This window comes from Galleria mellonella, unplaced genomic scaffold (assembly GCF_026898425.1).
Source record: "Galleria mellonella isolate WM207_F2 unplaced genomic scaffold, CSIRO_AGI_GalMel_v1 utg65, whole genome shotgun sequence".
Classification (NCBI taxonomy): domain Eukaryota; kingdom Metazoa; phylum Arthropoda; class Insecta; order Lepidoptera; family Pyralidae; genus Galleria; species Galleria mellonella.
This window is the reverse complement of record NW_026442138.1, coordinates 363,197-581,169: the sequence shown is the minus strand read 5'-3', so window position 1 is coordinate 581,169 and position 217,973 is coordinate 363,197. Positions and strand designations below refer to the sequence as shown.

Genomic DNA, 217,973 nt, shown 5'->3' with positions numbered 1-217,973 from the left:
TATATATATATATATCTTCATCGTTTTATTGTATGCACACTGCCCGCTGCTAATTAATGCTCTTTCCCACTCAGGGTCGATCTCAATCTGTCGATATCAATGAGCAAGACTTATCGATTTCGACAGATGCCATAAAAAATCTAACTATTACATACTATAAAATTTTGAAATTTTAGGAGAAACAGATAATAAAACATGTACTAAAATTTTATTACTTTATATTATTTTACTTCAATTTAATATCTCATTTTTTTTGACAGGTGAGTAATGCAAATTTTCTTCGATGTATTAAACAATAGTTCTACATTATTTGCATCTGCATCACAAATAGCATCTGAAAAAAAACTATGTATGCATAGGTAATATCATCATTTATAATTGAATTTCAGGTCGTATCGATAAATAGTAGGAATTATGATAAAAATAACACTAATGCACTAAAGTGCATATGTAAAATTAATTAAAGTAATTTGTACAAATTCACCAAAATTTTTAATATAGCAATTACCTTCACTGCTATATTAATTACAATTATTGTTTATTCACCGGTATAAATCTATTGAAAATTGAGCTAGAAACGTTGTTTAATCTTTGTATTATATAACACTAAACACAAATTTATTTATATTTTAATTATTATTACGTAATTTATCAAAACACATATTAGTTATTTTAATATTTGAAAAAAATGCATTTATAAGTGAAGCACTGTTTTTTAAATACCACCATAACTCTCACTATAATGGCACCTATTCAAGATGGCCATAATTCACCATAATAGAAGTCTTTTTTGTTTGGTAACATAGTTTCATAGAACCTACGAACATTCCAATAACCATGCTCTAATTGTCGCAAGCCTGAAACTCGCTACTATTTGTAAATTAAAATATAAATTATGATTTTTATGAAAAGAGCGAGCGAATGAAGACTTTAACGCAGTGTAATATAAAATTTGTATTCGTTTGATGTATATGGCCAAATTAGTCGTCTGTTGCGATTTCACTTTAACGTTATCCCAACGCACCAATGACTTACAAATAAATCTGCGTGATTATCTGCGATTTAATTTAGAGTGATTTGTAGCAATTTTTGAAGCAACTTAGATGTTGTGACATATAAATTCTCGTAATATACATTATTTCACTTGATACATGTGAAATATTCAAGCTTATAATTTTTTTATAGATGTTGCCTTAGATAAAGAATGCAGGTGCATCCTTAATTTATGTACGTTGCACTGAAAAACCGATATTACGCTGAACAACCAATTATTATATTATGAAATTTAAGTAACCATCTGAATCCATATATAAAAAAATATTTTCTGTGATAATTATGGAGCTGAAAAATGACGCGTAAATTGATTTACAAATTTGTGAAAAAATATTAATAAATATTATTTATTATTTAATATTAAATATTATATATTTTTATTATTTTAATATTTTTATTATTTAATATTTTTATTAATAAATATTAATATTTTTTCCTAATTCACTTCTTTCATCTGAAAGAAAAGAGGTGGTGAACTAACACCCGACAAAAGCAGAGTTGGTCAGAGTTCATGGTATTAGGGAAACAAACTGCTTATTCCAAATTTTGGGCAGTGTTAAGGATCACATTTATCTGATATCGAAAGAAAATTATTTCAGAATTATAATTATAATTATGAATCTCATTCCTTATTATATTTTGCGTAATTTTAAATTACATTATATTTACATAGAACTTGTATACTTCCAATTTTAACTTGAAAATTAACTATTCTTTTGTCAACAACAATGCATACATAATTTTTCATTATCTTGCAACTACTAATTTTGTTTGAAGTGCCGAGGCCTTTCTCACATTACAGCATAGGCGGGAACAGCTTTCAGTTCGTTTATTAGCGCAGGTTTTATGCTGTATTTTATTGAGCGTATCCCGGCGTTCCAGGGACACATTATTCTTTGCAATATTTTGCAAATGAGGTTAGTAGGCTGCTAGGTCAGTAAGAGTAGGTCAATTAACCCGGACACAGATCTATCAGATCAATAATTATGTTTCTATGGAGTATAGTTGACTAATAGATAAGTAGTTTTTATTAAGGAGAAACTTAAAGAAAATTTCATCAGTTGTTACTTCTTGACTTTTTGCTGTTACCACCATTACTTCCGGACTCTTTGCTGTTACCACCATACTACTTTAGCACCTATCTTATACGTTCAAGATTTTTTTAGGGGATGAAAATGACACGGTAACCTGGCTTGCATTATCAGTACCTATACACTGGCGAAGTATCAGTGAGAGATGATAACTGACGATGAAATTTGAACAGTTAATTCATTGTGACGAATTCAGCAGAAATTAACCACGATATTTTACAGGGTCCTAACACGTGAAGGTCTATTGCTATTAATGAAGTTGCCAGACTCTATCCCGACAGAATCCCGTCTCTCTCTCAAAGTCAGGTCACTTGGACCATCATAACGATTCACTCGAATCACGATGGTTTTTAGAGACGACTCCACAGTACTCGTAAGGGTCGTCCTAATAGGGTATAGGTATAGCTAGCAATTGGAAGATCAGCTCATAGTAGCGACACTTCCTCTCGCCCCCTTGTGCTAGTTGTGTGGTATTTCTCGATGTAATCTTTATAGACATTTTATTTCAAAGGTTTCATAGTGGATAGTTAGGTACTATAAATAAAATAATAATACCTCGTAAGTACTTAGAAATGTTTTCTGTCTTATTACGTCTTTTATTAACGGAATTAAGTTAAATTAATTATGTTAGTGGCCGGAGTGTTGTCGAGTGAAGATGGTGCCGGCAGCTCGGCCGACCGTCGCCACCACCGCGGGGGCCACCATCATTGTCTTATTCTTGTAAGTCTGGATCACTTGCTGTAACAATTATGTTCATTATATGTATTGTAGCTATTTACGGTATATTGTTCATAAAGATAAGATATGAAGACATAAAGGAATATAATTAGGTAATCTTAGCGTGAATTTACAGGGTACAGAGGAATAACACCTGAGTCCTCAAGAATGGCAACGCGTGGGGGGTATCACGGGCGAAACAGTATACTCTGTTATGTCCGTGGTATTGCTCATGTCTACAGGCGACGGTTACCACTTTCCATCAGGTGGCCCGTCGGCTAGTTTTATCATTCTAAGTTTTATAAAAAAAAAAAACATACAGTTCACACACTAAGCCATTCAGATATACAATACACCTATACTTAACGCACACAAACACACTACACTCCGTCACCTAATGTTTTATAATATAACTATTAGTAAAAAGGGATTGTTCCTTCAGTTCGCAATAAAACAATGTAGTAAGGAGACGTGTCATTTGATTTTCTAAAACAGATCAAGCAATTCAAAGTCGGGCAGTGGAGGTGGAAACGCACGGTGGAGGAGTGGCGGTCCTCCACCGTGCGTTTTTCAAGGCACTTTCTCCCACGCACAACCACTCTTTGGAATCAATTTCCAGCAGCAGTATTTCCGAACCGATACGATAACATAACCTTCAAGAAAAGAGCATATTCCTTTTTAAAAGGCCAACAGCACACCTGCAATGCCGTTAGTATTGTGGGTGATCATGGGCGGCGGTAGTCACATACCATCAGGTGAGCCGCATGCTCGTTTGCCCCCTGTGTTGTAAAAAAAACATACAGTCCACTTAATCATATTCTCGCACAATAATAAATATACACAATAGAAAATCTTTTATATAAAATTAACACTTTTATAGAAATGAGTCACTCAAAAGATACGAATTACAACATAACAAATTAAAAAAAAAAAAACATTAAAACATATTTTCTTCCAGCATTCTACTCGTATCTTCTAGTGAGTGAGCCGCATGCTCGTTTGCCCCCTGTGTTGTAAAAAAAAAAACATTTTTGAACCTTAAGTCCTATAACAATATGTGTACGTTTATCAACGGTGATCTCCACGCGGTTCCCTCTGTACTCGGGGCCAAATGACTGATTTAACCCTTGTTTAATTCCGTACATACTAGAACACATCTATAGGCCAAATTAGATCAGACATACTTCTCAATACAATGTATTTTACGGGAATCTATTGAAGCAATTTCGATAAAATTTCTATGGGACCATTTTATAAGTAGGAACTGACGAGTTTTGAGGTAAACAACATAAAAAAATACAACAGAATTGAGAATCTCCTTATTTTTTAAGTCGGTTGAGAAAGCCGATTTCAGTTGTGGCAACACCAGTATATTTTCGATTTCAATACTAAACTACGGAACCAATTTTGATAAAATTTTCTATAGAACCTATCTGAAAGTATGTCCTTTTAGAAAAATAAGAATTTTTCAAATCGGTTTAAAACTGACGGAGTTATGAGGTAATAAAAATTAAAAAAAATTTAGAACAGAATGGAACCTCCTACTTTTTGAAGTTGGTCGAAAATAGTGTAAATCTTTTACCAGCACTAATTTGATGAGGTACACAGCGAAAGTGAGGAACGATATGGTCATGAGCGCGCTCTCGGCCGACGGGATCTCGACGTGGTGGCCGCGCGCTTCTCCCTGAGCCGCGCGCGTCCTCCGCCTCGCGGTGTTCCGCGGGGCAGCCGCGTCGTCTGGCCACAATTTATCTAGGCGATATTCTGTTTGTAACGACAAAAAGAATTAATCGAATTGACTCATATTTATTTAGATTGTTTTCTATGAAAAAGAACAAAATACCAGATATACAGGGTTAACTTAAGGAACCTCTATTATGATTTCTAGTAATAGTATCTAATTATGAAAGTTAACAATTGTACCAAGGAGTATAGGGCGAAATCACAGACGAAATATATATATAAAAAAAATTTTTGTAAACCTTTCATAAAATAATAATGAAGTCACCATTCTGTAATTTTTGGTGTAAAATAACGTTACGCTAGATTCATGCAAAAGAAAATTAAAGAAAAAAAATGTCTATCTAATTTTGAATAATAGGGTAAAGGATTAATATACATAATATACTCTTTTATATTCTATTGCTTACCAATATTCGCTAAAATTGTATCTTTCAGGTTTTCCAAGTATTTGATTTTACCGTCCACGCTTCTATGCGAGTTCTTCGATATAGTTTCGGCAACGATTTTCATAAATTTCAGAACATTTCCCATTTTATCTAATTTTTTTTCGTTTGCCAGCGGTCCATTTTCCTTTGGAGGATCATTTAAAATATTCATATTCTCATTTAAATAATTTTCATAAGAGTTTTTAAAGTGTGCTTCAGTGTTTATTTCGTACGTGGTTTGTGCAGTCGTTTCTGATTCCGTGTCCTCTTCTTCTTTTGTAACAAATTCTGCTTTCAGTGGGCCTTTTTCTTTTACGTGTGTCAATTTATTATTTAATACATTATTTTCATCACCATTTTTAAAATTTTCTTTCCATTTGTTACCTTCAACTTTCTCGGTGCTACTCGTTAGATATAAACGGTTTCTGTATCGCGTTCTACGTAATGAAATTTCTGATAATTGATCGTTGTTCTGAGATTGCGTATTTTCTAAATCGGGTTCATCCCCAATAGCTTTGTTTGCAAAATTTATAAATTTGTCATTACTATTATCACTGCTAAGCGTAGACGTATCATCTATAGGTGATCGTATAGTGCTTCTGTCATATTTTGGTACTTTATCATCACCAACAGTTGATATTAATTTATGAAAATAATCTTTGTAATCGTCTTGATCATTTAAATTTGGTTTAGTCGCACTAGGATCATAATCGTCGAATCTATCACCATAAATTTGTGGTCGTATAATTTGATGTGTCGTTGCAGGTCTGTTTTTGTGTGTGTTAGATTCATTTTCTTCAGTGCTGCTCACAAATTGTAATGTATCTTCTGTTTTAAACACTACTTTTTTTAATTCATACTTATTTTTATCGCCATCCTTTATAGTTTCGAACATCTCACTTGGGCCCTTATCTGGATCATAATGTCGATTTATTAATTCAATATTAGGAGCAGAAGTTATATCACTTTGAATGGGTTTCATAGCTGCTTCCATTACACTAGGTTGAACACGACTCACCGTTCCCTTGTGCGGTACTTTGTCGACAGTACCTTTATTCCACGTATGTGTTAGTGATTGGTTGACGTAAGCACCTTCATACACTTCACTTCCTCTGTCCATGAGCTGAGGGTTGTGTGTCGGTTTGTACAGCTTCCTGTAATGTTGCTGTGATATCTGCACCCATTCGCATTGGACTTGGGATATGAGGAGTAACGTTATAAACATGTTTACGTGGTGTGCGCGCCTGATGGCATGTTTATGTGACGTGTGAACTGTGCTGTGACATGTGACTCGAGCCGGGCGAGATCTCAGCCGTTATGTCAGGGGTTATAAACCTTTTATTACTTTTATATACAAATAAAAAATAGTTACTAGCTGTGCCCGCGACTGCGTTTGCGGGCTGTTCATATTTATATCTTAGTCATGTAAGAATTAATTTGCAGGCATTTTTTTTACTTTTATATAACTTGTAATTCATCAGATCAAATTTACTCTATTATCTAATTTAGTTAGTAACTAACAAATTTTTTTTAATATGTTACATTGGTATTTATTCTATGAAGAACAGCGGCTTTGCACCAAAAATAAAAATCTAAGATCGGACCAATACAAGAATAAAAATAAATAAGAATAAAAATAAATGAATCGATTCAGAATTGGTGAAGATATTGCATAATAACATACATACAAAAAAGATTTGTAAATTGAGATGATCTTCTTTAAGTTGTATAAAATACCATAGAACCATTGGGGTATTTAAGGGAGAGAGGGAGGTGTGATCACTCCTGAATTGTCTGATGCCCATCCCAGGCTCAGAAGCGAAGCTTGAGCTATGGGTGAAAATATGTATGAGAATACATATGTTCTTTTGTTACGACTTTTTTTGGACATTAATCTTAATAGGCCAATGCATTGAACTTTCTTGAAATTTTTTTACAACACAAGGGGCAAACAACCATGCGGCTCACCTGATGGTAAATGATTACCGCCGCCCATGGTCACCCACAACACCTACGGCATAGCAGGTGCGCTGCCGGCCTTTTAAAAAGGAATATGCTCTTTTCTTGAAGGTTATGTTGTCATATCGGTTCGGAAATACTGCTGCTGGAAGTTGATTCCAAAGAGTGGTTGTGCGTGGAAGAAAGTGCCTTGAAAAACGCACACTTTAATAACAAAAAAGTAATATGCTTGACTTCCACGTTCCAGAAATCCCATGACAAATTGGTTTCACGTCGAAGGAATCGTTAGTAATGCAGACTGCCAGTTCCATTGCTACCAATATACCCTGTCAAGTGGATCTCCATGCGGTTCCCCCTGGTAACCATCGTGCTGGATTCCAGGCGTATTCACACGAAGGGCTAACTGACCTGCCTTTCATCCTCACCTATCATCTCTTACTGGTATACCGATACCAGCGTATACCGATAGCAAAGGCGAGGTTGCCATTGCATTATCATCAATTTAAAAAAATACGATTTCTATAAAAAAAATACATAGGTATTTCTGTAGAAAGTGCCTTCTTTTAAGTCGGATATAGAGCCCGGGTTCAGTCGCAGTGCGGCAGCCCACCGTCGATTATCCGCTCCACGGGCACGCTGCTTGTAGCGGCGCCCGAGTGTAACGATGTGTTATCGTTCAAACTCCACCGCGCCACCATACCACAACTGATCTCTATGTCTTCTCGCAAATCTTGATCTTTCAGATCTATTTCATTTTGTGCATTGTCTCAAATTATCGCTGTCTAAGTTGGCCAGTTGTGTTTTCTTTTGATGGGTAATAATCGAATGGTTACTCCGCCTGCGATATCGGTATACAGAGGGAGACTTTGTACAAAAGTCGTTTGCTTAGGTACCTCTGTCCTATTCGTGTTTCTATCGTAAAGCAGTTGTGTTTACATGGCTGTGTTTCGGTTTGAAGGGTGGGATATGGCGTGAATTTACTGGGTACAGAGGAATAACATCGGAGTCCTCAGGAATGGCAACGCATAGGGGGTATCATGGGCGAAACATGTTATGTCCATGGTACTGCTCATGTCTATAGGCGACGGTTACCACTTTCCATCAGGTGGGCCGTCAGCTTGTTTGTCATTCTAAGTTGTGTAAAAAAAATCTCTTTCCCCCGATCAAATCAGGTCAGTTAGCCCATCGTGATGAGTTCCGCTTGGATTAATTACGATGGTTTCCAGGAGGAACTGCGTAGAGGTCAACCTGATAGGGTGTATTGTGGGGAATGGGTTTGTTAGTAATGAGGTCTAACAACCCCATTGCTAGCAGTAAACCTTGTCATCTCGACCTCCACGCGGTTCCACTTGGAAATTCAACTTGCAATTAGTCACGATGAACTAATTGTGCCAGTGTACTTTTTTATACAACTTAGAATGGCAAACAAGCTGGCGGCCCACCTGATAGAAAGTAGTAACCGTCGCCTATAGACATGAGCAGTACCATGGACATAACATGTTTCGCCCACGATACCCCCTATGCGTTGCCATTCCTGAGGACTCCGGTGTTATTCCTCTGTACCCTATAAATTCACGCCATATCCCACCCTTCAAACCGTAACACAGCCATGCAAACACAACTGCTTCATGATTGAAACACGAATGGGACAGAGGTACCCAAGCAATCGACTTTTGTACAAAGTTTAATAGACCATTGTTAGCAATATACCCTCTCAGGTCGATCTCCACGAGGTTTCCCATAGAAACCATAGCGGTTTACTCTTGAATTCGTCATTATAGTCTAACTGGTCTGCATTCATCCTCATCTATCATTTTTCACTGGTAGGGCACCAGCGTATACCGATAGCACAGGCAGGGCATCATTCCATTCTTACATTCCATTCTCTCATTAAAGAAGACCTATTTACGTCCTCACTCATGTCTCTATGGGAGACCGCTATAGCATATGACGGGGTTACCATTACATTTTCAACCATTAAAAACAAAATACTCAAAAACTAGGTTGCGCGGGAACAATACAGTTATTATTAAAAATGTTATTGCAGGCGTTCATAGGCTACAGTAACCACTTACCATCAGGTGGACCGTATGCTTGATTGCCACCTCAGTGGTATAAAAATCATAATTTCTGCCCTGTTTAATGTACTAGCTTTACCTGTATGTTTTTAGACGTAGGTACCCACTTCTAGCTGTGGAACAATATGAAACATACACCAAAATTGAATTTAATTTGGCGTGGCAGTATTTTCGTGGTGCCCTGTGCAAACATACATACTACAGACAGACAGACAAAAATTCCAAAAACTATTGTTTTGCTTCTATTCCTTTTGTTAAGACCTTTTTATACCACTGAGGTGGTAAACAAGCATACGGCCCACCTGATGGTAAACGGTTACCGTAGCCTATGAACGCCTGCAATACCAGAGATATTACGCGCGCGTTGCCGACCCTGAAGAAACCTCTTTACCCCCCTATTGAAGAACCTCCATACTAAATTTCCATAAACATCTGTGTAAAGTCATCTATAGTTTACATGTTTTGATATACCTACTTATCGCAAAGATTATATATATTCTTTATTGCACTAAAACATACAGTAACAACAATAAGTTAATAACAATGTTAGCAAAGGCGAACTTATTTCTAAAAGAGATTTCTTCCAGTCAACCTAACGCAGTGGCATAGGAAGTAGTGAGTGGGCAGTAGTAGTGCAAGACAGAAATTTAAGTAAATATTTACATAAATTATAAATAATTAAATATATACACACATTCATACATATATATACATACATACATACACACACACATATATATATATATATATATATATATATATATATATATATATATATACATATATTCACATACATACACTTTATGGGATTATAGAAAGGACAACACCGCGTCTATATTAAAAACGGCATTTATTATTTAAATAATTAATAGTAACACAATTTGTAAATCGATCTCGTCATAAAATTAACTCTTCACCATATAACATTAACATTCGAGGCCGCGCGTTGTGCTGTCATGTTTGTTTGTAATTGTCTTAAAAAAAATAGCCCCATTACTAGCAACATACCCTACCTGGTCGACCTCCACGTGGTTCCCCCTGGAAACCATCGTGGCTAATTCTAGTTGAATTCGTCAGGATGGGCTAACTGATCTGCTTTCATCCTCATCAGTCATCTATCACTGGTGCCCCGCTAATGTATACCGATAGCGCAGACGGGGTTACCATACCCTCATCACCCATTAAAAAAAATAGCCTTAAATGATCACATTTATTTCGATAATAGATACTTCATTGCAAAAAATAACCAGTACTAGCAAATATATATCATGTTTTTTTTTATACAACTTAGAATGGCAAACAAGCTGACGGCCCACCTGATGGAAAATGGTAACCGTCGCCTATAGACATGAGCAGTACCGTGGACATAACAGAGTATACTGTTTCGCCCATGATACCCCCCATGCGTTGCCATTCCTGAGGACTCAGGTGTTATTCCTCTGTATCCAGTAAATTCACGCCATGTGTGTGTGAATACGTAATGCACACATAAAAAACTGGCTAAGTACGAGTCGGATTTGTGTAAATTATAATAAAAAAATGTACTTTATTTTTTAATAACTTGTAACAACAAATTTACAGTTTTTGGATTTTACCCTTTACTTGTGCTGTATAACATTGCTTCTTAGTAAATGGCTTGTTTCTAGGTCACCGAGCTATAAGCTGTCGTATCATTTGATTGCGTTGACCTAGTGATTTCACAGTTTCAAAGGAATGCAGTCTTGTATATTTGATATTAATTCAACTTGATACCTCCATGCGATTCTTAGAAAAAGGATATTGACTGACAGACAGAATACATTGCAATTGAGAACATTTTCAAGCGGATTGTCTACTCCTAAATACTATAACCAAGTTTAAAAAAACATCTTAATATCGGAAGTTATTCAATATTACCTTTATTTGTATTAAATGAGAGAGGAACATATGTTTTATATAAAGAATCTGACACATATTCCCATAGAGGTCTTTGAACTCTTTCCAACGAACGAAGACATTTCTTAAGTCAATTCTCAATTCTTTCATTGATAATTATGTAATTTTCAGTATTTTTATTATAAAAGTGTTTTAATATCGCGGTATCACTATTAAACATTCTGTGATGTCACTGCAAAGGACGGCAACGATTCTCCTATATTTTAATTGACAGATGTCAGAGGCAACATTTTTGAAGGTTATTTTTTAAAGTACTATTTTTTACGCGAACCTTAACTTTTCAATTAAAAAGATAACATTAAAATGGTATATAAAATCTATTATAACAGCACAGCACAGCGCAAGACCTACATACAAGCACAACAATCACTTCATTAGGTATAGTATACACAGATTATATAAATTACTTTTTCCCGCCATTTCCCTGCCATACCAGAGACAATTATCTCATTTTTATATTATCCTATCTGTGACAGCGGACATGAGCCGCGAGACAGAGAATACCCGAATTTCGTAGATTTATATTTTAATATTATTATGTCTGTTAATTCTAACTATAGCTAACATCTATTTGTTATCCATTAACATTCATGTTCATAATGTTTAGTTTGACACTTGATTAGGTACTAAAGTGGCCCGTACACTTCGTTTAGAGCTTGACATAATAGGTAAGTACTTTCATAATGTAAGATAAATATAGTCATATTTCGAAAATGCTGTTCCAGCTACATTAAAAGATGGAAGAAAGATGGTAATGGTCGAAAAGGGAGTGTATATAATAAATTAAATAGAGTGAATAAATAACAATTAACTTGAAAAGATCTATGCCTATTAATTCTTCTCTTTCCGCGTCTAGGGAAAGTAGATAAAGTTTTGTTTGAGAAATCAGTTCAGGGTACAATAGGACTGATATACCTGAAGAAGGTAAAAGCCCTTAAAATAACATAAAAAAAAAAACTTGAAAAGATTTGTTGGAAATCTCTTATTAGAGATAACCTCGCCTTTGTACATTACATTAAAAATTAAAATGTTCTCTATATTATGTCTGTGTAGGATAAAGAATAAACAAAGAGATATGATTGTAAATATAGATAAATGGAAAAGAAAACATACAACACGGACAATGGATGAATGAATGAATAAATAAAAAATTCTTTGTTGTTTTTTTTTTAAATGATACAGATTATAAAGATCAGATATTACAAAAAGTAGACTTGTTATTTAATTAGTAATGTTTGCCACTTGCATTCATTTCTGCAAATTGTATGACTGTAAGCTAGGGTCTATTGGGAGGCTTATAGTAAATGAAGGCCACATTAAAGACTTTATAACAATTGACTAAAACAATATATCAGCTCTAAACGAGGTATTTTTTTTTTTAATTTTTTAATGGAAACTCAAGGTCCCTTAGATTGGAGTCTAGCTCTAAACGATGTAAATACAGGCTGTTTCATAATTTTGAGGATTTATAATTTCTCTTAAAAATACATAGGATATTACACACTAGCTGGCTTGGTCCAAATATATGCGCTAAACAGACAGTGACAATCTGTGACGCGTTTGTGTATACAAACTAAATAAAATGTATAAACAATTTCAATTTGCATTCAGCAAAATCTCCATACACATTATGACGTACAATTTAAAAGAGCATTATATATCAGTATGTATGCGTGTTCAAGTTACAAAACCTATATTATACTCATAATGAATTTATTTGGCACTGTATTAGAAATTAGTAGTTTATAAGTAACCGAGTGAAGCGTGGCCATACTGAGGGCATGCACGCCGCCGGAAGCGATGTTTTATACCATTTTATATCAAATTTATTTTAGTTATAAAAATATAAATTGTGTTAAAAATTTCATTCATGGCATAAACAACAAGTTAAAACACGATGCGACATTTATATTATTGCTTATTATATGTGAAAAAAAAAAAAACATATACATATGGAAAATTTTGCTGATCTAGCTTTTAATATCAGAAACAGCACGCAAGTAGATACTTGTACATCGACAAACCTGAGAATATTACGCTAATAATTCCAGTACACAGGTTCGATGTTTGTTGGAGAGTAAAATTTAATAAACTCTGATTAGAATTAATAACAATTAATTTAATTTTTAATTGTTAAACATTTTTTTAAATATTATAAATATATTATACATCTTGCTATTGGATATATGTGTCCCAGCTTTTGGCATTACCATATTCGTTTCATAATTCGCGTGGCTTTCGAAGAAACAACTGTTTGGTAAATTAAGTAGCCATTATAAACAATATAAAAATAATACTAAGAACAGGAATTAAAGCTTCAAGAGACCTGTCGTCTGATTGATAAAAATAATTATTTGTGATGCGACCAGCACAGACGAGAGGCCCCTTACACATACAAACAGAAATTACATTTCAAATACATAATTCTCACAGCGTCGACACTTTAACAACATCTGTTTAAAACGTTGACTCAAATAATGCTTAATTATATTATATAATATATAAATATAATTAAAAAAAAAAATGTACACAATAAATTCTAAGAGTTCGTAAAACGAAACGTTCAAATTCACACATTTAAAAAAATAGTTGATAGAATAGAGATCACAGAAAATGGAAGATTGCATTGCATTGTAAATAATTGTAAAAAAACATTAATAAAAATCACAGCGTTACACGCGTACAACGGCTGACATTGTTGCAATGGCGGACAGGGGTCATCGTGCGGCACACGTGGACAATATTATTCATTTTTTTTATACCACTGAGGTGGCAAACAAGCATACGGCCCACCTGATGGTAAGCGGTTACCGTAACCTATGAACACCTGCAATACCAGGGGTATTACGCGCGCGTTGCCGACCCAATTTTTTCATCTCTGTACGTATTACATCTAATAGTAACTACACGTTATGTCAGGCCGTATACAATTTGTGATTTGGGTCCCGTCGATTTAGTATTAGGTAACAACAATATCAGCGGGCTCATCGTATTACAAATCAACAAGAATATTGAGAAATTCTCTCAACAATCATGAATATCCAATGAGACTTAACCCTTTGCACTCCGTTATTACCTTATTTGCGACGTTAAAATGCTAACATTAAATCCACTGTAGCGGTTACGGCGAAACTGTTTTACTGACTCAACTTAAGAGACAGATTGTTAGCAATGGAGTTTAGCAGCCCTATTGCTAGCAATATACCCTCTATCGGGTCGATCTCTACGTGGTTCCCCCTAGTGAACAATTCTTGTTGAATTCGTCACAATGGGCTAACTGACCTGCTTCATCCTCACCAATCATCCCTCACTGGTGCCTTGCCAGTATATACCGATAGCGCAAGCGGGGTACCATTTCATTATCACCCATTAAAAAAAAAACTGACACAACGCCCTTTATAAAATAGTTAAGAAATAAATATTTTATTGCAACGACTCCATTTTTATTTTACATCACAGGCTCTCTAGTTAAGCGGCGAGCGAATTCGTCGATGGAATCGACATCGCTAGCGAATCCGTGAGTTGGAATGCGTCATCCGACGTTGCTATCTCATTCTAACTCTCACGGACTCGCTAGTGATGTCGATTCCATCGACGAAATTCGCTTGCCACTTGTCTAGAGGGCCAGGTATGTACTTGTAACTAATACAGTGCTGGAGTATCCTCTATGAGTTATTAGGCTCTAGTGCAAAGGGTTAATGATATTCATTCTTGGCGAGCGTAGTCAGGCCTCGTAACCAACATATAAAAACCTTGGCGTTATTTATCTATAAAAATGTTAATTTGTACCTCTAACCTTTTTTTTTTTTATAACTTGGCATCTCGGATTACACAGTAATAGTTAAGTAATTCAAATTAAATTTTAAATATAAAAATACAAGTTTTTACCAAGAATTCTCCACTAGTTAAAAATACACGTAAGTTATTATGGTCATGTAAATAAATAAACAGTCCCCAGCTATATAACAAAATTGCTCGCTGACCCTCGTTTTCAAAAATATAACTTTAGAGGGTACAGGATTAGTATTGGCACAGTCGGCTCGTGTACTGCATTGAGGGCATCTTTCGTCTACGTGTATCTAGCGAAATATTACAAGTTTATAAAAAACTACCGCACGTTACAAACGCACGGACACTACCTATATAACAATATCTTGTGTACGCTCAATTATAACTATCGGTACACAGTGTGTGCGTACGCGCAGCTGTATCTCTGTCGTGGTTATTACTCGATCTCGTGGGGAGGACGGTCACCCATTTTACTTGGGGGGTAAGGGATTGTCAGAAATGGAGTTTGACAGCCCTATTGCTAATAATATACCCTATTAGGTTGACCTCCACGTGGTTCCCCCTGGAAACCATCGTGAACAATTCTTGTTGAATTCATCCTCACTTATCATCCTTCACTGGTGCCCCGCCGGTGTATACCGATAGCACGGGCGGGGATACCATTCCATTATCATTCATTAAAAAAAACCATCTTACTTTGTTCAATCATTATTGTAGAGTTTATGGGGTTTTTCTTTTATTATGGGGTTATGAGTTATCGTCAGTCTAGTATAATTAATTAGGATTGCGTTACACAAAAAAGCCGACTTCGATCGTGGGAAGATTAGTGGTTTTGATTAAAAAAATAAACCATTGAACTGTATTCAATAAAATTTCCATGGGACCAATATGTAAGTGTATTTTTTCAGGTAAAAAAAGATTTTTCCAAATCTGTTTACAATTGGCGGAGTTATGAGGTGACAAACATAAAAAAAAAAAAACAAAACGACCGAATTGAGAACGAACTTCTTTTTGAAGTCGATTGAAAATGTAAATTATCAGCTTTTTAATACAAACAAATGTGGGTTAGAAAATATTAAAAAGTTTGAGCCATACAGCTTGACAGCTGGATGAGCCTTGTATGTACCTACATAATCTTGTGTCTCAATATACCTACCTACAAATCAATATACCTAATTTATTTAGAAATATATTCTGTTTTACTCCTACCAAAAGAACCCTAATAATATCCATTGACGGTGAACAGTGTCCGTCCGTCCACCACTCATACAACTGCGGTACGCGAACGCACCCAGTAATTACTTACTCACAATAAGTATCGACTAAAATTGTATATATATCTATAATATTTTAAACTATTTAGGCCGTAACCGGAGGCGTCGCCTCGTGCAGGGCAGCTGCACGTGTCCCACTCTAATAATAACGTTACAACAGCTATTCATATACTACGTCAATACAGTGACGTCGCTTGTATTGCATTCGAGACCTCTTCTACGCGAGTGGCAAACGAATCTATATAGAAAGAACGGGACAGCAACATACGGCGCCTCATTCCCTCTCACGCGTGCGGTAACGAAAACTTGCAACTGATACATTGTGATTCGATATAAATAAATAAATGCTTTAATACAATCGCAGTGACAGATTGTTAGAGAAGTAAAAAACTATGTGAACAAATATTTCAACGTAGCAGACATTGAAACTAGAAAATTTATATATAATTATTAAATTTTACATTTACTTTTAGTAAATATATAATTTATGCCATAATAAATTGAGTTGACATCACATTTAACAATTGGTACTGTCCGTCAGTAACAAAGCGACGCCACTGTTAAACGACATTAAAACTATGCCTATAATATTAATAATAAATAATTAAAAAATATCAAAGTTTAAAATATACTTGTTGCGAAGAGTTCTTCATGATAAACATTACAATAAAATGCGATTTGAGACGTTCACTTAAATAATTGTTACAAGTTGATAGCTTAACCCTTCTTTGCATAATGGTGGAAATTTCCATCATCACATTGAACGCCCAAAAATTATATAAAAGAACAAGTTCACTTTAAATTGATCGTGTCTGGATACCTTTTTAATGTCCATTGTATAAAAAAAAATCATAGCTGCCAAATTTATTTTTTTAACCATTTTTCCTTTAATTTTGAACATGAATTATGCCACCTTGATTTATTTCACCAATAAAAAAAATCATGCAAAGAAGGGTTAACTCGTTCGCTCGCGTAACACTCCATTCACCTGTCATACATTTTGTTCACAACAAAATAAAATTATTAGGTACTTAGTATAAGTTAATAACTTAATCTAAACATTAAAATCCCGTGTAAATAAATTAATAAAAAAAAAAAAAAAAAATAATTCATATAAAAATACTCTAAAGTCGTCGAAAATAGCTACGAGTGTAGGAATGCAGTGGTTGGATTACAGTAACAACCGTATGGATACGCCGGGCCGCCTTTGTATCGCCCTCAGTCGTTTACTTTGCATATGCATGAAAATTGACACGGATTGTCCATCAGGATTATCACGGATTGACCACATATCATATGTTATATGAGGTCATAATAATTAATTAACGACTTCAACCGCACAAAATTATCTACATACATACAAACGGACAATTAAGTACTACACGTCAAAACATAGTCAAAGTCGGCGATGGTTGATTACAAACTAGACGGAACGCACCAAGCGTAATATGTCATATCGATAAAATTATATAAAAGTAACATTGCTGTTGTCACGAGATTTTAAATTAAACCCCATTACTATTTATCTTATTCTATATATAAAAAACATAATAATATCAGTAGACATTTAAAAAGTATAATATAATAAGTCATATAAAAAGTATACACAGTATGATACTTCCGGTTCCATTTTTAAATTTAAATTTATTTGGCAAATAATTACTACTGGCAGTGCTTCTTAAGCATGCCGAGAGATTCAAAGGCGACCCGATGCACCGAGGTAACTTTGTATAAAAATAATACAACAATAACGTAAAGCTACTTCTCTCTTACTTCTCACAGAAGTAAAACAAATGCGGCAAATCTTCCACAAGGTCCTTGCACTACGCACGGCAGGCGCCTACCTCACTCTGACGAGGAGCTTTTTCCACCGAAGCCGAATGCCCTTCCTCGGCTGTGGAGCTCTGTGAGCCTCGTCCGGAGGCTTCGTTTTCGATCTGTTGAGACATTGAGATTTTGAGTTGCAAGCTAAATGAGATACAAACAATAGAAGAGCGGTCAATAGTCAGAGGTCGCTGGCGGCGGCCCAGCGTGCGTCGTCGCTGGGGTGCGTGAGGTAGCGAGGTGTAGCTGTAGTGTGCGGTGTGCGGTGTGCGGTGTGCGGTGTGCGGGCGGTACGTACGGTCAGCGGTCGCTGGCGGCGGCCCAGCGTGCGTCGTCGCTGGGGTGCGTGAGGTAGCGAGGTGTAGCTGTAGTGTGCGGTGTGCGGTGTGCGGGCGGTACGTACGGTCAGCGGTCGCTGGCGGCGGCCCAGCGTGCGTCGTCGCTGGGGTGCGTGAGGTAGCGAGGTGTAGCTGTAGTGTGCGGTGTGCGGTGTGCGGGCGGTACGTACGGTCAGCGGTCGCTGGCGGCGGCCCAGCGTGCGTCGTCGCTGGGGTGCGTGAGGTAGCGAGGTGTAGCTGTAGTGTGCGGTGTGCGGTGTGCGGTGTGCGGTGTGCGGTGTACGGGCGGTACGTACGGTCAGCGGTCGCTGGCGGCGGCCCAGCGTGCGTCGTCGCTGGGGTGCGTGAGGTAGCGAGGTGTAGCTGTAGTGTGCGGTGTGCGGTGTGCGGTGTGCGGGCGGTACGTACGGTCAGCGGTCGCTGGCGGCGGCCCAGCGTGCGTCGTCGCTGGGGTGCGTGAGGTAGCGAGGTGTAGCTGTAGTGTGCGGTGTGCGGTGTGCGGTGTGCGGTGTGCGGGCGGTACGTACGGTCAGCGGTCGCTGGCGGCGGCCCAGCGTGCGTCGTCGCTGGGGTGCGTGAGGTAGCGAGGTGTAGCTGTAGTGTGCGGTGTGCGGTGTGCGGTGTGCGGTGTGCGGTGTGCGGTGTGCGGTGTACGGGCGGTACGTACGGTCAGCGGTCGCTGGCGGCGGCCCAGCGTGCGTCGTCGCTGGGGTGCGTGAGGTAGCGAGGTGTAGCTGTAGTGTGCGGTGTGCGGTGTGCGGTGTGCGGTGTGCGGTGTACGGGCGGTACGTACGGTCAGCGGTCGCTGGCGGCGGCCCAGCGTGCGTCGTCGCTGGGGTGCGTGAGGTAGCGAGGTGTAGCTGTAGTGTGCGGTGTGCGGTGTGCGGTGTGCGGTGTGCGGTGTGCGGGCGGTACGTACGGTCAGCGGTCGCTGGCGGCGGCCCAGCGTGCGTCGTCGCTGGGGTGCGTGAGGTAGCGAGGTGTAGCTGTAGTGTGCGGTGTGCGGTGTGCGGTGTGCGGTGTGCGGGCGGTACGTACGGTCAGCGGTCGCTGGCGGCGGCCCAGCGTGCGTCGTCGCTGGGGTGCGTGAGGTAGCGAGGTGTAGCTGTAGTGTGCGGTGTGCGGTGTGCGGTGTGCGGTGTGCGGGCGGTACGTACGGTCAGCGGTCGCTGGCGGCGGCCCAGCGTGCGTCGTCGCTGTGGTGCGTGAGGTAGCGAGGTGTAGCTGTAGTGTGCGGTGTGCGGTGTGCGGTGTGCGGGCGGTACGTACGGTCAGCGGTCGCTGGCGGCGGCCCAGCGTGCGTCGTCGCTGGGGTGCGTGAGGTAGCGAGGTGTAGCTGTAGTGTGCGGTGTGCGGTGTGCGGTGTGCGGGCGGTACGTACGGTCAGCGGTCGCTGGCGGCGGCCCAGCGTGCGTCGTCGCTGGGGTGCGTGAGGTAGCGAGGTGTAGCTGTAGTGTGCGGTGTGCGGTGTACGGGCGGTACGTACGGTCAGCGGTCGCTGGCGGCGGCCCAGCGTGCGTCGTCGCTGGGGTGCGTGAGGTAGCGAGGTGTAGCTGTAGTGTGCGGTGTGCGGTGTACGGGCGGTACGTACGGTCAGCGGTCGCTGGCGGCGGCCCAGCGTGCGTCGTCGCTGGGATGCGTGAGGTAGCGAGGTGTAGCTGTAGTGTGCGGTGTGCGGTGTGCGGTGTGCGGGCGGTACGTACGGTCAGCGGTCGCTGGCGGCGGCCCAGCGTGCGTCGTCGCTGGGGTGCGTGAGGTAGCGAGGTGTAGCTGTAGTGTGCGGTGTGCGGTGTACGGGCGGTACGTACGGTCAGCGGTCGCTGGCGGCGGCCCAGCGTGCGTCGTCGCTGGGGTGCGTGAGGTAGCGAGGTGTAGCTGTAGTGTGCGGTGTGCGGTGTGCGGTGTGCGGGCGGTACGTACGGTCAGCGGTCGCTGGCGGCGGCCCAGCGTGCGTCGTCGCTGGGGTGCGTGAGGTAGCGAGGTGTAGCTGTAGTGTGCGGTGTGCGGTGTACGGGCGGTACGTACGGTCAGCGGTCGCTGGCGGCGGCCCAGCGTGCGTCGTCGCTGGGGTGCGTGAGGTAGCGAGGTGTAGCTGTAGTGTGCGGTGTGCGGTGTACGGGCGGTACGTACGATCAGCGGTCGCTGGCGGCGGCCCAGCGTGCGTCGTCGCTGGGATGCGTGAGGTAGCGAGGTGTAGCTGTAGTGTGCGGTGTGCGGTGTACGGGCGGTACGTACGGTCAGCGGTCGCTGGCGGCGGCCCAGCGTGCGTCGTCGCTGGGATGCGTGAGGTAGCGAGGTGTAGCTGTAGTGTGCGGTGTGCGGTGTGCGGTGTGCGGGCGGTACGTACGGTCAGCGGTCGCTGGCGGCGGCCCAGCGTGCGTCGTCGCTGGGGTGCGTGAGGTAGCGAGGTGTAGCTGTAGTGTGCGGTGTGCGGTGTACGGGCGGTACGTACGGTCAGCGGTCGCTGGCGGCGGCCCAGCGTGCGTCGTCGCTGGGGTGCGTGAGGTAGCGAGGTGTAGCTGTAGTGTGCGGTGTGCGGTGTGCGGTGTGCGGGCGGTACGTACGGTCAGCGGTCGCTGGCGGCGGCCCAGCGTGCGTCGTCGCTGGGGTGCGTGAGGTAGCGAGGTGTAGCTGTAGTGTGCGGTGTGCGGTGTACGGGCGGTACGTACGGTCAGCGGTCGCTGGCGGCGGCCCAGCGTGCGTCGTCGCTGGGGTGCGTGAGGTAGCGAGGTGTAGCTGTAGTGTGCGGTGTGCGGTGTACGGGCGGTACGTACGGTCAGCGGTCGCTGGCGGCGGCCCAGCGTGCGTCGTCGCTGGGGTGCGTGAGGTAGCGAGGTGTAGCTGTAGTGTGCGGTGTGCGGTGTACGGGCGGTACGTACGGTCAGCGGTCGCTGGCGGCGGCCCAGCGTGCGTCGTCGCTGGGGTGCGTGAGGTAGCGAGGTGTAGCTGTAGTGTGCGGTGTGCGGTGTGCGGTGTGCGGGCGGTACGTACGGTCAGCGGTCGCTGGCGGCGGCCCAGCGTGCGTCGTCGCTGGGGTGCGTGAGGTAGCGAGGTGTAGCTGTAGTGTGCGGTGTGCGGTGTACGGGCGGTACGTACGGTCAGCGGTCGCTGGCGGCGGCCCAGCGTGCGTCGTCGCTGGGGTGCGTGAGGTAGCGAGGTGTAGCTGTAGTGTGCGGTGTGCGGTGTACGGGCGGTACGTACGGTCAGCGGTCGCTGGCGGCGGCCCAGCGTGCGTCGTCGCTGGGATGCGTGAGGTAGCGAGGTGTAGCTGTAGTGTGCGGTGTGCGGTGTACGGGCGGTACGTACGGTCAGCGGTCGCTGGCGGCGGCCCAGCGTGCGTCGTCGCTGGGATGCGTGAGGTAGCGAGGTGTAGCTGTAGTGTGCGGTGTGCGGTGTGCGGTGTGCGGGCGGTACGTACGGTCAGCGGTCGCTGGCGGCGGCCCAGCGTGCGTCGTCGCTGGGGTGCGTGAGGTAGCGAGGTGTAGCTGTAGTGTGCGGTGTGCGGTGTACGGGCGGTACGTACGGTCAGCGGTCGCTGGCGGCGGCCCAGCGTGCGTCGTCGCTGGGGTGCGTGAGGTAGCGAGGTGTAGCTGTAGTGTGCGGTGTGCGGTGTGCGGTGTGCGGGCGGTACGTACGGTCAGCGGTCGCTGGCGGCGGCCCAGCGTGCGTCGTCGCTGGGGTGCGTGAGGTAGCGAGGTGTAGCTGTAGTGTGCAGTGTGCGGTGTACGGGCGGTACGTACGGTCAGCGGTCGCTGGCGGCGGCCCAGCGTGCGTCGTCGCTGGGGTGCGTGAGGTAGCGAGGTGTAGCTGTAGTGTGCGGTGTGCGGTGTACGGGCGGTACGTACGGTCAGCGGTCGCTGGCGGCGGCCCAGCGTGCGTCGTCGCTGGGGTGCGTGAGGTAGCGAGGTGTAGCTGTAGTGTGCGGTGTGCGGTGTACGGGCGGTACGTACGGTCAGCGGTCGCTGGCGGCGGCCCAGCGTGCGTCGTCGCTGGGGTGCGTGAGGTAGCGAGGTGTAGCTGTAGTGTGCGGTGTGCGGTGTACGGGCGGTACGTACGGTCAGCGGTCGCTGGCGGCGGCCCAGCGTGCGTCGTCGCTGGGGTGCGTGAGGTAGCGAGGTGTAGCTGTAGTGTGCGGTGTGCGGTGTACGGGCGGTACGTACGGTCAGCGGTCGCTGGCGGCGGCCCAGCGTGCGTCGTCGCTGGGATGCGTGAGGTAGCGCGTGCCGACGCGGTGCTCGAGCGCGCGCAGGTCGAGCCAGGCCTCGCGCGTCTGCAGCCACGCGTGCGCCACCGACTTGTCCACCGACAGCCGCTTGCGCTGCTTCACTTGCAGTAGGTTGTTGATTAGGTCGATAGCTGAAAACGGGTACACCCATATTGTAGTCGCCTTCATAATTCTGCTGCCAAGTATTATGGATGATTTGTTCAGAGATATATTTTAGCACGAATTGTCAAAATTTGCATAAATTTTTAATTATTATAAATGTCAAATTGCCGTGTGGTTCCGGCATAGAATAGGTTAGTCCTTCCTTTCCCGTGGGTGTCGTAAAAAGCGATTAAGGAAGGGCGAGTGATGGGTAATAGCGTCCCTCTTAAAATATCCTTAAAACCTAACTGATGATGATGATGAAATGTCAAATTTCACAATTATGATTCGATTAAGTTAATAAACATATCCCGGTTATGCGGACGAAGCCATGGATAAAACTAGTTCTATCTATAATTTTAACATACTATTGCACAATTTTTTTAGATTAAGTTTCATCTATACATTTAGGTTCATACAGACGCACTCCGTTGGCTGTAAATCGTCCATTATTTATTTTACATACATAACATATTATATATATTCTAAATTATTTTCACTAAGTATTTTAAATGGTAAGTTTTTAGGTTTTAATTTTTCTACGTAAATACATTTACATTAGTGATAGAAACGTGTTACCTTCTGATGAGATCTCGCGCCATGGCGTGGGCGGGTACATGAAGGCGGCGTTCTGTATCTGCTCGTTGATGTCCTCGTCCTCGTTGAAGGGGAAGGTGCCGGACAGCGACACGTACACGATCACCCCCACCGACCACATGTCCAGCGAGCGGTTGTAGCCCTTGTTGCGCAGTACCTCCGGCGCTGTCGGCGTATAAACCATGGTCACTACTAGGTCCCTTACGAGATTTCATTTAACTCGCAATGTATGTTAGTTGATGATCTCTTAGATACAACGGTAGGTACGTTGCTTTGTATAATGAGAACCGGGCTGAATTCTCGGTCCGGTCAATTTGGAAAACATTTTTTAATTGGCCCGTGTCTGCGTGTTATGGGCTGTGCCCCCAGAGGCTCGTTGCCTCGTAACACAAAGTTATTTTTTACAAAGTTACAAAGCTTATTCGCCATTAGCTTCATTGTCAATTGTATAAAACTATATATATATATATATATATATATATATATATATATATATATATATATATATATATATATATATATATATATATATATATATAATTGCCAATCTAGTTGTAAATTGGATACTTCTTCATATTTTAACTGTTCAACTAATCGCCTAAAAATTTCTTAGATACGTAGTATTTGGGACGGAGAAATAAATGCGACACTTTGACTAGGTTTACGTTTACGGTTTAGGTATTTTTTTTTATAACGCATGGGACAAACGACTCTTTGGCCCACTTAATGGTAAGTGACTACCGCCGCCCATGATTACCCGCAACACCAGAGGCATTGCAACTATGAATAAATATTGTCAAGTGTATGTCTTACCCAAGTAGGCGGGCGTGCCGACGACGGAGCGTCTGAACGACTTCTCGCCGATGATCCTGGCGAAACCGAAGTCGCAGAGTTTCACCTGCGGGAACTCCTCGTCGGTGGATAGCAGGACGTTCTCTGGCTTCAGGTCGCAGTGCACTATGTTCTTCTCATGCAGGTGTTTCAGCGCCACTAGGATCTATACAGTATATAGGGAATCAAAAACTGGTTCTGTGTTGTAGGTTATGGGCCCAGATGTTCGGTGTCAAGGTAACAAGTGAACTTGACACACAGAAAAGAAGAATCCGAGTGGTAAATTTCTAAAGCACGACTTTGTGGTAGAAAACATACGGCCCGTCTAATGGTAGACGCTTGTAACATTAGGGACGTACGCGTGCGTTGCCGACTCTTGAGAAACTTATTACGCCCTTTTTGAAGAACCCTCTGCAGTAAAAGCAAGTTTTGATAGTATGGTCGCCAAGATATGAAGAGGTATATTTCGGATATGCTATGCTGATTTTGTTAATATTAAAGTGTGTTTTACTTATCGAACAACTTATTTAACTAACAACTAACTTATTAATTTACATATAGAGAATTCTCCTGGTCATCTTTTGACAATTTCTTTATATATTTTTTTAGAGTTAAAATTTGCAGGTAGCAATATTTAACGGAGATATTTATGAAAGCAGACTTGAAGTTCCTTCAAGTGTATAAATCAGTATTTTGCAGGACAGAGGTGATTGGTTTTTTGATACCACTGAGGTGGCAAACTAGCATAGAGCCTACCTGATTGTAAGCGGTTACCGTAGCCTATGACCGCCTGCAATACCAGGGGTATTATGCATGCGTTACCGACCCTGAAGAAACCTCTTTACCCCTTTGGTAATGAGTACATGAACCAACTTAGATACAGGATGATTGCCGAAGGTCCTTTAGATAATCAGATTTCATTTTACAGAAGAGAAATAGAACATTTAATTTACCTGTGCAACTAAGAATTTTGTGATTCTCTCCGTCAGCCGTCCCTTTTCGTGCGATAGAATCATTTCCAGCATATCACCCTTAAGTTTCTCCATTACTACGAAGATTCTTTCCGGCGTCTCAAACATGCGTTCCAGGTCCACGACTCCCGGATGTGAGAGGTTCTGGAGGATTGCTACCTCGTTCTTGAGTTGGGCTTCTTGCTTGGTCGGGAAGCGGAGCTTGTCTATCACCTGCAGTCAACGATGTAGACAATTTTTAATGTTTCTAGAAACATTAACAAATTTATGGAGGACGGGTTATAAAGTTTGGCCTTCACGTAATATGGATGAAAATAGAACACAGACTACTTGTGAGGAAAAAATTTTATTTGGTTGTTTAGGTTTTGTTTCATTTGTTAATCGCATTGTATATTTCAATTAAGTATTTATTTGTATAAGTCAATTCATAATTGGACCGTATGCGATTTGTAGTATTCATACTCGTATCGAATTATTATTAAAATTCTATTAATATGTTGTTACAAATACACGTTATTGAATCTGGTTATTTCAATAATTTAAATACATTATGAGACTACGTTTATATTTTTTTTCACTTAAGTGTTGCAAATTTTGTTGTATTGATCCTTCGAGCCGGATACACTAATTTCACAAAAATAGCGCAATGAATCGCCAAGAGGAAATAGGTGCGATTTTTGTATTTATTTTTAAAACTGACTTCCAAAAAGTAGGTGATTATTTAACAGAAATGTACAACATTTAAGAAACGGCATTTCGACAGTGTACAATTAACGGTTGACATAATAATATCGACAAAGAGTTATATTGCATGATGAGTTAGAGTGCATAATGTATAGAACACTTATAAAATTGGTCTAAATTCTCCTAAAACAGTAGCCGGAGTAGAAGCAGACTTAACAGAACACAAAATCTCTATTTTCATTCATGTGTGGGTGTGCGGTACCTTGATGGCGACGGGGCGCTGCGTGCGGCGGTGCAGGCCGCCGTAGACGATGCCGAACTGGCCCGAGCCCAGCACCTCGTCCGGGTAGATCTGGTACACCTGCGCCATGTCGGTGGCGCGGCGCTCGCCGGCCGCGCCCGCGCCGGCCGCGCCGCCGTCCGCGTCGGCCGCGCCGGCCGCGTCGGCCGCGCCGGCCGCGCCCGCCGCCGCCTGCGTCACGGGCAGCAGCGCGTGCCGCACGGCCGTCTCCCACGACCGCGCCAGGTACGCGCCCACGCCCGAGTCGGGCGGCGGCAGCGGCGGCGGCACGCCCTGCCAGCCCGGGTCCACGCCCACCATGTAGTCCACGTTCGCCGTGCGCAGCTCGAAGCAGTGCATCACGTCTGCACACGCACACGCACACACACACACCACTCTTAGTTGCACACATCCACATAATATATCTATGATGATTTGGAAAAAAATATAACCGAACAAAGATTTTTTTTTATTTTAAAGCACCTTAGGAATGACATCTTAGAGAACTGAACTCATTTTATTCCGATCCCCCATCCCTTTATCAAAACAATTTGTTGAGTTTTTATTTTATGGAGAGACTAGAGTTTGTTTCTAGTAATTCTTGAAATAAATAGTATAGTATAGTTCTTGAAATAATAGTAAGTAGTTCTTGAAATAAATTACCAGAGTGCGGTTGCCTCGCGGTATCGACTGCGAGGATCTCGTTGAGTGGGATCTCCTTGTAGTACTTGGAGCCATGCTCCGACTGGAACAGTGTGATGGACTTGCTGTCCAGCCTCCAGTAGTGCCGTTTGATCTGTTACAACATCACCACACACTTACACAATCGGCCTAGACAATTTGATATTTTGAAAAATATAATAGATTTGACATTTTTTCTATTAAGAAATTGGGCATTAGCCCATGCTAACGAAACCATAGGTTTATTACTACTATCTAGGAATTTAGATACCTGATTACGTGTGACATATACTTACAGTTTTGTCCTTATTAGTAAAATGTACCAGCCAGCCCTCCTTCAGCCATTGTCCCTCGCGTTTCTTCGTGTGTTTCACCGACTGCACGATCCTCATCAGCGGTATGTTGGCGCTTGGGGAGGACGACGAGCTGGAATGTCACCACATATCAGCTCGAAATGCGCAGACCGGTAACGAGTGAATATGGCGAGATAATGTTTTTGAAATGTACGGAGGAAACTGCGAACTGCATAATTTCTAAGCGACTGCTTTAAAATTAGATTCTTATTAGTCTGAATTTGTTGTGGTAATGTTTCACAATGCCATTCCCAATTCTGAAGCCATTTTGATAATTCCATTTGCAATTATATTAAATCTAAAAACAGTTGACATCTATAAACTGTAAAGGAATTAGTATGTAAAATGGGCGTGCCCTCCCGTGTGCGTGGGTGGGTGTGCGTGTGCGTGTGCATGGATGCGCGTGTGCGTGGATGTGCGTGTGCGGGTGTGCGTGTGCTTGGATATGCGTGTGCGTGGGTGTGCGAGTGCATGGGTGTGCATGTGCGTGGGTGTGCATGTGCGTGGGTGTGCATGTGCGTTGTGGGTGTGCGTGTGCATGTGCCAGTGTGTGCGTGTGCGTGTGAGTGCATAAGCGTGGGTGAGCGTGAGCGTGGGTGTGCGTGTGCGTGGGTGTGCGTGTGCGTGGGTGTGCGTGCGTGCGTGCGTACCTGCTGGGGCGGCTGGCGGCGGGCAGCGTGTCGCGTTGCGGCGCCTCGCACTCCGACTCGCGCCGAGCCCGCATCTGCACCTGTGTCGACAAATATCGACAAACTCTTAAATGTGCTTTTGGCATACATCACGAATACGTAGCCGTAGGAACGTTACTAGATATATCGACGAAGTTGAATAAAGTTAAACTTTTGTTACAATCGTAATTTTAAATTGTTTTAAACACACTGCCACAGTACTCGTAGAAGATTAAAAACTTATTGCACGTAGTCTGTTTGTTTGTTTCACTTCATTGTAAAGTCTTAAAATACAGAATACAGAGTTTTTAAGAAAATAATGAGTACAATGGCGGACTTATCTACTAAAAGGGATTTCTTCCAGTTAATCTTTGCATGTCTGATATAAATGCAAAAATTATTTAATTTAGATAGAATAATAAATTTAGATTCTTTAATATTTATACATATAATTAAGAATAACCAAACATTGCCTTGCTTGGTACATTTCTTATTCTCATTTTTGAACGTAATATCGAGAGTATTACGGCTGAATAGCAGAAAGAAATACGATAGTGATAACAATGTAGTATGTGAGAGTACCTCATCGTCTGGTGCACTGGACGCGTTGTCCCCGCCGTCATCAGACTCGTCGTCGGGAAGCCGCGCATTTTCTATCTCGCCACTGCTGTTGTCTTGGAACTCACCTGCGTACAACATTACATCATACATACATACATATCTGTCACGCCTGTCTCCCATTAGGGTAGGCAGATATATATATATATATATATATATATATATATATATATATATATATATATATGTGTTTTGTTGCATTACTGATAATGAGTAATTCAAAAGTAATAATTTTAAACACTGCCATCTAGTGGAGATTTTACTAAGTGCACTGAAGAAATAAACAGCATACTTAAATACTTCTTTAATAGAAGGAAACTGTTAAAGAAAATGGATTGATTATATGAAAGAAGATTTGAGTTTCTGCTGTAAGACAAGTGAGATAACTGAATCACGATCGATTAAGAGGTAAAAAGAGAAGTTCTTGCTTCAAATAAGGGGAATGACGTAAGAGGAGCTCTCACCGTGCGAATCCCTGATCTCGCCGCCGCAGTCCTTGGGCACGAACTGCAGGCACTTCCTGTGCGCGTTGTAGTGGCAGTCGCGGCACTGCAGGCCCTGCTTGAAGAGGCCGCGCAGCAGGCGCTTGCAGTGGCGGCACACGGTGGGCCGCGTGTACGAGTGCACCTCGAACGTGTGCGGGATGCCGAGCCCGGCGGCCGGCGGCGCCGCCCAGCCTGTCGCACCCGACGGCGACCGGCTGCGCTTGCCCGTGCTGCCGCTCAGCTGTTCGAGGGCATATACACTCTTAATATATAATTGTAACTTTTTAGTTCCTTTTATCAATACGAAGTTTGCGAAAGTCAGTAGATTTACCAGAGGGAGACTTCGTACAAAAGTCGTTTGCTTGGGCACCTCTGTCCAAATCGTGTTTCTATTGTGAAGCAGTTGTGTTTGCATGGTTGTGTTTCGGTTTGAAGGGTGGTATATGGTGTGAATTTAATCTAACTGTAGTTGGCAATCCGCCCTGCCAAGCGCGGCAACTACTGGCAGAACTCTCCTTATGGGGAAGGCTTATGTCCAGCAGTGGACAGTTAACGGCTATAAAATAATAATAGTAATATAAAAATGGTAACATTTAGAATATTCCTTAGTAAGTAAGGTTGTATGTAATTACTACCTATTTGTACCTACCAGTGATATATATATATATTATACAACCTAGAATGGCAAACAAGCTGACGGTCCACCTGATGGAAAGTGGTAACCGTCGTCTATAGACATGAGCAGTACCATGGACATAACAGAGTATACTGTTTCGCCCATGCGTTGCCATTCCTGAGGACTCGGGTGTTATTCCTCTGTACCCAGTAAATTCACGCCATATCCCACCCTTCAAACCGAAACACAGCCATGCAAACACAACTGCTTCACGGTTGAAACACGAATGGGACAGAGGTACCTAAGCAATCGACTTTTGTACAAAGTCTCCCTCTGGAGTGTGTATGCATAATGCTCTTGGGTGTCTTTCTCTTATTAGATTAACTTAGGATACTTGCTACTTTACTTTTTAGGATTACTTTTAAATGCGATCCATCTTCAAGCCAATGATATATACGTAGTTATTTCTCTGGATCCACTTTCATAACCTGTCTCATACATACACAGTACTTTCGCTAGACTTTTGACATCGCCATCAGACAGTATACAGTTTATTATAACATTATATGGTATTTTTTTTTTATATTCTTTGTGGATGACCATTAAGTAAACAGTATATATATCTACGTATGTCCGATTACATTTTTAGACCAATTTTCTTTTAACCCTTTTAGTGCCATTTATTTTTACTCATATTTATTTAAAAATGCCAAAGAAATCTTTGTCGTGTTGATGTAATTTACCCTTGTCTCTAAAAAAACTGTATCTCCCCCAAAAATTATCCAATTTTATTATATTTTTTTTTACAGCAAGCTAAACCGCGACTGATTTCACGAGCGCTATGACGCTCGTGGCGCTTTTAGTTGCAATGCGCACAAGCGCGATGCCGCTCGTCGGCACTCCAAGGATTAAGTATGGTCATGACTGTTACATTTTAAAAAGTGGCCATTAAGGCTGCACACGTAACGGAAGCTTAAAAATGTAGTAACTTCTCCCGTTTTTCCAACATTTCCCTTCACTGCTCTGCTCCTATTGATCGTAGCGTGATGAAAAGTATACTATAACCTGCCCAGGAGTATGAAGAATAATTGTACCTAGTTTCGTTAAAATCCGCCGAGTAGTTTTTGTTTCTATAACGAACATACAAACAGACAGGCAGTCAGAGACAAAAATTGTACTGATTGCATTTTTAATCACCCCCTGAAATATATTTCATGTACAGAATTGACCTCTCTACAGATTTGTTATAAGTATAGATTACAGTTGCCACATCATAGGCCTTCAAGTATAATAAAGGTTGCTTAGAAACTCTTGATACCAGAGGGCGCCACCGTCACACGTCTAGTAACAGTTTACCAAATAAGACAAGAACAAATAGATTATATATAACAAGTTGAGTGATGGGTAGGTATTTTGAAATAAAAACAAAATGTTATTAAAAATACATTTATTTGAAGCAAGTTACATTACAAACAATCAAATTGTTGTAACAACGTCTACCCACCACCCAATCGAGTTAGTTTTTTGTGCAACATCATTACAATATGACATAAAAATTACAATGTAAAATAAAATAGATCATAACAAAATGTGCAATAAAAAAAAATATAAAAAAAAAAACAGTCTTAACAACTATGGACGGACTTAATATAACCCTTTCAGCTTTGCCGTAGTCGGGCATAAAAATAATTACACCATCGATACTGCTTTTACGAATAATCCAAACGACTGTACCAATGGATACAATATTTTTATATAAAATTGTAGCAATCCAGTGGACAACGCAGAAAAATATGTTCTATGTCAACAGATTACAGCTTAAAATCTAATAATTTGATATTTAGTGTTTTTTTTTTATACATATGGAGTATTGATGTACGTATCGGAATGAATGACGGTGGAACGTTGTATGCGTGGATCGGATCACGAGAAACACTGATGCTAAGAACAAGGAATTACATAAAAGGATAGATAAAATAAAAACTGTAAAGCACATAATTGTCTCTTTTCTTCTTATGCAAATATAATTAGTAAAAAGAGGACGAAAGATACACCATCAGTTGCTATTTTTGTCAATTCATAGCAGGTTAGTGTATAGAAAATGTTTGATATGTCAATTAATTGTCAATGACAAATTTTACATCACTAGATTATATATTCAACGTAGTTTATGCAGAAAGTATGCAAGCAGGTTGTATCCGAATTTGGTAGGGTTATACGGCCGTATAATATTACTATACTAGCCTGCTATGAATTGACAAAAGTAAGCAACTGATCGTGTATCTTTCGTCCTCTTTTTACTAATTACATTTGCATAAGAAGAAAGGAGGCAACCATATGGTTCACAGTTTTTATTTTATCCTTGCTTCTATATAATTCCTTGTTTTTAGCACTGATATATGAGTTTGTTTATGGCTCGGCTGATTCGGATATGAATTTGAAATCTCTTGCACTCCGTTGCACATCAATATTCCACATTTATATGCATTCAATACAGACTAATGATTAAATCATTCGTTATTTGAGTATAAATTTCAATTTTACTAATAATCTCGTTATTTTTGCCTTAAGAAAAATTAAAATCATATAATTAACTATAAATTGCATCTAATCCAACAGTTGTAGACACAATTGCGTAAGTATATTTAGAAATACCTTCCAAATTATTGCAGAGCTGAGATTCATTTAAAATTAAACCTAATTAAATCATTGATATAAGATACAGTTTCGTTTGATCAAGCTTCGATCCTAACATCCCTGTTATTTTAATGTATTTTTTATATCGAATGTCTTATAATGGATCCATCGTACCAGTACATGTTTCTATTCATATTGCTTAAAAAAAAAAAAAATATATATATATATATATATATATATTAATTGATAAAGCGTTAGTAACAGTTATCGACTATTCACTAATATCTTATTATAATCCTTATAATAATGAGTGTTAGTTTTTATATTATTCGACGTATGTATATGTATGTCAGTTGTTAATACACAGGTCAATAAATCGATCGTTAGCATTTGCAAAGTTTAAGATTGCACTTTCTTATAATAACTATTACAGAAATACAAGTCTATAAATTAATATCAATATGTAAATTAAAATTTGATAATCTTTTGTCATCACCATTACAGTCACTTTGGAATGTGAAAGTTATTTGATAGTATTTATTTTTTGGAAGAACAAATAGCATTAAAAATGTGTATGTAAAAAAAAAAGCCAAATCCATAGACAATAGAGAAATAAAAAGGAAAAAAGTGTTTGGAGGGAAACATTATTTAGAATGAACGCCTTTTTATGGTAATTATTTTTTTTTATCTGTCAATGGTGTATCATATAGTATAATTGAGGCCTATAAAAAATTTAATGCAACTAAATCCAAGACTGTCAAATCTTCAGGAAATTACAAAAACTAATACTTTGTTAAGGATATGGAACGATATTTTATATTTTAAACCATATTGAAAAAAAAAAATAGAATATTAGAATTTAATTAATAGGACTTCTGATTAAGAGAAATATTTAAGTACAGAGTGATAAGAAAATCAATTTTATGGCGTTTAGCTTTGATTTTATACGCCTCAATTGTATATGCAAAATAGGGAATAAGTAACTGTGACTATCTCTATAGAAGACAATTTAAATTTTCATATCTCTAACATTTGTTGGACTGAGATAGAAAGAGAGAGGAAGAGAGAAAGAGAGAGAAATGTCAGTTGGTAAAGCTAATTATATTTAAATTATAGTAAATTTGCCATAACAAATTGTTAGGACAACATGATAATAAATTTATCTCTGTCAACAACTAAAATGAAAATAAACAAAGTGACTTATACAGGTTGTGATTCTAAAAATACTGCAGCGTCAATGTCATTGAGTTGTGAGCTGTTTTTATTATGAGCAATAAATTCTTATCAGAATTAAACAAAACATACTATATTGTTTGCCTTTTACGTCGCGAGTGAGTTTAGTAAGCGTTTACACGTAAATGTATACAAAATACATACACACATTCAATGTTTGTGACACATACAGACGATTAAATGTTCATACACCTGCGCTTATAGAAGATTCAGCACTAAATCTGATGCATGTATGAATATGAAGTAAGAATGAAGCAGAGGAATAACACCTGAGTCCTCAGGAACGGCAACGCGTGGGGGGTATCATGGGTGAAACAGTATACTCTGTTATGTCCATGGTACTGCTCATATCTATAGCAGACGGTTACCATTTTCCATCAAATGGGCCGTCAGCTTGTTTGCCATTCTAAGTTGTATAAAACAAAACAGACTTAGCATGTAAGTTGTGTTTTTAAGAGTTGTAAATTTCTGTATAAAATAAATAAATAAATAAATAAATAAATTACATGCGTTGTTGCGGGAGGCGTTCAAGAACTCAATTGAGTTATGTCAATTGTTAATTCTAATGTACTATTTGTAAACGATAAAAACAAACGGTAATTCATACAAGCATCAGGTTTAGCATCTATGATCACATAAGGGCCGAACTATAGGCCAGGCGCGGACACAGCCGGGACATTGGAGGCATATTTGATAATATATACATTTTTAGTCCCATTAATAAATACGAAAGTTTATAAGTATGGATACATGTTTGTTACTATTTCACGCAAAATCTACTGAACATGTTTGAGTGTAATTTGGTTCACGGACAGGTTATATACCAACTTAGCTAATAGCATACGAGTACTTTATGTACTGATGCATACGGGCGAAGCCGCGGTGTACAGCTAGTACTTAAATTTGCATATTACCTATTTGTGACGTGGTTTATTTTTAAACTAGCTCCGGCTTCGCACGGGTGCAATGCTGATACTAAATAGCGCCCCCCCCCCCCCCCCCCCCATTACATTACAACATCACATTAGAAACCTTTAAAATTATCAATATTTCTCTACTATATTCTGCATGTTATTATCTTACCTTTATCTTAAATCACTCTATCTATTAAAAAAAAACCTCATTAAAATCCGTTGCCTAGTTTTAAAGATATAAACATATATAAGGACAGACGGGATTCGACTTTGTTTTATACTATATATTTTTGTCATAAATTTTTCATCGCTCATTCATGTGTCTGATAATCAAAATTCTAAAATGGTCATCATTACCTTATTAATGTGTATTAAGTACCAATTAATAACTGATCATAAAAACAATAAAATCAAATAATGCCCCGCCGCTTGTCTATTAAAAAGGAATCCTGTGTGGGCGCGTGTTGCGGCAGGGTACGTATCTAATTGTTGCCGGTGACGAGGTCTGCGAGCCGCCTTACCAGGGAGTCGTCGTGCGAGGCGTGGCTGTGCGTGGACGAGCGCGACGGGCTGCGCGGCGAGGCCGACTGCCGCCGGCCGCCTCCCCCCGCGGCCGCCACCAGCGCCGGCGGCGGCGGCGCCGTGCAGTTCGACGGCACCTTTACTGCGCACCGCTTGTGGTAATTCTGACCGCATCCTGCCGGTACAGTCACATGAATGGTCAGCTAACCTCCGACTTTAAGGAAGAAGGGATTGTTAGTAATGGGGAGGTTAGTCCCCATAGCTATCAATATATCTTATCAGGTCGACCTCCACGCGGGTCCCCCTGGAAACCATCGTGACAACTTTATGGCCCAACGCCAACGATGAGCTAATTGACCTGCCTTTTCATTCTCACGAATCATCCCTCATTAGCGGCCTGCCATTGTATATCGATAGCCCAGGCAGGGTTACCATTCCATTATCATCCATAAAAAAAAACTCCGATTATAGGGATTGTTAATAATGGAGACTAAGACCCCGATTGCTAGCAATATCCCCAACCAGGTCGACCTCCACGTGGTCCCCCTTGGAAAACATCGTGCTGATTTCCAGGGGTACTCATCACAATGGGCTAACTGACCTGCCTTTTCATTCTCACCTACCATCCCTCACTGGTACTCCGCCAGCGTATACAGTTAGCGAAGGCCAGATTGAAACTAATTTACAAAAGTTTGTCCGCTAAATTATTCGACTCCATGAAAATCGAACCTAGGACCTCATTACGCAAAGAAGTACCAAATGCTACGTCTATTTTTTTTTGTACAATTTAGAATGGCAAACAAGCTGACGGCCCGCTTGGGTACTTCTGTTGCATTCATGTTTCAACCGTGAAGCAGTTGTGTTTGCATGGCTGTGTTTCGGTTTGAAGGATGGGGTATGCAGTGAATTTACAGAGTACAGAGGAGTGACACTCGAGTCCTCGGGAATGACAACGCATGGGGGGTATCATGGGTGAAACAGTACACTCTGTTATATCCATGGTACTGCTCATGTTTATAGGCGATGGCTACCACTTTTAATCAGGTGGGCCGTCAGCTTGTTTACCATTCTAAGTTATATAAAAAAAAACAAACAACTTGGTTGCAATTATGCAAATGCTAGCGAAAAGACAATCCATAACTGTAAGGTATCGCGCAGGACTGGGAAAGCAGACCCCAAATACACTGGGATAACAGCCAGGAGTAAGAAGAAGTGGATCCTTATCTATGATGGACAGAGCTACATTTTCAGAGCTGTATCCGTTACCTTCACACTTGAGCCCCTGGCGCACGAGTCCGAACAGCATCTCGCCACAGAAGTCGCAGAAGGTGGGCGCCTTGTACGAGTGCACCGCGAGGGCGTGCGGCCGCGGCGGCGGCGCCTCCAGCATGCCCTCGCATAGCAAAGCTGGAAGTAAGACAGCGTAAATTAAACACACTACCCTTAATTATTATTTGTCGTATGTCGACAGTTTGTGTGGTAGCTAAGATGACTGGCAAATTATATTCAGTCAGTTTTGGATGAGTGAGAGCTCTCGGGTCCGCGATATCTTTTTATAGAGGTTTCTCACTAACCCGAGTTTCTAGCTTAAAGAGTTACAGGAGGGGTCTATCTTACTTATAAAGGTGCATAATTAAAAGAACTTTCTTCGGATTTTCGGGCAAAATAAATAACCGGTCTTGTTGTTATCGAGATTCGAGCTTAGTAACATATTTAGCGATTCATATGTACAAGATCGATCAATTATTTTTGAAAATATATTCTTAATTCTTAGGTTGCCATGAGCGTTCTGTATTGTGAAAATAGTGGTGGTAATGGTACGCACGGTTGGCGGTGAGCACGATCTCGACGAGGGTCTCGTCGGTGACGTCGGTGGCGCAGTTGATCAGCTGCAGCACGTTGGGCGAGCAGTAGTCGTGCCGGAACAGCAGGATGCGCTCCGGCAGGCGGTTCAGACCGTTGTCTGGGATCTGACAATACACAATACATAGTTATAGCATCTGTATATCAGTGAGATTGCGAAATAACCTGAAGGTACACATGAACAACACTCATGGTTATCAGTTATGATTGTCGCTAAATTTTTAAACTACGCCAAAAGGTAAAAAATAAACACAAACACACGTACTCGGTCACGCATACACGCACGCATGCATACACACAGTGGATGCAGGTGGGTTAGGACCGTTCCTTATGGTATTCTATGGGGAAGGCCTATGTCCAGCAGTGGACAGCGGCTAATATCATGATAATAATGATGATAGCATCTTGTAATTTTATACTAGCCATTTGAATTATTCAGAGGATTATAACGACTTTTCAGTATTCACTGAAAAGTCGTTATAATCCTCTGAATTTTTTCTAAGTATATAGGTTAAAAAAATGGTACTGTGGGAATCACAGCATGTTCAGCTGTAAAATTAGATTACTAATATGTTTGATTTTTTTTTCAATGTTTATGAAAAAGATTCAGTTTTACTGATAGAAAAATTGCCAAGGTTTTTCCTAGAGACTACGGTATGAGGTTCTTCAAAGAGAGTATTAAGGTTTCTTCAGAGTCGGCAATGAGCACGTGACACCCCTAGTGTTTCAGGCGTCCATAGGCTACAGTGACAGGTTACGGGTCTTTTTTTGCCACTTTCGTGATATATAAAAAAAACAATAGTTCCTTAAAAGGATAGTATTATGATGTTATTTTGTACATACATACGAAAAACATACCCTATTATTGGTAGCAAGGTGCATCGGTTTATTTCGTCTTTTTGAAGACGAGACTTTACGTGTATATTAATTAGAATGCTAATGAATTCATTCGTCATTCATTCACTCTAAGTCTCATAAAAAATAATACCTTGTCGTGCACGAACTTGACGGCGAGCTCCTTGAGGTGCGAGAGCGTGAGGAGGTGTGCGGGCGCGGAGACCGCGTCACGCAGCACGCCCAGCTGGAACAGGAACGTCACCTCGTCCTCCATCGCCGCTCACGGTGTCCACGCCTGCTGCAAACAATACAAACAATATGTTGTATATACATGTTTATTACCTAAGTGGTATAAAAACTGACCATTTTTTTATGCAACTTATAAAGAAACATAATCATAATAATTTTGCATTAGCAAGTATACAGATATCGACTTTTCATCAATTGGAATGCGAAACAACTGACAGCCTACAGACATGAAAAATATGAACATAATAGAATAGACAGTGACGTCCATACGTTGTCATTTTTAGGTACCTTTCATTACACATACGTGTAGTAAGAACCTATGATTTGTGTATAGATTAAACGACCAGAGTTCTTAATTCAGCATAGCTAGAAATGGCAGGTTATGAACCCGTACCCACTGTTATTAGTGTTGATATTCTGGGAGATCCCATGGAGATGCCACAGATATGGAGCTAGCTTCATTTAACGCAAAGCTACACAAACCAATTTTCTTCACAAATTTTAGTTACAAAATAATATTAGAGCAAATTTATTTATTCATTAGTAAATGTATGTGTACATGGCGGATTTAATGGTATAAGTATTCACTCCCAGTCGCCAATAGGGAAGTGTCAGAATACATATATTTAAAATATGCTTTGCATTGAGAAGCTGTAAAAAGGATAAAAATAATAAAAATTCAAAACTAATAAAAAATAATAATTGTTCACTTTAGATGTAATAATTGCATGGCAACACTCTCCATAGTTAATAGGAACATTACAGTGTCGTATGTGGCAATTTACCAATATTTGGAAGTAGAAAGAAAAAAAAAAAGGTTTTTGGTATCTATCTGTTCTTAAAACAGTAATTTAACAGTTTTTATCGTTGTCCTCTTTTAAATATTTAAAAGGTAAAGAATTTAATTCACATAATTAACATTTATCGGTTAATTCAAGATAGAAATCGTTAGTACTTATAACATTTACGAGGTAATCTCAGGTAACTTTAGCATACTTTTGGGAAGTGAGCGTGTGTATGTTAATGTTAAGTGAGTATGTTATAAGTCAGTTAAAGGGATTTTCAAAAATCAAAGGGTAAGTCATTTGAAATTAATTTGCATCTAGATAGTAACTTTTATAACAATTTATTGTTATCGCATTCTTATGTCGAATTTATTTTTAAACCTTGTCGTACATTTACGTTTTTCAAGGCACTTTCTTGCACGCACAACCACTCTTTAGAATCAACATCCAGCAACAGTATTTCCGAACCAATACGACATCATAAGCTTTAAAAAAAGAGCATAATCCTTTTTAAAAGGCCGGCAGCACACCTGCAATGCCGTTGGTGTTGTGGGTGATCATGGGCAGCGGTAGTCACTTACCATCAGGTGAGCCGAATGCTCGTTTGCCCCCTGTGTTGTAAAAAAAAACATACAGTCCACTTAATTATATTCTCGCACAATAATAAATATACACAATAGAAAACCTTTTATATAAAATTAACACTTTTATAGAAATGAGTCACTCAAAAGATAGTAATTACAACATGACAAATTAAAAAAAAAAAATTAAAACATATTTTCTTCCAGCATTTTACTCGTATCTTCTAGAGTAATAGAAGAAAAAAAAAACACTAAGATTATATTTGACCTATATAACTAATAGTTATCTGAAACTGTTTTGGTTAATAACGTCAACCGGTCACTCTGAGGACAGGTTAATTGAGATTTGCAAAAAAAAAAAACACTATTGTAAACAGTTGCCGTATCATCAGGGGCAGGTTAAAAGGTATTGCATTGTACAGATAACTGCGAAAAGCCTAGATCGCCAACATTTATACAACTTATTTATTTATTCATTAGTACATATATGTGTACATGGCGGACTTAATGCTAAAAGCATTCTCTCCCAATCAACCATAGGGAAGTGTCAGAATACTCGAATACTTAATAGGTTTTAACATTTCACAAGTAAATGAGACAATTTAAACGTAGATACTATCTTTTGAGAATGTAAGGTCTTTGTAAGGCATTGTTTTGGTGCAAGTTTTGTATGCCTATACAAAACTTGCACCAAAAAAATGCCTATGCAATGCAAAGCAAATGCTGCGCTAACGGTATATACTGGGGCGGCACCAGTAAGAGATGATCAGTGAGGATGGAAGTAGGTCAGTTAGCTCATTGTGACGAATCCAGCAAGAGTTAATCAATAGTTTACAGGGGGAACCTCGTGAAAGACGATCTGATAGGGTTTATTGCTAGCATTGGGGGATTATTTCTTTTGTAGTTTGTATTTTGACGGCTCTCAGTGATGTATCATTATTTTTTTACTATTGTTTGTAAAATCACTCCCCCCCCCCTCCCTCCTCCAGAAGGAAATAAGATTTTAACGTCCGGTAGAAGCGGTTGTCTTCAGTTCAGGGCCATATAATTATGCATTATTAAAGCACAATCATCTGCACTGATTGGATTGTAATTGGATGCAATTTTCAAGATGACGATGACGCTGTTAATTCATTTGATAACTAAATGCGAATTATTCGCCGCGACTATAGTTGCGTACGAGTATGCAGGGGGATCTAACATGAAATGAAATTCCGAAATTTTGGACTTAATTTCGTGTTTTCATTCACACCGAAAACGGCCCAGTAAGTACAGCTTAACATTTCGTTCGTCACATACACTACTGTAAATGTCCGAATGAATGATACTTTTTAACAGATTCAATGTTTTTAAAAATTATGTCGTAATTTTTTTTTTAATTCGTAAATATTTTTAAAAATATTTCGTGAATTTAACATCAAATTTTTGTTAAGTTCTGCACCGAAATTTCGGAAAACGTTTCATGGTAGTCCCTCAGATTGTGTTGTTCGGGCGTGACATTGAGCTTCTAAAAGCCAATTAAATCGCCAATCATGGTTGTCAAATGACGTAACAAAATACGAAGTAGATGCAAAGTTTTTAATGATTGATTTATATGCAACGTTTTAGTTCGTTAATTAACGCTTTAGTTCTCTAGCAGAGCATTTTAATCAATCGGAAATATTGAAAGATCCGTCTACCAATTTCACGCGCACAATATCTCGGGTGGTAATAATGATTAAAACGAATCAATATGTACTTACAAAATGTATTTATTAAATTGGACAGGTTTACAAATCCGTCAACAATATTGCGTGGTGGCTTATCAGGTGCTCCTCTGTTACTGTAGGTACGCTGTGTTACTTTCGCCGGCGCCAGCGGTCATCCGACTTTGATAATTCATCGATTTCAACGCGGATTTTCCCGCTGTTTTTAGTGATTCATATGTTATGACCTTAATTACATTTACGTACATGTTATCCTAGGTAGCGTCACAGAATTTGTTAAACAACGTGATAAATTGGACTATTTCAAGCTTTTCTGTCATATAATATTCTACTATAGAGTTCGCTAAGATAGTTTTGACAGCAATATCCTTTACCCCGTCAGGGCAAAGAGGGCACTTCACGAAGGATATCTTTCATTCGTGCATGCTCGTTTCATTTTTACAAAATCTGCAAACTAAGATTAACAAATATTTAGTTTCCAGTATCCACAGTGGGTGTATTTGTTCTTAGACAAATATTGTTTTTTTTTTTAAGAACATATGCAGAACAGTCTGCAGTCACGGCTGCGTGTATTGACTCACTGCAATACATTCGAGATCGTCATTTCTTCTATTTACACTATACAGCGTTAGAACGTACGACATTATCATTCATTCGAATTACGTTCGATCCTACTATGAGAATATAAATCATGCAGCAAAAATTTGATTACATGCTTAGAGTTTTAATACGGATTTATATATGTACTAGCGGCCCGCTCCGGCTTCGCACGGGTGGACATTTTTACATTTTAAAAGTGATTATTGTGACATAACGATAATAGTTGGAGATATAGTTTCGCGAATTTTTTTATAGATATAGATATTTTCTTCAATATTGTAGAACATACTTTTGTTCCATCACCAACAGTTTCCGCAGCGCATGCGACGAAAGATATTTTATAGCATTTTTTTACACCTTGAGTTACGTTACTAAAGTTTTAATAAGGAGCCCTAATCTTTTCTAGCAGGGGAAAGGGATTGTTAGTAAAGAAGACTGAGAATCCCATTGCTAGCAATATACCCAACGAGGTCAACCTCCTCCGGCAGTTCTCCCTGGAAACTATCATGGTTAATTCCTGATGAATTCATCATGATGGGGTAATTGGCCTGTTTTCATTCTCATCTATCACCCTTCATTGGTGCTCCACCAGCGTATCCCGTTAGCGCAGGTTACCATACTATTTTCACGCATCAAAAAAAAATCTTTTCTATCAATAAATATATAGCCTATGTTACTCAGGGAAAATGTAGCTTTCTAATGGTGAAAGAATTTATGAAATCGGCAAAGTAAATTTTGAGTTTATTCATTACAAACATATACACACACAAAACTACAATTCTTTCCTCTTCATAATACAGGGTGGCCCAAAAGTCCTTAGAAAAGCGATGGAGCGTTTCACCGGAGCGGACCGTGCGTTTTGTGTGCGCGAGTTTTATCAAAACAACAATTCGGCAACCGTTGCGAGGCGTAAATTTCGAGAACACAAAGGTTTACACAACTTTGATGACACCCCAGCTCTCCAAACGATTAAGAATTGGGTTGCTAAGTTCGAGGAGACCGGTTCGACGTTAGATAAACCGCGGTTGGGTCGCCCAAGGACATCACGTACGGAACAAAACATCGACACAGTGGCACAATCTATTCGTGAAAATCCTACACAGTCAACTCGTAAGCGTTCCAATGCATTAAACGTATCCAGGACATCGTTACAATGGATTTTGAAGAAAGATTTACTTATGCACCCTTACAAAATTCAGTTGGTGCAAGAATTAAAAGAAACTGATGCTATTCAGAGAGTGAATTATGCTAATGAAATGTTTAATCGGTTTACTTCGTTCAATAACATAATGTTCTCTGATGAGGCACACTTCCACATTAACGGACATGTTAGTAAACAAAATTGCCGCTATTGGAGCCCGATTAATCCAAAACTTAAGCACCAGAAGCCCTTACATAGGCCTAAAGTTACAGTTTGGGCCGCTATGTCAGCCCATGGCATCATAGGGCCTTACTTTTTTGAGGACGGCAGAGGGCGTGCTGTTACTGTTACTTCGGAGCGATATGTGGCCATGATCGAGGAGTTTTTCACACAAAAATTGCAAAACTTTCCAGGCTTTAATGCCCGAACATGGTTTCAACAGGATGGAGCAACTTCCCACACCTCCAATACTGCTATGCCCGTTATCCGTCAACTTTTTCCAAACAAAGTTATCTCTAAGAGAGGAGACATTTCCTGGCCACCACGTAGCCCGGATCTGACACCAATGGATTTTTTTTTGTGGGGCTACCTTAAGGCTAAAGTGTACGACTCTAACCCGCGGTCAATTAATGACCTAAAAGAAAACATCCGCAGAGAAATGGCAAGCATTTCAGCAGTGACGTGCCGCGCAGTCATCGACAATTTCAGAAGGCGTTTGCAAGAGTGCCGTGACTGTAACGGATTACATTTGGACGACGTTAATTACAAAAAATAATTCCCGTTTTTCTAGCTACATATATTTACAAATAAAAATATTATTCATAGTGTAATTAGTTTTATTTTAATTAATTTTTTTCATTACTAAGGACTTATGGGCCTGTATTATTATAAATGTGAAAGTAAACTTCTTTATTACCTATTGGCATTTTATCTGGTTAACTACAATTTTATTGTTATAATGTATTGTTGCTAAGTAGTTTATTATTAAATAATAATAAACTGGTTATCACGAACAGAGCCTACAAGAAGTAGGTATAGCAATCGCTATCGGGCGCCGGTCGCGGGGCGACCTGGAAGGGGGACAGTGGTCGGAGGTTGTCCGTAATTACTCGTAAATAAGGCTCCACGTGTAGAGACCGCGATAACCCTCCTTGCAAGAACAATCGGATCAACTATACGTACCTATTAGCTGTTTAGTCTACAGATACATAAGTTTTAATTTAACATATTATTATGAGGGAGACTTTGTACAAAAGTAATTTGCTTGGGTACGTTTATCCCATTCGTTTTTCTACCGTGAAGCAGTTGTGTTTGCATGGCGTTTCCATGGCTATGTTTCAGTTTGAAAGGTGGGATATAGCAGTGAATTTACAGGGTACAGAGGAATAACACCTTAGTCCTTAGGTATGGCAACGCATGGGGGGTATCATGGGAGAAACAGTATACTCTGTTATGTACATGGTACTGCTCATGTCTATAGGCGACGGTTACCACTTTCTATCAGGTGAGCCGTCAACTTGTTTGCTATTCTAAGTTGCATAAAAAAATTTGGTGCGAATCTCAGCACATCAAAGTCTCAAAAGATGTAAATTTTATGAGGTTACTTAACTGCAACTAGACACAAAGACACCCGATTAATTAAATATTAAATTCTCTTGGCACTGACACTGCCATGGCCTGTTTGGCTCGATTTTGAATGGAAGACATTGAGAGAAAAAAAAACCAAAGATGCACACTCATAGATTAAAACAATAATGGAAATAGAGCGCATTTAATTAAGTGTGAGTCATGTGATGTTAACTAAATTTGTCGATATGTTCATTTATTGGGTTCACAAACGACTTATTTACAAACATTTCTTATAAGTTAGATTAACTATTTATAAATGTATGACCCCTAGACACGGAGTTTCATATTCATGTAACGACCTATGATAACTATATCTTCTAATTTTAATTCCGGATACTTTTGACCACGACTTAACATGAAAAGAATATCCGAATTTTAGACTCATTTCGTGTTTTTGTTTTTATTTATTTATACTTTATTGTGTACAAAAAATTACAAACATACATACATACATATCTGTCACGCCTGTCTCCTATTAGGGTAGGCAGAAGAAGGGTGGAAGAAGGGAAAGAGGAGTCACCAGGACAAACCTCTTTCGCTTCTTCCACATTCATACATACATAAACGAACAAACAAACATATCATTTATAATAAATAAAGATGTATAACAGGCGAGCTTAATTCTGTAAGAGTTCTCTTCCAGCAAACCCTGAGTGGAAAGGAGCATTAATTACCAACGGATTTTAATTATTCATATTATTTGAATTATTTATTCATACAGAAATCGGTTTAGTAAATAGAGGTCAATTTCGTTAATTATAAATCCTACTATAATATTCCAAAGGAACGATATTTTAACACTTTTAAATGTATATATAAACGTATTATGTAAATTTAACATCAAATTTGTGTTTCAATCGGCCTCGAAATTTCGGAAAATATTTCATGGTACGATATCATACGATTATACCGTCACGATACAACGGAGTCGATTCTGAGGCGCTATTCTCTAAATTTATTACCAAAATTAATTTCTCAATATCACAGCGAAATATTTATTTTTAAGGACCAACATAAATTAAATTTCGAGTAGATTCAAGTCAAAATTATTATAAATTTAGTTTACGATGATCCATAAAACAGTAATTTTACGAAATTGTAATATATACGATTTTAATTTTCCACGACTACATCGTACAGTTGACGTGCACGGAACAGTATATGCCGTCGTATTTCGGTAAATGATACAAGCGCCGTTTGTATGGGATTGGGAATCTAGAGATTTTAAAATTATTTTGTTTCATATCTATGGCGCCAGCGGTGAAATGTGGCAATGTGTCGAAGGTTCAAATGCTCGTAAACAAAGCTCCACGTGTAAAGCCGATAACCCGCCCTTGATGTAGAAACTGTTATGAGGCTATGGCCTTATTGAAATTGTAATAAATGAGGAGTAAATAATTACCAGAGGGAGACTTTGTACAAAAGTCGATTGCTTGGGTACCTCTGTCCCATTCGTGTTTCAACCGTGAAGCTGTTGTGTTTGCATGGCTGTGTTTCGGTTTGAAGGGTGGGATATGACAGGGAATTTACAAGGTACAGAGGAATAACACCTGATTCCTCAGGAATGGCAACGCATGAGGGGTATCATGGGCGAAACCTTATACTCTGTTATGTCCATGGTACTGCTCGTGTCTGTAGGCGACGGTTACCACTTTCCATCAGATGGACCGTCAGCTTGTTTGCCATTCTAAGTTGTATAAAAAAAGTCTTTTTTAATAGATGATAATAAAATGGTAACTCCGCCTGTGTTTACGCTAGCGGCGAACTAATAGGTGGTGATAGGTGAAGTCGTTGGACCATCGTAACTAATTCATCAAGAAATAACAGGATCCCTCCAGGAAATCATCGTGGTTATATCCGTGTGATGGCAAACCTGATGATATATAGTTGATAATGAGATTGCTGATCTCTATTACTAACAATTCTTTTTTTCTAAAGGTGAAGTCAATTCAGTATCGTATAGCTACCTTATGACCTACTGATGCCATCATGACAACCCATCAACGTCCCACTGCTGGGTACCGGGGCCATGGAGTGATGACCACAAATATTTTGTGGAAAGTTGATGAATGCAGGCGTCTTAGGATCGCTGGGACGTGGAAGATCTATGTTTAGCAGTGAACATGAAACATGAAACAGTGAAAAAAAAAAAGAATATTTTTGTAATAAAATAACTTACTTCATTTCTGGTAAAAACTATATCTTTGTAAGAATAGTTTATGTTTATTTTTAACATTCTTGCTAGTTTCAATTGTAATAGAACTCTCATACGAACTTTCATTTCTAAGAATCTTTAAAAACATTAAACGTATTAATTTTTGTTTTCAAAAAAGAGATTAAAACTAGAATTTCATATATTCTAAACTAGCGAAATTTCATACAAACTTTCAAATCCCGTTTCATCTCCTTAGGGTTTGAATTTTCAAAAGTCGTTACTGTTCACCTGCGGTATATAAAAAAGCTATCTACAAAATTTCAAGAATCTAGATTCAGTTGCGCATTGTATCAATCAGTTACTCACTCTTTTATATATTCGTATATATAATATCTCGCTGTGTGGTCCCCGTATAGAATGGGCCACCCCTTCCTTTACCGATGGTGTAAGAGGCGACTAAGCGAACTTAATACTCGCGGGATAGGCAGCAGCGTGCTTCTACTGGTGATTTTTTTTAATGGATGATTTTTTTTTATTGGATGAAAATGAAATGGTAACCCCGCCTGCGCTAACGGGATACGCTGGCGGGGCACCAGTGAAGGCTGATAGATGAGAATGAAAACAGGCCAGTTAGCCCATCATGATGAATTCATCAGGATTGAACCATGATAGTTTCCAGGGGGAATCGGGAGGAGGTCGACCTGGTTGGCCTATATTGCTAGCAACGGGATTCTCAGTCTCCATTACTAACAATCCCTTTCCCCCCAATGGGTGATATTGGAATGGTAGCTCCGCGTGCGCTATCGGTATACGCTGGCTGGGCACCAGTGAGGGGTGATAGGTGAGAATGAAAAAGCAGGTCAGTTAACCCACCGTGATGAATACATCTGGAATTCAGCACAGTGGTTTTCAGGGGGGACCACCTGGAGGCCGACCTGACAGGGTATATTGCTCGCAATGGGACTGGTAGTCCGCATTACTAGCAATCCGTTCCCCCCACTGGTGTTGTTTAACATTACCAAAGTCTTAACTGCGGCTGCCAAGCGTGGCAACTACTGGAAAAACCTCCCAATACGGGGAGGCTTATGTTCAGCAGTGGACAGTTGATAGTTGAGACGACGACGACGATGACCTGTGCTTATACTGTGCTAACTTATATCCGCTCCAAATGAGACGGCCGCCTTACCGCGCCACGGTTTTTTTTTTCATTTTTTTTATACAACTTAGAATAGCAAACAAGCTGACGGCCCACCTGATGGAAAGTGGTAACCGTTGCCTATAGACATGAGCAGTACCATGGACATAACAGAGTATACTGTTTCGCCCATGATACCCCCACGCGTTGCCATTCCTGAGGATTCAGGTATTATTCCTCTGTACCCAGTAAATTCACGCCATATCCCACTCTTCAAACCGAAACACAGCCATGCAAACACAACTGCTTCACGGTTGAAACACGAATGGGACAGGGGTACCCAAGCAAACGACTTTTGTACAAAGTCTCCCTCTGATACTGTACGGTACTCTATCACAGTGTTATGTCACAGATCACTTATAATTACTGGCGTGTTATTGTTTCTAGTTTACTACACGTGTAGTTTAATATCTTGTTGGCACGACGAATTCATTGCAGTTACGATCTATTATTGATATTTTATACATGATAGGATTGATAGCAAATAAGATCTATTATTATTGAAATATCTATATTTAAATATGCATGTTTAATGGATGATAATGCAATGGTTGCGCATGCGCTATCGGTATAAACCGGTGTGATATCTACCAGTGAGGGATAAAGGTATGAAATCACGTCGTAACGAATTCATAAAAAAATAAGCACGGCGATTGGGGGGAAAAGGGATTGATAGTAATGGAGTTTAACAGCCCCATTGTTAGCAATACACCCTATCAGGTCGATCTCTACGTGGTTCCACCTGGAGACCATCGTGAACAATTCTTGTTGAATTCGTCACGATGGACTAACTGTCCTGCTTCATCCTCACATATCATCGCTCACTGGTGCCCCGCCAGTGTATACCGATAGCGCAGGCGGAGTTACCATTTCATGTGCCACATTTGGCGGACGGGTTAGCAACCGCAGTTAGCGTTTGATATGTAAAGAGCCATCGCATATATACGTGATAAATAATGGACATCACAGAATATACTGCAACGCCCATGCATTACCATAACTACTCTTATCCAGTAATTGCCTTCAGAGTCGCCGTTAATTCAAAATTTCAGAGTCTGGTAATTTCACAGTTTGACCTATGCTCTACGTTATATTCTATTCCTTTTTTACCACCTTCTATATTTATTTATTTACACTTTATTGCACCAAGTAAAAAGAGAAATAACAAATACAGTAAATATTAATGAGAAGTGATACAAAAGGCGGCCTTATCGCTAAGCAATCTCTTCCAGACAACCTTTGGGTAGAGAACATTGAAAAAAAGAAAGAAAAACAAAGGGTAGGTGGCGCACTATTATATATAAACAAATATATACAAAGATATATACATATATATGTATATACATATATATACATAAACAAATACATACACAAACTTAAAAGTACACATACAACAGGAGAGTGACGCTGGAAGATGAAGATAGAACATGGAAAAATAGTTACTTAGTTAAAGGGAGAGATAATGGACTTTAACAGAGGTTTTGAAGGTTTACATTAATCCATTTAATTAACTAATTAAGTCAATATTGAATTAGTTTAATGTCTTTACTTATTATCACATACATTTCGTAATTGGAAATTTTTTTTACAGTGTATATTTAACTTTATTATTTCTTAAACAGTTGTTATCAGTGGGAGCGAAACTCGATGATATCGACGTTACCTTCAGCTAATTAAAATAACTTGACCTATAACGGTTATAACCAATTATTTATTATTACAACCTTATCAGTGCATTACGTCATCAAAGTAAACCGGAGACGCGCCGCGCGGCGAGACGTTATCTCAAACTGTTTTGAAAAAAAAACTTCCCGAAATTTGATTGCGGGAAGTATTGTTGTCATTCTGTTTAGTTAATTAAGTGACTTTCGACACTCAATGTTCTCCATGACGATATCTCGAGATGAGCCTATTGGTATTTTTTTTCCTTTTCTTTTTTTTTTATTTATCTACTAATGTCTACCCGTGACTTCGGCCACGTGGCCGAGATGCATTAATTGAGCGGGATAAACTACTGTACTGTACTGTACTGTAAGAGATTGCCCTAGCGATAAGACCGCCTTTTGTACCTTTATGTGTATATTTCAATCTGTATTTATGTTACTGTATTTCATTTGAATTATTCACTTGTGCATTGTATATTTTTATTTATGGTGCAATAAAGAGTTAAATAAATAAATAAATAAATACTGTCACTGTAAGACTATGTCCTTCTCTAATTCAATTACTATGTACATGTACTATGTACAATAATAAGTAGAACCGATAATTGCACCTAGAGGTAACAACAAACTCATTTTTACATTTATGATGGTGAATTAAAATTTTATTAATACTTATTTTATGTATAATACCTTCAAGGGATCGATGGAGGAATTATTTTATATCAGCTCCCTTATCCTGGTTCCCTGTATGTTATTTTGTACGGAATCCTAATAAATGGACTAAGAGCTATTCATAACTTCATACTCACCTATCATCCTTCACTGGTGCCCCGCCGGTGTATACCGGTGGCGCGGGTGGGGTTACTATTCCATTATCACCCATTAAAAAAATTCCGACTTTCCCTTGTGGGGAAGCCTATGAGTTCATCCATTCATTACCAGATGATGATATGGGATGGTAGGTGGGCCATTACTTTGTCACTATTCCAAGTTACACACAAAAAAAATTGTTAAGTTTGAAATCGTTGCGGAGCAATATATTGATTGACCGAAATCATTGCTCCCGGTCAAGCAGACCAAGCCGCAGATATATATTTGTCCTATATATTTGATTGGAGTAACACGGGGAATAAGTGCGAGATCTGGCTCCAGTGCGGAAGTCGCTTGCGTGTAGATAGATAGATAGATACTCTTTATTGTTTCCTCCAAAAGATTACAATAGTAAACTTTTTATAAATATAAACAATTACAAGAAGTAATCACAATGAGAAAACAATGGGTGAGCTTATCGCTAAGAGCGATCTCTTCCACGTAACCTTTTTTTTTAATGGGTGATAATGGTATGGTAAGCCCGCCTGTGTTATCGGTATACACTGGCGGGGCACCAGTGACTGACTAGATTGAAAGCAGGTCAGTTAGCCCATCCTGACTAATTCAACTAGAATTAGCCAGGATGGTTTCCAGGGAGAACCACGTGGAGGTCGACCTGACAGGGTATATTGCTAGTAATGGGGCTATTTGACCCCATTACTAACAATCCCTTTCCCCCTCCAGGCAACCTTTGGATGGAGAGAATTTTTTTTTTATACAACTTAGAATGGTAAACAAGCTGACGGTCCACCTGATGGAAAGTGGTAACCGTCACCTATAGACATGAACACTACCATGGACATAACAGAGCATACTGTTTCGCCCATGATACCCCCCATGCGTTGCCATTCCTGAGGAGTCAGGTGTTGTACGTGTATTGGTGAAATATTTAATTTCTCACAGATGCATACACGAGTATGCTGTGTCTTGTTATGTCTGGCTTGTAACAAAGCGACGTCCGTAGTGGTAGACATAACAATCCATCCTTCACCGGACGCAGCGCACGGTCGAAACATCTTCACTAAAGCATTAAATATTACATTTTTTTTTAATGGATGACAATGGAATGGTAACCCCGCTGGCGCTAACGATATACGCTGGCGGAGTACCAGTGAGGGATGATAGGTGACGATGTACAATGAAAAGCAGATTAGTTAGCCCATCGTGATGAGTACACCTGGGATTAAGCACGATGGTTTTGAGAGGGACAACGTGGAGGTCGACCTGATAAATTATATTGCTAAAAATGAGTCTAGTTAGACTTCATTACTAACATAACAATACCTTTCCTCCAACTATTATATGTTAAACAAGTAGTTATTGCTCCCAAAAAACCCCAGCGGTTTGTATAGTGACAAAAGACACCGATGAACATAAGCCTTCTCCATAAGGTTAGACTTTAGAGATGTTTTCTCAAACATCTCTAAAGTCTAACTGCGGTTGCCAACCCGCCCAGTGTTTTTTTTAAATGGGTGATAATGAAATAGTACCCTTGCCTGCGCTATCAGTATACATTGGCGGGGCACCAGTGGAATATGATAGATGAGGATGAAAGCAGGTCAATTAGCTCATCGTGAAGAATTCCATGAGAAGTAACCATGATGGTTTCTAGGAGAAACCACGTGGAGGTCGACCTGATTAGTAAGATTGCTAGCAACGGGACTGTTAGACCCCATCGCTAAAAATTCCTTTCTCCCCCTACGCCGAGTGCCAATGTGAACTTGCTGATCGCTTACGTGTCCACGTGTCGGTACATAGTGTACATCACACGTGTATACCGTAGAGCTGTGTCAAGGTTAGACGTTTCCGGCGATGCTGCAGTCGTTCAGGGTTGCCATCGTCAAATATCAATAATTACGATGAAGGCAGGACGTGGATTTAATACATTTATAGCTTACAAATAGGACGTAAAACTGTAATAGTTGGAGTAGCAGTTAACAGGTTGTCCTTAAGAGATTGCCCTAGCGATAAGACCGCCTTTTGTACCTTTATGTGTATATTTAAATCTGTATTTATGTTATTGTATTTCACTTGAACTATTCACTTGTCATTGTATATTTTTGTTTATGGTGCAATAAAGAGTTAAATAAATAAATAAATAATAGAGACATGTATAGCAAAAAAGACGTCATTTATTTTTACACGACTGCCAAAAAAAGGGTTGTAATGTTTTTAGACTTTATTTATGTGAGTTTTTTTATTCCACTATTACTTCTGAAGTTAAACATTTTTCCCAAAGAAATATGGACTGAATGTCGTTAAAAAAATCATGTCTAGGTTTCAAGAGAATTAATTTTTTTTTGTCTATATTAAAGATTTCATTTATTCAAATATATAATAAACGAATATATTGGCCAGCTTTAAATTCAAAATTCCCTTTAAAAAATAATACTATATTATCCAAACAAAGATCTTTTAATAATTATTTTTTTTAACACAGGGGGCAAACGAACTTGAGGCTCGCCTTAAATGAAATCTTTTAATATTATTAAATTATAAAATAATACATAATAGGACTGTACCCTGGTATTTAATGTATTCTGATACATTAGATACCTAGGACGATTCATTAAAATAATGTTAGACTTAATATCTTGACGATATTGAATATGTACCTACACACATTTACTGATTCGATTTGAAAACTGTTTTCTTTTTATTCTGTAAACTTAATAATCAAACTTTAGTTTGTATCCTCATTTAAACAATAAATTAGATTTGCACGCCTACAATTTTAAGGCAATTAAACAGATGCCAAAAAGTTCTGTCATATATAACTCCTTAAAATATCAAATGTCTGTTTAAAGCAAATAAATATTTTTTCATTAGAAATAAAAAAAAAAATACTAGATAATCCTCACTGTTGACAACCCTATAGTTATGTTCCGTTTTCAAGTGCGGACCGTTTGGTGACACACGCGGCGTATCTAATCTAAGAAATTTATCACTCATACACATAATCTGGTTTATTGTGCGAGGCGAAATTAATATTGATATTATATAATACACAATAAGATTGGAGTGCAAAAGGCCATGAAAATGCATGAAGCTGTAATCGGTCAACATCGTTATATATTATACCTAATTAATTCTGTAATCGGCTATGACTAATTGAACACCATCTGTGCTGATATCGAGATATTGAGAGACCAGATGGAGACTTTGTACAAAAGTCGATTGCTGGGTACCTCTGTCCCATTCGTGTTTCTACCGTTAAGCAGTTGTATTTGCACGGCTGTGTTTCGGTTTGAAGGGTGGGATATGGTGTGAATTTACTGGGTACAGAGCAATAACACCGTAGTCGGGAATGACAACGTTTGGGGGGTATCATGGGTGAAACAGTATACTCCGTTATGGCCATGGTACTGCTCATGTCTATAGGCGACGGTTACCACTATACATCAGGTGGGCCGTCACCTTGTTTGCCATTTTAAGTTACTTAAAAAAAATATTCGTGTACCAAATTTCATTTTGATTTGTTCAGTAAATTTTGCGTGAGAGCGTAGCAAATATCTATCCATTCTCATAAACTTTTGCATTTGTGGTAGTTGTAATTGTTTTTGTTAAATCAATGCACCGCCATATACTCTCTCTGTTTATCGCAACGGTTGACTGGTACAGAATGCCATCAGGCATTAAGTCCGCCCTGTACACATATTTAATTTACATATTTAATGTGTACAAAAGTATAAATAAATAAAAATAAAATGGATATGCCTAGTTTTACGCCTTATTGATGATTTGGTCGTTTCTCGAGACAATACAGGGAAATCTCAGGGTATGAACAAAATCATTTAGTCCTCGGGAATGAAAACGCATAAGAAGTAGCATGGCTACTTATTATGCGTATCTACAGGTGATGATAGACAGATAAAAAAAAAAAATTGCGAACTGTCGAGTCTATGTTCATATTTAAACATTTTTTTTATATTATAGATCGATATGTGACTACATCATCCTGAGCGAATACACAGAAGATATGGTTTGTTTTAAATCTTTTGTCTACGAAATATTTTGACCCGTGCCAGTGTTTTTTGTACATTTTAAAATCAGAACAGTGAGATTACTAGCGACTATAAATAGCGTGCGGTTTTTTGCTGAACAAAATCCACTTGTACTCGTATTCGTTTTATATTGCAATTCTCGGTAACTGTGCATTTATGCACGCTGTGATAAGCGACCAGCGACACGGTATGAAGATATTTAATACCCCTTTGTTTGTTCCTATGAGATCATATTTCATTATCGTGCGGCGGTTCATGAGAGGTGACCGCGATGCACAAAATAGATGTATTTTAACAAACTTCACAAGATATGTGTTTTTTTCATTTATATAGCTATACTAGCGACCGGGCTCGGCTTCGCACGAGTAGACGGCAAATAATATGTAGTCTATACTTCCTACTAATGTAGTTTAAGCGACAGAATTTTCAAAATCGGTCTAGTAATTTTGAATTTACTAACCAATAAAAAACATTTTTTTTTTATAGAACTTAGAATGGCAAACAAGCTGACGGCCCACCTGATGGAAAGTGGTAACCGTCGCCTATAGACATGACAGAGTATACTGTTTCGCCCATGATACCACCCATGGGTTGCCATTCCTGAGGACTCAGATGTTATTCCTCCGTACCCAGTAAATTTAATCCATATCCCACCCTCCAAACCGAAACACAGCCATGCAAACACAATTGCTTTACGGTTGAAACACGAATGGGACAGAGGTACCAAAGCAATCGACTTTTGTCAAAGTCTCCTTCTGGTAAAAACATTAACTGTGAAGGCCTACCATGAAAAGTTTTCCGAAATTTCCGGGCGGAAAGAAACAAGAATTTGATGTTTAAGTTACATATTACCGTTTAAAAATATTAAGTATATTAAAATATTGTTGTTGTGGATATTTTATGGTAGGATTTATAATGAACAAAATGTAAGTAATAATTAATGCTCCTTTCCACTCAGGGTTTGCTGGAAGAGAACTCTTACAGAGTTAAGCTCGCCTGTTGTACATCTTTATTTTATATATATATTACATGTTGTAATTTTTTGTGTACAATAAAGAATAAAATAAAATAATAAAATAAGTAAGCTATATTTACTGGGCCGATAACGGTACGAACGAAAAAACGTAATCGAATACGAGAATTCGAAATTTTATTACATGATAGACCACAGTCCTCTTTATAATATAAGTACAGATATAGCAAAGGTTATTGTTGTGCGAATTGGTCATAATTGCGGTCACCGTTTCTTGTCATTATATCAGCCTTTAAGTGTCCACTGCAGAGCATAAGCCTCTCCTTGGCTTTGCCAGTAGTTGCCACGCGTGACAGACGGATTGGTAACAGCCGTTAGGCTTTGCTGATGTTTAAAAAAGACCAGAGGGAGACTTTGTACAAAAGTCGTTTGCGTAAGTACCTCTGTCCCATTCGTGTTTCTACCGTGAAGCAGTTGTGTTTGCATGGCTGTGTTTCGGTTTCAAAGGTGGGATATGGCGTGAATTTACTGGGTACAGAGGAATAACATCTGAGTCCTCAGGAATGTGCAACGCGTGGGGGGTATCATGGGCGAAACAGTATACTCTGTTATGTGCCATGGTACTGCTCATGTGTATAGGCGACGATTACCACTTTCCATCAGGTGGACCGTCAGCTTGTTTGTCATTCTAAGTTGTATAAAAACAAAACGCTGCTGCTCATCCCTCTTACTACTTAGTCGCCTCTTACGACACCCACGGGAAAGGAAGGGGTGGCCTATTCTATGTTTGGATCACACGGCAACAAGTAATTAGAGGTATATAAGCGTACCTATTATTGCAGTAACACTAATATAATGTACATAGGTACGTCCGATTACGTCAAAATACAGCGATTTACGATATAATTTTTTGTATAATATAATATAACTGCCTGTGTTTATGCAAATAAGCTATTGTTCGATTGGAAAGGTATAATTTGTTATGAACCAGCGACCCGCCCCGGCTTCGCACGGGTGCGATTTTTTTTTATACAAATTAGAATGGCAAACAAGCTGACGGCCCACCTGTGGGAAAGTGGTAACCGTCGCCTATAGACATGAGCAGTACCATGGACATAACAGAGTATACTGTTTCGCCCATGATACCCCCCATGCGTTGCCATTCCTGAGGACTCAGGTGTTATTCCTCTGTACCCAGTAAATTCACGCCATATCCCACCCTTCAAACCGAAACACAGCCATACAAACACAACTGCTTCACGATAAAAACACGAATGGAACAGAGGTACCCAAGCAATCGACTTTTGTACAAAGTCTCCCTCTGGTAAATAAATAGTTTTTCAAATTACGAACAATATGTATGTTTTTTTTAAACAATAAAATGATTATAGAAGTCTATCTGTACGATTATAATATAGAATGTTAATTAATTAATTTTAGTAGGAACAATTTTATTATATAATACATTATTTTGTTATATCTCTGCATTGTCGATGTCAGCTCCTAGTTGACTTGACATCTTGAACGATTGTCGTCATATTTCAACAAAATAACACAAAACAATATTAAGCTATACGTGTAAACCTTCCTATTGAATCACCCTATCTACTGACGACAATTGCATTAAAATCCGTTGCGTAGTTTAAAAGACCTAAACGTACATACGGTAAAACTCGACTTTGTATCATATTATGTAGAGAAGATTAATAATTTAAAATTTAATTCCGCAAAACAATCAGAGGGCCTACCATGAAATGTTTTCCGAAATTTCGGATCCGAACGAAACACAAATTTGATATTAAAATTACATAATACATACCATTTAAAAATATTAAAAATGCTATAGTATCGTTCCTTTGGACTTTTGTGGTAGGATTTATGATAAACGAAATGTTAAGCTCCACAGGAGCGATTTCGGTACGAAAAAAAACACGAAATTGCGCCCGAAAATTCGGAATTTCATTTCATGGTAGACCCCCAGATCACGCATGTGGGGGTCGAGGGTGTCACAGTGTAAGTTTATATTACTGCAACTATGGTGATATTTGTCTAAAGGCAACAGTTACCCTCAGGCGTGCTGTAAGCTTGTTTACACTTATCATTTATAAAAAAAAAAAAACCCGCTGCCACCAGTAGCGATACTGTCATACGCGTACTAAAAGGTAAGCTTTTATCTTTTATTCGCGTATGGGGTCAGCTAAGCCATTAGACGTCGACCCATCGGGATCTTTTGTGCTTCCCCCTGTCTTATACCATCATTTTATACATCCTATTTGTTACCTTAACGATATCCCGCGGTTTAAAATATCTGTAATTCCCTGGCTGGTGACAAGCCGTTCCCAGTAGACTCATACGTATACTTGCCAACGAATCGCAGTTGCACGTCAAGTGTTACACCTGATTTCTGCACCGTATGTCCGAGGATAGACCCATCTTGTACAGTATATGCCTTACTGGCCTATGTCCAGTTAAGGCACTCATTAGCTAAGCTAATCTCTTAATAAAACTTATAACAATCTTTCTTTCTTTTCTCAATGTTCTCTACCCAAAGGTTGTCTGGAAGAGATTGCTTAGCGATAAGGCCGCCTTTTGTACCATTTCTTATTACAGTTAAATGTGTTTACTATTTTATAAATGGTGCAATAAACTGTACATAAATAAATAAACAATTAATTAATAATTATAACAAAAAATACTTGTATCTTATAGTTAATTATATTAATAGTTTGTATTAATATAATACATAATTATATATTTATTGTGTTGATAATTTAATGCAGTTGGCAAGGTTAGTTTTTCGACTAGCACGCTACTGGTTGCTACCAAAACGATAACAGATCCGCACGAAAATTATCTTATTAAGAAATAATAAGTAAATAATTATTTCTTGTACACAGTTCAGCCCTTTTTAAATATTATTATATTTTTTCTAATATTTCAAAATGTACCGCTGGTGTAAAAGACATCAACGCGTCTGTAACGAGGACGTAATGAAATACGCAACGTGGGCGAGTCGTGTCTAAACCGTTTTAGGATTTGTTGAGAAAAACCCATAGAGCGCATTTTAATTTACGAGTAATTCACTAGCTGTATCTTGCGGCTTTCCGTGTAATCTTAGCATTATGATTGAATTGTAACTAGACAACATTTGTACATTAGATATATTTATGAAAAAAAAAAAAACATAGATATCAATTTCAATTCAATTCAATTCAATTTATTTTATTCGTTACAATATTGCATTGTGTTGAATATTTTTGCAAGTGACAAGAAGATATCGTAAAATATAACAAAACAAAAAAAAACATGAAACAACAAAATAACCAATAATAATTGTCAAAAAATAACATTACAATCAATTTAAAAGTCATCAGTAAGGCATAAAATAATGAAAGAGTATTTTAAAATTCATCAATTGAGTAGATGCACCTTTCCAACAAAAGAGTATAAAGTTTTATTTTAAAAATTCTCCAATCTTTAATAGTTTTTAATGCAGTGGGTAATTTATTATACAATTTAACCGCTTGAAATTTTGCGCCATGTTTCACTATATTTAGTTTTGGTTGGACATCATATGCAACATTTTTTCGTCTAGAAATCATGCGTATATTTCTCTCTTCTCTCGTTTCATTTGGCAGACGATTCTTAACATAGTCTGTAACCACAATCAATACATACAAACTGGGTACAGTAAGAATACTATATTTTGTGAAAAAAGTCCTGCAAGACTGCCACTGCGGAATCCGAGCGATAGTTCTAATTGCTCTTTTTTGCAACCTGAAAGCCCTTTCCACATTGTAATTATAGCTGTTTCCCCACAGTTTAATGCTGTATCTAAATTTTGATTCAACCAATGAGTAATAGACTGGTTTGAGTTGATTAACAGTTAACACATCCCTCAAACATCTCAAAGCATAGCATGATGCACTAACTGATTTAGTTATAGAGTCTAACTCAGATTTCCAATTCAGTACAGAATCTATCTTCACACCTAGAAATTTTACTTCATTAACAACTTTAATATTATTACCATTTAGGTACACCTCCAAAGTATCCTTATTTTTAGAAGTTGACCTAAATAGTAAGGCACATGTTTTGTCTATATTTAGTTTTAAATTGTTAACAGAAAACCATTCATCTAAGAGAGCTATAACATTATTGATTTTTATTTCTAGGTCCTTTATGTCCATAGCGGAGATTATGGCATTGGTATCGTCGGCATATATTATTAATTGAGTGTCATTTGCAACATTTTGTATATAATTAATAAGATCATTGATAAAGAGAATGAAAAATATTGGTTCCAATATAGAACCCTGTGGTACGCCTCTTTTTATGATGGTCAGTTTTGATGTATATATCATCTCCTGGTTATTTTCTATATTTCTTATTTCGACATATTGTTTTCTATTATTTAAATAAGATTTGAATAGTTTTAGTGATTGTTCTCGTATACCGTAATAGTGTAGTTTGCTTAAGAGTATTTCATGATCAACTGTGTCAAATGCAGAGCTTAAATCCAGGAAAAGCCCTGCTACCTTTTTTTTGCTATTAATCTTATCCAAAACATCATCTATGAGTGTCTCTATAGCTTCTGCGGTGCCTATGCCTTTTTGATACCCAAACTGTCCCTCGCTTAGTATATTATTTGATACTATATGTTGTAGAAGTCTATTTTTTAAAAGCTTTTCAAATATTTTGGAAAGGGTTGGTAAGAGGGATATGGGTCTATAATTTTTGAAATTATATTTGCAGTCCTTTTTATGAATTGGTATAACACGAGCTACTTTAAGTTGATCGGGAAAAATGCCTTCTTTCAAACACATGTTATAGAAATGAGCCAGTGGTTCCGCTAAAAGCTCAATATTCTCTTTAATGATAGATATTGGAATGTCATCATATCCACAAGATTTTTTAGTGTTCATATCTTTTACTACTTTTTTTATTTCAGTCGGAGTAATTGGTTCCCAAGATAAGTTGTCTTGTACTCTATTTGTGTTGTCATGTAGAATCTTTTCCGCTTTATATTTATTACCTGATGACTCGTCAAGCTTATATTCAAAATTCGAAGATAATATTTTAACAATTTCCTGTGGGTTGTCAATTATTTTTGAGTCAACTTTAAGTTTAAATTTTTCATGGTCATGCATCTTTTTGTTTTTTACATTCCAAATACTTTGCTCATTTATTACATTCCAAATACCTTTACTTTCATTATTTACATCTTGTATTTCTTTTTGTATGTAACGTTTCTTAGCATTTCTTACAACTCTTCTATATATTTTAATGTACTTGTCACGAAAATCTATAACACTTTGGCCACAATCTATCTTATTAATATTATATAAAACTCTTTTCATTGCGCTAGATACCTTTATTCCTTTTGAGATCCATTTAGCTTTATAAGTGTTAGTTATCCTAATTTTCTTTTTAGTTTTCTTAAAACAATGTTTGAATATATTATTAAATTTATTTATAAACGTATTTATGCTCATGTCACTCCACTTTATATTTACGAGCAAATCTTTGAAGTTTTGTTTATTTCTAGCGGAATAAGATCTTTGATTTTTTATTATAAATAATCTTTTGCTCTGTGCATGTTGAAATTTTTCTACTGAAAGATTACAAAAGATTCCTGCATGTCCGTCTGCCAATCCATTATGGTCAAAATAACTATCGGTGACAGAATCGTCTGTTAAATTTATTAATATGTTGTCAATGCATGACTGACTCTTATTTCTTTTATATGTTATGTCTTCAAAAAGGTGTTTAAAACCATAGCATTGTAGTAAATTTATGAATTCTCTTTTTTGTTTACTATTTTCTAATATATTTATATTAAAATCACCACAAATAATACATCTTTTGTTAAAAAAATAATCTAATAATTTTTCTAAGTATAACATAAACTTATCAAGATTCTTCATATTTGGATTTCGGTAGCAGCACAAAATACATAGATTTACATATATCAGATGTATTAGAGATAGAGCTAAGAGCAATAGAAGCTAAAACAAGTAATATTTGGGACTTTTGTCTGTCTGTCTGATCGCCAAACAAAAAACGGTTTTTAAAGTTATGTTTCTGAAGGTCTAATTTAAAATCTGGTGTATGTTTACCTATCTACATCCACTGTGTTAGGTTGACTGGAAGAGATCTTTTTTAAAGATAACTTCACTTTTGTCTATATTATTTCTATTTGTTACTTATATGGCAGTACAGTAAGGCGGTCTTATTGCTGAGAGCAATCTTTATTATTATTTTAGACAACTTATTAGCACCGCCATACTCAGGAGTGGCAACACATGAGGGGGAGGGGGGCGCAGGCATTACCTACCACAAGATACACTGTGATGCCTATTACCACTTTTCATCAGGTGGGCCGTTAGCTTGTTTGCAATTGCGTACCTTCCAATCAGAGTGGTAAGAACGTATCTATCTAGTATCGCCTCGTTCCAATTACAATTTTGTATTTTGTCCGCATGTACCCGTGTACTTCTACAAAAATATTGATTACCTTTCCTTATAGCGTGAGATTCCTCGATAGGTACTCTAAAATCACGTCGCTATCGACACCAGAGGGAGACTTTGTACAAAAGTCGTTTGCTCTGTCCCATTCGTGTTTCAACCGTGAAGCAGTTGTGTTTGCATGGCTGTGTTTCGGTTTGAAGGGTGGGATATGACGTGAATTTACTGGGTACAGAGGAATAACACCTGAGTCCTCAGGAATGGCAACGCATGGGGGGTATCATGGGCGAGACAGTATGCTCTGTTATGTCCATGGTACTGCTCATGTCTATAGGCGACGGTTACCACTTTCCATCAGGTGGACCGTCAGCTTATTTGCCATTCTAAGTTGTATAAAAAAAAAGCTTCTGTGTCGGTCGCGTCACACGTTAATTTTACACGTGTATTCGATACGGAATATTTACATTATACAGTACTGGTGACTATTTTTGACACCATATTTTTTATAACAGGTGCTTGTCAATCAGGCTGACGGAGACTCGCCGTACAAATGTCATTTGTATGGCCACGTCTGTCTTACACGTTTTTATTATTATTTTTTATTTCTTGTAATTGTTTGTATCTATAATAAGTTTATTACTGTAATCTTTTGGCGGAAACAAGGAGTATAGATATGGATATAACAATAAGGAACAAGATAGATAGCTATGTGATTATTTCGAAATCCGATAAATAATATAAAAATATTGTCTTGCGTTAAAACCATATTACAACCGACTTCAAAACAGGAAGAGGTTCTTAATTCGGTTGGATTTTTTTTATGTTTGTTACCTCATAACTCCGTCATTTAAAAACTGATTAGAAAAATCCTTTTTTTTAGAACTATTTTGTTTAATTTCGCTCCATCGGTATGTGTGTGACTGCTAACACTCGAAGATTGACCAATTGATGGCTAAAACGGAAGGTTATGGAACTTCTGGTTGTAATAGTGGTGGCCAATCTTCGAGTGTTAGCAGTCGAGCATGCAGTGCAGTGCAGTGCAGTGCAGTGCAGCATTAGTAGCGAGATTAAAATAATTCTATTGAAATAAATAATTATTTTTTAATTAAAACGATATATATATATCAGATTAGAAATTTTATAAAAATTGATCGAGTATTTTTTTTAAACAAAATAAATGGTTTTGCTACAAATGAAGTCTTTTTTTTAAGAACACAATTTTAATTTATAATGATATAAATAGCTTTTGTTATGATGTCCACAACAAATGTAATCAAAATCGGTTAACCCATTGTTTATCTGATAATAGCAAATAGACAGAAAAAAGACAAATTCACATTTATATTAATACTAGCTTTATCCCCTGGCTTCGCCTGTGGTTGTTATCATGATATTAAGTAACTCCCTCAAGAAATAACCTATCAAAATGCAAAAAGTATGTTATAAATTCGGCTGGTAGTTTCAGAGACTAGTGCTTTCAAACAAATAAATACTTTTTTTTTTGTAAATTTTACTAGACGGTGACCAATGAATGTATACGGGGGGAAAGAATTGTTAGTAATGGGGTCAAACGCTCCCATGCAAGCAATATAATCTATCAAGTCGACCTCCATGTGTTTCCCCTTGGAAACCAGAGTTTAATGCTTGTTAAATTCGTTTCTTCTCATCCTCACTTCTCACTGGTGACCCGCCAATGTACATTGAGAGTGCAGGCGGGACTATCATTTCATATTCACCCATTAAAAAAAAAAAACAAATGTATACAAGATACATTTGTCGGTCAATGTTTAGTAAAATAAGAGTATAAATGTTCGTTATGTAATTTAGGCAATAATATTCAAATATTAAGCATGTGAGTACGTTGAACTACGTGTATGGTAAACATATTTAGTGTTCGAAAAATATGCTGGTTTTTGTATGTATATATTATTTATTAATTATATTTAATTGTTAATGAAAATAGCGAAAGAGGTTTGTTTGAATCGAAGCATTTGGCGTTCCATTGTTTCTGCCTACCCTAATGGGAGACAGGCGTGACAGATATATATGTATGTATGTATGAAAATGCCGTCTATTGACTTGATGTATTATGTATTTTTTGTTCTATTTCAATTGTTTATCAATCTTCTTTTTTTATAAAAAATAACGATTGTCAGTATATGTAAAAAGGTTCATTTTGAATACTTAGTATATATAAGTATATAATATAAGTATGTAGACGTAGACGGTCAAATAGGACGGATGCTTTACCAAACCCATTGTCCTCTGTGACCGGGCATCATGTGAATCGCTCACCCGAGACCCCGGTGTGACCTTAGGGCCAACCATTTGTGATTTACTGTCATACTTATTTTAGACAATGCCATCTGTATGGGTACCTGTATCTCATTTAAATTACCATACATTTTTTGCTGTTATCATCACTACATAGTATAAAACAAAGTCGCAAAACGCTGTCTGTCCGTCCCTATGTATGCTTAAAATTTTAAAACTACGCAACGGATTTTGAAGCGGTTTTTAATAGATAGAGTGATTCAAGAGGAAGGTTTATATGTATAATACATGCGTAATATTATACACACTGATAAATTTAGAGGTTTCTAATGTGATGTGATGTAATGTGTACTCGCGCGAAGCTGGGGCGGGTCGCTATTAGAGTAAGACTATAAAATTTGCGTGGGTACCTCTGTTCCATTCGTAATTCTGCCGCCAAGTTGCTGTGTTTGCACTATCATCATCATCATCATCATATCGACCTTTAACTGTCCACTGGTGAAGATAAGCCTTCTCCTTAGGGGGTTTTGCCAATAGTTACCACGCTTGATAGGTGGATTGGTAACCGCAGTTAGATTTTGGAGATATTTCAAGAGGGACGCTGATACCCATCCCTCGCCCTCCCTTAGTCGCCTCTTACGATACCAACGGGAAAGGAAGGGGTGATCCATTCTATGCCGGGACCACACGGCCTTGTTTCGGTTTAAATAGTAAGATTTGGATTTGGAATAACAGGATAAGGATTACGAAGGTATAACAAGTAGTCGTCAGGAATGAAAACGCATGAGGGCTATCATGGGCGTGTCACCTCATATTCTATGATGAGCTTGATGCTATTAACGTCTATAAGCGTTGGTTATCACTGTCAAACAGTTTTTTTTATATCACTGAGGTGGTAAACAAGCATACGGTCCACCTGATGGTAAGCAGTTACCGTAGCCTATAAACGCTCGCAATACCAGGGGCATTTTAGATAGATAGATAGATTGTTTCCTCCAAAAGATTACAATAGTAAACTTATTATAAATATAAATAATTACAAGAAATAATCACAATGAGAAAACAATGGGCGACCTTATCGCTAAGAGCGATCTCTTCCAGGCAACCATTGGATGGAGAGGAGTAATTATAAACAATTTGGTGGGAGGCACGATGAAAAATTTTGTTAGTTCTAAATATGGGAGATGTGATACATATAATAATATAAAAATTATCCCTACTCATTATTATATATATATATATATATATATATATATATATATATATATATATATATATATATATATATATTAGGCCTTTTTTTTAAGAAGCCCAGTTGGACTGTCCGTTCATCAGAGTAAAAAACTATAAATATTTTAATGTATACAATATAATAAGTACGTACGTGAGTCATAAAGCCATTATCTTAGTGTCAGTCAACTTTGACTAGTACTCTCGTATTTATTTACGAGTATTTCGAATGAGATGTCTATTTGACATTGAGATATGGCTAATCACAGCTGCGATATATTCAATGAGAAGTTATTTAAACAATAACCTGGTAAGAATGTTTAGTAACGTGTGATAAGGTACAACAATCACTGTCGCTAACGTTTTCATGCAACGTTTTTACGCAGCATGCAACAAGAGCTATTTTGCTTTAGCGAAATTTGCTTTCGCGTTCATTCATTGTAAAATGGAACAATAAAAATAAAAAAAAACTTCTTTATAATGTATATAACGTAGAAGAAATTAAGATAAGAAAATTACCAGAGGGATACTTTGTACAAAAGTCGTTTGCTCGGGTACATCTGTCCCATTCGTGTTTCAACCGTGAAGCAATTGTATTTGGCTGTGTTTCGGTTTGAAGTTATTAAAATTTAAAAAGGAGCCGATGACCTTGAAGTGGCTTAACAGCTCTGCATTAAGTAACCATTTCGATCACGACAACTTTCAAACAAAAAAAAAAACCGCATCATAATTGGTTCCTTCGTGTAGGAGCTACGATGCTGCCATACACAGACGAGGATGCCACAGATGCATCGGGGTTTAAAAACGGTATCCGCGTTTCTTCTAAAAACGTTCTGAGATAGAGATGGCTATGCAGAGGCGTATAGTAGAGACGATATTTGTGCTATGTCTGCCTCTGCCACATACCAATTTATCTAAATCTGTCAACTCTGCCGCCAACGACTCGTTTGCATGATATGTTCCAGTTTGAAAAATATGATATATTACTCCCTTATGTGGTTGTTAAATTAGTGAAGACTGTGATCATAAAGATCCATAGCTTACAGTGACAGCTCACCATTAGACGGGCCGTATGCTTGATCACCGCCCTGGTACAAACGAAGGGATGGGGCACAGTTGCCATATAGGGGTCATATGAAATGTGTTTTCGAAAGTTCCTAGACGTCATATTTTATTAATACTATCATCACAAAGCTCTACATTCCACTCACTATGTGTATTAAACGCAATTTATTAAAATACAAAAAGCTTGTTCTGAAGATGAAGAGGTACTTACATACACTTAAAACAATTATTTACTTTTCTTCAGTAACTGAAAAAAAAAAATATATTTTTCCTTTCAAGTAATTGGCAAACAAGCATACGGCCCACCTACCGGTAAGTGGCTACCGTAGCCTGTTAACGTCTGCAATAACAGGGGCATTACTCGCGCGTTGCCGACTCTGTAGAAACCTCTTCATCCCTTTCACCCCTTCATTAATTTTTGAACAACCCCATGCTGTAGTCTCTTGGGAAAACCTCGACAGGGAGCTATACTATATCCAGACTTAGTAAAGTAAGACAGATTTTTACAACATGAATTGATATGTATGAAAGGAAGGTAAAAACACAATGGCAACAAGGCAACAAGGCAAATACATAATGACATGTTTCAACTTCTGATTAATATGTTTGTTGCAATCTATATGGTTAATCCTTTGTTCGTCATATACTAATTATGTACGCGACCGAAGTTATTTTTTTTTATACAACTTAGAATGGCAAAACAAGCTGACGGCCCACCTTATGGCAAATGGTAACCGTTGCCTATAGACATGGTCATGGTATTGGACATAACAGAGTATACTGTTTTGCCCATGATACCCCCGATGCGTTGTCATTCCTGAGGACTTAAATATTGCTCCTGTGTACCCTGTAAATTCACTGCCATATCCCACATTTCAAATCGAAACACAGCCATGCTTTACGGTAGAAACAGGAATGGGACAGAGGTGAATAAGACCAAGCGCGACAGCGATAGATTTGCAAGATACCTATTCTTCAAAAGTCCCGACCATCTCATTTCCTCATAGCGTACAGTTGGCGACACGCACGTGACATCTCCGGCGTTGGATGCATCCGTAGGTTTTGTTTCACCACCATTGTTGTTGTAAGTCGTGCTATTTATCTCCACCCCTGTGGAGGGTCGCGATACGGGCACGCGGTGCATCGCAACAGTTCGAAGCTCCATATCTATCTATGTATATAAGATGCCCGACAGTGCTACGCGGGCAGTCGCGTCGCGTACGCAGAATCAGTGACATGTGTCTCATTGTAACATTGGCGGTGCTCGCTTTCGGTAAGAAATTAATTAGGTTGTCTATTTTTAAATCGGGTATTGATAAATTGATTAATACAGATAATAAATTCATAATATTTATAACAGCTTAAAAGTATATTAAGTGGAATAATGGGGGGTTGTAAATTTATAAAAAACTATAAATTTTAACAATTATTACTTAACAATCAAATTTAATGATTAACTTATTGTTTCATGACCATAATAATATTTTAAATAAAATATAAATTTTAAAGGAAGTATGGGTGCAGTAAAAGAAAGCATACTATTTATAGATTGGACCTTTTTATAGATATTGTTTCGTACAAAATAGTGACATTAATCGTGACAAAACTTGTATGAAAAAGAACCATCAAAATCGGTTCAGAATTAGCGTGGATATCGCGTCTTTAGTATTGAAACGGTTCTGTGACCGCGCGTTTTGTATCAAATTTGATCTTAATTTGTTTCGCGCGTACAAAAACTGTTATTTTTTTATTTATGGAAGTATCGCTTATAGTTATGAACAGGAGCATGGACAGCACTGGATACACTGTTATGCCCATGTATATTTCCTACCATATTTCACCTTTTAAACCAAAACATACGACTAATGCACGATAGAAAAACGAGTGGTACAGAGGTACCCGTTCAAATAATCATTAATGGTATGAGCTACCAAAACAGTAATTCTTAAGTGGCATCTTGTTTACTTATTGACTTTTATACCAATTTTGATGATTCTTTTTGTAGACTTAATTTTTTTTTAATTATTGTTACTATGTAGCTTTTTTTAACCAAATTCCATAAGAAGTATCTCAAATAATCTGTTCATGGTACGCGATTACGTCACTAATGGCGAATTGGTTTTGATAGTTATTAGTGCAATCTATATATGGTGTTCGCCTTCCATGTTTGTCCAACATTAAGTTTGCTATTCAAGTCGTATTTTTTGTGAAATTAAATCATAAATTACAGAAATATACCAGATGGAAACTTTGTACAACAATCGATTGCTTGGGCACGTCTGTACCATTCGTTTTTCAACCGTGAAGCAATTGTGTTTGCATGTCTGTGTTTTATGCCATTCCTGAGGATTCGGATAAGGAATAACATCCGAATCCTCAGGAATGGCAACGCATCGGGAGTATCATGGGCGAAACAGTATACTCTGTTATGTCCATGGTACTGCTCATGTCTATAGGCAACGGTTACCACTTTCCATCAGGTGGGCCGTCAGCTTGTTTGCCATTCAAAGTTGTATAAAAAAAATGTAACAGCAATTTTTATATTAGGTATATCTCGTACGCACTACATAGTCACGCGTGCGTTTAGCAGCTTTATACAGCACGCACACCGTCATATCTTATTACGTGCACGCGCGTGTACTAAATATGATTTTATTTTGAAATAAACAAATCGATCAAGATAGGTAAGGTCGAGGTTGCGAGCCGGTACTCAAAGATAACCGACTGGTATTTAGTGCTACAAGGGTATGAAACAATTTTAATAGGGCTTAGGGCGTAGCCAAACGATAGATCGAACCGTTTATCAATTACAACAGTTCTGGCAGGCGGATTGGTAAACGCAGTTAGGATTTAGAGATATTTTAAAAGGGACGCTGCTGTCCACCTCTAGCCCTCTCTTAGTCGCTTCTTACGACATCCAGAGGGAGACTTTGTACAAAAGTCGATTGCTTGGGTACCTCTGTCCGTTTGTGTGTCTACCGTTTCTACCGTGAAGCAGTTGTGTTTGCATGGCTGTGTTTCAGTTTAAAGGGTGGGATATGGCGTAAATTTACTGGGTACAGAGGAATAACACCTGAGTCCTCAGGAATGGCAACGCATGGGGGGTATCATGGGCGAAACAGTATTCTCTGTTATGTCCATGGTACTACTCATGTCAATAGGCGACGGTTACTACTTTCCATCGGGTGGGCCGTCAGCTTGTTTGCCACTCTAAGTTGTATAAAAAAAAATCCATGGGAAAGGTATGGGTGGCCTATTTTATGCCGGACCACACGGCCATTACTCTTATATTTATACAATATACCGTATATTCAAATTGTATACAGTAACATATGAGTCGTTTAGTTCATCAAGGTCCAAACTTAATTAGAGACGTGCTAATTATTGGAAGGCAGGTATTACATGAACGAACGAGCATATAGCGATGTTTGACAACGCCCGCATTATCTATGAAAATCTTTATTAAAATCGTAAAGGTTGACAATTCTATACATTGATTATATTTTTCGCGAAATTTACGTAGGGAGGCTGGTGCTAAGAATCTGTATTAAAAAGAGATGCGTGTTTGTGTCCATGTTACCGACTCACACATCATACGTACCTTGAGAAGCATTTTCTGTAGAAGGAAAAATAGAGGGCAAAACAGGGAGACTGAGGAATAACTACATGGAGAGATAAAGGAGACGCTAGATGTCATGTCGTATAGGGAGGTCAAGGATATGGCCTGGGATTGAACTGGCTGGAAGAAGATGCATGAATTAGTTGCACCGACAAGAGGAAACTCTTAAATGAAAAGTATATATGTAAGTACTATATATAAGTATATATGTATATGTTACAGCAAATGCCCATGCCCGTCCCGACGTGCCGGAGTGTTCGGTGCGCGCGTGCACCGAGGCCGGCTGGGTGTGCGGCTCCCGGCGGCTGGGGGAAAATGGACTCGAGTACGCCAGTTTTCGAGGAGTGCCATATGCTAAGCAGCCCCTTGGGGAACTCAGGTTTAAGGTAAATATTAAAGGCTAGTATATTTTGCTATGCAAAAAGGAGACTTCGACCAGAAAAACAAATGTATATATTTGAATTTTAGTAGCAAAAAAGGCACTGCAGACTTTGTTTCTAAAAACAATGTTCTGTCTTTGGTTTTCCTCTACAAAGAAAAAAATACAATTTAAGTACTAATATGGAAGCAACATGTATCATAAATTACCAATTGCAAAATAAAACAAGAGTTCAGAATTGACGAGGCTTACAGATGTTATTATCTTTTTTTTTATACAACTTAGAATGGCAAACAAGCTGACGGCCCACCTGATGGAAAGTGGTAACCGTCGCCTACAGACATGAGCAGTGCCATGGACATTACAGAGTATACTGTTTCACCCATGATACCCCCCACGCGTTGCCATTCCTGAGGACTCGGATGTTATTCCTCTGTACCCTGTAAATTCACTCCATATCCCACCCTTTAAACCGAAACACAGTAATGCAAACACAACTGCTTCACGGTAGAAACACGAATGGGACAGAGGTACCCAAGCAATCGACTTTTGTACAGTCTCCCTATGGTAAGCGACAAGAAGCCGCAAGAAACTAAGCAGTTTTATTAACCAACTTACAAATGACTTGTATTATTAATTAAATATCATACAGTTTTACCATAATAATAATTGGAGTTGTATTAAATTGCCAACTGTTAACATTTTCAGGAGCTGCAACCTGTGGAGCGTTGGCGCGGCTTGTACGATGCGACAGAGGAGGGCCCCATTTGTCCGCAGCGCGACGTTTTGTACGGCCGCATCATGCAACCGCGAGCAATGAGCGAGGAGTGCATACATGCAAACATTCATGTACCTCTTGAAAACTTGCCTGATTACCACGACCGGGTTATCGGTTTGGAACCTCCCTATCAAAGCGGTCTCGACTCTGAAGAAAACGCTCCGAGCGGACTGCCTGTGGTGGTATTCATCCATGGAGGTGGATTCGCATTTGGATCTGGGGACAGTGACCTGCACGGCCCTGAGTACTTGATCAGCAAGCGGGTCATTGTGATAACGTTTAATTACAGGTACGACTTTAGTTTTCTTTATACATACTGAAAGCACTATAAAAAAAACACACACACACACACACACAGTGATATTTTTGAAATAATTATAAGTATAATAATTATATTATTTATGCATCATTTATGTAAGTATGTATCTATATAATACTATTTTACCTTTGGCTGTTAAATTGGCTACACAGGTTACACTCTGCGTTTGTTGTACGCGCCCGTGTAGCCTAACGTCAAGCTGTAGCTGAAAATCAGTGCTTTGCTCTTAAGCAAAACTATCACTGAGCTGTAGCCTATTTGGGTCACTGCGATACACTTGGTGAAAACATATTTCCATATTTCATCTTTTATTTATATTTAAAAAAAAATTTAAAGAATCTGATTGTATAAACTCATTTGGTCATTTACGTGTGTCATAAATGGCTCAAAGTGTTTATTTATCTCTTACCATTATTAAGAATCTCTCTTAGTTGGGTCTAAAACGGTCATTTAACAGTGTTGCCGTTTGACATTAGGTATCTGATTTTGTTAATAGTGACCGGTGAATTGTTAACCAGCGGAAACTTCTATGATGGCACGGCTAAAACCATTTTAGTGCTCGTTAAATGAGTCTAAGTCCGTCTGACTGATCGTCCATCGTTTGGAAGTTCCAGTATCCTGTTTTTGACAAAGTTATATTTAGTCTAAACATACACTTAGATGAAGCGTTAAGTAACAAAATAGGTCCCAAAAAAACGTATATAAACTGTTTTTGTATGTGTCTATTAGTGATACACTCCTATTTAGCAGTAGTATGTACACATATAATTTAAGATCCCAACTCTGGTTTGAACTGGTTTTAAATGATCTTTGGAAGCTACAACGTATAAATAAATCTAAATGAAATAGAGACATATTAATAACCTCTGAAGTGATAACGGTCGCTAGAGGCGACTTAATTTTCTGTACATTAAGATGTAGTGTCAATTGTCGCATTATTTTTGGGATGGCTCGTCGCCTTGACCACACTCATATGTATATCCGTGTCATTATTATTAGTGTAAACGGCGTGTATCTTGTTTGTACAACTTATGACTTACTTTATGACAGTGTTTCGGTCCACCTGTCCTTTTACACGTGCCGTCCATCGACCTTGGTTGTATATACCTTTAATCACGTCCGAGAGTCAATGATCCGTCTTCAGACAATGACTAGTTATTTTAACTATCTGATAATATGACTTAATAGCTTTATTAAAAATCCTTTATTTACCTTTTTCCTGAAGATAATTCACGATAAATCTATGAATTGGATAATACAGAAAAAATATTAAAATTGTAATATGATTATGTTGTAGTGAAAGATTATAATTTTTTTTTATACAACTTAGAATGGCAAACAAGCTGACGGTCCACCTGATGGAAAGTGGCAACCGTCGCCTATAGACATAAGCAGTACCGTGGATATAACAGAGTATACTGTTTCGCCCATGATACCATTCCTGAGGACTCGGATGTTATTCCACTGTACCCAGTAAATTCACGCCATATCGCACCCTTCAAACCGAAACACAGCCATCGACTCATCCCAATCAACCAAATCACACTCACATCAACCCAAACAAATCATTTAAATTTTTATATTTGCAGCAAAATAAATAAAAAAAAAAAAAAAAAACACTCATGTACTATTTTTAGACAGAGTAAAAAAAAGTTCAAATAAAAATGGTTTGACGCGGCCAAAATACTAAAAACATTAGTATATCAATAATCAATAATGGAATCATAAAAACATTTATTTATTGGAACCATAAAATTATACTACAATTAAATATTTTAAAATTAAATGTAAATAAGTAAGTAATTATTATGTAAGTAATTATAAATCCTTAAATTATCAACTTGAAGCTTTAAAGAACATAGTCCAAGATCTCAGACTCCCCAGACGTTACTTATTTTCTAAGTGACAACATTTAAAGATTTCGAATAAACCAAGAGACTTTGGACTATCAAGAATTTTGCATCATTAAAGCAAGTAACCGTTTGTTTTTGCAGACTAAATGTATTCGGCTTTTTATCCCTGAACACTACAAGTGTCCCTGGGAACAATGGGCTCCGGGATATGGTGACACTGCTGCGATGGGTGAGGAGAAACGCGAGAGCTTTTGGCGGGGATCCTAACGACGTGACGCTGGCCGGCCAGAGCGCGGGCGCCGCCAGTGCTCATCTGCTTTCAATGTCTGATGCGGCAGAAGGATTGTTCAAACGGTAGGTTATACCCGTATTAAGCTAATACGCTTTGTAGGAGTAATGTTAGTTGTAATCTTCTTCTAATAAATCTGTAGAGAGGTCAATTCTGTACATGAAATATATTTCCAAAATAACTATCAGGGGGTGATTAGTGATCGATACTGGTGCCAAAAATGCAATCGGTAAAATATTTGTCTGCCTGTCTGTATGTTCGTTATAGAAACAAAAACTACTCGACGGGTTTTAACGAAACTTGGTACAATTATTCTTCATACTCCTGGGCAGGTTATAGTATACTTTTCGTCACGCTACTATCAATAGGAGCAGAGCAGTGAAGGGAAATGTTGGGAAAACGGGAGAGATTACTCCATTTTTAAGCTTCCGTCGCGTGTGCAGCCTTAATGGCCACTTTTTAAAATGTAAAAATGTCCACCCGTGCGAAGCCGGGACGGGCCGCTAGTTTAGTATATTTCTATAGTATATTAGCTTTTGCAGTCGGGCCACCTTATAAAACTAACTTTTTTTTAAATTGCCTCGAATCTCAAGCCTGATTTATGAAAGATGTTATCATGATTCGAAGTAGAAATTTCTTTTTTTTTTAATTAACTTTACGACCGCTATTTTGTACGCGTGGATTTCAGAAGAAAATCAATTAAAATAGATCACATTTATGACAACCTGATAATATATAACCTGAAAAAGAGTTACAAACCCTGAACTGTACCTAATTTATTTCAGGATATGGATAATGAGTGGCACGGGCCCAACAAATTTCTTCACCACCACCCCAGCATACGCACAATTTGTGGCCAGCACCCTGCTCACCGTTTTGGGTATCAACTCTACAGACCCCGAGGACATTCATCGACAACTGGTCAATATTCCACTTGAGAAAATCGTTGATGCCAATGGTTATATGTTGGACCTTCTAGGCTTGACCACCTTCGTTCCAGTCGTTGAATCACCGCTACCAGGAATAACTAGAATTGTGGCCGACGATCCAGAGGTTTTGGTATCTAAGGGACGTGGAAAAGATATCCCTATAGTTATAGGATTCACAGATGCAGAGTGTGAAACATTTAGAAGTAGATTTGAGGCTGTCGATATAATATCACAGATAAACACACATCCGATGCTGGTAGTTCCTGCTCAATTGATTTATACAATGCAATCGAACGATGTCCAAAGAATATCAAATGCGATTCATGACAGATATTTCAATGGAACTGTGAATATGGATGACTTCGTAAGACTGTGTTCTGATAGCAATTTCGTATATCCTGCTATAAAATTAGCCACAACTAGGGCCAGTATTGGAGGAGCTCCTGTATTTCTCTATCAGTTTTCCTATCATAATGACCACAGTGTTATAAAAGAAGGTCTTGGAATAAGCTTTAAGGGAGTAGGACATATAGAAGACTTAACATACATTTTTCGATCTAATTCAATTTTGGGCAGGGAAAGTTATATTTCCAAAGATTACCAAGAGCCCATGAAAGAGTGGTTGACGGCGTTCTTTACGAATTTCGTATATACGAGGTAATTATATTATCTTTAAAAACATAAACATTAAAGGGGACTTCAATTAAAATATAGCCTGAACTAAAAATGCACTTGTTTATTAGTTAATCATACAATAACTGCTGAACTGATTTATTGTCAGGTTAAGTACATAGACAGATTAATTTTTGATATAAGAATACATTTTGATAAAATATTCCCGTGGAATAATTCAGAATGAAGTTTCACATTATATTTAGATGTAAATTGTAAATATAGAACTAGTTGATTGATCGTATATTAATATTTTCAATGATTATGTTAATAATACATTGAATGTAACATGTCCCGGGAAACGTGGACTTTAGTTTCAGATAAATACAGTAAAGATAATCCAAGGATCATAGATGAAGACTTTTTTTCTATAATTGCAGCCAACCAACAAACAGTGTGTATGAAGAGGACAACGTCTGGCCGGCACTGAGAGAGGGTGAACTGAAATACCAAAACATCGGTACCCCTGGACTTTATTACTACGAGAACGCATCAGACAAGCTCCGAGATATGAAGAATTTCTTCGATTCTCTAGTTAACAGCAAATGAACGTGCAACCAAAGGCCATTCAGGTGGAAATGTTAGATTAAATGTGTTGTGATAAAATTTGTTAAGTAAGAGATAAGCTGGTGATGATCAGAGAGATGACTTCAAGAACGTAATTTCAGATTTATTTATAATACAAGAGTGGGAAGGCGGTTCATAAGTTTGGATGATCCGACTAATGGTATAGATATGACTGCTACAACATGAGCTGGATTCACTATGGGCAGTGACTACTGAAGTCTGAGAACGACAGCTTACGCGCGTCGTCAACACTTGCAGGGTGAAGAACTTGATTCAAACTAGAACACAGCATGTGAGCAAACTGCTTAGTGGCAGAATAGGTGGGACAGTAACGTCCTCTACTCTCTTAGGATGAGAATTGCGCCGATAACAATTTTGAAATTGCAAAATCCTTTAGAGGGTTCATAATTTAGTTTGTACAATTACTACTAAGTTTAAGATGTAATGAAGTAATTAGTTCGGGGACAGGATGAAGGCGTCAATTTACTAATGGATATCGTCAGGTGGTATATGAAAATCATAATTGAGAATATCGTGTGTGACCAATATCTAAATATATTTGGGATCACTCATTAATTTTGTATATAACAAGTTAGGGATACGGTTATTAAGGATTCATGTCAGTTTGTCAGCAATATTATGTAAAGTTCAGAGCAGTTTATGGTCTAATGTTATACGTAGCGTGTGATACGAACTCTAAGTGTACTTTCTATGTAGTTTTTTATTTATTTACTACTTGTAAATTTTTGCTAAGAGGAAAAAAATTAAAAACTTACATATTTACAAATTTTGTACAACATTTTAAAAATATATCTAGTTTGTCATTAAATATGTCAATATCTGGCCGCTGAGCAATCAGAGAATTGAGCAGAGAAATAGCCTGAGAAGTGGGAGCAAACTGAGCAGTATAGGTGCGAACTGGCGGTGCCGATAATAATCGATAAGCACGCAATCGCAAAATGAATCTATTCTGTTATTATGTATGAAAAATATTAGAATATACTTAAACCATAAAGAAACAATATTAAATACAAATAGACCAATTAAATAAGTGCTATCGTATTGTAAATATATTATTAATTTGAAATAAGACTTACTACTTAACAACAGTACTCGTAAATAACTGGAAGTATGATCAGTGGCTGTAGGAATTGTATTTGTGATATATTCAGACGGAGAGTGACATATAGTTTCTTAATAACAGCAGTATCTCTTGATGATATTGATCAAAGCAGCGTTTAAATTACTAAGCTTCAGGTATAATCTATTTTTTCTTAATTGTTCTTTTAATGAAAATAGATTTTCCTTTATCTTTGAGGAGACAAAATTATATATTTATACTACAGAACTGTATTGTAGCGTAAAATGTAAAGTGTCAGTTTAGATTTACAATAATAGTACTGAATTGAAAACACGAAAAAAAAAATACACTTAAAACATTTTTTTTTATCGTATAGACTGTTATTTCACTATATTTATTAAAGAAAACACGAAAATTGTCAAAACAAATAAAAAAATGGATTGTAGACAAATTCTTTCGAAATATCCTTTAAATAAGGATGCTAGTCTTGTATTTATTTAATAAGTTATTATGTAGGTAATAACTTAATTATTATATATAACTGTGATTTTGGCTGAATAGGTAATAAAAAATAGAAGATGCGTTACTAGCTGATTTTCAATAACTTACAACTGATTTCTTTTTGTTTATGTATAAATAAAATAATGAATAAATTATTATGAATCATAATACATTACGATTACTTACATAAGCTTCAGTCTTTGTGGCATTTATTTATTCCGAAGTAGGACTGATAAAATTAATTATAATTATTTATATTACATGTGTAAAATATGTAGTGTGTACGTTGTGATTGCTTTGATTGAGGAAACGACACACAATATGCCCGGATACTAATAAATGGCACGAAATAAAAGTGTGGAATCGTATCACCATGTTTAATTTGATGATCACTTACCTTTAAACGACTTACAAAAGGTGGAAGGTTTTAATTCAACTGTTTTATTAATTAACTTCATAGTTTTTTGAGTTTTATAAATAGAAAACCAACCTTAATTGTGACAAAATTAGTTATTTTGATAGTGGTAACCATCGCCTATAGACATGAGTAGTACCATGGACATAACAGAGTGTACTATTTCGCCCATAATACCTCCCATGCGTTGCCATTCCTGAGGACTCAGATGTTATTGCTCTGTACCCCGTAAATTCACGCCATATTCTACCCTTCAAACCGAAACACAGCCATGCAAACACAACTGCTTCACGGTAGAAAGACGAATGAGGCGGAGGTACCCAAGCAATCGAGTTTTGTACAAAGTCTCCCTCTGAAGATTTAAAAAGTAAACTACTGAATCGAATTTGAAAGTATATATTTTTTTAAATCGGTTTATAACTTACGGAGTTACGAGGTAACTAAAATAATAAAAAAAAAAAAAAACTTACACTTTTCCGTTTATGCTTTATAAGAGATGGGATTTAATGCGATCATTAAGGTATTTAAACTATAATAATTTATTTTTAAATTTATTTATTTTACACTTTATTGTACCATTTATAAAATAGTAAATACAGTTAATAATTATTTATTATATAATATATTGTATATTATTATATAATAAAATTATATGAATTATCTTGACGTTTCGAAAAAAAAAATACAACCAAATAGATTTTCCTTTGATTAACTGAACTTAATTGATATCTACATATGTATCACAAAATAAATAAATGAAATTAAATAACTGAACTTATCAATGATTTAATTACATTTATTTATTTTGTGATACATATGTACAATGAATGGTAAAAGAAGATAAGTCTTCTATGTATCAATGTATGAGACATTGAGGTATACAAATTATGAAACATATACATGAAAACATATATATTAAAAGACAAAAGAAATACAATAATGATTACAAAAGATATATAAATGATGTTCTAGCAGATAGATAGATAGATACTCTTTACTGTTTCCTCCAAAAGATTACAATAGTAAACTTATTATAGATATAAACAATTACAAGAAATAATCACAATGAGAAAACAATGGGCGACCTTATCGCTAAAAGCGATCTCTTCCATGCAACCTTTGCATGGAGAGGAGTAATTATAAACAGTTTGGTGGGAGGCACGATGAAAAATTCTGTTAGTTCTAAATATAGAGATGTGATAGATGTAGCAGAATCAAGATTTTAGGCAAAGGTTAAGCTTATCCACAACGTTCCAACAAGTATTAATAGAAATGTCAACAAAACAAGTGAACAAAAGGAAAGTGGTGATTGCAGCGATGTTATGATAGTTGTAAATTGAAAACATTGCTGAATTATAAGCCACACAGGAACCTATATTGTTATGGAAGCCACCAATGGTGATATACCATCTAAATATCTAGATGGAACGGCATACGTTGATGCTGTTAGTATTCTAGTGAATTTAACTTTATACGCAAATAAAAACACCTGTTTATTCCCAAATAAATCTTCATGACATCACAGTGTATAATAACCAGTAGTTCAACGTCTTTTACGAGTATTAGACTATAGTGTGACAGCAAGGTGACAATGGTTTTTTGAGAATTTTCAAATTTCTAGATCCAGTATATTTTGCTTGCGTGTACGTTGTGAAGTCAATTTCTTTTTATATGAAGAAAATTAATAAATAAGCATGTGGAAATTTATTTTATTGACTGTAATCGTATCTACCGTTGGTCAACGTGTGATAAACACAGCTCAGGGCAAGCTGAGAGGTATACCGATGGATGGATACGTGTCATACAGTGGTATTCCTTATGCCACAATCAATAGTTCTGCAGGGAGGTTTCAAGTGAGTGTTGTGTAGCACAGCACTATTTAAATTTATATTTTATAACTGCACTTTGACTAGGATATAAAAAGTTAGTCGTGATATCAAATGAATAGATTTATATGATTTAATATTAGTTTTTAACCGCAATTTCGTATGCGTGGATTTTGGAAGTAGGTAACCACTTGTAGATGGTATCTTGATACATCAAGGTAAAACAGACATCAGATTTTATATTAGACTTTCAGGAATACAAATGTAAAAACCTAATGCATTTTGAAGCAGTATTTTTTGCGTGACGTCCAAGTATACAAACGTTCTAAAAAATTTTCTTTTAGCTTCTTTATTATGACCTCCCCATATAACTAACTAATTTTTTTTTAATAAAGTATCAGCCGCGTACATACATCCTCTAATTTATCTACATTTATTTACATAAAGACTATTTATAAGCAATACTTCAATGAATATTATTTCAGAAAGGAGGTGTTGCGCCGACCTGGAGAGGGGTTCGAGAATCGCAACAACGTCACTGCACGTTAAGCTCCAGGCCGGAAGAATGTTTGCACTTGGATGTCCACGTGCCTGCAAAAACTAATTCTCCGTGGCCAGTACTAGTTTGGGTGAAAGGCGGGAGTGGCCAGTATCATCCGGGTAAACTAGTCGGGAATGACATAATTGTTGTCATTGTTAGTCATAGGTGTGTAAAGACTTCTTGGAAGAAGTTTATAAAACCTATCATACCTCAAAATGATTGTAAAATTACAAATCTACGATTATTTTATTTGAAAATATAAATTACTACATTTCAGAATTGGCCCAATCGGTTTTCTTGGAATGAATAACGAAAAAATACCAGGAAACGCTGGAGTTAAAGACGTGATTTTGGCTTTGCAATGGGTTAGAGACAATATAGTCGCATTCAAAGGTAATCCGAACAAAGTCGTGGTCGCTGGACAGAGTTTTGGCGCAGCTATGGTCGAAGCCTTGATGCTGTCACCCATATCACATAACTTATATCATGGAGTTATATTGCAAAGCGGAAGCATTATGAGCCCTTGGGCGTTTAATTACGACATAATAGAAAGGGCAACGGCTTTAGGCAAACTAATCTCTAGTAGTGATAACATCTCCTCTATTTTAATAAACAGTGATATTGGAGAATTAGTTTCAAAATGTGATAAATTAGATGCACCGTATTTTCCATTTGGGATAAGCGTAGACAAATCTTCTAAAAATGAAGGGCGATTACTAGGAGACGCACCGTTTGAATTGCTTAAAAGAAAAGATCGATCGGTGCCTATGATGATAGGGCACAATAGCGAGGAAGCTTACGTATTTGTGTCAATGTTAAGACAAGCGAATGTACGAAAAAAACTGGCTAAAGACTTGTCCTTTCTATTACCAGAAGAATTAAAGTTCATGAATGAGTGGGAACTGAAGCAGGTGTTCAAACAAATTGAAGATATGTATTTCAAAGATAATACAAGTTTGGCAGCTATGTTAATATATCACAGGTAACATACATAACAGTAACTAATACACTAATTACATGTATCAACCGATTGTAATGTCTTAACTTCGAATAATTAATTAATAAAAGCCACATTTTTTTTTATAATTGACTATCGAATAGAACTTCATGTTTTGCTTTTGTCTTGGTTTCATTCTGGTGACAAGGAAAGCGCGAAAGTATCATAAATCAATACATCAATTTTACTGTTCTATTATTCTTTAGTTGTCACAACTAAAAACAAAAAAGAAACGAAAAACTGGAAACTGTGAAATTAAATATATTTGAAATTAATAATTGTAATTATGGTGATTTTGTTTTCAGGGATGCTTATTTCGTAAATCATATACATAGAAGTGTGTCTCTGCACGCATCAGCTTCCGATCATTCAGTGTATTACTACCAGTTCTCTTACACGGGAAATGCTGGAGTAAAGCCTGAGCCGGGAATTGTGAAGATGGGAGCAGCGCACTCCGACGAGTTGGCTTATCTGTTCTCCAATGAGGTCTTAGATGGCGAGGATGTGGCTGTACAACAGAGAATGGTGCAACTATGGTCCAATTTTGTTAAATATTTGTAAGTATTGTTATTTATGGATATTATTATTAATTATTTTTAAATGTTTCTGAAAGGAGAAATTTCACAATTTGTTCGTATTCTTTTGTGATTATGTTACGTGATTACGTCATCACTTCTGAACCGATTTTACACTTCTTTACTAGAATGGCATCGCCACTTCCAAATATATAGTAAAAGAAATATGTTTAAAAATTTTAATACAGCCCATTTATTATTATAAAATACACTGCAGAACTCTTCTAGTACAGAACAGCATATATTTTTTTTTAGAAATCCTACTCCTCAACCCAGCGACTTGCCTCATTGGGAGACAGTGAACCCTTCAAATCCTCGATTACTGGACATCAGTACAGAGGTCGTGATGATGGAATACCCTTATAGGAAGGCTCAGAAAATGTGGGATGAAATTTATGAGAAGTTTTATTATTCGCGAAATCGCATTACAGCGAAATGAATCTTGTGTATGAAAATAATACCTCCGAGTTACAATCTAGGTAGTGCTAAACCATGCGTATGATTTCAGCATTTGCTTTAATTTTTTAATTTAAAGGTCAATACTGCGACTGAGCTACTCTCGGCATATATTACATATATATTATATATTATTATACATATCCATATTATCTGATTGATTTCGTATTTGAGGAAAACGGCTAATGGCGTAGGTCTCAACAATGCCACACTTTTTCAACCGACTTTAAAAAGAAAGAGGCTCTACATTCGGTTGAATTATTTGTTTACCTCATAGATCGGTAATTTTTAAACCGATTTGGATATATATATATATATATATATATATATTTTTTTTTATTTTATTTATTCATAAACAAAAATTTGTATTTGAATGTTATACAATAATTTCATACACTATATAAAATATAAATTAAATCAAGCATAAAACATATATTATACTCACTTATCATATATATATATATATATATATATATATATATATATGATAAGTGACTATAATATTTGTTTTATGCTTGATTTAATTTATATTTTATATAGTGTATGAAATTATTGTATAACATTCAAATACAAATTTTTGTTTATGAATAAATAAAATAAAAAAAAATATATATATATATATATATATATATATATATATATATATATATATATATATATACATACAGAGCATTTTATTTTATTTTTATTTTGCGATGTGTGCTAAATAAATAGATACTCTTTATTGTTTCCTCCATAAGATTTATGGTACATTCATTATAAAAAAAAAAAAAACAAAAATACACAAAAAAATAATGAAGACGGTACTGTAGGTGTATTTTTTTATATGTAGATTTTTTTGTTTAACCCCATATTATATGGGGTCGCGTGTGTTATCAAATAAAGTATTTTTATAATTTAAATGGGTTTTTTTATTGGTTTAATGTATATTTCTTTCCGTACAATAAATCCCTCTTCTTCCTCTGCCTTGCCCTTTCCAGTTACTCAAGGTGTACTTCCCTAAACACGTGGCGCCATCTATTCCTATTGCACGTATCTTCCTCCAATAAGTTTAACCTTTTCATATTTAACAAACTGTTGCTAGCCATATCGTTCGAGAACTTTACCTTTTTTTGTATTCACGGAAAGACACTTCGGATAATAAATTGAACATGTATAATACCATAACTCACCTTTTACCATGTGTGTTTTTAATCTAACCTTTGATGTTTACATTATCTATGAATCCATGGGCTTACCTGTAACAATATAAACATATATCTATAAACAATTTTTTTTTTAAATTCTGCTTATATTTTTATATGGAAGATATGACGTTCAATTGTAATGTAGAGTTAGCGTCAAAAGTGGATAATTTCCAAAATCTAAACTCCGTTACCTACGTATGTAGCTCAGAAAGATTTTTTAATGGATGAAAAAGGAATGGTATCTCCGCCTGCACTATCGATCCATTCCAGCGAATGAAGTCATATTAATTGACACAATAAATGAATGGTGACCGGAGGGACCGCGTGGAGATCGACCTGACCGAGTATATTATTAGCAACGGGAACCTAGACCTGATTACTGTTAGCGCCAGTTCTGAAACTGAAATGTTTACGGACTTTTGATGGCAACCGTACAACGGTTGATCGAAACATAATATTTATATTATATTATAAAAGTGAGATGCCGAAAAAGCAATTGAGCTTGAAAAAATATTTTGCTATAATACCATCAATTTTTACCAGAGGGAGACTTTGTACAAAAGTCGATTGTTTGAGTACCTCTGTCCCATTCGTGTTTCAACCGTAAAGCAGTTGTGTTTGCATAGCTGTTTCAAGGGTGGGATATGGCGTGAATTTACTGGGTACAGAGGAATAACACCTGAATCCTCAGGAATGGCAACGCATGGGGGGGTATCATGGGCGAAACAGTACACTCTGTTATGTCCATGGTACTGCTCATGTTTATAGGCGACGGTTACCACTTTCCATCAGGTGGGCCGTCAGCTTGTTTGCCATTCTAAGTTGTATAAAAAAAATCTCAAAATCCTACCTACTACTAATTTTATAAATCTCAAAATTTGTAAAAATAAATTGTTATTTCGATGAATCTATTTTTATTTGTACGTCAGTCTCATACTACTCAGTCCACTTCATAATACAGAAGGACAAAACTACAATTTCAATAAAAAGCATCTAAAACCCAACATCTAAAACATGAAAGCAGCGTTATCTGGCTGTTGCCTGATACTGATGTACTTATCACTGATACTGGCAATCTGTAATGTGAAGCTCCGAATACTGTCGCGTGAAAAAATTATGGTATTGTGTACACCTAATATTATTTTTATTAGATTAATAGATAGGTCTTCAGAAATAATAGAATTTTATCGTGCCTCCCACCAAATTGTTTATAATTACTCCTCTCCATCCAAAGGTTGCCTGGAAGAGAATCGCTCTTAGCGATAAGGTCGCCCATTGTTTTCTCATTGTGATTATTTCTTGTAATTATTTATATTTATAATAAGTTAACTATTGTAATCTTTTGGAGGAAACAATAAAGAGTATCTATCTATCTATCTTTTACGGGAATGGAAATTAAATGTTATAATAAAATACCAAAGGGAATTTTGGATCTACCTTTAAATAAATTTAAAACTGTTATTAAAAACACTTATTGATCAAAGCTTACAAAACAATTACTTGAATAATCAATGTGCATGGTGTTATTCGATACTGCACGAGCTTTTTAATGACTATTATTATATAATCAATTAAGAATATTAAAAAAAAATGTTTAATTGTTATGAAAACTGATAATAATGTTACTACAAGATAATATTCTTCGGTATGAAGGGTCTTGAGTCTACTCTCATATTGTGATTCACATTTCACATCTAAAAATGTATATAAGAGTTGCATTTGTTATATCAATAAGAAAAATTCTTGTTTTTTTTTTTAATACTGTCGACACCTGTACAGTGAGAGTGATCGATTTAAGGGCGAATCGAACGATATCAGCGGCGCCGTTTCGTTTGCCGGCTGTTCCGACGCGGAGCGGAACGTTTTGCGTGCACATATGTTGGTAAGTACTTTAAATACAGAAATAACAATAAAAAAAGACTTGAATTAAAAAAAAAAGGCATTAGACTATTACAATAAATTAAAGATTATTAAATGAAATATTTTTTATACTACTGAAAATGGCGAACAAGCCGACGGCCCGTCTGATGTAAAGTTGCCTAATAGTTGCCTATAGATAGACGTGAAGCATCATGGACATAATAGAATACATTCCACTACACACACACACTATTTTACGTGTGTGTAGCACTTCAAAAACATTTTTGCTTGATCTGTTTTAGAAAACGAAATGACACGTTTTCTTAGCACATTGTTTAATTGCGAACTAAGGTAATAATTCTTTTTTTTATGTAACTTAGTATGGCAAACAAGCTGGTGGTAATTTTTACTAGTACTCATAAAACATCAGGTGACGGCGTGTAGTATGTTTGTGTGTGTTAAGTATGGATGTAAGATATATCAGAATGGACTGTGTGTTTTTTTTTAATTATTTTTAAGGGCTTTTACCTTCTTCAGGTATATCAACCCTATCGTACGCTGAACTACTTTCTGAAAAAGATTACGTATATTCCTTCATTTGCCTTTATAAACAATTTACGTGTTAAGCATTTATATTTTTTCTTGTTATGATAAACATTAAAACGCTCATCTTTACCAGTATTATGAATGTGCATGTGTTTTAAAGGCTAAACCGATCAATATTAAATTTATTATACACGTGCTATAGGGGATGAAGAAGATTAGGGTACTTTTTATCCTTGTATAATTTAACACTGCGGTTGACAAAAAAATACTACTTTAATCATGATAAATTTGATGGGATCGAGACGATGGTAATCTTAGTTTTTAAATGGGTGATAATACAATGGTATATCCGCCCATGCTATTAATGTACACTGGCAGGACACCAGTGAAGGATGATAGATGAGGATGGAAGCAGGTCAGTTGGCCCATTGCGATGAATTTAACAATAATTAGTCACGATGGTTTCCAGGGGGAACCGTGTAGAGATCGACCTGACAGGGCATATTGCTAACAATAGAGATTAACGTCTGTATTACTAACAATTCCTCCCCCCGACGGTAGTAATTGCAAAAAAGAATCCAAATCGGTTCATTTGCCGATGATATTATGGAAAAACATAAAAAAAATGCGAACGGAACATCATAAGTATCTTAAGTCGATTAACATGTTTGTAAATATCGTTTTCTAGGAAAATATAACATTGGAAGGATAAAACTATAAAAATGATATGGAAACTACTTTTGATCACTGCTACGCTGTTGTCAAGAAGCCATTCACAGCAATTGAATATCGACAAAGACATACACGTGCGGTCGACTTTAGCAGATAACACAGTTTCAACAGATGATACAAACAGCGACATCGATACAGGTAATATAATTACACATTGATACACAGGACTAGCTAAAGTGACAAATGAATCTATCGAGAGAATTGAAATTGTTACCGACTTTACGAGATAGACCGAGACAGTGATACGCAATGTCTCGTTCTTACTCCTGCGACCGTTAATTGTTTTGTACTTATTTTATTATTGGTAAAGTTTTGTCGTCTCCAGGAAATAAAAATAACGATGAACATCCAGATGATGAATATGATGAAGTCGAAATACCTGGTCAGGGGAAAGTACGCGGTGTACATTGGAAACAGGATCTTGATATACTTGGGTTCATAGATATACCTTACGGAAAAATTGAAAAGCTATTTCAGGTATTTTTTTTTAATATTACTTATTCATTATAATAATTATTTAATAAAATACGTACAATTAATAATATTGTTGGCTAAATTTGCAAACCCCGTAACTTTTTTAAACTAAAATTGTATACGTTAAAGCTTATTATTATTATTATAAAAAAATATTACAGTTTAGAAATCACATTTAGCCGACGATGTTTTTTCTTTTTTATTCTTATTAATTTTAGAAACTAGCGATCCGTCCCGGCTTCTCACGGGTAGAAGAGAATATATACAGGTGTCCGGTAATGAATAGATAACCTTGAAACGTCTTATAGTTCAAGATATGGCCGTCCTAAAAAAATACGAAACAAAATATATCATAAGTTAAATATATCATATATCATAAGTTTAATATATCAAAAGTAAATTTTCTCTATCTTATTTTACTGTCCTGATCACTATGACCAGAAATGAATGAATTCTATTGGTTTTTTGTTGTTTTATTATTATACACTAACTGTCCTGATAGACAGAAAGTGAATAGTATGACTAGCTATTGCAGTTTTTTTTTTAATACGCAAACGTGCAGGACAGTCGTCATTTTGCAGCCAATACGATTCCTTAAGCTCCTCGGAAACCTCTTCTAATAAAATCCCTGTTAAATTCTCCGGTAATTCAGGGAAAAGCTATTTGGAGTTTCTTCAAAATGATCTCCCTAATTTATTAAAATTCTTTCAATCAATTACAGATGTAATTTGGGTCATATATGGTATTGACATAGTAAATACTTTTTAAGATTTTAGTTACCAAAATTACAAATACAAAAAATTGCGTTTAAGGTGTATTCTAGAATTATAGAATACACCTCAAACGTATTTAAATATCACCATATTTCAAAATTTTGAAGTATAATATATATTTTTTTTCAGGCACCCATGCCCCCTGTCCCGTGGGACCTTATTAATAATGACGAACACAATATAATGTGTCCGCAATTAAAAGGGAACTCTGAGATAATTACAAATCTTGACTGTTTGACTCTGAGTATTTTTAAAACAATCAACGCTGAAAATGCGAGCGTTTTATTTCACATACACGATGGGAATTTTACTTCTGGCAGCGGCAATCCTTCTCTGTATGAACCTGAACATTTAGTAAATAAAGGAGTTATATTAGTTTTACCCAATTACAGATTGGGTCCTTTAGGGTTTTTATGTCTGCAAAACGAAACAGCCCCAGGTAATGCAGGACTTAAAGATTTAACTTTTGCTCTGAATTGGACGAAAGAAAATATTGAATTGTTCGGTGGTAATCCATCAAATATCGTTGTAAGTGGAGAAGGTACAGCAGGTGCTTTGGCACAATATTTAGCATTATCGCCAAAATCTAGAGATTATGTAAGTAAAGTAATAACAGATAGCGGATCTGTATTATCACACTGGGCGATAGACAGAAGTCCAACAGAGACGGCAGAAATATTTGCAGAAAAATTAGCAGAACTTGAAGACATTAATGATATAAATTTAGAAACATTGTTCTTAGACACGCGTAATATAACTTTCAGACCATGTGTAGAAAAAAATGAAGAGGGATTTATAACAAACAGTCCATGGTATATATTAAATAACGAGAAAATTTACAAAACATTTATGATTGGTTCTGCTAATCATGCCGGTTTACAGGAAGCACTCAACAATGATGAACATACTTTCACTCAGCTTAATGAGAATTTTTCAATGTTTTTACCAAACGATCTAACATTTGATAAAGGACAAACTGAAAAAGACGCCGTAGCAAATAAAATCAGGGCACAATATTTCGATAATGAGACTATTTCTAGTGATGGTCTGGAAAAATTATCTTTGTACTATACAGATGCTAACTACTTAGGCCCTCTAGTGCGCCTTGCAAGGTCGTTAGTCGAAGCAGAAGCAACAGTGTATCTATATGAATTTTCATTTGTTGGTACATTGAATAGCCAATTAATATCCCTGGGACGTCCCATTGATGGAGCAGCGCGTGGAGATATTATTGGATATTTATTTAAGGAGATAGATGATATAAAAGTATCAAAGAATCCCGGGAAGTTAAACAAGATAATAAAGAAAGATAAGATAAAGAAGGACGACAAAATTGAGGATAAAATAGTGGACATGGTAACAAAACTATGGGTGAACTACATCGAGTCCGGGTAAGAAGTGCGTGCTGCAATAGATATTTTAGTTATTAATTTTCTAAAGTTAATATTTTTTTCTTAATTTATTATTAAAGTTAACGTTTATCTTGAATTTAATAATTAGTAATGGATGCTGAATTTGTACATTATAATTCGATAAATACAAATAAAAACTGTACAGTGTGTGTACTTCATACGCACAATGGCCCAAGTGAGAGACTAAGCGCGGAAAATGGAGTCTTTTTCACATTCACATTTCACAGTGTGTGTACTGTGGAGTGGTTGCCAAGACGAGGAGATTCTAAATCCGTCTGTAATATTTTGTGGCTGTTATATATTTATATTGCTAACTTTTAACAGATTTTGATTATTTTAAATTCATTACATTAGTGGAAAATTTACTTGTAATAAGCACGGCGGCTAACAATTTAGTTGACACACATCTTTAAAATAAAAATAAATCTAAAGTAAACCGTATGTGTAGCAATTATACTTCAATGTTATGGTCATCTACTATTAATTTTATGATAGTTTAATTTTTTTTTAGAATACCTTCCGCAGAAGAGATTGAAGAGTGGAAAACGCTGAGTCAGACAGAACAAACAGAAGAAGAGTGGCTGTCTTTAGACATCAACGCAGAGATGCAGAAGGGTATTCACGTGGACCGGCTGAGACTATGGACCGATATCTACAAAGCGCACTTTGTGGAACGCAACTTGGCATTTGTGATGCATTCACCTCATACGTTTCTTATTGCCGCCACTATTTCTGCGTTAAGCATTCTTCCAATATTCCTGATCACCTAAATGTTGTTATTTGTACGTAAAGATAGGACATTAATTAAACAACATCAGCGAGTTTGTATTTTAGACAATAGAGAAGTAAGAAATTAAGCCATGTATATTACCTTAGCACATAGCGTAAGCGTGAGGTGGTGTTAACCAAATAAATGCTTTCTAGTCTTCATATTGTTTTGTCTGTACACCCACTGAACACTAATCTGTACTATAGTACAGCAAATTCGTATATTGTTTAGATTCCTCGGTAAGATGTTTTGATAATAATGTTAGTCGCAGGAGCTATAGGTCCCGATAGCTATGTTGACGACACTTAGCTAGCACCAGGGTATAATGAGCTCGTAGAATGGTTCAACTGGTCAGTGCGAGCGGCGGACGATGTTTGCAGTGTTTGTGTTGGCGGGAGTGTCAGCCGGCGTGTTGGGGCGAGCGGCCCGGCCGACGTCGAGGGCACACCGGGACGTGGGCACTACTCAGGGCGTGGTGCGAGGGTACCTCAACCCCGAGCCGCCCCACTACGCCTTCCTCGGTCTCCCCTACGGTGGGCCGCCCACACGTTACGACAGGTTTAAGGTCAACTTCATTTGTTGATAGACGCAAACCTCATTTGTGGTGCTGCGAGATAGTTATCACATCGAATGTGTTTTAGTTGGAACGCGAAAGTTGATGGTATCTTCTTTAAATGAGGTCACAGGAAACAACAACTAGTAATATACGAGTGAACCTATGTATATAAAACTAACTGGTCGTTACATGTCTGTCTCTAGTGTACAACTAAATATTGTTAGTAATGGAGTTTAACTGACCCATTGCCAGCAATATATTATATCAGGTCGGCCTCTACGCGGCTCTCCCTGGAAACCATAGAGGTTAATTCTAGTGGAATTCGTCACGATGGGCTAACTGACCTGCTTTCATCCTCACCTATCACCTCTCACTGGTGCCAACAAAAACAGTCACAAAAAAAAAGGTAAACTAAATTCAATCGTGGTAAAATTGTATTTTAATTTTTTTTTAATGTAATTTTGATTCGAAAACCAAACCACTGAACAGGTTTTGATAAAATTTCTGTAAGTATCTGTAAGTAAATCTTTTCAGATAAAAGAATAATGTTTTAAATCGCTCATAAATAACGGAGTTTTGAGGTGATAAATATAAAAACAAAATACAATCCAGAAACTACTCCTTTTTTTTTAATCCGTTGAATATAGTCACACTAGTGTACACGTGATATAAACGTGAGGGTGTGGCAGTTCTGTATTTATATGAAACTAGTGATACGTCCTGGCTTCGCACGGGTAGGTAGAATGTTAAAAAATAAAATGCCACTTGCTAATAATGTAACTGTTTATATGTGAAAGAATTTTTAATATAGGTCGAGTAGTTTTTGAGTTTATCCGTTACAAATATACAATAATTTTTTTTTTATTTTTAAAACATTAATATAGACAATCGTCATTTATGGACATGAATAGTGTACCAGAGGGAGACTTTGTACAAAAGTCGATTACTTGGGTACCTCAGTCCCATTTCTGTTTCTACCGTTGTTTTTACATTGTGCAGTTGTGTTCGCATGGCTGTGTTTCGGTTTGAAGGGTGGGATATGGCGTGAATTTACAGGGTACAGAGGAATAACATCCGAGTACTCAAGAATGGCAACGCATGGCAGGTGCCATGGGCGAAACAATATACTCTGTTATGTCCATAGCTCATGTCTATAGGCGACGATTAACACTTTCCATCAGGTGGGCCGTCAGCTTATTTGCCTTTCTAAGTTGTATAAAAAAATAGACATGGGCATCGCGTGTATATTTTACTGTTATATCCCTTCAAATCAAAACACTTGTGTGCAAGCTGCTTCATGGTAGGAACACAGGTAAGGTTGAAGTATCCATGCAGACAAGTTTTTATGGCTGCTAGACAACTAACAGATCTACCCATTTTTTTAATAATTACTTAAAAAAAACAAAAACATAAAAAACATCCAATTTCATAAAAATACTCCAATATATTGGAAGGGGAATTTGCCCACAATCTTCGGAAGACGAAGCAGTGTAGTAATGTTTAAACCGCTATGTAACCGAAGTCGTATGATTCTGTTACAGGCACCAAAACCACCAGCCCGGTGGGACGGCATTTTCGAGGCGACCCACCGCGTCAAATGTCCTCAGCCTGACGGCGAGGGTGTGGAGAATTGCCTTGTTCTAAACGTCTTTACACCAGAGCATGTGGAGTCCTCGCCAGTCCTGGTGGTGGTTCACGACGGATCAGTTCGATATGGGTAATCAACGAAACATGACCAGCATGTTAATGGCGTGCGCCATATTTTAAGACTAGATGTAGGTTGTGAAATTATTTCCTGAGAATTTAGACTTAGGGGATTATATATATGCTTTGATGGTTTGTTGGGACTTCATAGCACACAGCGCAATATACTCATGACAATTTATAATGATTTTTCAGTTTATTATTATTTTTTTAACTAACTTAATAATATTATCAATTGATTCCCTTGTTGAAATATATTCTTAGATATGATTTTTATGTTAATGAAATACATTGTTATGAAGGGAAGTTGTATTTTGGGGTAAGTTGTTAACATACAATTTAAGACTTTTTTTTTCAAATTATGATACGCTTCCAATGAAATCTAATCGATAATAAGAAGTATCAGTTTAATGTATGTACATTTCTGTAATATATGGATGGTAGAGTTTTTTATTGGATGATAATGTAATGGTAACCCCGCATGCGCTATCAGTATACACTGGCGGGGCACCAGTGAGGAATGATTAGTGAGGATGAAAACGTAGGTCAGTTATCTCATCCTGGCGAATTCAACGATAAATTATTCATAAGGAATCAGGGAAGGGTCCAGGGGGAACTGCGTGGAGGTCGACCTGATAGTGTACATTGATAGCAATGGGAACTAGCCTTCCCACTACTAACAATCCCTTCCCCCTCCCACTCAGGTTGATAGAGTAGGGAATGATGTAAGATAATAAGTTTAACTTAACACGCATTTATCGTTTAAATTAATTATGTTACACAACTTTCAGCTGGGGTAGTTTCCATGCGCCTGTGAGGCTTCTCCGAGAGAGTGTATTAGTAATAACCGTTAATTATAGACTTGGTGCCCTAGGGTTTCTATGTCTGGGCACATCGGACGCACCTGGCAACGCCGGTCTCAAAGACCTAGTAGCCGCATTATATTGGATTCATAAAAACATAGCAAATTTCGGTGGCAACCCGCTAGATGTAACCGTTTACGGTTTTGGATTTGGAGCTACGGCTGTAGAGTTAATTTTACTATCGGGTCTAGGAAAAGGGTTTCTACATAAAGTGATTTTGGAGTCTGGGACTGCATTGTCTCCTATGTCTATCAGTTATGATCCTCTGTCGACCGCTGTCGATGTCTCAGCGACGCTCGGATATAGAGACACAGAAGACGAGACAGAATTGTCAAGGTTATTCAGAAAAGCTGCTGTGGAACAACTTATGAATACAAGCTTAACATTTCTGCCTTGCATTGAAAACACCGTTACTAATGCATTTATAGACATGGATCCTGTAGATATTCTTCAGAGACAAAACTATCACAAAGTCCCCATGTTGATAGTTTTTACGGAAAGTGTTAAAATCACTAAACTCCCTAAGCAATTGTTTAATTCTATACCAGAAAACTTTGAGTATTTGCTGCCAAACAATTTGGAATTCAACAGTGATGAGTTAAGGCATAAAATTGGACAGTTGGTGAAACATTTTTATTTTGGGGAGACAGTGATAGATGACAGTTTGTTTCGAATCTATGAGGAGTATTTCCGTGACGTAATTATGGAATACCCGGTTATGAAGTCAGCCGTACTACACGCTGCAGCGAGTTCTAATCCAGTTTTCTTAATGAAATTCTCATACAAATGTAACTCTTATCAAGCGGATGATATAGAAATAGATGGAGATTGCAAAATATTAGATTATTTTTATATTAAAAATGAGTTATATGGAAGTACAGACGAATTGGTTATAAAAAAAATTGTTACTATGTGGAGTAACTTTATTAAAATAGGGTAAGTTATGCAGTTTCAAATTATCTAAGTATAGGATATAGATTTAGGCATAAGTTCAGCTATTTTTTACATTATAATTTGAAATGACAATACACTGTAACATCATTCTATTTATTATATTTCTATTTAGTGAGCCTTCAACAATTTCATTTTATTTATTCATTTATGATACTTCGAACAGCAAACGTGCTGACATCTCACCTCATGGAAAGTGGTAATGGTTGCTTATGGACATGTTCAGTACCATAGAGCTGAGCTTCTGTTTCATTTTACATAAAAAAAAATTAACTAATTTTTACATTTATCAACATTGATTAATTTCAGAGATCCAACACCACTTGTAACATCTTTAATACCATTTGTATGGCAACCGGTCGCAGCCAATGATGGCAACCCCATCAACAGAGTGACCGGACTGATATTTGGAGATACCATTACAATAACCGACAGCATGGCAACAGACCGGATTACGTTTTGGGATAATATTTATAGGAAGTTTTATAAGCAATATAAAAATAATACTTTATAAAATCATATACAAAAAAATAAAATATTAAATAAACACTTTTTCATTATTTAAAACTTATATTTGTATTTTTAAACAATATAAAACAAAGTTGCTGTGTGCATCTATCTGTTTCTCTGTTTATTTCCACTAAAGGACAGATTCTGATTTGTTTCAATGTCTAGGTGCTTTTTTATCAAAGATTTGTATATACAATACATCCTAATTGCATACAGGATAGATCTCTAGTTAAATACAATCATTACTATGTTTAATGATTATAAACAAGTTATATCTACTCTGCACTCTACTCGTTTTAGGAATCTGCATTTTTCAAATTACCTAATCAGTAAATTCCAGTATCATTTGATTTGATTTCATAATTGTTTGAGAATTGTTTTTTTCTTTTTTTATTATTCTATAATCATAATACGCACGCCTACAATTTTAAGGCAATTAAACAGATACCAAAAAGTTTTGTCACATGGCCCTTATAATGTCAAATGTATGTTTAAAGCAAATAAATGTTTCATTTCATTTCATTTCAAATATTTCAGTTCATTTCATTTCAAATATTTCAGTTCATTTCATTTCAAATATTTCATTTCATTTCATTTCTAATATTTCATTTCATTTCATTTTCAAACTTATAATTTATGTTCCTGTGCAACATTCTATCTTCTCTCACCATACTGGTTTCACATTAAATTCTTTTAATTTACACAGCTTTGGAAAGTGCTCCCTGATACCATCTAGAGACTTTCATCTAAATCATTATTCAAAAAAATGGTTTATGTTCAAAGCTATTAAGCTAGATAGTCATTTTAAAATCCATATGTTTGCATCTACTTGTATTCCACTTCGGTCAGCTGTGCGGTTAGAGAATGAAGAGATAATTTCTGCTCATCTCTTATTAGTAGGTGTTTAATTTAACTGTAACATTATATATATATTACAATATTCACTTTTATACTTTGTCTGAGCAGTAAGTATTATCAACTATCCTCATCTTGATGTATAATACAGTATATCTTATATATGTGTAAGTATATTTATTATTTATACATATTTATTTGTGAACATATATATATGCCAATTTTAGTATATAAGTATATCAATAGTAGTACCACATTCAAGTACTTTATACACTTCCCTAGAGTTGTTTGGGAGAAAATACTTTTAGTATTGCCTTGTATAAAGAATAAATAAATAAAAATATTAATGAAAACTTTCTACAATTGATAGAGTTTATTTTACAGTGTCGTTTTTATCTGTTAATAAAATTATCGCAGTTTAAGTCACTGATTTTTAAGGCTTTTGATATTTCATTTTAAAGTGATTTATAGTATAATTTTTATTAATTTGGATGGTTTGTTGTCTTTAATATTTTATTAATGTGGTAGCAATAACTATAACAGTATTTGTATTAGGTGCATTATATTCTGTATCTTTTTTTACTGTTACCTAATTTTTGTTTACTAATCATTTTTTTTCTGTATTTGCATCATATTTATTTGTTAAGTGTAATATTTACATTCTAGATTTTAGGATAAGTCCACAATGCCTATCTATAGGGACTATCATATTGCAAACATTCAAAGCACACAGCTTAATTTTTTTTTTAATATAAGATAATAACAGATCTCGACTGCTAATAAAGATAAACTTCATTATTTATAAATATGTTTAACATATGATTACCAATGTCGATAAGTATACAATAAGTGTATTTAATTTTAAATACTATATAGTTTAACAAATGTTGATTTTAAAAACAGATATCGATTTATCAAACTTGGAAAAGGAGTCAAAGAAAATTTCAATACACACATTGCTACAGGCATTTCAAACACTGAAAATATAATTTACATGAAACAAGCTAAATTTTTTTTAATGAGGTACTTAAAAAGTAAAATTTGAAATAAATACATAGTTGTCAAACACTAAGTGATAGATTTGTTTGTAATAGCTGCACCAGTGTTGGTGGCTTTATCCATATAACCAGAATAACGGATTATTTAATATCCGTATATTTTTTTCCATGCTGAATACTATGTGTGTACAAAATCTCATAATGGCCAGTTCAACTGTTAAGTAATCAAGCTGTAACAAACTCAATCTTATAAAAAAATAATCTTTTATTAATGCAGCCATTATTATTTGCGAGTTTCATTCAATTTCAAACTTTACAAATATATTAGTGCAATAGAGAACCATTTTTTAAATAAAATATGATTGTGTTCTTAAAAAAAAAACTGACATCAATTATGGCAAGATCAGTTAGTTTACCTTAAAAATTAAACTAAAAATTCAACCCATTTTGATAAAATTTCTACAGGACCAGTCTGAAACTATACCTTATATATATAACTATACCTTTCAGATAAAGAAATAATTTATAATTCCAGGTAATTAAATGACAAACAAAAAAAAACACAAATTGAGAACCGGTTCCTTTTATGAGGTTGGTTAAAAAATAAATCAGAAATGTAATTTGTTATTTTTAAAAATTGACAAGTAGTGCAGACATTGCTAACTTTGGTATTAATTCTTTAAATCTAGTTGTTTTTACTATTAGACTTGGAACTTAAAGAATTAATTTTTATCAATGAGTAAAAAAAAAGTTAAATCAATCTTACAAATATCGTAATAAGTTCAAAGGTGTGTTTGTTTGATATCTTTTAGTGAATTAATGGATCAATCAATCAGCATGGATTTAAAAGTAACCAATTATTAATACTTACCTCTTATTGCGGTCATTCAGATGAAGATGGGGGAATCACGGATTAGTATAGTAATTTTTTTAATAATAAAGGTAAATATATACATTTATAAATAACTTTATTTATAGATAACTAGATAATATATGTTGATAAAAAAAAATGATAATTTAATCATTTACATTAGCTATAAATATAAAATTTAATCATTAGCAATAATATAGAATGTTATTAGTCGATTGCATTGTTGGTTGTAGGAGTTTTTTTTATTGTTTTTGAAATTGAAACACAAACTAGGATACTTATAGTGCCCACCACAACAACGAATATCCGAATCCGATAATATGAACCGCACTTATTTTCAACATCTCCACGTAAATATGTCAATAATCCGTGTTTATATTATGTAACAAGGCATTTTTGGAAGAATCCGTAATCGATTTAGTCACTACGTGAGCCGGATTTGAAAATCTTCGACGTCGTCACAAATAAATAATACCGTTACCTGAACAATCCGCGCTCCTCTTACGAAGATGATCAGTCCAGAGCGGCTTCTGCATTCACTACACTATAACATAGTTTTTTCCGAACGACCGACGGGACGAATCACTTATTTCTCTTTAATTTTATTGTAAAATCAACAAGTAAATTTGTAAAAGAGAAAACATGCACCACAGGCACATTTCACACTTGACAGCCATGACATTTACGTCAAATCGTCAATTCGTGTGACGTTAGCCGTACAAATTCCGTAGCACGCATAATCTTGATCACAACGTTTATTACACTTGTTGGTTATCTCTTTCGAACTAAGTGTATAGGAAAGAGTTAAAAAAAAACTTTAAAAGTGTTTTGGCCCAGATAATTTTATAGGAACGAACCTATATAATCACAGTATCAGTATAAACATAGATAATATGTATAAATATCAACGTTCAGAAATTAAATGATTCACCGTTTATAATGATTCATAGGTACAAGGTACAAATTTAATTTTTGGTTAAGATCTTTGACCTTTGTTGGGTTATAAATAATTATTGGCAATATTTTTAAGTATCAAAAAGGAGGCACTTATTATTTATTCTGAGATTCGAGGTAGCATATATAAATTTAACGGTATTTAAAAATCTACGGTTCTTAACTTAGTACACTTTGAAATTGTAAATTAGATGGTATTTTTTCCGTTTATTAATAAACTGTACATATTTAGTAATATATAAAATTGAGTTATTACTTTATTTCCCATATAAATTACTACACCAATTTGTATGCACTTTAAAAGAGAAACCGCTTTTGACTAATTATTAACAGATATAAGGACATTGTTTAGATAACGTTACCACTACATATTATAAAACAAAGTCCTCTGCCGCGTCTGTCTGTTTGTTCGCAATAAACTCAACAAGTACTGCACCGACTTTCATGCTGTTTTCACTAATAAACAGAATGTTTTCGAGAAAGGTATTAGTATATAACTTGTTACATTTTTGTATATATTATAAAATATAATGACGTTTGTTAAAGGTGTCGAAAAAAATAAGCCGTCTGGGACTTTTGAACGAAAACGCTGCCTAATCCCTTTGAGATATAATAAAATAATGTATGGTGGAATTGTGTATCTTATATAGGTCTACAGAAAAGTCACCAATAGCATATATTTATCTTTAAGAATAACGTACTATATCCATATTAATATTAAAAAAAAAATGGGCAATTACAAAACTGTTGACACAAACACGGTATTAACACTTGCAATTTTAAATACGTTAGTTGGCTTAAGCATTTTATGAAGATTATTTTTTTTCCTTTACATCATGCAAATTAAATAAATATCTACCTTAGGAGATATAACAAAATCAAAATAATACGCAACGAAATTAATTTCGTGTCGCCGTGATTTGACCGGGCCGCGTAGGCGCTTCGTAACTTCGGAAAGGGATTGTTAGTAATGGGTGGTAACAGCTTCATTGCTAGGTCGACCTCCACGTAGTTCCCCCTGAAAATCATCGTGGTTATTTCCTATTGAATTCTTCACGATGGGCCAACTGACCTACCTTAATTCTCACCTGTCATCATTCACTAGTGCTTTGCCAGCGTAAACCGATAGCGCAGGCGCGGTTACCATTTCATTATCACCCATTAAAAAAAAATCTCGCGCCTCACGTCCGAGCCGTCCCGTTCGAAAATTTAGTTAGTGTATCAATGTAAATTAATATTATGTATAACGAGGAAAGATGACTGAATTTATGTTTGTTACGAATTAATTTAAAAACTTTTTAAGCAATTTCCTCGAAAGCTACATCTCCTGGGAGTAACACAGGATATATTATATTTTCTGTAAAGAACCCGTGCGAATCCGACGCGAGTTGCTAGTGTGTAATAAAGAACAATCTGTTAAGAATATAGCGCCTGAATATTTTCATTTCTCATTATTTCTTGCGTCGCTTCGCATATAAAGTGTAAAAGTAATGAGGAGTTATTTATAAAAAATTAAATAGTAAAGACTATTGTGTAACAAGGATTAATCAATTTACTTTAAAAAATGAAGGAAATTTGAGATTCGGTTGTATTTTTATGTTTGCGACCTCATAACTCGCTAGTTCCAGGTAGTAGTTCCAAATTCAAACCTTCGATTGGAGAATACAGGTAACGTGGGACAGGAAAGATGGGTTTTAAAGCACACGAAGTTGATACAACGGTGAGAGTTTTTATAGCAATGATACGAGGTTTAGTTTGATATCGCAAAAATATACATATTTAGATTCAGAACAATTTTTATATAACTTAACTTTCTATTCATAGAGATGAAAATATGAAGTGCCAGAAACATACATTTTTATTTTGCCAAAGATTAAGGTGGCAAAGAATGCTAAATATATATTGAATGAATGAATGAGGATGAATGAATGAATGATAACTTTATTTGCTTAAATACAGGTTATTACATTAGAAGTATTTTTTTTATGAATGATAATGGAATGGTAACCCCGCCTGCGCTATCGGTATACACTGGCAGGGCACCAGTGAGAGATGATAGGTGAGAATGAAAAAGCAGGTCAATTAGCTCATCGTGATGAATTCACTTGAAATTTTTGGGCATATTGCTAACAATGAGACTGGTAGTGCGCATTATTAACAACTCCCCCCCCCCCCAATCCCACATTAGAAGTATGTTAAAAAAAGACTGCATTCAACCGTGTGGCATAGCATTAAGTTTGTCTTTTGTACGAAACATTTTTCTATACAATGATCAATAAAGGATAAATAAATAAAACATAGTTCTCATGTAAATATGGAGTATACTTTTTATTACGGTAAAACGGAAGTTTCATGAGATAAAGTCACCGTGAAACTGCTTCACGGACGCAGTTGTCGTTGAGAAATAAAAAAAAAACATATATACTCAAAACAGGAATGTATTTATAATATTTTAAACTTATTTACAATAATATCTAATACTTATCACATAAATTGATACAATAATTATCACATTTCTCAAGTCGTTAAGTGATACGCTCGTTTGGTTGATCACCATAAATGTATTTTTTTGTTTTGCACTTTCTTGTGTATTGCATTAATTTTAAGTCATAATAACACAATAACGAAAATTCAGTATACTCGTAAACACGTCCGATATGTCAAATTTGGCACCCCAGGAGAACATGTAGTAAACAAATTTTGCCGTTCTAAGTAGTCTCTGTGGCAGACTGCTTTCAATTATGGTAGTAGAGAAGCCGTCTTAACCTGGGGTTGGAACTGCAAGGAATGGAGAAAGCGTAGATTTTTATGAGACACAACAAGCTTTATTCCGATCTCTCGTTGTCAAAAAAAAAAAAAACTCAAGTTATTAAAGAGGAAGGTGAGGGTCGTATAATTTTGTGAACCATATCAAGAAAAATTATTAAGAGACTCATTCTATTCCATCCTTGCTTTTTTTTTAACTTTTTACTTTTCTAACATGTAATGGCAAGATCAACTTAAATAACGGAAATTAGGTCATCTACATACATTTATAATTTATATATATCTTATCTAAATCTATAATAGGTACTTACATATAAACAAACATTAAAAATTGATATGAAATGATAACAATGTGTTTGTTGGTAACGATCAGACCGTGTACGGTCTTGACGACACAGGTACAGTTATTAAATAAAAAAAAAAATATTAATAATCCGAATATACCTGCTATCAGCATCTATGCTTTGTACTGTGTTGTGAAAAAAAAAACATTTAGTCTAGGTCCGAGTCACTACGAACAAAAAAAACGTTTGTATGAAATTTATGCAACCAGTTAATTGAATTTGAAAATTTTACACTACAAAGTAATAAGGTCTTTTGAGTTATTATATTGTGTTTTTACTTGTAGGTGTAAATTCATTTTTAGTTTTGTGTTTAGTTGATGAGTGATAAGTAAATTCAGTCATTTATTATATTTTGATTCCACAGATTATAAATAGTAATAGTTTACGTTTGATTTAGATGCAAGTTTTCCATAAAATAATGTTTTTTAATTTTTATAATAATAATAGGTGTTATTAATTATAATTTAACTAATAATAACATAATATAAATGCAAATACAAATGATCTAATCGTTACCAACCTAACCAGATGGGTCTTAATCATAAAAACTACATCGTAATAATTATTAACAACTAAATCAGAGTCATATATCAGTTTCATTGCAAATCAGTTCCTATTCATTTTGCCTCGGAATGTCTTCCAGATGAAAGATTCTAATAACCAAATTGTTATTATATAAAACATCCATTTTAACATAAAATACAGTGAAATTAATTTTTATTCTAATATTTTATAACTCCACTCTTAAAAACAATATTGCAAAACAACAATGGTCAAATATATTTTCCTAAATACGATTTGTCAGTCAATCCTGTAAGGGATTAAGGCATAAGTTTTAATAATTTGACAATTTTATATTACTCATAGTGTCATATTAGTGTCTACGAATAATTATTAAAAAAAAATATACAAAACCATTCTAAATCCATATTTTTATAAATGATTAAAAAAAAACTTTGAATCGACTAAAGTTTAAACTTACTAGGCCAGCGTTTCTATCAATTGAACTATAGTTTCGTTGCCAAAATATATAATTATTAAACGATTGGTTAATGTTTAAGTTACAGAAAAACCTCTCATCCGGAACTTTGTCATATATTTCTTTGACAACAGTGTTAATCATTGGCAATGCTCGTTGGCGTCCACCACTGTGCTCTTCCTCCAGCCGAAGAAGAAGTAGCCGACTCCGAGGCCGAGGACCAGGGCCAAGCAGGGCCACAGGTTGTACGTCATGAATATCAGCATGAGGATGTAGGAGGACGTCGCCTGCACCACGTGTAGTCCCGTCTGCACGATGTGGCTAGATGACAGCATCGAATATCTGTGGACGTAGAGAAATGTTTATCAAATATCTATGGTTCATGAAGGGTTTATGATTCGTTAAATTTTTTAACAGATTATTATCTATATTTATATGTTTTAATTGAGTTATAACATAACTCAATTAAAACAGGAATGAATCGACACAAAAATTATAGGAGACCAAGTTGAAAGTAAACCTTATAAAATACAAAAAAAAAAAAATGTAAAGAGAATTATCATAATCAGTTCAAATTTGGCGAAAACACGTAACATATACAAAAGTATATATATATATATATATATATATTATACAACTTAGAATGACAAATAAGCTGACGGCCCACCTTATGGAAAGTGGTAACCGTCCCCTAGACACATGAGCAGTACCATGGACATAACAGAGTATACTGTTTCGCCCATGATACCCCCCATGCGTTGCCATTTTTGAGGACTCAGGTGTTATTCCTCTGTACCCAGTAAATTCACGCCATATCCCACCCTTTAAACCGAAACACAGCCATGCAAACACAACTGCTTGACGGTTGAAACACGAATGGGACAGAGGTACCTAAGCAATCGACTTTTGTACAAAGTCTCCCTCTGGTACGAATGGGACAGACGTACGATTGTGATATCATTTATGTACAATTCTAAGTGACATTTATTAGGCAGTAAAACATGAAATAAGAGTTCGAAGTTCTTTATCTTTAAAGTTCGATTTAACGTTTAGTTTTATACGTAATATTTAGGTAAGCATCGTAAAAAAATCACTTTTGGGAATTTTCGATCTACCTTCACGTTTAACAGACAGATCGTACAGTAGCGACGAAGTTCTCGAGTGAATATCCAGTAATTTCACTGCAATATCTTTTCCTTCAAATCAGAATACAGCGATGTACTTAGCGTTAAAAGTAGGTGCGGTAGAGATACTATTACGAGTACATACTTGACAACAGTAGGTCCACCGCAGTTGCCGCCGGCTCCGCACTCGTTCTTAGTGATATTAACCCTGGAGTCCGCTGTCGCAGTGGTGGCGCGGGAATGTAAAGCCTCCCGGTAGTACTTCAGCCCTTCGTACAGCACACCGGCCAAGAAGATGGCCACGCACGAGCCGAACATCTCTAAAGCGTTCGTAGTCATCCATCCTTTGAACAGGATCTCCTGGCACACGCACGCGTGGAACTGGAATTGGACAATTGCATACGTCAATATCATTTTCCATTACAGTCCATAAATGAATATGGCAGCTATGTTCGTGATTAGGATTGTAAAGTTTTAGCCCCATAAAATAGTTTCACCCAAGAAACTAAGTATCTTAAGTGTTGACTCTGAGTATTAATTTATACCCAGTACCTACATCAAATGAAGGTATCTGGGGGAAAGGGATTGTTAGCAATGGAGTTTGACAGCCCTATATGCTAGCAATATGCCCTGTTAGGTCGACCTTCACGTGGTTCCCCCGGGAAATTATCGTGAATAATTCTTGTTGAATTTGTCACGATGGGCTAATTGACCTGCTTTATCCTCACCTATCATCCTTCACTGGTGCCCCACCAGTGTATATCGATAGTGCAGGCGGGGTTACTATTTCGCTAACATCCATAAAAAAAAATTAAGCTATCTATTTGTCTTGCCTCTTGTAGTTTTGTTGTTTCCTTCCTATTTTATGTCACACTATCTTTGAGGAAAACAAATAATTTTTACTCATTCGAGCAAAAAAATAACTGCAAGTATTGTAGTGTATTGCGTATCCAATTTAATAATAGTTTCAGGTTACTGTTGCGGCTTCCGCGCTTCTGTAGCGCCTCAGCGATGTTTGCCGACGCTCGCACAGATAGTTTTGACGCAGTCTGGCGAAAAAAGACAGCTTCGTTTTTACGTCGAATACGCGGGAGTAGCAACAGTATCCTGAACATGTTTGTTAATAAATTGGATAGTCCTCTCGTGAAAATGCTCTCCGAGAGGACTAGATCATTATTAGTAATTAAGTATTAACATAGTTTTTAAGTACACTTACTAACAAGAATGGATCCCAGTTGTCTGGAAATAAATAAATAAATAAATAAATAAAATTGTGTTTATTCTCAGATTTATTTATCCTCCTGAGGTCAGAAGTCCTAATACTAGAACAAAATATTTTTCGTCATCTGCCGCATTTGAATTACGTGCCATGTTGTGTATTCGATGTCGTTTAGTTTGTAAATATATTTGGCATTGTGGCAGTGCACTGCTTTCAATGGACAGGTAAATTTTTTTCGTTTTTCTGTCATTCTAAGTCGAAGTGGTGGCACGTACAACAATAAAAGGTTTGTTTGATCATTTATATCTTTTAAATTTTTGTGTTATATTTACGAAATTTTGTTTTTTTATCGGGACAAAGGGATGCAATTTATATAAACACTATTATTTTATCGTAATTTTGTCAATATCAATATGCTTTTTTGGTGATTATTTTTTTGTACTAATACTAGCACTATAAGCGTTTATATGGTTTTTAGTGATTTTATTTCATGTTAATACTAATACGTTTATACCTTACGTACATTTATACCTTTAATTATCTTCCTTCTAGTTAGTCTATGCCATTGTGCTGACACAGTTTTCCCTTTAACAGATAGTCAAATATTAGAGATACTACATCAATCAGATTTCAAAGACGACGAGGGAGATCCTTTTACAGGAGAGGATACTGGCAATGAGTACCTTCCAGATAGGAATGATGCAAGTGAAACCAGTACTAGCTCAGAATCAGAGTCTAAGAGCCTACCACCAATTCTGAAAAGTATTTGAGGACGAGGTCGATCGCGCATGCGAGCCCGTGCTCATGCACATTAGAGCAGAAGATGTGAGCGCACTCCGCAAATTACTAGTGCTCGCGGTAGCAGTAGTTCAGATAATCAGTTTACATGGGCTGTAAAGAATTTCACATAAAACCTTCCTATGCTTTCTGAGCCATCGTACTCGATACAAGACAGAACAATTTTTTCAAAATTAGACTATTTTACTCAATACTTTGATGATGAGCTAATAGATATGATCGTAGATAAAACGAATCAAACAGCCGTTTATAAAACAGAAAAGAGTCTGCTTATAACAAATGGCGAGTTAAAAGTTTTCATAGGCTTGTCCTTGATTATGGTATGTATTGGATACCCAGTAATAAGGATGTACTTATTAGGAAATGAATTATTTGTTATATCAGGTGTTTAAATTTCCATTTTCTATGGGACTTCAGGTTATATGTAGCGTCCCAATGTGATAAATATAGAACAAAATATTTTGGAGTCGTTTTTTTCTGTCGGGCAAGCCTAAATCAATATTAAAGTATCCCTAAAATATTACACCTATATCTGTTGTGGTTACCAAGATATGAACAATTTTTGGTCTGGGCGTTCAGGACTTAATTAATTTGTTCTAATATTAGGACACTAGGTCTTCTTCGGATGTACCCACTTTGAAACCGGGCCGCAGGAGGTTATAGCAATACACTTTTATGACAAACTAATATTTTTCGAACCCAGTCGTACGATCCACGAATAATGTCTTCAAATAGTAATATTTATATTGGTGAGATGTCATCTGATAAATATTCAATAATTAAAGTACCAAGAATTCGCAGAGAATTGTTACATGAACCGAGCACACGGGCGGCGTCATGCCAAGCACGTGGCTGCGGTTACCAACATCCTGTTTTCTAAGTAAACGTTTTATTGTAACAATTGCGATTGTCGGCGATAGCAGATCGCGAATAAAATGATTTGAAACAATAGGACTGATAAAACTATCTAAACGTGTATTGCTCTTTAATAAATATATCTACATTAGTCTTACATAGCGATGCGCGAATCCGAGTGATTTTTTTATACGAATAATTAGTAATTACTAATTTTATAATTTGACTACGAAATTAGTAATATACTAATGTCCGTATTCGAATGATTTTACTAATTAGTAACTAATTATAACAGTCCTATCTCGTAAATTTGTTGACTACTAAATTCATTCTATAATCTGTATCCATCACTATTACATTTAGGAAAAATCGACGACCAAAAAAAAAAACGCCACCAAGAACTATTTTACTGAATTTTCTAATACGTGTTATAACACTTTCACAATTTCCTATAAAAGTTGTACTTACTTTTATAAAAAAATTGGTAATTTTTACTAAACTTAAATTGGCAATACTCTTATTCGTTACAAAATCCGAATGATTTGCTCAGTCGAATAATTAATAGTTGGATTAGTAAAGTCGCGCATCGCTAATCTTACATGGACATTATCTTGAGAGAGCCGGGCGAATCTGGGACTTAAGATAATTTAGCTGTACACAAAATCAAAGGCAGAGTCAGATGTTATGATTAGATAAACTAATATTTATTTTAGAGCATTGTCAATCTTCCGTACTAAAGAAACCAAAACACAGAAGCAATGTTATTTATCTGAGATATTTTTTTTGCAGATAATGGTAACCCCACCTGCGTTATCGGTATATACTGGTAAATAATGTGACAGTGACTATAGCTTAACCCTTATAAATTGATAGTTTTACAAAATTACTGTTTTTTATATATACCAGTGGTCGCCTAGTGATCAAAATTCGACCATAACCTATGTTGTTATAAATAAATCAATTATGGTTATGTTTGACATTCAGTAAGACTATAGACAAATAATATTAAAGATAAACAATATTAATCTATTCTCAATTTTACCAGAGGGAGACTTTGTACAAGAGCCGATTGCTTGGGTATCTCTGTCCCATTCGTGTTTTAACCGTGAAGCAGTTGTGTTTGCATGGCTGCGTTTCGGTTTGAAGGGTGGGATATGGCGTGAATTTACTGGGTACGGAGGAATAACACCTGAGTCCTCAGGAATGGCAACGCATGGGGGGTATCATGGGCGAAACAGTATACTCTGTTATGTCCATAGTACTGCTCATGTGTATAGGCGACGGTTACCACTTTCCATCAGGTGGGCCGTCAGCTTGATTGCCATTCTAAGTTGTATAAAAAAAAATCATTTTGTAGATATATTATGTGTGTGTGTGTGTGTTATTATTCGTTGTTATTAAACAGGTGTTGGTGTACGACGGTCGTTGTGTATGTCGGTCCGTCCGTAGTGGCAGGAAGCGACGCGCGATCCATCGCAATCGCATACAGGCCTGACACACAGACACCGTTCTCTGTTTCACCAAACAACGCGATGGTATGCCACCACTTGTTGACTACCGTTTGACAGTAAACAGCTCGAGTCCTGAATGTGGGTTAGATGAGTCAAATGGATTATATTTGTAAAGGATAGTATTTGTTTGTTAGTTCCTTAGCGCCTTAACGGATCAATCGATCGTCGTGTTTGGCGTACACGTAGTATTGTTTTATGGGTGATAATGAAATAGTAACCTCGCCTGCGCTATCGGTATACACCGGCGGGGCACCAGTGAAGGATGAGTTGTTCTTTTTTTATACCACTACGGTAGTAAACAAGCATACGGCCCACCTGATGGTAAGCGGTTACCGTAGCCTATGAACGCCTGTAATACCAAAAGTATTACGCGCACGTTGCAGACCCTGAAGAAACCTCTATACCCCCCTTTTGAAGAACCCTATGCTGTAGTCTCTTGGGAAAACCTCGGCAGGGAGCTCATTCCATAACCTGAGCGTTCGTGGGAAAAAACAACTCTGAAACCGCGTCGTACGCGACCATTTAGGTTGTAAGGTATGAGGGTGAACTCCCTATCGTTGGCGAGCCGAATGATGCTTCATCCTGGTCATTATGGTCAGTTAGCCCATCGTGACGAATTCAACAAGAATTGTTCACGATGGTTTCCAGGGAGAACAACGTGGAGGTCGACCTGATAAGGCATATTGCTAGCAATGGGGCTGTCAAACTCCATTACTAACAACCCCCCCCCCCCCCCATTACACATAGTATTTGCAAAAAAGAAGGCCACACGTAATTTTTAAACTGCTCGCTCAATAAAATCCGGTCTTGAACCCAATATAGAATTTTTTTTTTTTATTTTATTTAGTTTATTTGGCATAACGACAGCGTTTTGCATTATTAAATACATATGACACATTTATTAAATGCTAGCCAATTACAGTTATCCACAGAGTAAGAGGGAGACTGTACAAAAGTCGTTCGCTTGGGCACCTCTATCCCATTCGAGTTTCTGTGTTTCGGTTTGAAGGGTGGGATATGGCGTGAATTTTTACCCGCGTGCATATTTAACTAAATGAAAGGTCCCTTTGACGCCTATATACACACACACACACACACACACACACACGTATTTCGTATGGATATATATATATATATATATATATATATATATATATATATATATATATATATATATATATATAATACGAGTATACAATGTCTGTCAAGATTTAAAACAAAAGTTGAGGACTTTTATTTGAACAATCTGTCATCATCGCAATTTGCTTGTCTGGTTAGCATACTTATTTCTTCAAATACCTAACAATTTTATCACTTTGCGTTTTATATATATATATATATATATATATATATAGTTGGGTATATATTTATATATGGATTTTAGTATATTTGTGTATATATATATATTTAATAGAAAGTAGGAACATATATTTATATTATCGCATGTATTTCATCTCTATATGTATTTAAAATAACAGAAATTTTATCGTGCCTCCAATTAAACTGCTTATTCTTCTCCATCCAAAGGTTGACTGAAAGGTTGACTCAGTGTAAATATTTCTTAAAATTGTTTGCATTTATCTATAATAGATAGATAATTTATTTGCATTACTTACAGCACACAAATAACAATACAAACATACATATAATACAGACATACCCAGTAAAAAGAGATAAAAGAATGTAAAACAAAAGAAAGCAACAAAAAAAAAAAACAAATAGCAAAATATATAAAACAAGAATTTCCTTCTTTCGTGCGTGTGCCACAGTAACACATAATAACTACTTGAACGGTGCAGCTTGACCCGTTCGGTGAGCGTGGACTGTAGGGTGCTGGATCAGGCCGGAGAGAAACGACTATTCCTTTCCTTGAAGCTCCCGGTTTCGCTCTGAAGAGTTTCTCCTAGTTCCTTATCGGATGGGGAGTGCAGTGCAGTGCAGTGCAGTGCAGTGCATGCCGCTCAACGGTAGGCGGCCTATTTATTTATTATATTTATCCTTATTACTAGTGTTTTACAATTTTTCCTTATTTCTATTTGAAGGTAATAAGGACTCGACACAATAAAATGCTTTATTCCACTTACAAGCTATAGATACATCATATAAAGAACTATAAAAAATAACAATTTAAACGATTAAAAACTAACAACTTAAAGATAACAATCAGTGTATAAAATAACTATAAAATATCGCTATAACTATACATTTTTTATATAAAGAAATTATAATGTCGCGAACACTACTGTAATCTTTTGGAGGAAACAATAAAAAGTATCTATCTCTCTACGTATCTATCTATATGTTGTGATACCAATTCGAGTGTGTCAAGACATCCCGTAGATTAGTTTCTTTGCAACTTTGCTTCTCTTAAGGGCATTTATTATTATTGTTTTATAATTGCTTGTGTATTTATATTGTTGATTTTTATAACGTTACAGTTTTTCGGGATTTACTGATCAGCAATGACGACTATTTTAATTTTATATTCCTTTTTTTTATATTAATACCCATCGTGATTTGTTAATCTTTGTCGGGTGCCCACGATACAGGCTCGCCTAGTGTAGGGCCCATTGTATCTTGGGTTTGTAACTTTATGTTTTTTGTCAAATAATAAATTTTTATTCTATTGTAGTATTTTGTATGAATAAGGATATAAGGATATTTTTATCATGTTAATAAACCAGTCGTGCGACTATTTTGAGTGCATAATTCGTAACATTATTAATGTTTTTGTTCATGTAAATTTAGATTTAAGCATTTTTGAATAGTTATTTTTCATTACTTACTTACTTATAGCATTATACCTATTCTGTTTAATTATTGTGAACATATTGTTGGCGTATCTTTTATAAATAAATAAATTTCATAAATAAATATTAGACGGGCAAATAAAATACGAGATAAATCTTATCTGACAGTTTAACTTTAATTCAATTCAGACTTGCGATCATAAAATAAATAATGCAGCCAAATTCACGGTAACCAATAGTATATAAATATATTTACATATATATGTAAATAAATAATTATTTTCATTATCAGTTTACAGCGAAGAAATATTTTTCCGTCGCCCAAAGTAGATACTCGTAGTTGGGAGTTAGTTGATAGCGACCAATGTCACAGTTACCGCAACCGCATGCGGTTAAAATACTGATAAAGTACTATGTTGCACATTTTATTACTGAAATAACTTGTTGTATAGATATGGCATACTTATATTTTTATTACAATACAAGGAAATGAAACGGCCGAGCGTTGGTTTTTATCGAGTAAGGCGTGACTTCCTTGACGTTCCTTTGGACTTTTATGATAGGATGTATGAAATGTTAAACTCCATTTATTGGTCCGATTTTGGTATAAACAAAAACACTAAATTGAGTCCGAAATTTCGGAATTTCATTTCATGCTAGACCCGCAGGTCAATTGGACTTTCGTGACAAATTGACTGGGAATTAATTACGTTTTCATTCCAGGGAGGGTTGCATGGTCACAGATAATATCATACTGTACAGTATGTTAATGATAATGGAATGGTAACCCTGCTTGGCATATGCTAGCGGGGCACCAGTGATAGATGATAGTTGAAGATGAAGGCAAGTCAGTCGGCTCATTGTGACGAATTCGACAAGAATTAACTACGACGATTTTCAGGGAGAACCGTGTAGAGGTCGATCTGTTAGGGTATATTGCTAGCAATAAGACTGTTAGAAGCCATTACTAGCCCATTTAGCCCCTTTTCCCCTTTTTTAAAGTCGGTTGAAGAAGTAAGATGTACAGTAAAGTATTATACGAGTATTATCTGTGAAGTTACTCACCACCATGGCGTGGTGATGGCTGGGGTCGCACCCGTTATCGTGGTTGTCATGGTCGCCATGTGTCATCTCCATGGCTGGGGACATCGCGTGCATGGAGTGGTCCATAGAGTGCTCCATGTGGTCCATTGTTTGAAGAACTGTAATAGAAAATAAATACTTATAATTGTATGCGAATTCGAAAAGTCGTCATTTTGTTTTTCCTAAGGGGCACCTCTGTCCTGCTAATATTTCTGTTGCCAAGCAGCTGTGCTAGTGCGGCTGAAATACTAGCTAATCCACGCGATAAATAAATTTCACTGGCAATAATGTGTAAAAAAACATATTAAACAATAATGAATTAGTAAAAACCTGAATGTATTTTCTTTTAAATTTTGCACACTTTAAGGGTATTTTTTTTAATGGATGATAATGGAATGGTAACCCTACCCGCGCTATCGGTATACACCGGCGAGGCACTAGTGAAGGATGATAGGTGAGGATGAAGTAGGTCAGTTAGCTCATCGTGATGAATTCAACAAGAATTGTTCACGATGGTTTCCAGGGGGAACCACGTGGAGGTCGACCTAATAAGGCATATTGCTAGCAATGGGGCTGTCAAACTCCATTGCTAATAATCTCTTCCCCCCCCCCCACTTTAAGGGTAGATTGTGGCATGTACTTTTATTATTTCTATATTGTATCATTATATTATATCAAAAAATATTTTTTTTTAATAACGACCACGTACGGGTAAACGTAGTAAACGACTCCCTACTAGATGGAGTGATGACCTCAAATGCACTGCAGGAATGCAGATGGCTCAGCACCGACCTTTATGGCAGTGCTATGGGAGATGCCTATGTTCACCAGTGGACGGATAATGGTAATAATCTATCCACTGATATATAACGATAACCTGTATTTCTTGTAAATACAGAATTAATTTGGCTACAACTAGTTATGTTTCACGAAACACAATGCAATACGCGTTTCTATCGAGCTCTCTTATTCTAGTAGTGGGTGCGTTTTATTAATATCATAAGTAGTTGTTATTTCTTAAAGTAAATAATGAGTAACTCGGTGTAGGCGTATTGCAGCTGTGTACACAACTACAGGCGAGTTACTTTGTTTTTGCGACTGAAACACTAACATCTGGCAGGATCTCGCTTATACATATCACCATCTTACCAGCGTTTAACTGTCCACCGCTGAACATAAGCATCCCCCTTGGAAGGTTTTACCAGTAATTGCCACGCTTAGCAGGCGGATTGGCAACCGCAGTTTTTTTTTTAATGGGTGTTAATGGAATGGTAACCCGTCCGCGCTATCGGAATACACCGGCGGGGCACCAGTGAACGATGATAGGTGAGGATGAAGCAGGTCGGTTAGCCCATCGTGACGCATTCAACAAGAATTGTTCACGGTGGTTTCCAGGGGGAACTACGTGGAGGTCGACTGTAAAACCCAGTTAAGAAACCAGCAGGAAAATGGAAGCTTCAATAACAATATAAGTAGCGCTATGTCTACTAGTTATAGCATACAATTCAAAGTTTTTAGATAACTGCATAATATATTATGTGGTCAGCTACATAATATAGAATAAATAACGAACTAGACGATATTTGTATATATATAATTTGTGTATGTTTGTTTTATTTACATTATTTTTACATGTACCTTTCCTGCACTAGATTACCCGCAAATTAACTATTTTCTCTCTAACTACACTGGGTTGGCTGGAAGAGATCTCTTTCAGAGACAAGCCCTCCCTTGCTAACAAATTATTAAACTAATATCGCTGTATCATGTGACATATAAGAAAAATTTATATGAACAAACAATTTTTTTTTATTTTGTCCGTCTGCCTGTCTATATATTTGTTACAGCATCACGTAGAAAATAAACGCTCAATCGAAATCAACGACAACCCGAAAACAGAAAGTGACTCTGGGGTTTGTATATTAAGCATAACATATATGAAACAAAACAATACGATAAATAATAAATAAAAGATTAAGGGCGTACTAGTTAATGTAAAGCTAGGTGCACGCCGTTGTACTACGTAAGTGTTTTTTTTTATACAACTTAGAATGGCAAACAAGCTAACGGCCCACCTGATAGAAAGTGGTAACCGTCGCCTATAGATATGTACCATGGACATAACAGAGTATACTGTTTCGCCCATGATAACCCCATGCGTTGCCATTCCTGTGGACTCAGGTGTTATTCCTCTGTACCCTGTAAATTCACGCCATATCCCACCCTTCAAACTGAAACACAGCCATGCATACACAACTGCTTCACGGTTGAAACACGAATGGGACAGAGGTACCCAAGCAATCGACTTTTGTACAAAGTCTCCCTCTGGTGTGGTTGTACTTGTATTTAGATGTATTTTTACATTTTGAAATAACTGTCATTTTGCTGTGTTCAGTTAAATATTCCGATCGATCCGAACATAGAACCGGCTGCGTCTTTTCTCACATATTGAAGTAAATACATGACAGAGTTCCCATGGTAAGCAAACACTAAGTAGCAACTTGGATTGTAGAAACGCTATAGCTTTCTGGTAGACATTTTATATAGATTTATATTTGGATACAATATGGATCATAGGTAGGTACTATTCTTGGACACATAATTCAAAGTAGAAAATCCACCGGTACTTAGTGTCTGAATTTGTTTTATTTTATTATATAATTTACGATTTACTTAAAAATTGTTTTCGGTGTAAACGAATGATTGACTTTATGGTACAGAAAAACTCTTAGATATTGATTTTGTCAATAGATGATTGATCAACACACATCACTAGAGGGAGACTTTGTCAAAAAGTCGTTTGCCTGGGCACCTCTGTCCCTTTTCTGTTTCTACAGTGAAACAGTTGTTTGCATGACTGTGTTTCGGTTTGAAGTGTGGGATTTGGCAGTGAATTTACAGGGTACAGAGTAATAACAAGGGCCATTCCTTAGTCCTCAGGAATGGCAACGCATGGGGGGTATCATGGGCGAAACAGTATACTCTGTTATGTCCATAGTACTGCTCATGTCTACAGGCGACGGTATTATTTTCTATCAGGGGACCCTTAGCTTGTTTGCGATTCTAAGTTGCATAAAAAAAAACACATTTTATTGCTGTATAAAAAAAGTAAATATTTATGTAGATACCCAAATGTAACTATAAGTAAGTATTTTTAATATATTGTGATTTAGAAAGATTGTGAATATATCATGTCTGACTTTAAATTTGGATCTATGAACATTTTTTTCTCCTCATTAATCCATCAGGGAATCCATAGATATTCTTCATCCTCTTGAAAACTCAAATGTACGCTTATAAAGTTTAAAATTAACACTAAGACGTATGTTAATAATGCAACCAGTCTCAGTGCATGTAAATTCACAAATGTACTTAGTTAGGCATATTGTGTAAGATCTGCTTTCACTGAGTGCGCAAGCGCAGCCAAGTAGGGCCCGCGGAGATGCCTGCGACCTCACCGCTTGTGGCCCTTGCGTAAGATCTACCTATACAACTTTATTGTGGGTTTAGACTGGCTACGTATAGATTTAAACAAAAAAAAAATAGTTAATGTAGTAATCTACCAGAGGGAGACTTTGTACAAAAGTTGTTTACTTGGGTACCTCTGTCCCATTCGTGTTTCAAGTGTCGAGTCCTCAGGAATGGCAACGCATGAGGGGGTATCATGGGCGAAACAGTATACTCTGTTGTGTCCATGGTACTGCTCATGTCTATAGGCGACGGTTACCACTTTCCATCAGGTGGGCCGTCAGCTTTTTACCATTCTAAGTTGTATAAATAAAAAATACATAATTATAATAAGATACAAGTTAAATTAAATATTATTTCGCAATTTTTTTCTTCTTGATATAGGTATAAACAATTGTTATAAACGCAATTAATGTACAAGCACTGAAAATGTCTACCTAATCGTAATTATGCACATAAATTACAGAATATGCAAATGCATGGTCGCTGTTAGACAGGTATGTAACCCAAATAAATGGAGTTGTACATTTCATGTTTAACTAGTACTTAAATGATAACAGGAGTTACAGACTGGTTTAGTTAAAATACGACGTAGGTATGTGATAAATGTTTTTAAAAACATTGTATTTTATTAATAGAGTATGTCATGTAAGGACTCGTGAGATAAGAGATTCAATAGTAGGTAATGTTTATTTATATTTCTATTTTTGTGCGTTTCCTTCACTTGTATATTATAATACATTTGTGCAAATTTTGTTGGCTGATAAATTATTAATCAATTGTGTAATTTTTTTTTTTTTACAACACAGTGGGCAGACGAGCATGCGGCTCACCTGATGGTAAGTGACTACCGCCGCCCATGATCATCCACAACACCAGCGGCATTGCATCATATATATATATATATATATATATATATATATATATATATATATATATATATATATATATATATATATATATATATATATATATATATATATATATATGTAATACTCATATATGTTGTTATAGTTGTCTGTTTGCCTTAAATAAACATATAAATAAAATAAATAAGAGATACAAACGGTGACAATTTTGAGCTAATCATTATATTCCAACCTTTATTCTAATTATCAGGGTCAGCGTAATATGTTTTTATCCATATTATAAAATAATTTAGCTTTTTGTTTTATGACCGGTCGTCTACTGCCTGACGTTAACCCTCTTTGGGAATTTAATTAAATAAGGTAATAAAATAAGGTAATTGTTACTGTAACCCATGAACGTTTACTTCTGAAAACTGTGTTATTTTCACTGCCTTCTTCTTCATATTCTCAAATTGAAACAGTCCTACAAAATGGTACTTGGCGATAGAAACTTGAACGAAACAGAAGTATATACCTAGGTACTTCCCTACCAGATGACTTTTACAAATTTCCAATGGGGAATACTACTATTACTATTCGTATGAGGGTGTCGCCCTCTAGCGTCAATAGTTTCTAGACTGATTTCCTTATAACTGAAGGCTGGCTTATCAACAAACTCTTTTACATGCCTTCCAAAGAAAGCCAGAAGAAAATGCAATCAATAACCTAAACATGAATCTCCAAGTTCAGAGGTTTTGCCTGGTATTATCTAGTATGTTGATGTCTTTATCATGTCCTACCCTTATCCCAATTATTTGAGGTCGGCGTAATGTGTTTTTCTCTCCCCTTTATATCTACTTGCAGTAATTTTTCGCATTCACTCCTATTTCGGTCATGTCACCTTTTACACAATAAACAATGCTTATTAAATTTTTCTCCATTTTTATATTTATTTTCAATTTTTATACTCACTTCATCAGAGGGAGACTTTGTACAAAAGTCGATTGCTTGGGTACCTTTGTCCCATTCGTGTTTAAATCGTGAAGCAGTTGTGTTTGCATGACTGTGTTTCGGTTTGAAGCGTGGGATATGGCGTGAATTAACTGGGTACAGAGGAATAAAACCCGAGTCCTCAGGAATGGCAACGCAAGGGAGTATCATGGGCGAAACAGTATACTCCATGCTACTTCTCATGTCTATAGGCGACGGTTACCACTTTCCATCAGGTGGGCCGTCAGCTTGTTTGCCATTTTAAGTTGTATAAAAAAAATACTCATCCACATTTGTACTAATTAATAAGAAATATGCTGTATCGGTTCCGGCATAGAATAAGCCACACCTTCCTTTCCCGTGGGTGTCGTAAGAAGCGACTAAAGGAGTTTATGGTGGAGGGATGGGCAGCAGCGTCTCTTTTAAAACATCTGTAAAAGCTTAACTGTTGCCAACCCGCCTGCCAAGCGTGGCGAATACTGGCAAAATTCCCTTAATGGGGAAGGCTTATGTTCAGCTGTGGACAGTTAAGGGCTAAAATAATAATAAAAATAATAATTAAGAACTATAATGCAAGTATCTATTTGTACCTATTATATATATTATATATGTATGTGTATATATGTATGTATGTATTTATATAATAGTGCGCCACCTACCCTTTTGTCTTTTTCTCAATGTCCTCTACCCAAAGGTTGTCTGGAAGAGATTGCTTAGCGATAAGGCCGCCTTTTGTATCACTTCTCATTAATATTTACTGTATTTGTTATTTCTCTTTTTACTTGGTGCAATAAAGTGTAAATAAATAAATAAATAAATACCTATATGAATCCAGTTAAACGACCAGTAGCCTTGAGCAATACATCCTTACGTGTTCATTATTGTCATACGGTTACGATTGCATGTATACTCCATGGGTAGTGGCAGGCATCACGTCATCACCGCTTCCTACATCATACAAAACCTGTTATTTAAGGAAAACCATGATCTTCCCTCCGCGAGCGTCCGTCTGTATGCTTTTCATCTTGGATGTTTTACTTGTAAATTGTTACAATGTACCTCTTGTTTAAAGAGTTAAAATGACTTATGTTTTTGGTTTTTCCCAGACGTTTCGTTTGTATGCATTAATAATCTAGGTTACTTAATGACTGACCTGAACAATGTAATCTTATATTTAATTTATTTTAAATGAATATTTCATTTCAGATTATAATACCTGTTATATGTTAAGTTAGGATATAACTATGTAATTTTTTTTATACAACTTAGAATGGCAAACAAGCTGACGGCCCACCTGATGGAAAGTGGTAACCGTCACCTATAGACATGAGCAGTACCGTGGACATAACAGAGTATACTGTTACGCCCGTGATACTCCTCATGCGTTGCTATTCCTGAAGACTCAGGTGTTATTCCTCTGTATATATCGGATATAAAAATATCTATTAATTGTATATTATGTACATGACTGCATTATTAAATATCTATGCAGTAATCGTTTTCGTACAATGATATAGTTTTATTTTTTATGGGTGAAAATGGTATGGTAACCTCGCCCGCGCTAACGGGATACGCTGGCGGAGCACCAGTGAAGGGTGATAGATGAGAATGAAAACAGGCCAGTTAGCCCATCATGATAAATTCATAAGAAATTAACCATGATACTTTCCAGAGAGAACCGCGAGGAGGTCGACCTGGTTGGGTATATTGCTAGCAATGGGATTCTCAGTCTCCATTACTAACAATCCCTTTCCCTATTAAACGAACAATAAAACAGCCACGTTCTGATATAAGTAATTACTTATTCAACCGTAGAAATATAAACCAATGCAATTGATTGATTACTCACTTGTTCAATGTGCAGTTTTAAATTAATTTATACGTTACTATGGTACTATACATACAATTGAATTAAGTAAAACATACATACATACATATCTGTCACGCCTGTCTCCCATTAGGGTAGGCAGAAACAATGGAACGCTGAATGCTTCGATTCAAACAAACCTCTTTTGTTTCTTTCACACTAATCAGTCTTTTCATTTGGCCCTTCTTCGGCACGTCGCCTATTTGGTCGACATACGTCCGTCTAGGGCGGCCCCTACTGACATCTCAATTCATCCTTACTCGATAAATCTGTTTTTTTTTAATGGGTGAAAATGACATGGTAACCCTGCTTGCGCTGTCGGTATACACCGGCGGAGCACTAGTGAAAAATGATAGGTGAGGATGAAAAGGCAGGCCAGTTAGCTCATCATGATGAATTCATCAGGAATTAACCATGATAGTTTCCAGGGAGAACCGCGTGGAGGTCGACCTGATAGAGTACATTGAGAGCAACAAAGACTAATCTCCCCATTACTAACAATCCCTTCCCACAGACTTACGCGGTTACCTCTTAGTAGTCCTACCTATCGCGTAGGAGGGAAAGGGATTGTTAGTAATGGAGACTGAGAATCCCATTGCTATTAATATATCTAACCAGGTCGACCTCCTCGCGGTTCCCCCTGGAAACTATCGTGGTTAATTCCTGATGAATTCATCATGATGGGCTAACTGGCCTGTTTTCATTCTCATCTATCACCCTTCACTGGTGCTCCGCCAGCGTATACCGTTAGCGCAGGCGGGGTCACCATTCCATTTTCACCTATCAAAAAATACCTATCGCGTAAGTACTGTACCTATAGTCTAAGTACGATATACCTACATCAAATACTTTTCGGTCAACGAACACTGCACTTTGTCGTACTAGGATGTTTTGTCAAAAGCTATTATATTTATTGTTTATCTGTCTGTTTAACGATTATTAAGTAATAGGTTATGGTGAGTCGTGGACATCGCTTGTGGGCCGTATTGAGACAATAGCTCACATCCGGCGGTGCGCGGGCGCAGTGCTAGAGTTGTCACCGCTTACCCATATACGAATTAGTGTGAGTATTTGTATTAGATAATACTTTTTAGATTTTTGCGACTGTAAAGGAAAACTCCGGCTGTTTTGTACGTTTTTTTTTTGTATACAACTTAGAAAGGCAAACAAGCTGACGGCCCACCTGATGGAAAGTGGTAACCGTCGCCTATAGACATGAGCAGTACCATGCACATAACAGAGTATACTGTTTTGCCCATGATACCCCCCATGCGTTGCCATTCCTGAGGACTCGGATGTTATTCCTCTGTACCCTGTAAATTCACTCTATATCCCACCCTTCAAACCGAAACACAGCCATGCAAACACAACTGCTTCACGGTTGAAACACGAATAGGACATAGGCAAGCAATCGACTTTCGTTATGGTTTATTTACTTGCTATAGCCATAGCCAGCGGCCGAGTGTGGGGACCAGAATACCGTAACACAGGGTATCATAGTACGGATTCTGTCCACTTCCAACGCCAGTCTATATATATATATATATATATATATATATATATATATATATATATATATATATATATATTTTGAGATTTTGTAAAATGGAAGTGTCATTGTGATAGAAATAATAATTTTTATTATTATATTTTAGAATAAATATTTTTAGACCGACAGAAGTAATAAATATAAATCCGCTTACACTGGAATCCGCCTCATCACAGCAATAAACAATAGACAGCGCATGATTGCTATAGATGGATCCGGGCTGTTAAGCTAATGTGAAGCGTATGCAAACCGAACATTCTAGAACGTAGGGTTCAAGATTGTGTACCATTATATTATTTGCTAGCGATCCGGTTCGTCTTCACACGGCTAGATACAATTTTAGAAAATATATTTGTTATTACTATTCCAGCCGTTGACAGTCCACTGCTGAACATAAGCCTTCCCCATATGGGAAGTTTTGCCAGTAGTTGCCACTCTTGGCAGCCGGGTTGGCAACCGCAGTTAGGCTTTTAGAGATGTTTTAAAAGGGACGCTGCTGCCCATCCCTCGCCGTCTCTTATTCGACTCTTACGACATCCACGAAAAAGGAAGGGGTGGCCTATTCTATGCTGGGACTACACGGCGATGTATATATGTTTTATTACTTGTTAAAAATGTAGCCGCGTATCCGCGTTGTCATTCCAAGATTAATAAAAAAAACCAATGTGCCACAGAGGGCGCCACTCATTGCAATGACGATGAGATAATTAACAAATAATGACTGTTGACGGCTGCACAGCGTAAGCAATCGCATTAAAGCGGTGACAATGTTGTGACAGCGCTGTTGTTTGGACGATTTCCGACGTAGTAACAATGAACGACTTATTTGTAAATCAATTTCGCCGTCAACGATCATAGTTAGGTAAACTGTTATAGGTACCTAACTACCTAAGTAGGGGGGAAAAGGGATTGTTAGCAATAGAGTTTGACAGCCCCATTGCTAGCAATATGCCATGTCGATCACGTGGAGCTTCCCCCTGGAAACCATCGTGAACAATTCTTGTTGAATTCGTCACGATGGGCTTACTGACCTGCTTCATCCTTACCTATCATCCTTCACTGGTGCCCCGCCAGCGTATACAGATAGCGCAAATGGGGTTACTATTCCATCATCATCCATTAAAAATAACTACCTAAGTAATTACCGATTGCTAGCGTTTACTGTGGACTCTAGAGTCTTCCAAATGGAGGAGATTTTTAATTCGATTGTTTTAAGGCTATGTCGTTCAATTACGTCGCCAAATCTCAGGGCCGGGGGGAAGGGATTGTTAGCAATGGGAAGGTTATTCCCCATAATATTTGCGTATGGAACTAGAGAACCACAGCTTTACATCAGTGTATCGCGAGCCGTAGGTTTCCGACCCCTGATCTATGCTCATACTACGCGATAAAATTAGATAATAGAACATTTTTCTTACCGTCTACTCGATAAAAAACAATTTAGGATTAAAAAAAATAGACTTCGTTTTTAACAAAATTTGCGTGAGATCGATGTAGAATCTTCTTTTCGAAATCCGTTAGAATTTTTTTTTTATACAACTTAGAATAGCAAACAAGCTGACAGCCCACCTGATGGAAAGTGGTAACCGTCGCCTATAGACATGAGCAGTACCACGGACATAACATACTGTTTCGCCCAGGATACCCCCCATGCGTTGCCATTCCTGAGGACTCAGGTGTTATTCTTCTGTACCCAGTAAATTCACGCCATATCCCATCTTTCAAACCGAAACACAGCCATGTAAACACAACTGCTTCACGGTTGAAACATGAATGGGACAGAGGTACCTAAGCAATCGACTTTTGAACAGTCTCCGTCTGGTAAAAAATAAAATGAAATAAAATGAGATTGAAAGCATATACAAAATATAAACAATTGTGTTATGATTTTCAAATTAAACTGCGCGTTATAAATTTTTGGATTGGCATCTAGCTTCAAAATCTTTGTAATCTTTCAACTTGTGTTTTCTGGTAAATATATTTAGTTCCAGCCATTGCAATGTAAGTCCGATCTACTAATTTTGCTTTTACAAGATTTTGTTTTTTTTTTCTTGTTGAAAGAAATCGAAAATTCACACGCACAACCCCTTTTTGGAAGCCACTTCTAACAACAGTATTTCCGAACCGATACGACAACATAACCTTTAAAGAAAGAGCATATTCCTTTTTAAAAGGCCGGCAGCACACCTGCAATGCCGCTGGTGTTGTGGGTGATCATGGGCGGCGGTAGTCACTTACCATCAGGTGAGTCGTATGCTCGTTTACCCGTGTTCGTGTTATAATAAAAAAAAAAAAAAGTAACCGTAACCGGCGAGTGTGTATGAAACATTCATGAAAGTGGAGGAAGCGAAAGAGGTCTGTTTGAATCCATGCACTTAGCGTTCCATCGTTACTACCTACCCTAACGGGAGACAGGCATGACGAATGTGTATGTATGTTTTTTTTGATACAATTTAGAATGGCAAACAAGCTGACGGCCTACCCAATGGAAAGTGGTAACCGTCGCCTATAGACATGAGCAGTACCATGGACATAACAGAGTCTACTGTTTCGCCCATGATACCCCCCATGCGTTGCCATTCCTGAGGACTCGGGTGTTATTCCTTTGTACCCAGTAAATTCACGCTATATCCCACCCTTCAAACCGAAACACAGCCATGCAAACACAACTACTTCACGGTTAAAACACGAATGGGACAGAGGTACCCCAGCAATCGACTTTTGTACAAAGTATGTATGTAGACATAGAAACTATTTCGTTTATATTTGTGCATCTCTTGCGTTGAGGGTGACCAAACGTTAGAAAACCGCATCGAATTAAATATATACAAACGTTTTTCACGTTTCTCATAATTTAAATATTTAAGAGTATCCATTCATATCTATGTGTTACAGATCCGTTACGGTGCTTCGGCCTGAAATACAGATATGTTTGCGCTGCAAATTATACCTAATACAGTCTACTAACATAGAACACGTTTGTTCAGTGAATTTAGAAAATTCTTATCTTTTTAGTATAATTTTGTTTACATTCTATTTTATTGTTGTGTTTTTGAGTTTAAAACTAAATTAATAGAAGCTGATAAAATAGGTCTAGATTTAACTTTATCTCTTATGTTACTACAAAAGTAGGTTCGCCACAGATAACAAGTAGATTTTGCCCAACTAAAATAACAAAGCAAATACCTTTTATTTTTTAATAAAATTTTAAAAAGTCGACTCAAATCGATTCAATAGAGCGTGAAATTTTATAGGCAAATATGGATTCTTTTAATGAAAAACCATTGAAATTGTTAAGTCAACAAGAAATATAATAATCTTATTATAATAATGTATAACTAGGTATTAATTTACATAATAAATGAATAATAAACCAGATCAGATATAATAAGATATACCGAGATTTGATAGCATTTATTTTGATGTCGTAAGTAGGTAGTCGTTAATAGATAATTATATACATTTTTAAACACATATTTAAATACACTATCGGTACTTAGCGCGATGATAAATTTTGCAGGTAACTAGTACAATTTGTCGTGATTACTGATTAGTATGTATATCCTTGTATAAAGATGTATACGATTGTGATATAAGTTTATAACACTTGTGGTTAATGCACGGCTTTGCCCTTGGACTTGTATAATATTGTTTTATTTTTCAACTAAATTTAAAAATCGAGAATGTTTTTTATTATTTTATTTATTTATTTTACACTTATTGAGAAATGATACAAAAGGCGGGTTTATCGCTAAGCAATCTCATCCAGACAACCTTTGGGTAGAGCCTCTACCCAAAGGTTGTCCTCTACCGTAGAGGACATTAAGAAAAAGACAAAGGGTAGGTAGCGCACTATTATTTCGATGCAACTGTATTTTTTCCGTTTGATTACACAGCATTATATCTTAGCAATTACTATGTTTTTATTTATTTTTTTATACTACATTTACAACTGAAGTTAGTTTTATGTAGCACAAGATTTTTATGTAGACTCAAATTAGTTTCTTCCGATTTCTCTTTTCATTTCCTTGACCAAAAAACCATGGATTGACCATAAAATAGTGGCCTTTTTTAGTTCTCTTGCCTAATGGTGTCGATAACGATAGCCGTGGAAAGTGATACGCAAAGTGCGCCGGCGCAGCAGCCGGCGGCAAGGTCGGTTATGAAATGGTCACTGTTACAACACAACAGCGACGGTGACCGCTCGGGTGGACGGGCAACGTGGGACTTAAGGCTCGACACTGGCTGAAATATGATATATCGACAATTCAAACGTTGACGACCTTGTGTTTATTTCTTATATTTGATATAATACATAATACTTACTAAACATGTATGTATATTTACTTGCTTGATGTAAAATAAATAAATAACTACTATGTTCTCTACATGTACATGTTCTTTATTTATTTATTTTTCTTTTTATTTTCGTTTGTATACTGCATTACTTTGAAATATTAAATAATTGCATACGTAATTTAATTAATTAATTCTTCCTTTTTTAAATTTATATCTATATTTATTTTGTTTTCAATTCTTATTTTTCTTCTTTTACGAGTATTTCATTCGTATATCATGTATAAATAAATAGATACTCTTTATTGTTTCCTCCAGAAGATTACAATAGTAAACTTATTATAGATACAAACAATTACAAGAAATAATCACAATGAGAAAACAATGGGCGACCTTATTGCTGAGGGCGATCTCTTCCACGCAACCTTTGGATGGAGAGGAATAATTATAAACAATTTGGTGGGAGGCACGATGCAGTTGTATTATTTCTAAAATATAGAGATGTGATACATGTAATAATGTAAATATATATCCCTACTTATTATATAGACTTATGTATATACCATTATATATTTACACACATACATACATATAGACATACATACATAAACATACATGCATGTGTTTTATATTGCTTTTATTTAGGCTCTTTAATAGTCGCGGCGAATGAGGTGATTGTTTGTTTTTTAAAGTTACGTATCATAAAAAATAAATCAACAACGACAAGACTGAAAAATATTTGAGCAATGTATATATGAGAAGGTTGGAGAAAATTTGCTGGAGAGATCGAACTAGTAACGAGGAGGTCCTGCTTAGGGTTAAGGAAAAGAGACAAATTATAAGAACTACTGAGGACAGAAGGGGAAAAAATTTTGGGACACTTGATACGACACGACGAACTTATGAATATTATAATAGAAGGTAAGATAGAAGGAAGGAGGGGAACAGGGAGACCAAGGCATAGTTACATCAGGTAGATCAAGGAAGGAGTTGGTCATATCAAAAGGTGAAAAGACTCGCTGAAAATCGTAGTGAGTGGCAAGAGCTCCACCGACAAGAGCGCAGCTCTTAAAGAGGATAGATAGATAGAGTGTATGTCTAATATATAAAATTCTCGTGTCGCGGTGTTTGTTACCAAACTCCTTCGAAACGGCTTGACCGATTTTTATGAAATTTTTCGTGTGCATTGGGTAGGTCTGAGAATCGGCCAACATCTATTTTTCATACCCGTCAATGATAAGGGTGACCTACCCCTAAATATATTATTTTATTTTTTGACAATTTATTTTATTTTTCTTTTATTATGATTTGGCATTAAAAAATACATACAAATCCAAATTTTCACGCTTTTACGATCAACCCCTGTTTAATCGCAATGTTTATATGACGTAATAGATTTGCAAGGTGACAATCGAATATAATAATTGTAGTACGATATATTTTCGTGTATAGTTCTAGAAATAATGTATATGGTAAAACAACGTTTACCGAGTCAGCTAGTCTTATATATAAGATATTATAATATAATATATTGTACCATTTTGAATATTACTGAAGCATAAAAACAAACAAAGTAGTATACACATTAATAGCACTCTTCCTCTCACTTTAAACATACACACACATACACTGTTCACCTTCTCACACACCATACACTCAACGTTACAGATTCAAAAATTTAATCAACTGTATTCTTCTAGTTAAACAATATTTTCTTTTTTTTTCCTTATTTATCATCATGTTTATTATGTTTGTAGCTTAATATTGTTAGTTCTGCATCTACAAATACAAAGTATTAGTTCTTGTGTGTTGGAAGGAACTGGCTTACAAGGCACAGGTTACCCTAATTTGTAAGCTAGGGCAAAAAACGTGTAACTGTGTAACCCTGTATTTGTTAATAAAGTTTATTACTATTTATTACTATTACTATTTTCACACCAAATCACGGTATTGTTATCACGCACTTTGTTATGGCCAGCGTACCGTATCTGTGACTAACGGTGTTATCATTGGTTTTGAACTTAATATGCGTACACAAGTAAACATACGCTGTTTTTATATTTATCTGCAGAGATGCTGTGATGCTGAGTCAAAATAGATGCATTTTTAAATACAGGTAGACGGAGTATAGCAGAGTTACTTATCCTATTAGCCTTTATCTGTTTGTCCTTTGAGGGGTCTGCCAGTAGTTGCCACATTTGGCAGGCGGATTGGCAACCGCAGTTAGGCTTTGGAGATGTTTTAAGAGGGACGCTGCTGCCCGTACCTTACCCTCCCTTAGTGGCCTCTTACGACACCCACGGGAAAGGAAGGGGTGGCCCATTCTATGCTGGAACCATGCGGCCAAACATTATCATATCAGACATTAATTGCCCACTGCTGGACATAGGCCTCCCTATACTGGGTGGAGGGGGGAGTGTCAGTAGTTGCCACGTTTATCAGGCGGACTGGCAACTGAAATTAAGCGGGGGGAAAAGGATTGTTAGTAATGTGGACTAATGTCCCAATTGCTAGCAAGCCCTGTCAGGTCGACCTCCATGCGGTTCCCACTGGAAACCATTGTGATTAATACATCTTGCATTCATCACGATGGGCCACTAACCTACTTCCATCCTCACATGTCATCGCTCACTGGTGCCCCGCCAGTGTATACCGATAGTGCAGGCGGGGTTACTATTTCATTATCATCCATTAACAAAATATATCGCAATTAAGCCTTGGTGATGTTTTAAATCCATTAAGTTCCCTCAGTCGCCTCTTACGACACCCATAGAGAAGGATGGGGTGGCCTAATCCATGCTGGGACATCATTACATAACAGGGAAAGTCATAGGAAAGGAGATAGGCTCACTTTTACATTTATTACGTAAACGAGGAAGTCTATATAGATTTCCTGGTGCCTACTTAAGTGAGAACACAACAAACACTGATCCGTGGCGATATTTACCATAGATCGAATTCGATTCTCGTATTTTTTTTTTATACAACTTAGAATGGCAAACAAGCTGACGGCCCACCTGATGAAAAGTGGTAACCGTCGCCTATAGACATGAGCAGTACCATGGACATAACAGAGTATACTGTTTCGCTCATGATAACTCGCATGCGTTGCCATTTCTGAGGACGCAGGTGTTATTCCTCTGTACCCTGTAAATTCACGCCATATCCCACCCTTTACACCAAAACACAGCCATGCAAACACAACTGCTTCACGGTTGAAACACGAATGGGATAGAGATACCCAAGCAATTGATTTTTGTACAAAATCCCCGTATTATTCTGTATAGAATGGATATATTATATCCATTCTGGTACGTAGACCTTGTTCCACATTATAGCTTCACAACTGTACAAAGTAACAGTAAAGATAGTCGAATAGAAGACCTAATTTATTTTTAGGTACAGTGCAGTCTCTGGGCGTAGGTTTGTTCAGAATGCAATGCAACATTATCAGCGGTCGGCGTGCGCATGCGCAGATAACCGCCGCCATTCTGGTCGTGAACCGGTTCGCGCGATCTAGACACGTTTACTCATATATCTGTTGTTATTGTCAAACAAGGAAATCCGCCGTGAAATTCGTGGGATAAAGATCTTTTGAACAGTTAAAACATTTGTTTGTCTTTGTTGAGACTGCGTGTTTTGTAAAATTCATAGTTCATGAATACGTATCGGTGTTTTCAATTGAGAAGATATTTTATTTATTTATTTTTATTTAACTATAACATTTAAGTCGATTGGTAGACACACGTATGACTGTAACTACTAACAAACTGGCAGTTTTTCTCCTAAAGCCTGTTTAATAAAGATCTTTGTTGTTCTGGATCGTTTTGTTAAATGGACTATCCTAATTTGAGAATCATGCAACAGGTTCAAGAAGAGATAGAGACCAAGTCGGTCAAGGGCGGAGATAGGAGGTCGTGGCATTCTCAAATACTTGTAGACACGTCATCTCAATCAGCAATGTAATGAATGACGCATCATCTCTTGCATACTAAAGACGTCTATCCATTACCTATTTACAGGGCAGTAGCTAGACCTAAGTTTAAGGTAGGGCAAAAGAAGTTTTTGATAAGGCAGAAGCCATAATTAAATAAATTCAAAAAAGTGAATCTGTCTAATTTTCTTGGGGCTTTCCATTTTAAGGTAAGGCATTGGGCTTTTTATGGTAGTGCATTGCCCCTCAATGCCCCCTTTTCTCCTAGTTGCGGCCATGTCTGTTTGACAAAATTCTATTACTCCCTAACTAACTGGGGGATAGTTATAGCATAACGCATAGTCAAAACCGGCTCTCACTTTTTTTTATTGAGTATGAATGAAATGGTAACGCCGTCTGCACTATCAGCCTATGCTGGCTGGGCATTTAGTATTATTATTATAATTAATCATGATGGTTTCTAAGGGGAACCGCGTGTAGCTGTGTAGTAAAATAATACTCCAATCCCTTTCTCCCCACCGACACCCTCACAACATGAAGCGACAATCTAATTGCATTGCAAGGAATCAGTAGATGTAGGTGGCTCGAGACCGTTTCTTATGGCAGTTTATGTGGGAGGTTTAGGTCCAGCAGTGGACAGTTAAAGGCTGATGTGATGATGACTCTTTCATATAGAAATAAGGAATATTAAACTTCCAAAACTGCATGTTTAAAACTATTATAATCTAAATAAGGTAGTTACTAGAATTGGAATTTAACGGAATGTAGCTTTGGCACTGGCGAAGTCACGCATGGCGGGCTGGATGTTGGAGATCACGATTCGTGCACTGTACAATTATTTGGTTCGCTACACTGTATACTATTCAGAAATTGTATAGATCATACAATTTCTGAGCTGTACGCATTTGATGTTACTTTTGTAATGCATTGTATTAGATATAATTAAGATTTTGTCTCAAAAAAAAAAAAAAAAAAAAAAAAAAAAGAAACCGACTTCTAATGTTGATTTAAAAACTATAGTACAGAAGTGATTCTGATACAATTTATATGGGATCAGTCTGTAAATATATCCTTTCAGATACAAAAAGAATTTTTCAAATCGGTTTACAACTGACGGAGTTATGTGGCAATAAACATAAACAAAAATTTAACGGAATTGAGAGGGGGGAAAGGGATTGTTAGTAATGGAGACTGAGAATCCCATTGCTAGCAATATACCCAACCAGGTCGACCTCCTCGCGGTTCCCCCTAGAAACTATCATGGTTAATTCCTCATGAATTCATCATGATGGGCTAACTGGCCTGTTTTCATTCTCATCTATCACCCTTCACTGGTGCTCCGCCAGCGTGTCCCGTAAGCGCAGGCGGGGTTACCATACCATTTTCACCCATCAAAAAAAAACCGAATTGAGAACCTTAATCCTTTTGAACTCGGTTGAAAATCCGTTTACGTCTGTTATCTTTAACAATATACCAATAGAAGCATTTACTCCGTGGCTTTGTTGCTACCTAGTTTTTGATTTATATTAAAAAAGGAGAGTTTAGTATTAACATTGTTTATTAAATAAAAGTATTATAAAATATTTGTATTTCTTTTAATGTATTTTGTTGTTCTAAATACTATTAATTTTACCTGGTCTGGTTTGATCGGGTAGAACCAGTTCAACGATTAACCGTCTGACCCCGAAGGAGATGGTTCCGTGTTCGTTTGCACTTCGATGAGATTTAGTTCAGTTTGCAATGTGTTGTTAATTAAAAAATGAAAGTACAATGCTTCTATTGGCATATTCTAGGAAAATATAAATTCTGGAAACTTTGTCCTTCATCATCCTGATTGACTAATTATTGTCAAATCTGGCATATTAACTGTGGTGTAGAGCATGGACTATACATTATATCGTTCCTTTATAAGGTCTTCGCAGGCCAGTTAATATTGAAAATTAAAGTAACAATTTACATTATTGGTATTTGCTTATATTTGTAACGTGCGTTAGCGGGCCTTCGTATATTTACGAAGACAGTCCAAACACATTTGGTACTGAATAGTTACACCTGGGGGTGTTATTTATCCTTTATTAGCCACATTACAAAAAATGTCTGGTACAAAAGGTTATAAGGATATTTTCCATAAAATGTATACGTGTAGATAGGGATCTTCTTAAATATTATAATAATGAAAATAAAAAAAAAAACAATTTAATCTTTAAAAAAATTGCGATTAGATGTCGCCAAATAAACTAGTTGCACAAATTTTTTAAAAAACTTTATCTAGAGAATTTAATCAATACATCTTTCTTTGTTTTTGTCGGTTGCTTAATTAACTATAGATTAGTTTTATTTCAAGTTTTGATTAGGCCATGGAACCGGTTTTATTCGGTATTCGTTGAAACCGGTTTATAAGGTAATAACCGGTTCTCTTGATTATTTACAATTTTTTTTTATATATTATTACGTTTTTGTCTACTCTTGATGTAGAGAGATAGATAGATAATATTTATTACCACTAATAAAAGTAAAAAAAAATCACAATAAAAAGAAAAAAAAAAAACAATTAATTTTGCTAATTGCTGGAGCCGCCTTAGCTGTTGCTACATATGCTCACCTAAAGCGAGATGTACCTATATGGCGCTGAGTTTCAAGCGCAGATCCTCGCTGCCACTTATATTAATTTAAAACAACAAGCGAACGAAGTTATCCGGAGGACAAAGTCAAGTTGGCGTTCAAATACTACTATCAGGGAATCCATCTTTACATTCTAGCATCAGAGAAATATTTATACACCTATACAAGATAAGAATATAGGGTACACATGTGTATGAATTTCTTTATTCCCCCATAACTTCTAAATGCCTGAACAGATTTGGATGTACGGAGTTTGTTTGAAATCCTTACATCATCATCACATATATTGGCTATAATGTTTGTAAAATCAGTTGTTCTGGCTAAAGCAGCTTTTAAATTTGCAGAGTATAACGTAAGTTCTTGTTCAAATCAAACTAAAGTATCGAAAAATTATAGTTTTTGGAAAATTTACGGATAATTTCGACAAGTTTTTGTATAAATACTCTTAATGGGTTGTCAATGTAAGGCGGGATATCCCCACATCTGTTTTGGATCATGCCGCAAGTTGCGTATGTTATGTAAGTGGGCGTAATGCGTAATGTTACGCGCGCTGCGCAAGCGCATTTGTACGTCGCAGTGTAGAGGTCACGCGTTCAATTCATTAGGTTTTCCCACGTTACTAAAGTTTGTTTAGTTAAAAAAAAAACACGCTTTGCGGTTTGACTATCAATATTTGACGGCTGGTTTGTTTTAGTAGCCGATTTTTAGAGGAAAATATTTTATTTTTATATATTAATTATTAGTTTCATGTCCGTTACTTCGTGTGAATTTCAAAAGTAGGATAACCAATGGAATAGATCACTTCAAACTGGCGTATTAAAACATAAACCAGTTAAGATCTTTAGGAATACAACAATGAAAACCGCATCTAATTCGGTGCAGTAGTTTTAACGTAATACCTGAACAAACATTCTGACAAAAAAAAAACGGTTAAAATTTCTAAACATATTATTTTGATTTCTAAATTAAACATCAATTTTTCTTAAATATCTTCTATGTATAGACACCATAAAGTTGCATTTTAATATAATTTCTAGTAAGAAAGATTTTAAACGAACTCATATAGAAAACTGATAATAAATCGACGACCTTGTGGAGTAGTGATAAGCACATTATTTTGTGTAATGAGGTCACAGATTCGATTCTTGATCGGATCAAATTAGAAAACGAACTTTTCCAAATTGATTCAGGTCTGAGTATTCTGAGCTGTACCCCCAGATGTCCGTTAGGGCAGGCGATTGGTAGAACTTTGTGGTTACAAGATTAAAAATGTATCCGAATATAAATAAAAATAGATGCCAAAACAGGTATACATAAATGGAAAAGGTGGTAATGTCTACTGACGGGGACCTAGACTGCCCCGTCAAGTATCATCCCTACTTGTACAACAATTAGTCCATTACCTTAAGGTTGTCTTGAAAAGATTGCTCTCAGTAATAAGACTGCCTCACTGTACTTATACAATTGTATCGTTATATTTGTTAATTGTCTTACTTATTTTCTATATTGTATAATACAAATAAAGTATACTCATTAATTCATTCATTTAAGATCAGTTAGAGTATATTTTTTTTTATTTACTTATTTATTTATTTACAATAAACCTTATATCCTGTCTAAGGGAAGAGTCAAAAGTCACAAAATTTTATAATTCATAAGCAAGGACCCCTTGACAGTCGATTCTCTCTGCTTATCTCGTAAAGGACTTAGTTTGAAGACGCATAAATAAAAAAAATGTACTATTTATTATAATTTGGTTGGTTGAGGAACCAATTCTAGATTATTTTATGGTACTATTTTTAAGTCGACATGAATAAAGCCGTAGGAATGTAGCTGTAGCATTAATGCGAAAAGAAATCGTATAATAAATAAATTGTTATTATAGGTAGTTAGATATAATTGTATTGTATTGTAAAATCTTTACATAATTCACATTGAATACTGATAAATGATTTAATATACAATGGCGGACTTGTCCCATAAAGGGATCTCTTACAGTCAACCTTTGAGAAGCTGAAAGAAAACTGTAGAATGTATAAGGGTAATAACCGTACAATTAAAGATAAACTAAATAATTCGCAGTAAAAAAATTGAATATATAATACAATAAAAACAGCTCTATACACCTACATATGTAAATAATAAAAGTACATGAATAATAATATAACATTAATACATAAATAAATAAAAACTTACATAAATACATATAATATAAAAACAAATTGTTGTCGTTGTTAATATTTAAAGAAAACACAGCAAAAGTAGTTACCCATTCAGTATTATTGCCTACTGTAGTGGGTAATATTAAAGTTATTGGCCATTTGTTTGTTTGATGCATTTTAATGCAATTTCTATAGGTATTTATACCTTATATTTTGAGTCAGAATTGAGCTATTTATATTTTTCGTCGGTGATACGACTTTTTTCATGTTTTTTGTTTGCTTTTTAACTAATAGCTATAAAGATGAATGTTTACAAATTATATACATATTTATTTATTGTTTGTTAAAAATTTATTTTTTTAAAACTACATTAAATAAATAATATTTATTTTCTGTATACTAATTTTAGTACAGTAACGATTGTTATTTTAATAAAATAAATTTTTGAACATCTCTGTAAATTAATTGATGCCCATTAATTCTTCTCTTTCCGCGTCTACGGAAAGTAGATAAAGTTTTGTTTGAGAAACCAGTTCAGGGTACAATAGGACTGATATACCTGAAGAAGGTATAAAAAATGAAAAGCCTTTAAAATAATATATATATATATATAAAAATAGATTTCTATTTCTAGACGAAAATTTAATTTAAACAAATAAATATTACAACAATATATGTATGTACCATAAACGCGCATTCTAAATATTAAACACTCCCGGCGATATATTGTTTGCATTTGACAGACCGATAGATAAACTGATAGCTATTGTAAATAAATACACATATTTTAATGGATAAAACATTTGATGGCCTTCAAAAACCTTGTTTATTGCGTTCACATTTCAAAATGATATTTACACAAGGGCGCACGATCATAACAACTTTAATTTATTAATTATATTAACAATTATAAATAAATAAAAAAAAATCTTACCTTAAAATATTCAAAATGAAATAAATCAGATCTTGAAAATTATAACTGTGAAATTTTTCAATGTATTTTCAAAGTACACTCGCTGTAATAAATTTCGTTTCGCTTACGATAAAGAACGCGACGCGTGCTCGCCTCACCGCGAGCGCGAAACGTATGAATATTATGAAGCAAATGCCAAGTGAAAAGGTACACTGTAATAAGTAGCTGTGACGCTTAGCGTAGCCGGGTACGCCTAGCGGTCGACCGCTCACCAGCACCAGACAATGATTGCGACATTAGCTCTGGTGTCGGCTTTAGAGGAAAAGAATCATTATGTTTGTCATTATTATGCATAACGTAGCGAAAAATTGATATATTATAGTATGCTTTTGACCATAATTTTTGGACACACTGTATATAAATGTACTCGTATGTAGCGTTTATAGAACACGCTGTATAGTAATAAATATCTTTATTTAATGGTAATCACGTTTGTGCTATTGGTTAAGAACTTTTTTTTTATACAACTTAGAATGGCAAACAAGCTGACGGCCCACCTGATGGAAAGTGGTAACCGTTGCTTATAGATATGGGCAATACCATGGACATAACAGAGTATACTGTTTCGCCCATGATACCTCCTATGCGTTGCCATTCCTGAGGACTCAGGTGGTGTCCTCTGTACCCTGTAAATTCACGCCATATCCCACTCTTCAAACCGAAACACAGCCATGCAAACACAACTGCTTCACGGTAGAAACACGAATGGGACATAGGTACCCAAGAAATCGACTTTTGTACAGTCTCCCTCTTACGTCGAAAAAAACTCGCTTATTTTTTATTTGTACCCCTACTATTGGACATCAGCAGCGTATTATTCATTTGTTTACATTTTCATTAAGTTCTATTGAAACAGAACACCCAGATCAAAATGAATATCCAAGTATTTTAAAAAAATCGTATTACAGAAAATACATAGTAAGTAAGTAATAATAAAATTATTTAAAAGAGCAACACGCAAGTTTCTTGCTCGTTCTTCTTGTGATGAGACAGCTTTCCGAACGAGCGGTAGATTAAAAGAAATGTAATGACTATTCAAAAGTGCTTCAATGTAAGTTTATTTGAATAAATGATTTTCTATTCTATTCTATTCTACATATAAGTTTTTAATAATTATTATTGAATAGTACATTGCGCATGCGGCTGCGCATATTGATGTGATGCGCTGAAATATTCGCGTATAGGCAAAAAATCGGCGCGCGCGCAGCATTCAAATTCACACGATCTCAGTTGAATGACAATACAATTTATAACTAGGAAGCCGATCAAATAATGTAATTTTTACAATTATTTAACTAATAATGCGACAGAGTTAGATGGAAAATTGTTCAATAATATGTCAATGTATTTAATCTGTAGTAATGACATTGTAAATCAATATTTTACATGTAATGATTATGAGTCCTGTCACACAGAGCCGTAATCAAAGGTTGATATTTTTTTTTTAAATGGGTGACAATGGAATGGTAACCCCACCCGCGCTATTGGTATACATCGGCGGGGCACCAGTGAAGGTTGATAGGTGAGGATGAAGCAGGTCAGTTAGCCCATCGTGACGAATTCAACAAGAATTGTTCACGATGGTTTCCAGGGGGAACCACGTGGAGGTCGACCTGATAGGGCATATTGCTAGCAATGTCGAACTCCATTGCTAACAATCCCTTTCCCCCCACCAAAGGTTGATATTCGATTGCCTGGTTCAGAATAGAATTGTGGGGACTGTAGTGATTTTTACCCCATAGATCCAGATACATTAGACTAAGCTTTATGTGCAGGTCTAGGGGTGTTATGTTGAGGGCCAACACTATTGCTGTTGTAGGAGCTGTTTTCATGCAACCGCTAACAGAAGAGCAAAACAGTCTCTGAAAGCTTTTTAGTTTGGCGGCGGTGGTGGATAGTTTTGTCCTCGGCCACCAAACCAGTGCACGCGGCCTACATATAACGGTGGGTATGTCAACGGCCTTACGAGCTATTAGGAGATACGAAGCAAGTGTTGATCAATAGAGAAATTTTGAGAAATTCAATTTTTATTTTAAATTTTTGAATAACTTTTTTTGGGACTTTTTGACTGCAGTTGAATGTTGAGATTGCAGAATCTAATGTTGCGACATAGTCAGCATCTCGTCAGCAGCAAAACGTCCTCACTGAAAAGCTCCAAAACACTTACATGTTATTGCTACTAACCTAACTAAGTTTCATCCCAACCATCTGGACGAGTGGCGGTCTTCCACCGTGCGGTTTTCAAAGCACTTTCTTCCACGCACAACCATTCTTTGGAATCAACTTCCAGCAGCAGTATTTCCGAACCGATACGACAACATAACCTTCAAAAAAAGTATATTTCTTTTTAAAAGGCCGGCAGCACACCTGCAATGCCGCTGGTGTAGTGGGTGATCATGGGCGGCGGTAGTCACTTACCTTGGTGAGTCGCATGCTTGTTTGCCCCCTGTGTTGTAAAAAAAAAACCACGTTCCTTGTTTAGTGTTATTAACGAAATAACAACCTAGTCACATCCTGGTCAACCGTAGGACGTTATTGTTTAGATTTACAATGTGACCGTGTGGGGGGGAAGACATTGTTAGTAATGGGGTCTAATTGACCCATTACTAACAATGTCTTCCCCCCACGCGGTTCTCCCTAGAAACCGTCGTGTTTAATTCTAGTAGAATTCGTCACGATGGGCTAACTGACCTACTTTTTCATCCTTACCTGTCATCCTTCACTGGTGCCCCGCCAGTACCGTTAGCGCGGGCGGGGCTACCATTCCATTATCATCCATTAAAAAAAAAGAAGCAACCATGTAAAGCTAAACAATAATATAATATTACAATAATAATCCACTTACGAGTATATAGCATTGTATATATATATATAGTATATTATAGTATATAGTTGCCATTCCTGAGTGCTCAGGAATGGCAACGCATGGGGGGTATTATGGGCGAAACAGTATACTCTGTTATGTCCATGGTACTGCTCATGTCTATAGGCGACGGTTACCAGTTTCCATCAGGTGGGCCGGCAGCTTGTTTGCCATTCTAAGTTGTGTAAAAAAAACTAATCCCCATTTTTTTTATTTGTTATTCCCCCGTCTAACTTGTCACGCTTGGCAGGCGGGTTGCCAATCCGCCTGCCAAGCGTGGCAACTACTGGCAAAATCCCCTAAGGGGGAGGCTTATGTTCAGCAGTGGACAGTTAAAGGCTGATACGATGATGATGATGAAAATGTATTGCCTCACAACTGAGTCTTCAAAATGAAATACAACCACGTTGGCACTGTCTCCACTCCAAATAATAATTTCAGTATTTAATCGATTGAGAAATCTTGTTATGCAGAAAGCGTAGAATATTCTAGGAGGTCTCCATCGAGGAGTATTATACATTTATTGAATAGCCATAAACCGGCTTCTAGTGAAAATGTATTCTCATAAGGAAAATCTTTATTGGCCACATTCTACAACTTTAATATTGATTAGATACATACAGTGAGGATAAATGTTGATTGCTTACTTCTATACAGGTGGAGGCGAATGAATTAGCAACCTTTAAAAGATTAATTACTCTGACAGTGAAACTGACTGATCTTCTTTGAAGAAACATGGGTCCAAATGAGACAATACATTTTAATTGTCCATACCGTGAAGTAGTTGTTTGCATGGCTGTGTTTCGGTTTGAAGGGTGGGATATGGCAGTGAATTTACAGGGTACAGAGGAATAACATCTAAGTCCTCAGGAATGGCAACGCATGGGGGGTATCATGGGCGAAACAGCATACTCTGTTATGTCCATGGTACTGCTCATGTCTATAGGCGACGGTTATCACTTTCCATCAGGTGGGCCGTCAGCTTGTTTGCCATTCTAAGTTGTATAAAAAAAATGGGGATTTTTTATACAATCTAGTGATTATATAAAAGGCAACCATTTATAGACCAACTATACATTGTAACAATGTTTGGTATGCGAGGATGCATAGCTATTCGGTCTAAGAGGTGGATGTCGGCCGGTGCAATGTATCTCGCAGTTTATTGGCAGGCGGCCTCAACAGGTGGCGCACGCGGCACTTAAATAGTTAAATAATGTTAGTAACACATGTTCCGTGTTAGTAATAAGCGTTGGTAACATAAATAATCATAAAATCTACAATTTTATACATGCCCATACGTATACTCTCTATTAACCGACTCTCTGTGAAGTGCACTTACTTGTATAGATTTTCAACCGACGTCAAAATAAGGGTTCTCGATTCGAGTATTTTTTTCCTCAAAAGTAACTTTGATTGCAAGAAAAAAAAATAAATAAAAATCTTTTTATTGAACTATATACAACAAAATAAAATAAAATGCAGGTCTGGCTTTAATTTCTACGGCCTTAGCATCATCACGCTACGCCCTGGGAATTCGAGGAAGCTGTGAGTAGATATGTTTACAGTCCACGCGTCCAGCCCGTTTTGTGGTGTTCGCATTAATAAAAGTTTAGATGTCTTGTTTACTGTGAGACCTAACATGAACTATCCATATGTTGTGGTTTCGATTTCGTAGTCAATTTGTTTATCAAATATCATTTAAATACATTTTTTTTTAATGGGTGATAATGGAATGGTAACCCTGCCTGCGCTAACTGTATACGTTGGCGTGGCACTAGTGAGACATGGATAGGTGATGAAAAGACAAGTCAGTCAGCCCATCGTGATGAATACACATGGAATTCAGCGCGATGGTTTCTAGGGGGGACCACGTGGAGGTCGACCTGATCGGGTATATTGCTAGCAATGGGACTGATAGTCAGAATTACTAGCAATCCCTTCCCCCCTATTCATATACATTAGACCGCGCGATTGAATTATAAACATTTCAAATATTTTAATAAATTTCTACATTTACAATAAAGTCTTCAATAAATTCGTGTATAATATAGTATATATCATATATGTGTAAGTATATTTGTTATTCATATATATTTATTCGTTTATATATATAATTTTAGTATGTATGTATATCAATAATTAGTAGTACCGCATTCGAGTATTCTGACACTTCCCTATGGTTGACTGGGAGAGAATGCTTTTAGCATTAAGTCCGCCATGTACACATATTTGTACTAATGAATAAATAAATAAATAAATACATCTCTAATATAATCATTACTTAGTATACATTGACGCTTATCTGTGAGAGCTGATATAATAAAATTAATTTAATAGTAGACTTCATTTATCTGTCACATGGTGATTCATGGGGACTTCCCTCCATATTTTTTGTAGAGTTACCTCACAGAATTGGAATGTTAATATTTTTGTGAAAAGCACGCGCCAGCTCTATAAATATCAACCTAGTAACATCGAGAGGGTGGAAGGGATTGTTAGTAATGGGTTCTTACGGCCCATTGCTAACAATAACTATCAGGTCGACCTCCACGCGGTTTCTCCTGGAAACCATTGTGGTTGATCCTTTATGATTTCTTCACGATGAGCCTTCATCTTCACCTGTCATCTATCACTGGTGCCCCGCCGGCGTATACCGATAGCGCAGGCGGAGTTACCATTTCATTTCCAACAATTAAAAAAACCTAGTTACGTCTTTCAGCACTTTTTCTTCTTGTTTAACTTTCTTTTAAAACGCTTAGAAATAAAAAAAATATCCCAATAATATACAGAGAATAGCAATCTAGCGATCACTCTTTACAGAATACGATCATTGTAACAAATTCTAGATGTTCCTTTAGTGTGTGCCTACACGCATTGGACATTGGAAGATATTTCGCCTACAATTGCTATGTCAATAGGCAATTTGACAAGTTTTCTTACGCTAATGCATTGTGATGATGGAGGGAAAGGGATTGTTAGTAATGGAGACAGAATCCCATTGCTAGCAATATACCCAACCAGGTCGACCTCCTCGCGGTTCCCCCTGGACACTATCATAGTTAATTCCTGATGAATTCGTCATGATGGGCTAACTGGCCTGTTTTCATTCTCATCTATCACCCTTCACTGGTGCTCCGTCAGCGTATCCCGTTAGCGCAGGCGGGGTTACCATACCATTTTCACCCATAAAAAAAATGCATTGTGATGTGATCCTCTGTCCGTCTCTTGCATGGTATGAAAAAGTGTGGTGATCATATTTGCTATATACACTACATATTTACATTTATTTATATCACACTATTATACATTTATTTATATCACACTACACATACACCCACGCATACATTTAACCCTCTTTACAATTGGTGACCATGATTTTGTACTATTTAATCATTTCTGTCAATATCTGAACTGTAGCAACATGGACTTTAATTATTTTATATATCAATTAACTTTATGGACACTCATACATGGTTTCTTTCATACATGTGCTTATATTACTTGCATACACCCACTCTAACTTGCCTGCCTCGCTTTGAAATCAAAACTTTTGTTTGTATAAATAAAATCCTTTATTGGCCGTATTCATAAGAGACTTAGCATGTAAGTTATTTTTTAAGAGCTGTGGATTTTTGTATAAAATAAAATAAAAAAATAAAATAAAAATAAAATAAATGATTTTTAAGGAACATTCACGCTGTGCGGCGTACCGACAAAGGATGGTAGGTAAAAATAGAATCAGAACAGTAACTGCATCACGACCAATTCACCAGAAATTAACCGCGACGTTATGCAGTGGGGAGGGGGTCGTCGGTCGGTCTGAGTTGTTAGTTGGGTCATCACTTACAATCCAGTTACCCTTTTTAGCAGGTTTTCTATTATTAAATGGTGAGACAGTTAAAAATGTTTTTAAGACATAATTAAAATAGACAATACCGTGTCTATGATATAACTTTTTTATTGTCTCTGGTTTGTAATTGTATAACGGGGACAGCTCCAGAAATATATTTAATTCATTTTATTGTTCATACAGAGATTTTACTTACATATAAGTTATATATAGTCAAAGTTTAATTAATTAATTAATTTATTTATTTATTTATTGCATTCCATAATAATTAATTTATACATAATACTTTATAATATCTACAAACAGACGTACCCATAAATACAAATATTAAATTTAATAATATACTTTATTGTGCGGGTATCGATACAACGAGCGTAGAGATGTTGACTTGATCTAGTAATTAGTACGCATATATGTTTTTTTTTATACAACTTAGATTGGCAAACAAGCTGACGGCCCACCTGACGGAAAGCGGTAACCGTCGCCTATAGACATGAGCAGTACTATGGACATAACAGAGTATACTGTTTCGCCCATGATATCACCCATGCGTTGCCATTCCTGAGGACTCAGGTGTTATTTCTCTGTACCCAGTAAATTCACTGCCATATCCCACCCTTCAAACCGAAACACAGGCATGCAAACACAACTGCTTCACGGTAGAAACACAAATGGGACAGAGGTACCCAAGCAATCGACTTTTGTACAAAGTCTCCCTCTGGTATGTGTGTATGTATGCATAATTGCCGTGTGGTCCCGGAATAAAATGGGCCACCTATTCCTTTCACGTAGATATCGCAAGAGGCGACTAAAGCAACTTATCGCTGGAGAAATAGATAGCAGCGTGGATTTAATATATTAAATCCATATAATACAGTTTACTTAACAGATAGTAAGATTGAGTTCTTCACTCTCGACACAGCGTCGACCAAACCGACGAGAAATAGTTACTTAATTTGTTATCTGGGGACTAGTGGGCGAATTCAATTGATTAATGCAAAAATATTTGCACATACATAAATACTTATTCTAGCAACGTGAGGAGACCGTGGTTAGCATTATTAACGTGCCTAATGCCTACGTCAGATCAGTATCTAACATGTAAATTTGCAAACTTTAATTTATATACACGATAACATTTGAAGATATATTCGTATCCTGTAGAACCTTGGATAATTTTGGAAAAACCCGGTAAAATTAAACTTTTAAATTAATTCCATGTCGTCAAGTCTTAGGCAGTAAGCTATGTACACTGTGAGTAATAAATCGACAAGTTGGGAGGTAGCTAGCCTAGTACTTGCCTGAATATTTGAATGTGACAGAAAGTGATCTCTGACTACCCCTCATCTAATGGTATCTGTTATTTATTTATATATATATATATATATATATATATATATATATATATATATATATATGTATATATATATTGTAAATTATTAATGAAAAGTTTCGCGACTGACTCTTGGCCACAGCAGAATATCAGTGTTTTGCTCTTTTAAGGGCAAAGCAATAAACTGAGCTGTGACCATTTTGTGTTACTATGGTACACGCGTGAAGGAAGGGAAAGAAAGAGATTGTTAGTTTATATATTTTGTTTTTGTATTTTTTTATTTGTGTTTTTTTATTTTTATTCTTTTGTCTCTTTTGTTGTGTATTATGTGTATGTTTTTTTTTATTGTAATTTGTGTGCTGTAAGTAATGTAAATAAATTATCTATCTATCTATCTACTTAATGAAATTTTATATTCTTTATTGCACTTGTAAGTTACATATAAAATAATGTATTTATAAATATTGTGAGCAAGGGTGGACTTATCACTGACAGAGATCTCTTCCAGTCAACCCAATGCAGTAAGAAAGCATTTCGTTAGCGGGCAGCTGAAGTGCTACAACTATTAATACATAAACAAATATACAGTTAAATAAAATATTAAAATATATAATAAAATATTACAATAAATACATACACTATAAATACATATAATACCTACCTACTGTCGACCTCCTCGCGGTTCCCCCTGGAAACTATCATGGTTAATTCCTGATGAATTCATCAGGACGTCAAAGTAATCAATTAGACGATGTAAATTGTGCTATGTCTGCAATATTAAATTGGTTTACATGTAATAACCTATTATTAAATTCCAGCAAAACAAAGTGTATAAAATTTACACTTCCTAATGTAAGACTAATAAATACACAGTTATTGCTTAATGACGAAATAGTAAATTTTGTTAATGATACAGTTTTTTTAGGTATAACAGTGGACTCGAAATTACAATGGGGGCCCCATATTTCAAAATTGGCCAGTAGACTCAGTTCTGCTGCATATGCAATTAGAAGAATTAGGCAATTAACAGACGTGGCGACGGCTAAACTTGTATATTTTAGTTATTTCCATAGCATAATGTCTTATGGCATACTGCTGTGGGGTAAAGCAGCCGATATAAATACTATATTTGTTTTACAAAAGAGAGCCATACGTTCTATTTATGGTATGGGTTCAAGAGAGTCATTACGTCAGTGCTTTAAAGACTCAAATATCCTCACAGTTACTTCACAATACATTTATGAAAATATTATGTATACACGGAAGAACTTAGCGAGTTTTAAAAAACTCAAAGACTGTACAAGTAGAAACTTACGCAATATAAATAAGCTTATTTTACCTAAATGCCGTCTGCACAAAATCAGTAATTCATTCTATGGTAATTGCATAAGATTTTATAATAAACTGCCGGAATCTGCATTAAATCTGACAGAGAGGCAATTCAAATCTTATATTAAACAATTTTTATGTAAGAAAGCCTATTACAGGATAGACGAATTCATAGATGACAACATATCAAGTAAATAATTAGTTTAATAGCATACAACGTTATAATTTTATTTTCTCATTGCTTTCTTGATTTAATTGATTAATTTTAGAAATATGAAAGCGTAGCGGTTTTTTGTATTAATTGCCGCATGCATTCTTATGTAAAATGTGAATACTATAACTATCAGATGGCAATTGTGAGTAGCTTTGACGTGGTCTAGTGTTTTGAGTAGTCATGCTCACTAAAATGTCCAGACTTGTGGCGGCGTGGTGGGCCGGGTCATTGGGCTCCCTAAAATATGGTCGAGCGCAGTGATGGCTGGCTCATCCGTCATACTCGTGAACGGGTGCTGCTTGTAGGGACTGGTCTGCTCTAATCACTATGACTGATTTCCTCTTATTAATTGTTTAACCAGTTGGTTATGTATTCAATTTTTTTTTCTTTTTGAGTATTTAATTGAATTAGTGCTAATTGGTGGTTTGTATTCACACAATTAAACTTAAAAATGTAAAATAATAATAAAATTATTTAAAAGAGCATCACGCAAGTTTCTTGCTCGTTCTTCTTGTGATGAGACAGCTTTCCGAACGAGCGGTAAATTAAAAAAAAATGTAATGACTTTTCAAAAGTGCTTCAATGTAAGTTTATTTGAATAAATGATTTCTATTCTATTCTATTCTATTCTATTCATGATGGGCTAACTGGGCTGTTTTCATTCTCATCTATCACCCTTCACTGGTGCTCCGCCAGCGTATCCCGTTAGCGCAGGCGGGGTTACCATACCATTTTCACCCATCAAAAAAAAATGCCTACCTACTTATGCAATAAATATTAAAATAAATGAATATACTACTTACATTAGAAATATTGTACGTTCTTAGTGATTTTTACATATAAACTTAGATTATGTTATGACGTTTCAGAATAAATTCAATCGAGAATCAAACTAAGGTAATAATATTTATTAGCAATTAATCGATAAATAATGATCAAGCTATTAATTTATCGTCCATAAATAATTTATTGAACAATGCCCTCTATTTCAAATGTAAGTTTAATATGAATATCTGTTTCAATAAATGTCTGCATTGAGACATCGAAATCATTACTATCCACTTAATGAAAGGAATATTTTAAACATAAGACAAAAATGATTGAGTTTGTAAAATCTCCCATACTAACTTCATAGCTAGGCCACTCTTATTACAAGTGGTACTTGGGAAAAATGTTTAATTTTATGGACTATAATATTTTTTTTTTACAACACAGAGGGCAAACGAGCATGCGGCTCACCTGATGGTAAGTGACTACCGCCGCCCATGGTCACCCTCAACACCAGCGGCATTGCAGGTGTGCTGACGGCCTTTTAAAAAGGAATATACTCTTTTCTTGAAGGTTATGTTGTCGTATCGGTTCGGAAATACTGCTGCTGGAAGTTGATTCCAAAGAATGGTTGTGCGTGGGAGAAAGTGCCGTGAAAAACGTACGGTGGAAGACCACCACTCGTCCAGATGATTGGGATGAAACTTTAGTTTGTGGCGGGTTGTACGGTGGTGAAAATCAGCAGCAGGTAACAATCCGAATAATTCCTCAGAACACTCCCCATGATAAATTCGGTAGAAGATGCACAGAGATGCAACATCTCTGCGCAGTTTCAGTGGGTCGAGTCGGACAGTAAGGCGTTGACTATCAACATATATAGAACAATAATAATACTTACCAATAATAATTACTGACTACTCTGTCATGTGATCTGTGATGTGTTGCATCCTTATCCAAACTGAAGATAAATTAATTATGATATGTCTAATCACATCCTTTGCATTAATTATTTAGGTATTCAGTTACGAGAATGTAATTTTTAAATCAACTTTAGTGATAAACTGTTACCATACAACACACAAAATAACATAATGTAAAACATTTATTTCTTTAAAATCAATTACCAACCAAAACAACTGAGTTGTATTTTTTTTTTTTGTCTAATGTGTGAAAATGGAATGGTAACCCCGCCCGCGCTATCGGTATACACCGACGAGGCACCAGTGGAAGATGATAGGTGAGAATGAATGCAGGTCAGTTGGCCCACCATGATGAATTCGACAAGAATTAAACATGATGGTTTCCAGAGGGAACCGCGTGGAGGTCGACATGAGAGGGTATATTGCTAGTAATGAGGCTATTAGACCTCATTACTAACAATCCCTTTCCCCCCTCTGAGTTGTATTGGAACATTTAAAAGATTAGTTAAAGCGTTCAAGTACCTATATAAAACTCGACAAAACAAGTGTGCCAACGTTTATTTGATTTGGGCGTGTGCTACAGGATGGGTTGTATTCAAACTTGTGGAAAGTATGGACTTACTGAGTATACACATGGCACCCATATACTTGTCCAAAAAATGCCGCGTGCAACTTTTTCAGTATTTTCTACGTTAATACGAATGCCATATCTAAGTTTAAAACTATTAAGACAATGAGCTATTGAAAATTAAGAGTGAATTTTAATAAAACTTGTCTGCACCTTAGAGACCTCAATCGTTGCATATCAGTTTCGTTTATTTTGGGTTATCAAATAGCTTGTTTGCTTGTAATGTTTCAAATTGGAGGACAGTAAAGTTATTACATGTCGCACTTCTGATGGAGGGAGACTTTGTACAAAAGTCGTTTGCTTGGGTACCTCTGTCCTATTTGTGTTTCAACCGTGAAGCAGTTGTGTTTGCATGGCTGTGTTTCGGTTCGAAGGGTGGTATATGGCGTGAATTTACTGGGTACGGAGGAATAATACCTGAGTCCTCAGGAATGGCAACGCATGGGGGGTATCATGGGCGAAACAGTATACTCTATTATGTCCATGGTACTGCTCATGTTTATAGGCGACGGTTACCACTTTCCATCAGGTGGGCCCTCAGCTTCACTTAGAATGGCAAACAAGCCATTCTAAGTTATATAAAAAAAAAATAACAAGATTTTAATTTGCCACAGTGACCACTTTTACCATCAGATGAATCGTATGCTTGATCATCATTTACGTTTGTTCGTCAGTATAAATAACGTTTTTGCTTATGTCATAAATTCTGCACTCATACAGATAGTTAAAACTGCTAGATCATACATTTTAATTTTATTAAAGCACTTTCGTTATTATAATAGTTTTTTGCGGGGTAGACAGAGAGAATCATTGAATTAATTTGGAATTTAATTAGGATTTAATAACATTGATGAAATTGATATTAAATTATTTAATTATTGTAATCTACCAGAGAAAGACTTTGTACAAAAGTCGATTACTTGGGTACTTTTGTCCCATTCGTGTTTCAACCGTGAAGCAGTTGTGTTTGCATGGCTGTATTTCAGTTTGAAGGGTGGGATATGGCGTGAATTTACTGGGTACAGAGGAATAGCACCTGAGTTCTCAGGAATGGCAACGCATGGGGGGTATCATGGACGAAACAGTATACTCAATTATGTGCATGGTACTGCTCATGTCTATAGGCGACGGTTACCACTTTCCATCAGGTGGATGGTCAGCTTGCTTGCCATTCTAAGTTGTATAAAAAAAAAAAACTTTATGAAAATTTAAGGATCGATGCACTCCTCGCTTCTAATTGCTGCGCCCGACAGGGTCTACAATGTACTATATCAATTAATAACATCTTTCATAATAATATTGTAGAATGCAATAAATAAATTGAATTGAATTGAATCAAATACTTTTACGAAAAATTGCTGGCTGTGGTATAAGTAGATATGATTGCTGGAAGAAATCTCTTTCAGAAATAAGTCCACTTTACGTCATAATAATTGTAAATGTATTATGTAATTTACAATTTCAATAAAAAATTTATAATATAACCTATTGCCTGTATTTTTTTACTATGGAATGGTTGGATCCTTTCAAAATTCTAATATCCTTGGTGCCATCTACTGTATTGACTTCATATTTCATCCATTTCTATATCCCCCTTTTTCTTCTCTTCTATAGTCTCATTGTCACTCTCTTCCACTCCCTATGTGTGTTTTAGACCTCCAATTAGGGGATGGGGCTGCTGCACTTCTAGCGGCGATCCTTAATCCATACATATTTAATTTTTTTACATATTAACACTAAGAGTTATAGGTGAGGGCCAAACGTCAAAAATATACATACGAGTATAATAAATCATACAATAGCCCGGTATACTTTGATTATATATTAAAAAAAGATTAATTAAAGAGTGAATACATAACAGAAGGAGCCAGCATCCCATATCAACATCTCATCTGTGACATCAGCCAGCATGTCACTAATGTCTTAGGCCCAGAAATAGTCTGGTTTTACGTCCAATCCCGATGGCTAGGGTGTTTTCGAGGGCAAATTAAATTATACTACAATAAAATTTTAATGTTTTCATACATTATAATAAAAGATTATATCAAGTATATAATGACAAATTTTATAATATTGATACATTTGCTACTACACTATTAACTTTCAAAAAAATGGTAGCTAAACAATTAGTAACCGCCTCCCTCTCTCAGGAATTTAGTAATGCGTGCACACAATTAGTAAATTATAAAATACATGTGTATATTTAAATATCTTTTTCTTTGTTTGTTTTGTATAATTTGTACCGGTGATGTGGTCGTGTCAATGTTATTTATAATTTAACTTAATTAATAGATATAATGGTCGGCTCCACGTCTCGCCAATATTTGCATGTTTATATACTTTCTCTCTTTATATAGCAATCTGTAGTGAACGTTGTTGGTAGTACTATTAATGACATTTGAATGTAATCTTATTATAATTATACATTGTATTACTGTTTGTTAACTTAAAAAAAAAAAAAATATCAGTTTGTAATAACGGAAAGATCTCTTAAAAGACCATTGCATGAATCTTTCAACTCATTCTCTTGATCTATCAACTATAAGAGTAGTTCGTTTATAGAGAAATATAAATCGTAAAATGTTATCGTGATGCGTAACGATGTCCACAAGGTCCCCTGGCAACAATGGGCGGTTGTGTAGTCGAGCCGCGGTCCGGGCAGCCGAACTGTATCTTAGATATGTTGTAATTAATTGATATTGAATGTGATGATAATAAACTATTGGGGCCGTGCGCAAACGTTAAAGGGAAGCCACTTGTAGATGAGAAATAACAATATAAGAATAAGAATATCTTTATTTCCTTAAACAAAATTAGCCTATGGTACAATATGGCTATGATCCCACACTAGGCGAAGCCTGTCTCGTGGAAGTCAAAGCAAGTCATTTTACAGTTTTTTTTTTTCGTGGGTGAAAATGGTATGGTAACCCCCCCTGCGCTAATGGGATACGCTGGCGGAGCACCAGTGAAGGGTGATAGATGAGAATGAAAACAGGCCAGTTAGCCCATCATGATGAATTCATCAGGAATTAACCATGATAGTTTCCAGGGAGAACCACGAGGAGGTCGACCTGGTTGGGTATTTTTTTTTTAATGGGTGATAATGGAACGGTGACCCCGCTTGCGCTATCGGTATGGTATACGCTGGCGGGGCACCAGTGAGCGATGATAGATGACGATGAAAGCAGGTCTGATGATGGTCTGATGATGAATGATGGTTTCCAGGGGGAACCGTGTGGAGGTCGACCTGAGAGGGTATATTACTAGCAATGGTGCTATTAGCCCTTATTACTAACAATCCCTTTCCTCCTCATAATTTTACAGTTATGGTGCGGCGAACAGGGTTAATCTAATTATATAATGTTTCATGTGAGTTTGGGTACATGTAGGTGCATGGTTTGTGTGGGCGTGTACATTAAAGTGCGCTTTTTAAAATTTTTTCTATATCTAAATAAATATCTTATTAGAGTTTTGTAATGGATGAATATGGAATAGTAACCCTGCTTACACTGTTGATTTATATTTGCGGGGTACTAGTGACGAATGATAGGACAAGATGTCGTCAGGTCAGGTGAAGTAGTTTTTCATATTAATCGAAATTAAGTCTTGGTTAACATAATAGCTTATTATTATATTTTATTATAGCAAGGGCTACAGCGTGGAAAATGACAGTGTAACACCCACCCCTCTTTTGGTTTATTTAGATTCTGTAATTGGGGGCTGAAGATAATTTTCAATTTTTTGCCAAACGGTGTCGCAATTAAGTAAAAACAAAAAAAAAAAAAAAAATTAAAGCTACAAAATAAAGAAATAAATAAATTTCTTCTCGTTTAAGAGTTTCCTCTTGTCGGGGCAATTATTTCATGCTTTTTCTTCCAGTCAGCTTTATTCTAGGCTATATTTTTTACTTCCCTAAATGAACTACTCCCTTAACAAAATAAACTACTTATGTATGAATATTGTTTATGCTTCTATGTATAATTTTCAATAGTACGTATTGTTCTCCTTAAGTGTAGTTCACACGGCACTAGTGTCGTGTGCAATAAGGCTTTTGGAGTCCAATTATCAAAGATAACGTGCGTTGTTGATACCGTGTGATATGAACATTATGATTGCATCTTTCTTAATAATCGTTACATTAAGCCGTAAAAGAAATACATTGATAATAGTTAATTAATTCATGCTTTTAGTGTAAATATACACACGTAAAGTACATAAAATGTATTTAATTTTTTTCTTCTACATTTTATAAATTATTATAGTTAATAGTGACATCTGGCGGTAAATAGTAAATACATTTCTATGGGGGATAAAGAAGTTTTGCCATTTAACGCTAGATGGCCACTATTTACCTTCAAGTAATTATTTATTTATTAATTATATATTTCTTTTTTATTCACATGTATATATATATATATATATATATATATATATATATATATATATATATATATATATATATATATATATATATATATATATATATATATATATATATATATATATATATATATATATATATATATATATATATATATGTTATTAGTATATTAAACAAATATATTATTATACAAAAATATATATAATATGTAATAGGGATTGCTAGGAATGCTAAGTCGACCTCCATGCAGTCTCTTCTAGAAACCATTGATATTGGCATGATAGGCCAACTGATTTATTTCATCCTCATCTATCACACCTCACTGGTACCCCATCCCCCGTCCCCTGTCAGCGTATACCTACCGATAGACGGGTTTACCTTTCCATTATTATGGATTAAAATAAAAAATTCTGCTCCTCTAACGGATAGTTCTGGAAATTTAGAATCCCATGCAAACGTACGAGGTAAACGTGAAGACGATCGTGATGTAATTCTTGGTCAAGCACAGATAATAAAAGTTGTACAATTGAATAAGTACAACTCACACTAAGCACTTCACTGAGAAAAATTTTGAAATATTTAAATTATACTCAAACCATTAGTAATTAGTACATAACTATACCTAGACATAACACCCCTGATATGGGGGGAGAAGGGGATTGTTGGTGATGGAGACTAAGAATCCCATTGTTAGCAATATACCCAACCAGGTCGACCTCCTCGCGGTTCCACCTGGAAACTATTATGGTTGATTCCTGATGAATTCATCATGATGGGCTAACTGGCCTGTTTTCATTCTCATCTATCACTCTTCACTGGTGCTCTGCCAGCATATCCCGTTAACGCAGGCGGGGTTACCATTTCATTTTCACCCATCAAAAAAACAAAACAGTATACTCTGTTATGTCCATGGTACTGCTCATGTCTATAGGCAACAGTTACCACTTTCCATCAGGTGGGCCGTCAGCTTGTTTGCCATTCTAAGTTGTATAAAAAAAAATAACTATATGGTTTACAAAATTCGTAAATTATTGCTAAATAAGTCAACGTGAATGATACTAGGAGGTCATAATAGTTATTTACAATCAGTCAAACATTTGTACCAGTCACCCGGATCGAATCGGCAAGCACTTTGTCGGGCGGTCTCCCCAGCACGTGCAGCGGCCGGGGCTTTGTAAGGCGACCCGCCCCGCCCAGGGTCGCGGTTCGGTTCCTGCTGTGGATTATATGGCGCCTCGTAGTGTTGACATTTGATCTATGGGTCGTTTGGACATGTATTAGCCATCCACAGTATCTGAAGTAGGTTGATACGACGCCAATAATAATAAATACAAGTTTCTTAATGCGATATAGCGAGAATATAATGGTAACCTCGCCTGTGAGGGGGGAAAGGGATTGTTAGCAATGTAGTTTGACAAGCCCCATTGCTAGTAATATTAGTCTTATTAGATCGACCTCCACGTGGTTCCCCCTGGAAACCATCGTGAGCAATTCTTGTTGAATTCGTCACGATGGGCTAACTGACCTATTTCATCCTCACCTATCATCCTTCACTGGTGTATACCAATAGCGCGAGTGGGATTACCATTCCATTATCATCCATTAAAAAAAAACCTCGCCTGCGCGGGGGAAGAAGGAATTGTTATTGAAAAATCGCAAAGGGAAACAAAACCTATAGAGTACTTCCCGACCTAAAATTATGGCAATTACAAAAATATGACCTAATTAAAATGGCAAGAAGCAATGTTATGTAGTACAATTAAAGGAAACAATCTGAAAACCCTAAATTTGTAGTTATTTCACAAAAAAAATCTAAACTTGATGATTTTGTACGGAACACTCGTTGGGCGAGTCCGACTTGCGCTTGACCTCCTTTTTTAATGTTAAGGAAACAAACAAGTAGACGGTCCATCTAATGGAATCCGGCTACCGTCGCCTATGAACATTTGCAACACGATAGGAGACGTTTGTGCGTTGTCGGGCAACAATTAAATAACTAATCATCTGGACGAGTGGCGGTCCTCCGCCGTGCATTTTTCAAGGCACTTTCTCCCACGCACAACCATTCTTTGGAATCAACTTCCAGCAGCAGTAATTCCGAACCGATACGACAACATAACCTTCAAGAAAAGAGCATATTCCTTTTTAAAAGGCCGGCAGCACACCTGCAATGCCGTAGGTGTTGTGGGTGATCATGGGCGGCGGTAGTCACTTACCATGTTCTCCGCATGGTGAGCCGCATGCTCGTTTGTCCCTTGTGTTGTAAAAAAAAAAACTTCCCCATATAATACTTTAAAGGTAGTAATTAAACTTTAAAATGAGAATAAAACTTTAGTCTTTGTGCTAATTAAAATATGCATACCGACATTGAGTAACAATATTAAGATCCGTACCCGTATCCGTAATAGCAAATAGTGTTCCGTATCCGCGAATACCTCTACCTAGATTATAAACGAGTCGCCACTGCACTTTATCTTTTTTTTTAACAACACAGGGGGCAAACGAGCATGCGGCTCACCTGGTGGTAAGTGACTACCGCCGCCCATGATCACCCACAACACCACCCGCATTGCAGATGTGCTGCCGACCTTTTAAAAAAGAATATACTCTTTTCTTTAAGGTTATGTTGTCGTATCGATTCGGAAATACTGCTGCTGGAAGTTGATTCCAAAGTATGGTTGTGCGTGGAAGAAAGTGCCTTGAAAAACGCACGGTGGAAGACCGCCACTCGTCCAGATGATTAGAATAAAACTTTAGTTTGTGGCGGGTATCTAATAGTACATACTCGTTTTATATATGTTTCTTACCTTAATCCTATTTACTAACAATGGGGGGAAAACTGCTAAAGTGATATTTCGGTATTTTTTTAATGAATGATAATGTAATGGTAACCTGTATCCTGCGTTAACGGTACTATACGCTGGCGGGGTATTAGTGAGGGATGATAGGGGAGGATGACAAAGCAAGTCAGTTAGCCGATCGTGACGAATTCAACGAGAAATTAGTCACGACGGTTTCCAGGGAAGACCACGTAGAGGTCGCCCTGACAGGGTGTATTGCTAGCAATGGGACTGGTAGTCTGCGTTGCTGACAATCCCTTCCTCTCCAACCGGTATTTTGACATTAACCACTATGATTTCCGGCGGCATCGGGTGCAGGTCATTCTGACAGGGTATGTTGCTAAGCTTGCATTGTTACCAACTAGTGAATTAATGTTTATCTATCATCATTAATTATTACATTAAAAAATTAACTTACCTACAAGTACCTCTGTCCTATTCGTGTTTCAACCGTGAGGCAGTTGTGTTTGTATGGCTGTGTTTCGGTGAAGGGTGGGATATGGCAGTGAATTTACTGGGTACAGAGGAATAACACCTGAGTCCATTAGTCCACCAGAGAGAGATGAGTAAACGCTATTGTTATCGCTTTGATAAAATATAATTATTGCTAACGAATAAGTTGTCCGTTTATTTCATATTGGGTTTGCTGGAAGAAATCTCTTTTAGAGATAAGCTCGCCCTTTTTTACTATTATATTAAATTATCTATTATTGTTATACAATACCTTGTTTGTGTACAATAAAGAATAATACCTAATTCAAGTTTTTACAATGGCAACAGTTGACAAATGCTTCTGTCTTGGGGGAAAGGGATTGTTAGTAATGGAGACTGAGAATCCTATTGCTAGCAATATATCCAACCAGTTCGACCTCCTCACGGTTCTTCCTGGAAACTATCATGGTTAATTCCTGATGAATTCATCATGATGGGCTAACTAGCCTGTTTTCATTCTCATCTATCACCCTTCACTGGTGCTCCACCAGCGTATCTCATTAGCGCAGGCGGGGATACCATTCTATTTTCACCCATCAAAAAAAAAATGCTTCTGTCTACTTCATTACACAGTTTAGTCATGACTATATTTTTTAAATTCAATCTTTTTATAAACAAAACGTAATTACATCCACGTCTTTGTTATAAATAATAAAATATCTGCATTATGTTGTTATTGTACCGATGCGGGATCGTTTATTTGATTTGATATTTGTTAGTGGCCGTGAGAGCCGAGGTAGCAATCTGTACAGCCATTTCATGGCACGACCTGCCATTCGGTCATTTTCAACGCACTCTAGCACAAAGCTGCCGCGTTCAGCACTCTTTCATTTTTAATTATGCCGCGTCGCGTCGCGTCGCGCGGCATCAAATGTCATTTTAACTGCGGCGGTCAGCGGCCGCCATATTTTTTGCTCCCGCGCTTTTTCTGCGCGCGCCCACGTCCAATGGCGATCGTAAAATTTGTTATTAATAGAGTAAAATTTCGGATTAGGTAGTATTAAATTCGAAACAAAGCAAGGATTTAATTGGCGAGTCGTGTCCGAGTGGTGATTTGTCCCTTGCGCCAATATCCGTCCTTTATTGTTTTCGATTGTAAAATGATTTTTGAAACTGTTGCATTTTTTCTGCACTGCTAAGGCACTGCTAAAGTGCTACAGTTACGGTTAAAATATTCTATATATATATAGTTTATTTACTTATTTTAAAATTATCGTTAAATCTAAATAAAAACAATACTTTAAAAAACGAGCTTTAATCTGTAGGATAGATATTGAATAAAATGAGCCAATAAAAACAAACCAATTTATTTTGAAGAAATATCCAAAATAGATCTGTGCATTTAACTATTTGAAAGTAGGTAAGTATGTATATATATTTTGTACAAACTATTATGTACCTTAATACTTATAATAGACGACACACATACCAGTAAAACTAAACTGTAATAAATGTACATAAGTATCTATAATTTTAAGTACCTACCGTTACAATATTTAATTACTTAAGTAATGTACTTATAATAAAAAATATTTACATCATTGCACCCAACTTATTATCTATATATATTGTATATTTTACTTTAAATAAAGTAATAATATAGCAAATTAAACAATTATAAAGAAACGTCTACTTATATAGGAATACATGTGTACAATTTGATGCACTCCATTTATGTTGTTTTTATCACTACCAGTTCTTCACAGTTTAGTGAAATATAAAAATAATTGATTATTTATTTACGAGAATCAGTAGAATTGCACGCAACTGTACGGCAGTAATGTGTAGTCATTATTCATTAAATAACATTTAAACATTTGTATGGAAACACGGTCTATATAATCTAAGGTATTAAATTAAAAATTTTAGAATAGATTTTGCTTCACTCTGCGTATTCTACCGCCTGTACAATGGATTGTGCTCAGAGGAATTGTTCAATATGATGCCCACAGCCACTTTCTAGCATCGTACGGCTCGCCATCGACAGGGAGTTCATCCTCATGTCCTACAGCCTCAATGGTCGCGTACTGCGCGGTTTCAGAGATGTTTCCTCCCACGAACACTCAGGTTGTGGAATGAGCTCCCTGCCGAGGTTTTCCCAAGAGACTACAGCATGGGGTTCTTCAAAAGGGCGGTAAAGAGGTTTCTTCAGGGTCGGCAACGGGTGCGTAATGCCTCTGGTATTGTAGATGTTCATAGGCTACGGTAACCACTTACCATCAGGTGGGCCGTATGCTTGTTTGCCACCTCAGTGGTATAAAAAAAATTAAACCTGAAAAAAAGGAGGTAGGACTAACTATTATAGAGTAGATAACTTCCATGGGAAAAATATTAATTATTTTTGACATACTATTGTAGTGCGCTTCTCTATTAATAAAAACTTGAAGTACGATGTCTTTTGCCTGCTATATATTATTTTATTAAGGTTTCTCCAACACTAACAATCGCTGCTATTGGAAAAAAAAAATACTGTCATTTAATATGCAAGATTATAGACTGGACCATTATGGTCTAGATTTTTCAGTTCTTTTAACAGTAGGCAAATAAATAGCTCATGAATAAGCTCTCCTATTGAGCTCGATACTAGTCGGGCATCCTCGAATTTAAAGAGTAAAGCTAACAAACAATTACAATACAGTATGACAGTATATTATATGTGTTACATCTCCCATATCTATAAGTAACAAAATTTTTCATCGTGCCTCCTACCAAATTGTTTATAATTACTCCTCTCCATCCAAAGGTTGCCTGGAAGAGATCGCTCTTAGCGATAAGGCCGCCCATTGTTTTCTCATTGTGATTATTTCTTGTAATTATTTATATTTATAATAAGTTTACTATTGTAATCTTTTGGAGGAAACAATAAAGAGTATCTATCTATCTATGACTCACGGTAGTTACTATTCGAGAATACCTTTTTAGCAAATTGATTTTTTAAGTTATATAGTACTTACATATTCAATATGTAGGCATTGAATTCGTCACATGATCTGTCACATGATTTTGAATTTAAAACATATTTTGAGATAGCCTCAGATTATACACATAGAGCATCGAACTTCAAAAATGGGTACATTTTTTGTCAGCTAATTGTGAAATCAGCTGACTCTTTTTTTCTCACTTACGCATAAAATGTAAGTTGACCTATTATTTAATAAATAAAATGAGTGTTTAAGCATTAAAATGATGCAGAATTTATAAGATAAAATAAATATATAGAAGTAATAAAGGAATCACTCATATCTATTTATCACGCAAAATTGTATGATAAAGTTGACCCGTTTTTCTTGAAGCATTTTTATGGAGACTATCTATATAATCTAAGGAGATAGAATCATTATTTAAAATCAATATTTCGTATGAGGATCATGAGTTCAACGCGTATTCCAGTTGATATAAATTATATCGATACATATTTCACGTACAACTTCCATTAGATTGTACTGTCTACTTATTTCTCGTAAATTTCTATAATATCTTCTATCTAATATAATTTATCTAATATCTTACACTTCCTATGTACACAAATAATACTTTTATTATCGCTACATTCGACAATTTCACTTTGTCAAAAGTCACTCGAGTCAGCGCCACTTGCGGGATTTTGCGGCAATCATTTCGTATTTGTAACGTTAACAGAGATGTCAAATTGTTATCACGTATTAACACGACGGATTGAATGCTAATGGATCTGATGATTTAATTGTAGTTTGATCACCTTTTGAGATAGCTGAAACGTCAACACCAATGTTCTACCACTGATCACGGTCTGTGATATAAAGATGTAAGGTGAATGTAATTCATCTTCGTGATTCTCTTCACACCACATACAAGTCCATCACAGTGCAGCACGATCACCGGTCGTGGTTGGTCGCGTGGTGGTGGCGTCAGAGAGCATGCGTGTGGTGCGGCGGTGGTTGCTGGTGGGGGTGGGGGAGGGCGTGCGGGTTCCCTGCCGCGTGCTGACGACCCTGTGGATATGAAATTAAATTTATTATTCTTTCTCTATGCTTTACTAGTCCGTTACCTAATATATAGCAAAACTAAGTTAAATAGTTGTCGTCAGTTAACTCCTTAGATTGGGGGGAAGGGATTGTTAGTAATGCGTACTACCAGTCTCATTATACACCATCTTATGACCATCAAAGATGGAAAGTGGTAACCGTCGCCTATAGACATGAGCAGTACCATGAACATCACAGAGTGTTTCGTCCATGATATCCCCCATGCGTTGCCATTCCTGAGAACTCAGGTGTTATTCCTCTGTACCCTGTAAATTCACTGGCATATCGCACCCTTCAAACTGAAACACAGCCATGCAAACACAACTGCTTCACGAAATTTAGAAATATCCTACTAATATTATAAATACAAATGTTTTTAAAGATATTTGGATATTTATTATTCAATTACGCTTAAACGTTCGAGCGAATTTGAATAAAATTTGGTATATACTAAATTTTACATACGAATAAATTTTATCCTAACTACAAATAATAATTATATTATTTTAACTTAATACATAGACTATTTATATACTGTTTCATGCAGACAAAGCCGCAGGATACAGTTAGTACTCTATACACGAGTTAAGATTAGATAGCTGGTTGACATGAGCAGTAATCTTACCTGCAGATAAACATAGTAGTCGTACGGCTGATGTAGCGGCCAGCACCTCTGGGGGGGCACAGGGTACAGCGGAGGCACCGGGTACAGGGCGCCTCCCCCCAGCTTGTTCCTCAGGATCCGGCTGATGCTGGACACGGAGGGCACGTTGTACTTGTCACAGACCCCGTCGGCCAGCAGTCTGTCGCGGATCTCCCACGCGAAGATGCCGGGGTCTTTTGCTTTAAGCTGCTTTATGTAGGACACCACCTGTGAATTATATTTACAATGTATAAATGATAATTGTTTTGTTCGGCTTCGGCATAGAATAAGCAACCCCTTCCTTCCCGTGGGGGTCATAAGAGGTGATTAAGGAAGGGCGAGAGATGGGCTACAGCCCTTGAAGGAGTTTTGCCAGTAGTTGCCACGCTTGGCAGGCAGATTAGTAATTGCAGTTCTTCTATTCATTTATGAGTTTCCTCTTGTCGGTGCAACTAATTCATGCATCTTCCTCCAGCCAGCTCTATCCCAGGCCATATCCTTGATCTCCCTATACGACATGACACCTAGTGTTTCCTTTATCTGCCCCATGTAGTTATTCCTCGGTCTTCCTCTTCCTCTTTTGCCGACTATTTTTCCTTCTACTATGCTCTTAAAAAAATCGCCATGTCGTATACGGTGGCCCAGCATTTTGTCTCTTCTATTCTCTATTATTTTAATTAATGTTCTTTTCTCGTTCACTCTTTTAGTAATTGTAGTTAGGCTTTAAAAATGTTTTAAGAGGGACGCCGCTGCCTATCCCTGGCCATCTCTTAGTCGCCTCTTGCGACACTCTGTCTGTATACCTGTGTGAATACTAATAATAATAAATACTATATCATTGGTATTTTTAGTAGCAGCCTGTCAAAGATATTAGAAGCGGCTTTAAAATATCTGGAGTCGGTTTAAATACTTAAACACTTTTATTATAATTTTGTATGTTAGCACACTAGGTCTATAACATTGATTTGGCTTTTGCTGTCATAATGTTGTAATTATTTTTAATGAATAAATAAAAAATAAAAACTTCGTGCAGTACCTTAGGTGTGGTGACCCTGGGCTTGGAGCCTCCAATGGCGCCCGGCAGAATGGACCCAGTCTCGTGGTACCGCGCTAGGATCTTGGAGACGCAACCGTGGGACACCCTTAGTTGCCGGCTGATGTCGCATGGCCTGGTGACAAAATATGAAAGTTTGTAACAATGGATGGTTTGTTAATCTTTCACGAAAAAACACAGAAACATATTTAAAATAACGGAGAGAGTTTCGTGTCTCCAATCACTGTTTATAATTACTCCTCTCCATCCAAAGGTTGCCTGGAAGAGAATCGCTCTTAGCGATAAGGCCGCCCATTGTTTTCTCATTGTGATTATTTCTTGTAATTGTTTATATTTATAATAAGTTTACTATTGTAATCTTTTGGAGGAAACAATAAAGAGTATCAAAAGTAGTGGAGTATTAAAGTATCAAGAGTGGTACAAATTGGTTATTATAATAAGTATATAAAACACGAGACACTCTGTAGGGGCATCTCTATTTACAAAGAGAGAGAACCATCCACTTCTGATGACGGTTAAAACAATTTTTTTTATACAACTTAGAATGGCAAACAAGCTGACGGCCCACCTGATAGAAAGTGGTAATCGTCGCCTATACACATGAGCAGTACCATGGACATAACAGAGTATACTGTTTCGTCCATGATACCCACCCACGCGATGCCATTCCTGAGGACTCAGGTGTTATTCCTCTGTACCCTGTAAATTCACGCCATATCCCACCCTTCAAACCGAAACACAGCCATGCAAACACAACTGTTTCACGGTAGAAACACAGAGGTACCCAAGCAATCTTTTGTACAAAGTCTCCCTCTGGTAACCATATAACGTATCATGTTTTATTTTGTATCTACTAATTTCGTTAGTAGATTTAAAATTTTTATATTTCCTTCTTTCAGAAGTTGCTCTAAATTAACTAATAGCAAATCCTAACAGGTTCACCTGATGCCCAGTTGCGCCAGTTCCACGATTCGTAACCGCACCGCGTTGGGCAGGGGGCGGCCGTTGACGAATACGCCGCCCAGCTGGTTGACCTCGCCGTACTGCTGGGCGCCGCCACCCACGCCTGGGTTGCCCATGCCGCCGCCGCTGGGATCTGCTGCCAAGGATATTAAGCTAATTATAGCTTGTTTCAATACAACTTAATAAATATATAAACAAACGAATAGTGGACCTAATCATAAAACAATCAGTCGTTGTATATAAATAGCACAAATGGACAATCGACTACTTTAATAAAAAAAAATATACTACTGAGGTGACAAACAAGCATACGACCTTTTTTTTATACAACTTAGAATGGCAAACAAGCTGACAGCCCACCTGATGGTAAGTGGTAACCGTCGCCTATATGTGCAGTATCATGGACATAACAGAGTACACTGTTTCGCCCATGATACCACCTATGCGTTGCCATTCCTGAGGACTCAGGTGTTATTACTCTGTACCTAGTAAATATATATAATATATATATTATACGGAGCAAATATAAAAGGAGTGCATAAATTTAAATACCTAGGGCACTATGTTACTGATGACCTTAAAGATCAAACTGATGTCAAAAGGGAGCGTACGGCGTTGTCTGTTAGATGTAACATTTTGGCTCGCAGGTTTGTCCGTTGTAGTGAAGAAGTAAAAATCACACTCTTCAAAGCATACTGCCAAAAATTCTACACTAGTAGCCTGTGGGTCAACTGCACACAGGCCTCACTCAGTGCCCTACGAATCCAGTATAATAACAGTTATAGAGTTTTGTTGGGGCTACCGCGCTTTTGTAGCGCTTCTAGCATGTTTGCTCAATCTCGCGTAGATGACTACTACGCTGTAAGGAGAAAGAGGACTGCATCTTTGCTACACAGGGTTAGGACAAGCACCAACAGCATTCTGAAAGTAATAGGCGAAAAATATACCTTGCCTATAATTGGGCATTTCATTCAGATGCTGTTCTAGTCGGCTGAGTCACAACAGAGTGAATTGCTTTAAATGTTCACTTTAATTGCTTTTCTTTTTTATTAACATATGTTGTAAGGAAATTTTGTCTGTCTATCTATTTCGGTATCATGCAAAAACTACAAACTGCGCCAAATTGGATGCGGTTTTTGTAACTACAAGGTTTAACTTAAAATAAAAAAAAATCTTTTATTTTGATACACTAACTAGAAGTGGTCTGTTTCGTTGGTTCACTTCTGAAAGCCACGCGTACGTAGAACGGCCAAGAAGTTTAAAAAATATTAATAATAGGATCACATTTTAATACGGAATGCATTGGAAGCAAACCGTGTCGCGTTACATACATATGCTTGTACGATCAGTCTCCTCACGTCATGTTGATATTTTTGTTCCACCGGCGCGGCGGCGGCATGTGACACGTGAACGGACACGACAATTTTTAAGATTTCTTCAAATTCAAAATCATATTTATTCAAATACAGTTGTTAACAAGCTCTTTTAAAATCGTTATATTTTATGATTAGTTCACAGCTAAGTTCGTAATTTTGTTATCTGTTGAGAAAAACTTGCAAGAAACTCAACAGTTACTCTTTTAAATCTCTGTTAACAAATGCATTATGTGTACAATAAGATGGTCATTTGGTCCGTGCATAATCGTAATTCAAATAATTCTTTAATTTGTATATAATACCAGAGGGAGACTGCACAAAAGTCGATTGCTTGGGTACCTCTGTCCCATTCGTGTTTCTACTGTGAAGCAGTTGTGTTTGCATGGCTGTGTTTCGGTTTGAAGGGTGGAATAGGGCGTGAATTTACAGGGTACAGAGGAATAACACCGAGTCCTCAGGAACGGCAACGCATGGGGGTTATCATGGGCGAAACAGTATACTCTGTTATGTCCATGGTACTGCTCATGTCTATAGGCGACGATTACCACTATCCATCAGGTGGGCCGTCAGCTTGTTTGCTATTCTAAGTTGTATAAAAAAAATAAACATAATACAGATATACACACAGTACAAGAGATAAGAGAAAGAAAAATAAAAAAAAACTAAACTAAAAAAGAAACTAGTATTCTTTTTTTTTTGTATATGTATGTTGTAATTTGTGTGCTGTAAGTAATGCAAATAAATTATCTATCTATCTATCTATCTATTCTGAGGCTCTTTTAATTAATGTATGAATAATTTAACAGAAATAGGGAGTGTATAATTATGAGGAGGCAAACGAGACGGATGCAACTAATCAATCTATCAAACCATTCATTTGCCGAAGCAAACGCGCTGCCAGGACACGAACAGATACTTTCTACACAGTACCTCCCGATCCGAAAAGGAAAAAGACGCGATAAAAAAATATTCGCGTTTACAAAATGTCTGTAAGAATTAATGATTGAGTACCACAAGAAAAACCGACTTATTTTTTTTTTTATTGTTAGAGAGGTAAACGAGCAGACGGTCCACGTGATGGAAAGCGGCTACCGTCGCAGCAACACCTGCAACACGAGAGTTGTTTGTACGTTGCTGGTCTTTTAAATATTTGTAGCCACGTTTTTGGAAATGTTTAAAATTACTACAAAACCAGATATTCTGATTTTAAAAATAAACTGCTAAACCGATTTTGATAAGATTCCTATGGTATCAATCTGTAAGTACATATATCCTTTCAGAGAAAAATAAATTTTCCAAATCAGTTTAAAATTGACAGAGTTATAAGAAAACAAACATAAAAAATACAACTGTACTGAGAACCTCATTCTTTTTTTAGTTCGATTGAAAAAAATCTTCTCTGCCTTTAACTGTCCACTGCTGGACATAAGCCTTCCTTATAAGAGGAGTTTTGCCAGTAGTTGCCACGTTTGGTAGGTGGGTAAGCAAGCGCAGTTATGCTTTTAAAAATATTTTAAAAGGGACGCTGCTGCCCATCTCTTGCTTTATTTTTTATATTATCCTATTTTGACGTTAGGACTGGGGTGAAGTCCTCCCCGGGGGGAAAGGGATTGTTACTAATGGAGACTGAGAATCCTATTGCTAGCAATATACCCAACCAGGTCGACCTCCTCGCGGTTCTCCCTGGAAACTATCATGGTTAATTCCTGATGAATTCATCATGATGGGCTAACTGGCCTGTTTTCATTCTCATCTATCACCCTTCACTGGTGATTCGCCAGCGTATCCCGTTAGCGCAGCCGGGGATACCATACCATTTTCACCCATCAAAAAAAAAGTCCTCCCCAATTTTTCTTAATACCCGAATTGACGTAGCATAATGATAATCAGGGTTTAACAGCTTTACTCCGCACATCTATATCCAGTACTCGTTGCTTGGTAAACCAACTCTCTTCCATAAATTATTCCACGACAAATCGCAAAGGAAGTGCAACGGGACAAAGCATTTGTACGTCTCTGCGACGGTATTCTATAAAATTTCACATTGAATTCCGCAACCCACTTTATTTTCACTTTTACCTCACCAAAGTTTTGACTTCATTTAATTCTCATATTCTGTTAGTTTTGGCAATGACAAGTGAAGTGAAATGAGTTGTGAAAACTGAACTGACTTTCTAAGAATGCTAGCAAACTTACTCCAGCTCTTTATGCTGCCACTTGGACGAAAGTGGCATTGTCATTGATCTTACTTGCTTACAAAATACCAAATGCACCTAAATCGCTCTCGGAACCGTCAGCGAAATTAGAATTTGACTTTATAGAATAGTGTTACTGGCCGCAAACTTGATATATTGCGCGTAGGAAAGTAAAAAAAAACATTGGCTGTTGACATATCGCGCACTCCTCGCTCGTTGGGAGCCGGCGAGGTGCAAATTACACCAGCCCCCTTACAAAACGTTTGAATGATGCGAATACCGTTTTATTGTGGCGGCCGTGTCGCAGGCGACGGTCAGGCGACGAGATTTATCGATACTCGGATATGAGGAGTTTTTAGTCGCGTAAGTATTCATATATTTGTACAAGAGTACATTCTAACCGAACTTTGAAAAGGACTTCCTAATTATGTTAGTATTTTTGAGTGCATGTCAGGTCATAACTAGCGAAAACATCACCGGCTATGGCCGGTCTAACTATTGGCATATTTTAGATTATTTTCCAGGAGAGGTCCCTTAAAAAGCCCTTGTCTTCAGTCTTTTAGAAATCTACTGCTACAAGTTCCTGTCCACAACACTGGCTTTTTCTCTAATTATTTCGCCATTCAGGTTATCAAGCACTGGAATGCTTTATCCTTTGACATTAGATCTGCCCAAAACATTTATCTGTATTTTCCCTTGTATCTTAGTAGTTTTTATTCCAATATTATTTAATATTTATTAAACTTCCATGTACATACGCTAAAATACACAGCGTACACACATATATATATATATTTAATTTTATGATCTGATACTGCTTAGTAGTTTATATTCGGACCAATTCATCATAGAATTAATCTTTTTGAATAAAGCAACAGCTGAGTTTCTTGCCCGTTCTTCTTGGCTGAAATTGCGTTCCGAACTGGGCGGTAATGAAAAAAATTACTATTCAAAAATGGTTAAATCTATGGTTACTTAAATAAAAATACTTTTTTCTTTTTTTTTCTCCATTATTGAAAATATACTTAAAATATAACTATGTATATATGTATAGAGTAAGGAACTATAATCCTAAACAAACTGAGTACAAAACCATACAATTCTTTTAAATTCACATCCAAAATAAACGGGGAACCCTTTGATGTGGCGCGGTGGGCAAGAAGTGACAAGGATGAAGTATGGCCGGAGGTTCTCGGAAGTGGCAAAAAATTGTCCACACGTGCGACCACCGCCACCGCCACCGCCAGACCAGTCTGCGGCGGCTGGTCACCGTCACGGGTCAGAGGGCTGTTACTCTGTCAAATATGCACGATCATATGTATCTCTTATATTTAAAATTCACAGCTATAGATATATATTCTTTATTGCACTTGTACGTATAAATAATGTATTTATAAATGTTGTGTGTATAATTTAAAGTATACCACAATCATAACAAACATTTTTAAGATAGGGCAAAAATAATTTTTAATTACATATTAATTAAAAAAAAAAATTTGTATGTTAGGGCAAAAAATATGCAACAGTGCAACCATGTTTTTGTTAATAAAGATTTATTATTATTATTATTATTATAAAAGCTTTTATTATTTAACATTATCCCACTGCATATCACTAAATGTTCACCGTTCCCGCAATAATTTTTCAAAAACTCACATACCTTCAACTCGATGAAGTGTGGCAACATAGCAATCGGGGGGGAGGGATTGTTAGTGAAGGGGAAGTTAGTCCCCATTGCTATCAACATACCCCATCAGGTCGACCTCCACGCGGTTCCCCCTGGAAATCATCGTGACTAATTTATCGTTGAATTCGTCACGATGGGCTAACTGACCTGCCTTTTTCATCCTCACCTATCATCTCTCACTGGTGCCCCGCCAGCGTACACCGATAGTGCAGGCGGGGTTACCATTTCATTATCATCCGTTAAAAAAAAAACATAGCAATCGTCTGTCGTTTATTATTATACGATTTATTATTTTAAAAACATTCTGCTGGCGAACTAAAACGTTCATCACGGAATAAAATTCTTATAAAGTTGTCTCTGAAAATTTAATTTGGATGGCATAATAAATTATTTGTAAAATGCCAAAGCAAAATATTAAGTAAAATAGCAAAGTTTTTATTTAATGACAGATTTATTTGCAATATATTCTATTACCAACGTTTTAGTTCGTTAGTACAGCACTTTTATATAAACCATCAGAAACATTGAAATATTTCCAATTGTTTTTGAAAAGTTTCCCAAAAAGGGTTGATGTCGGGCAGGCAGCCGGTCGTAAAACTAAAAGTCAAATCTTTTTGTAATATGGATAAAAACATATTACGCCGACCGCAAATAATGATTGGGATAAGGGTACGAAGATGATGATGATGTTTTTGAAAAGTGATAGATAAACGCGAATCCTTCGTTTCGAACGTTTCTTAATTCGTTTGTCTTTTGGTCGTCAACTCTACATTTCGGAAATGTATTAAAAAGGAGTAAGTAATGTTACTATTACGTGATATAATGAACTATGGAACCGAAATATGCTTCCACAGCGGGGAAAGGGATTGTTAGTAATGGAGACTAAGAATCCTATTGCTAGCAATATACCCAACCAGGTCGACCTCCTCGTGGTTCCCCCTGGAAACTATCATGGTTAATTCCTGATTAAATCATCTTAATTGGCTAACTGGCCTGTTTTCATTCTCATCGAACACCCTTCACTGGTGCCCCGCCAGCATATCCCGTTAGCGCAGGCGGGGTTACCATTCCATTTTCATCCAATAAAAAAAAAATGCTTCCACACGGTTGTCCGTATGCAAACGCTTCAAATTATTTAGCGAGCTATGCAAAGGGATATGTTTAAAATTTCTATTCATGACAGAATCAGAAATGAGGATATCCGAAAAAGAATTAAAGTGACTAACATAGCCCGAAGGAAAAGCAAGCTCAAATGGCAATAAGCTGGTCACATAGGTCGAAGAACCGACGTTTAAAGGGCAGAAAGGTTCTTAAGTAATGACCCCGTACGAGGTAAACAAACGCAGTGTACAACGATTCCCCACTAGATGGAGTGACGATCTCAAATCCATTGCAGAATTAATGGGTGTAGGATCGTTTCTTATGGCTGTCTGTGGGTGAGGCCTATATTTAGCAGTGGACAGATAACGGCTGATAAAATGATTATAGTTTTTTTTTTTGATGGGTGAAAATGGTATAGTAACCCCGCCTGCGCTAACGGGATACGCTGGCGGAGCACCAGTGAAGGGTGATAGATGAGAATGAAAACAGGCCAGTTAGCCCATCATGATGAATTCATCAGGATTTAACCATGATAGTTTCCAGGAAGAACCGCGAGGAGGTCGACCTGGTTGGGTATATAGCTAGCAATGGGATTTTTAGTCTCCATTACTAACAATCCCTTCCCCCCCCTCCCCCCATTTATAATATTCTATATCTGTAATATTAGTAAGTACACTCCAGTAGAGTAAGTATACTGTTTTTTAATAACAACGTAATCGATCAAGCAAGCTTAAGCAAACTTCAAATCCTTACATTTATTTCTACTGAAATTAAACCTATCCATAGACTGCTGCATGAAAGAAAACGGTCCTGCCCTACTTTTTATTAGACTCTTCAAGTACCTAATAGGAATTATTCTACACTAAATTCGCCTGTACGGGGTCACGATTCGAAACCTTTCTTCCGTTTCGATTGTTGGTTCTTTTCTTCGAGCTCAAGTTACAGGGTAGAAACATCAATAGGCTGCCTTCGGAAGTGCTACATTTTATGTTCTTTTTTATTACGACAATGTGTATACTATTACGTCTGAATGTTACATGATATCTCATAAACTTTATTCCTTTCATTAATACAAACATTAAAACGGAACGATTAACGAAATCTCCTTGTCACTAATAATATTAAAATGCCACGTTTTCCCGAAGCGGTTCCTTTGGTCTCAGCTAATTGGTACGAGAGCGGGACGGCAATATCGGTGTGGCAATACGTTAGAGCGGCAAGTAAAACAATAAGGCGGGATACATCTTTCTTTCCCAACTAATTTATGATTCCCCTTTGACGTACACCGTTGACAGTTACTAGTGTTTTCGGCGAATATAACGCATTCATTAATTCAAGCGAGACTTCAGAAGTTAGAGCTCTTTGTAATATATCGCTACTTTCGTTTAAAAGTGGACAATTTGGAGCACAACAAAGGGCTCGATGGGTCGGTAAAAGTTTAAATAACCTCCTCCGTTGCACCACTGAGCTGAGTTCAGTTGTAAAATATTATAATCTGCGCCGTTTATCGTATTCTTTCGCTGAAATATTCCGTTTGTTTCAAATTAACTGTTCCTTTTATGTTCGGACACGGCGGTGTCAAGTGGAGAATACATTTTCACAGAGAATTATAATTGTTTGTTTTCATTAAATATACTGTGGGAAAATGTATCCTTTAATAAATAAATATAGGTTATCGATTCTAATGAAATATTATTAAAATATTTATTTTAATTGATTATTATATAATATTTTTTTAATACTGACTGAATTTTGGTACCATTGCCCTATTGATAAAACTTAATAATACCGAAACCTTAGATTAAATAGAGTGTTTCCATACAAACGCTTCGAGAAAAGCGGCTGAACTTTTTCATACAATTATGTGTGATAAATAGTTATTTCTTAAACAAGCTTGGAAATGTGAGCATTATTTTGACAATCTTCTTAGAGATAAATCAAAATTGCCGTACTGTCCAGTTACATGCGGGCAGCGGCCGGCAAAAGTATGAAAATCCATATATGTCGTGTTTTGCGGCTAGATAAATTACTATGTAAACTCATATCTGTCCTGTAATTTAAAAATGGAATGACCTTTTACTTCGAAACATGGTTATCAAGGAGATAACTAATAAAAGGTTTTATTTAAATTTCGAACTGGCTTACAAATAGAAAGCTGTTTATTGAAAAAAAAAACAAAGGAACATTATGGCGCGTGAAAAATTATTATTGTTCGTTATTCGTCATTGAACTCAAAAAGTAAAATTGTGTTTTTAATTTCGGCGCATTGTTTAAAAAAAGTATATTACAAGCCTTGGCCACAACTAGGCATTAATGGACTTACGTATATGTGCCTCGGCTACGCCTCAGCCCACATTTGCACGTTCGTCCATCAATGCCTCAATTGCTGGCCGCTGCTGTAATGTACTAATAAGCGACTAGTTTATACCTTCTATATTTATTTTGTCTTATAATTTCTGCATATTGTTAATAAATAAATACACATTTTATTTATTAGATAATACGTCAAGATAGATTGTATGCGTAAGTATATAGAGCACTGATTAAAAAAACGAGTCAGCTAATTGTCAAATTAGCTGACTCGTTTTTTTAATCAGCAAAAAGTAAACCTGCTTAAGACCGGAACTTAAATTTAATGATGGTATCGAATTTATGACGGTATTCTATCGGTGAGCATAAGCATACATACATACATACAACTGTATAGGAGGACCGGGTGAGCCGTACCCATCTCAAAGTTGTCCTAAAAGTTTTCAAATTAGGTATTTTGATATGCATCCTAATTTGTATGTATGTGTTTAGACAACTAAAAAAACTATCAAATGTACTGTAAGCTACACAAAAAGTCTGTCTACTGACTGATTGAAACTAATGAATAAAATTTAAAAAAAATCATTTCGCTGTAGGTGTTGCCAATAATAATAAGGTAAATTAAATTACCAATAAGTTTTTTTATGTATTTATTTTTAGAACTCCGATATCAGTCCTGTCGTATAATTAAAAACATTTGATTTAAAACAATTTTCCTTATGTTTGCTTCATTTTTTTTTTTATTTTAGGTCACTACAAATCTATAAATATATTTAACATTTGATTTGAAAATCAACAATTTGTCAGAGTGTTCAGTTGTTAATAGATAAAGCCAATTATGTATTAAGTAGCCGTGTGAGGTTTTTATATCATCAAGCATATTTTATTTCTTATACTTTTTATCCGCGAGCGTATCCGCGTGATAGAGATATAGTTTTGATTGATCAGGGTAAAACCAACTTAATTTCTTTTTTTTTATACAACATAGAGTGGTGAACAAGCTGAAGGCCCACCTAATGGAAAGTGGTAACCGTGGCATAGACATGAGCTGTACCATGGACATAACAGAGTATACTGTTTCGCCCATGATACCCCCCATGCGTTGCCATTCTTGAGGACTCAGGTGTTATTCCTCTGTACCCTGTAAATTCACTACCCTATGCCACCCTTCAAACCGAAACACAGCCATGCAAACACAAAACAAAAACACAACTGCTTCACGGTAGAAACACAAATGAGACAGAGGTGATCAAGCAAACGACTTTTGTATAAAGTCTCCCTCTGGTGTTCTAATATATATATCGTATCAATTATTAACTGTCTACTGCTGAACCTATGTTTCCCACTTGGGGGGGTTTTGCCTGTAGTTGCCATGCTTGGCAAGCAGATTGGTAACCGCAGTTAGGCTTTAGAGGAATATCTACATTCCTGTACCTACCTGTTCGTCTCAGCTGTATATTGTACTCTGAACTGGGCGATAGGTTCATAAAAACAAATTCATAAAAAAATATTCCATTAAAAATTATTTGTTGATTTTAATTTATTGATTTTGAAAAATGATAGATAATCCAGACGTTATCACTCTTTGCTAAACTTCTGCAATGCCGTTAGTGTTGTGCGTGATCATGGGCGGCGGTAGTCACTTACCATCAGGTGAGCCACATGCTAGTTTGCCCCCTGTGTTGTAAAAAAAAAATTAGGAAACATAATACTGAAAGAGAATTCCACTGCTTAGCTAAGCAAAATCCGTCCAAAGTTATTCACTAAAGCCTCGTAGACTTGTTGAGGGCCCTTCAGCGATGCGGTAGCTGTGTTTGTATAGCGGACGTTTGTCGGTACGGAGCGAGGGCAGGCGGTGCCCTGTCGACGTGTGTGGTCGACCATCGCGAGGGCACTCCAGTGCCGGCCACTTGTGTGGGTGCGTTGACACCTTACATAGTATTGAAGGTATTTCGTTATACCCGTAATAACAGTAACAATATTTATTTATTTATTTAAAGGAGGACAGTATGAGTACATAGTTATTATTAATTATTTATATTTTATTATTTATAGAAAAGTTACAGCAAACTAAGCAAACAATGGTCCAATAACATGAAGAAGATAGCGACGAAAGAGTAGATTTCAGAGACTTTTTTTACGACACAGTGGGCTAACGAGCATTCAACTCACCTGATGGTAAGTGACTACCGCCGCCCATGGTCGCCCACAACACCAACGGCATTGCAAGTGTGCTGCCGGCCTTTTAAAAAGGAATATGCTCTTTACGTGAAGGTTATGTTGTCGTATCGGTTCGGAAATACTGCTGCTGGAAGTTGATTCCAAAGAGTGGTTGTGCGTGGAAGAAAGTGCCTTGAAAAACGCACAGTGGAAGACCGCCACACGTTCAGGTGGTTGGGATGAAACTTTAGTTTGTGACGAGTTGTACGGTGGTGAGTCAATAGCAGGTATTAATCCGAACAATTCCTCAGAACACTCTCCATGATAAATTCAGTAGAAAATGCACAGAGATGCAACATCTCTGCGCAGTTTCAGTGGGTAGAGTCGGACAGTAAGGCGCTGACTATCAATAATTCCAGCTGCCCGACTTTGAATGCGGTCTAACGGAAAGAGCTGGTACTGTGGCGCTCCTGCCCATAGGTGAGACCAATATTCCATATGACTTGAGCTTTATACAATTTCAGGCGGTGTTGTGGCATGAAATATCGTCTCACAAAAATTGTACATACATAAATCACATACAATAAATATTGATTGCCGTGTAGGTCCCGGCATAGAATAGGCCACCCCTTAATTTTCTGTGGTTGTCGTAAGAGGCGGCTAAGAGAGGGCGAGGGATGGGCAGCAGCGTCCATCTTAAAACATTTCTAAGCCTAAGTGCGGTTGTCAATCTGCCTGCCAAGCATGGCGACTAGTTCAGTAGTGGACAATTAAAGGCTGAAATGATGATGATGATGATGAAATATTGATGATAAGTCAGTAGTTGGCTAAGTCGTCTGAAACAAAATGAAGTCACCTAATATAAAAAATATTTCTCATTAGTCACAATATTTATACTCAATCACCACCCAATGTCCTAACAATGTTTACTTCGCCATTTGTTACACTGCATTCGTGTTCACGTAATTATTTCTAATGGAATACTTGAAAAATGACATGTCCCGTAGATATTTGGCATCAGCTGCCCTTATTAACCCCTATAACCAGTGTCACACTGCTCCCCGCCCATAACTCATGTCTAGCTAATTATCAGGCCATGGCACGCGCCTGTTGTACCCACCAGGACACAGTTTGGCTGTAACCAGTTGTACTAATTAGTTGTATTTATTATAATTATGTTTATTCTACCACAGAAGTTTATTGTAGAATAAGTAGGCTTACTAACAAAAAAACGGACTCAAATTGTCTGAAATGAATAAAATAATTAAAATAATTTATTAAGATTTTTTTTTATAGATCTCCCGTAAGATTTCTTACGAAAATTGTAAATATACTGATATATGTGACGTATTTTTATTTGATTTAAAAAAAAAGAGCCAGTTTTAATTCGGTGGTATTGTTTTAATATTTGTTACCTCATAACTCCGTCATTTAGAAACCAATTTGAAAATTATTTTTTTACTTGAAAGAATATACCTTTAGATATGTTCCATAGAAATATTATCATAATTAGTTCAGTAATTTAGTTTTAAAACCAAAATACCTGGTTTTGGCACTATTGAAGTCGTTTTGTTTTTTGTGGAAGACAATCTCAAATTATTATTACAGTTTTCTTTAGGATAATATGTTAATTATCAATAGCATTATTTATTGTCTCGACGCGTTCTCTCGTATGTCTGTATATATTTAGAGCTACCGTTATTTAAATATACTGTGTCATGTGTGACGCTGAAAAGGTGAGCGCAGTACGATCAGTGTTCGACAAGGCAATTTGTTACGCCACGCCACTTTTATTTGGTAAGAATGCAATTATGATTTGTATAGTAATTTTAAAATATCCGCACGTGGGGTTTGAGGTAGGGCAGTGCAAATTCTTATGTGCTACACTGCTTATATATATATATATATATATATATATATCCATAAAGCCTGTCTCTAATTAGAGTAGGCAAAAATAATGGAACACGAAATGCGCACGAAATTTTGCTTCTTCCATATTTATCAAATATCATACCCCATCAGCCAGTAACTATCTACTGCTCAACATAGGCTTCCCCCATGAGGGGGGTTTTACCAGTGGTTGCCACGCTTAACAAACAGCTTGGTAACCGCAATTAGGTTTTGACGTTTTAAGAGGGACGCTGCTGCCCATATCTCGACCATTAAGTTCCGTTAGTCGCCTCTTACGACACCTACAGGAAAGCAAGGGGTGGCCCATTCTATGCCGGGACCTATACACGGCAATTATCAATCTAAATTTTACTGTAAAATATATAATCTTTGGGTAAAGCAGAGTTCATTTGAGATCCATTTTTTTTATGATTGGTACTTAGAACAGTAAACGAAGTGACGGTCCACTTAATAGAATGTAGCATCCATCACCTACAGATACGAAACTCCATGGATATTATAGAATACATATGTGTGAAGTACATGGCACCCTTCATGACTTCCTATTCCTAAGGATTTAGATGTTACGCTTATGTACTCTGTAATTTCCAAACTACCACGTAAGCATTTCTGCTTTATGACAGTACCACGAGTGGGTCAGAGGTACACAAGCAGCCCACTTTTGTATAAAGTCTCTCATTAGTCTCTGAGTATGGTAAGGTTCATTTGTGGTCTATCAACTTGATTATATCGATTTTTTTATACCCCTGAGGTGGCAAACAAGCATACGGCCCACCTGATGGTAAACGGTTACCGTAACCTATAAACGCCTGCAATACCAGAGGTATTACGCGCGTGTTGCCGACCCTGAAGAAAGCTCTTTACTCCCCTTTTGAAGAATCCCATACTATAGTCTTTTGGGAAAACTTCGGCATTTGATCCAAAATCTATCTATCATCACGTCAAGTCTCTTGCGGGATCGGCAGAGAGAACTAAGTGCCAAAGATTCATTGATTCACGTGGATTTCGGAGACTAATGATGTGTCCCTCAGATCGAACATGGTCACGATTCCAACCAAACTCTTTATAATCGAATTACGTTCTGTCAACTTCGTTTATAAAACAGTGCAGTAGCTCTCGGGGGCGGGTAGTGTCAAGATGGGAGGAGTGGAGTAAGGGGGCCGGGGGGGGGGGCAATGTTTACCGCCATTACGGTGTTGACACACGGCGGCGACGACTAATGCGTGAGCAAACATCAACATGCTCACGCGCACACGGGACGGAAACCGATGACGATTAGTTCTGACTAAAACTTAATAGTTATGGATCATTGGCACTCTTTGCAGTGTGATTTAAGTTTGGCTCCTTAGCTACGGAACTCTAAACCTTGGTCGAGATTGGAGATACAGTTATGTGTAGATACCAATAGCAATGACAGTTGCGTTATACCCAGTTTTATCAATTAACCGAGATGTGTTATATAAATTTAATTGTATAATTGTGTTTGTTTATCCAAAATAAATAAATTCAACACATAAAAAACCGATATCAATTGGCATTGTAATGTGTACTGATTGTTTTACATTACCTTCATAAATATTTGACCAACCTAGTTATAAGAAGAGAATATGACCACCATCTTGCAAAAATACACAAGACAACCCGTCCCGATATTATTTTAGAAAATCATTTTCACTTTTTTACAGAGAAAAATTTAAGTATGTAAATTTTTACACTTAAGCAATAGGAGATAAGTAATGGATGAGAATGAAATGGTAACCCCGCCAGCGCCATCGGCAATGCTGGCGGGGCACCAGTGAGGTGTGATAAGCGAGCTTGAGGCAAGTCCGTCGCCTATCGTGATAAATTCAACAAGAATGAGACAAACAGAGGGAGCCCTTGTACAAAAGTCGTTTGCTTGAGTACCTCTGTCCCATTCGTGTTTCAACCGTAAAGCAGTTGTGTTTGCATGGCTGTTTCGGTTTGAAGGGTGGGATATGGCGTGAATATACAGGGTACAGAGAAATAACATCTGAGTCCTCAGGAATGGCAACGCGTGGGGGTATCATGGGCGAAACAGTATTCTCTGTTATGTTCATGGTACTGCTCATGTCTATAGGCGACGGTTACCACTTTACATCAGGTGGGCCGTCAGCCAAAGAATTAAGCACAGTGGTTTCTAGAGAAAACCATGTGGAGATCGACCTGGTACGATATAATGTAGGCAATCCCTTTCACTCCAGGTAGGTAGGTCCATCCAGTCCCTCGTGGAAACTATAAGGGCCTCGTTGATAATAAAATATTTGTAGTCGTCAGATCGACGTAGCTCCTCAGGGAAACTATCGTGGTCGCTCCCTTACGAATTCGTGACGATGGACTAACTGATCTAACTTCGTCTTTAACTATCATATGAACATTCTATTTTTAAGTTTTTTTTCCTCGTCGATGTATCAAGTGTCGATAATACCAAGGAAACCAATACCTACATATACCGTCAGTTACAACGGGATAGAAGCTGCTGTGAAATCAATGGCACATCGAGTGGTTGATCTCAAACAAGCCACCGTGAAGTGGACGGCTGTTTGCCGATAAATTCGGTCGGGCGCTCGCAAGCGGCCGCCGGCGACCGGTAGCGTTTGCGGCCACGCTCTTTTGAAAAACAAACCTCACCGAAAGTGATGTTCCGTGTCGACGCAGACGCCACCTACAGCCGTACAGTTGTATGTATAGGAACGTGACCAGATAGGAAATTAGTTAGGTAGGGACAGACCATGAGATCTGGGGGAAAGGGATTAACGTAGTATGAAGTAATGCGGTCAAGTAGCCCCATTACTAGCATTGTACCCTGTCAGGTCGACCTCCACGTGGTTCCCTCTAGAAACCACTGTGGCTAATACTAGTTAAATTCGTCAGGATGGGCTAAGTAACCTGCTTTAATCCTAACCAGTCATTTATCACTGGTGTTCCGCCAGTGTATATTGATAGCGTAGACGGGGTTACCATACCATTATTACCCATTGAAAAAAAAATTACTGTGTCTGACTTGCGACGTCTACCTTCCTCTCTGTACTTATCTACTATTTATGTCAGGTTGTCTGTAAGAGATTGCTTTTAGCGATAAGGCCGCCTTGTGTATATGCACATTCTGTATAAATACTCCTTGTATACATCTCTACTGTGCGCAATAAAGAGTTTATTATTATTATTATTATACATATCGACACATTGAACTGAAAGTATTTAAATTTAAAACATAAATTTGATTGTTTACAAGTCAATTCGGAATAGTCTGTTAGCAGTTTTTGCTTCACAAAGAAAAAAAACTGCAGCTTCAACCTAAGATCAATACGATAGTAAATTATGGAAATCCAATACAAAGAAAAGTGAAAATAAAAATTTCCAAATTAAAAAACGCGAACCACAAAAATATGCAGACAAATTGAGAGCTTCCTTCTAGAGGAAATAGTTTAAAAACAGCATTAGCAGCCTAACCTCAGGCTGCAGCTGAAAATCAGTGGTTTGCTTTTAAGCAAAACTATCACTGAGCTGATGTCTATTTGGGTCACTGCGACACACGTGGCGAAACTATATTTTTGTATTTTATGTATTGTTTTTTATTTAAAAAATAAAAAGTTTATCTATCTATCTATCATTACAAGAAGCAAGGTAAAAAAGGTAAAGAAAACAGTGGACGGCCTTATCGTTAAACAGTGTTTTCTATTAATCTCTACAGATTTTCTTCTGCTTCGTAATAAGATTGTAATTTTTTATGGCAATAATATAATTTAGGTAGTTCATTGATATTTCTTTTTAATACATTATGTTAGTCTGTCTCCAATTTTGAACAGATTTTAACATTTTGTTTTTACATTTCATAATTGTATATCGCTGTTTTTATTGGAGTAAACAGTAGATACTTGTCTCGTTTTGAGATCAAAAGTTTTACACTATTTTTATTACATTTTGAATGATAACCAAATTGACGGCCCGCACACAACCGTCGCCAATAGACACGAGCACTTCCGTAAACATCATAGAATCACAGAACTTTCGATATTTCATAGTTTATCCTAATAAACCCATTTGTCTCTCACCTATTTCCATTTTATTCTGTTAAAATAGAACGTGCAGACAAAAACTAGTTTTTCATTATTTAAATTATAATATTATTTATAATATTTAGAAGAAAACTAGAACAAAATATTATGTAGGTTTTTTATACCTACACCGAAATTTTGTTGCAAAAAAAAGAAACACGATTAGACGGCAAGCGAAACAAATAGGATAGCGGCGGCGATTTCGGCTAATGTCGGCTAAACCGAAACAAATAAACTACCTAGGAAAAGATAAACTCTTCAATAATAATACACAAATAACGAAATAGCCTTTATTATTGAAAAGATAAAGTTTAAAATACGATATTGATCAAAAACCAAAGCAAGCCCTTTGTCCAAACATTGACTTAACAAACAGAAGTAATTTACAGGACATTGTAACTTTAGACAATGTGTACTCATGTATTTAGACTTTGCGGTGTCGACTTACATTACATATTATGAACAAATTTTACTAATACGGATAATATTGGATTACTTTGATATTAGTAATAAAGAGATTAGTTCCCATTGCTAGCAATATACCCTGTCAGGTTGAGCTCTATGCGATTCCCCCTTGAAAACCGTCGCAGTTAATTTCTAGTCAATTTCGCCGCGATGGGCTCACTGGACTGACGCCATTCTTTTTGCGTCATCCTTCACTGGTGCCCTGCATTGCATACCATTAACAGTGGCAGAAATACCAACAGTCTTTCAAAGCAGTTATTATAATAATGGGGTATGGGCAGAGGTGAGAGTATATGAGTAAACAACATGACTTTTCAACTTTAGCAACCACTCATATAAATGGTAGATATTGAAAGAGGTAAAGGTTTTTTCTTAATGGATAATAATGTAATGGCAACCCCGCCTGTGTTAACGCTATACGTTGGCGGGGCACCAGTGAGGGATAATAGGTGAGAATAAAAAGGCAGTTTAGTTAGCCCATCGTGATGATAGAATTCAGCACGATGGTTTCCAGGGAGGACCACATGGAGGTCGACCTGCCAGGGTATATCGCTAGTAATGGATTACTAACAATTTCTTTCCTCATTAGTATATAGATATTAGATTTTTTTTTTTTTTATACAACTTAGAATGGCAAACAAGCTGACGGCCCACCTGATGTAAAGTGGTAACCGTCGCCTATAGACATGAGCAGTACCATGGACATAACAGAGTATACTGTTTCGCCCATGATACTGCCCATGCGTTGCCACTCCTGAGGACTCAGATGTTATTCCTCTGTACCCAGTAAATTCACGCCATATCCCACCCTTCAAACCGAAACACAGCCATGCAAACACAACTGCTTCACGGTAGAAACACGAATGGGACAGAGGTACCCAAGCAATCGACTTTTGTACAAAGTCTCCCTCTGGTGAGTAGTAGATAGTAGGTATTAGATTGTGTTAATATTTATTTTACGTTTTATTGCAATATGTTATGTCCATGGTACTGCTCATGTCTATAGGCGACGGTTACCACGTTCCATCAGGTGGGCCGTCAGCTTGTTTGCAATTCTAAGTTGCATAAAAAAATTGTAATAGAATATACATAACCGGTAACCGCTAACCATCAGGTGGGCCGTATGCTTGTTTGTCACCTTAGTAATGTAAAAAAAGAAAAATAAAATAATAAACATATGTTTCATATTATGATCCTTATGATGACACGAGTATATATAATTTTGCTTTCAAGGCAACAACGGTCTATGTCATTTTGGTATCATTTGGGAGGGAATTCCAAAGTCATGCAGCTTGCACTGCAAAGATTTGGTGTAGAAGTGGGAGTTATGGATAGGTAATTCCGATGTATAAATGTTTACATCTGTACAGACTCGCTCCCTGTTCCTACGATTACCGTTTTATAGTTTATTTGCTCTGCGCCTGCGCCGGCCGCGGCTCGGATTTCTCCCGCGCCGGAGCCGGGGACAAATATGACGGCGGTAGCCCGTCTTATTTGTTGTCGGTCCGGACAAACAAACAAACATACATACTTTAAGTATAGCCAATTAACTTTACTATTTAAAAATAGAATTATTATTCATAGATTTAAAAAAACTAACGGCAGAGAAATATACGAAATTTTAACAAGGAATTCGAGATTTTTTTTTCTGACACTGGTATTACGACAATTTATTGGTTTATTTTTTCTTACTAATGACCCAACCTGGTACACGGTTTTTTTAGTAAAACACAACCCATTGTACTTGCTGGTAATGTAGCTTTCTATAGATAAATATTTTTTTTAAATCGGTAATTGCGTTTATTAATTACAATTAAAAAAAAAAACAAATATAAAAAAAGTAAATTGGTATAGAAACACTATTAAAACATATATACACATACCATTTCAATAATTATTGAAATTAAAAAATTTCGAAGCGGACAGAATTCAATTCCACTCCACGTCGCAATACATGTCCTAACCAAAATCACTTGGGGGAAAGGGATTGTTAGTAATAGAGACTGAGAATCCCATTGCTAGTAATATACCCAACCAGGTCGACCTCCTCGCAGTTCCCCCTGGAAACTATAATGGTTAATTCCTGATGAATTCATCATGATGGGCTAACTGGCCTGTTTTCATTCTCATCGATCACCCTTCACTGGTGCTCCGCCAGCGTATCCCGTTAGCGCAGGCGGGGTTACCATACCATTTTCACCCATCAAAAAAAAACCAAAATCACTCGATACTGTTTCAAATGAGTGATGCGTGAGAATTTACATGAGTACAGTATTAAACTGTCATTAGCAATAGATTTGGATTGAAATCGATGTTGGATTCAAGACTTATCCTACTGTTTGTTTGTTTGTTTGTTTATTGATTATTAATATAATTTAATTGCTTTCTATTTGTATACAATTATTATTTTCTTTTGTTTGTTTTGTTTTGTTTTGATTTCTTTTGTTCTCGTTTCGTGCGCTACTGTGTGGGCCGCATGCTTCTTCGATTAAATTATTTCTTTCTTCTTCTATAATATGAAATTTTATATTTTAATAGTTTTTTTTGTCTCCAATTCTTTCTTTTTTTTTTTTAAATATCAGTTTAGTTTTATGTAAGATGGATTAAGTATTGTTTTTTTATAACATAATGAGCAAACGGGCGTAACGCTTACTGGATGGTAAGTGACTACCGACGCCCATAGACATCGATAACATCAGAAAAATTACAGCTGTGTTGCCGATATTTAGGGAAAGGAATATGCTCTTTTCTTAGAAGTCTCATTGTCGTATCTGTTCGGAAATACTTCTTTTGGGACTTGATTCCATAGTAAATCTATAGTCGGTCATCTTAATAACATGTAGGGTATTTTATGCCCTTGTTGACTCGTGCAAAGCCATGGTACAGTTAGTTAACTATAAAAATGGTTTGATCATTAAAATCGAACCGATACGGCCGGTGTACGTATAATTATATGTGTGTGTGCGTATGTTGGCTCGTGGCTGGATAACCCGCGGCCGATTATTACGACCCCACCGATAGTGCCGCTCGTGGGCCTCCGCGACACCTTGGCGACCTGCCCTTTACACTGTTTAACAATATACAGCTATTACATTGTAAGCTTAGCTTCTTGCTTCGGTATCGACGCAGATAATAATATAATTATATATTTAATAGTCTTGGAAACTGTATCTTATCTCATCTTTTATTCGCGTATGGGATCAGCTAAGCCTTTGTGCTTCCCCCTGCCTAATATCATCTTTTTACAGATCCCATGTGTTACTTTAACGATATCCCGCGGGGGGAAAGGGATTGTTAGTAATGGAGACTGAGAATCTCATTGCTAACAATATACCCAACCAGGTCGACCTCCTCGCTGTTCCACCTGAAAACTGTCATGGTTAATTCCTGATGAATTCATCATGATGGGCTAACTGGCCTGTTTTCATTCTCATCTATCACCCTTCACTAGTGCTCCGCCAGCGTATCCCATTAGCGCAGGCGGAGTTACCGTTACCATATCATTTTCACCCATCAAAAAAAACGATATTCCGCAGTTTAAATTATCTGTAGTTCCCTGGCTTTAAATAAGCTGTGCAAAACGGAACCAGTAACGAAAACCGTAACTAGTTTGTTGAGTGTATTTTGAAAATGGAATGAAATTAAACCCGTATTAATTATTTTGTTAATTAATAATTATTAAGTGCATTACTTTAACCATGATCTTAACCAAAAAGCTGAGAAACGATAGGGCATCATTGCCGGTAAACTTCTCATTTAAATGATTGGAATATGGCACGGAATATATAGATATTGGTTTTATTAAGGTTTTGTGGAAATAAAACTTGGGCATGACAAAGCCTATCGAGTAAGTAACAGATTAAAAAACTTTGTCGTTTCTCAATATTTCCATTTTCTATACAAACATATAACAACTGTCTCCTAGTCTAGACATAGATAAGTAGATTTTCTAAAACCCTTTATCTATGCTATATACATAAGGGAAAATTCCTACATACAAAGAATGCACTGAGTAAATCTAATTTTTATACCTGTTGTAGTTAGTTTTAAATGATAGTTAATGAATCCCTCCCTGTCTAGGTTTTTCCAAAAGACTACAGCATGATAACGCCTCGTTTTGAGTTGAAACACGCGTTGCAAAACACGCACGGACGAAATGACAGTCGGAAATTCAGGGCTAACATGGAAGGTTGTAAAACTTCTGGTAGTAATGACGGCGGTCAAAGTTCGAGTGTTGGCAGTCACATACATACTAACGGTTGAGGTATTAAACAAAATAATTGTAATCAAACAACCAGTAATTATTCACGCTTTTACCAATTAATGTTGTGTGTACAAACATTAGTGACGCGCGTCGTTTATCGCTATAGATAACCCTTGACGGCCCCTGAACTCGTCGATAAACCGCGCCCGCGTCCGCGCCCGCGCCCGCGTCCGCGCCTCCCTACTACTGCAACGCTGCGTCTGCGCAATGCCAATTTCTCACCAATTTTAAAGGACATTCACTCTGTTTTATTCCGTGTACGGCACACGATATTCCTGACGTTGTTTCTTCAATGATTACTAACGTTACAAATGTATTTAAAGCGATTGTATTTGTTTATTATCTCTCAATACCTCAATGACTAAAAAATAGTAATAAAATTGAGCATTCACGTTGTATTTTTTTTTAATTGGATGAAAATGGAATGATAACGTATCCCGTATCCCAGCGTATCCCTATATGATAGATGAGAATGAAAACAGGCCAGTTAGTCCATCATGATGAAGTTATCAGGAATTAATCATGATAGTTACCAGGGGGAACCGCGAGGAGGTCGATCTGGTTGGGTATATTGGTTGGACTACCGACTATATATATATATATATATATATATATATAAATATATATATATATATATATATATATATATATATATATATATATATATATATATATATATATATATATATAATTTTAGTATATATCTATATCAAGTATTACTAGTACCACATTCGTGTATTCTGACACTTTCCTAACGTTGACTAGGAGAGACAAGGAGAAAAGGGAGTTATTAGCATTAAGTTCGCCTTGTACACGTACATGTACTAATGAATAAAATACAAATACAAAGACTTTATTGTGTAATAAATAAATAAATAAAAAATATCCCTGTCTATCCGCATACTCTGGTCACGTGGATGGAGTCGTCGATATTAAATTAATTTATTAATAAAGTAAAAGTAGTCGATTTTGTAAGAATATTTTATTATTAATTTTTACATTTTAAAAAGTGGCCATTAACGCTACACACGCGACAGAAGCTTAAAAATGGAGTAACTTTTCCCGTTTTCCCTACATTTCCCTTCACTGCTTTGCTCCTATTGATCGTAGCGTGATGAAAACTATACTATAACCTGCCCAAGAGTATGAAGAATAATTGTACCAAGTTTCGTTAAAATCCGTCGAGTAGTTTTTGTTTCTATAACGGACATACATACAGACAGACAAAAATTTTACTGATTGCATTTTTGCCATCAGTATCGATCACTAATCACCGCCTGATAGTTATTTTGGAAATATATTTCATGTACAGAATTGACCTCTCTACAGATTTATTATAAATATAGATTAAATATATTATTTCTGTTCGACAAGGTCGTAAATTGTTGAATCGTAAACAAATTAAAATGTCTCAATATAGGAGTAAGTAAGATGTCGATTGCAATTTAAAATTTATTCAGAAACATTAAAGATATAGCGTATCAAATACATAACATAGGGGGGAAGGGATTGTTAGTAATGCGGACTATCAGTCCCATTGCTAGCAATATACCCTATCAGGTCGACCTCCCCGTAATCCCCCCTAGAAACCATCGTGCTGAATTCCAGATGTATTCATCACGATGGGCTAACTGACCTGTATTTTTGTCCTCACCTATCATCTCTCACTGGTGCCCCGCCAGTGTAACCATTCCATTATCATCCATTAAAAAATCATAACATAGACATAGTATAACATAACATAGCGTGGCGGGGGAAAGGGATTGTTAGCAATGGAGTTTGACAGCCGCATTGCTAGCAATATGCCCTATTAGGTCGACCTCCACGTGGTTCCCCCTGGAAACCATCGTGAACAATTATTGTTGAATTCGTCACGATGGGCTAACTGGCCTGCTTCATCCTCACCTATCATCCTTCACTGGTGCCCCGTCGGTGTATACCGATAGCGCGGGTGGGGCCATTCCGTTATCACCCATTAAAAAAAAAACACCGTGGCTCCTATTATGTTATCGATGCGCGTAATACATCGAGATATAGTTTTATATTCACGTATAATTAAGTATTGTATTTTATTAAAAAAAAAACATAGATAGTATGTTTTTTTTTTACAACCCATATTAATCCCTAATAATGTAACATTCTTAGTAAAAGAATTCTTAAAATCTGCAAAGTATTTTTTTTTTTATTTTTCCATTACAAACAAAAAAACTCTTTATGATATTGTTTTATTGAATAATATTTACATCTTTTTTTTAAGAAATATGAGTCAATTAATTTTATTTCAATACCATTTTTTATTCTATAGTCACTGTGCCATGCTGCCGATTGAGAGATAATAGCTGGGAGGGTATAACAATGTTATCATTTGCCAAATATAATTATAGTATGTATATTATGACTACATGTTGTATAATAACGTGTCGCTTATATAACATCATATACTCGTAAGTAGCTACTCACGTACCTATACCAAGTAAATAAAGTTGCAATTTTTTCAATCTCCAATTTCGTTCACGTAAAAGTTTAAATGATGTTGCACGTTTTGGGCATTAAATTGTTTATCTAAAACCACTCATTTCTTCTCTTTCACATTCTAGTAAGTTTAGTGAACACGTAATGCCGACGTGTTTTTTTTTTTGATGGGTGAAAATGGTATGGTAATCCCGCCTGCGCTAACGGGATACGCTGGCGGAGCACCAGTGAAGGGTGATAGATGAGAATGAAAACGGGCCAGTCAGCACAGGAATTAAATCATGATAGTTTCCAGGAGGAACCGCGAGGAGATCGGCCTGGTCGGGTATATTGCTAGCAATGGGATTCTTAGTCTCCATTACTAACAATCCCTTTCCCCCTAATGCCGACGTGTTTACTAAACTAACTATAACATTGAGAATGGTAGGTTTTTCCTGTGTTCGTGTTTTTGGAGAAATGTAATCTAGAATGTAGGCGTAACCTATTTTTTTGTTGGTTTCTATTTTCTTTAGTTGACAGTGAATAGATATTTTTTCAGTATGAGGTCCAGAAAAATATTAAAAAAGAACAATATATATATCTTAGTTAGTATAAATCTTAGTTCATTCCGAAAGTCTATACTATTATAATAACGGCATTAGTGTTATTTAATCCCTTTCGATCAGTAAGTAATTTAAAGTGACGTCATTAACTTTTTTGATAATACAACTGCGCTACCTAGGGGGGAAAGGGATTGTTAGCAATGGAGTTTGATAGCTCCATTGCTAGCAATATTAGGGCAACCTCCACGTGGTTCCCCCCTGGAAAGCATCGTGAACAATTCTTGTTGAATTCGACACGATTTGCTAACTGACCTACTTCATCCTCACCTATCATCCTTCACTGGTGTATACCGATAGCGCGGGTGGGGCTACCATTCCATTATCATCCATTAAAAAAAAACTGCGCTACCTACACAAGGGCACTATGCTATCTCTTAAGAGATACAGACGAGAGCAATAGAGCAGATTCATTACGTGCGACATTGGGTGTGGTCATGAACAGTCAAGCTGCGTCACGTGATAGGTCGATCTTTTCTTTGCGCTCCTTACTATTACGAGCATGTATAATGCGACTTTATTGAAAATTACTGACATAATAATCCAATTTGTAATGTTTTCTCCTTGTGATTATTTCTTATAATTATTTATATTTATAATAAGTTTACTATTGTAATCTTTTGGAGGAAACAATAAAGAGTATCTATCTATCTAGGGCAAAAAATTGTAACAATGCAACCCTGTATTTGTTAATAAAGTTTTATTATATTATTAGGTATATAAAAGGTAGAATTTTAAACAGCTTAAAATCTTTATAATTTTCAGAATTATTTCAGCTTCCAGAGATGCTTCCTCGCACTAACGATCAGTGTATGAAATGAACTCTCTTTCAAGCTTTTTTCGAGACTCTACAGCATGCGGTTCTTAAAAAAAGCGGTATAGAAGTTTCTCAGGGTTGGAAAGGCGCGCGTAAAGATCCTGGATATTGGATACTGGATAATGGATATTGTACGCTTTAATAGGCTATAGGGTAACAGTTTACAATTAGGAGAGCTGTATGCCTATTGACTACTTCAGTAGTATAAAATTTGTTTTTTATCGGATTTCAAATTATTAATAAAGATAAACAAATATTGTCTGTCGTAAATAAAAGATGCTAATTTAGATTGTGACACTACTAAGTAAGCACTGAATTTACAGGGTACAAAGGAATAACACCTGAGTCCTCAGGAATGGTTACGCATGGGGGGATATCATGGGTGAAACAGTATACTCTGTTATGTCCACGGTACTGCTCATGTCTATAGGCGACGGTTACCACTTTCCATCTGGTGGGTTGTCTGCTTGTTTGCCATTCTAAGTTGTATAAAAAAAAAATAGTATGAGCTTGCTAATATATGAAAGACTATTTTGTTAATTACTAGCGATGTCTTGCGGCTTAACTCGCATGAATCAGTATACAAAAATACCCTGTATGCTAAGTTCAGTGACTGTTCCCTCGACTACAAGCTTCCTTAGTCTCCTTTTACGATATCAACGGGAAAGGAAGATGTGGCCTATTCTATACCAGGACCTACACGGTGAATGGTAGGTCCCGGTATAGGAATCAATGGTAGATACCTACTTCTCAAAATAAATTCAGTATACAATGTAATAACGAGATACGTCACCTTAGCGGTCAAACTGTAGACAAAGTTTATTATCTCGATTTATTTAAAGTTGTTTATTATTCAATGAGGCATGTGCCAAACGGTGGTCAGTTCATTATTAATGAAACTGATAGATAGTGTCACATCATTGAGCGTCAGTGGTGTGACGTAAATTGTCGATAAACTCGTGTCTGACCAGCCAGCCAGGTACACGGGGGTCATCGGGAATAGCAAATCATTGCATCACTGGTTTATCTTTAGATATTGTTTCACCCATCCAGCTTTTCTAGTCAAGCATATTACTTATGTTTACAAGCTACTATTAGCTTTCATCCACGACTTCGTCCGCGCGATTTGGATGAAAAGTACCTGTCATATGTCCATCTACATCCCATACAGAATGTGTTATATCAAATTTCATAGTAAGTCTGTATTTTTCTATACAACTTAGAATGGCAAACAAGCTGACGGCCCACCTGATGGAAAGTGGTAACCGTCGCCTATAGACATGAGCAGTACCATGGACATAACAGAGTATACTGTTTTGCCCATGTTACCCCCCATGCGTTGCCATTCCTGAGGACTCAGGTGTTATTTCTCTGTACCCTGTAAATTCACGCCATATCCCACCCTTCAAACCGAAACACAGCCATGCAAACACAACGTATGTAGTCTTCCTTTTTAAAATTTAACTTATTATTGATAAACCTAACAACTACTCAACCGATTTTAAAAATTCTTTCACCAATAGAAAGCTACATTACCAGCGAGCAACCTAAACTATACCTATATTATTTTCGAAAATCTATCTACCCGTGCGAAGATGACAACGTGTCTTTTTTTTGATGGGTGAAAATGGTATGGTAACCCCGCCTGCGCTAACGGGATACGCCGGCGGAGCACCAGTGAAGGGTGATAGATGAGAATGAAAAAAGACCATTTAAAAGACCATTTGTAACTTGCAGATACATAATGTTTATCCTCACTAAAAGTTGTAGAAACTTAGAAACCGGAAGAATGAGTTAAATCAGTAGACATTAGAACAAATATATCCACATACCTACACCGAGGACGCAAGCACCATGATCTTTATAAAAAACTAGGCGTACTTAGTAGCGGCTGTAGAGTAAGTTTGATATATATATATATATATATATATATATATATATATATATATATATATATATATATATATATATATATATATATATATATATATATATATATCCGTCTCGAGTGCTCACGACCATTCGAAGCATATCGATTGGCCTTCCCTCGAGAAATCTCGAAATCGACATACCCAGAATAATGTAACATGATTTTCGCTCGAGAAATGTTCGAATTCGAACTTTTTCTCGATTTCGTGATTCATTCGAATGAACGAGAATTGGCCTCCTGGTGTCAATAGTTTCTAGGGTAGTTTTCTAGAAGATCGGATGACGGCTTTACGTGTCCTCCAAACTAAAGGACTAGAACGTAGGTAGGACCTACTGAGAAAAGTAAATAAGAGTTAAGAGAGAGTGAATATAGGTAAAACCAATAGCATAAAGAAAAAAATGTTTGAAGCGTAACTAAAATGAGAAAGAGACAGTTGTTTGAAGTATATGAAATAATGGTGGAGGAGAATGGAAAGGAGAAACACGGAGAAATAAAAAAAAAATGAGATATTAAAAAAGCAAATAATAAAATATCAGTAAGGAAATGAATTGAAATAATTGAAAGCTCTATATTAGATCATATAAATCAAATAACAATTCTGGGAGTAATTATTTGGAAGAGACTAAAAATATCATTGTATGAAGCAATTGTAAGTATAGCTGTGCTTAAGGAAGTCAAAGATAATAGTTGTGATAGCGCTCTTTGGAGGAAATGACAGGAATCAAATGTGGTAACTAATGAAAACTTCAATAAAATAATTATTCCCGCCTGACAAGCGGAATCTTTTAAATTGCTAAGATTAGGAAAACATAGGCGAATCTAAAGCTCTTTTTATTTGATGTTTGTAGTAATACTTTTACGTTAATACTTTCGCATTGTTTACACATTTAAAATTTTCACAACGGGAACTTAACGGTACTCGATTACAGGTAAATATACCTGATTTTTATAGACGATATTTCAACGTGGGTTGTGTTTTCCGAAAAGTACCTAATATATTTAATATTTAGAAATAACCAAATTTTGGTCCGCATATATTTTTTACAGTTTACAAAGTTGGTGAAAATAATATTGTTAGAAATCAAACGTGAATTCCACTCACTAGCATCCATAGCGTAGCCGGCGGCAGCCGCTGCGGCGTGCAGCGCACCATACTCCTTGCCATCCATGCCGCCCAGCATCATGGCACATCCACACCACACATACCCCAACTAGACCCACAACGAAACCTCGTCGCAACCGGAGATGAGAGACCGCATGAGATCGCGTCGGCACGTTCACCTCAGCCCGGGCGGCTGTGATGTGACATGTGCGCCGGCGCAGCTGCCCGCCAGCGATCTATGCGCCGGCCCGCCTTCCGCCGCCATTGGTGCGCGTCGGCCAATCGCCGCGCTTCATTTCGAACGCTTTCCTTTTTCCATGTCGCGTCCTATTTGAAGCGTGTTGATGCGTCCTCAAATTTCATCACCCTATTTTCAACCTTACTCTTTACGGGTAGGGTCCAGTATTGTATATTAAGGCAGTATAGAAATGTCTGTTTTCCCATTCGGTCGGCTGCGCTCGGCCGGAGGCGCGACGAGAGCTGAGGAAGCGGTCCCGCTCGAGTAGGCAGGCTGCGTGCACATAGCATGGCCAGTGGGAGCACTATGTATAAACAATCTAGTTTGTGTATGTGTTTGTGTAAGTACTGGCTGTTACGACCGCCGTGTATGTCGCGTTGTAATTGATTTTTTATGTTCGTTAATTTGATCCGGAGAGCGTGTTGTTTTAATTTTCAATTACGTTTGTGATAACAATTTCGTGATGTAAGCGTTGTTTTAGCACTGATTCCAAGTATCTAATCATCACAGTTTTTAAAAGAGTTGTCCTACTTAATACTATATAGCTAAACTACCTAGTTAGTATGTATAGTAGTTAGGTATTTAAGGTCTTCAATCGTATCTATGTATCTTTTTTTTTATACCACTGAGGTGGCAAACAAGCATACGGCCCACCTGAAGGTAAGCGGTTACCATAGCCTATAAACGCCTGCAATACCAGAGGTATTACGCGCGCGTTGCCGCCCCTGAAGAAACCTCTTTACCATGCTGTAGTCCCTTGGGAAAACCTCGGCTGGGAGTTCATTCCATAACCTGAGTGTTCGTGGGAGGAAACATCTCTGAAACCGCGTTGTACGCGACCATTTAGGCTTAAGGTGTGAGGGTGATCTTTATTTGTAGATCTACATACGACATACATACTATTTAGTAAAGTCCTTAAATATTTTAATTAGTATAAGAATACTCATTACCTAAAACTATGTGCAAGAGTGCAGTTGACTATTCATTAATTAGCCCAGCATCGGTATCTATAACGTTACAATGTTACCTCTATTCGGTGCGCTCAATCTCTCGCTAGCTTCAAAACCTCTGTGAAAGTCCATTATCTCTCCCTTTAACTAAGTAACTATTTTTCCATGTTCTATCTTCATCTTCCAGCGTCACTCTCCTGTTGTATGTGTACTTTTAAGTTTATGTATTTATTTGTTTATGTATATATATGTATATACATATATATGTATCTTTGTATATATTTGTTTATATATAATAGTGCGCCACCTACCCTTTGTTTTTCTTTCTTTTTTCAATGTTCTCTACCCAAAGGTTGTCTGGAAGAGATTGCTTAGCGATAAGGCCGCCTTTTGTATCATTTCTTATTACAGTTAAATGTGTTTACTATTTTATAAATGGTGCAATAAAGTGTACATAAATAAATAAAAAAAAATTGTCTACAAGGCTGGCACTCTCAGTTAGACATAGTTTAAAGTTGGTAATGACTATGTCTATGTTTCTTCAAGGAACTGTTAGAATGCCCATTCGAATCTAGTTATGTTTTGTTACAATCTGTCTCTACATGATAAAAACTTATCGTGAAATTACAAAAGTTATTTACTAATAAAATTCAGGAAATAGTTTTTCCGCTAAATTCTTTTATAAAAATACGATTAATAATTCAGTTGTTCTGAGTTTTTCACACTTTTTTTTCACATAGATTTTATATGGATGTCAAACTAGAATATAAAAACATCATTCACATTTTCATCAGGTGGGCCGTCAGCTTGTTTGCCATTCTACTCGTAAGTTGTATAAAAAAAATATATATCCCAATAATTTATTTGAGGTCTGCGTAATATGTTTTTCTCTTTCGTTCTTCTCAATATGAGATCATTTCCACATTCACTCCCATTCTGACCATATCATCTTTCCCACAATAGGTACAATGTTTAGATGATCCGTCCATCTGTAGTAGGTAACATTGTCTAATTAAAAATCATTAGTTTGTTTGCTTATGTATTTCTCAGCACTTTGAATCTTCATAGTATATGTGACATACAATCTCATAACCTGGAAAAGGTTCCACAGATATTTATTTTTAGCTGTTAAAAATAACCACAAAGTAAATACAAATATTATTATGAAATCATATAGGTATATAAAAGTTAAAAAATAAAGTGTTTTACTTTAAAAAAAATTCTAATAAAAGTTTTTTATTGTTATATAAATTACAGTGTTTTTGATTTATTAGTACATTATTGTAGCGGCCAGCAACTGAGGCATTGATGGACGAACGTGCAAATGTGGGCCGAGGTATAGCCGAGGCACACATACGTGAGTCCATCAATGCCTAGTTGTGGCCAAGGCTTGTATAGTACTTTTCTCAAACAATGCGCGGAAATCAAAAACACAATTTTTACTTTTTAAGTTCAATGACGAATAACGAACAATAATAATTTTTCACGTGCCATAATGTTCCTTTATTTTTTTTTTTCAATAAACAGCTTTCTATTTGCAAGCTAGTTCGAAATTTAAATAAAACCTTGTATTAGTTAACTCCTTGGTAGCCATGTTTCGAAGTAAAAGGTCATTCCATTTTTAAATTACAGGACAGATATGAGTTTACATAGTAATTTATCTGCCCGCAAAACAGACAGATATGGATTTTCATACAACTTTTGCCGGCCGCTGCCCGCATGTATCTGGCCAGTACGGCAATTTTGATTTATCTCTAAGAAGATTGTCAAAATAATGCTCACATTTCCAAGCATGTTTGAGAAATAATTATTTGATATTGGGGTTCCATAAAATAAAAGGTATTTGGTTACTGTTCTGTTATTTTAAATATTTATGAACTATGAGTTCTTTAAGCCTCTCGAAAGATGGTAAAGATTTTTTTGGCATTTTTAAGAATATTAAGGACTACTGTAATGGGGTCGATTCTGAATCACCTAGAATTACTTATCTCTAAAATTAAAATTTCATATAGCACCGTATTTTTTGTTCGAAGGATTGGTATGAATAAAATTTTTTTTTTTATACAACTTAGTATGGCAAACAAGCTGACGGCCCACCTGATGGAAAGTGGTAACTGGCGCCTATAGACATGAGCAGCACCATGGACATAACAGAGTATACTGTTTCGACCGTGATACCCCCCATGCGTTGCCATTTCTAAGAACTCGGGTGTTATTCCTCTGTACCCTGTAAATTCACGCCATATCCCACCCTTCAAATCGAAACACCCAGCCATGCAAACACAACTGCTTCACGGTTGAAACACGAATGGGACAGAGGTACCCAAACAAACGAATTTTGTACAAAATCTCCTGAATAAATCCTATTAATATAATGAATACGATAGTTTGTAACGATAAATGGATGGATGGTTATTTTATTACACTTTCATGCAAAAACTACTATGGATTTGAATGAAATTTCGTAGGATATATCCTAACTTAGTACATAGGATACTGTATATACTGATTTATGCGAGTAAAGCTGTGGAAAACAGCTAGTTTCTAATAGATTTATGTGAAATTATTATAAATTTAGTTAATAATGGGCCATCACAAGTAATAAAATAAAATACACACAAAACTTATAAATTAGAAATAGGTTTACAGAAATTATCATAATCATTATCTCAGCCATAATCTGTCCACTGCTGGACATAGGCCTCTCCCATAGACTGCCATAAAGAACGGCCATGAGTAACCTGCATCACCTGCATGCAACATGCAATGCATTTCAGGTCGTCACTCCTTCTAGTTAGTTGGGGACCGTCCTACACTGCGTTTACCTGTACGAGGTCACCACTCAAGAACCTTTCTTCTCCATTGGTTGTCGGTTCTTAGAGAAATTGAGCCTCAGAATGGGCCTCTCTATCTGGTATAATTTAATGGAGAGGTATTAACTTTGTCTTATCGTTCTAAGTTGCAATAAAAGTAAATATGTCATATACCAGGATCTTTATCTAATAATTATTTGTATGACTGTCTGTGAAACTTTTTAAATAGAGGAAGGATGGTCCTCAAAAAAAGATAGGACACAGTAGACACATAATCCACCCCAAAACACCACATGACACCAATAAAAATGCAGTAGCTAACGGGAACATAATCTAAAACTTGTACAAAAACGTTACACAAGTTCCGCTGTTGGGCGTATTTCTGTTAATTACTCCAAATATGTCATACATGCATGTAAAAACTGCGTCTTTGTGTGCCCGCGCCGGCGGTGCGACGCGACGGACGCCGCGCCCGCCTGCGCCCGCGCATCCAACAACAAATTACCGCACATCAAATGATGCAGGACCGCGATCGAGACACAAACGCACCGACATATCGCCGGAATAACTGTTGAACTGTGCTCTAATTAGCATCCCAGCGCAGTTTGCAAGTTCATTATCTAATACTTAATCTTTTTTTTTTTCATAACTTAGCATAGAAAATGAAAGTAAGAAAATGTTTTTTAATTCCCGTTAAATAATAATAATAATAATGTGCAAAAAAAAAAATAGATATAATAAAATAATCAAACTAATTAAAATGGTATATGAAGACATTTATGGAATCTTACTACTTTTGGAAATTAGATATCTGGGTATATATTTTCAAGTTCTTTTTTTTTCATACAACTTAGAATGGCAAACAAGTTAACGGCCCACCTGATGGAAAGTGGTAACCGTCGCCTATGCACATGAGCAGTACCATGGATATAACAGTACACACATACATACTGTTTCGCCCATTCAACAAATCACTTCAACAATTCAATATTCCCGGACATTTATTTAATAATATCTAAATTATTTTATTATGACCTTAGCTTAAAAATCATTTCCTTTCCCGTGGGTGTCGTAAGAGGCGACTAAGGGGACTTAACCATCGCGAGATAGGCAATAGCGTCCCTCTTCAAATATTACCAAATACCAAATAAAATATTATACTGGTACCAAAAGCCAAATTGTGGTTGCAATCCACCCACCAAGTGTGGCAACTACTGGCAAAACCCCCCCATGCTAAACTGTCATAAGGAACGCTTCCGTTCCTTATGGCTGTCTATGGAGGAGGCCTAAGTTCAGCAGTAGACTGATAACGGCTGAAATGATGATGATTAGCTTAAAAGATTGTGGTATTTAATATGAAAGTTATAAACTCTGACTCTAATTATTAAACCGTTCTATCAGTGGAAATGTAGCTGTGCAGAACGCACCTTTTTAGAGAATATTTTTAAATTTTATATTTTATTTTGTTTTTTTGATATCTGACAATGCCATTGACTAATTCTTGATTATATATGTTCTCTACCACTAGCAGCGACCGTCTTATTATTTCGTAAAAATATACAGTCCTTTTTCAAGAGCATATCTCTCGTTAAAATATTGGTCCTCTCGCTAATAAAAGAACCATGGTGGTAGAGACACGATCAGTTAAAAAAGCGAATGCAACAAGGTCTTCAACTACTGTAAGGAGTCGTACCTTACAAATAGAAGCGGATTACGCTCAAAAAATTGCGATGCTGGAACGCGCTGCATTGGAGCGTGCCAAAGAGCGCGAGCGTGTGGTAGTGGAACAAGAGCGCGCCGCTTTAGAACTACAAAAACAAGCACGTATCGCCGCCTTGGAGGAGAGAGGTAGTATACGTACCCGTAATAGTCGTTCAAGTCACATCTCTAACAGAGAGGTACGAAAATGGTTAGACACATGTCTAGAGGCTATACCCTCAGTGGAAGTAAATGAGCAACCGCTGAACATTAAAATTAATACGTCCTGTAGTAAACCCACTACTAATAGCAATTGTTCTGTGGCATTAGCGGCACATTTACAAATACCGAACAATAGCTTCAACTCTGTGCCTACCACAGATTCTCAATATCTTCGGCCTATTCTAAAAGAATCTAATGTGGCTAATAATTTCGAAGTTTGCACAAGCCCGGCGAGGGCCAGTTCTAGTGCGACTAAAATTAAACAAATTTCCTCCGCTATTAATAAAACTCCAAGTGATATAGCCTTGTTAGCAGAAGCAATTACATCACTTTCAAAAGAAAGTCAACACAACATAAAATTTGGAGATGGTCGTCTACCTTTTTTTGATGGCAAGCCTTTAGATTGGTTAACCTTCAAACGTGTATATGACAATACAAAATCAAGATATTCTGTCTCGGACAACCTAACACGTATCAATATGGCGCTGCGGGGAGAGGCACATGATACTGTAGCAGTGTTGTTAGTCTCCGCTCAAGATCCTACTCAGGCAACATTACAAGATCACCCACCGATGAAGTATTCACCACTTTACTTTGTGAGTCAGAAGCATTTGGTTAACTCATGGCCCCTAACGCACGTTGCATGTGATCCGCAATATCCTAAAGCCCTAACACCATCTCACTTTATATTGAGCTATTCCTCAGGCCGTCTTATTCCAGTCAACTTAACCGACAGTGACATGTGCAGTAGATCTGGTTGGAGAAAAGCGCTGCGAATGGCTGATCACTTTTGGAAGCGTTGGATTACAGAGTATTTGCCCACACTATCACCACGAAGATTTGTAGGACAAGTGCCGCAAATTTCAGTTGGAGACGTCGTCGTAGTCGTGGACGGAACGTTACCAAGAGGTACTTGGCCTAAAGGCCTAGTTACGACTTTGTACCCAGGTAGGGACGGCGTGACACGGGTCGTAGACATCGATACCCAGGCAGGCGTAATTCGTAGACCTGTTAAAAGGGTTGTTCCCATCTGTTTAAGAGGGGAGCATGTGCAGAACGCACCTTTTTAGAGAATATTTTTAAATTTTATATTTTATTTTGTTTTTTTGATATCTGACAATGCCATTGACTAATTCTTGATTATATTTTTTCTCTACCACTAGCAGCGACCGTTTTATTATTTCATAAAATATACAGTCCTTTCTCAAGAGCATATCTCTCGTTAAAAGTAGCCGTTAAAAATCAATCCCAATTTCTTTTACTTGTAGTCATTCAGAATACCTAATCTCTTCTTTTCCTCATCATCATTAACTGTCCACTGCTGAACATAAGCCTCCCTCTTGAGGGGTTTTGCCAGTAGTTGTCACGTTTGGTAGGCGGGTTAGTAATAGGAGTTAGGCTTTAGAGATGTTTTGAGAGGGATGCTGCTGCCCATCCCTCACCCTCCCTTATTCGCCTCTTACGACACCCACGGGAAAGGAAGGCGTGGCCTATTCTATGCCGGGACCTACACGGCAACACACACACACTACTTTTCTTATTCAATGTGATTTACTATCAATAAGCGGACCATCAGCATCTAGATGATCACTGCAGTTCAGCAGTCCATGTATACATATTTTTATAATATTTAGAATGGCAAATAAGCTGACGGCCATCTTAACATATACTTTAATGCTCATGGTACATCAGTTACCAGAAGGAGACTTTGTACAAAAGTCGATTGCTTGGGTACCTCTGTCCCATTCGTGTTTCAACCGTAAAGCAGTTGTGTTTGCATGGCTGTGTTTCGGTTTGAAGGGTGGGATATGGCAGTGAATTTACAGGGTACAGAGGAATAACACCTGAGTCCTCAGGAATGGCAACGCATGGGGGGTATCGTGGGCGAAACAGTATACTCTGTTATATCCATGGTACTGCTCATGTCTATAGGCGACGGTTACCACTTTCCATCAGGTGGGCCGTAAGCTTGTTTGCCATTCTAAGTTGTATCAAAAAAAAGTTACCTACAGTAAAAGAAGTTTTGATAAGTGAAGCTACAAAGGACTCTATGAACGTCCCCAAGTGAAATTTAATTTGTCCTTCCAATCATGCCAGAACAATTCGAGGTCGTTACATGCCGGAGGGCATTTCCTGCCGCACTGGACCATTATCCAACGCCGACGAAAACATTCCTTAAAAGAACACGCAACGGAAATAAAATATCAATAACAAGCTCGTTTGTTCTGTGTTATTTCGTGAAATGTCGTGCGGATTCGGTGCTCGGGATTGCGCGGGCGCACTCCGATCGTCACCGCGACGTTAATAAATATGCTATAAAACACATTGTTCTTTTTCAAAGTGCGTGGATTATGCCCAATTGTCTGGCCCGTACAGTCTCAGATTGGTTTTATATTAGCTCCGGTGCAGCATTGTTGCGTTGCTCTTTATCTTTTGTATGGCTGCCATTTATGTTTCATTGTAAATAGCTATATTTTCTATCGGTCTTTTATTTATCAATAGTTTTCGCACCTTGTACATATTTTTAGTTAAGGTCGCTGCACGTTTCTTTATAAAATTATTTATTTATTTACTTGCTATGTCTAAAAATTTGTCCGACAAATCAAAGTATAGTCACTGAATAAGCATATGTTCTTTTCTAAAAAACAATATGCTCGGAACATGCCTGATTTGATGAACCGTTAAAATAACAAGGGGCATCTAATAAACAAATATAGGATTTAGGTAATTAGGTATTTACATATGAGGTGTGACTGTTTGGATCTGGGTATTGAATCGATTTAGGAAAATGCATTTTCTAATGGTCATTTACCTGTAGGTACACAAGGCAATAAATACTCCCTACGCACTGGTCGTCAAACCAAAACCATATATACTGATCTGTTTATGTATATACGTATAAGGTATGTTTTTTTTTATTGGATGAAAATAGAATGGTAACCCCGCCTGCGCTAACGGGATATGCTGGCGGGGCACCAGTGAATGGTGATCGATGAGGATGAAAACAGGCCAGTTAGCCCATCATGATGAATTCATCCGGAATTAATCATGATAGTTTCCAGGGGGAACCGCGAGGAGGTCGACCTGGTTGGGTATATTGCTAGCAATGGGATTCTCAGTCTCCATTACTAACAATCCCTTTCCCCCCCGTATAAGGTATGTTAATAAAGACTGTTTAGATATTTAAAAGCACACACAAAAAGTTCTCGACGTCCCTATATTATTTTTTGGTAATTCACGTTGGTGCTGTCGTAAGGTCCTGGCATAGAATTGGCTACCTCTTCCTTTCCCGTGAGTGTCGCAAGACGACTAAGGGAACTTAATGGTCGAGGACAGCAGCGTCCCTGTTAATACATCACCGAAGCTTAATTGCGGTTGCCAATCCACCTGCCAAGCGCAGCTACTACTGGGAGACTCTCCTCTTGGGGAGGCATATGTTCAGCAGTGGACAGGAGACGGCTGATATGATGATGATGATGATGATGATATGTTACGCGATAACTTGTCCCCGCGGTAGTGGGGACCGATCTCTCGCTGCCCGCCGTGATCCGGATGGTGAGCAGTGAGAGATCGTGGGAAGCAATGCTCGTCTTCTGCGATGCCGTCATGTCGAAGAAGGAGGCGGCGGAAAGGGAGCGGGAGAGTGCCACTCTCGCACCGTCAATCCGCCGCAGACGAGTCAGACGCAGAAGAAGGGGCGTGCCCAGTTCCGCCCCTCCTCCTTACCCACTGGGGCCGGGGTGATACCTGTGGGAAGGTATTGTCCCAATGGTCCTGGGGGATGTGCTAATATACCGGCGCATCCCCCGAGTGGTAGGGTGAGAACGCCATCCACCCTATCTTGAGAGAGGAGACCTGCTCTTACCATCAAGGGGCGGGTCGCTGCCGTCGGAGATGTGGTGAGTGCGAAAGCGAACCCATGTCTCCGACATATGGCACCTCGAGGGTATATCGTCTGGTTTTTGGTGGGTACACCCCCACCTTACGGGGGGACTCCCACAGTACCCATTCACCTCCCACAAGGTGTATGGGTCTGCATAAAGCATTTTCCAGACGTTAAAAAAAAAAAAAAAAAAAAAAAAAAGGTTGTTATTTTTATTTATCATTTAAAATTTGAAAGTTCTCATTTCTTTTTAATTAAAAACATAACATTTGACGAATAAAAACGAAACGAGACAACGCCACAACCTGCCATCAAGTCAACGTTTCTTAAGTGATGGATGCGTTTGTCATCATCAGAATCGTGACAGAGCTCGACGCGTGTAACAAAACACCGCCTTTTTCCCCAAATCCAAAATAAACCTTCCTGAACCAGAGATCCGGTGAGAACTAGGGATGCGCCTGCTCGTTCAGTTCACGGAGCGCCCCGAACTATTTATTTATTTATTTATACTTTTACACACATTGGAAAATGTCTACAGGGCGGACATATTGCGTGATGGCTAGTGATGGGATTCGAGTTGCTTTTCACTCGAGTGACTCGAGTAGTTTTTATATTACATGCACTCGAGTTAAATTTTTGACGACTCGAGTTTCGAGTGACTCGCGTCGACTCGAATTACGAATGACTCGAGTTGACTCGTACCACTCGAGTGGTTTATACCGAACCGAGTGAGAAATTCAAATTATGACAAGTTTACCCGCGGTAGCAGGAAACTTTTAAGAGAGAAAATTCTCCCTGATGCTTATCATGCCGCACGCACTATAATTGTAGATATTCTACATTTAGTTGAATATACGGCTGCTACAACAGATTTATGGACTTCTGACAATAATAAAGCATACCTAACTATTACAATTCTTATAATTCAAAACTTTTTTCACAAACTGTTACTACTAAAGAGGTTACGGAGAAACATTCTTCTATTATTTTAGCAAGTGTGCTGAAGTCGATATTATCGAAGCCGTTTGGTAGGGAAAAAATTGATCAATTTATTTTTTAAAGTAGTTATTACACCAATTTCAGTAAAATTTGTTATCTCATTAAAGATACATTATGTTTAAGTTTCATTTAAGTTAATTTTAAAACACGTATATTATTACAAACATATAGAATAAACTATATCTTTAGTTTTCTAATACCATAACTGAACGAACTTTGTGACAACCGAATAATTTCTTTAATTATTTATTTTACGGATAGACAGGTAATGTTTACCGTTACCTCCATAAGATTACAATAGTAAACTTATTGTAAATACAAACAATTACAAGAAAATATTACACTGAGGTAACAATGGACGGACTTATCGCTAAGAACGATCTCTTCCAGGCAACCTTTGGATGGAGAAGATTAATTATAAACAGTTTGACTGGACATACGAAACTGTGTTTGTTTTTAAATATACACAGAGATATACATACGTACGTACAATGTGAATATATAAATTATATATTTTAAATTACTTTATTGTACACACTAATAATACATAAAAATATGTCAGAGGTAAATAAATATACAAAGGCGAGCTTAGCCCTAAAAGAGTCATCTTCCAGCAATCCCAAAGTGGAAAGGAGCATCAATCTCAGCGGGTAGAGCGGTGTACAATATTGTTGAATTATATTTAAATTCAGAACTAATACAGATGGTAACGGTACTTAGGACTTACTACAATAACATAATGAACTTTATGGGCGTTCATACACAGCTATTTTTGGGACAGTTAATAGCCACTCATCGTTTTTATGTGACCTTAAAGTACTTACGTGACAATATTTTTTAAATGATCTATGTTCGAATTTGAGAAATTAGGACACCTAAGCTTTTAGGAATAGCACTGTTCATGTCTTTAGGCGACGGTTACCACTTTCTATCAGGTGTGTCGTCAGCTTGTTTGCCATTTTAAGTCGCATAAAATAATAAAAAAAAAAGTATAGGCTCAAAAGCGTTAATCAACTGAACTGCCACCGTTCTATTACGCATAAATAGTTCAGTCTTATTATAGTTTAGTGAAGTGAACCGATTCTTTTGGAGCGTTCGTACGTGGACACAGAACTAGTGAGTACGGAGCGGAGGAGCTCGGATGTTGTGGCTGCGATTCGACAGCCTGGGATGCGACGCCGCCGTCTTCACGCGCCGCCGACCGTGAGCTGTAGGGCGATTGCTGCTTTTGACTATTTTTAGAATTATTAATAACTAATTGTAACCCGCAGCTATGTATACATGAATTAAGGAAAAAAAATCATGTAGGATACTTTTTTCTTCATTCACGCGTATCTAGAATATGTCAATTGTTCATTTGTTTAAGCCTCTCTTACGCGCGTCATATTTTTTATTTACAAAATTTAAATTTTTTTTTACAACTTAGAATGGCAAACAAGCTGACGGCCCACCTGATGGAAAGTGGTAACCGTCGCCTATAGACATGAGCAGTACCATGGACATAACAGAGTATACTGTTTCGTCCATGATACCCCCCACGCGTTGCCATTCCTGAGGCTCAGGTGTTATTCCTCTGTACCCAGTAAATTCACGCCATATCCCACCCTTCAAACCGAAACACAGCCATGCAAACACAACTGCTTCACGATTGAAACACGAATGGGACAGAGGTACCCAAGCAATCGACTTTTGTACAAAGTCTCCCTTTGCTAAATTATTGATACTAGTACCTTAATCAAAATTTCCTTCACAAAACTGCGATTACAAACATATCAAAATTGTTACGAGAAATATAATCAAGGAATAATATGTTAATATTTACAAAATCGATTCAGAGCAGATAAAGGACTTGAGAATCTTCTTTTTGTGTTCTTACCTAAATCAAGAGTAGGTATTTTTGTGTGTATATTACGTTCTTCGTGATGGATACACCTGGAATTTAGCACGAAAGTTTCCAAGGGGGACCACGTGGAGGTAGACCTGACAGAGTATATTGCTAGCAATGGGACTGGTAGTTCGCATCACTAACAATCCCTTGCCCCCTTCCCCCCAAGTGGACGATAGTTGTACCTGCTACGGCCTATTAAATCACGCCGGCTAGGCGGCTTAGTATAGGGTTATATTTCCAGTAGTAGTGACTGGGGGGAAATTGATTGTTAGCAATGGAGTTTGACAGCGCCATTGCTGGCAATATGTCCTATTAGGTCGACCTCCACGTGGTTCCCCCTGGAAACCATCGTAAACAATTCTTGTTGAATTTGTCTCGGCGGGCTAACTGACATGCTTCATCCTTCACTGGTGCCCCGCCGGTGTATACCGATAGCGCGGGTGGGGTTACCATTCCATTATCACCTATTAAAAAAGTAGTAGTGACTAATATCTGTACCATTATCAGTAATGACAACTAACAATCTCTTTGTTAGCAATACATTCTGTCAGGCTGACCTCCTCGAGATTCCCTTATGGAAACCATCGTATTCGTTAGCACAGGCAAGGTTACCATTTTATAATCACCCATTTAATATTCCCAGCGTCTACCCTATCTACTTAAGTTGATCTCTACGCGGTATCTCACATCATCGTAGATTTTTTTTTAATGGAGGATCATGGAATGCTAATCCCGCCTGCGATAACACGAGCACCAGTGAGGGATGTTAGGTGAAAATGAAAGGCAGGTCAGTTAGCCCATCGTGATTAATACATCTGGAATTAACTACGATGGTTTCCAGGGGAAACCGCGTAGAGGTCGACCTAATAGGGTATATTAGTAGTAACGGAACTGGTAAATCTCTATAACTAACAATCCCTTTCCCCCCACAACATCGTAGTTACTTCTTAGTAAATTCGTCACTATGGGCTAATTGAATAAGCTATACCGAATAGTGGGTAAAAGGGATTGTTAGTAATGGGTGAATTAGCGGCCCCACTGCTACCCTGTGAGGTCTACTTCCACGCGGTTTTCCTGGAAACCACCATGGTTGATTTCGTGATGAATTCGTCACGATGGGCTAACTGACCTATTTCATCCTCACCTATCATCCTTCACTGGTGCCCCGCCGGTATAACTATAGCGTAGATGGGGTTATCATACCATTATCATACATTAAAAAAAACTTGTTGCAATTTCATACAACTACTCATAGGTATCAATGCAAACTAGCTTTTCCCCCGCCCTATGTTTCTCTAGCCCTCTTCTATCAATGCGTTTATGCCTTAAGAAAATACACGTTTGGAGATTAAAGAAAACGGCAAACAAAGACAAACAAGCTCACGTGAAGGCAACCGTGGCGCAGCACCTACCCACCGTCACTTACCCTATAAATACCACGGCACTTGAGTACTTCCCAACAGCGCAAACGCTTCAGATCTCAGCGGCGGGCGTCACGCACCACCGCTACTGATAATCGTACCGCCTACCCTACCCTCAGCGGAACCACTCCGACGCAATACAAACCTTATCTTCACACTTTAAAGTTCATTTCTCAACGAATTGAAAACGTCACTATTACAAAATTGAAACAGATTTCAAGCCAAGCTATTTCAGTGTGTAATTGTAGTGCTATTGAGTGTACTTTCGTTTATATCGAACACAAAGGGCGTCAGACAACGGAAGCTGTACCGCAGCGATGCTATCTCCACTCTTTAATTAGACGGTTTAATTAAGAAATTCGAGTTATACGAAGCGATAATTGGATCATTAGTTTATGTCCGTCCGTTCTTTTGGAATAGTCGATCTCAGGGACTATTCGTGGAACTAAACTTCATCATCTTCTCTTCATCATGATCCTCCAAACTTTATTTGGGTCAGGATTAGTTATTATTGGTCTAAATATTATTATTTATTTATCATGTAGGAATCTATCTTTTAGTCCTATAAAACTTTAAGCTCTAAGAATTTTAATGAACTATGAAGAGTCTATCCTCGGAGTTTCACTACGAGATATCCGTAAAAGAACTAAAGTGACTAATGTGTTTGTAACTCAGAGAGATCTGCATTTTTGTTATGTAACTTAGAAAGGCAAATAAGCTGACTGCACACTTGATGGGAAGTGGTAACCGTCGCCGATAGGCACGTATAGCTTCATGAACATCACAGAATATATTGTGACATCAGTAATATACTTCACGCGTTGCCATTTCTTAAGACTAGGGTGTTATGCCTCCGTACCCTGTATTGTCACTAACCTAACCTTGAAACCGAAATACAGCTATACTAGCATACATGCTTCATAACAGAAATACGAGAAGGACAGAGACACCCAAGCAAAACTGTATATTAAAGTCGTAATTGGCCGGTCACAGTTCAAACAAATGGTAATCGCTAGGTAAGAAAATTTCTCAAACCGAGATCCTATATAGACAAGTCTAAGAAATAGATAAAGAGCTCCGTGCCGAAGTTTTTCCAAGAGAATACAGCATGGGGTTCTTCAAAATGTCCTACATAAATGTTCCTCATGTCCTACAGCCTCAATGGTCGCGTACTGCGCGGTTTCAGAGCTGTTTCCTCCCACGAATACTCAGCTTGTGGAATGAGCTCCCTGCCGAGGTTTTCCCAAGAGACTACAGCATGGTGTCCTTCAAGGGGGTAAAGAGGTTTCTTCAGGATCGGCAACGCGCGCGTAATACCTCTCGTATTGCAGGTGTTCATAGGCTACGGTAACCACTTACCATCAGGTGGGCCTTATGCTTGTTTGCCACCTCAGTAGTATAAAAAAATAGAGAGATCCAACTTTTCAAAGCAGGTTACCGGACTAACTGGAAAGTGATAACATAAGTTACTGTTATCACTTAGGGTGGAAAGGGATTGTTATCCATATTTTTTTATACAACTTAGAATGGCAAACAAGCTGACGGCCCACCTGATGGAAAGTGATAACCGTTGCCCGTAGACATGAGCAGTACCATGGACATAACAGAGTATACTGTTCGCCCATGATACCCCGCATGCGTTGCTATTCCTGAGAACTCAGGTGTTATTCCTCTGTACCTAGTAAATTCACTACCATATCCCACCCTTCAAACCGAAACATAGCCATACAAACATAACTGCTACACGGTAGAAACACGAGTAGGATAGAGGTGCCCAGGCAAACTACTTTTGTACAAAGTCTCCCTCAGGTAATGTACTCTCTTTTCGCGTCTGCCATGTACGCTCCCCCCTTCCCCAGAAACTACTGTGATTAATTCCTGTTGAATTCGTCGCAGTGTGGCTTCATACTCACCTATCATCTTTGACTGATGCCGCACCAGTGTTTACAGGGGGGAAAGGAATTGTTAGTAATGGGGTCTAACTGCCCCATTGCTAGCAATACACCTTATTAGGTCGACCTCCACGTGGTTCCCCCTGGAAACCATCATGATTAATTCTAGTGGAATTCGTCATGACCTGGTTTCGTGGTTACCTATCTTCCCTCACTGGTGCCCCGCCAGCGTATACCGATAACACCGGCGGGGATACTATTACATTATTAGCCATTAAAAAAAAACAGTGTATATATATATATATATATATATATATATATATATATATATATATATATATATATATATATATATATATATATATATATATAGGTATTTATATATTTCTTTATAACTGCTAGTATTTCAAACAAGCACGCTCGACGTTACAAAGAGGACAAATAGTAACAAACAGAATTGGGTTACAGCGAGACAGCACCAAGAGTGTCCCCGCGAGTCGCGTGACAGATCCGACGGCGGTGTCACTATCAAAGGGGCCGACCTTCCCACAACTGACAACATGGTGCAGGGCTGGCAGCAACTTGAAATGGGAAATAATCATTAATTATATAAATATATTATATATTGTTAATAATAAATAACGTTAATTCACTTTTACTTTGTACAAAAGTAGTTTGCTTGGTCATCTCTATCCCATTCGTGTTTCAACCGTGAAGCAGTTGTTTGCATGGCTGTGTTTCAGTTTGAAGGGTGGGATATGGCAGTGAATTTACAGGGTACAGAGGAATAACACCTGATCTCTCGGAAAAGGCAATGTATCATGGGCAAAATAGTATCTATACTCTGCTATGTCCATGGTACTGCTCATGTCTATAGGCGACGGTTAGCACTTTCCGGTGGACCGTCTTGCTTGGCATTTTAAGTTGTATAAAAAAATATTGCCGTATGGTCCTGGCATAGAATAGGCTACTTCTCCCTTTCTCCTTCTTCTTCCCGTTCTCCTTTAACCAAAGGTTGCCTGTAAGAGATTGGCCTAGCGATAAGACCGCCTTTTGTACTTTTATGTATATATTTCAATCTGTATTTATGTTATTGTATTTCATTTGAATTATTCAATTGTCATTGTGGGGGGGGAAAGGCATTGTTAGCAATGGAGTTTGACAGCCCCATTGCTGGCAATATGCCTTATTAGGTCGACCTCCGCGTGGTTCCCCCTGGAAACCATCGTGAACAATTCTTGTTGAATTCGTCACGATGGGCTAACTGACCTACTTCATCCTCACCTATCATCCTTCACTGGTGCCTCGCCGGTGTATACCGATAGCGCGGGTGGGGTTACCATTTCATTATCATCCATTAAAAAAAAATTGTCATTGTATATTCTTGTTTATTGTGCAATAAAGAGTTAAATAAATAAATAAATATTTCACGCGAACCTTCAAATAATTCATGCCTATTAAAAGTCAGGGTAACTATTTATCTATCCATTTATTCTGTCATGAGACTTGTTACATTCCATCAGAAGAGGCAATTTCAAGCGCGAACCCGTCATCTAACAAAAAAAAATTAAATCCTACCCTGCAACGCCAACCCTACGCGCATCGTATCACTGTCAAATGCTGAATGTTTGGGACACGTGTTGAGGAGGCTACTGGTGTTGTACAGTACACATGCAGCTTATTAAATAGCGTACCCTCACACGATCGTAAACATACAGCGGTATTTTCACTGAAAACTGAAACTGTAGCTATAATTTTTTTTATACTACTGAGGTGGCAAACAAGCATACGGCCCACCTGATGGTAACCGGTTACCGTAGCCTATGAACGCTTGTAATACCAGAGGTATTACGCGCGCGTTGCCGACCGTGAAGAAACCTCTTTACCCCCCTTTTGAAGAACCCCATGCTGTAGTCTCTTAGGAAAACCTCGACAAGGAGCTCATTCCATAACCTAAGTGTTCGTGGGAGAAAATATCTCTGAAACCGCTTTGTACGCGACCATTTAGGCTGTAGGGTATGAGGTCAATCAAGGTCTTCTTACCCGCCTAAATAGTATGGCGGGTAAGGTAGCCTCAGGGCAAATCCTATTACCCCGACTTCAACTTCGAGAGCCACAACCTTCGGGTCACTGGGTCTAAACTGAACATAGTTTGATGTCGCCGTGGCACCTTTTTTTCTTTAATGGGTGTTATAGTAATCCCGCTATAACGCTATCGATATACGCTGGCGGGGCACCAGTGAGGGATGATAGGTGACGATGAAAGCAGGTCAGTTAGCTCATCGTGATGAATACACCTAGATTTCAGCACGATGGTTTCCAGGGGGGACCACCTGGATGTCGACTTGGTTGGCATATTGCTAGCAATTGAGCTCTTAGTCTCCATTGCTAACAATCTCTTCCTTCCTCCCACGAGACACGAACTAGTGCACGTTACGTAATATGAAATCGTATCCATTCATACTCGTAAGTATGCCACTAGATGGACTTTTGCACAGTAGAGGAGGTCTTCTGATCATGTCGTCCAATGTTAGTTTAGGGTTTTATCCCGAGTTTGACTTTTCTTGTACTGGTATGTTATGGGAGTTCTCCTACCCATATCTTACGACACCTAAGAGATCAAATGTGGTACCTCTTTCCCATTCGTGTTTCTACCGTGAAGCAGTTGTCTTTGCATGGCTGTGTTTCGGTTTGAAGGGTGAGATATGGCGTGAATTTACAGGGTACAGAGGAATAACACCTGAGTCCTCAGGAATAGCAACGCATGGGGGTATCATGGGCGAAACAGTATACTCAGTTATGTGCATGGTACTGCTCATGTATATAGACGACGGTTACCACTTTCCATCAGGTGGGCCGTCAGCATGTTTGCCATTCTAAGTCGTATAAAAAAAGATACGATTTCATATTACGTAACGTGCACTAGTTCGTGTCTCGTGGGAGGAAGAAATTGTTAGCAATGGAGACTGAAGGCTCAATTGCTAGCAATATGCCAACCAGGGCGACATCCAGGTGCTCCCCCCTGGAAACCATCGTGCTGAATTCTAGATGTATTCATCACGATGGGCTAACTGAGCTGTGTTTCATCCTCACTTATCATCTCTCACTGGTGCTACACCGGTGTGTACCGTTAGCACGAGCGAGGTCTACCATTTCATTGTCATCTATTAAATGAAAGTTATATTATAGTATATATACCTATATATGTGTATTCCATTTATATTTTTTTTTCAAATTTAAATTCTTAGATACTGCGATATCTAAAGTCCAAAAAGTTCACGAACGTCCAGCCAAAATTGGCACGATAGAGTAATACAATTAACACAATGAATCACGGGGACAATTAGAAATAATTTACGTTAAGAGTAATTGTGATCGTCTCGTGTACGGTGTACGCTGGGCCGCCCTCCGCTTCCCTCGGGCGCGCGCGGCTGCGTGCGGCCGCGCCTCGTCGCGCTCCGCGCAACCGCGCAAATATCTTGCTGCCGAACAAATGCGGATCATTATAAAATACTATTAAAACTATATACTCCCAACTATGATCATTTATAATCATAATTTTCATTTAAGAGTTTCCTCTTGTCGGTGCAACTAATTCATGCATCTTCCTCCAGCCAGCTCTATCCCAGGCCATATCCTTTATCTCCCTATACGACATGACGCCTAGTGTTTCCTTTATCTGTCCCATGTAGTTAATCCTCGGTCTTCCTCTTCCTCTTTTGCCCTCTATCTTTTCTTCTATTATGCTCTTAAAAAAATCGTCATGTCGTATAAGGTGGCCCAGCATTTTGCCTCTTCTACTCTTTATTATTTCAATCAACGCTCTCCTCTCGTTTACTTTTTTCAGATCATTTATAATAGTAAATAATTAATATGATGTGTCTCCAATCAAACTGTTTATAATTACTCCTCTCCATTCAAAGGTTGCCTGGAAGAGATCGCTCTTAGCGACAAGGTCGCCCATTGTTTTCTCATTGTGATTATTTCTTGTTATTGTTTATATTTATAAAGGAAACAATAAATATATCTATCTATCTAATTCTCATTACTTACAATCCTATTGGCCGTGTAGTCCCGGCATAGAATAGGCCACCCCTTCCTTTCCCGTGGGTGTCGTAAGAGACGACTAAGAGAGAGTGAGAGATGGGCAGCAGCGTCTCTCTTAAAACATTTCTAAAGCCTGCCTGCGGTTGCCAATCTTTTTTTTGTCTATTAAAAAACCCGCTTCAAAATCCGTTGCGTAGTTTTAAAGATTTAAACATACATAGGGACGGACAAACAGCGACAGCGACTTTGTTTTATACTATATAGTGAAGTGCATTATGCATATGCAGTTAACTGCAGTGCCAGTGCGCCCCAGCGTCACGCAGCGCGCATCGCTTGGTGTCAGATTTACGAGCTGTCACTTCAAACAACACGAATTAAAACTATTCTACATATGGAATAAATGCAGTCATGTTTGTTGAATGACTACGAATTGGAGCAGCGTAAGTATCACTTAATGCAATGTGATGTTCAAGGAGTACCATAAACAACACCAATGATGGAAATGTTTTTTTTTTAATGGATAATAATGGAATGGTAACCTTACCCGTGCTATCGGTATACACCAGCGGGGCACCAGTGAAGGATGATAGGTGAGGATGAAAGCAGGTCAGTTAGCCCATCGTGACGAATTCCACTAGAATTACACTACGATGGTTTCCAGAAGGAACCACGTAGAGGGCGACCTGATAGGATGTATTATCAATGGATCAGTTAGACCTCTTTACTGATAATCTCTTTTCCCCTGATGAGAATGAGTAGTAACTATTTACATATTTGGTTATTTTAAGATATAATCATTGCATTTCGGCAGTAGTAAATAATTCCTGATAAATAAAATATTTTTAAAGTTGAGAATTTTTAAAGTTACAAAGGTGTACCTTATTATTAATTGTCAATAAAGAATCCAATTTATAATACTTAATTTTTTTAATATTTTTTTATACCTCTGATAAGGCAAAAAAGTGTACGGCCCATCTGATGATAAGCGGTTATCGTAGCCTGTGAACGCCTGCAATACCAGAGGCATTACGCACGCATTGTCGAACTTAAAGAGACCTTTTTATCCCTCTTTTGAAGAATTCAATTCTGAAATCAAATAAAATATTAAATTACTAGGTATATATTTAATTTAAGAAATATATTTTGAGAACATTTTATTTGAATTACTTTGAAATTGGCAGCGTCCAACGATAGGAGTGAATGATATCAACGAACGTGTCGCTAAGTTATATATTTACTATGATGAAAAATAAATTAAACATTCCATCGAAATGATTTTACTATCCGCGGTGGATTTGATGCGGTCTACTGGTGTTTAGCAGCGAGCCACTAAACTGCGCTGATTTATGTATTTAGCCGAAACTATAAAACATTTGGATCGTATTAAATATACATGCATTATATATAAATGCATTAGCAATTTTTCGCCTGTAATTTCAATAAACAATAACAATATAATAGCTTTATTTACTTAAACAACGTTAAGTTGGCCCACTATTATGAATTCTACAAGAATTAACCATAATAGTTTACAGGGGGAACCGCGCACAGGTCGACCTGAGAGGGTATATTGTTAGCAATGGGGCTATTAGACCCCATTACTGACAATCTCTTCCATCCCCGCCCCCCATTTTATTAGTTATAATTTACTTAACCTATGTTAAAAAATGAGTGATCAAGCCACTCTTACATTAATAACCTGTCCCACCTAATATTTTAGGATGGGACAGTCCTACCTTTCCAGGACACCGTTCGAACTAACACAAATCCTGCCTAACAGAGAAGCAATTATTTTGCGCTATATTGCTATATACAATTACAGACTACGGAGACTTAAGACTTTCATTTTTACTACTTAAAAAATGGAAATTAGAAAAACTAATTTAAATTAAAATTAACAAAACTAAATTATTTAATTGTATGATCAACAATATTTGTCCGAAAGAAACTCCACCATCAAAAAAAGTGGAGTACCTCAAGTTTTCAGCTAAGGTTCTCAAGTTTAAAGTACATATTATGTGAGTTGCTTTATTCCACTACAACTTCTAAATGTCTAAACCGATTTGAATGTATGAGTATCGTTAGAATCTCATAATAGGCTATAATATTTAATTAAAAGTTAATACACTGGTATTGCAGGTGTTCATAGGCTACGGTAACCACTTACCATCAGGTGGGCCGTATGCTTGTTTGCCACCTCAGTGGTATAAAAAAAAACCCTGCAGTTGTATTTTTGAATTTTTTCAATCAAGTATATTAATTATTTAAAAAAATACTAGGTACATAATAGATAATTCCGGCCTTAATAATATTATTTTAAGTATAGATTAACCAAAATGTCATTGGCCGAGTCTATGAATATGTTTTTTAGACTGAAAATAGTGTTGCGTACGCACAAAGCCGGTCGCTCGTCGGGGATGCGGCGAGGCGCGGCGACGCGAGACCGCGCGCGACGTCGCCCGCCCGACCGTCGCGACGCTTCGCGGAACCGCTTTCATCTCCGCCGCCACCGCCATCGCCACCGCCACCGCCGCCGCCGCCGCTGGCTCTATACTCTGCTGTTACATTGATTTTGTCAAAATAATAATAGAACTGTACCGATGCCAAAATAGTTTTTTTCTTTCAACATAGTACACAGCAAACACGCTGAGAGCTCACCTGTTGAAAAGTGATAACCGTCAATGATAACAGAGATTATACTGTTATACCCATCGTAACCAGACGCTGTCATTCCTGTGTAATTTTATTTTTATTTTATTTATTTAATTTAGATGGATACAGTCATAATTAATGGACAAGATATATAGCAAGATAGCTTGCAACAATAACATTTTATACTTGCAGAAAATACTCACCTACCTAAAAATCAATACAGTGAACTAACTAAGTAAGTAGAGGGAGCACCAGAGGGAGACTTTGTACAAAAGTCGATTGCTTGGGTACCTGTATCCTATTCGTGTTTCAACCATGAAGCAGCTGTGTTTGCATGGCTGTGTTTCGGTTTCAAAGATAGGATATGGCGTGAATTTACAGGGTACATAGGAATAACACCTGAGTCCTCAGGAATGGCAACGCATGGAGGGTATCATGGGCGAAACAGTATACTCTGTTATGTCCATGGTACTGCTCGTGTCTATAGGCGACGGTTACCACTTTCCATCAGGTGGACCGTTAGCTTTTTTGCCATTCTAAGTTGTATAAAAAAAAAGTAGTTTAATCAAGAATTTTTTAAAGGGTGCCAATGAACAATTACTGAATGAATTTACTTTAGATGATGATAGAGATATAAGTATATAGGTTAACGACTCGTGGTCATCGGTGTATTTCTTCGACCGACTTTCAAAAGGAGGCGCCTGACATTGCGAGAGTATTTTTATGTGTATACCTATGATATCTTTGCCAACTTTGAGTCGCTTTTGATGATTCATTTTACAATCAATAGTGTTTATTCCTGTGTTAGTCTTAAAGTGAAAATACATAATTTTGTCATGACGTTGAAGTAGTTTTTACAGGTTAAAAGTTAGAACTGTTGTTTTTTTTTTACTGAATTTGTCTGTTTTGATATATACCTGGTTTTGCCTTGTACAGAGGATGTAAACGGACACCTTTACATAATAATTTATCGTATTGTTAGTACATAATTAGTTGTTCAAGAGACTGTATCGAGGCGACTCGGCGCGCGACGCGACGACGGTTCGCCTCGAACCATTTGGCTCTGCGCTAGCACGACACAGCTTGTTGCTGCATATCTAGCGTGGATTGCAAGCTATGTAACTACGTACACATTAGTTGGGATCATATTATGTACTTATATCTTTTTTTTACGAAAAAAAATACATTGATTTTAACAAATTAATTCTATATTTTATTCATTCTTCATTCGTTCGTTCATTCATTCATACATTGAATGATTAATTCATTCATTTATCACCGTCATCATTTCACCCATTATCCGTCCACTGCTAGACATAAGCAATGAGTATTATTTTTATTGAAAGACGGGCTTTTTCAGGCAGAAAACCCTGTGACACTGCAACTTTTCCATGATCTTTTGTGCTCGCCCTTTTTTAAAGTTCGCTGCTAGTTCCTATCAACGATAGGAATTTTAAAATGTTTTTTATAGTGATGTTTTTTATTTGCTCAGGATATAAAGTGTTTTCCAAAGGATCTCCTATCTATATCGTTTATGTATGAGTAGGCTACAGCAATAAACTAAGTGCTGCGGCGTTTCTTTCTGATTAGGACAAAATCTGCAAACACTTTTTGGGCATAGAACTAGTTGGACCATATCATGTTTAATTATGTTAAAATATATATAATAAATAAATAAATACTCGATGAGTAACTCATTTCACTTCATATGCACCTATTCTGTGTGACGTAGGTATGTATGCTACGTAATATTTTTTCTAAATCTGAACCGATTTTAATAACTCTTTGAAATAAACTTTAAATATCTACATGTATGGAAATTTTATAAAGAGGAACCAGACGGAGACTTTGTACAAAAGATACAGAGAAATAACACCTGAGTCCTCAGGAATGGCAACGCATGGGGGGTATCATGAATGAAACATTATACTCTGTTATGTCCATGGTGCTGCTCATGTCTATAAGTGCCAGTTACCACTTTCCATCAGGTAGATCGTCAGCTTGTTTGCCATTCTAAGTTCTATTTTAAATAAGTTAATCACTTATTAAAAAAAATTCATTATCTGGTACCCAACCCACGATATGAGCGGAGCTTTCAGTTATGCATAAAAACCTGTATGTACATATATACCTATATGTACCTGAATGTACATATATACCTTATTTAAAGGGCCAAGCCTCCTCGAAAATAATCATAAATACGCTAATGATTAAGTGTCAATTTAAACTTATTAAGAACTGGCTTTGTTTGCAATTGCTGATATAAACCGGTGCATACCACCTTATAAAATAGTTTTTTACTTGTGAAACTAAATATTTTCCTCAAAGACATATGGGCTGGAACTAACAAAAAAATCGAGATTTCTGTATAAAATTCAACGTTGTACTGACTGGTGCCGGGTAAGCGTAAAACTTATTGTTTTACCACCCATGTTACTTAGAAACAAATATTCGATTTTACTGATAAAAAACGCTTTTAAAAGTATGGTAATTATTTCCTTCCCTCTTTGTTACAGTAGGTGTGTATGTGTGGGATAATTTTGCAGTATTATATAACGTATAGGTACTATTTATATTGAAATATAAAAAATGTCGTACGTTCCGTTCTACGATAACATATGGCATCCACAATAAATACATTATTTAGTTCCAAACATTTTAATTTTTATTCGACGATTTTATTCTCAATTTTCGCCGCTCAGTTCAAAAGAACACAAACAAACCGTGACAGACGAACAGACGAAGTTATTTGTAATGGGTGTCGCAATTAATCAGTATAAACGTTTTATTAGCCGGGATCGCGCAGGCGCGGTTCCGCCAAATACGTCGTGGCTGACAGCCGTGTGGCAGCGGGAAACAAACAAACAAAATGGCCTCCCTCTCGTTTTGGCGGGAAACGATTTTAAATAGCTACAGCTTAGCCTGAGAGATGTGCTTTGATGGCGACAACGCGACAAGATGACTCCAATGTAATATACTGAACTCGCTTCATATAATTTATAGATGGACAAGCACAACAACGATATAATGTAAGAATCCGGCTCGAAGGACCACACGATGTATACAATTTATTAGGGACAGACTCTGTACAAAAGTCATCCGTATGGGATTTCTATCCCGGCCTCGAAACAACTGTCTAACATGGCTGTGCTTTAGTTTGAAAAAATATGCAATGAGATTAAAGGGCGTCACAGTATATACTGTATTGTCCATGGCGCTAATCATGTTTAGAGGCAACTGTAACTGTTTTCCATTAAGTGAGCCATTAATTTGTTTAGATACCATTCCGAATCATTTTATAATAATCTTCAGATTTCAGGCATTTTTTGTTGATTACCTCATAGTTTATTAATTAAGATTTATTAATCAATTTATAACTTATTACAATTTATTAACATATATTGTAACATTACAAGTAGACAAATATGAATGATAAGAACATTTTGAATCTCAAATTTTCATTAACAATCAAAGCTCAGTGTGACACAAGTTTATTAACCAAAATACTTCCTCTTTAACTTTCTAATTACGACGAGTTGCCATGTGTGTGTGTGTGTGCGTGTCTGTGCGTAAGCGCGATTGTCCCCGCGTACTACGCCGCCCATTTTTCATGGCACGCGTGAACGCTTGGCCGCGACTCGGATTTAGCTGCGCCGGCGCACCGCGTTTCAGCTAATTGCTTTTTTCTGTACCCGCGTTTACGCGGCACGGCTGAAACAAATATCCGTAGTGTGTACAGTAACGCTTGTCAAATTTTAGTAACGGTTTGGTACTATTATTATACATATACTGTGGGTTTGAATATGGCGCGTAACGTAATGATAATGTATACCTAAACATTGACTACTGAACTATTGAAGGACAATGTTATAATAAATCGTAGACAGGTAAATTGGTATTGGTATAGTAACCCCGCCTGCGCTGTCGGTATACGCTGGCGGGGCACCAGTGAAGGATGATAGGTGACAATGGAAGTCAGTTAGCCAATCGTGACGAATTCCACTAGAATGAACCACGATGGTTTCGACCTCCGCATGGAGGTCGACCTGACAGGGTGTATTGCTAGCAATAAATCAGTTAGACCCCATTACCAACAATCTCTTTCCCCCCAATTCGTGACAGTTACCGAGCGAGATATAAATATATACATAGCGTAGATAGCTATCTCTTTTAATCTTTATTACCTATTGTCCACATAGAAACATCTATAATTATGAAAGAATCCATCATCTGATTTCTGCTTTCATCCTCATTTATCACCACTTAAAACCAATAGCGTAAGCGGGGCTACCGTTTCATTTTTATGTATTGCAAAAAAAGACTGTCCGATATAAAAGTATGATGGTAATTCAGCAGCCCTGTTCGTCCTGGAGAATCCATTGGATGAAAAAAATAATAACATTGTTAAATTTATAATAATTACTAACTGAATAAAGTGTCATTTCTATAGAAATATCGCATTCAAGTTTACGTTGTAATAAGTATGGGTCAAGTTCTAAATTTTCGAAACCATCCGCTAGAGGCGCTGTTATGTTTCCAATGAAAATTAATAATATACGAGTACATAAATGCCTACGTTTCATACCCAGACATTTGTAAAACTACAGATTAAGAATAGTACCTGCTCTTTCTACGAGTACGTCTCATACTAGGTACTTTGAATCTTGAAGACACGTCGCGTGGGAGCTCCGCTGACGGCTCGGTAATCTGGCATGCGTGAAATTAAACTGGCATTGTCGCCGAGCGCCCCGCGCCCGTCAACTCAATATGCCAGAACTCGAGGCCAAAAGTATGATTTGTAGTTACGAGACAATGTCCCCATCGGTATCTTCTTGCCGTGTCACCAGTTATGTTGGCCTTTTAATTGAAACTTGAACGAGTTTAACCATGGCAATATAAAAAAAAACCTCAGATAGACCTTCAATAGCAAAACTAAAATAGCAAAAAAGTTGTCGCAATAATAGCAAAAAAAACATTGGAAATATTATTATTTATACTATACCACAATATTGCCTGATTTACGTTCTTTGATGGAGGATAATGGAATGGTAACCCTGCTCGCACAATCGATACACGCTGGTGGGGCACCAGTGAAGGCTGATGATAGGTGAGGATGAAAATAGGTTAGTTAGCGTCCAGGAGGAACCATGTGAAGGTCGACCTGATGAGGCATTTTGCTAGTAATGGAGTTATTAAGTTATTTTTCCTCTATTCAAAAATACACCGCCTACGTATTTCTCGATTTGCCCAATAGCTGACTGGTAGAGAACACCGTCCGGTGTTAAGTCCGTCAAATGTACATAGGATTATACTGTGCATTAAAGTTTAAATAAGCAAATAAATAAATAAGATACCATAACGTAGTCTAAAACATAACAGATAACATAACAGATTTTGTCCTGCAAAAAATACACTGACATCTATCGTTGCAAAACTTAGTTACCTACTTTGATTAACCAAACTATTGAATCCATTTCGATAAAATATCTATAGGACAAAACAGATAAGAAAATAATTTCTTTAAACCACGGAGGTAGCAAACAAACATGTATGTTTGTTTGCTACCCGGGCTGTAGCCCGTCTGATGATAAATGGTCACTGCAACCTATGGACCCCTGCAACACTAGGACTGTTACGTATGCGATGCAGACTTAAGAACTTTCCAAATTGGTTTATAAATGAAGGAGTTCTGAGGTAACAAATATAAAAAAAAGATACAACCAAATTGAAAAAATCGGTTGAAAATTCAAATTACGTACATTCACCAGAGGGAGACTTTGTACAAAAGTCGATTGCTTGGGTACGTCTGTCCCATTCGTGTTTCAACCGTAAAGCAGCTATGTTTGCATGGCTGTGTTTCGGTTTGAAGGGTGGGATATGGCGTGAAATTACTGGGTACAGAGGAATAACACCTGAGTCCTCAGGAATGGCTACACATGGGGGGTATCATGGGCGAAACAGTATACTCTGTTAAGTTCATGGTACTGCTCATGTCTATAGGCGACGGTTACACTTTCCATCAGGTGGGCCGTCAGCTTGTATGCCATTCTAAGTTGTATAAAAAAAAAAATCTGTATGAATCAAACAGCGTAAGTAGCCTCTTGACTTTATTTTATAATTGAGTAATAAGTACTAGTCGCAACGAAACTGATGTTGAGGAAGATATTTCGCTACTCTCTACTACTACGTACGTATGGGGAAAGGTATGTTAGTAATAGGGGTTAATAGCCCCATTGTCAATAGGTAAATTAATAAGGGTTCGCTTTTCGTTTACTTTGGATAATGAAGTCACAACGTCAATTAGTGATTTTTGCATTAGTATCATATTTAAGAATATTCATAATAAATGAAAGAAAGTGAGAATCTCGGTGCGAATGTGTTAGCGTTTACGTTATTTCATATTATTAACTTAACAGCGCCTCTACCAAATGATTTTGGAACTTTACATTTATTTAAAAATCAATGTAAATGTAACAATAACGAACCTTTATAAAACTCTAGGGTTAAGTAGCTAACCATTTTTTTTTTTTTATACTACTTAGAATGGCATACAAGCTGACGGCCCACCTGATGGAAAGTGGTAACCGTCGCCTATAGACATG

General features: G+C 37.1%; 8 protein-coding genes across 14 annotated transcripts; 4 read left to right on the top strand and 4 right to left on the bottom strand.

The window, feature by feature from the left end:
• Positions 1–2,662: 2,662 nt before the first annotated feature.
• On the bottom strand, positions 2,663–6,946 carry LOC116413710 (uncharacterized). The gene is made up of 3 exons (XM_031914256.2): positions 5,012–6,946; positions 4,444–4,625; positions 2,663–2,882 (listed from the first exon to the last, which is right to left on the bottom strand). Exons 1-3 carry the CDS (start codon positions 6,252–6,254, stop codon positions 2,772–2,774), a joined length of 1,536 nt encoding a protein of 511 aa, XP_031770116.2. The 5' UTR covers positions 6,255–6,946; the 3' UTR covers positions 2,663–2,771.
• Positions 6,947–9,899: 2,953 nt separating this feature from the next.
• Positions 9,900–98,026, bottom strand: LOC113517867 (serine/threonine-protein kinase D3). 6 transcript variants are annotated; one of them, XM_052900645.1, is made up of 17 exons: positions 39,266–39,281; positions 38,998–39,027; positions 37,534–37,680; positions 36,508–36,652; positions 35,949–36,089; positions 34,682–34,857; positions 28,740–29,001; positions 28,240–28,343; positions 27,640–27,719; positions 26,933–27,062; positions 26,619–26,751; positions 25,938–26,320; positions 24,974–25,204; positions 24,003–24,186; positions 23,172–23,354; positions 22,387–22,582; positions 9,900–18,001 (listed from the first exon to the last, which is right to left on the bottom strand). In XM_052900645.1, exons 3-16 carry the CDS (start codon positions 37,654–37,656, stop codon positions 22,389–22,391), a joined length of 2,469 nt encoding a protein of 822 aa, XP_052756605.1. In that variant the 5' UTR covers positions 37,657–37,680; positions 38,998–39,027; positions 39,266–39,281; the 3' UTR covers positions 9,900–18,001; positions 22,387–22,388. The 6 variants fall into 6 exon arrangements, with proteins under 6 accessions (XP_052756605.1, XP_052756606.1, XP_052756602.1 ...); XM_052900646.1 differs by lacking the exons at positions 38,998–39,027; positions 39,266–39,281 and adding an exon at positions 97,311–98,026 and having other exon boundaries at positions 26,933–27,044; positions 37,534–37,677; XM_052900642.1 differs by lacking the exons at positions 38,998–39,027; positions 39,266–39,281 and adding an exon at positions 97,311–98,025.
• Positions 67,130–77,326, top strand: LOC113519894 (juvenile hormone esterase-like). Its single transcript, XM_052900647.1, has 6 exons — positions 67,130–67,244; positions 69,813–69,976; positions 70,678–71,036; positions 73,061–73,273; positions 73,994–74,794; positions 75,190–77,326. The coding sequence occupies exons 1-6, from the start codon at positions 67,145–67,147 to the stop codon at positions 75,356–75,358; spliced, it is 1,806 nt and encodes a 601-aa protein (XP_052756607.1). The 5' UTR covers positions 67,130–67,144; the 3' UTR covers positions 75,359–77,326.
• LOC113519785 (cholinesterase-like) lies at positions 79,068–82,038 on the top strand. Its single transcript, XM_031914260.2, has 5 exons — positions 79,068–79,226; positions 79,685–79,905; positions 80,018–80,722; positions 81,043–81,294; positions 81,568–82,038. Exons 1-5 carry the CDS (start codon positions 79,068–79,070, stop codon positions 81,749–81,751), a joined length of 1,521 nt encoding a protein of 506 aa, XP_031770120.2. The 3' UTR covers positions 81,752–82,038.
• LOC113519716 (cholinesterase 1-like) lies at positions 84,727–89,680 on the top strand. Its single transcript, XM_026904892.3, has 5 exons — positions 84,727–84,837; positions 86,050–86,231; positions 86,419–86,570; positions 87,470–88,731; positions 89,264–89,680. Exons 2-5 carry the CDS (start codon positions 86,084–86,086, stop codon positions 89,520–89,522), a joined length of 1,821 nt encoding a protein of 606 aa, XP_026760693.2. The 5' UTR covers positions 84,727–84,837; positions 86,050–86,083; the 3' UTR covers positions 89,523–89,680.
• On the top strand, positions 89,892–94,439 carry LOC128202001 (esterase E4-like). Its single transcript, XM_052900740.1, has 4 exons — positions 89,892–90,086; positions 91,619–91,794; positions 92,573–93,580; positions 93,905–94,439. The coding sequence occupies exons 1-4, from the start codon at positions 89,892–89,894 to the stop codon at positions 94,107–94,109; spliced, it is 1,584 nt and encodes a 527-aa protein (XP_052756700.1). The 3' UTR covers positions 94,110–94,439.
• A 2,177-nt stretch (positions 98,027–100,203) lies between the features above and the next one.
• LOC113519708 (high affinity copper uptake protein 1) lies at positions 100,204–134,105 on the bottom strand. The gene is made up of 4 exons (XM_026904884.2): positions 133,883–134,105; positions 111,195–111,331; positions 103,142–103,377; positions 100,204–102,214 (listed from the first exon to the last, which is right to left on the bottom strand). Exons 2-4 carry the CDS (start codon positions 111,318–111,320, stop codon positions 102,013–102,015), a joined length of 564 nt encoding a protein of 187 aa, XP_026760685.2. The 5' UTR covers positions 111,321–111,331; positions 133,883–134,105; the 3' UTR covers positions 100,204–102,012.
• Positions 134,106–156,658: 22,553 nt separating this feature from the next.
• LOC113518612 (paired box protein Pax-1) lies at positions 156,659–188,920 on the bottom strand. Of its 2 annotated transcripts, none has more exons than XM_052900683.1 (5): positions 188,669–188,920; positions 160,183–160,336; positions 159,223–159,355; positions 158,169–158,414; positions 156,659–157,510 (listed from the first exon to the last, which is right to left on the bottom strand). In XM_052900683.1, the coding sequence occupies exons 1-5, from the start codon at positions 188,748–188,750 to the stop codon at positions 157,427–157,429; spliced, it is 699 nt and encodes a 232-aa protein (XP_052756643.1). In that variant the 5' UTR covers positions 188,751–188,920; the 3' UTR covers positions 156,659–157,426. The 2 variants fall into 2 exon arrangements, with proteins under 2 accessions (XP_052756643.1, XP_052756641.1); XM_052900681.1 differs by having other exon boundaries at positions 160,183–160,339; positions 188,669–188,918.
• Between the last annotated feature and the right edge of the window lie 29,053 nt (positions 188,921–217,973).

What these genes read in the sequence shown, in the direction of transcription:
- LOC113519716 (XM_026904892.3), top strand. Translation starts at nt 86,084, where the DNA reads ATGATATGGAAACTACTTTTGATCACTGCTACGCTGTTGTCAAGAAGC. An exon ending in AAACAGCGACATCGATACAG is followed by an intron (nt 86,232 to 86,418) that starts GTAATATAATTA and finishes TGTCGTCTCCAG; the next exon opens with GAAATAAAAATAACGATGAA. An exon ending in GTGAACTACATCGAGTCCGG is followed by an intron (nt 88,732 to 89,263) that starts GTAAGAAGTGCG and finishes ATTTTTTTTTAG; the next exon opens with AATACCTTCCGCAGAAGAGA.
- LOC113518612 (XM_052900681.1), bottom strand. Translation starts at nt 188,750, where the DNA reads ATGATGCTGGGCGGCATGGATGGCAAGGAGTATGGTGCGCTGCACGCC. An exon ending in CTGGCGCAACTGGGCATCAG is followed by an intron (nt 159,356 to 160,182) that starts GTGAACCTGTTA and finishes TTTTGTCACCAG; the next exon opens with GCCATGCGACATCAGCCGGC. An exon ending in ACTACTATGTTTATCTGCAG is followed by an intron (nt 157,511 to 158,168) that starts GTAAGATTACTG and finishes TCATATCCACAG; the next exon opens with GGTCGTCAGCACGCGGCAGG.
- LOC113517867 (XM_052900642.1), bottom strand. Translation starts at nt 37,656, where the DNA reads ATGGAGGACGAGGTGACGTTCCTGTTCCAGCTGGGCGTGCTGCGTGAC. An exon ending in TTACTAATAAGGACAAAACT is followed by an intron (nt 26,752 to 26,932) that starts GTAAGTATATGT and finishes ATGTTGTAACAG; the next exon opens with ATCAAACGGCACTACTGGAG. An exon ending in CGGCACGCCCGCCTACTTGG is followed by an intron (nt 23,355 to 24,002) that starts GTAAGACATACA and finishes ATACGCCGACAG; the next exon opens with CGCCGGAGGTACTGCGCAAC.
- LOC116413710 (XM_031914256.2), bottom strand. Translation starts at nt 6,254, where the DNA reads ATGTTTATAACGTTACTCCTCATATCCCAAGTCCAATGCGAATGGGTG. An exon ending in TACAATTTTAGCGAATATTG is followed by an intron (nt 4,626 to 5,011) that starts GTAAGCAATAGA and finishes CGTTACAAACAG; the next exon opens with AATATCGCCTAGATAAATTG. An exon ending in ACCTCATCAAATTAGTGCTG is followed by an intron (nt 2,883 to 4,443) that starts GTAAAAGATTTA and finishes TAATTGTTACAG; the next exon opens with CAAGTGATCCAGACTTACAA.
- LOC113519708 (XM_026904884.2), bottom strand. Translation starts at nt 111,320, where the DNA reads ATGGACCACATGGAGCACTCTATGGACCACTCCATGCACGCGATGTCC. An exon ending in GCCATCACCACGCCATGGTG is followed by an intron (nt 103,378 to 111,194) that starts GTGAGTAACTTC and finishes GTCCAATTCCAG; the next exon opens with TTCCACGCGTGCGTGTGCCA. An exon ending in GGTGGACCTACTGTTGTCAA is followed by an intron (nt 102,215 to 103,141) that starts GTATGTACTCGT and finishes CTACGTCCACAG; the next exon opens with ATATTCGATGCTGTCATCTA.
- LOC128202001 (XM_052900740.1), top strand. Translation starts at nt 89,892, where the DNA reads ATGTTTGCAGTGTTTGTGTTGGCGGGAGTGTCAGCCGGCGTGTTGGGG. An exon ending in GACGGATCAGTTCGATATGG is followed by an intron (nt 91,795 to 92,572) that starts GTAATCAACGAA and finishes CACAACTTTCAG; the next exon opens with CTGGGGTAGTTTCCATGCGC. An exon ending in AGTAACTTTATTAAAATAGG is followed by an intron (nt 93,581 to 93,904) that starts GTAAGTTATGCA and finishes GATTAATTTCAG; the next exon opens with AGATCCAACACCACTTGTAA.
- LOC113519785 (XM_031914260.2), top strand. Translation starts at nt 79,068, where the DNA reads ATGTGGAAATTTATTTTATTGACTGTAATCGTATCTACCGTTGGTCAA. An exon ending in GTTCTGCAGGGAGGTTTCAA is followed by an intron (nt 79,227 to 79,684) that starts GTGAGTGTTGTG and finishes ATATTATTTCAG; the next exon opens with AAAGGAGGTGTTGCGCCGAC. An exon ending in TCCAATTTTGTTAAATATTT is followed by an intron (nt 81,295 to 81,567) that starts GTAAGTATTGTT and finishes ATTTTTTTTTAG; the next exon opens with AAATCCTACTCCTCAACCCA.
- LOC113519894 (XM_052900647.1), top strand. Translation starts at nt 67,145, where the DNA reads ATGTATATAAGATGCCCGACAGTGCTACGCGGGCAGTCGCGTCGCGTA. An exon ending in TTGGGGAACTCAGGTTTAAG is followed by an intron (nt 69,977 to 70,677) that starts GTAAATATTAAA and finishes TAACATTTTCAG; the next exon opens with GAGCTGCAACCTGTGGAGCG. An exon ending in GTGATAACGTTTAATTACAG is followed by an intron (nt 71,037 to 73,060) that starts GTACGACTTTAG and finishes TTGTTTTTGCAG; the next exon opens with ACTAAATGTATTCGGCTTTT.